We start from the raw sequence: 261,235 nt of genomic DNA, 5'->3' as shown, positions 1-261,235 counted from the left end.
GGACACTGTGCTAAGTGAAAGAAGTCGGACACAAAAGGACAAATATTATATAATTCCATTTATATCAAATATCAAGAATAGGCAAATTCTAGAGACAAAGTATCGAGGTTATGAGTGGCTGAAGGGCAGAGAGAATGGGAAGTATACTGAACAGGTAGAGTTCCTTTTGGGGTGATGAAAAAGTTTTGGAAATAGGTAGTGGTGATGGTCACGCAAAACTGAATATGATCGATGCCACTACGTGGTACACTTAAAATTGGTTAAAATGGCAAATTTTATGTGATATATATACTGTAGGTATGTATTTTACTACGATATAAATAAATAAGCAAATGGAGGGAAAAGTGCATCCAAGAAATTCTGAATTAGGAAGTGGGGAGAAACGCAGAAACCAGCAGAGGAATGCCTAGGTGGGGTCTGGTCCTCCAACCTACTTAAACCACAGGAGCTGCACTTTGATTCATTTTATGGACTGGCCTTCCCTGGAAGACAGGGCTAACTGATGGTGATAGAAGCCAACCTAGTGCTTTCCTTGGGGGAGGGGTACTGCCTGGGGAGGGGCATGGTGAAACCCTTTAGGGTTCAGAAAATGCTCTATATCTTGATGTGGGTGGTCTTTACGTGGGTGTATCCATATGTAAAAAGTCACGGAGAGGTACGCTTACATTATGCACTTTACGGTTTATATGTCATACCTAATTTAAAAAGTACTTTCAAACAAAAAACACCTGCCCTTAGAGCAAAATGAGCGCTACATATTTATCTCCTACATTACCAAAATGTGCTTGGAAACACACAAGCAAACCTTTGTAAGTAAAACATTTTAAATGCTGCAAGGAAATTCACTATTTGAAGAAACTTTTTTGTGAATCCTTTTGTAAACACAAATTTGGGTTTTTTTTATTTACAAAACCTGAATACATCAAGTTGGGTTTCTTAAACTAAGATTTTTTTACTCAGATTTTCCTGAAGGATTCTCACCCATGTATCAGTGCTGGGGGAGGGGTGTGGAGAGAGCAGGAAATGGTACAAACACAGCGGGAGGCCTGGCCTCTGCCCAAGTAGAGAACAGCCATTGCTCGTGTGGACTGGTTAATTTTCTGGCTGTTGACAGACCAGCCTATGCACCCTGCCAGTCACTCTTCCCGTCACTGAGAGCAGATAGATTTGACCCACCACGTCTCTTTCGCCTTTGCCCTATTGCCATGGGAGCCACTCACCAGGTGGCACAAAGCAGAGGGGAGGGGAGACTCATGCTGCCCTGGGCGTGACGTCAGGGCTTTGTGACCAGGAGGGAGCTGGAGAGACAATTCCATTCTCAAACTCATTCACTCAAGTAACCAATCATTGATCTGAAGATGTTCATTTGATAACTTTTATTATTTTTCTGACAATAGAGATACTATACATTACTGTAACAATTTTATAAAATATAGAAAACACATGTAAAAGAAAATTAAGCAATCCATAAGCCACCCACCCAGAGATAGCCACCATTAACCTTCTTTTATACCTCTGTAAGAGAGTAATTAAGTGGCCCACTTCCCAGATTGGTTTTCAAATCCCACTGTGCCCAGCTGAGCCCTCCTCAGAGACTCAAGATGGTAGACAAATAGAATGTTACCACTTTTGGAAATCTTCATTTTAATCCCATTCACGAAGTATAGATGGTCCCAGGATTTTTGTCCCAAAGGGGCATGATTTCACATGCGCGTGCACATACGCGCGCGCGCGCGCACACACACACACACACACACACACACACACACACACACACACATTCTCTCTCTCTCCCTCTCCTCCACTGGCCTCAAGAGGGGACCAGCAGGCAGGCACCAGCCTCTGGTTCACAGCAGAGCCTGGCAGAGCGGGCAGCGGGATAAACACACACTCCTCCCTCCTCAGGTAAACAAGACTTAGTGTGCACTTATTTACAGTAAATGAATCTAAGCTTGGATTGCTCTTTCTGCCAGCATTTTGTAGCTGGGATCCTTCAGGTGCACACTGTGATACACATTAGGGGCGAGGAGAGGGGCATCTGATGGCAGCAAGGCAGGAGGGCGCATCAGATCAGAGCCTGCTCCCAAGAAGCTCACCAGCACGGGAGCACAGACGGGAGGCCCAGCAGACAGGAGGGGGAGGGCCGGGGACAGGGCAGGGGCTGAGGGAGAGGATATGCAGCTTAATGCCCCACAAGGGAATTCATTTTACCTTAATTTTTGCTTCTTATTTTTTCACACCCCTGAGAGCAGTGAGTTCTTTCTGTATGAACTATTTTTAAACTTGATTAGAGGATCCTCTGAATCTGTTAGGGAAGCGGCTGGGTTGGCATGAAAATGTTACTTGTTGTGGCTTCACAAGAGGGTGGCTGGGTTTTCTTGGTTCTAAGCCAGGGCTTGAAGGAAAGTGAGTTTAACGCATACAAGTCACCGAGGTATGTGGTCCCCACATCCAGGACTCCAGGACGAGGAGAAGGGCCCTTCCCAATGCGACCTGCGTGTTTTCTGTCACTGAGGTCCACAGATGCTCCTTCCCGCCAAAAAAGCACTTCGAGCTCCCCAGGCAGCCAGGGCCAGGAGGAGCCCCTGCAGCGCCTCGAGGCCCCACCAGACCTCTGTGGTTCACACAGGCCCTTTCACTGCTGGGAGTCTTAATGTGGTGTTTTTTCTGAAATTTATACTCTTTACTAGAACAAGTGATTTAAAGAGATGCTTTTTTATCACCATGGTAAAGGGAAAACTAATGTCATTGGTAATCATAAAAACACACACGGTGAATACAAATTGCTCTTCAATTTGAGCTAGAAACTGTTTCTCGCCTGGAAGGAAAAGAAAGAGTATTGAAGAGTGAATAATTTTTCACTAAATGATTCAACGTCCCCAGTGCCAGGGCTGTGACTTGGCGACACTGGCCTGGAGGACATGCTATACGCCCAACACCATTTGACTTTTACAATGGCTACCAAACTCCTCACGATAATATTTAATCATTAGGTAAATGGTTTTACCATTTTATAGATTATTTGCATAAAGTCCCACAGCCGGTAGAGTTGGAATTGGAGCCCAGGTCGATCTTAGAAAGCCCTGCTCCCTACTGTGCTCCCCCACAACCTCCAGTCTTCGGCTTCCTTCCCTTCCCTTTGTCCTGCGCCTTTAAGGACAGAGGATCCTTTGTAGGAAGTCCTGTTCTTACATCTTAGGACTCCAGGAGCCTCTGGTGAGTGATCTTCAAAGCCAGAGTTAAGAACATCAGCCTGGCAGAGGGCCCAGGATGAGTGGGGTGCAGGGAAGCCAGTGGGGAGGCTAGGAAGTTTAGCCAAGAAGTATGACTACCAGAGGGGAATGAAAGTAGGAGGATAAACAGCTAATTGGAGGCTTAGAAAATAAAATTTAAAAAAACATTTGAAAGGAGTTGGAATTACTCAGCCTGGAAAGGAGGTTTATTAATGGTTTTCATGTATTTCATATGAAAATTGCCTTCCCACACACAGGTCACAGAGGCTGGTGACCATTATTCCAGTGACAAACCCGACAGCACAATGCTGAAGGGAGGAGAGGAGGGGAGATTTACAGGAGGGATCTTAAAGCTCACTGCAGCTTCTGATGAGGGTGCTGGCTTGAAAATGGAATTAATGTCATATCCTGTTTTATGACCAATTGGCATCAACCAGTCTTTAACCTTCAGTTACAATCAGTTACCGTCTTACTGAACTGGAGGAGGTGGTGGTTCCTACTAGGAACCTTGACTACTCTCTTTTATGCAAAGTCAGTCAGACCTCATTCCCCCTCTGAGATGAAGAGGACCAAACACTTCAGAGACATAGATATTTCTTCAAGTTCTGCTTGTAATGGTTTGTCTTTGGGGATTGGGATGAAAGCAGGTACGGCAGAGGTTAGCCTGTATATGTGGACTTTCCTATAAGGAATATTGTTTTGTGAGGGTCTCTCCTTGAAAAGATGAATAATTAATGACTATGTTTAGGTTCAGATAGTATGTTTTGGTTTAAAATGTTACATGAATTAGAGAGCTCTGTATTGGTCAACAGGACCTGGTTAGAGAAATGCTTTGATTTCTATGGTTAAACATTGTTGCCTTAAGTAAAAAGTTAAGTGGCTGAGCCATAGTAATTACGCCCACAACTCCTCTTACTCGTTGGGAAGGAAAACGTCTGTGAGAGATAATTCTCTGCTTTTCATGAAACAGTCTGAGGGTGCCTGGTGCTGCAGGAGGGCTGGGCTGCTGTGGGGCTTCTGCTGGCTTTTAGACTAAGATATGATTATCCCTAGTTACCGAGTAGAGTCATGCCAAGTCTAGCTAATGCATCCCCAGACAGGGAGAAATAGCCGGTCTCGGGACAGGGATTGCAGAATGGAGAAGGGAGCAGATGGTGCCATTAGCATCTCCTCTCTTGTCACTAGGTTTTATGCATAACACCATCAGTGAAGAGAACTTGACCTCACTTTTACCAGTACTTATTTTTATACAATTTAAAAATTCTTGCTGGTTTGATGGGCTTTGAAATGTTCCATTGTTTGTGTTTCAGTGCCAGGAGATTGAACTTTTCCATATTTACTGGCCCCTATGGCTCTTTTGTGAATGGGCTGATCAGCTCCGTTCTCCCTCCCCAGTCTCTCTGTCCCTGTCTAGAGGGAGTGCGAGGGGGTGGAACAGGAGTGCCAGCTGAGAGGATGGAGCAAGGAAAAGCCAGCCTTTGTTTGGACCTGAACCATCCTCTCCGCCGGGCCTGCTCGTCCTCCCGGGCCTGGTGGTGTGTTTTGAGTGGTCAATGGCCTCTGCTTTATATTCAGTCTTTGGAACGATGTCAGGAGGCAGGGAAAAGTAAAGAGGTGGAGGGGGAATGGGCAAGATCCTTTTCCTTTCTTATGGACAGAGCCAAACTGAGACTTGTGAGGCCTCTGGGAAGGCTAATAATTCGGCGCTCCTTCAAAGCGATGTTCTTTTAACATTGGAATATTAATATTGGAATAGGAGCACTGGGGGCAGGAGAAAAGGCTGGAGAGGAAAGGCCTCTGGCAGCTGTCCAGTCACTCCCCTGTGATCCCAAACTCAGCAACTCTGGTCCTAAGAGGCACACCCCACTTGGCAAACAAAAGCCCTGTATAACTGATTCATCCTTCTTAGAGGCTGTTCAACAACCATTTGTTTCTTACCATTTGATCTCACCCCCAGGGCCACATGCCATCCAACTCCACATGTGACAGGAGTTCTGACAACCACAACTGTCTCTCCCTGGTCACGGCGCTTTCCCGCTTTCAGGCTCTCAGACACCGCTGGCCCTTCCTGAGTCTGGATCTACTCTGATGGGGCCCGGGCCCCTTTCCTCTGAGCAAGCCTCAGTGGAGGGGCTCGTTGCCCTCTGTATCAACAGCTTACTATAACTGAAAACTTTCCTCCAACTTCTAGCCTTTCCTTTTCCAGTATGAATAACCCCAGTGCCTTCCGTCTGACTTCCTGGACTTCTTCCAGCTCTGCCCATCTGCCGGCACTGTGGTGATGCCAGGCCTTAACACAGGCTAGCCCCTTCGTGTACTGCCTTCTTCTCTTTCCTCTTTGCTGGACTAGCTCATCCTTCAGGTCTAAACTCAAAGGGTCCCTTCCCCTGGGAAGCTTTCCCTGGCCCTGCTGAACTGGCATGGTGCTCCTGGCTTGCACAAGAGTGGACATCACACTGTCTTGTTATTCATGTATAAATGTCTGTCTTCTCCACCAGGCGGACGTCCCATATCTGTTTGTTTAATGGAAGATCTTTGGCTCATAGAGCAGTGCTTGGCACTTAGACAACACTAGTTGAATGAATGTTCCATTTGTTGAATTCAAAGGACCTAAGCACCTTCTGATTTCAGGATGACATTGTCGTCCCTGATTTCAGTCTGGCCCTTGTTCCCAACCCCTCCATCTTACCTGCAGACCATGTTTACTCAGCCTGATGGCAGCCCCACCCTGTTGCCTGCTCTGGGGAAGTGTGTGTCCGGAGCACTGGCCATCTTCAAAGGGCTTTGTCTGTATCAGCTGGAAGGACTTCAGCGCCTTCGCCAAATCAGGGTGAACATGACACTCTCCAGACTCCTCAGGCAGGTTCTGTTTACCCTGGGATCTCCTCCAAGATATCAACTGATGGCTTCAAACACTTTTTATGGCCTCAGATTTGGACAGACTCAGATTTTCCCACTTCATCTTCCAATCCTTCCCTGAGATTTTTTCCCCTTTCATTTGTTCAAGCCTTATTACAAAATGTTTTTCCATGTGCGACTTTCCCTGCACAAAACTGGCTTCATAGCTTACACTTAGTGCTGAGAAATCTTGAAAATGCCCAGGACTAGCTGCAAAGGGCAGATGGCATGCTTCCTCATGCTCTTTGGTTATCCATCTATATTTACAGAGGCTTTACCCCTTCCACAGGGTGGGAGTGGGTGGTTTTTTTGGTGTGGATACAGTGGAGATAAACTGGTGGTTTCTTTAGGGAAAGTGGAGTTAGAAACGTTTTTAAACGCAGGGGTTGGAGTTAATAGAGACACAAGCTAAGTCAGCTCGATGCAGACTAGGAGAGCATGAATCCTGGTGGAAAGTGTAAGGCCCAAGTGTACATAAGACCACACACGTGCATTTGTTGAGCACCTACTACGTACGCTGGTATCTGGCATGGCAGGTAACAAAGATAAATAAGACATGGCCTTTACCCTCAAGGAGCTCACGGTCTGTTAGAACAATGACGATATAGAATGGTGAGTGTAAGTACAGGTGGGAGGGTGAGAGCCAGGGACAGGGAGAGCAGAACCATTTGGGTTGCACGCATGTGCCCTGACCTGGCTGTGCTGGTACTGACTGTGGCAATGGGGCCTAGAAAGCCATTTTTTTAAAATGCCTCAAACCCTGAGGGCCAAGATCACAGATGTCTTCCATGGTCATCAAGATTGTTTGGAGATTCTGATATTCATCTCTCAGCTAGACTCAGAAACCAGGAAAACGACCCACACACGATATCCCCTGCCTTGTGTGTTAATTATCTGTTGCTGTGTAACAAATTATTCCAAAATTACGTCTGGAGACAAACAATATTTATTATCTCCTCCAGTTTTTGAGGTCAGGAATCCAGGTGCATCTTAGCTGGATGGCTCAGGCTAAGGGCTCTCATGGGGTGGCCACCTCAACTGAAGTCTCGACTTAGTGGGGGCGGGTGGGTGGGATTCAAGAGAGAGCAGGAGTTCCCCTGCAGTCATTTATAACCTAATTTCTCAGAAATGACATCCATTACTTCCATCATGTTCTATTTGTTAGAAGCCAGTCACTAAATCCAGCCCCTACTCAAGGGGAGAGGATCACTCAAGGGTGTGGATACCAGGGGGCAGGGGTTCCTGGGCCATCTTAGAGGCTGCCCCTGTGCCCCCATCTGGTCCCACTCTGATCTCTATCTCACTGCTTCCTCCCCAGTTCAGGATGTGCTTATGAAAAGGACTGGTGATTGCTTCCCTCTTTCTTGTGTCACCAAGAGTGGGGAATGGCCTTAAATCATAACAGGACATTAGGTTAGATGTTCTGCTTGTACAGGTAGGGGACGCAAAAGGACTTGGTGGAGCTGGCAGAGCCTCCCTCTAAAGAGGCCAAGTACTGGGCGGGAGGCAGTAGGTTTAGGATGAGGTCATTTCTGGAAGTGTTTGGCTAGAGGGAAGGCATTTTGCAAACTATGACTTGAAACTCCAGCCTGTCTCTTGATGCTGCTAAGTGGTGTGCCATGCTTTAAAGATGCTTGTAGTCCCTTTGAAGGCACAGGGCCGAATAGCTGTCTTGAGGAAGAAAACAGTTTCTGCGCCATCTCAGGGCTGAGCCTTGCCCATATGGTCACAGAGGCCAAACTGGTCTTGGACCTCCCCCAACTTCCTGGCTCTGTGACTCAGCATAGTCACCCTCAGCCCCCCGTCATCCTTGTCTCCTGTGAGCTCTCTGCTGGCTCTAGTTAGTCCTTGTCTCCATCGCAGCTGAGAAGCACTTATGGAACAGCTCCTTCCCAGGAGCTGGAAGAGGCCCCTGGTTATCCCAGGATTCAGTTCTAAGCCACCAAGTTATAAGGTGGCATGAGGAAGCAAAAGTTGTTATACCACAATGATGACCAGTGAACTTACTCACCACTCGTAAAAGGTGTCCACATGCAAATATGTCTCTCTAATTAAAACAGCCTCCTTCCTAGCCAGCCACCTCACCCTCCTTGTCAGCCATCCCCCAGCTGATTTTCCAATGTTGTACATATGCAGAAATAAGATGAAAATTGAATGCACTTTCATGAAGTGGGCAGTGAAGTTGGAGAACTAGTTGCTCATGGATGAACCCATTAACAAAGAAGGATCAGCAGAATTAGAGCAGTTAACAGGGAAGGAGAGAAAATTGACAAAGACACACAACAGGCTCTTCAAAGGAAGCTGATTTGAATATCAAAGGTGGAGGAGAGGCCCTCAAGAAACTGATGAAACTCTTGAATATTTTTGCAAAAATATTCCTCTTTATCTTCCTGTCCTTGAATGTAAAATGAAGGAAGACATACTATACTATCATATAAATTTATTAAACAGCTAATGCCAAAAAAAATCCACTCAGTCTTTTTTTTTTTTGGTGTAAGAATTAGCAAATGATCACACTTACAAATCCCTTTTATAAAATAGATAAAATATATTTTTACGATTTTTAGTTTTGTTTGAAGATAAAGTTCCAATCAAATGCCGTTTTTCCTCACTATTTACTATAACATGTTGGCTCAGGTTGGTGGAGGCAGTGGTGTGAGGCTGAAGGCAGGTCTAGGGAAAGAGAAAGAACATTTTAAGCAGAAGCACCAGCTAACAGGATGTGGAACAGAACTTTTCTTGTCGTCTCAGGTGTGGGCCGAAGCTTCAAAGCTGAAGTCACTGTGTGATAAGGACCCCTCCATTCTAGAGAGAGGTGCTAGAGAAATCCCACAGGGCTTGCTAGGAAAGGCTAGAGGTTCATGAGAGAGTTCTTTGAAGGGAATTTGTAAGAGGAGAAAGCTTTGCTGTTTCCTTCCCTGCCCCTGGGGAAGGGGATCCAGCCACCTAAGGCCAGCAAAGAGGGGGGCCGAGAGAACCTCAGGTTTGGAGGGGGCTTGCAAGAAGGGGAGACAAAGTGGCTTCCCATTTCGTACATAGAAGCTCATTTAGTGGTGAAAGCACTTCAGCCTGCGTAGTGCTCTGCCAGGGCTCCTGGGAGAGCTTCCACGTGGCTCCTGGGGTTGAGGGCATGAAGACCGGGAGTTCTGAAAGCAGGAGGCTGGAGCTGGGTGGCAGGGTAAGGGGAGAGAGGGCAGCAGGGATAGAAAGATGCATTTCTGCCATTTGAAAGTCTACGAGTGAGTAGATCCCTGTGGCCCAAGTGATGGCAAGAGGGCCAGCTTCTGGAGCAGAGGGTCCCAGCAGAGAGAGACTGAGAGGTCAGCTGGAGAGAGCATTGCGCATGGTGCAGTGTGGGAAGTCCCTGCAGTGGGAGCAGGAGAGGGCATCTCAGAAGTCCCATCGCCCTACAAAAGGGCTGAACTTAGAAGGCAGAGGATTCCAGACACTCAGGCAACGCCACAAACTGCACATGTTGAACCTAGTGGTCTCTGACCTCTTCCTCTCATTTTTCCTCATCTGCTCAGCACTAGAGGATCCTGAAGAAGGCTGGAGAGGAGAGAGGGGGGAGAGTGCGGAAGGGGAATCAAGAAGAATGAAAGAACAAACAATGCCCCCTTCCCCACTGAAAGTTCTTAAAGCCGGTGTCAGACCTGAACTGGACAGAAGGAAGAAACTTTAAATTGGATGTGAGATTCAAGTTTGAGTTTAGATTGGAGCTTTTACTATCCCCAAATGGGACTGTTCTGATATCTGAAAGTGATCAAGGTCTTGGGGTCTGTCTGACAAAATCACCAAAGAGCAAGAAAGGAGGCCCAGGCAGAGCCCATTTTAAGACAATGGCGGGAGAACGAAAATAAATGGAATCTTACCAAGCTCAGCTTGCTCACACACGGGTGACATGTGTTTGAGGAAGAGAAATATCCCAATTTGCAACAGGAGAGTTTTTCCATTTTACCTGTGCACTGATTCTTGGACTTGCGTACCCAAGACAGCGCTCCTACCCTGGAAGAATGCACAGTCTCCTGGGGAAACTGGAAAGGGAGCAGTACAGTGTCATATTGGGGAAGTACAGGGCACTAAGCAGACACAGAAGAGGGCCTCCAGCCCAATCTCGGGGGCTAGGGAAGGCTTCCAATGAGGTGACATCTGGGCCACATTTTTATGGAGAAGTAAGAGCTGACCAGACAACAGGGGAGGTGGGAGGTAGGATAAAGACAGATGGGGAGGGGGAGAGATGGGAGGGTACTGGGAGTGTTGGTGAACTGACTTTTAGAAGTGTTGATCACTTACGTAGAGACTGGCCTGGAGGTCAGGAGCCCTGTCTGTGTGTCAGAGATTGAGATTGGCACCATCCCCCACACACAGCTTTTGGAGCCCTGTGGGTGGATCAGATCTTTCCGAACAAGTGCATATAGAGAAGAAAGAGGCTATGGATACAAGCTGGTCAGGTTGGGATGCACTTGAGAATAGCTGCACCTGGGACCCCAACACCTACATCCTGTTCCAGATAAGTTCATCAAGAATGTAGCCAGGCAGAGGAAGCCCCCAAGAAATAGATATTTGAGGGCTTTAGCCCCTGACCTCAGTGAGGACCCCTAGGCTGGTATGCTGGGTGTGGCTAATGGAGCCACGCAGGCTCTCTGGCTTGCAGCAGGCAGACCTAAGGCTTAGATCCAACAGACCAAGTGGCTACCTGTCCTCATAGGCCCAGATGCAATTCTCCACTCTGTCTTACCCTTTTACAGAGAGGCAAGGTGAACCCTAGAAAAGGCATGGCAAAGAAACAAGAAGAAGGAACAAAGAGGGTTTGTTCTGGTGCCTGGAGCACCGCTGACGGAAACTGCACCTTTGGGACATGTGCTTTCCCAGCAACAGGTGGCCACAGGCTGACTCACTACACCAGACCTCTGGGAAGATAAGAACCCAAAGGAGGGTCCAAGAGGAAGAAAAAACCAACTCCAAAGCCTTTGGTTCAAGAAAAGTCCTTGACTGTGAGCCAACTGTATGCCAACCAGTTTCTTCCTAAGAGTTGAAGAACCATCAGTGCCCTTAGAGGCCAAGAGGGGTTCCCAATGTTTAAGGAATGGATAGATGAAGAAAAATGGAACAGAAAAGTGGGAGAAACAGCAGGAGAGTGTGTGCCCATAGAAGCTGAGGGAAGAGGGTTTAGAAAGTTAATTAATAGAAGAACAAGAAAGTGGCCATTGGATTTGGTGGGGGGTGGTCACTGGTCACCTTGACAAAACCAAGTCCAGCGCAGTGATGGATTCAGGAGCCCTCTGTAGTGAGCTCAGGTTTGGATGGGACATAAGCAACTGGAGGTGATGAGTAGAGATTGCCCTTTCCAGAAGGCCGACTATGAAGAAAAGGCAATAGTGTAAGAAACAAGAAGTGACCTAGAGGGAGGGAAATAATGGTGTGAGGAAGGATTTTTCTCTTTTTTTTTAAGTTGGGAGATCTTAGAGCATGTTTGAATTAGGATGGGGAAGAGGGAGGGAGAGGTTGATGAAGTGAACAAATGAGGCATAACCAATGGAACAAGAACTCAGGAAGCAGGAAGGGATGGATCCAGAGGAGCACAGGCATTGCACAGGTGTAGGCATTCGCGTTGGGTGAAAACAGAAACAGTCTTTCACTAAGCTAGGGAAAGAGCAAAGGAGATGGGGGTGGATGTGGACAAGTGATAACTGGAGGGACAGAAAGGTTGAAGTTTGTTTGCTTTCCTGGTAGGTAAATAGCAATGTAAATAACACGTCAACAAAAGCATTTTATAGTTGCAAAGTATTTGCATAAATATCTCATTTAGTCCTTACAACAAGCCAACTAGGTCTTCTGGTTGGTTCCAAATCTAGGTACACACCCCAGGTTCTCTGCTATTCTTGGCTACCCTGAGCTGGTGCTTTCTCCTCCTCTAGCTCCACACGACTAGCACTCCCTCAAACTAATCTTTCCCCAAACATTGGTCCAAGCCAACTCTTATAAGTTTCTCTTACAGCTGCTACCATTGAGGGAATCCAAACAACAATTGGTTCTTTTCTACACTATCTCTGTGCCTCAAACTTCCCCACCATCCAGTGGCAACTAGCTCCAGCATGTTCTGGTCTGTTGCAAAAAAGGATGTTGACCAAATTCAGATCTCTGTTAGATGCATGGTGCCTCCTCTTGGCTATAGCCAAGGAATATCCCCTGATTTAATGGGGGTTCAACTTGAGATGATTTGTGTTGAGGACACTTGGCCAGTTATCCAATTACATTTCTTATAGTCACTCAATACCCAAAGGAGTTGAGGCAGTGGCCATGCTCCACTGGTCTCTCCAATTCCCAGCTATAACCGGCCCCACGGTCTTTCTCCCAGACCTTTCCGTTCTCAGGTAGCACCATTACAACACATCTCTCGAGATCCCTTAGTTATTAGTTCATGATGTGAAAGAGGGGAGAAGATCAGGGTTAAAGTTGCAAAAAGCATGAAAAGCAGAAAATTGCATTGGATCAAGGAAGCAAACCTGTGACTATCAAATCAGGTGACATCTTTCTGCTTTTGTGCAAGTCGTTTGAGGGCTACTCTGCAAGAGGAATTTTGAGAAAGGTTTGAGCAATAATGGCATCATTTGCCTAAAAGGATGCTCTCAAGACTGACATTTATTTGGGTTATACATTCTAATGTGTTTGTTTAAAAAGTTCATTATTTTGTGGTCATAGTTTATGCAGTCTTTCAAGCAGTGCTCTGACTTAAAGTGAGGCTCTTCTAGCTGAAATGGAAAGATTTTATTTTTTTTCAAGTGTGGATCCAGGATCCAACTTTGTGCTAAGTATCTTTAAACTTTCCAGTTCAGAAGAAGATTGAGGCTTTTCGACACTGTGAATCAACAGCTTGGTTAAAGGTCATAGGTTTAAAAAATTTGACAGTTTTGTTCTGACACGTCCATTCAAGAGGCAGATCCTTTTGACCTCAGAGTGAAGGTGAAACTGCTAAATGATAGAGCAGCTCTAGAAAGTAAAATCACTGCTTTAAAGGCAGCTGTTTTCCTGAGTGTTGTGCCTTAATGTAAACCAAACAGACTCAACATGCACTGGGCAAGCAATAAAATACAAGCCAGGGCACTATTTCTGTTCAGGGCAACTGTCCTAATTACCCAGGACAATCGGTGCAGGAAATTGTCCTGGTCTCTCCCCATCATCTCCTACCCTTTCTTTCATTTTCCATCCATTTTGGTGGCCATCCCGGCTGGTTCTCTGTACATGTTCCATACACCACATTGAGTGCACAGGACACAGAATTGATCTTCCCTAGATGTGACCCTTGGTGCACCACAGGCATGACGGACGCACTCCCTCTGGCCTTCTTGCTCTTGGCTGTTTGAGGAAACATCTCTCAGCACCTCCACAGGACAAGGCCCAGCCTCTCTGGAGAACAACCAGTAACTATAAGAGTCTGTGACTCCTGTGCTGCCCACAGCACCATATGCAACAGGTGGGCTGTGGTAGGGAATGAATAAAACACGTTTCTCCAAAAATGTTGAGATTATAAATGTCTCTTTTTTAAGAAGATGTCTCCCCAAAGTAGCCCTTCTGAATTTCAAGGTACTGCTGCAGATGTGCCTTCGTACCTGACTTTTGCAGGAGAAACCTGCACAGGCTCACATTACATTTCCTAAGCCCCCAGTGGACACGCATCACCTCAAGTGTATCAGAGGCTCCTGGTCTGACTCTCTGCGCCCGCTGGAAGCCTTCCCCAGCTCCAGGGCAGAGCCAGTGCCTCCCAGTCCCCATCTGGACGGGGTCAACAGCTCTTTCCTCTCTTGAAAACCATACACGACCATAGGTGTGGGGCTTTTTCCCCCTTAATTTTGGAAGAAAAGAAAAACACACAGGGTAAGGACACAGTTATGTTGTCAGAGTGATTATTTGGCTTCTGCTAACTCTCGGTCTCATGGGAGGCAGAGAGGAGAAGGCTTGGTAAAAATTAGCTCAGTTTTTCCTTTCTGTAAACACAACCTGAAAAAATGTAAACCAGCTGAGTCAGCAGAGTCTTTGCCTGCCCCAAATGGAGGCGTTTATGGACTCAAAGACAGTTTACTTAGAGACATTTCAACTTGGGTTTCCTGTGAATGAAGTGGAAGAAAGTGAATGGATAAGACCTGGGTGGAACTGGACCTCCTTCATTCACAGTCCGCTAGAAACCAGTGCCCTTAGGGAAAATAGGGGGCTTTGTTTGGAAGGGAGGTCTGGGGGTTGGAGGAACCAGAAAGCCCTTTGATGTGCCCTGGATTGAAATACGGTTTCCTGGCCCTCAGCCTTGGGGTGAATATTCAGCCTGGGATGGCATTTCAGAGAAGGTTCTCGGACAGCAAGGCTTTCTTCTCCAAAATTATGATGCTCATAATCCAAAGTATATAGCCGTGGTGGCTCCGGCAGCCCTACCTTGACAATATGGAGGTAGCAGAACACTGTTTTTATTTATAACTTCGTTAATCAAGGCTCTTCATTAAGGTGTTACAGTCTATGGCTGTTTCCTCTACAGAATATAGACTGGGTGATGCACAAACTATCCCACTCATGACACACGGTCCAAAATATGTTACAAAAGACTAAAGCTCAGGAAAATGTTTGGACTCAAAGACTGATCACATTTATATCTAACACATGTAATAGCCTTATTTTCTTCGTCTAATTCAATCAGCACGCATGCATTGAGCACCTTCAAGGAAGGCAGTGTCTTTCAGGCTGGCCTACGGAAGCCTTCGATACAGTCCTTGCCCTCAGGAAACTTCATTAAGTGGACACAGAACTGTGTGAAATGTTAATAAACAATTCAAGGCAGGATCTGATAAAATGCCAAATGAGGAAGGACGGAAAGACCCAGAGAAATTGAGAGAAAATGAAGGGCACATGAGAGACCAGGCTTCCTGTTTTTATAGGGATATTGAATCTGTCTCCAGAAGGAAGAACTTGGAAGTTACAGGAAGAAGAATTTCAGCTCATCAACAAAAAGAACTTCTAAGTTGGGAAAGCCAACCTAGCGAGGTTGCCAGAGGCACGCAAACAGAGATTGAATGATCAGTTGTTAGGGATGCTGCAAAAGGATTTTCTACACTGAATAAATTAAATGACCTCTAAGACTGTCTTGGACCTATGAAATAGTCACGAATAGTGACTCAACGTGGCCCTACCAGAGGAACAGGAAATGTGCTGGGCCTCAAAGGATGAATGGCCTCTGGATGGGCAGACCCTCTCCTCCTGTGTGTTCCTATACCACCCACCACACTACCTGTTCCCCAGGAGAGCAAAGCAGTCTCTATGGCAACACAGAGCTAAGGATCCAAGAAGAATATGTTCATGGCACACTTAAGGTTTGTGTAATTCACCGAATGTAAATTTTACCTTTGAAAAAACTAGATAATGATATGCAGTGTGGAAAGTACTGATGTCTCCAACTTACTTTAAAATGCATTTTAAAAAACGGATGGAGTGAAGGGTGAATAAGAGACAGATATGTGATAAAACATAAGCACAATGCTTATTGTAGAATCTAGGTGGTAAGCATATGATTCACTGTACAATTTTCAACTTTTCTATATGTTTGAAATTTTCTATAATAAAATGTTGGGGAGAAAAATCCACGTCACTCTGCCTATGGAAGAGAGCAAATGGCTGTCAGCTTTCAGAGCCTTGGAATACCACAGAATATAATCACGTAGGTCTATTGAGTTCTCTCTGCTCACTAAGCACTTTTTATGTACCATCTCATTTACTCTCACAACCACCTATGGAGTAAGTGCCATCATCCTCACTTTGTAGATGGGACAACTGAGGCACAGAGAGCATGAAACGTTTGCCCAGAGTCACACAGCTGGTAAGTGTCAGATTCAGGATTTGAATCCAGGTCTGACTGACTCCAGAGCCCAAGGCCATGACTAATGCACCACAGTTGGGACCCAGATGTGGCTGCCTGGCACGGTGCCTGATGCTTGGTGGAAAGCATTTGCTGTTTGGGAGAAAGTGGGAGGGATGCCTGCATGCCAGCCCTTCCCTGCGTGTCTAATGGGTGTCTGCCGGTTTGCTTCTTTAACAGTTAGTAGACATTCGGACCACCACCTGGGAGTTTGTCTGGTTTCATCTCTTTTCTTCTCTTTCATTTTAAAAGAGAAGTTTATTTAAACAACAAGATGCTTGACTTGAAGGGAAAACTGTCTAGGATTCATTCCTTTGAGGGTAATTTATCCCTACTTAAAGACAAATTGTCCTTACAGTAATGGCTACACACAAAAATGTGATCAAGTTGTCCTTGGTTTTACAATGATAAATGAAAAACACTAAAATTCTACAATCGAACAAGGTATGTAAGGATTTTTTAATGTTGTGTTGTTGCTGTTGTCATTGTTAAACAGTGAGAGCAAGATAACTTACTGGAATACAAAGATAAGCTGCATGAGGAAGCCACTCGTGGGGAAAGGGAGATTTTCACAGCACCAGCCATTTCTCCCATCCCATCTCGGGATAGGAGAACACACCATTGGCTATTTCATTTTTAAAAGATGCAACATGTTTGCAAACATACCCCGGTTACGTGATGTACAATGAAAGAATGGGGAAGGAGAAAATGCAAGAATAGAGAAAACTATACTGTAGGAGTCAGGATGTGGTGGAACCACATTGCGGTTTTTCAATTGAGAATGTACTTGTGGTCTGTCCGAACAGGGATCTGGAGTAAGGTAGCAGGTTCCTTTTTAGAAGACCCCTCCTGGGCCCGCCCGGTGGCTTAGCGGTTAAGTGTGCGCGCTCCGCTGCTGGCGGCCCGGGCCGGATCCCGGGCGCGCACTGACGCACCGCTTCTCCGGACATGCTGAGGCCATGTTCCACGTACAGCAACTAGAAGGATGTGCAACTATGATGTACAACTATCTACTGGGGCTTTGGGGGAAAATAAATAAATAAATATTATATAGAAGACCCCTCCTGTCTGTTGCTGGAACACGTCAATTTTATCTCCATCCTCCGTTTCCACCCATGCAGATGCGTCTGTTTCATTGATTGGCTGCCCATCAAATCGGAATCTGATCTGCCTCATTGACAAATGCTGTTGTCTACAAACAGGCTTCCATTAGTTTACCAAGTGGTATACAAATGCCTCTTAGTCTTAAACTGCAACACAGAACCAGCCTCCCCACCACCATCTTCCGGTTAACATCACTGTCTTCTCAGGCTCCGCTCCTTCCTTGGGCTTCTTCTCAGCCACGGTGAGTGCTGGAGTCTCCTCAGCGGCTGCTTCACGTAAGAGGTGCCAGATCCGCCCTGAGTGAGTTTCATCTCATTTTGCCTTCTATTGTCCCCATGGAGTTGCTTCCAGTCATTTGCTGAATACATGAAATATGACAACACTCCCCAAATCAGGTCCTTGAGATGGTTTTCAGCTGCCTGGGCTTTCTCCCATAGTTTGTAAAAATAGGAAAAAAATCATTGAAAATCAAATACTCTGATCCCTCCTTTCTCACTTTAAAAATCCTAAATATCTGAAGGGGCTGGCCTGGTGGCACAGTGGTTAAGTTTCAACACTCGACTTTGGGGGCCCCAGGGTTCACAGGTTCGGATCCCCGGCGGGGACGCACCGCTCATCGAGCCATGCTGTGGCAGGCATCTCATACAAAGTAGAGGAAAGTGGGCATGGATGTTAGCCCAGGGCTAATCTTCCTCAGCAAAAAGAGGAGGATTGGCAACAGATGTTAGCTCAGGGCTAATCTTCCTCACCAAAAACACAAAAACAAAAAAGACCCTAAATATCTCTTGACTGAGGTGGGGAGCCTTTCACAGTGTCCCGGGAGCTCGGCTGTCAGACCTGGAGTTCTTTCCCAGGAGGTCCTGGGATCCCAGCACCACCCAGGCGGAGGCAGCCTGCCGGTGCTCGTCATCAAGATCACCAAGGTGTGGAGGCTTGCGTCACACAGCTCTACGACGGCCCTCAGCCAGCCCATGTGAGGCCGTCTGTTTAGCCCTCAGATTCAGCTTGTTTGGGGTTTCTATTGTTTATTTCCCTTTCCGTCCACCTTTTAAAAGGAAGCGGGGAGGCTGCTTCTTAAAACTAGAGGAAAGGAATTAAAGCCCAGCTGGATGGCTCCCCACCCACACCCCAACTCTTCTCTGAGTCCACCACTGCCCTGGAACAGAAAGCAGGAGAAAAAATGATTTTAAATCCAGAGGCAGGGAGTAGGGAAGGAATTTCTCAAGGCTGGGCCTCTGGGTCTTCTTCCAGTTGGCAGTCAGATAACCCGGAGGTCGGACTGTCAGAGGCAGCATTTGCTGGGCCTCTGAGCCCAGGGTTCTAGCCAGAATCACTGTTCTCATTTCACTGGGCATGTGTTTAGTGTTTAGGCTTTACTAGACCTCACGATTCCAGGACGCTGGGGGCGAGAGGGTGTGCACCAGGGACTGAATGCCAGCCTCCCTCATGGTGGACTGGGAATTTCTGTCAGCATCCTCCAACCCCCTTCCATGGGAGGCCCAGAACTAGGCCTGGCCCCTGGGGCCTTCAAAGCCGAAGTAACGTGAGTTCAGATGGTAAAGGCTTTAGAAACGTTGGAAGGAATCTTAGAGGTCATCATGTCCAGCCCTCTCTCTCTCTTTTTTTAAATTGTGGTAAAATATACATAACATCATTTTAACCATTTTTAAGTGTACAATTTAGTCACATCAAGTACATTTGCATTGTTGTGCATCCATCACTACTAACCACTTCCAGAACTTGTTCATCATCCCAAACTGAAACTCTGTACCCATTAAACTACACAACCCTCTCTTTTTAACAATGAAGAAATCAATCAAAGAGGAGAGGGGCTGGCCCAATGTTATGCAGCAAGGACAAGCATCTACAATCTTGGAATCAAGGGCTCTATCCCTCACACCAACTGATTTCTTAAAATAGGATTTTTAAAATATATATATATATGCTCACCAAGAACTCAACTGCTTGTTCTAGTAGCCACGCTTTTGGAAGGATGTTGGCAAACAGCAGACAGGATGGCAAGAGACCTGGGCACTGTGTCCCTCACAGACAGAAGGAATTGGTGATGGCAGATTCAGGACAGGAATGGGTGTTGTCTTCAAAGCTTTTAAAATATAGTGTGGAAAAGAGCTTCAAGTCACCCAGCTTCAAAGGGCAGGACCAGGATGGATGCACATGGCAGCAAGGTTATTTCTATCGGGAACATTGAAGAACTTCTTTTTTGTTTTTTTGTGTGTGTGTGTGTGAGAGAGATCAGCCCTGAGCTAACATCCGTACTAATCCTCCTCTTTTTGCTGAGGAAGACCGGCTCTGAGCTAACATCTATTGCCGATCCTCCTCCTTTTTATTCCCCAAAGCCCCAGTAGATAGTTGTATGTCATTAGTTGCACATCCTTCTAGTTGCTGTATGTGGGACGCCACCTCAGCATGGCTGGAGAAGCAGTGCGTTGGTGCGCGCCTGGGATCCGAACCCAGGCCGCCAGCAGCGGAGCGCGCACTCTTAACCACTAAGCCACTGGGCTGGCCCGAGGAACTTCTTAATAACTCAGCTAAAGCAGCAGTCAGTGAGCTCCTGAGAGCTGGGGGTGTGGAGCAGAGCCTGGGTGACCAGGGGTGGTGTGATGTGGAAGAGATTTATGCAGCTGAGAAGGCGTCCCTTCTAACTCGGAGAAGCCTCATGAGGGAGTGGAGAGATGACGTCTGAGGCCCAGGACCCAGCTACCCACCCCAGCACAGCTCATGCCCTCCTGGGCTGGAGTCCTGAAGCAGAGGGCTTTTGAAGCATTTGATGCACAGGAGCTCATAGTCTAAGGCGATGGTGCACACAGGGCAGTGCATAGAATGGCTGGACTGTGTACTCTCTGAACTGCAGGCCACGACCTGTCATGAAGTCAAGGTAGTCAGCTATGCCTCGCAATTTCTAAGAAATGAAATAAAACTGAATAGGACGTGCAACACACGGGGTAAGGGTAAATATTAGGTGTTTTTCAGGAAATATTTTTGGTTATATTGTGTGTGTGGTGTTTGTGTGCGTGTGTACAGGTCAATGTAAAATTTCTGTTTTACTGTGGGTTTTATTTTTTACTTTTATTTTTTTGGTAAGGAAGATTGACCCTGAGCTAACATCTGTTGCAATCTTCCTCTTTTTGCTAAGGAAGATTTGCCCTGAGCCAACATCAGTTGCCAATCTTCCTTTTTTTGTATGTGAGCCGCCACCACAGCAAAGCCACTGATGAGTGGTGTAGGTCTGCACCTGGGAACTGGTCCTGGGTCGCTGAAGTGGAGCACATCGAACTTAACCACTAGGCCACTGGGGCTGGCTCTAATTTCTTTAACTTAAAAGTTCAGGGCCTGCCTGGTGGCGTAGTGGTTAAACACATGTGCTCTGCTGCTGGCGGCATGGGTTTGGATCCCGGGTGCGCACCGACATGCCACTTGTCAAGTCATGCTGTGGCGGTGTCCCATATAAAGTGGAGGAAGATGGGCACAGATGTTAGACCAGAGCCACTCTTCCTCAGCAAAAAGAGGAGGGTTGGCATGGATGTTAGCTCAGGGCTGATCTTCCTCACACACACACAAAAAAATTTAAAAGCCACTCTTTAATGCAAAGCACAGAACAGAAATGTCTGGAGTCTTAGAAGTGTGTCACAAGTTGTTAGGTTACATACCAGAACAGAGAGATGACAGTCCTCACCAGGCTGGGCAGCTCTGACAGCTTGCTTTCTTGGCCCGGGACACTGTGAAGCTCGTGTCTGTGGCCAGCAGTTGGACCCATGGGGTAAACAAGTGCAGTGACTTGCCTGAGAGCAGCCGAAACCCCTGCACACCTGAGGGGCAGGCAGAACCGTGTACCTGACTTTTTGTTACAGTCTTCCCTTCACACCGAGGGACTGTGGTGAAAATGAATTTTGATTCTCAAAGAGTAACCAGAGACACACCCTGGAGATAGAAAACTGAGGGTATATGTAACCCTTTCTCCCCCACTCCTCACACAGAGCACAGATACCCACACCCGTGTGCAGCTATTTCACTCCCTCATCCCTTAAATCAGGGACTTTGGTCTCCTTGGGACAAGACCATGCCCACATACACTGGTCAGACTCCCCTGGGGCCTGTAATTAAAAGGGAGCTGCTAAGAAGTTCTGGAGAGGGTTTTGAAGGAACAGGCAAGTCATGGAGTGAAGTTTTTGGACCACACTCTGCAAGAGGATGCCTACAGTAACACCAAGAGACAATTATATATACAATATATACATTTATACACAAACACACACACAATGTTTTCAAGAGCAACGGATGCTGCTGCCCGTTCTGTGGTGAATCTTTTCTATAATGCAGGGTATGTATAATGGATCTGTTCTTGTCTGTCTAACATCCTTCCCAATTCTGACATCAGTATCCACCTACCTCCACTTCCAAAGATAACAGTTCCTGTCCTGCTACCCATTCCGTGTGGTTCTAGGGGACTGCCAATAAGTGTCTTGCCCCATCCCCCTAGCTTCAATGATTGGTCCATAGAGAAGGCAACAGAGGCAAGCTGGGCCAATCAGGGTCTTTGCCTAGGACTTGTAAATATTAAAGCAGTCGGCAGGAACTCAGTTTTTCCTATGGGGTTGCTACGCTTGGAGGCTGTAAGCTGGGGCTTACTTTGGCCCCATTTTCCTCTAGCCACATGGAGGAAGACTACCGTCAGAGCGAGAAAACTAGAAATCTGGTGACAGCCATGCCACTTTGGCCAGTTCTACTTTGTCCCTCCCCAGCTATGTGAATGGACATATAGGGGTGTGCGGGGGATGGGGGTGGGGTTTGTTTGTTTGTTGCTTAAGCTAATATGAGTTGGTCTTTGTAATTTACACCTGAGAGAGTTGCTTCAGCATGTGTAGAATGGAGTGGGTACAGGGTTTAGAGGGAAGATCTGTGTCCAAAGCCTACAGCAAGCTCTTATTAACCTGTGCTCAAGATATCTAACTTGTCCAAACCTCGGTCTCCTCATCTGTACAGGGTGCAAGGTATCTGTGAGGCTTAAATGAGTTAATTGTGTGACAGTGCTTTGTATAATGATAAAATGTTGTCTAAAGGTTAAAGATAATTACTAACCCAAGCTCCTTTCTCCTAAAAAGAAAAAGGAGACATCCCCCATGCACCCTCGCAGTCAATCCACTCCACCCCGGGGAACCACTGTTCTGGCCTCTATCATCACAAATTGGCAGGAAACCTAGATTTGAATCCCAAGACTGCTCATTATTAAAGGTATGACTTTAGGAAAACTACCTCACTTCTCTGAGCCGCAGTTTTATCATTAGTAAAATGGGGTTATTAAAAAAAAAAAAAAAAGAAAGAAAAACTTGCCTTGGAGGGTTGTGGCAAAGTATGCTCAGGGAACATAAGCTTTCTAATAAAGATCTCTAAAATGTGGTGGGCTGAGGAACCGGCGGTCTCTTTCTCTGTCATGAAGCCGTTCAGGACAAGGGCTCTGGGTCGGTGGGTGGCTTAGGCACCAAGTCTGATAGCAACTCATGGATTTTAAGACCATTACATTTTTCACCAACCCAACCAATAGGAAAGAGGAAACGACCATGGAGGAGGCAGGCTCCAGCTTGAATGTGGCACACTCTCGCTCAAGTTCCATTGGTGAAGGTGTAGACACATAACCTCACCTGGCTCAAGGGAGGCTGAGAAATGTAGTCCCAGGCTGGACAGCATGTTCCAGCTACAACTCTTGCCAGGGACGAGGGGCAGAAGAGATTCTGGCGGAGAGCCACTGCACAAGGAGTAGATGAGATAATGCGTATAAAGTGCTTAGAATATTCCCTGACACAAGGCAGTGCTCAAATAATAGCTGTTTCAGTCTCATTAATTCTCTCATGCAATAGGAATTAGGAAAGAAAGCTTTTCATCAAATTAGGCCACAAAATGACTCTTTCTAGGAAAAATGTACTGATCTCATGATCATATTCTGCCAGGTTCCCTTGGCAGCTCTGAGCTCATCTCTCAGCCCCTTTTCTCTAAGGGCCTCCATTCCTCTGCCCCAAAGAGCTTCTAAAATACTCCCTAGTGACAATCTCGAAAGACAAGCCATGGAGAAACTCCAACATCGTCTACTGGAATGCCCCATTTACTTATGGGGTGAGCTCAGAACAGAAGACAATTAAAAGATGATAAATGCGTGTTAGACTTGCTACATTTCCCAGCCTAGTTTTCGCCACATTATAAATTCATGCAGACCAGCGTGGAGACCCTGAGAGTCTTTTTCTTGTTAACTCTGGCACCGACTACCTCTTGTTCTGCCGGCAGACTGGTGGGGGAGGGGAGTGTGGTGGGCACCTAGGTGTAAGAGGATAGCTAGGATTGACTGATGGCACACCTTCCAATGCCATAAATAGTGCAAGCCTAATCCCATTAGCCATGGAAATTTCTAATAGGAAACTAACGAAGTCTTTAATTATAAAGTCCTAGCTATTTAGTCTTCCAAGGAGGCAGCGTTCCTAATAAAGACTCTGGCAGAGGCCATAACCAGGGGGTAGGTTATGTTGTGGAGCTGGCTGAGCGTGAGCATGAGAGACCACCCACAAGGCTGGGATGGCAGGGAGGCGGGAGTGCAGCTTGTTCATGATCTCAGCAGATGGGCTGACACGGAAACGAAGTTCCCCACTGCCCTCTTCCCTGCCCTTACTCCACCCTCTGGACCTCCCAGACATGGGGAGGAATCGGGCCCCTCAGCTAAGGGCAGCCCACCTGCGCTAAGCTCCTCCGCAAACGCTACCTGGCTCCTGGCAGCTTGTTTTGAGCATCTCCATGAGTGATTAACTTGCAGGTTCCCCTATCAGCTATGAATAAGACATGATTTCTTCCATCCTGCTTGTTACAATTTCCAGCTGTGACCAAGTGCAAGCATTGCTTGGAAAAGAAAAAGTAGGAAAGAGTCTCTCCACTACTCGGACTACAAAGAAAAATGGGGGAACCAAGAAGCATTGTGCGGGAAAGCGCTCTTAGGAAAGTGCGTGCAGGGTGGAGATATGGGGGGGGCGGGTGGGATCCATTGTCTAAGGGGGGATCCGTTGTCCCACGGGCAGTGTGAAGTGGAGGCAATTCTCTTGATCATTTGGGCTAAAATTCTTTTACTGAAAAGTCCAGAAAGTTGAAGCTGGCTTGCTTTTATTTATTTGTTTCTAACCTGCCGGTCCCGAAGAACTACCCCAGCTTCCTGCTTGACCTCACTTGTCCCGCCAACCTGCAGGGAACCGGTTAATTGCCTTGTTTCTGACAAGGTTCAAATCCCAAGTCCAAGAGGCTGCTTCTAGAGGCAGCCACAGTGTTTTGGTCACCCCAGCGTCACCTTCCCAATAACCGAAGGGAATTGGTGCCACACTGGGGCAGGTGATCAAGAGAATGCCTTGTTGCCTGAAGACTGAGAGCCAGATGGAGCCCACCATGGATTTTCAAGGGAGGTACCAGAAGACAGAGGGAGCCGATATTAGAAGCTTTCCAAGCCCCTTTGGGTGGTATCCATGGAAACTGGAGGAAACAAAGGTAGCAGGCACCCTGACTTCAGGCTGTGGAGACAGCCCAGTGTGAGTCAGAGCTAATAAAAAGTGCTCTGTAATGTCCCCACTCAAACTGCTGAGACGCTTGCAAGCCTAGGAGCATTACACTTTGGCTTGGAGCCGCGGAATCCATTCAGCTGGTGATTAATTGCAGGAAAGATCCTGGGAAATAGATCAGGAACAGAAAGTGGTTTATATCAGAGTGATCATTAAAATTTGATCAAAAGCTAGGCTTGGCTAGTTACCTTTTGATGGCGTTTTCTAAGAGCAAGTTCTAAAATGCAGTTCCCAGCCTTCCCCATTATGAACTCTCTCTGGATTCCCAAGTAATATTTTGAGGCAACACTGCCTAATGGGTCAGAAAGGAGTGGAGCAAAGCTCCTGAGTGGAGCAAAGCACTTTTTAGGTGGTAATGTCGAAAACAAAGCAACAGAAAGGGTTTCCAGGCTTAAGACGGTAAAATCAGAAGTCTTAGCAACGAGTATGATTGCTGTGTTTTGGGAAGAAATTGCATATCAGCAGTCTTAAATTTCCACACCAGTTAGGTCTTTAGTAAGTCTGAAGCTTGGATTTATAATATTTTCCCATAATTGCAGTGCTATAGATCCTTATGTTTCAGGTGTCACCTTAGACGACAGTTGCTTCGAAAGCCTCCCATCCATCCACCCAGCCTGCACCAAGGACGGCCTCTCCTGGGCCCTTGTAGCACCTGAATCTACCTGATTTTGCCTTATTATGTGGTTGTGACTGCCTTTTTGTATCTGTATCCCCTCATAGACTCTAAGTTCATTTTGAGAAAACTCTCTAGCTTAGCTCAGCGCTGGGTACTCAATAAGTGTTCCGTAAATACCTGTTGGACAAGTGAAAACAATGAATGGTGGTGGTTTCCAGCTCTTCTATAGGTATCTATATATTTCAATAGGAGAAAAATAAAACTCTAACTCCTGTTTTTTATAGATGATATCTGTTGTTGTCTTTTTCCATCCTGATACAAGAGTGTAACCCACACATGCCCATTCCTAACAGTGCTATAGATTTCCACTGCTTCTGTTGGAAAATGCATTTTGGCTTCTAACCAGGAACTCGGAACACCAAAACTGTTCATCCTGTTTCAGTGCCCGTAATGAAGACACTTGCTTTCTGCTCCCCACCTGCTCTGGCTGTGAGAGAGGGCTCTTTTCCTTTCTTGTCTTTATACACCACCCCCTGCACTTAGTGCATAAAGAGGGTGTCTCCCGGGGGTCACCCCAGAAGAACGCCACCTACTCACATTCATAAGCACATGCTTGTGTCCTAGGGAACATTCCTTAAGCAATGGATTTGTATCCTGGGAACTGCCTCTTTCTCCTCCCTCTCTTTCTTTTTCTTTTCTTTCTTTTTTTTTAGGTATTGAAAAGGAAAATAAAACAACAGTTTTGAACTTTTTCTCCTGTAATAAAATCATTAAGAATGCTCAACTCTCAGTCTGTTCTTGCTCTGCATTCTCACAGTTAGCCAAAAAGAAACAGCTATTCCCACCCGCTGTGAGAGCATCTACTTGGTTTTATTTTTTTTTTAACACTATTTCCTTTGTGCATCCTCAGCTTTGCTCTTGCCATCTTGCAATTTGCAAACGCGTCTCTTTTCATCTTGCGTTGCCGTCAGCTCAGGGAAGCTTTTCCCCGGGCAGTCTGAATTGTGGAGGTGGTTAGCTACTTAACTGTTAGCTGATGTCATTGGCAGCTGGGGTGAGGAGGTTCCGAGATGGCAAAAGTATAAGAAAGGAAATAGGGTAGATCGGAGGGAAAGACTGGTCTGCCTCGAAGGCAACATCTATCCCATTGATATTTTCTGAAAAATGTTTACATAAGCAAAATAATTATAAATAGTGAATATTAATTTAACCAATATGTGCTATAACTGTTTGAGAGGACAGCGAGTGGAGAGAAGGGATATATTTGGTGGAGAGGCATGGGAAGGTTCCAAAGAGTTTAATCCAGCTCGAAAACCAGTAGCTGATGTCCAACATTTCAAAATCAAGAAATTTCCCCATATTTCAATATATAACATTTTCATTCATTTCATTCCATCCAAAATATGTTCTAATTTCCATTGTGTTTTCTTCTTTGAACCAGGGATTATTTAGAGGCATATTTCTTAATTTCTACATATATAGGGGTTTTCTAGTATATCTTTGTTACTGATTTCTTTTCAATTGCAATGTGGTCAGAGAGCCTATGCTGTATGACTTCAGCCCTCGGAAATTTGTTGAGACTTGCTTTATGACAATAGATGATCAATTTTTCCATATATGCTTTAAAAGAATATATACCCTGCAGTTGTTGAATGCTCCATGTTGTGTATCAGGTTATTTCTTAATCACATTGCTGAAGTCCTCCATGTTCTTACTGATTTCTGTTTGCTTATTCTATCAGTTACAAAGTATGTTTTAAAAACTCCCACTGTAATATTTTTGTCTATTTTCCCATTTAGTTCTATTATTTATTTTTTGTGTGTGTGAGAAAGATCAGCCCTGAGCTAACATCCATGCCAATCCTCCTCTTTTTGCTGAGGAAGACTGGCCCTGGGCTGACATCCGTGCCCATCTTCCTCCACTTTATATGGGACACCGCCGCAGCACGGCTTGACAAGTGGTACGTGGGTGTGCGCCCGGGATCCGAACCGGCGAACCCCAGCCGCTGCAGCCGAGCACGCGCACTTAACCGCTACGTCACCGGGCTGGCCCCTAGTTCTGTTATTTTTTGCTTTATATTATTTTGAAGCCATATTTTTTAGGTGGATACAAATTTAGAATTGTCATATCTTCCTGATAAAATGTACATTTTATCATTATTAAGTATTCCTCTTTACAGATATAGTTTACTGTATCTGATATTAATATGGCTATACCCACTTTCCTTTCATTGGTATTTATATTGTATTTCTTTATCTATATTTTTACTTTCAACATTTCTGTATTCATATAGATATAGATAATTCTTATAAACAGTTTTTTATATCAGTTCGAAAATCTTTGACTTTGTTTCATTGCATTATGGGTAATCACTGCTGTAATCGGGTTTATAGTCTTATTTAATTATGTAACTTATTGTTACTCTGATTTAGTCTGCATTCTTTTTTTCTCTCCCTTCTTTGTTTTTATTTTGAATTTTTAAAATTATTATTATTTTATTTTTTTCTCCTAGCTTGGAAGTTATAGCCTCTTTTGCATACAGATAACAATTTCATTCTTCACAAGTCTAATTTGATTGCTGTTTTTATCCTCTTCCCAAAAAAAGTAAGGCTCTTAGAGTACTTTAATTCCATTTACTCCCCCCACCATTATCTGCCATTGTGGTTGTGTATTCTAATTCTTATTACTGTTCGATGTCAATATTGAGTTATGTTAACCTTTTTATTTTTTCTGATTCCTTCCTGTATCTTCAGGCTTTCGTCTGGGCTCATTTTCCTTCTGCCTGAATAACATCCTTTTGCTTAAATCTGCTAGTAACAAACTCTACCAGCTTTTGTTGATCTGAAGATGTATTTCCCATTCGTTCCTATACATTTGCAGTCATTTTGTCAGCACTTCGAAGACAACATTCCCTTGTCTTTTGTTTTCTAGTGCTTCTGTTCAAGTCACTTGTCTGTCTCACTGTTGCTCCACTGAACGTTGTTTGTGTTATAATCAGGATCTGTTCACGATTTTTCTCTCTTTATCTTAGTTTTAGAAGTTTTACTATAATGTGACTAGAGGTGGTTTTCTCTTTTCTTTTTTAAAAATCTGTTTGGGATTGGTAAGATTTGTTGAATATATGGCTTAATATCTTTTCATCAGCTTTGGAAAATTGTCACCATTATTTCTTAAAATATTACTTTTGCTTCATTCTCTCTCTCCCAAGTATGTGATATCTTCTTATTGTATTCTCTTTTACTTATCTTTGCTTATATACTGTCCACTAATTTATCTCTTCACGATTCATTCTGAATTATCTCCTCTGGCCTATCTGCCATTTCACCAATTCTCTCTTCATCTGTATTAAACCCATCCATTGAGCACTTAATTTCAGTCGTTATCTTTTTCAATTCTAAAATTTCCATTTGTTTCTTTCTTATAATTTTCAGTTCTTGTCAAAATTTTCTAGTCTTTTCCTTTACCTCCTTGAACATGGTAAACAGTTAATATAAGATTTCTACTGATAATTGTTATATCTGAAGATCCTGTGGGTCGGTTTCTGTGGATGGTTGTTTCTGGTTTTGTTTGTTTCTTTGTTTTTCAGGTTGCCTTATCTCATCATATACTTGGTTATTTTTTATCAGGTGCCCAATGTTGTATTTGCAACAGTGTTTGTGGAATTAATTTTAGGTCTAAGATGACATTTTCCTCCAAAGAGGAACACCAACAATTTGGACTACTTCAATCCAAGTTCAGAGATGAGATCATTTGAAGTTGAGCTTCAATCCTTATAAGATGTTCTAACTCTAGTTCACCCTTATTCCTAGAGTGATCCCTTTGGGGTCTCAGCTAATTGTTCACCAGAGGTCCTCTTGGTGGGCACTATCTTGGGCCCCCTAGCCCAATATGTCTGTCCAAAGTGCCCTTTAGTGTTTCAGCCTCTCAGCCACTTCTTTCAGAGTTGGCAAAACTCCTCATGGAAGAAACCTCTCTACATGTTGGGTCACCTCCCTGGGCCTCTATCCTCCAGCCTAGGAATTCTTTACTACCTTAATAGCTCTCAGATGCCTTCAAGCAGGCATTTTTAATATTTTGTTCCACTCTTCTAATTTGCCTCAGTGGGTAGATTGGTTTAAATTGACTAGTCTATCATTACTAGAATCTCAGTTATTTAAAAAGAATGATTATGGAATCTACTTAATTACATCACATCATTATATCACTGTGGTTAAAAATGTATATCTCAGTTCCAGAGTGATTTATTCAGTTTCTATACCAATATTAGAGTATAAAAATTATTTTCCCTCAGTAGAGTCTAGGAAGAAAATTGCCAAAGTTACTAACAATTTGGGAATTTCTAGTTTTTTCTTATGGTGTAAAGTCAACTGATATGAGATCTTTCTCCATTTGCAGTCTGTAATTTTTGACTTATTTTGGATATATTCTCACAGGGTAAAAATATATAAACATATAATTGCATAAATTTTGGATTGGCCTCTATTGTTTAGGGGAAGTCTGAAAATGTTTTTGCCCTTGAAAAACTCAGTCTTCAAAAGTTTTTTCTATTCTATATTTCTAAGATTTATCCTTCACCTTCCCATAGAGTTTTTAACTCCTTTCACTCTGATTGCTGTCTTATACCAGAATCCCAGGGTTCTCACTTTAAAGGAAGCAGCATAATGGTCATAAGACAACAGTAAAAGTGGAATTAAAAAATAAATAAGTAAAACAGGGAGCAGTATCGAAGGTCTAAGATGGCTAGAGTCTAGTGAAATTGTTCTGAGATTAACATGTGCTGGAGCCTCTGGAATCTCTTGGGATTGAATAATTCCTGAAGCATCTTGTCAAAGCAGATTGAAGAGTGTTTTTTGCTTGATATATTTCCCAATTAAATAATTCTGTATACTATGCTTCCTCATAACTGCACCATTAAAATTGGATTAGAGCACATGGCATTTGCTTAAAAAAAAAAAATCAAGCAGTTTATGTAGATTGGAGAATTTAGACCTGAGAGTTTGCCCAATATGATCTTGATACTCCCTTCCTGGGGCATGCAGTTTAGAGGGTCCTTTCAAGTAGATGGTGGTTCCCTTCCATCACAGTGGGTACCTCTAGTTAGGTGAGTGAGTGACTGACTGACTATAGCTTCCTGAATGAACTCTTGTTGGAATTACAGCATAACCATCTGTAGTGGAAATGCTAGCTGGCCATAGACCCAGATCAAGCATTCCCAGTTGAAGTTGCTTATTCATTTTATTCATAAAAAACATATATTGAGTACTTCCTATGTACCAGTACTGGAAATAGAGCAATAAAAAGTCAGACTTGGTCCTTGCCTCATGGGACTTACGTTCTACTGGAGAAAACATAATAAAAGTATATAACAGATAAGCAAGAGAGTTGCAGGTTGTGCTGTGTTACCAAGGAAACAAGCAGGATGATGTGACAGTAACCAGGGAGGCCACTTTAGATAAGGTGGTAAGGGAGAGTCTAAGGAAGTCAGGCTTGATCTGAGGCATGAGAATAAATCAGCCATAAAAAGATCTAGGGGAAAGAAGTCCAGAAAGAGGGGACAGCCAGTGGGAAATGATTTGCTATAGTCAAGGACCAGAAAGGAGGCCACTCTAGAATATAGAGACAACAGGAACAAATGAGAGGTTGGAAAGGTGGGCAGGAATCAGATTTTTAGGGACCTAGAGACCTAGGCAGAGGTTGCATGTGAATCTAATTGTAAATGAACATTTTCTCAATGTGCATGACTGGAATGACCCAATTATCCTCCCTATAAGGGAAATTTGTCAGGATTGATCTCTCATAAGCTGCATGGAGGTCTGTAGCCTGTGGGAAAAGCACCAAATCACTAAACCCAAAGACAGGACACCTGGAGTATGGGCCTCAGCTGTGTTCATCCTAAAGGGATCATTAATGATAGCTGGCCAGGTCATTTCACGGGGCTCTTATCAAGCCTGGATGAAATAATGCGTGAAAGCACTTGTCAACAAGGAGAAGTACACAAATACAAAGTGTTATTCTTTTGATTTCTGGCACAGTCTATATCTCCTATAATGATCTTTCAAAGACATTTCAGAGGGGTAACTCGTCATCCGGGCATCACATCTGGGTAAAGCAGGATGTCTGTGCCCACCTACATGGATGTAGGAACAGTTAGATGGGGCTTCAATGTGTGAACGTGCCACACGGAGTACCTGCCTCACAGCAGGGTCTCCAGCTCAACAAGCTTGGTTCAGTACCTTCTGTTCTGATCTTTTACTATGTCACCTCTGGTCCCCACTTCAAAACTTGCCTGTATGGTGAACCATGTTCTCATGATTCTTCTCTGTAAGGTAGAAAAGGATGCATTTATGATATTCCCACCAAGTTATACCACCACAGGTAAAAGGCACTCTTTTCCAGAAGTCCTAAGCAATAACTTTAATTTGGGGGAACATCAGATATCATAGAGGTAACCAGAAATATATACGTGTATATATGTGTATATATATATGTAAAATTCTGGACTTTTCTGGACTTCCCAAATTACATCCAGTGCATAGCTTCTGATTCTGCCTGTCGGTAGTGTTGGTTTTCCCCAGAAGGTTAGACAAAAACAACAATACATTCATTGTCTGTACGCTTTCCCCCTCATTTGGATATTATCACCTAATTCCAGGCCGGATTGCCTTGATGTCGCTGCTGCTCTAACACTCCCCAGGCCTAATCCAATGTTTTGAGTGGTTTTCTCCTTCCTTCCTCCCTCACCAGGAGCCCAATAGCTAAGGTGACTTTATATCCCGGGATGGTCCTGGTTTTTACCTGTATTTTGGCATGATTATTAATGTATTTACCCCCTTTCAAATGTGTGCTAATCTGTACAATAAATTCTATGGTAGCCCTACCTGTAGCTGAGAGAATTTGAGCGAAGCCGGAAGGCAGGTCTAGGGTGAGGAAAGAAAAAAAGCGGAACCGTCAAGGCAAAGTTAAGACGGTGCCCACTTTGTCTCTCCTGCAGCCACGTTGTCCCACTCACTGGGCCCAGACCAGCCTTTGCTGGTGTCATAGGCAGTAGGGATGAGGCTGGTTCCCAGGAGAGGTGCCTGATGAGCAAACTGAAAGTAAGAGATTCACAGAAATTAAAGGTGAAAAAGATAGGAAAGACAATGAAGGATGGTTTTAAGAGGTCGTCAAATGGCTGCACACACCCCATGAGGACATGTGAAGAGAGTATTTTGTTGCTTGGGTTTTATCTCCATTCCCGAGGGGCTGGTGGAGTGCACACACTGGAATCTGGGCTGATTCCCTTTGCCCCTTACCACTCAGGTGTTCCTGCCAAGGACTACAGACAACTCGCCCCTACCAGGTAGGTTGCCTGGATTAGATCTGGCTGCCTGGACTAGGAGGCAGGAGATCAGGGCCTGGTCCCATTTGTCACTTGACCTTGACAAAGTTACTTCACCTTGATGGACAAGTTTTTCATCTGCAAAGTAAAGAGAGCTGAACCAGATGGTCCCTAAGGCAATAGTTCAAATTATTTTTTGTGTATTGCTTAAAGAATTTGAAGAACTTTCTCCATTATGCAGTTTTACCATATTTAACATGTTTCTTCTGGGGGTGGCCCAGTGGCGCAAGTGGTTAAGTGTGCGCACTCTGCTGTGGCGGCCCGGGGTTCGCTGGTTCAGATCCCAGGCATGCACCGACGCACCACTTGGCAAGCCATGCTGTGGTGGCATCCCACATAAAGTGGAGGAAGATGGGCACGGAGGTTAACCCAGGGCCAGTCTTCCTCAGCAAAAAAAAAGAGGAGGATTGGCAGATGTTAGCACAGGGCTGATCTTGCTTGCCAAAAAAAAAAAAAAAGTTTCTTCAACAAAAGATGTAATTTCCAATCCATAATAAACTTGGACATTTTAAAACCTTGTTACATCATTCTTTAAAGCATAGCCAGGGAGTTGTCCCGTGGCCTAGTGGTTAAGTTTGGCACACTCTGCTTTGGGGCCCTGGTTTGGTTCCCAGGCGAGGACCTACACCACTTGTCAGTGGCCATGTTGTGGCGACAACCCACATACCAAAAAAAATAGAGGAAGATTGGCCACAGATGTTAGCTCAGGGTGAATCTTCCTTAGCAAAAAAAAAAAAAAGTATCCAAATATCACAGACATTTTATTCCCTCCATCATCATTTTAAAAATATATCAAAAAAATATTCTTTAACATATGGAAATTTTACACTGTTCCCTTTTCAATTTGAATTCATTTCATTCTACTTCCCCGAAAGAATTTTACTGTTGATATAATATATCTGTATGCTTGAAAGTCTTTTTTAAAAAATCACTCTAGGCTTACTGGGTAGGTTCTCACTTCTGTGGTCCGGGGTTCAAAGGTTCAGATCCCGGGCGCAGACCTATATACCACTTATCAAGCCATGTTGTGGCAGGCGTCCCGCATATAAAGTAGAGGAAGATGGGCATGGATGTTAGCCCAGGGCCAATCTTCCTCAGGAAAAAGATGAGGATTGGCAACAGATGTTAGCTCAGGGCTAATCTTCCCTACCAAAAAAAAAAAAACAAAATCACTCTATCATACTTCAATGCAATAAAAGTATGTGAACAAATTTAAATTAAAAAAATTTCCTGTGACTGTAATTCTCTAAGGGTAAAAAAAAAGAAAACAATTTTCAATGGAGTTATCACTACAATCGTTTTGACCACCTATAATCATTAAACATAAAAGTGAAATTTTATTGGAAATGTATCTCTTAGTAAGGTGAATAGAGCTGCTTTAGTTTTTAAGTGAGTTCAGTTATTTAGGGCTGAGTATAATTTATCGAATCAATTTTATTCTCTTTTTTTGTTTTTAAAAACGTCAGTGCTGGGAACGTTATTTATATAAATAAGCTGATGGCAATGGAAATAGTTTTCTTATAGCAACATCACTCATTTCTTTGAAGTCCTGGGTTATGTGTAAAAAATGGCACTGTGATCTACAATCAAAAATAATTTTTAATATTCCATCAGCTGACAGCTCAACAGGTCCTTTTTCAATTATTTTTAAAGCAAAATCTTGGAAACTACCTTTTGCAAGAATTAGACTTGCAAAAGGACTTATTTCCCAATCTTTAAAGTTGTTCACTTTCTCATAAGCCAATGCAAATGTTTTGAATTGTTCCTTTATTTGGCCTCCCAGGGGTCTTTCCACTCTGGGGCAACACCCAGAATGAAATGCAGGACAGGCGAGAGGTCTGCCTACCTTTTGTCAAGTGAGACAAGGGAGGCCGGGAGAGAAGAAGTGAGAAAGTAGAACCAGCCCAGCAAGGTACTTTCCCAGACAGAAGAATTTGAAGCAAGAGCACTGGTATTCATTCTATATCTAGAAACTGGTTCCCTCAACCTCTGACCTGGGGATATACACCCGGGAAGAAAATCTGCCTGATCCTCAGGGCTGCCTCAGTTTGGAGATCCAGCTCTAAGACCTAAAAGTCCAGACAGTGTTAAGTTAAAGCAAAACCAGGTGATAGAAATTTCTTTATTTTTAAGTTAATTTTATTTTATTTTTTAATTTCTGATTAGGTAATACATTCACTTGGTATAAAATCAAGAGGCATTGAAGCGTACACGGTAAACCCCTGCCCCCCCAACTCCTCTCTGTCAGCTGTTGGTTCTCCTCTCCAGGCAATGAACCTGAAGTTTCCTTGTGTAATTTGCAAAGACAATCTATGCATATTCATGAAGATACGAACAGAGACAGTCTTTTCTTCCTCCTCCTGCACAGTAGCCACTGCACTATCCACTCTGTCTTGTGCCTCCTTTTTTGTTATTGATTTGCTTAGAAATTATGTTGGAGATTTTTTTCATAGCATCGTATAAAAGATATCCTCATTCTTTGGCTGAACGGTATTCCATTGACTGTTATAATTTGCTTAAACAGGCCCATATTAATGGCTTTTAGATTGTTTCCAATCGTTCCTATTTCAACTATACTGTGATAAATATATTGTGCGTATTTCACTTTGCATGGGTGTGGGTGTATTTATTGGGAAACTTCTAAAAGTGGCAAGTCTGGGCAGGCAAAGGGTTTCATTAGACATCAGTAAACTGCTCATCTCCAAGGAGGGTGCACCAATTTAATCTGAGAGTGCTATACTAATTATCTATAAAATCTGTGACTATTGCTGCATGACAGATCACCCCACAACTTGGTGGCTTCAAACAACAATATCCATTTCTTATCTTCCACAGTTTCTGCGGGTCCGATGAGGAGTGACTCTGCTGGTTGCTCTGGTTTGGGATCTCTCAGGAGGTGGCATTCAGATGGCGGCTGGGGCGGGGCTCATTTTGAAGACTTCCTCAGTCACGTGTCTGGTGCAGGACTAGGAAGAGCGGGATCACCCGGTGATGAGATCGCTGGGACCACTCAGGGATCTCTTTCTACCCTTTTGTGGTCTCTCCACATAGTTGCTCCAGCCTAGTAGCATGAAAGTAGCCAGACTTCCTTGGAAGCAAGAGGCAAGAGAGGTTCCCCGGGCACACGGTTTAAGGAGGCATTTTTTTAAGGCTGACCCCGCACTTGCACGACCCCGAGAAAGAGTGCTTTTTTACGTTGTGTGTCCTGACGCCTCTCCTGCCTCACCTAGTCCCGGCCCTGCTTGTTATGTCACATGGTATCCCTCCACACCCCGTTCTGCAGAGGAGTTACAAGCCACCGTGAGGCAAAGAGGGGAGCGCAGAGGAGGGAGCTCCAACCAGACGGGAATAGTGTCAGTCACGTTGCACAAAGAGCGCACCGGATACACGCTCCAGCTTCGCACCTCTGCAATCTGATGAGTGCAACGTGGCTCTCTGCTTGTTTCTTAAAATAAGCTTCCTTCTGAATATAACCGAATTATACCTTTAAATTTGCATTTCTCTTATTATGAGCCAGGCAAATATCTTTTGGGTGTTGGCTTCCTCTTTGGCTAACTGTCTTTACAGCCTTTGCTCATTTTTCTATTGGCTTTCTATTGGTTTGTGCCCATTTTTCTACTGAGTAAACTAATGTGTGTGGGGCGGGGGAGAGAAAGCAAATTAGTCTTTCGTCTGTGCTGTGAGTTATAAACTTTTTTTTTCCATTTGACTGCTTACCTTTTGACTTTACTTATGGTGGCTTTGCCATGAAAAAAAAATTTTTAATTTTGTGTAGTTAGATTTCTCTTTTCTTTTGGCCTTCTGGATTTTTTTTGTCGTACTTGGAAAGGCCTCTCTCACTCTGAAATTGTAAACGTTTTCCCATGTTTTCTTCCACTGTATGTGTGTTTGTTTTGTTTTGTTTTTCACATTTTTACCTTTAATGCATTTAGTGTTTTTACTTTGAGGTGTGAAGTATGGATTCAGATGTCCTTTTCTTCAATGGCCATCCAGTGACTTGAAATGTTGCCTGTATCACATCACAGTCGTGAAGTCTACACATCATCTTCTTCTGTCCCACTTCTTCACGTGGGTCTTTATGTGACAGTTCCACACTGTTTTAAGTATTGCAACCACACAATATATTTTAAGATCTGGTAGGGCTACTTCTCCTCCTTTATCATTTTCATAATTTTCTGGGTTATTCTTTCTCGTTTATTTTTCCGTGAAAACAATTTCTTTAGTTAATTGCATGGTGGTGTTACTGGTCATGAAATGTGATTAGGACCAGTGAGCCTCGCTGGGGTGTTGAGGATTTTTCTGCACATAAAAGAAGGAAATGGGAGGTAACCTGACATCCTAGAAAGAAAACTGGCACTTGGAGGGACAAATTTCAATCTCAAATCTGCAGAATATTCTGTGGCCTTGATCCAAGCCATGATGACACTTGAATAGAAATGACCCAGAGTGGTGAAGATTAATGAGGAAAAAAAAAACCCATAATTTGTTATAAGATCATTTTTCTCTTTTAATAATTTTAGTATGCCAACTCTCTCAGGGTAATTGAATCTTTCCATAATGATTAGGAATCATGCATAAGTTCTGATTTCTCATCTGTGGTACTGTTGGGGTATGATTTGCCAAAAGCAAATTTTTCCTAAATGTGTGGTGAGGGAGTGGTGGATGGGATTCAGTCCTGAGAGAGTTTATTCACAAATATTGTGTTAGGCTTTTCCATATTTTTCAACAAACCAATGAATCTAATGAAAATCTCCTGGAAGCACATTTTTGTTACTTTTCCATTTCAGTTTCAGGATTGTAAACACTCACATTTCTGTGCCCTGACTAACTTACGACAGTATTTAAAGCACAGGACTTGGCTCTCCTGGCAACTTTCCTACTGAGGGGATCAAAGGCATTTTGCTATTGTTCCTTCCCATTCTCCTGGGATACTGGGAGATCCTGCAGTCTCTTGTGGTACATACTTGTAAAATGCTTTGGATTTGCAGAGGTTTTGCTATTGTTATTTAATAATGGGTCTCAGGGTTTCAAGATTTCTATCAAGAGAAAAAAACCAAAGCTCAAAATTTCAAGTAAAGCATGAATAAACAGCAAACAGAAACTAAAAATGTGAAGACCCTCTAGTATTTTGAATTGTGGCTCCAAAAAGATATGCCAAATCCTAACGTCTGTGCCTGTGACTGTGACCTTATTTGAAAATAAGATCTTTTTTTAAGTTATTTTTTTAATTGAGATATAATTTACATATAACATTGTGTAAGTTTAAGGTGCACAATGTGTTGATTCAATACATTTATATATTGCAATGTGATTACCACCACAGCTTTAGCTAACACCTCTGTCACCTCTCACAATTATCATTTCTTTTTTGTGGTAAGAGCATTTAAGATCTAGTCTCTTAGCAATTTTGAAGTATATAATTCCATATTGTTAACTATTGGAAATAGGGTCTCTGCAGATGTAGTTAAGGTTGTCGAGATAAGATCATCTTGCATTTAGAGTGGGCCCTAAATCTAACGAGTGGTGTCCTTAGAGAGAAAAGAGATGGAGATTTGACACACCGGGACACAGAGGAGAAGACGTGGTGACAATGGAGGCAGAGATTGGAATGGTGTGTTTACAAGCCACGGTACAATAAAGAGCTCCAGGCACTGACCAAAAGCAAGAGACAGGCATGGAATGGCTTCTCCCCCAGAGCCTCCAGAAAGAACCAACCCTGCTGACTCCTTGATTTCAGACTTCTAGTCTACAAAACTGCAAGAGAATAAGTTTCTGTTGTTTTAAGCCACCCAGGTGGTGGTGATTTTTATTGGCAAGAAACTGGCAGCCCCAGGAAAATGATACAGACCCTTTTACCCATCAAGAGAGGCTGAGCAGAAAGCTTTTGTTCTGAGAGTCCAGCGAAATTGTGAAATAGAAGAAATACTTCTTCAGCAGTTTCCTCCCTCCCCTCAGTTCTCCCCTTCTCCCACACCCAGTGCCCACTCTGCAGCGCCACACTCAGATTTCTCCTTTGTGATTCACTGTCCTCCAAGTTCTAAAAGTATCCTCATTCCCTCTTCAAATTTTCCCCTGTGCGGAGATCTCCACCAGTGATCAGCTTACAACAGCTCACGAACTTGTTCACAGCATGGCAGAGACCAATAACGTGGGGTGTTGACCCTGTCAGGAATATTCTTATTTTTGAAACAGTTGGAAAGGGCTTTACCACAAAGGAATTCTCTCTGCTGGTAGACTCTCTGAAATTGTGTGGGTGGCATGGAGAATTTTGCAGGGGCTCTTCTCCCACCCTCAAACCTCCTGCGTTCTCCCACTCACCTCTTCCCCAGGGCCCTGGTTTCTGTGGCTTCATTAGAGCAAAGGAAGGACCCCGCCATCTCCATCTGCACAACTGCCCTTTCCAGGCCCAGCGCCCTGCAATGAGTGGGGGCCAGGCTGGGCAAGGCAGATGGGCCTGGAGGTGAAGGCTTGTGGGGAGCTCTGGAGACACTGCTTTGACGGAAAGGAGAATTCCCTTCCGGAATTGACGGAAGGGTCATATGTAGGCAGAACTGGCTACAAATTTTCAGGGCCCAGTACAAAACGAAAATGTGGGGCCCCTTGTTCAAACTTCTTAAGAATTTCACGATGGTGACAGCAGAGCATGAAACCTTGCCAGGCCCTTCTGAACGTGGGGCCGTGTGCCACCACACAGGTTGCACACCCATGAAGCTGGCCCTTGTGGGGGTCACCAAAAGCTTTGAAGTGGAACTGAGGGCTTGTGTTACAGGGGGTCAATGGGTGTCTATTTGTGGACTTGAGGTTGGTCCAGAAATCGGTGTGGCACAAAAAGAAGCTGCCGCCATCAAAGATGTGGGCTTGTCAAGGGGACCTCGAGGGAGGTGACGGGCAGGTTGCCCAGATGAGTTGGCGTAGGTGACAGAAAAAAGGCAAAACAGGGCTGGCCCCGTGGCTTAGCGGTTGAGTGCGCGCGCTCCACTGCTGGCGGCCCGGGTTCGGATCCCGGGCACGCACCAACGCACTGCTTCTCCGGCCATGCTGAGGCCGCGTCCTACGTACAGCAACTAGAAGGATGTGCAGCTATGACATTACAACTATCTACTGGGGCTTTGGGGGGAAAAATTAAAAAAAAATTAAAAAAAATAAATTATAAAAGGCAAAACAGAAAAATGCCAAGTATTTAAAATTCCTCCACCAGTAGGGCTCCTGATGGCTGGCGGAACTCTTGCTTTGGGACTCCAAAGTCATCCTGCCTCTGCAGGCCCAGGAGCTAAATTACTTTGCATAAGCAAAGGGGTGAGGGAGTTGGAATGGGGAATTTGGGGTGAGGGGGAAGGTTAGGGTACTGATGCTGAGGGAGCTTACAGGGGAGGGGTCCAAGGGCAGAGATTTTGGGGAAAAGAGACACATCCAGGGGACTTTTCTGAGTGCAATTCTGTGTACGGGAGATGTACACCCCCCACCCCACCCCCTCCATACCCCACCCCAACCCTACTCCCATCCCTCACCTCAGGAAATCTTTGATAAAAGAACGATTTCTCAGGAATCTGTGGGGTGATCTTCCTTTGAGGGGGATGAAGAGAAGCATTTACTCAAGTGTAAGAGCAGAGGGTTGGGGGTGGGGTTTGTATGTGGCAGCCTTGTTAAAATGCAGAAGTGAGCTTCCGCGGAGCTCACTGAAATGAAGAGGGTAGCTGAGCTAAGCAGCCTCAGAAAAATCAGGATGACAATTGTTCTTCATTTTCATGTAGTCCTTCAGCCTCGAAAAATCATGAGGAAAAAAAAAAGTTTGGAAGGCATAGTCCAGTTGGGGTGGGTCGAGTTACTAGCGGGAGAGGAGGGCATGCAGGACTGATGGTGGTTTAGTTCTGGAGGCCAGAGGAGTCAAGGAAGAGTATCGAAACCTCAGACCCCTTCTGGATGACAGCAGATAAGGCCCTTAGAGTCCCTGGGCTAAAGTCATGCAATTTATATTCCTCCTGCCCAGATAGCTTTAAACCTAACCAGATTCAAAATTCCTGCCCTGTTACATTCCGGGACATTTTGCTGATGGGTAGAACTTTATTATTTTCCAAGTCAATGAACATTAGTAATTGATGTTTTAGTCTAGAAAGTGCTATCTCTACGTCACTGTAGTTGGTGGGCTGTGAGTACGTTTGGTTGAACTCACCTGTGGTCGAATTGGTCCGAAGCCAAATTGCATGTCGCGGTGACTGCCAGTTCCAGAAAGGAACACTGGGCATATTCTCTCTTTCAAGTAGCACACAGAAGTTTTCATTTGTCCTAAGTAAATGTCCAACAGTGTGCCACCTAACCAGGTTCTACAGATGAAATGCCTCAAGATGCAATGTGTCTCCTAAAAGCCCTGAGAATGTGCCCACATATGTTGTTCAATTTCCGTAAACTACACTGGTGTGAATGAAGGGGGATGCCATGGCTGATGTTTGGCATTCTTGTGTAGGGTGGGGAAAGGTATTTCCAGTAACCTGGCCACCTCTCCGAGCAACACCACCATCCCCAACCAGTCTTTCAAACTGACACCTAAGCTGACCTCAGCTCTGGGGAGATTCCCAGGCACAGCCCACTTGCACATGACAAAGCAAAAAACAGACATTCACTCCCTGCTGGTGGTTTCACCTCCAGTTCTCAGGCAGAGAGTTAACTCAGGTACGTAATATTCTAAAGCTACTGCTTCAAATCTGCTGTATATGTGTTGATCTCTGCTTATGCAACTGCTATTTGTATTCATTTAAGCAGGCCAGAAGATATTAATATTATAAACTCCTAAAATGCCATTTGCTAGAGAAGTTAAAAAAATATTGTTTCCTCGTGCTACAAAAATAGAGCAATACTTGATTTTAGATCGCTATATTGTAAGTTTGGGTTGTATGTGGCATTTGATCCCTGAAGAGGGTGTTTCCTGGTTTAAAGCAATTCTCTGCCTTTGTCATCCCTCAACACTTGTTATCTCCCCATCCCAGCCCACCACTCCTCCCTCACCCCCCACCAAGAGAGAGCCTGCAGGAGGCCAGTGGTCTCATTCCATTGTTTAAAGGACTGAGTGAAATCATCCACTTGGGGATTCCATCCATCAAATCAAATGTTTGGGTTTGTTTTGTTTGGTAGATGAAAAAGCCCAACTTGGCTGTCTCCCAGTCCATTCTACATACCACCGTGTGAAAGCCAAGACCAAGAGTCCTCCCAAGAAACAACAGAAGATGGATAATTCTCTGAGCCAAGAAGCCAGCAGTTCTTCATCCTTCCCACCAAAGCCTGTTCAAATTCCAACATATTTGCATGTCCATAGTCTCCAGAAGTAAAGGGCAAAGGAGCAGCCACAGCAGCCAGGTTCATTCATTCACTCATTCATTCATTCATTTCACCAAACATTTACTGAGTACTTACCATGTGCCAGACACTGCTCTAAGCCCTGTGGCTGCAGCCATGGTCAAGACATTGATGTGGAGGTAGAAGTTTCAGGACACCCATAAATCATACTGTATAGCTCTAAGGTCAACCCTGGAGAGAAGGATAGAGTCTCAGAACCTTATGGCAAGGACACTGTGATCACACTGTCTCTGCCCTCCACCCCCCATCCCACAACCATCCTGACAAATGAATATGGCCGATGGTAGAGCTCACTGCTTCTCAAGTAAGACTATTCTTCCCATCAGGCCCAGCTCTGTCCCTAGAACTACACAGAACCTCTGTGCTCTTTCTCCCCATGGTCACCCTTCCAACATTTGCAGGCAGCTACCATGTTTCTGTTATTCTTCACAGTAAGTGTAGGGACAAGGGTGTGGGAGGATGGCCCACCAGGGCCCAAGCTAACTTGCAGAAGTACCTGGGCTTTTCTGGAAACTGCTGGGGCGTGTCCACCAGAAGTCTGTTTGCATGAGACTGTGAAGATCCTATTAGGGATGAATTCATCCAGGGAGAGGAGTGAGACTGAGGTGACCAACCCAACACGTTGCAAAGCCTTGATCATTGGAAAGGGGGGCAAATCTGAGCCGAGCTCTTGATCCCAAAACAGATTTTAAAAATACATGTGTGTATATATGTGTGGAAAAAGAATGAGACAAAATGTTGACTTTTTTTTTTCTGAGAGGTGGGATTATGAGTGATTTTAATGCTTTCTTTTTACTTTTTTGTATTTTTAATATTTTCAACAATGAACATATAAAACATATTAATAGAATAAAATTTTATTTTAAAAATTATTTAGAAACTAATTTTCCACAGTGGTTGACTTATCTGCTCCTTTTCATTGTAGAACAAAGGCCCTTTAGTTAACATAAAAAACATTTAGAAAATGCTGTTAATAGGAGCAAATATGCATTACAGAGTAATTCCCGTGTTATTTCTTGGTATTAGCCCCCTCTTTCTCCAAGGGTATGAAAGAAAGCACTGGCTCCTAAAGACACTTGAAAATGCCTTAATGACTTTCTTTAAGCAAGCAACCAGCAAATCTTCATTAGCATCTGTATAGTTTGAAAAAATAAAAGTAACCACCAATAGAAATCCATTTACACTAAAAGATTGCAAAGGATCTCTCAGAGAAGTCTGGAGACAAGGGCATTAGGGCAAAATTTCTCAAGCAGTTAAGCACTACTTCTTAACACATAATCACATTCAGTTAAAATTGCTTTTCAGATGTTTAAGAGATTTACAAAACTGGTCAAAGACTTTCATACAAGTCAAAATTACCATCGAGAGAACTTGGGTTGTAGTTATAAGACTAAGGGAAATAGTAACTCTGAATTATGTTTCGTGACCAGTGATTATTTAATGCGTGGGATAAGATTTCCAGTAAGCATCTTAATGTTTTCAAAACAATAAATTCCGTTTTCCTTAGCTCTGTTGGCTGGGTGGTCATCAGATTTTGTTTCTTTCTAACATGGCGGAAATCAAACAAACATGCTGTTTTCTATTTCGCTGCTGGGTTTAAGGTTACAGGGTGAAAATGTTGGCCCTTGCCCATTTTGAAGACTGGATCCCTTGAGACGCATGTTTCTAGATGGGCCCGGGATGGGCCAGATCTCCTTGGAGACCAAGGCATTGAGGAGTTCCACAAAATGGGGTCAGGAGTAAACTTGACTCATTGGCAGTTCAGCGACGGTTTTTGGTCTGGAAAGTGCTCTTTAATGTAACTGAAATAAATATTTCAAAACCAAACTGGAGAGGGGAGGATTGAAAGGATTAAAATTATTGCCCAAGATGTGATTTCCTGATCCAGTTTTTTTTCTTCCCCAAACTCTTACTTAGTCTTATATAATGACGACCCCTCCACAGTTGCTACAGAAATAACTGATTTCAGTGCGACACATTGAGGTGACTCTTGTTCCTAGCAGGAAGTACACGCTGGGGATCCCTCTCACCTCGGAAGGAAGGTAATTTTAGAGAAAACAAAACTTGGAAAGGTTGACTCTTCAGGCTTCAGGATGAAATGTTTGGAATCCTCTGAACTTGACTTTAAGTGAACCTACCTTGCGTTCCAGCCTGTGACCTCATAGCTCACCCAAACATTCACTTAAAGTCAATTCTCTACACTAGGCACAATTTCTGTGTGTTTCGGGAGTGTTCTTGTTGGCAGCACAGGCCAGTGTCCAAAAGGTCAGACTCTGGAACCAGACTCCCTGGGTTCAAATCCCACTTCACTACTGACTAATTGCGTGACCTTGAGCAAATCACTTAACCTCTCTGTGCTTGGGTCTCCACATCTGTAAAGGGGACATAATACTAGTAGCTACCTCCTACCACTGGTGTGAGGATTAACCCAGTCAATATATGTAAACCCTCGAGAATGGCGATCAGCAGACAGTAAATGCCACAGGAAAACTCCTCTCTGTGTTATTTTGGGGCATTAGCCTGTCTCTCTTTCCATAATGTATGAAAAAATAAGAGTAACCACTGTTATTATTCGGCTGTTATTATTGTAGCCTAAAAGAATGACTATTCTTCCTGAAGTTTCTAATTTATTATCAAATAGAAGATCTGGCATTCGAGAGAATGCAACTCCGTATTTCAAAATCGTAAAGGTGTTTGTTTCCATATAGGTATTTTCTTCCTTTTTTGTTTTTCATTTTCAAATGTGACAGATGTGACTTTTTTTTTTTTTTTTTTTGTGAGGAGATCAGCCCTGATCTAACATCCGCCAATCCTCCTCCTTTTTTTTTTTGGCTGAGGAAGATGGCCCTGGGCTAACATCGGTGCCCATCTTCCTCTACTTTATATGGGACGCCGCCACAGCATGGCTTACCAAGCAGTGCGTCGGTGCGCGCCCGGGATCCGAACCAGCGAACCCCGGGCCGCCGCAGCGGAGCGCGCGCACTTAACCGCTTGCGCCACCGGGCCGGCCCCCAGATGTGACTCTTTTAAAAGGGGCATTTTATGAATTCTCTACATGGGAGAAAGGCTGAGAATGTCAGCGTTTTTCAAGATAATAAAGCAGTGAACCTAAACGAGACTGTAATCTAAGCCTTCTGTGGGGTAACAGCACTTCCTCCAATATTATGCCATCCTCCAGTTCACTCTGGCCCCCGTTTCCCTCCTCCCTGCAGCCACTGGTTGGTCTGCGTGTTGCTGGAATCACCGACTGACAACAACAGGTCTGCCTCCGGGTCTGCGTGGCGATCACTCTCCCCTGTCAGAGATGAACTTATTTCTCTTTTCTTTTGTTTGCTTTCCTTTTATTCTGTTCACTTTTCCTTCCAAATTTTGGTTTCCTTCAACTCCTAGAGTTTTAGTGAGATTCTTTTCTCTTTCCCTCCCTTCTAGAATTACTTGGCGTTTGCTACTTGGGGGCGACACTGCCCCTCTTTGCAAGGCCTGCGTTTATTTTTCCCGTCCGGGTCATCTGTGCAAATCATTGAAGTCAGGGGGTTGGCACTAATGACTGGTCGACTCCATTGAGGCCGTCTCCCCTCTGTGACTGTTGACTTTTCTGGTTCAGCTTCTTTCACTGCAGAGCTTGTTAAGAGCCTTTATTGCTTGAAGAAGCGCCTCCTGGAGCCTTAAGAGTTCCTGTTTACGCACAGGGCGGGCCCAGCTGAGCTCCTGATGGTGCAGGCAGCTCCTGAGCTCGGCCAAAGGCTCTGAATGGGACCCAAGAGGGACTGCGACAGGGACTTAAAAGCACGTGTCTGCTTAGCTGCCGTGTCTCTGCTGGAAACTGTGAGAAAGCGCCCCGCTAGAGCGGGAGGTGGATTTGGTGCTGCGGTGGAGAAGTCTGCACCAATGTCAGGGGCCCAGCAGGGCCACGGGAGCCCCAAGGAGTCTTGGTGCTGGAAGGGGAAAAGGCCCCCTCTTCCAGGTCCCCAGGCTGAGGGATAAAAACCAAGGACTCGGTTCCCATGATTGTGGCTACCAGACAGACTGTTGGCTTTAGCTCCTGTCCATTCAAATAGTGTTTACAGGAAATCTGGCCTTCCCCAATCCCTTCAGTGTCCACCAGGGTCTAGAGGGGGTCATAACTGTTTCTGCTGTAGTGTGACTCTAGTCACAGATAGCAGTTCTGCAGGGGCTCAAAGTTTTCTGTCCCCTGCTGAGTGTCTAAGCCCCACCCAATGGTACCCAATGCTCCTCCTCTAAAGCTGTCCCTGTGGAATAATTGTTACTCAGGATGCCAGCAAACTTGTGTCTCCAAGCAGGGATCTCTTCCCCACTTGGGGGTTGGGGTGCCTGAGGCTGAATTAATCATTGGAAGCTGCTTGATGATGAGGGATCCCAGCAGAGAGACCTGGAGAGGGGTCAGGACAACCCCAGCAGGCCCCCTGCCACAGGGCTGGCCTCCAGGGTGTCAAGTTTCTGGGTCAGGAAGAACCAGATGAGGCACTCACCCACATGGCCAGAAGCAGCAACTCCAAGGAAAGAGTGGGCATTTTCCACCCTGCAGGAGGTAAGGAGGCCACGGGGCTCAGGACCAGCCCCCTGAGGGCTCTCACTCAGACTTGGAGAATGCCCACAGAATGCACACCTCAGGCCAGTTTCTTCCTAGAAGGGGCCTGAATAAAGCTGGCCTCATCTTGCTTCCAGGTTCCCTGTTATCCGGGAACCACCCCTCCCTTCCTATCAGTACAGTCGTCCCTCTGGCAGTGGGTGAGATGCAGCTCTGTGCCAGCCCAGTCCTCCTAGATTAGACCTATGACGTTAGTACATGTTGTTCTTCATGTCATTATCGTTCAGCTCCACCGCTCTTCCTTCTATCCAGGTTCGGACTGTGCATTGTGGAAAAGAGAAAAACAACAGACTGCTTAAGGTAATCACGCTTGCTCCCTGTTAGAAGCCGTTTTCATCCTCGTATCTTGGCCTCACAATCACTTATCTCTTACCATAATAACCCTGCATGATAACCACAAAACCTCGGTGACATATAATAGTAACCATTTTTTTTTGCTTGGGTGTCTGAGGTGGTCAGCTAGGCAGTTCCGCTGGGGTGTCTCACCCATCTGGGGGTTGCCTGGCTGTTGGCTGGGGGATGGAGGTGACTCAACTTGGCTCCACATCTCTCTCATCCTTCAGCAGGCTAGCCCAGGCATGTTCTCATGGCACAATGGAGGAATACTAGAGAGGAAGTGGAATCATGCAGGCTATTCAATCTTCTGTATGTGAGATGTTGCTAACTGGTATCCTATTAGCTAAAGTAAGTCCCCTGGCCAAGCCCCAATTCAAGGAGTAGGGAAATAGACTGCCTTTTCAGTGACAGGAACTATAGGGTGACATGACAAAGAATGTTGGATACAGGGCGCATTGCAGATACCACCCTCATCCTGGTCCCAGCTGGTATTGGGCTCACTCCATAGAGAAGATAAACTCCCCTGATAGCAACCCCAACATGGTGATGAATTATAGCCAACAAAGACAAATCTTTGTCCCCAGGAATGATCTAGAGAAAGATCTCTTTGCTGGAGTGTTTATAACAATAAGTGTTTACCACAAGTTTGTCTTTTCTTTGTTTGTTTTTGGTTTTTTTAGGCAATTGTTGGGAGATAATTCTCTGTGGGTCTCTTGCATTTCTTCATGTCTTGTGAGCAGAGCACTAACTGCCATTTGTTCCTGACAGTATTTTCGTGTATGTTCGTTTGTATAGCAATAGCCTTGGAGGATAGAGACAGTGGCTCCCTGTGGAGCAGGGGGCAGAGAGCAGATGTCTTCCTCCAGAGCAAAAGTCAGGCAGGTTTGCTTACTGCCCATTATAAAATATTCAGGTTCCCCAATCTGAGGGTTTGTCAGTTGTGACACACAGCCACTGGATATTCAACATTCACCCGTGTCCCTCAGTATTGTCCCTGTGGGACTTGGGGGGCAAGGGGCACCAATGCAGATATGAAGCTCATGCTGCTTGCTATGCCGTGAACAATAAAATTCTTTGTCTCTGACTCAGGAGTCTCATGTCTTCTGCCAGCATCTATGGAACTATGGCAGGCTACTTTGTTAGTCTGCTATTAGGGCAAAATCTCAGACCCTTCATGATCCTTGACAAGTCAAGTACCATCCCAGCAGGCTGTGCATGTATCTTGCTCCTAGGAATGCCATGATCTATTGGCGATCACCATAGATGCCTCCCTGTTGGTCAAAGCACCCTGACCTTGTTGCCGTTACAGTAATTCTGCCTCCTTTGCTCTGATGGTTAACTGCCACCATCTAGTCTCTGTTATTTCAGAATTCTGTCATTTCCATTGATGGTAGGGAGCCTATTTCCATGATAGCATCTCCTACTATCAACCCTGGTCCCTACCAAGGACAGACACCATAAAACTTCTCCAGGATGTTGGTGCCTCCCTCACCTGTACCCCTTATTGCCTTAATGAAGGGAACATTCCCTCTGCCTTCCTGTGGAATGGAGTACATTGGTGGCTCCCGTGGTCTTGCACAATAAATCTATTCTAATGTTCCCACATATCTGAGCTTTCTGACCTGTTCATCAACATGATGCTTTTCCACCTCATTTCCTGTGGCCATTATTTGGTCCAAATTTCAAGGAGCTGTCCCAGCAGTATATTAGGACCAGTCCTAGGTTTCCTTTCCCTGATGTTCAAATCATGAGAGATGGCTCCTATATCAATGACTTCTCCCCCCACAGCCTTATGTTCTGCTTTTGCCAGCAGTTCCACCCCCACCCTCACCCCAGTCTGATTCCTTTAAGCTCCACACCCTCATGTGATGCTCCATTCCTACTGGTACATATTAACCAAGTTCTGCAATGTCTTTGGTGTGTGAGATTTTTACTCCTGGAGAAGCAGCTATGTTTCTCTACTTGGGCTGTGCTGGTACCTAATCTTTGTTGTTATCTGGAGACAATAAAGGAGGCAGGGTAATCTTGAGGAACACAGACATCAAGTGAGGCTTTAGCACGATCTCCAGGCAAGGGGAGTCTGCTCTCCTCTAGCAGGGGGCGAGGGTTCAGAGGAGCATGAGGGATGGCGCTTTCAGACTCATCCCTCCAAATATCCCCAAACCAAACCTCAGGGTCTTACCTGTTTTTTTTTACCATGACTTTGACATAAAAGATTTGTTGATGCTGTGAATTAGTTTCCTTTGCAGCTCTGCCACTCTTAAAAGTAGATCCTGGGGTCAGTTTTGAGCACATTCTACCCTGCAGCTGCTGGAGGCCTTCTGGCTATCACATCACACCTTCAGTGGGTAGTTAGTTACCCTGAATCATTTGTTTTTCAAGGCTTCCAGAGAGTTACAATTGGACCAGCTCCCCAATCTTTGTAATTGTCATCACCCCCATTCCATTCCAGTGTCATAGCTGCCACATAACCCAGTGTCTCACCCTCTACCTGTACCTGTACCTGGACAGGTGAGAGTCTTAGTGACTGTGATGCTACCGCATGCCTGGGTTATCCCCACCGCACTCCAAAATCCCATCCAGGGGGCCTGCTTTCTAGGACCACTGCCACCAACTCTCTTAGCCTTGGTTCTCTAACAGCAGAGTCTGAGACAAAGGCTTGTGTCAGCTGGTTTACTTGGGAGTGCTCCAGGAGCGAGGAACCAGGGGGATACAACGGGAAGAAGGAGAAGCCAACAGAAGGATACAATGTGTAACAACATCTGCCATCTCCACTCCTACTTAGACTGAGTGTTATACACTGGCTGTTTTGATTATTTTGATAAGCATGTCCTTTCTAGGTAATTTTGAATTTTTATTTTTATTGAGGTTACAGTCTTTTTCTCATGTTTTTAAATTGTTATTCTGTTTTTGATTTTTTCTTTCTGTCCGTTGCTCATTTATTTATTAAGATCCAGGGTTGGTTTTTTTTTTAAGTATTTTCAAACAACCATTTTCATAGTCACTTGTATACATTACTGGTGGGCTAAACATTGGTGCAACATTTCTAGAAAGCCTTTTGCACTATGTATCAAGAACTTTAAACGTGTTTTCACTTACTGAAATCTCTCTAGCATGAACTGAGGAGCTGGAACAGGGTAGGTTTCAGGGAGGCTGGCCTGAGAGTCTGGGAAATGTAGGAGTGGACTTTCCATGGTCACTCCTTCTAATTTGTTGTTGTTATTACTGATAATGATGTTTCAGAGCACTAGAAATTTTAAGCTTTTGTTTGGTCAAACTTCCTGACTTTGGAAAGTCATTCTCCCACCAGAAGTCAGAAAATTTTCACACATATTTTCTTCTCACTTTTCCCAAAATATTTGATATTTTAAAAACATTTAACTCCTACACACCCTTAGAGCCGCTAACATAAAAAAATAATAATATCAAGTGCTGGAGAGGATGTGGAGAAACTGGATCTCTCGCCTATTGCTGGTGGGAATGTAAAATGGTACAGCCACTCTGAAAACAGTTTGGTAGTTTCTTATATAACTAAATATTACCATACAACCCAGCAATTACATTTCTTGGGCTTTATCTCAGAGAAATAAAAATTAATGTTTACACAAAAAGCTATACATGAATGTTCACAGCAGATTTATGCATGATAGCAAAATACCAAAAACAGCTCAAATGTCATTCAGTTGGTGAATGGCTGAACAAACTGAGGTACATCCATACAACAGAATAAAGACGACTCAGCCGTATCAAGGAATAAGCTATTGACGCACGCAACCAGATGGACCTCAGGGGCATTATTCTTGGTGGAAAAGAACAATCGCAGGCAGTTGATCTGTACGTACTGTGTGATCTCAATTTATATAATGTTATATTATATATTTATAAATGTTATATATTAACATTTTCAAAATGACAAAGCTATCAGATGGAGAACAGATTAGCCGTTGTCAGGGGACAGGAATGGTGGCAGGGAGTTGGGGGGTAGAGGGTGTTGAGGAGCGTGGGGGAGCAGAATGGTTGGGGATGAGTGGGAACATAACAGAGGTAGCATGAAGGAGTTCTTTTGTGGTGATGGAACAGTTCTGTGCCTTGTTTTACACAAATCTACTCATGGCATAAAATTGTATAGAAGTACACACACACACACACACACACACACACATGCAGGTTAAAAATGGTGGAAATTGAGTACAGTTTGTAGTCTAGTATAACTTTTTCTTGTCAGTTTCCTGGTTTGGTACTACAGCTATGGAAGATGTCATCACTGGGGCAAGCTGGGTGAAGGTCACACAGGACTCTATTATTTTTGTAACTTCCTGTGAGTCTATAATTATTTCAAAATAAAAAGTTTAAAATAAATAAGTTCAAAATAAAAAGTTTTTAACTCTTTAACTCTTTAATTTAAAGAGTTTAACTCTTTAATTAATTTTAACATTTAACTCTTTAATTAATATGAAATTGATTTTGTATATAGTATGAGGTGAGAATATACCCAGATGGTTAGCCAAGATCCCAGTATTGTATCTTGACTAATACTTCCGTGCCCCCAACTAATTTGTGGAACCTCCTGTAGTATTCGTTACACTCTTAAAAATTCTGGGACCTCTTTGTAAATTATCTGACTCCATTGTTCTGTGTGTTCTTGTCTTGTGCCAGTGTCACCCTGATTTAATTGTTGTGACTTTATCGTGTGTTTCAATAGCTGATAACACTCATGATTCTCTATTGCGCTTAATAATAATGAAGGGGTGGAGGAAGAAGCAGAAAGCCAATGTTTTCTGAGCACAGACTATGACCCAGACACGGGGCTAAGATCTCCACGTGGATTATGTCACTTAATCCTCCCAATACTCATATGAAGTGAGTTCTAGTATTATTCCCATTTTACAAATGAAGAGTGAGAGATTCAGAGAAATCGGGCACTTACTCAGGATCACAAGCTAGTAAGGGGCAGATCCAGGATTCAAACCCAGGCCTGCAGGATTCCAAAGGCTGTTCTTTTAACTACTGTAACATACTGTCTCTTCTTTAAAAAAAGAAAATTTATTTCACTTCTTTATTCTTCTAGTTCAGCTAACAAAATCATCTGGTCATGTTCTAAATAGAAAAAAAATGTATTTGACATTTTGGTTGTATATTCTTAAACGTATAAATTAATTGTGAAAAATGTTATCTATCTTGACATTTACTCTTCCTATGCATGGCCATGACATTTAAGTCTTATATCATTCAAAAGAGTCAGTTTGATTTCAAAATTTATATATTTTTGAGTAGTAATTCATGTTCACGGTACAAAGGTCAAAGGTACAAAAGAGTGTACAGTGAAGAGTAAGTCTCCATCCCATTGTCACCAGTCTCTTACGCGCCCTCCTAAAAATAAACTATGGAATTACAGGCGTATAGTGTATATAGTCTATACATACACACACTACTTTTCATCTTGATTTTTTTCACTTAAAAAATGCATCTTAGAGACTATTCCATATTAGTATATATAGAGCTGCATTATTCTTTTAATGCCTGCATTGCTTTCCATTGACTGAGTGTAATAAATTTAATTTAACCTGCCCCTCATCGATAGACATTAAGGTTTGCAGTTTTTTCCTATTGTAAATAATGCTATAAAGAACATCTTTACACGTATTTTATTTCACACATGTGCAAGAATATCTGTACGTTGAGTTCCTAAGAGTGAAATTTCTGGTTCTAAGGGTTTGTGCAATTATGATTTGGACACGTGTTTTCCAAACTGCCTTCCAGAAAGGCAGTTGGAAAAAATTGTACACTACCACCAACAGTAGGAGAGTGCCTGTTTCTCCAGAGCCTTATCAGAATTTTTTATCCTTGCCAACCTAATAATTGAAAATAGTATTTTATTATAGTTTTAATTTGCCTTTCCTATATTACAAATAAAAGTGAGCATGGTTCGTTGGTCTTTTTTTTAATGATTTGTAGGAGCTTTTATATATTAAAGGATTTTACCCTCTTGCTTGTAATTTAAACTGTAATTTTTTTCCCCAGTTTGTCTTGTCTTTTCTTTTTTGACTTTGCCTCTGTAGAGGAGTTGCCAGGCAGACATTTTTTCTTTTCATGTAGTCGAGTTTGTCAATCTTCTCTTCTGTGGTTTCAAGGCCTTGTGTCACACTTAAGACTTCTATATTGATAGATAACAGAAGAGTGAAAACCTCTTCTATTTGTCCTGGTAATTGTATGGTTCTTTTACGTCTTTCAGTTATCTAGAATTTACTTTGTCTTCGTTTGGATGACCATCCAGTTGTCCCAATATCATTTTCAAAACGAGCCATTTTTCTCTGCTGATTTGAAATGCCAACTGACTCTATACTAAATTTCTGTTTGTATTTAGGTCTATTTATGGACCTTCAGGTCTGTTTCATTGAACTTTATGACTATTCATGTGTCAATACCACACAGTTTTGCTTATTATATTTTGATAACATGTTTTATTATCAGACAAGGCTTGTTCCCTCATCACTTTTCTTTTTCAAAATAATGAGTTTGTTTATTTTTAATTTAACTGCTACTGGGCCCATCACTAGGGGAGACCCAGCTCTCCAGCCCAGTTCTGTGCTCTTCCCAGGCCCTGGGCCCGAGTCAGGTTCTGTCCGCTCTTGTTCTCCGTGTACATGTTGAAGACAGTTTGGCAGAAATGTGAGCCCCTTTATCCATCCCTCTTTGGCAGGGGCTTCCCTAATGGCCTCCACCAACAGTTCTTCCAAGTCCTAGAGGGATCCACCCTCCCCTGGATCAAACACAGGGCTTGAAGTACTTCTCTTGTTCCGTATAAGTTCTCAGAATAAGTTCTGAGGTTTGATGTTTTTCTCCAACTAATGTCAAATAGCAGGCCTGTAATTTTCCCAAATTTAAAGTATTTTCCCCTGGCTTCCTGGCTGGCTCAGACTTGTGAAAATATTCTCAATTTCAACCTCACTTCCTCTAACGTTGTGCAAGACAGTATGTGGCAGAGCCTTAGAATATAAAACGTTCCTGACTTTTTCACTCTGTGACTTGCCAATTTTCATTCGATTCTTTTTCCGTTTTATAAAGACAATTAGGAAGCAGTCAGTCTGTAACCTCTGGCTTTGTTATTTCTTTATGCTTTGTGCTACCCAGTCCTATTTCCCTGTCTATCATTCTTCTCTATTGATTTTGGATGGTTTGGTGTTTGCCTTTGTGCTTTGTAAAGAGAGCCATTGATTTTGAATAGATCTGGAAACGTTGGGAGTTTTGGGTGACATAGTCAATCTTTGTGTTGTTCCTAAAGGCAATAGACATTGCCTTGAAAGTGAGTTTGTTGTCTCAGTCTATGATTATGGAAATAGAGACTGCTGACAGCTGTTGGCAAAGACCCCCAGAGTTATCATCTGCCTATTCACGCCAACAAGAGCCAGCAGCGATCTGTCGAATGTCCTGCTGAACCACTGATGGCAAATGTGTCTTCAGTTTCAACTCTAAAGAATGGGAAATGGTGTAATGGAAAGAGAAGTTTGGAGAATCAGGAGACCCGAATATAACTGGATGTGCTCTGGCTAGGTGGAATTCCTCACCAGGCTCTGGAGAGAAAGGCTGCTGAATGCCTTATAAATAGGACTTTGTAGCATACAGACTATTCTAGATTGTCCCTAAATGAGAAGGGCCACGGATAATGTGGATCATGAAGGCTACCTTATCTTTTTACCTTTCTTCCTCACAAATCATCCCCCAGATTTTTACCCAGTCTCTGGAATATAGCACATGAGAAATTAGTGGCCAAAGGGCAAGCCATGGACAAGAGTGAAGGAAAAAATTTAAGTCATCCTCAGGCTGGAGGACTAGATGTTAAACAGTTGAAAGTTGCCTATAAATCTATAGGAAGGATGATGGTGGGGGATGAGCTCAGCCATCTCCCCAGGCCCAGAGGTGGTGCTGTGAGGATGACCATCAGGAAGCCTTTGCCCAGGAGCTCTCTAAGGCGCTTGCTGCAGACCCCTCTGGATCCTGCCAGGCTGGCCTGCCCAGCCCTGTGTCCCCCCTTACTAAGGTCATCCCTGTCAGTGGCTCTGCCTCTGGAGAAGTAAGGAGCTGTTCCTCCATTTAAAGTGCTTAGGGACTCATGGGCTAAAGTATAGTGATGCTCCAGGGAAAAGGGATTATATCAAAATAAGAAATGCAGCTGCCCTCTGACTCAGCAATTCCTAGGTGAAAATCTGAGAGAGGATTAATGTGAAAAATGGAATTTTTGGTCACTTGGGCTGGTGCAAATTATGTCCCCCGAAATTATCAATAAATTCTATGAAGGGGGGTAATCTTTATGGCAACTGAGGAAAGAGCTCATATATATGATGAGGGGTGAAGACACAGATTGCTGAATAGTGAGCTGACTCACCAACCAGTCAAGCAAGACTCTGCTCAGGGCAAACCTTCGAAGAGAGAAGGAAGAAATGTCTCACGGACACTCACCCATTTCATCCCAGGCTGAGTCATCCTTGGTTCATTCAGATTCCTTCATGCCTTTTGTCTTCCTGGATATGCGGGGGAAGCGGGGGTCCTGTGTCCAACCAGAAGTCAGAAATCTTTTTGAGGTCATCTTATTCTTGACTTTCATCTGATGGGTCCTTCTCATGTTGGTGAGTCACCGTGTCTCTGCCTGGCCTTCTGGCCACATCTGCCCCTTCTCAGCCAGAGCAGTCCTGACTCCTCACCAATCACAGTGGGGGGTGGAGGGGAATTGAGTAGAGCAGGCATTCTCTTTCCTGGGGTTGAGCACACCTGCAGGTGGCTGAGGAGAGACCCTGCTCACACCACACCCCAATTTACCTTATCCAGCTCCCCCTCCCTGTGGGTGAGGTGATTCACTCACATTTACTCTTGGTGGAGTATCTGGAATCCCATAATCTTAGAGCATTCATTTCCACTCACCCATCCCGGGTATACACTAAGTTCAGGGAAAAAAATCAGTCATCTTTAATCTGTTAAAGGATACCTGCCAAAATCCTACTGAAAATGAGCAAGTACATAATGGAATATTACCCAGCAGTGAAAATAAATGAATTACAGCTCTGCGATAAAATGGATAAATTTTAGAAACAGTGTTGAGTGAAAAAAGTAATTCCCACAATCTATATGTATAATAATATAGCAATTTTATAAAGACAAAATCTAGCTAAATGAACTAGATAGATATTTTAGTAGTACATATGTGTAAAACATTGTGTATATGTATTCTTTTCCTATAACAAATTAACAAATTACAAATCCTGTAATTTGCTGTAACAAATTACCACAAACTAGATTACCATTCTCTCACAGTTCTGGAGGTCAGAGTTTGAAGTCAGTTTCACTGGGTGAAAATCAAGGTGTTGGCAAGCCTGTGCTTCCTCCGGAGGCCCTAGGGAAGACTTCGTGCCTTGATTCTTCCAGCTTCTTGTGGCTGCCAACATTCCTTGGCCACATCACCCCAGTGTCTGCCTCCATGGTCCCATTGCTTTCTCCTCTTCTGTAGTCAAATCTCTCTCTGCTTTCCATTTTGTAAGACACTTGTGATTGTATTTAGGGCCCACCTGAATAATCCAAGATAATCTCCCCATCTCAAGATCCTTAACAATCACATCTGTAAAGTCTTTGCCTTATAAGGTAACATTTGCAGGTTCCAGGGATTGGGATGTCTTGGGGGTCCATTATTCATCCTACCACTGTACACATATATTCTTCCTAGAATGATAAATACTAAATTCAGGATAAGCGGTGCTGGAGCAGGCTTGTACAGCCTTGCAAGAGCTGATTCTGCACATCTCTCCCAGCCCCACACTCAGTGACTTCAGGTTGGTAGCCTGAAATCAGTCATGTGGGAGTATTTACAGCACAGGAATCGACAAGCACTGTAAATCAGAGCTTTTCTTCCACAGAACTGGCTGATACTGTCAGGAGTGTGGTTACTCTCATGGTGGGGGAGGCAGACGGGGGAAATTGGGTTGGTAATGCTCTAGTTTTTAAATTGGGTGGTGTGTTAACAGATGTTTGTCTTATTATTATGATATGAACTTAGATTACACACACACGCCCGCGCGTGCACACACGCACACTCCTATATGGAATATTGAAATTTTTTTTATTTAGAAAGATAAAAGGGAAAGCAGCAGTCTTATTATGATGATTTGAACTTGCTGAATTATTGATACACACAAAGACTTGAATGGACTCCAAAGGCATCATGCTTAGTGAAAACAGCCAATCATAAAAGGTCACATAATTTATGAATATGCTTATATTATAGTCTCAAAATGACAAAATTATAGAGATAGAGAACATATTCGTGTTTGCAAGGGATTAGGGATGGTGAGGGGGAGGAGGGTGGTGGGTGTGACTATAAACAGGTAGCAAGAGGGAAGTCTTTGCAGTGATGGGATATTGGGTATCTTGATCTTAGTGGTGGTTTCGTGACTCTGTGCATGTGAAAAAATGGAATAGAACTATATGCACACATTGTATCGATGTAATTGTCATGGTTCTGTTATTATACTATAGTTACCTAAGATGTAACCATTGAGGGAATCTGGGTGAAGCGTACATAGGACCTCTCTATTCTGTCTTTGCAACATCCTGTGAACCTATAATTATATTCACAAAACCAAAGGCAAAAGAAATTTAAAATTTTCAAAAGAAAAAATAAATTAAAAGCTGCAATTGTTTTTATACCTTCCTCCACAAACTCAGCACAAAACCTAACTTCTGTGCTAATATCTCCTTTAGTTTTCCTCAAATCACCCTTCAAAATAGAGTAAGTTCCAAATCAGAGCACTCGCAGTTGTTCAGCATCCTCGCCACGGAGCCCACCTCCTCATGTAATCTGTTTCTTCTGAAAGCCATCATTTAAGATTCCTTTCCCTCCTTCCTCCTTTCTTCCTGTCTGCTGTGTTTATGTAACCTCTATCTGGCTCCCTTCATCATGCCTTATCTTGAGCAAGCATCTGCCTAATCTTCCTATGACAATCTGTTCATCAGTGTGTGGAGCAAGCACAGAGTTTCTTCCTTATCCTGACCTGCTGGAGCTTTCCTCCTCTGCAACCTGCTTTTAAATCTCTGTCCAAGCCTGCCTTGCTGCCCTTTATCACAGACACTGACCACTGGGCAGCAGGTTAAAAACAGTTTCTGGCAAAATCAGCCCACTGAATTTCACATATTTCCTCTCCTTCTTTTATTATCACATTTGGATTTTCTCTAGCCAGCTGGTCAATGATAATTCTTTGTATTTCTCTTCTCTTTCAATAAGCAAATTCCAGCCAGGATCAATAATATCTCCTGGATGATTAGGCACCTGTGTGTGGTGATGGATTGTGATTAGTCTTTGGGTGGTGAACATGATGTAATCTATACAGAAATCGAAATATAATGATGTACACCTGAAATTTATATAATATTATAAACCAAGGTTACTGCAATAAAAAAATTTTAAAAACACAGCATGATTTAAATAAAATAAAATAACATCCCCTGAACAGGCCAGAAAGTTCCAACTTTGAAAAACTAGGGGGTAGAGTTAATGGAGGAAGGACTCACTGATCAGGGACTCTCGGCTTATAACACAGAGTCACAGACTCTTAGTGGAGGGGACCTTGCAGTCCTCACACTACACTGGGGATGGCTCCCTGGACAAGGGCTATTTCAGGCTATATGACCCTCTTCCCTCCATTCTTCCCTCGTATTTCTGCAGATTCCTGCTGGGATGTAATGCCTGTTGATGAGGTTTTTGCTTCCTGCCTATGCATTTTCTTTCTTTTTGTAAATTCATTTATTTTTTATCTACATGCACAAAGTTGAAGTCAAATTGTATTATAAGACTTGTGAGGGAAACAGCATTCTTCCGCCTTCCGCTTCAGTCCCGTTCCCCAGAGGCAACAATTTTGAACTCTTTCAGTGGTTTCTCCTGATATTCGCCATGCTCCTACTGCTATTACAGACATATCCATTTTAGACCTATCAACATTATCTGTCAACTTTCTAACCAATGGCAGAATGGGGATTCAACTTTCTTTCACTACCATCCCTACATCCCCTCCTCCAATATAGTATCACAACTTTTTAAAATTAAACCGATATTTAGTTTTTATATTTCTGTGTTCTCAGCCAAGCTGAGTAGTGTAGGGAGATGATATTTCATTGAGAGAACCTGGGTGAAGGGTACCTAGGACCTCTGTATTCTATCTATTCTATTCTCTTTTACAACTTTTGTCTTATCTGTAGTTCTTTGACTTTCCTTTTTCTTGGTCTTCTATATACTTATCCCTGAGTCTTTCTAGACTCTCCCACAGAACTGTAAAATTCCTCTTAAAACAATTTTCCACATGGTAAAGTCTATCAGATTATCTAATCAGTTTCATTTTTTTTTTTTTAAACCTGGAAACTACCCTCAGGGAGCCTGAAGGCTTTCTGTCCTCATCTGGGCTGGTTACTCTTCAGGCCTGCAGAGGCACCATCCTTCCAGGGCTCTTCTTTACTCCTCTCCTATGTTAGGTCCTGGGCCAGCTGGATTCTTTGAGGAGAAGACACCGAGACAGAGTTAAGAGTACCAGAGACTTATTGAGGAGTAATACCTATGCAAGGAAAGGGAAGAGCAGGACTGGACAGGAGAGAGGGGTCAGACTGTTTTGCAAACCTGACAAGGACTCCACCAGCCGAATGGGGAGTGCCAGTGCAAACTGTGTCCTTTTGAGAGGCCCCACGAGGGTAGAAATCGCTAGATTTTTTAATCACCACCTTGCTTACTTGTTGACTAAGGGTTACCCCAAGAACAATGTGACTTTGGCTCAAAAGCTGAGGCATATCCCAAAGCAGATACCAGCTAGCGGCTGTCAGCCAACCACGCTCCCTTCAGCTGGGCAAGTCATTTTCTAAAGGGGGTCTGAGCAGTGCATTTCCAGGTCTGCACAGACCCTGTTTTCTGAATCCCGTGTCTTTTTCTTTCTTGTTTTACTCCTTCATTTTGGTGGAGCACGTTCTCAGTAGTTCCTTAGAGCACTTAGAATGTAAAGTTTTTGAGACCCAGAATGTCTTAAAATGTCATTGTTCTACCCTCATACTTGATAGTTTGATTGGGTATAGAATTCCATATCCCCTTGACTTAGAATTTTGATGGCACTGCTCTATTGTCTTCTAGATTCTGGGGTTGCTGTTGATAAATCTGATGCCATTCTGTTTCCTATTTCTTGTGTTCTCATTTTATTCTCTCCTTGTTTTCTCTCTGTGGAAACTTTTAAGATCTTTATTCCCAGTGTAATTCCCACTGTAATTTAAAATGATGTGACTTAGTGAATGCATTGTACTCATTAGATTGGGCACACAATGGGCATCTTCAATCTGGAGAATAACATCATTATACTCTGAGAAATTTCTTATATTATCTATTTAATAATTTTCTTCATTCAATATTTTCTATTTTCTCTTCCTTGAACTTCCATCAGTCATATGTAGAACTTTTTGGATCTCTAACTTTCTTGATCTTTCCTCTCCTATTGCCTATCTTTTTCTTTTTTCATCAACTCTCTGGAGGACATTTTATCTTCCAATCTTTCCATTGAATTTTTAGTTTCAGCTATCATGGCTTAAACTTCCAAGGGCATTTTTTCTGTTCTCTAATTGTTCCTTCATGACATCTGGTTCTAATTGCATAGACACAATATCTTCTCCTATTTCTTTGAGGATGTTAGAAGTTTTTTGTGGTTTTTTCTTCTCTATATTTCTGCTCTATTATCTCAATTTTTTTTTTCTTTTCTTGTATGTTTTGTTTTCTGTCTTTCAGGTTGTAGGTTTTCCCCAGATATCTGGTGCTCCTTAGTCATCTGATCAGATGTAAGAGTGAGATGTTGCAGGGGGGCTTGTTAAATGGTAGGCTCTGCTTTAGGGAGGTTGAGTGGTAAGCTGGCCTTTTAGTTGGAAGTCCTAAGAAGTCGGGATCTGTAGACCTTTTCTTTGGAATCTTTAATTTTCTTTCCAAGAAGAAGGCTCTAGTCTTCTGTCTGTGTGGTACAATCCTGGCTTCCATTGTTCTGAAAGCCAGGAGGGAAAGGGGCTGAAGGACTCTCCATTCAGGACACAGATTTTTACTCAGCCTTCCTGTTTTCAAAAGGGCATCTCCCTCCCACCATCCCCTAAGATCTAAGACGTGCTGATATCCCAGAATGGGGAACTTCTTTTATGTTCAAATTTTCCAGAGAATAAACATCAAATTTTCAAACTAGGGGATGGTGATAGGAGATAGTTGGGTGGGAGAGGGGGAAAGACACGGGATTTTAAATTCTCGTTGTACAACTTTCAACCAGTCCTCTGTTTTCATTTCCAGAATTAACCTACATCTTCCATAACACCTCCAATTCCTGAGACTTTCGGGGCTTCAGTAGTGTGAATTGGCTTGTTTCTCACTCAGTAGTGCCTCTCTCTGCCAGTCTTTAGATGTCAGATTTCTCAGCTCTGCCATATCAGTCACTGCTCCTACATCCACTTCTTCCAAAACTTTTATACCTCTAAGTGGCTGTTGTCTGCTTTTTTTTGGACTGTATATATATATTTTAAAGATTTTATTTATTTATTTTTCCCCCCAAAGCCCCAGTAGATAGTTGTATGTCATAGCTGCACATCCTTCTAGTTGCTGTATGTGGGACGCGGCCTCAGCATGGCCAGAGAAGCGGTGCATCAGTGCGCGCCTGGGATCTGAACCCAGGCCGCCAGTAGCGCAGCGCACGCACTCAACCACTAAGCCACGGGGCCGGCCCAACTGTATATATATATTTTAATATGTCTTCACTGGTCCTCTTTCAGACAGAAGAGATATAAATGCATGTTCTTAATGTGCCATGTTTAAGTGGAAATCCCTGACATGAATTTCCAGTGGGCTCCCAGGAAGACCATAGTAATTTCCCTTTACCTTCATTCCAGTTCTTGCAAACATTTGGGCATCCTTATGGCGCATTTAGGGAAAATTGCACTGCCAGTTCCTATTTTTAATAGGTGCCCCAGCATCCCATGCCTCTCTGGTGATGCTGTGGCCTTGATTGCTCTGGATGTAACACTGTTCTTCGTGCAGCGTGCATGTCAGGCAAGACTCCGGCTCAGTTACTTTTCTTGCCGTGTTGGAATGGACTCTGCCTCACTCTGTTTTGTGACTCATATGCCAAGCTTTGGTATTAAGGGTGGAATAGGAGTGAGAATTGTGTTACGTCATAACTTCACGGCAGAAATCCAGATCATAAGCCCTCAGATTTTTAAACTCAAAGGCTAAGGGCTGGCTGCCTGGAGAGAGTACATGTTTGCACTGAAAGCAAAAGAACAGTCTTCATGAAGCACAAATCTGTGTTCTCTGCTCTTCTGAGAGCCATAAAATTGCTCAGGGTGAAAAGAACTTCAAAAGTGCCCAACCCAGCCACTCGTGAGCTGCTTAGAGCTCCGAGAGGGGGGGTCCGAATGTGCCTGAACACCCCCAGTGATGAATTCACTCCTCCTCTAGGCAACCTCTTTGCCCTTCACAGTAACTGTTCTTATTTTCATCATCTGCAGCTTATTCAGCACCAATTATGGGCCCAGCTTCCTGCTAAGAGCCTTGCAAATGTCTCCTCGAATCCTCACCAGAGCCCTGGGAGTGTTATTATCCCCATTTTGCAATTCAGAAAATTCAGAGGGATCAACTGCTTGCCCAAGATCCCACGGCCGTGAGTGGCAGGGCAGCAGGTGAACAGCAGTCTATCTGCGTAACTCCTCGTTCTTTCTACCCGTTCTTCCTTTTGTCAAGCCCCTAACACCCCCTTTCTGTAGCTTCCACCCACAGAGGATATTTCTGTCTCTTGGGAAAAGCCAAACCTCTCTTCCACATGAGCTCTCTTCAGCTATTTCAAGATAGTTATCTGATGTCCTTCCCACTCCAGGCTAAAGCTTTCTTTAAAAAAAAAGATCACTATCTGTGTTACAGGTATTAAGTGTACTTCTGCTTGGGTTTCCGGTTCTTTTCCTGCTTGAGGCACTGTGGGAGGACTGGTTCAGCCTCCTCAGACGTCACACACTGGGTCTCTTCCGTGTGTGGTTGGAGGCTGCTGCCCAGAGGACAGCTGTGAGTCTGCCCCAAGCCCACCTTTGTGAAGGACCAGGGATGGGTCTGAATAAACTGGGGGCAGCTGGTATGTCAGCCTCTGAGGTTGCACCACTCGTAATGGACTTCCTTCAGGAGGAGACCCAGCTGAGGCCTGGGCAGGACTAATTGCTTAATAGACTTGATTGTGTGCCATTAAAGCAGCTTCAAACGATAGGATTCACACTGAGCAAACGCCATATAAATCCCACCAGATGGCCCAGTTCCTTGGTGGTGAGTAGGTTTGTTTTATGGTGCTATTGCCCAAATTTGCCGGGTCAAAATCCCTTGAGCTTATTTAAGCTACAGAGCCCTGGACCCCATCCCAGACCTCCTAAATCAGAATCTGCAGGGGAGGGACCTGAAGTTTTAATAAGCCTCTCAAAGGGATTCCCATCATCACTCAAGTTTGGAAAACTCTGTTTTGAGGAGTTCATTGCCAGAAATTCCATTTCTTGTCTTTAAAAATTGGAGGAGAAACAGAGCCGAATGAAGATTGCGATGGTCAATTTTACGTGTCAACTTGGCTGGGCCGGGGTGCCCAGATGGGTAGTCCAACATTATTCTGGATGTTTCTGTGAGATGTTTGGATGAGATTAACGTTTAAATTAGTGGACTTTGAGTAAAGCAGATTGTCCTCCATAGTGTGGGTGAGCCTCACCTAATCAGTTGTAGGCCTAAATAGAAGAAAAAGGCTGACCTTCCCTGAGCAAGAGTGAATTCTGCAGCAGACGGCCTTCAGACTTGAACTGCAGCATTGGCTCTTCCTCAAGGGGAGTGGACAGAATATTTGAGAAGAGAAGAAATGAAGAGGGTTGCAGTATCCTTCTGAAGGGATGAGGGGAGTTGAAAGGTAATTGCTGCTTTTTGAGTGAACAAAAGTGCTGTGACACCCTTGCTGTCACCTTGATGTGACAACAGCCGTAATCACATAATTTTGGAGAGCAGCAGGGGCAGAGACGGGGACCTATTTTTAATCCTAGATTTGTATTTAAGTCAGACTAACTGAGGTGTAATTTATATGCGATAAAACCACCCTTTTTAAGTAGAATATGGGATGAGTTTTGATGAATGTATAAACTCTCATAATCGCTACAACAATCCAGATGTGGAATATTTCCATTATCTCAAAAGTTCCCTGAAGTTCAGTCTCTTCCCTCTGCCATTCCCAGCCCCCGGCAACCACTGATTTGTTTTCTGTCAGTATAGTTTTGAATTTTCTGGAATTCCATGTGAATGGAATCACATGGAATGTAGCTTTTGTGTCTGGCTTCTTTTACTTAGCATGATGCTTTTGAGATTTCTTTAACACTGTTGCATCTATCAGTAGATTTTCCTTTCTATTGCTGATTAGTATTCCAATGTGTGGGTGTACCACAGTTTATCCATTCACCAGTTAATAGACATTTGAGTTGTTTCCAGTTGGGCACTATTATAAATAATGCTGCTATGAATATTCCCATTTAAGTCTTGGTGCAGACCTGTATGTTCATTTCTCTTGGGTAAATGCCTTGGAGTGGGACTGTTGCATCATATGCTGAGTCTATGTTTACCTTTATAAGAAATTGACCAACTATTGTTCAAAGCAGCTGTACCATTTTGCATTTGCACCAGTGATGTAGTACTAGATTTTTTTGACAAAGATAATTCATCTCAGACAGATCTACAAACACCTTTATTTTGTGTCATCAGCAAGGACAGAGAATTAGCTTTGCACAAAGCGCTGCCTAAGAGTGCTGGACCTGGAGTCAGGCTGAGCTGTGGTCATTACTGGATTCAACAATATTGCTTCTGTAATTCTGGAAAAGTTGCTCCATCTCTCTAAGCCTATTTCTCTCGTTTGTAAAATGGTGATAATAACAGCGCCTCTCTGCTCAAGGATGCTGTGAGGATTAAACAAGATAAAATACATGAGGCACTCAATACAGAACCTGGTATGTAATAAATGATTAATATAAATTACTCTTGTTATTCTAAATAGCTTCTTTGCAATAGTATGCTGCAGTAGAGTTTAACCATATGAAAAGGTATACCATGGACTTCACCTCTTTGGGGTTTCTTTTGGGTAATAATTCAGAATGCAAGAAAGCCAGAGGAAGCTGAGAGGAATGCTTTGTCCTTGAAAGAAGATATCTGTAGTTATTAGGAATGAACAACCAGGAGTCTTTTTACATCCTCTCTATTCTCTCTGACCTCAGTTTCCTAATCTGTAAAACAGGGCTAATAATTCTTGGCCTGCCTCTCTCACTGGTTTGCTGTGAAGATCAAGGAAAAAATGAACACTAGAAACTGTAAAGTGTTACACAAATATTTGCCACTTTCATAAGAGATGATTTAGTTAGAAATTATCAGATAATGGTGTCCTTTTAAAAACTTCCTTTTCCTAATGTTATATAGGAAAAAATAAACTGATAGCTGTGGAAAATTGCAACAAAATGCTATTAAAATAAAAAATGTAAGAAACTGGTACCAAGAAGACCAAGCTACCGCCTAGGCCTCAAACCAGCACTACTGTCCATCCAACGTAAAAAGGCCACACACCCGGCTCCTTTCCCCTGCTACAGTAAGTCAGCATGCTAAATCCCCTGCAGTATTTTAGTAGCTACAGGAGAGTGGCTTGTCTGTGTATGCATCCCAACATCTGCTTTCAGTTGCTTCCTTAGATGACACATGAGTTTGAACAAGCCACTTGAAATCTTTTTGGGGACTCTATTAATTGCATGAAAAAAGCTGTTTACACAATGGAATTTTTGACAGCACAGGAAAGTTTTAATAGAAATATAAGTTATTTAACTCTCCATTGGAACCATGTGGGAGGAACAAAATATAAAGTACAGTGTTGCATTTGGGAACAGAGAAATTAGGTGTATTCAGATTGGAAAAGAATTAATTGTGCCTTCCATAATTTATGAGCGCAGCCGGGCAGTCAGCCTAAGCTTCTAAGTCACGTTCTTTTCCTCAGGACCTGGACTTTCAGGGTTTGGTCCTACTTGTCTTGTGGAGGGAGTCTAAGTCCACCTCAACAACCCAACAGGAAGAGGAGGTCGGGAAGGAAACCTTCACGCAGACGTGTCTGGTTGACATGGATTCTCAAATGTAGATACTTAGCATTTCTCACTTAATAAGTCACTTTTCTACTAAACAAAGTCAGAGAATTTATCATAAATTGTTTTTAAAACTCAGAAATAAATGAATTTGTGTTTTTAATTTGCTAATAGATAAATGTATTCACCCGTTATTTTTTCCGTATGTTTTTCATGTGGACATTCTGATATTTACTGTGTGGACTGAAATTATTGTGTGTGGCAGACTGAAATTATTGTGTGTGGCCAGACATATAGAACATGTGGTTTCCTCAGAATTCAGCCTGAAAGGTCGTGATTCAGAAGCATTCATTGGGCATCCGGTCACCTCGTGATAGTCACTTTCACAAACGTGATCATATTTCATTCTCATGATAATTCTGTGATAAGTGTTATATATACGTATATAGTTAATTTTGCAGATGAGGAAATAACTAATCCAACATGTCACAGCTAGTAAGCAGGGGAAATAGAATTGAAATTCAGGTTCTGCTATATGGCTGCTGCCAAATAACAGATGTATACCCCCAAAGAACTAAGGAAATGAAAACTCTAGAAATGTCACATTTTGATCTGTGACCCCATGGAAAATTGCTGGAATACCTCAATTGTTCTCCAAGGAAATCAACCTCAAAACTGGGGCATGTATCTCAAATATCACTAATTTCCTTGATAACCTGACATAGATCTGTAATCCCTAAATTTATTAATATTTCTTAAATTTATTTATAGTTCCAACCTGGACTAGCTCTTGGGATAATAAGTACCGTAAGTTTACTCCTGGTTGTGATATTCAGTATTGCTTTTATATATACCTAAAACATTTTTCAAACTTCAATGAGCACTCCCCATTTCAAGTATTCTGAATTTCAGGGTGCACATTCTTTCCCTATCCATACTTTCAGAATTTCATAAAATTTGCTCAGATCTTCCTCCTTAATTGAGACACCTCAATTTCTGAGTCTGTGTGAGTCTGTCCTCATTAGCAAGCCTCTTCGTTGCAGAAGTTGACTCTGGACATTTTGCAGATGAAAGAAAAGATAAACCCTGCCCTCCCTGGACTCCTTCACAGGCCTCCCCCTTGTTGGAATGGTCTCCTGCCCCTCTGCCCTGCAGCTCTGCCTTAGGACACCTGCTCCTCTCTCTCTCTCTGCTCAAGAAACTCACGACCAACAGGACTTCAGGTTCTTTCTTGCCCTTCGGTATTTCACACTGTTAATTGGCCAAAATATCCCCCATCTTTCTGATGAGTGCTAACATTTGAGTCTTAGAAAGCTGTTATATTAAAGAAAATTCTGAGCAAAATCAAGCAAAGGATGTGGGAGAGAGAAAATGACCACTTTATTTGGCAATCATAGTTCTGTGGTCACAAGTGTAGTGGGAATCAGAAACACCTGCAGAGTCCTGGCCTGGACCCAGACCTAATGAGTGAGCTCTCTGGGGTGAAGTCCAGGAATCTTCAGTTTAACTGGTTTCCCAGGATTACTCTGATGCAAGTGGTCAGAAACACAGCAATGATGTGATGTGATCAAACCATTCTCTTCCGGAAAGATGCAGCGCTGTTGATCTAAAGCTAATGTTATTCATGACCTCTCACTTGTGACAGAAAATCTTACGTAAAACTATGAGCAATCTAGAGGTTCTTCTTCTGGATAGTCTAAAACAAAACAAACAAAAATACCCATCCAACTAATAAAAAAAATGCTGCCTGAAAGCATAGCAACAGCTGTTCTAGCTTCTTGTCCATGATTTGGAGAAAGTGTTTTAGTTCCTCTCCATAAATCAGTAGAAAAAGATGATATGATTGGAGATCTGCGGGCTCCTCCTTTACAGACCATCTAAAAAACAGAAAACCTTTGGTTTTATCGTGACTGAGAAATGTTTAAATGTCCAGATGCACAATCAGATAATCCCCCAAATGCCTTTTCCCTGGTCTAACTCAATTCAGATAACTGTGTTTGTCTGTGAGAAACCCTCAGAGAAAACACTCAGGCCAAGTGATCTCATGCCTGGATTTTGCAAAACAATATGTGCACAAGACCAGAATTTATATTATCATCGAATATGTGCCATTCCCAAATCTAGCCCCAAGATGTTCTTCAACAACATGGCTTCTTTGCCACATCTGAGTCACTTCCTGGGCCTGGATCCAGGACAGCCTGCAGACCCCTGGCCACCACACATGCCACATAAGGAAGCAGTTCTGTACTATTTCCAGGAATGGCGTCTTTTAAAATTATTTCACACTTATCTCACCCATTTTGCTATCCCAGATGTTTTTTAAAAGGGGGGCTAGCATGGCCAAAAGTGATGTTCTATTTTTCCTCAAAATAATTTAAATTTTCTATTGTGTACAACTGAGAGAACAATCAGATGTGCGCCGTGGCGATAATGCCTGACAATCCCCAGAGACGTTGGACTAGTCCCCTAGGGTGAAATTCTGGGATCTGTTTGCTGCCTTGGGGGATTCGCTGTCTTTGCGCCTCTGTTTGGGGGACTCAGACTCGACCTCTTCTTTTCCAGGGAGATGGAAGAAGCGGAAAGTTGTGGGTTGAACCTCCGACCACTAACAATTGGTAGAAACACTTCTCGGTGCTTGCATTTGTTAGACTCCGGCTTTGTGGTTGAAAAGCTCTGACATCGTTTTCTGGGTTCTCACTTCCGGAACGCCCCTCTACACAGCACATGTGATCTATGCTTATATTTTCCTACTGAGAGGAGGAGTCAGGGAGAGTTACTCTGTGCTCTGCCTCTGGAGAGGAGGCTACAGCTTGCAGACAGACCTACTCAGAAAAGTGTCCTGGAGGCTGGTCTGAGCTCCCTGGAAGGAGGCACATCCAATCCGGGGACTCCAGGATGATACCTCTGAGCCCAAACTTCCCCACACTTTGCCTGCTCCTCTTTTGATTTTGTTGTAAGGTCTGAAATCCCACTGTTAGAAATTCATTTGAGTTGATAGATCTCCTTTTTACGGTGTCAAATAAGAATGACTTGGGGGCCTAGAATGCTCTCCCTGTAGCTCTTATTACCTTACTAACCTGGTCCTATAAAAATCAGGTAACACTTCTTGGAGAAAGCCTTTCCATTCCTGGGGCAGTGGCCCTTCTGTGGACCCCCCTAGTCTAGTGCTGAGTTGTCATTTCCTGTTTGTGGTTAGTGTCTCCACTGGCCTCCCTGAAGGTAGGAACTGTGTATCGTTCATCATTGTGTCTCCACTGGGCCTGACACACAGTCTTTACTCTATGAATAGTAGCTGAATGAGCCCCAAGATCCTCAAGTGTAAAATGGGGATGACGATGGTAATGAGGCCTTTCTCAGCATGTGTGAGAGCATGAGATGAGATAATCTATGTCAAAATCTTGGTAAACTGTGAAGAACTGTGGAAATGGAAGTCATTATAATAACTTGCCAGGAGATGGAGAGAAGTCCCAAAGAGGGACACACAAATCTTACCACTTTGAATATTTTCCTGGGGCCAGTTCTGAGTGATTATACTTAGAAGTCACTACACACAGGACTTTGCTTTATACTAAGATCCTTTACCGTGTGTAAACCTGAAAGGACTTAACCCCAAACGTGTTCCCCAAGTTCGTCTTTTTGTAGAATAACCAGAGGCTGGAAAATCAGACATAATTCTCACAGAATCTGTTTGATAACTAGATTGGTGGATAATGCATTAATTATTAAGGTTAAGAGCCTGAGGTGAAAAGAAGCAAGAATTTGCTCATTACCTGTGTGGGGACCATGATAGAGTGGGAGATTATAAGGAATTTTAGAAGAGATAAAATCGCTTCCTCCTCACTCACATCCCATCCTTAGAGAACCTGCCTCCCTTCCCAGCCCTGTCTGTCCACAGCTGTTTGGACAGGGACGGAGGGCTGTAGTTCAAGCCTTCTCACCTCAAAGAAGTAAAGCCACGACAGGGCTATGCTATTTGGATTGTCAAGAGTTTGAACAGAGGCACTGAGAAAGAGTCTACCCTGGAAACATGAACAGGGAGGCCAGGTAGGGCCAGGCTTGACGCACCCAGTGCACACCGCAGCCAAGAGAGCTCCACGGGGTGCCTCGGCCCCAACTTGCCATTTCACCAGCCATGGTCTTCACTATGCCATGGTCAACTCTCAGAAAAGGTATTTCATTTAAAAGGTAGCTGCAGTGTAATGGGAATGAAGAGGATTAGACAGTAACACACCCGTATAACCCGTATATAAACAAGACAGAAAAAAATAAATGGAAAAAGTAATGGTGTTCATTTATGGTAAATGCTGGAGCGCACAACATTGAACCAATGGAGACTTTTGTGGAAATTCTGGAGGGACTTCCTATATTGGTTCAAGTTCTTTAGAGACTGATGATGCTGGTGTCTTATTATGTTTGGTAAGTTTGTGTGAAAAATAAATTGCCTGAGGTAAAAGTCAATGTCATATGAATGGTGGAAAATCCAGGTGAAAAAGGACATGTGGGCAAGATTAAAATTGAGGTGAGGAGAGAACACAGGAAAAGTTATCCAAGCCTGTCATCTGTGGCATTTAGTTAGGCTGCTGTCTGGAGTTGGTGGATAGAAGGATTTTGATGGGGGTGGGGGTGGCAGTTGGCTACGGCCATGTAACCCATGGACAGCTTTCTAAGTCCTATTCGTAATTGGGTTGGGCCTGTTTGGAGACAGTATTTCTCCTCAAGAGAAGGAGAGATTCCTAGGAGATCTGGATCCCTGTCACAATGTAAACATAAAACACCATGCTGCACTAACACGACTTGGATAAGATGTATCACTAGATTTCAAGCCTTCCCAAAGACCTCTGCTCTGTGGTTACATTGTTAATATTTTTGCAGATAGAGCCTCAGATGTCCTCCTCTTAAACTTATAAGGTCCTAGAATCCTTATTCATACTCACACTTTCTTTTCCTTGCTTGTCCTTAATCTTTTTTTCTTCTTTTTCCATATATTATATTGTTTTTCATTTTTATTTTTCTTTCTACCAACCTCCTTTTTGCTTTTTAGAAAATTTCCTTCTTAGATTTTTTCATTTTAAAAAGTAGCTGGTCCTCTGACACCTGCAACCGGGGAGAAGGAGGTAATCTTCTCCTTTCCCGTGAATCTACCTTGCTTGCTTTTTGGCACAATCGTCACATCATTGTGGTATTTCAGGCCCACCACATCTTACAGTAATAATGTGAAAAGCTGAAAAGAATTGTAACCCTGAGGCCATTTGCAAAGTGTTCCTTCTGTAAGTACAAAGTTTAAGTGAGTTTGAATGTCAGCTTATCTCAGATTCCCATTTGTTGTTCATTTAAATGATAAATATACTCAATTTATTGCTCTAATCTTGTACAGGCTGAACTTAGGATCTGCCTGAACATTTCTGGTCCTTTCCCAAGTCTACACAATTTCCAGTGATTGCCTCCTCATAGCTCTGACTGTGATCCAAGGTTCTTCTTTACTTGCCAAACTGTATATTATGTGGGGAGATTGGTGGTGCTGGTGGTTTTGTTTTTGGCTGCTTCTTTACTTTCATAAATAGAAAATAAGCTATGCAAGACTCTCAGGCGGTAGGTAATCAAATCTATCCATCTTTTCTTTAATCAAATGTTCAGTGAGCACCTACCATGAGCCAGGCACTGTGCTTGATCTGGGGGGGGGGAGTGATGACAATTACAGAAACAATGACAACAATGCACCTGCTCTCACGATGCTCACAGTCTAGCACCTGTATCGTAAAAAGAGCTAGTAATAGGGCTAAGGCACAACACCAGCCTCAAGGAAGAGGACTGCATTGGTCAGATATTTACATAGAAAATATTTTATTACATCCTCCTGAGGTTCATTCTTGACACCATTGTTAAATTTAAGAGTATATCTCCTTATTCTTAGCAATGATGAAGACCTTTTTCTCAGCATTCTCCTAATGAGAACTCTGTACGTAGAGTATTTTAGTGGAGTAGCTATCAACTGCCCTTTCCTATTTTTCTATTGTACCATTTATCTCTTGAAGGTCTTATTTGTCAGGACTTCTTGCAGAGATCATGGATATCGTCAAGTATCTAACTTGTCCCTAGGGGGTTTCCTTGACTCTAGAAGGAATAGAGCACTATGATATATCCTGAATAATAGGAGACAACACTTGAAAAAGAGATTTTTAATTTTCAGGGGGGGAAAGATTATGTTCTGTGAGTATAACATGCATTTTCTTTGGAGAATGCATTTGCTCATTTGGGCCACTAGGTTAAAGGAGGTAAGAAGCCCTAAGGAATATATTTTTCATCAGCAACTACTACAGCCCCAAATCATGCTAGGTTTTTTGCAGCATCCAAAAGAAGGTTAATGCCTGACCTTATATAAATGAAAGGTGTCACTATTATAAGCAGTGCTGTTGATACAGTCCTCTGTTACTAACGGCCTTTTGTGGAGGGTAATGGCTGACTCTCTATGTTTAATCACTTAATAGAACCTGGAATCCTATTAGCCTCCATGATCTGTTTAAACAGTCTCATCCCATTGCTTCTCAAGGAAGTTTACCAACACATACAATAAGCCTAGTGCTTCTACTTTGTGAGAGCCTTCGCGTCTTTGAAGGCAGCTGCTCTGCAAATCAAAAATTCCTCTTTTCCCTAAGGATTCCTTATATACTATCCCGGTGGCCTGCTGCCCGATCCTCTTGGACCAAGTCCTCCATTTCTTCCTTTGCTGTATCTCTCACACTGGTCCCTTCTTTCTGTTTCAACACCTTTCCCTGCACTTCTATGAAGACTAACTACCTCTCCACAGACATGATCAGACGATCGAAATCTTGGGAACTGTAACAACATCAGACTCATTTTTATGATTGTCTTTTGGAGGACATGGGAACAAAACAGAGGGGTCATCACTGTCAGTCACTCCGGCAGGATTCAGCATGATCTCGAGTCTCAGCTTCACCCACAGTTCGCAGAAGAGACTGGGACTAATGCTTTCGGATCTAGGAAAGCAGTGTAGCTCCTCCAAGTCCTGGGAGAGAGCTCATTCTAGGCAGAGCAAATGTCTGCTGTAGAAACATTTTCATCTCTCTTAGAACCTCTCCCCTCCTCAAAAACCATCAATGGCTCCCCGTTGCATAAAGTGTAGAATCTAAACTTCTTTTCAAGCACTAATAGGTACCAGCTAAATTAGTCTGTTTCCTGTCTATCCTCCCCAGAATAAAAGCTCTGTGCTTTCCTGCTGTTCCTCTTTCGTTACAGCTGTTTCCTCCACCTGAAATGCCTTCCTTCTTCTCTCTGCCTGGCCCAAACCAGCAATTCTCAACACTGATCACTTAACTCAGTCACCTGTGCAACTTAAAAAAAGGAAGACGAGGGGCCGGCCCGGTGGTGTAGTGGTTAAGTTTGTGCACTCTGTTTAGGCGGCCCCGGGTTCACAGGTTTAGATCCTGGGCACGGACCTGTGCACCACTTATCAAGGCATGCTGTGGCAGGCATCTCACATATAAAGTAGGAGAAGACGGGCACAGATGTTAGCCCAAGGCCAATCTTACTCAGCAAAAAGAGGGGGGTTGGCAGCAGATGTTAGCTCAGAGCTAATCTTTCTCACTAAAAAAAAAAAAAAAAAAGGAAGAAGAATTCAGCAACTAGACCCTACCCCAGACCTAGGTACCACATCTCTGAAGGTAGAGCACAGCACATATATATTTTTTTAATGCATCGAGAACGACTGGCCTGCCTAGTCCTTTACTGCTCAGTTCAAATCCCACCTCTTCCGGGAAGCTTTCTCTGACCATGCCAGGGAAGAAAGTCCTTCCTGCTGGTCATTGTGAGTGCACTCAGTGGCACCTAACACTTACAGCCTCACACAGCCCTAAGGTAGTTCAGAAGCTCTTTGACAATGAGGCCAGGTCTTATGACCTTCTATTCTCAGGCCACCAGCACAGGGCCTTGCCCACAGTAATCTTCATAAATATTTACCAATTATTGGCCCCAGGCTGAGGGACAGGTGTGACCAACAATAAATATGGAGCGTGTAATGGAAGAAAACCAATGCTGGGGATCCAGGGCAGGATGTGGGGACAACAGCGAGTTCTCTGACACCTTACATCCACAGGCAAAGGTAAGCTGCGTGAGGGCAGGGCAGAACTGCAAAGGAGCTCAGTTGTCCGGGAGAGCAGGGTCCTCAGAAGTGGGAGAGGTCGAGTGAAGGTCTGTAGTGATGCAGAGGGGCTATGAGCTGCATCTCAGGGGTTTTGAGACAGCTTTCCTCCAGAGAGAGGCTGCCCTCTGGCCCAGGCAGATAACTCCAGTCTCCAAGGTCCGAAAAGGTATTAAGGGAGAAATCCCAGACTTGTATAGGGGGCGGGGAGCAAGGTAAATACAGAAAAGGAGCTGCTCCAAGATGGGGGTGCGGGAGGAATAGGGAGATTGGAGGGGGAGGAAGCAGCCCTGCCTCAGAGAGACAGATAACCCTCTTGAGTCATTCATGGGTTATTTGAGTACCAGAGTTACATATTGATTGATTCCTTGTATTCCTTACCTAATTCCCAAGGTATGTAGGCACTTTGAAATGGCCGAGCATACGTGCTGTGCTGCAGGAAAAGGGTGAAGAGAGGGACCCACCGCCAGGGGCCCTGTGTGTTGAGAACCTATTCTCCAACCCGAGTTCCACACTCCGACTCGCCTGGGGCAGGCCAGGCAGGCAGGAGCCTTTGAAAAGTCACCCAAAGAAAACTCTGCAAAGGAGCCTTCTGTTTGGGAACTGCCTGGGGTGACTGTTTCAACACAAACCCTTCCATTTCTGTGATTCCACAAGGGGTAGATGTTTTTTAAACAGAGGAACTAGATCTTTCTGATAACACATTCATTGAAACACTCCCACACTACCACAGCTGGAAAAGTCCTCCAGCCAGAACATTTGATTAGAAACAAATTAAGAAAACTGAGTCTGCTGGCCCAGGGGTCCCTTTCGCCTTGGTGGGTGGGTCTTGGGGTGGTGGGGACTCCTGAGGCCTCTCCACTCAGTGATCCATGGGCCCTAAGAAGAAAGCCACCCAAATGCCTCCTTCCTGCCCTGAAAATCCTCTGTCCGCAAACCTCTCCCCTCAGTTCTCTGCACACCTGCTCTGTGGTGGTGGGGGTGGGGGCTCATAAAAGGAGGCTGAGACATAACAACTCTTTCCTGTGCATCCACCGTGAGCTGGCCTGTGTAGCTGCTCTTCACTGAGCTCATTTAAATGTCGGTCCTTACAGCCACCCCGGGAGATGGGTGTTATAACACCGAACTGCGGCACTGAGAGGTCAGACAAGGTGCAGTGGACATTTGGGGAAAGTGAAAAATAGGGGCTTCCAACCCCAGGCCGTCTGATTCTAATTAATAGTAATGATAACAGCGAACATGTTTTCAGCATTTTTTACATGCCAAGCATTGTTACAAGCACTCCACAGGTGCCCACTGCAAGGTAGCAACTATCATTATCATTTTCTTCCTTTTCTTTATGAGGAAACTGAAGCACAGAGAGATTCAATAACTTGTCTGAGGTCTCAGCATTATGCGGCGTGGCTGGGTCTGAACCCAGGCGAGCGGTCCAGGAGCTTCACCACGGGGAGTCCGGGGTCTTCCCTTCTCTGCCTGGCCCCCTCCACCTTCTCCGGCTGGTGGCAGAAAGTGCTGTTAAACAGCAACGTGGGACACACAGTGTGATAGAAGATTGAGATGTTTTTGTTTTAAATGATTATTGAAATATTAGGGGTCTTAACAGAGACGTATGAAAACATGAGGATTCTCCAGTGGAGTGTACACTCTGGCTTGGTCAGGAGTGAGTGCAGAAACAGGCCTTGCTCTGAGGGAGGGGATTTAAAACTGGAACAGACAGAATCTTTACTAACATGAGGAAATGCTTAGGTCATGGTATTAAGTGAAAAAAGAAAGCTACAAGGCTGTCTACAGTATGATCTCAGTGATATAAAAGATGCATAAAAATATGAAATAAATACACCTACAGTTTTTTTAACAAGGATTTTCTAATTTTTTAAGTCAAGCAACAATAAAGAAAAATCTTTTCACTGACGTACGTTTTTCCTAATTCAGTATAGCTCAACAAGGATTTTCGAGCACCTACTGTGCAGGTGGCTCAATGACACGGGCATCTCAGCCTTGCCCGGAGAAGTCTGTATTCTGGGGCGGGCTGGCTGGGCTGTGAAGTCTTCTCTGCACCACCGCCCCCTGGCCCGGGAAAGCAGCCTTAACCAGCCTGGCTGGGCAAACATCTGAAGTAGGCAGAGGTGTACGTTGTGTACATCCTGCCATCTCCTTTCTACCTCCTGCTCCTGACACCCAGCCAAACTGCTGGCATCTAGAGGGAACTTAATATTCGTAGGCTAAAAGTACATCTCTCCCTGTCACTCAACAGAAAAGTTTCTTAAAGCTGAACAACTCCATTGCTTATCGTTAACTAATAACCTTCAACACGGTGTTTATCCTTTTCATGTTTTCTTTGTAGAAATTAAATCTGTGTTATATATGGACAAAGGAAAAAGCCTGACCACCTTCCAGTCTCACTTTTCACTTTTGTACTTTTGGAAGATAAACCAATGGATTTTAATACAATAGAACATGAAAAGCTGATTGATTTGGTTTCAGATGCCACATTGCAACTAACCTCTAAAAAACTACCGTTTGAGTTTTGGTGTCGTATCAAAGAATAATATTGACAATTATCTAGAAAGGCTATTAAAATCCACTCCTTTTTCCAACTGCCTCTTTCTGTGAGGACGGACTTTCTTCATCTACTTCAACCGAACAACATTGCAACAGTTTGAATGCAGAAGCAAGTATGAGCAACCAATTCTTCTACTAAGTCGTACATAGAAGAGATTTGCAAAAACAGAAAACAATTGCCACTCTTCTCACTAATTACTTTTTGGTTTTGGAAAATGTTTTTTAGTTGAGATAAAATTCACATAACATAAAATTCATCATTTTAACTATTTTAAAATGTATAATTCCGTGACTTCCAGGACATTCACAAGATTGTGCAACCATCACCACTATCTAATTTCAGAACGTCTTCATTGTGCCAAAAAGAAACGCCATACCCATTAGTAGTCACTCACCATTTCCCCCTCCCCCACCCCTGGTGACCACTGATCTGTTTTCTATCTCTATAGATTTACCTGTTCTGGATATCTCATATAAATGGGCTCACATAATATGTGGCCTTTTGTGTCTGGCTTCTTGCACTTAGCATAAAGTTTTCAACATCTATCTATATTATGGCATGTATCAGTACCTCATTACTTTTTATGGCTTAATAATAGTCTATTGTATGGGTAAAGCACATTTGGCTTGGACATTTGGTTTGTTTCCACTTTTTAACTAATGAATAAAGCTGCTATAAACATTCACATGCAAGTTTTTTTTGAACACCTGTTTTCAGTTCTCTTGGGTAAATACACAGAAGTGGAATTGTTGGGTCATGTTTTAACCCTGTGTTTAACTTTTTAAGAAAGTGCCAAACTGTTTTCCCAAGAAACTGCATCATTTTACATTCCTACCAGCAATGTGTGAGGGTTCCAGTTTCTCCATGTCCTCGCCACACTTATTTTCCCTTTGTTTTTTAATTATAGCATACTTGAGGGTGTGAAGTGGTATCTCATTATGGATTTGATTTCCACTTTCCTAATAACTAATGATTTTGGGCATCTTTTTATGTGCTTATTAGCCATTTATATATCTTCTTTGGAGAAATGTCTCTTCAGGTCCTTTGCCCTTTTTTTAATTTGTTTTGTTTTGTTTTTTTGCTGAGGAAGATTTGCCCTGAGCTAACATCTGTCACCAATCTTTCTCTTTTTGCTTGAGGAAGATTTGCGCTGAGCTAACGTCTATTGCCAATCTCCCTCTATTTTGTATGTGCGTCACCGCCACAGTATGGCTGCTGACGGGTGGTGTAGCTCTGCGCCCAGGAACCGAACCCAGGCCGCCAAAGCGGAGCACACCGAAATTAACCACTAGGCCACAGGGCCAGCCCCTTTTTGCCCATTTTTATTTGGGTTGTTTGTCTTTTTGTTATTGAATTATAAGAACTCTTTATGTGTTCTGAATACTAGAACCTTAACAGATATATGATTTGCAAATATTTTCTCCTAGTCTGTGGGTTTTCTTTTTACTTTCTTGATAGTGTCCTTTGATGCACAAAAGTTTTAAATTTTGATGAAGTGTAATTTATCTATTTTTCTTTTGTTTCTTGTATTTTGAGTGTCATATCCAAGCATCCATTGCCAAATCCAAGCTCATGAAGATTTACTCCCACGTTTTCTAGTGTTAGCTCTTACTTTTAGGTCTTTGATTCATTTTGAGTTCCTTGTTTTATATAGTGTGAAGTAAGGGTCCATATTACCCTTGCACTTGAGAAGTTCCTATAAATTTGTCATGAGCTAGTTACTGAAGAGTAAGACTTGGGCCAATAGACACCTGGTCTCTGCCAGAACTTCCCACTCAGCAAATTATTTCATCATGAGTTTGTCTTGATGGGGGATATATTCTAACATACGTTCTCTCAAGATATAAATAAAATGAAACCTCGAAATGAATCTTTTAAAAGCATTTTCTTACCATCCAACTGCCATATCGAATGTTAGGTTAGGTTACTTTATTACAAAAATGGCCTATAATTAAATCATGGTCCTGCCTAGAGCTTGGAACAATAAACTGCAAGACAAGAAACCAACATTTGGTTATCCCACTCCACTGCTACCTGAAATCACCCAAGATAATAACAGAACCACCATGGCTGTACCTTGTAACATGCTATCAACTATTGCTAATAATTTCCATTAAGATTTGTGAGATTTGAGGTTTAAAAAATATAATAAAACTGTGAATTCATTAAAATTCAATTTATACATATAAACAAGCATTATAAAATGGCTTTATTTTACCATATTGAGAAATGAGAGAACTTAATACATTTTCTCAAGGTAATTTCACAAGCTAGTTCCTTGAAGAGCACAGCAAATGCACAAACAATCTCTTACATGAAAATATCGCCAGGCTGCTGGCATTGCTACTCTCAGACATTGGCAAATTTCCTTTCCTTACAATGTCCTGAACCTGGAAGCTTCAGGAAGTGTTCTGGGCTGAGAGAAAGAGAAGCTATGCCTCTGGATCACAGCCAGTTTCAGACAAAGAATAAGACAGATTTAACAATTTGTTTTCTAAGTTTGAAATGTTTCTCCTGAATTCCTTTTGTGTTATCAGTAAACACTGTAGTTGCTTTTTCATTTGAGGTCTCTGAGGTTAAAATGCACTTTAAGTAATTGTGTATTTTTGAACAGGCATATCATATTGTACTTCATCCCATGCTGAAGTGGCTACTTTCTATCAGGTCAATGAAAGTTCAGGTTTCTAAGGGAACTTTGCACTGACAGATAGAATCCCATGTTAGAAGACACAGAGATGGCCTCTGATGTAACTTTATTTTTAAGATGTGTTTATTGATTATTTTTTCAGGTTCATTTTGATTCCATCAGCAATCAATACACACATTAAGAGTTGCACTGAAACTTTATTTGACTTGAGAATCAATAATTCCATTAGGATTTGAGAGCCTTATCTGGTTTACAAAGTTATGAAGATTTCTAGAGTAGTATTCTGTATAACTGCAAAAGAACAACTCAAAAGATGGGAAAATTTCTTTTTACTTGTAGTTAAGTTGTTGAACTAGCTAATGAAGTGATGCCCATCAGGAATACTGATTTAGACCTCTGGTGCATTTCACATGTCCCCATGATAAATGACAATTATATCTGATTGAACCCAACTTGGATAAACTTCTGAAGAGAAAGTCTCCAGCCTCCCTCAGAACCTGGATCATGAAATCCCCTGGAGAGTCTTCCCCACAGCCTGTTAGCTGACATTTTTCATTTGGCTGGAAAGCATTCAGTATGCCAAGATTTATCAGCACTATCTAATGTCATAGTCTGAGTAACTGAGACAGAAGTTGGTGTCTTCTAGTGCCTGAAGGCCTGCCCTTGGCTTGGGTACCAAGGAAGGTATTAGCTAGGCCCAACTTCACAACCTGGTGGCAAATGGATGCATTTGACACTGGTCTTTAAAGTTTCCAGGAAGGAAGCTCCAGTTTCGCATATGTGTGGTCCACGCCCCTTTCTACTCACACGAGGGGTAGGTCACGTTCATCATGCCCCCACCGGAATCCAGCTGCTTGTCCCATGTTTGCTGCCTCCGTGGCTGGCACAACCTGCCACGCATCACCCAGCCTGGAAACCTGGAGGTCATCCTTGACTTCTTGTCCCCTTGCCAACCACCCAATTGGTGGTGCAAGCCCACTGCCACCATCGATCTAGGCCCTCATCCCCACTCTTCTGGAAGATGGATCTCTCTGTTCCTGGTCTTACTCTCATCCAGTTCATCTCCTCACATAGCAACCAGAGCAATCTTTCTAAAACAAGATCCAATCATTCCTAGGATTTAAAATCTTCAATGGTTTCCCAGAGACCTCTGACCAACTTCTTAATGACTCATAGGAGTCATTAACATCCACCCTCCCCCCAAGTCAATTTCTTCTCATCTCTCACTTTTCCTCTCTGTGTGTTCTCCCACCATGCACTCTCTGGTCCTTCACAGCCTTTGTGCATTCAGTCTTCTTTGTCTAAACCAACCCCTCTACCTTTCACCTTGTGAATTCCTGCTCACCCCTGAAAACAATGTCACAACCCCCAGAGAACCTTCTCTAACACCTTCCCCTCCCACCACCTGTTTTCAGAGCTGATGGGCTCCCTTGGCTCTGCTCTTATCTGCAGCACAGAGCTTTTACCTAGATCCTTCTCTCCTACCCCAAAAGCCGAGGTGGCTCTGGAGGACTGGGACAAGCAAATTCTATACCCCTGGGCTCAGTGCTGTGCTCAGCATTGTGTATTAGGTGAATACTATGTATTACAGCTATTTACTTATTCGGGTCCCACCAGCAATCAAAATATGCATTGATCTTCATTCAACTGCATCCCTTCACTAGATTTTAGGCTCTTTGAGGATGGAGTCCATGCTTAGTCATCGTTGTATCCCTCTTACACGTAGTATTTAGCAAATGTTTACCAAAATTATTCCTGGTTGTTGATAGCATAACCAATTCTCCTACCATCTTTTTTCTTAATTTCTTTTTTTAAATTGAGATATATTTCACAAACCATAAAATTCACTCATTTCAAGTGTATAATTCTGTGGTTGTTAGTATATTCACACAGTTGTGTAACCATCACCACAATCTAATTTTAGAACGCTTCCGTTGCCCCAAAAAGAAATCCCTACCCTTAGCAGTCACTCCTCACTTCCCTCTACCCCCAGCCTCCACCCCAGCCCCAGGCAACCACTAATCTATTTGTTGTCTCTATAGATTTGCATATTTTAGATATTTCCTGTAAATAGTATCATACAATATGTGGTCTTTTGTACTGGCTTCTTTCACTTAGCCTAATGTTTTCAAAGTTCATCCATGTTGTAGCATGTATCAGTACTTCATTCATTTTTATGGCTAAATAATATAATGAATGTATATTGCATGTATATATCACTTTTTGTTTGTCCGTTCATCAGTTGATGAATATTTGGGTTTCCACTTTTTTGGCTACTATGAGTAGTACTCCTTGAACATTTGTGGATAGGTTTTTATGTAAAGCATGCTTTTTTTCTCTTTGATATGTATCAGGAGAGGAATTTCTGGGTCATATGGTAATTCTACGATTAACCTTTGGAGGAACTGCCAGACTGTTTTGCAAGCAGCTGCACCATTTTAATTCCCGCCAGCAGTGTATAAGGGTTCCACTTTCTCCACATCCTTACCAACACTTGTTATTATCTGCTTTCTTTATTTTAGTCATACTGGTATGTATAGTGTGGTTTTCATTTGCATTTCCCTGATTACTAATGATGTTGAGCATCTTTTCAGGTGCTTATAGGCCATTTGTATAAATTCATTGGAAAAATTTTTATTCAGATCCTTTGACCATTTTTAACTGGGTTGTCTTTTCAATATTGACTTGTAAGAGTTCTTTATATACTCTGGATACAAGTCCCTTGTCAGATACATGTTTTGCAAATATTTTAACCCACTCTTTTTTTTTTCCCCTTTCTTGATGGTGTCCTCCTGCCACACAGAAGTTTTTAGCTTTTATGAAGTACAATTTATGTATTCTTTTCTTTTGTTACTTATGATTTTGGTGTCATATCTAAAAAATTATTGCCTGATCACCCAAGGTCATGAAGATTTACTCCTATGTGTTCTTCTATGAGTTTTATAGTTTTAACTCTTACATTTAGGTCTATGATCCATTTTGAGCTAATTTTTTTAAATATGGTGTGAGGTAGGAGTTCATATTCATTCTTTCGCATGTGTAATCTAGTTGTCCCAGCACCATTTGTTGAAAAGACTATTCTTTCAACATTGAAATGTCTTGGCACCCTTGTTGAAAATCAATTGACCATAAATGTCAGAGTCTATTTCTGGACTTTCCATTTTACTCCATTGATCTTTATGTCTATCCTTATGCCAGTACTACAGTGTTTTGATTCTCATATCATTTTTAAAAAACAGTACAGGAAAGCTATGTAATTGGCAAGTTGGGAAAAGTGGTCTCCTTGAAGTGGGAGAAAATTCTTTTTGTAGGAATATGGATGTCAAGGGCAGGCAGTAAACAACTATTGAGCATCTGTTATGTGTTAGGCATTATAGTAGACACCTTCACATACACTGTAACCACAATCATGTAATAGTCATAATAACCCCATGCCGTAGGTAATATTATACTAATTTCAAGGCAAAGAAGCTAGAGTTTGGAGAGGTTAATTAACTTGCCTAAAATCATTTAGTAACTGGTGGAGGAAGTGGGATTTGTCCACAGTCCCTAGGAACCCAGAGCCCATAACAAGGAGCTTTTCTTACCACACATCTAGTGAACACAAACCGCATCTGAAGGCAGTGGAGGCACTTGAATTCATTAACATCATTTTTCTCATGATACTCTAGAAAATTAAAGAGGCACTTACAACTATCTTGAGATAGCTGTCTACCAGCAAAATTTCACAGGATATTTAAAAAAATCACTCTTCAACTATAAAAACCGGTTTAATGGTTCATTTTAATTTCACAGCTTATGTTATTCTCATTTATATGACCTCAAAAGTGATTGAACATTATTTTGTATAATTAGCATAGCACAATGCCATTTTGTTGGAAGGAAAGCCAGGACTAATCTCAGCTGTGCACATCGGCCTTGTCTTTAATTCTTGTTTTCATTGAAAATCTTCCCAAGGTTGTTTTGAAATAAACACAGGTCACGGTTGTCCAATGAGTTCTATGTGAAATAATAGAAGATTTAGAATTGAGAAAGATTTGTGAAGTAAATGAAGAAATGGTGTTATTTTTCCATAATTTGGTTAATACAAGGCTCCTTTATTTTTCTTTTCTTAATCCAGGGCACAGAGAGTATCCTCTGGGTCCCAGAGTCTGGGGAGGAGTTAAGCTTAGATAATGCAGTTTCAGCCACGACAGAAACACAGTCTAGACAATCCTGTCATCTCTTGTTAACTTTTTACCCTCTCTGCTCTGCAGGGCAAGAGTCTTTGCTTTCTCTCATTGAAGGTGCTGCACCCAGATGTTTAGATTGTCCAGTGTCTCTTAAGTAAGGATTCCGTGATTCAATTCCTCTTAGAAGTTAGTACCAGGAAAAAGTTTTCCTAACTTGAGGAACAATGGTGATTCTTTTACCAGACCACGAGAACTCTATTATTCACTGTACATCATTCTTGCCTCGGCTCTGGGAAGCCCAGAACTAAATTTAATGCTCAGCTATGGTAAACCAGGACCCTGAAAAGAGGATCTCTTACCTTCTTCTGTTACTTTTAATAACAAGTCACCCAGAATAGGAAGTAGGCAGAATACATGTTATAAACAATAATACTCAATATTGTTATTATCAATAGAAAATAATGTATGTTCTAACTCTAGCACTACGTGAAACTAGGGTGCCCAACAATTGCTAGTTTTACAGACAGATGTGTTTGTGCTTCTTGGTTCCAGGAAGAGGATTGGAAGAAAAAGTAAAAGAAAAAATGTTTCTTACAGGAGAGATTTTTAGATTGGAGATTACGTTTTTCAGTCTGAGGCAGATTAGGGACAAAGATCCTCTATACGATGCAAAAAACAGCAGTAGTTTCCTCAAATTCTCATCTTAGCCTTGCTACGGAATCACGCTGAGTAAGTATTTCCCAAATTTCATCGCAGGTACTAGAGAGGGTAAGAGGAAAAACTTACCTCTTAGCGGTATTGAGAGCAACACATAATTCACAATAGAAAAGATAAACCTCCTGAAAGCACCATCCAGGGACCAGATGCACAGCATTGTTGTCATCAAGGGCTAAAGCTTGCTTTCTCTGGGGGGTTTTATGCCTGTCATGAATACTGTAAGACAGCTAATCCCTCAAGCTTCTTTGTATTTTGTACCTCTTCTGAGAAAGATTTGTAATCCAGGAAAATGTCTGTAGGTGAAGAGCTGGAGAGAATAAAGATTCAGTGAACTGAATTTGCCAGTTACATGTTAATGAGCAGCTAAGACTGTTGCAGAATTTGCATGCAACTCTTAAAGGAATATTGCAGTAAAACATTCTCACTGTATGGAAAGTTCCACCCTACTTCAGGGATAAGCTCAGTTGGATGAGGGCCGGGTGGATTTGTTTATGGTAGTGGTGACATAATAGGAGGAAATGAAGGGAGCCCCTTGGTGGGTTGAGTTTTGCCAGAGTCACATGGAGTCTAGTTTTGGAACTAGAGGAGGAAAGCAGACTACTTCTTTAGGAGAAGTCAGTGGCAAATGAAAACTACTGCTTCATTTATAGGAGAAAGGAAGGCCAGGAGGTAGACTGGTAGACTGTGGCCAGAAGATAAAAGTGGCCGACAGTCCTCAGTTTTCACCAGAAGAAAGCGAATGCCCAAAGTTCATGTGCTTCTTTCTTCCAAGACTTAGCCACCGTGTGGGTGTATATATATATACATATATATATTTTTTTTTTTCCTGAGGAAGACTCACCCTGTGCTAACATCCACTGCCAATCCTCCCTTTTTGCTTGAGGAAGATTAGCCCTGAGCTAACATCTGTGCCAATCTTCCTCTATTGTGTATGTGGGTCACCGCTACAGCATGGCTGACGGTGGTGGGTCAGCGCCCGGGATCCGAACCTGCGAACTCTGGCTGCCAAAGCAGAGCACGCCAAACTTAACCACTATGACACAGGGCCGGTCCCAGCCACGGTGTATTTTGAGGGCCATGTTTCTCCTTGGCTCCAGCGTGAATGGTGTTCTTAACAGATCCATGAGGAAAACGGAAGTCTTTTCTACAGATCATTGAAATTTTCTTTATCAGGAGCCCCTGGCCCTTTATGTCTGACTCAGTCCTACACTCCCCTCCCCTACCCCGTTGTTTGTTACTGGAAAACCCTGTATGCCTAATTTGCGCTTGTGATGTTTGTTCTCAGTGGAGACATTTCGCCGTCCTCACTCAACAGACAGCTTAGCACCTTGGTAACGGGATTTCAGTAAAAATAGGGACATTTCTTTTGTATTTACAGGCTTCACTTTCACCCTTGACTTAAAAACTGCCAGTTGGAAGCAGAAATTGAAATATTCCATTACTAAGTCCGTTGGAGACTTTGGCCAGGCCATTTCTGTGGCCAAAAGGATGGCTTCGTCTCACGTAGCTCAGAGCCCTGATTTTAATCGGCACAGCTCCTCAAGTCTTTATGCTCAAAATTGCCTTTCCTCAACCCATATTTGTCAAGGAAAATGGATTCTTAGAATTTCAGATGGCCTTTTTGTATAATTAGATCCACGGACTAAAAAGGCAGAATGATAATTTTTAAGAGACTGATTTTTCACAGGACCCCAAGTTGGTGAACTGCCATTTCACTAGTTTACTTGTAGAGATGCTCAGCTTAGATCATTTACTTTTTTCTGTGATCTTCAAAAGACATTGATTTCCAAGTTTGTGTCTAGCACTGAAATGCTATGCTCACAGTTTTAGGAAATATCAATCTCTCAAAATGGGGGGTGAAGGGGGTCAGGGGAGAGGTAGGTTTTTATGAAGATGAATAGGAAAATTTAAAGTTAATATCTGTATGCTGACAATCAGGAAAATATATCAAATGTGTCTATTATAATGCATATTTTATTTAAATTCCAAGCAGATTCATACTCAGAATAGGATCAAAGTGTTCCCACATGAACAGTATCTAGCCCTGTTGATGCAAGTCACACTAGGTGGGGTATAATGTTCAGAGAACTGAGTGACCTATGCAGGCAAGTAAGTTCAAGATAACAACATTTTAGCCAGGCACCACTGTAATATTACCCTATGACCTATCCACTGGCTCCTAATTATTTTCTTCCAAGACCTCCTTGTCATTTGACCAATTTTGCAGATACCCTTTAATTTCTTATAATTTCCTCCTTACTTATGCCTCATTGTAAGTGTTTTTTGAAAATTTGGCTGAAGCACACGATAGAAGCAGCATCCGCAACATCCCAAGGTTCTGTTATTATCCTCCTTTCTCCAGCCTTGCCTTTCCAGAGAACTTAGCAGGTACTTTTTCTTCTTGAACTATAACTTTTAGCATCTCTCTCCTTCTGTATTCTCCCTCCCCTTCCCATCCCTAATTTCTTGCTTCCTCTTAAGTGTAATTTATCTACCCTTAAGATCCAAATTATCCTGTCTGGGAATACTTGCTTTGATTTTAGCCCAAATACAACAAACATGGTTCCGAGAAAACTTTAGTCTTAGATTTCCCAGGTGGTTCTCCTGTGAATTCAATGACACAAAGTATAAAATGGGTGTCAACTCCCTAATTTACATGTCCCAGTAGGTATTTACCGTGTCAGATGTGCAAGATACAAAGACGTAAGTCTCCAGTCAAGCCCTCAAAGAGATTACAATGTAGATGAGGCATCAATCCAAGTGGTATACATATGAAACAGGCAATGCCACCACATAATACAGACCACTCTGTGATGCCGTGCGCAAGCACCCACAGTCCATGAGGGAAGACATTTTTGTGCTTCTCTCTGTTCACCAATGCATCCCCACTGCCTGGAACAGTCCCTGGCGTATAATCAGTGCTCAACAGATGTGTGGAATGAAGTAGTCTACTCAGTCACCAGCATGTTTCTGTAATGACAGCATATGTCACACAAATTAACTCATTCGTGATTGATATGTAGGGAAAAGGTATTAGTAAAATGGAGGAGTTGTGTTCGTTCACATGCAATTGTTCCCAGCACCTTAATACTTTGCACCACCGAGTAGCAGCGGCTCACGCAAAGCACAGCAGGAAGCAACTCAGGAGAAGGCACAGCGCTGTGTCCGACGCCGGTTAACTCTAGGTTCTTGCTCTTGGTTTGGTTTGGCCATGAGCTCTAACTTGGAAGGGTTTATTGGGATGAGGGAATTCGCCTCTTATTTGTACACTTTGTGCTTATCTTCTTAACTCAGCAGCCTCAAACAACTCTCCTTACAATCTCTTCATCAGTTACCTCCATCTTTTCATAAAGGTGAAGTCCTCTATATTTACTGTAATACTTATGAGGAACTTAACATGGCTCATAAACTCTGCTAGTATGTTTTGGAGCGGCCGCTGATTCTGTTAGGGCTCTGGTTGCAATGTTGCATAGGTTTTGAGTCGTTTTTCCTAACCCTATTTTCCCCATAAGCCTTGTTATTTCTACTGTGTGATTTCACAAAATGGCAGGAACGCACACATCCTTTTATAGAAGAAATGCTCTACTACAAACTTCATTTTCAGTAAAATGAAAATGGGATTTGGCTGTGGGAGACGATGGAAGAGAGCCTTCCAGCTCTGGCAAGAGCGTCAACAATTCCCACGTAGACGTAGTATGGAACCTAGTGCCAAGGGAAGCACCCACTGGTGAGAGAGTCAGGCTCCCCCCTGGGGAGTGGGCAGGTTTTGAACAGAAGAGTTTTTAAGTAATTCAGAATTTTCTATGGCAAAGAGCCTCTGAGAGCTTCTAGAACAGGAAGTGGCCTGCTGAAGCGGTGTTCTAGAACCATTAACCTGTAGGCGTGGGCAGATGGATACCAGTGCAAAGAGAGCCAGAGCAGGGAACCGCGGAGGAGGCCACCGAAGCCATGAAGTTGGGCACAGCGAGAACCAGAAAGGTGGCAGTGGGCTTGGAAAGGAGAGGGCAACTGGAAAGATCTTGAAAGTGAAGAATCAATGGGAGCGCCTACTGGCAACGGAGGGGAGAGGCCCCAAATTGACTGCTAGGGTCTGAGGTCAGGCCGCTGGTGGATACAGGTGTCCCAGACAAGAGGCTAAGAAGTTGCGGACAGGAGCAAGTTTGACAAGAAAAAAAGACAAGAAGGGTTGGCTTGGCTACGTGCCATGTGCCAACATTTAGATCACAAGGAATATTGTCACCTTAATTCGTGGCAATTTAACTGTGTTAAATGAGTTAGTGAGTCCCCTCTCCGGACAAGGTTGCCTTTTTAGACTGTCGCCTAAAGCGCCTTCGCAATTCATCCCGAAACCGTATGTCGAGTGCAGGGGAGGATGTTTCAGGAACCCAAGCAATCTATTTACGAATATTCTTTGTGACTGTCGCACTGAGTTTCCTCAGCTGGAGACCCACAGGGCAGGTAAACGTGTGCCGGGGCCTCCTCTCCGGGAGAGGAAGGCGAGGATAGGGGTCCCGGGACTCCAGCCTGCCCTGCCCCTCTGGATTCCCGGGACCACCGGGCGGACGTTCTTCCCGCTCGGGCCCGGCCTGGGGAACCGCTCCGGGCGCTCCGGGGCCGGTTCTCCGCCCGAGAGGCCGGGCCTCTCACCCCGACTCCGACTTCGCCGCTCCCCGCCTCCCCGGCCGGCCGTGCGCGCTCCCGGCGCCGCGGAGACAACCGTTCCGGAGGCTCCCGCGCGGCCCGGGGACCCTCGCAGGACCCGGGAGGCGCCGCCGCCGCCGCCGCCGCGGGGCGGGCGCAGTGACCGGCTCCCAGGCCCCGGGCCTCCGCCCCTCCTCCCGGGGATCCCCTGTCGCCAACACCCGCCCGGGCTCCGCAGGACCCTCCCCTCGGAGGCCGGGCCTCGTCCGCCCGCCGCCCCCGCCCCGCCCCGCGCTCTGCGCCGGGGGACCCCGGGCCCGACCCCTCCCCCTGGACGCCCGCCCCAGCGGGACGGAGGCGGGATGGTGACTGGGCAGCGGCGCGAGGCCGGGTCGCGGGCAGGCAGGCGCGGCGGCCGCCCTCCTTCTCCGCCCCCGCCCCGCTGCCCCCTCCCGGCGTGCTAGCCCCGGAGGCCGAGTCCGCGCTCCCGCCTCCTCCCCCACCGGGACCCTCTCCCCTCCCCGCCCTCGCCCCCTCCCCTCGCCGCCGCCTCCCTCTCGCGCCTCCTCCCTCCCCGGCGGCCGGCGGGCCAGAGACAGAGGTGCTGCGAGGAGGCGTCGCGGGAAGCCCCGGCTTGGGGAGGCTGCGGGCGCGCGGTCGGGGCCGCCGCGCCGGGGCCGGTGAGTTGGGGTCGCGGAGCCCCGCGCGCGCTGAGGGGTGGGGGCGCCCGCCGCCCGGGCCAGGTGGGGGGCAGCCGCGCGGCGGGGGGCACTCGGCGCGGGCGCCCGCGGAGCCGTCCCGGCCGGCGGAGCCCGGGCTGCGTGCGCGGGAACCTCGCTCCGGCGCCCCCGGAGCCCGCCGGGAGGGCAGGGCAGCGTCCGCGGGACGGGTGTTGGAGGCTGGGAGTGGAAGGAACGGCCGCCGGCAGCAGAAGTGGAAAAAGTGGTGCCCGAACGGCGATCTGCCGGGAAGCCGGCGCGAGCCCAGCCCTCCCGCCGCCGCGGGCGGGCTCCGGCCGCGGGCACCGCACAGCGGGCGGCGCGGTCCGGGGCGCAGCTCGGCGCCGGGCTTGGCGCGCCTGGTGCCGCCCGGGGTCGCTCCCGCGGGGCCTGGTCTGCGGCGCGCGGGTCACGCCGGCCACAGACGTCAGCCGCTCCGCAGATCTGGGCTGCATTTTTGTGGGCAGCGCAGTGATTTGGGGTGCGGGCTGGAGGGGGTGGGCGCGGAGTGGGGAAGACCACATCTGGGATGGGTGAGGTGAAGGACCGGGGGAGACTGTGTATGTGTTTCTGGCTGTTTTTAGGCACAAAGTTTTGGGGTTTTTTTCCTCCCCTCTTTTCCTTCCCATTCAGCGGCCCAGTGCTTTCTGAACTCAGAAAAGCAAAAAGATTTTCTTCAATCCCATTCAGCTTCTCTTATTTCAGGAGGGTCAGGACTTTTATGAGCGTCCGTGGGCTGTTTCAATGGGAGTTGAGAGAGTCTCCTCCCCGCGCCGGGCCGTGTCCTGGATCCCCGTCTTCTCTGCGGGGAGCGTGAGCGTGCGTGGAGGTGGCCGTCAGGAACCCGCAGGAAAAAGTAGAACTTGCATTTGAAATCGCAAAGCGGCCCCTATAGACAAGTGTGTGTTGGAGCCAGAGGGAGGAGAGGTGTGGGCAGCGGAGCGGTTAGAGCCTCGTCCCGGAGTGAAACCCGAGTAACCGAGTTTGAAGGGACGGGCATCGTCTCCACGTTGCCTTTGCTTCACCCACGCGGCTGAGAGCGCCACCTCCGCCAGGTGTAAGCAGGATCGAGGCCAGTTTCTTTGGTATTGCCTTTTCCTGGGTATCCCTGATTTTTCCCTACTGGTCCTCTTTAAAAACTTCTCCTTTTCAAATTTAAGGGGGACACATGCTGGTGAGGATTAACTTTTAAAGATAGGGAAAAGAAATAAAATCAAGGTTCTCATTTCTTTTTGCTGTCATACTGTGATCGGCTTGTTATTAATCTATGTCAGAAATCCGATTCTTCAATGACATAATATTTGAGAGGTTTGAAGTAATACCAGATAAAACGCTATGTTTTAATATTTTTCCTAAGTGGTCACACGGATCGTGTGGCTTGTGCTTCGCAAAGCGTGCAGGAATCATTTTATGCCAGGAAAGAAGACTGTGTGTGTTCTGGGAGATGATGGGGAGGGGGAATCATTTGTCTTCAGAACAGTACAATTAGGAAGAATAATTACACTACAAATGAACATTTTTGAATATAATTTGAGTCATGATACATGAGCCAGTAAGTTGTTTATAGGAAAGAAAAAGAATCTTTGTGGATGAGAGCAGAGGGATGCCTTCTGGAAAAAGTAATGTGTGCTGTTCACCCATGTGGATGGGCTCAGAATTGATGGCACCTGCCTACAGAGATGTATGGCCTGATGAATTAAAGAGATTTTACTGTATATAGTGTTTGGGCAGGGCAGGAAGGGAAAGTCCATAGTAGAAGATAGAAAAACAGTATATAGAAAAGTACATATTTCGTTTTTTAATGAACATTGTATACAGCTTCTCAACTTCTTTATTGCAAAGAATTGACAAAGCGGGAGACCAAAATATAGGAGACAAATTGGAGCTGTTGAGTTCCCAGAGGTGCCACTTACTGCCTGGACCTTGGACAAGTTATTTAATTTCTCTCAGCCTTGGTTTTTGTGTCTATAAAATGGTGGTAATAAGGGTTCATCACCTTGAAGATTAGCTGTGACTACTTTTGTGTAGGACTTAGGGTGGTGCCTGGCGCTGAGTAAGTGATGGTTGTCAAGTATTTCAAATGCTCAGGAAAAAGCGGCACCATTCAAAGAGCTGGATGCAAGGATAGCTGATTTTAGAGTGAGCAACTGCTGCTTAAGGCAGACTGTGTGTTGAGGCTGTACCATGCCCTTGGCAGCCCACACTCACAAACACTTGATCTTTCTAGAACTTGCAGGTTGCATCCTTTTGGCCCATTCTGGTCAGCCTTTTCTGGGACTCCAGTTCCAGGCAATGTGCAGTGCAGGCTCTGTGTGGATCTGAGGTCTGGAGCACAGGTGGGGCTCGCAATTCCGTGCCTCACTGTCCCCTTGTAATGGAGGTTCTCAGCTGTCTGGTCCCACGCAAGTTAACATCCAAATTTTATTTGAGAAAAAAAGAAAACTTTAGTGATGGACATGGTGAGTCCATGGGAATCCTAAAAGCAACATTATGCTTACTGCTCTTAGAAAGATACAAACAGTAAGTAAATATGTATCTAATCTCTAGAATTTGTTCCAGAAAGCAATTTGAAGTATGTCTTGAGGTTAATGATACATTGCCCAATTTTTGCTAAAGTTGTACCTTAGAGCAACATGAACAAAAGGCATTCTTAGCAAAACACTATTTTTTGAGCTGGGAACAATGCTGTATGTTGCTCTTCTAATTGAGAAGGAATGCCTATTTGTTTGCTCATTCATCCATTCTTTTATCCTGTCGTTCAGCAAATACCTGTGGAGCCACTCCCATGGGCCAGGCTCTGTGCTGGCCTCTGGTAACACAGTCAGGACCAAGAGCCGGCCTCTCCCCTCACAGAGCGCACCTTCTACTTGGAGAAGCAAGCTCTGTGTGAAGGACCTCCCTAAACCTGGAAGCTCCCTTTTTGATTTGGAAGAGCCTGTGCTGGGAAAGCAGTGCTGGGTGCGCTTCCCTTCCAGAAGCCAGCCTGATGGGAGGGAGGTGGTCTGGCTAGGGGTGGTGGCGGGGCAGCCGGTCCTGCGGGTCCTCCATAGGGAAGAGGAAGAGGGGGGCCGGCCTCTTTCTGTGCTTTGTAAAATTATGTGCCCAATTTGAGTAGTAGCTGAGTAGAAACAGCAGCCAATGTGCCATGAAAACCAACAGCAGGTTTTCTCAGAGAGGGGACTTCTCAGGCTTAGAAAGGCAAAGAAGGAATCAAAGGTCGGAGCTGATCATGAGCTTGTAAAGCCCAGATTGTGTCCAGGGAAGAGTCTGGTCTGGCACTTGAAATACTTGACTCTGTTGCTGCAGAAGGTGTGATTGAAAGAGTAAAGGACGGAGTGAATACTTGGTTCCTCATGCACCTTCAAGGTTTTGTGTTTCTTTTTCACTACTTTTAAAATTGCAGTAATAGTAATAATACATATGTTTGGAGTCTGGAAGGTTTGCAAAGGTGTATTCGGGGCACTGACAGTAGCTGCTTGGACTGGAGGCAAGGTTGTGCGGGGAAGCTCCTGAGAGTGTAGGGTCTTGGGTGCTGAGCTGAGGAGTCTGAACTTCATCTAGAAAGCTGTGTGGAAGATGGAGAATTTGCAGCAGGTGAATGACATGATCGTATTGTGCTTTAGAAAGAACTCGGTGGCCACGAGGTGGGCTAGGTGACGGGGAGGCCGGGGCGGGGCTCAGGAGGTGAGCTGGGAGGTTAGTGCAGGAATCCTGATGGGACTTGGTGAGGGAGAGAGGGAGAGGCCTGGAGAGGCTGACAACACTTCTTTGGTCATCTTCCTGGGGTGGGCACTCAGCGAGAGGGAGTCCAGGGTGACTGCTGTGGTCATGGCGCCCTTCACTGAGGTAACAAGTGTGGGGAACCTCACTTTGGGGAGATGGCAAGGAGTAATGAGGTCACTAGATTCCAAAACTGAACTGTGAGCCCTCCAGGAGAGCTGCCCAGCAGAGAGTTGGATACACAGGCAGAAAAGAGAGGTCTGGAGCTGGAGATGGAAGAGGGAGCTATTGTTATAGTAGTGGCAAGTGGTTGCCTGGTCTGTCGAGGTTTATTAGTGCTGAGGGTGAGGCTAATCTGTGTCCTTGTGACTGCATTTTTCTCTTTCATCCTTTGAACAGGCCTAACTGGGGATAATCAAGGCCTTGGCCTTGAATGACCAGACTGTTACTGGTGTTATTTTGCAGACTTGGTGAGATCTGTTTGTGTTATTTTTGAACTGAGATAGTTAAAGAGGAATATACACAGACTGGTTCTAAATATATTTAATAGCTAGGATATATGACTGATAAAATTGATATCCCACCCCGCAACACACACACAGATGTTACGGACTGAATGTGTCCTCCCCAAAATTCATGTGTTGAAGCCTCAATCCCTAATGTGATGGTGTTTGGAGGTGGGGCCTTTGGGAGGTGGTTAGGTTTAGGTGAGGTCATGAGACTGGAGCCCCAATGGTGGGATTAGTGTCCTTATACGAAGAGGAAGAGAGGCCAGAGCTCGCTCGCTCTCTGCCACAGCAGGAAGGTGGCCATCTACAAGCCAGGAAGAGGGTCCTCACCGAGAACCGAATCTGACAACACCTTGATCTTGGACTGCCAGCCTCCAGAACAGTGAGAAATAAATGTCTGTTGTTTAAGTCACCCAGTCTATGGTATTATACAGGTATATATTGTATTTAAGAAAATGCAAGATGACCTTCATTTGCTGAGAATGTAAACTAGTTTTGTGTGCATCCACAAAATACTGACCATAGTTAAAGAGATATGTTATCTGCATGTTTTCTTAGTTTAACCGTAACACGTAACACCGTCAGCTAGGTCAAGAGAAACACCTGACTTTGACTTTGAGACTTAGCAGATAAGAAAGGAGAACCTCAGTGTATTTACTGCCACATTTATTGATTAAGTGGTGCTCCAGACACTATTTTAAAAAATATTTCAGTCCTGATTAAGACTTCTGAGGTGTTTAATTGGGGTGAACTTTCATTTAGGACGGTACAACCAAACTAACTTTTGAAACTCTTCACGTGGTTTCTAAGATAATAGGTACTGAACTCTGTACCCAGTTATGGTATTTGAATGAAGACTATTGAGGGTTTCAGCAGGTTCATGACAATGGTTAACACTTGCTGAGGGGACATTAGCAGTAAAGGCAGTTCTTTCCTGTGCCTTTTCCATGTACAGAGAGTAGTTCAACAAGGTGTAACCAGGTTGTCTGGCTTTTGGCCGCACAAGGGTAATGTGTTGAGGATTTGCAGCGTGGGCTGATGTATGAAGCTGGGGTGTTATAACAGTAAGTGTGTGGCCTTTAAATCACTCCCTGTTTGTGGAACTAAGAACATTCTGTGGTGGGCTGAATCTCTCTGATCCTAAAAGTACGCCGACTTGCAGGGACCCCTGCTTTGCTGATAGGCAGCTGCACACATGTTTGTGGTTCCCAGGTCTTTATCTCCAACTTCTCCACACCCCTTTTCTCCCCAGCGTTAATGTTCCCACCGTAGAGAGGGTGGTCGGGCTCCTGGTCTCTATGTGAGGACAGGGTGAGAAGGCAGCTGTCTGGAGCCGGGAAGAGGGCTCTCACCTGGAACCGAATCTGTAGGTACCTTGAGAATTGTTCTAGAACTAACTTTTGTTTTCATGTCCATGAGAGACAGTCTTATCTGCCTTTTTTTTTCTGAAATTACCATATGGCCCTCAAGGGCTATTGCTGTGGATTTGAATTTCATTCATTTGTGGAGTAAAGAAAAGTGTGCACAGTAGACCCCAATGAATGCTTGTTGAGTTACAGGCGTGCCATCTGATTTGTGCACAACCATTACTCCTCTTACTGCTGTGGATTTAGTGTAAGGCCAATGGGGATTATTAATCGTTGTCGGTCTGTGTAATGCCTCACCTACCCACGGCTGCTTCCCGGGGGTGCCATTGCAAGGAAAACTGGTGGCCACAGACAGACTACAAGGATGTAGACTAAAATTTTAACTGGTTATCTTGGACTAGTAGGGTTACAGGTGACTATTTTCTTTACTTTTCGATTTTTCAGATTTTCTGTAAGTAGCATGTTACTTTTAAATCAGCACAAAACAGTTGTCGGTGGGTTTTTATTGTACAAAACCATATCAGCAGTTTTGGCCACAACACAGTCTATCTCCTTACATCTGTGATACATCCATTATAAAGCAGATCTCTGGCTTTAAAAGGAATTGACATTCCTATTCCTTGTCAATGTAGTTACTGGAAGGAGGAGAAATGCAGCTAGGACTGGGTGCTGTGTGACCCAAAGCCAGAGAGGGGCAGCTGCCCCTGAATGACAGGGAAGAACTCACTCCTTACCATGGGTCTGCTTTGTGTGTTTCTGTAGACATTGTAAGTGTGATCTGAGAAGTGTTTTACTTTTGTATCTAAATGTGTAAACAGCTGTCTGATTGACACGTACTGAATTAAATCTGATTGATAAGAAGTACTGAATTAAAATGTACTATCCTGACGTGTTAGATTTTTTTCTTTTTTAAGATTGTTTCAGTGTTCAGTAGAACCCAGACCAGCAGTGAGATCTTAAATCTCCCTTTAGCAGCAACCTCCCCACATGCCCGGAAAATCAGAGGGGCTCTTTTTCCTCTACTGATTCTATTGTTCAGCATTTTCTTTCTTTCCACACTGAGCTGTGTTGTCAAGGGCGCCTGGAGTTCAAGCTTCCTCTCTCCTGGGGCAGGCTGCAGTGGGGCTGAATTTCACATTGTTTTCCAGTTTGGGGAAGTTGGCCAGTTGTTTAAGGAAGGCCATAACTGTGTAGACAGGACCCTCGTTTAATCCGCAAGCAAGTGGTGCATGGCACACGTTTATTCAGGATAGATTAACCTCTTAAAAGTTTTTAACTTTTTTCTCTTGCCCATAGAGACCAAATTTTCTGAAATTAAAAATAATAGACTGGATAGTCTGGGAACTACAGACTTACTGGTAAGCAGTCTTTTTGTGTTTACAAATGACTACCATTTGTATATTAAATATACACTGAAGAAAAACATGGCTTACAACTTTAAAAAAATCTAAAAGCACATCCATTTTTTTTCCAATGGCTAACTGTCTGTTCTGAAGATGATTCTACATAGAGAAGTATGTCTGAGCAGATACGTACTCTGTCATTTGCTCCTTATAGTAGTCCTCTTGGGGTTCTTCTGTAGTGGAAGCTTGTAATTTACCAACCTAATTACTGATTCTGCATGGACTCATGCTGTACTGTGTCGCAGAGTGTGCCGGCTTAAACAGGTGACTCTACGTCGTTTTTGATCCGAATGCTTTTGGTAAATGGGTGTGCTTAGGTTGTCTTGTCTGTTAACATGTTTTTTCCAGTTCGTGCTTAGGTCTGTAGTTCTTTTCTCAATTAGGAAAGAAAGGACAGCATCAAAAGGAGCTAGGCGGACATGTGGAATGTTTAAAACTTAGCCAGGTAAAGAAGCCACAGTGAATAATAAGAACCCAAGTGGTGGTGGTGATGGAGAGGTGTGACAGGTGGCTGGGGGACTGCGTAGGGTAGTCTGATCAGCTATGCCACAGAGGGACCACTGCTCCCCTTGGTCTGGAAACTAGACTCATGAGGATGTTAGCTTTCTTAACAACTACATTTGTCAACAAAACTTGCATTTTTTTTTTTGTGAGGTGGACCAGCCCTGAGCTAACATCCAATGCCAATCCTCCTCTTTTTTTTTTTGCTGAGGAAGACTGGCCCTGGGCTAACATCCATGCCCATCTTCCTCTACTTTATATGGGACGCCGCCACAGCATGGCTTAACAAGCGGTGCGTCAGTGCGCACCCGGGATCCGAACCAGCGAACCCCGGGCCGCCGCAGCGGAACGTGCGCACCTAACCACTTGCGCCACCGGGCTGGCCCAAAACTTGCATGTTTTTAAAAAAATTTAAACATTTTAAAACAAGAACTACTTGCTTGTACGTGTGTATTTGATTTTTAAAATCTTGGCCATGGGACTGCCCATTTCTTCTTGTCAAATTTCAGCTTTCCCATTCTGGTGTGTTCAGCCTGTGCAGATAAGTTTGCATTCTGACCCAGTCATCTGTCCTGTCCGCCATCCCCCTGGGCTGCGTGCTGTCTCTCCATACGTTCTGCTCTTCAGTCTTTCAAGTTCTTTGAGTCGTTCGCTCCATCCAGCCTCCGCTTCTCATTCTCCTGAGTCCTCTTAGTAACCCAGGGTGCGTCAGCCTTTGTAGGCGGCCAGAGGGCAGAGGTTTGGAGTCTGTGCCAAGATTCAGAGGAAGCTAATCATACCCGTGACCTCGACCTCATTAACATTGTGCTGGAACCAAAAGAGCCGGCGTTCTGTGGTATTGTTTGACTTTGGATTGTCCCTACTGATTTATGGTCACAGGGTCCATGTTCCCGCCTTCTAAAGGAGGCCGATAGAAGAACCAGATGAGGACGTAAGAGACGAGCAGTACTTGCTCCCTAACTCCCTAAAAGCTGGGCTTTGGATTATCAGCTAGTCGTGGGGCCCTGCTGATGGTGATTTGGCCCCAAGACAAACTAAGACTAAGACTTGAGTCAAGTATGTGAGGGAAGAAGGTCTCTGAGAGTTAGAGCGAAAGTGGGTGGGCTGATGACCTGGGTGTTCCACTGGGGGATATGGTGGGGGGTGTGGTGGGAGCATGGCACTCTCCATGCTGTAAAGCAGAGCTTCTCAAACTGGAATGTGCGCAAGAGTTACCCAGAATCTTGTTAAAATACGGATTCTGATTCAGCAGGCCTGGGTGGGGCCTGGGATTCTGCGTGTCTGACAAGCTCCCGTGATGTTGATGCTGCTGGTTCTGTGGACCACACTTTGAGTAGCAAGGCCTCACGTAGAGCTGGGACGTGAATGCACTATAGGACAGTCAGCTGGAGGCTGAAACCTGCAAAGGCTGGTACCAGGCGGGCACCTGTGGGGTCTGACTTAGAATGGGTTACCTGCCACTTAGGGCTGGCCTCTGTTGGGATGAGACCGAGGGCCCTCAGCCCTGTCACTTCCATTCGGGCCTGTGATAGCCGTCAGGAGCAGTGGGGCAGGGACTCCCTTTAGTCCTTGGGGGCGGGAGGTTTCGGAGGGTCTTCCAGGTGAGATGTGGTTAAGCTAAGAGGGGAGGTTTTGTTTCTGCCAAGTTTTAGTTAAATTGATTTCCTCGTAACATGTTGATTATATTCCGTAATTTTAACTAGAGGAAGGCTCTAACTTCCTCCAATTAAATGCATTTTCTCACATATCCTATAACTTTAAGTAACGTGATTACAAAGTTTTAAAAATTTACCTTTTGTTTCATTTGGAGCATTATTTCTGAAACTTACCTGACCCTCTGCTGGGTGCTGGCTACACATATACATTCTCAGACCCCTTCCCTGGGGTTTTGACTTTATAGATCTGGAGTGGGTCCTAGGAATCTGTATTTCTTAAAGTTTCCAGGTGGTCCTTATGATCAGGTAGGTTCTAGAAACACCACTTTAGAGAAACGTCGATTTAGAAACCCATCTCTCTGAGCTGTGGTCTTGGCCGTGGCTGAGCCGCACCCTCATCTGTTCTTCCCTTGACCTTTGGATACTTGGTTGTGAAGGCCTGGCTTCTGTGCCGTTGGGTCCGCTGCAGTTTTTATCTCGACACGGGCTTTCCTTCTTACAGAGAGGCCCTTATCGTGGATGGGACCACGTCAGAGTCCTGTGTCAACAGTGTAAGAAGTCGTTCTGAAGCCGTTATTTTTAGGAGGGTTTTATAGATACGGATGGATTATTACGTGCTTGGGGGCTTTCTTGGAGGTCCTGGGCTATAAGTTCTGGGCCTCTGCAGAGAAGTCTTAGGGATGTCCTGAAGCCAACTGTTCCCACTCCCTCCCCTACTTTGGTTCAGACACTGGGGATAACACGTGTCCCCTTCCTAAGTAAATGCTGACGAGAAGTGGATGGAGAAGGGCCTCTCATCCTTTGCAGACAATTTGGTTGTGATCCAGATGAGTTGATAGAGTGAGGAGTCGGACTTTCCACATCATTGTATCGACATCAACCTCCATTTTCACAAATACAGCCTCCGTCTCAGCCCAGCCCTAGGGGCAAAGTCAGCTTGTGAAACAGATGAAGTGGGAAATGGGCAGTGTGATGGGGTCGGAGGGGTATAGAAAGGGCTCCTTACCCAGAAGGTGGAATTCACTTACTGTTGTGCCTAAGATTTTACTATTAGAGGAATTTGGGTGGAAAGTTTCTCTTTAAACATCTTACTGAATATGTAAGCATCCATAGAACAGGTAATACATTAGTTATTTATACAGGAATAATTTCGAAAAATGCTTCTCAAGATCAGCTAGCTAAGATCAGGGTATGAAGAGAGTGGGCTTTGATGGAACAAAGTGTGGGCACTTGTGCACAGAGGGCAGAGCTGGGTGCAGGGCCACAGAGGGCGACCGGAGGCACCAGGTACGTAGAGCAGCTCACAGGAGCCAAGGACACCTGGGAGAGCACTAGGCAGAACTGATTCTTGTCCACTTAATTTGTGTGTGTGTGTGTGTGTGGTATGTGGTATGTTATAGGAACTTGAATATCATTGATGATGCATCTGGCATACTTCTTCCTAATGTAGCCGTTTCACATGTACTTGACCAGTTGTAGTGACAAGCCAGGTCATCTATATATGAAAATTAAAATTAAACACCATAACTGTACTTGGGATTATTTTGTTCTTTTTTAGTCTATTTAATTTTGAGACAGAAGCTAAACCCAAGGCTGAGGAAATGGTCCAGTTTCTGTCCTTGCTTAACAGGCGAACTTGGCCAGGAGCAGAAACCTTCCCTCCTCCACCGAGGCTTTTGCCAGTCAGTTTTGAGGAGAAGGGCTTGACTCTTCTGAGACCCCATACCACCTGGAAAGTGTGCTTTAGTGCCTGCTTTCTCGCTCACATCTGCAAAGACGAACTACATTTTCCAGGAGTTCTCAGCTCCTGGCTGGCAAAAAGAAACTCTCAACGGGGATATCATACTGCCAGAGCCAAAGCTGGTCCAAGTGATCCAGGGTGCTCTCAGGACAGTGGGGACGTGGGCAGGGAGATTCTCTTCACCTCTGCTGCCTGAGTAAGCCCCAAGTGATACAGAAATACATCCCGGAGACCATAACTCTGGGAACTTTTATGAAGACTGACCCAGTCCCTAGCCCACAGCCATTTACTGCCCCTTCTCCCCCAGAGTCCCTGCTCTGTCTTTAGATTGGGCTTAGCGCCCCAAATTCTAAGATTCACAAGATGTTCCTCCATGCTCTTAGATAGGGTCTTGAAATAAAATGCACAAAAATGAACCCATTTTTTGCACAAGTAAAATACCTTATCTTCCAGGAGTAATGGTTTACAGGTACCCAGGAAGGGTGGGAACACAGCCTGTGAATGTCAGAAAGCATTGAGAGCCATCTACCCAGCCTCCCTTAGTGTGACCATTAGCTGGCTCTGTGGCCCTGGGCAAGTTGTTTCACCTGTTTGGGCTAGAGAAGGTGAGGGGATGGAATCCAGGCCTGGAATTTTTATTCTAGGTGAGTCTGTGTGTTCAGTCATTGACTCAACACACGCTTATTAAGCCCCTTGGGAGCTCACAGTCTGGTGGGCGAGATGACAGAGCAGCCAGTATCTTCAGTGTGGTTAGCAAGGTGTGGGGTGTGGGATGAACAGGCACATGGGACGTGTAAAAGGCTTTTAGAGGTGTGGGCGCCACACGCACAGGGCAGGTGAGGAGGCGGGAGAGCTGAGGTGCGCAGACGTGGGGCACAGTGCAGGGAAGGCAGCAGGGATTTCTGCAGCATTCTTGTCCCTGGTCCACACACGGTTCCTTGACCTGTAACAAGGCTCAGCCACTCCCTCTGTGGCCTTGGCAGGGAGCTGGTCACACCCTGGGAGCTGAGCTTGGTTGGGACTTGCAGTCACCATGATCTGCTTTGATCTGAATACCGTATTTATGTTTCGGACCCCATTTTTCCCCTTTTGTAAAGAAAAGCAAAAGCTATAGAAATATAGGCAAGGATTGTGAAAATTTGCCTGCTCTTTATAGAAATATGCTTTTTTGGGGGTAGGGGGTAATTTTTTCTTTCAGAGAGAAGATAGATATTTAAAGAGAGGGGCAGCTGATCTGAACTCTGCTCAAGGCTGAATTACTTTATGGCTCCTTGGTATCTCTGTAACCACAGAGTTTTTTCCACACTCCAGAAAGAAACTTGACCTCCCAATAAAACCACGTGGAGCGTTCCAGATGGCCTCACTGTTTCTTTCCTTTTTTTTTTTTAATTCAAGTATAATTGACATACAATATCATGTTAGTTTTAGGTGTACATCATAATGATTTGATATTTATATGCATTATGAAATGATCACCATGATAAGTCTAGTTACCATCTGTCACCATACAAAGTTGTTAGAATATTATTGACTATATTCCCTATTCTGTACGTTACATCCCCATGACTTATTTATTTTATAACTGAAAGTTTGTACTTCTTAATCCCTTTCACCTATTTTGCCTACTCCCTAACGCCCCTCCCATCTGGCACCCACCAGTTTGTTCTTTGTATCTATGAGTCTGTTTCTGTTTTGTTTTGTGTGTTTGTTTGTTTTGTTTTTTAGATTCCACAAATAAGTGAAGTCATACGGTAATTGTCCTTTTCTGTCTGACTTATTTCACTTAGCATAATACCTTCTGGGTCCATCCATGTTGCCACAGATGGCCAAGATTTCATTCTTATTTATGGCTGAGTAATATTCCATTATATAAATATACCACATCTTCTTTATCCATTCATCTATCAATGAACACTTAGGTTGCTTCCATATCTTGGCTATTGTAAATAATGCTGCAGTAAACATAGGGGTGCATATATCTTTTTGAATTAGTGTTTTTATTTCCTTTGGGTAAATACCCAAAAGTGGAATTGCTGGATCATATGTTAGTTCTAATTTTAATTTTTTGAGGAACTTCCATACTGTTTTCCATAGCGGCTGCGCCAGTTTACATTCCTACCAACAGTATATGAGGGTTCCCTTTTCTCCTCAGCCTTGCTGATGCTTGTAATTTTTTGTCTTTTTGATAATAGCCCTTCTTACCGGTGTGAGGCGATATCTCATTGTGGTTTTCATTTGCATTTCCCTGATGATTAGTGATGTTGAGCATCTTTTCCTGTGCCTGTTGGCCGTCTGTATGTCTTCTTTGGAAAAAAGTCTATTCAGGTCCTCTGCCCAGTTTTTAATAGGGTTGTTTGTTTTTTTGCTATTAAATTGCATAAGTTCTTTATATTAATCCCTTATCAGATTCATGATTTGCATATATCTTCTCAACATGATATACCACATTAACAAAACAAAGGATAAAAATCATATGATCATCTCAATAGATGCATAAGAAGCATTTGGCAAAATTCAACATCCATTTATTATAAAAACTCTCAACAAAGTGGGTGTAGAGGTAACATACCTCAAAATAATAAAGATCATATATGACAAGCCAACAGCTAACATCGTACTCAATGGTGAAAAGCTGAAAGCTCTTCCTCTAAGATCAGGAACAAGACAAGGATGTTTGCTCTCATCACTGTTATTCAACATGGTATTGGAAGTCCTAGCCAGAGCAGTTAGGTAAGAAAAAGAAATAAAAGGTGTCCAAATTGGAAAGGAAGGAGTAAAATTGTCACTATTTGCAGATGACATGATATTATATATAGAAAACCCTAAAGACTCCACCAAAAAACTGTTGAACTAATAAATAAATTCAGTAAAGTTATAAGATACAAAATGAATATACAAAATCTGTTGCATTTCTATACACTAAAAATGAACTATTAAAAAGAGAAATTAAGAAAATCCCATTTACAATTGCATCAAAAAGAATAAAATACCTAGGAATAAATTTAACCAAGAAGATGAAAGACCTGTACTCTGATAACTATAAAACACTGCTGAGAGAAATTAAGACAACACAAACAAATGGAAAGACATACCATGCTTATGGATTGGAAGAACTGATATTGTTAAAATGGCCATACTACCCAAAGCAATCTACAGATTCAGTGCGGTCTCTATCAAAATACCAATGGCATTTATCACAGAAGTAGAACAAACAATCCTAAAATTTATATGGAACCACAAAAGACCCTGAATAGCCAAAGCAGTCTTGAGAAAGAAGAACAAAGCTGGAGGTATCATGCTCCCTGATTTCAAACTATACTACAAAGCTACAGTAATCAAAACAGTATGGTACTGGCAGAAAAACAGACAGATCAGTGGAACAGAATAGAGAGCCCAGAAATAAACCCATGCATGTGTGGTCGTTTAATCTATGACCAAGGAGGCAAGAATATACAATGGAGAAAAGATGGTCTTTTCAATAAATGGTGTTGGGAAAACTGGACAGCTATGTGCAAAAGAATGACACTGGACCACTACCTTACACTGTGTACAAAAGTAAATTCAAAATGGGTTAATGACTTGAATGTAAGACCTAAAACCATGAAACTCATAGAAGAAAATATAGGAAGTATGTTCTTTGACATCGGTCTTAGTAATATTTTTTTAACCTGTCTCCTCAGGCAAGGGCGACAAAAGACAAAATAAACAAATGGGACTACATCAAACTAAAAAGCTTTTGTACGGTGAAGGAAACCATCAACAAAGCGAAAAGGCAACCTACTGAATGGGAGAAGATATTTGCAAATCAGGGTTTCTTTTCTGGAGTGGTCAGATTCTGTATCTAGGTGGGAGGAGAAACATCTAGTAGGACAGAGCGTTTCATGGGAAAATGCAATCCTCCCGCAGCACCACATCCTCACCCAGGAGGGAGCCTGGTGCTCTCTACTCCATCAGTCTACAGGGCTAGGAACGGTTTCAAGCCTCAGCAAAACCAGCTTTGTGGATTTTCTTTTAAACACAAATGAACATCACAGACCCTGTAGAGTGTGAGGTCTTGAGCACAGAGGCGCGGATGGGCTATCAGGCGGGGCCAGCTCTGTACTCTGTGCTCTGCCTCCCAGTACCAGCACTGCCCCCATTTAGTGCTTACTGCCTCTAGGGAACATCATAGTCACCTGGAGGGCTTGTTAAAACACACATGGCTGGACCCACCCCCAGAGCTTCTGAGTCACTAGGTCTGGGATAAGCCACAAATCTCTATGTCTAGATTTCACGTTCCCAGGTGATGCTGATGCTGCTGGTCTGGGGACCACACTTCGAGGACCACTGTGACACCTAGGCACTCCTCAACCTTCTGGAGGGTGTGTTGGGACAGGTAGACTCTGCTCCTGATGGGTGTCTGCCTGAGGGGGTCACCTTATGCTGGAGGAACCCATAGTTCAGAAGCAGTGGTTCACTGGGGTGCCGGGGGGAACCCTAGCTCTGTGTTCTTAATGCTAGAGCCTTCTCCCTGGTCCTCTCCACAGCAGACCTGTGGTGTGGCACTTGGGGTAGCTAAGGTGGGCTTTCATTGCCTCCTTCCATTCTGTTCTCCCTGGTGCTGCAGAAAGCTTTCCAAACCTTGCCCCTTTCCTACGTAAGACCCTTCAGGGGCTTGCCATTGGCCTTAAGATAAAGTCCAGACGCTCTTAAAATGCCTGCAAGGCCTTTTGTGATTGCCCACCTCTACAGCTTTGTCTCTTGCCAGTCTCCCTCTTGGCTTCGGAAATACTCCTGTGGTCACCAGCGCCTTTTGCTTGTGAACTCACTGTGTCCTTCTTGCTTCCAGGGCATCCCATTGTGCTGTTCCTGCTGTCTGACATGCTCTTGGCTTGCCCTCTTAGTCTGGCCAGCTCCTACTCGTCAGACCTCAGCTTGGCCATGCTTGCTCTGGGGAGCTTCCTTTGACCCCTCTGGGATTAGCTGGTGCGTCTGCAGAGGCTCCACGTCCCCTTGTGTTTTCCTCACTTCCGCTCCTACCAGCTGCATCAAGGTCATAATTACTACCCGTTACTGCTCTGTCTTTGTGGACTGTAAATTCCCTGAGGGCAGGGAACTCATCACATGTTCATTCATGCGACTCTAGGCTTGGTGTGGTGCCTGGCCTATAGAAGGCCTTCTTAGTCCTTCTGTGCGGTAGACACAGCAAGGGAAGAAACCATGGCACAGGTAGGTTAAGTACCTGGCTCACAGTTACCCTGCCACTGAGTTGTCACACCAGCATTCTCACCCAGGTCTCTTTGATCCAACCCCTTGGCCAGGTAACACTGGCCAGGTTTTCTGCTCTGAAACCAAGGAGCGTTACGCATGGTCTATAGGTCTCTACGGGGACCATTAAAAGACTGGCTATTCCCGGTTAACAAATATGGCCCTTTCCTGTTGTTTTTCAGGTAAATTGGGAAGCAGACTCTTGAGTTCACAGTTGGCCTGTGGTTTTTGCATCTCGTTAAAGAGCACCTCTTCATACAGGTAAGGGGTTAGTTCCTGGACCTGCTCGTGCTCAGGTGGGTTGTGGGAAAACTCTAGCCTTGATGGTGCACTCTGATAACCACCCAAAGTTCTCATTCATTAAAAAGAAGATCCTTAAATGTAGAGCACCACCTCCTTTAAGAAAGGTGTAAGACGGTCCCCTGCCTCTGTTGAGAGTCACTGGCTGAAGATATTTACCTGGCTGGCTCTCTTCTGGGCGTTGCTGGCCTTCTCATCACCCAACACTCTTTCTTTTGCACTGGGCACCCTTCTCCCCACCATTTGAGTTGGTGCTTTAGAGTTCCTTTTCCTCATTTAAGACCCAGACCAAATTTCACTTGTTATTTATCAAACTGTCTGCATGAGAGGCTGTTTGGAGCATAGCATTTTTCTCAGCTTTCCAGCAGAAGGAATTGCTGCTTCTCTGCTTACACAACACGCTGCCCTTGCCATGCGCAGCTTTCCTCCCTTGTTTGTGCACGTCTTTTCCCCCTGAGCTCTGAGTTCTTTTTGTCCCCACCTCCCACCTAGCATGGTTCCTGACATGGAACAGACTTTCAATAAATAGTGAATGTTAGTCTGAGAAAAAAATGGCCTAGTAAACTAAACTAAGGCACAGCCACAAAAAAATCATAATGTATTCCTAAACCAATTAAATGACTGTGGAGTGCCCTTTTGGACTAATTACGTGGCTATTTGCTCACATTACCACGCATAATTGAGAATTTATCGTATTATAGTTGAGTCAGTAAGTTTAGATTCTTACCCCTATGGAAAAGGATAAGAAGTCAGGAGTTTTTGTTTCATTGTCTTCCTCTTGAGCAGTAAGGGATGCTGCCCTGGGAGAGACAGTTGTCTGGCAGACCCTGGGGGCCCCAGTCAGCCACAGGGTTGAACATGATCTAAATGTGTAGACAGTAAGGGAACAGGCAATAGACTTTCCCAGTTAACAACCCAGAGGAAATAAAAATATGTCTCAGTGGCTTGAGCATTTGTTTGAAAACACAGTTTAGGTTTAAATAATTTTAACAAAAAGCATTTAAATCAGTGCATTTTAGTTTTCCCCATACTTTTGAGCATGTTGGGTTCTTTGAGAGATGCGCTGATTAGCTTGATGCCATTTTGCTTCATCCTGCGGGTTGGGAGTAGCAAGCCCCAGGGCGGGGGCTCCCCTGAATGTTGGCACCAGGATGGGGCCTGGGTCCTTTCAGCACGGTGGGTGGCCGAGCTCACGGAAGCTGGGGGTGGTACTTGGGTCTAACCAAAGCCCACTTGCATGTTTCATAGGAGAGTGTGGCCTTGAGTTTTTGCTCCTGCCTTCTTACCCTGCTTTTACATTAATGCTACTCATTGCTCAGCCTTTCCAGTTGCTTTGTTTGGGTTTGTGCAGCAGTGAGCAAAGAGAAAAAAGTTGTCTTCTGGTTTCTGCATGTGCTTTCCACAACCTAGTAGAGGTTCCAGCCAACAAGTCCACATAAAAGCCGTCGCTTAACCATAGTTTCTTCGACCTGGTACTGAGCCCCGGTCGTACAGCGTCCTGAAGGAGAATTTAGTGAAAGACAAGGCAGCAAAAGAAATCTGACTCTCCGCTGACCCCATTCATGTTCTTAGAGTTTCCTAAGTCTGTGTAGAGTCAGGACTTCAGCTTTGCCCAGGAGTTGCCAGTCTTCACGGAATCCAGTTTGTCTATCATACTTAAAAAATAAACCACGAAAAGAAATTACAGTTTAAAAGGTCAGACGTTAAAATATGAGTGGGATTTACTTTTTAGTAGGTTTTGGAATTTGAGGTATCACTGACTATTTTGTGAAGCTCCCTCCCTGCAGAAGCTGAATACGAGGTGGTGGTTGTGTGTCTGGTCTTCATGCTGCCAGACACATGGGGAGCGCTCACCAATTCATAATAATACCAACTCTGAGCTTCTAGGAGATATCTGATTCTCAGAGTGCCTCCTGTTTGATAATACAATCCCAATCAGGGTAGAAAAAAATGAGGCAGGTCAAGGCATCAAGTTACTGGGCTGGTCCCTGTCCACACGGGCTCTAACACACAGGTGGGCGTTCAGGCACACTTCACAGAGCTCTCTAGTTGGAGCTTGGCTACCCACGTCATCCTAGTTGGAAAATTCAAGAAGTGATGCAGTGCCTGAATTTCCTTACAGCTTCTGAACTTTGTGTTTTGGACTTCTGATATGGTGCTCTTCTGTCATTCATGAAATGTTTACTGTTTGTAAAGATGGGACTGCTAATGTCTCAGCAGTAGAATTTGTATATCAGGGCATGTGTGTGTGTGTAACATGGCTGTTTTGCAGTGTTGGCCTTGATCCAAAGACATTGTCCAGCATGGGCCCCTTGTGTTCAGGGTAGACATGTAGGAGCAATCAGAGCAAAGGCAACTAGTGGACCACAGCAACTGGTCTCTGGCCTCAGACTCCAGTGTCCTTAGCATACTGGTCTCTAACCGTTAATTGCCTTTATTGCTGAAATGCCTGGGCGCCCAGACTGTGGCTGGTGACGGATCCCAAAAAAAAAAAATGGCACATCCCCCCTCAGGCACCTTGGTTTTTCCAGGTGAAGCGTTTATCTTCTCTTCTTTTTAAAGAGAAGCAAAGTCTCCAAAATAGGCTTTCAAGTTTCATCATAAAGCTGCACCCAGGTATTGACATCTCTGGGAAGCGTTTGCTTTTTTCCATTTCCAGAGCACAATCGGTGCATAATTTAGGAACCATTCTGTGCTTTGATCAGGTCACTTGTCAGCTGTGATTTGTTGGCTGCTTTGTCTTGTCCACTATGGGAGTTTTGTTGTTGATTTGGAAGAAAACTTATAAGTACTTGTTTCCAGGAAAAGTTGGTTTTACGTGGAATATCTTAGACCTTTGCTTTATGGAAAGGACTGGAGGTGTTGTTTTAATCACTCTCAGGTCCTCTCTCAGTTAAGAAATGACTGTCTTCTGTTCCTTAGTGTCAATTTAAGATTATGGACCTGAGTTGGAAGGAAGACTTCGGAGAACTAGTTTACAAAAGTAACTTTTCCAAATAGGCGAAAGAGAGTGAAAAAATTTCCTCCTCCATCTCTTATAATGATAAAGAGTAAATAGCCTGCATTTTAGATGATTCCTTTTCCCTATAAAGCATTTCTTTTTTTTTTTTTGAGATCACATTGGTTCATAACATTGTATAAAGTTCAAGTGTACATTGTTATTTATCAGTTTCTGTATAGACTGCATCGTGTTCACCACCAACAGTCTAGTTTTTATCTGTCACCATACACATGTGCCCCTTTACCTGTTTCTCTCTCCCCACGCCCCCTTCCCCTCTGGTAACCACCAGTCCATTCTCTTTATCTATGTGTGTGTTTATTTGTTTATCTTCCACATATGAGTGACATCATACAGTATTTGTCTTTCTCATTTCGCTTAGCATAATACCCTCAAGGTCCATCCATGTTGTCGCAAATGGGACGATTTCTTTCTTTTTTTTATGCCTTAGTAGTATTCCATTGTATGTATATACCACATCTTCTTTATCTGTTTATCTGTTGATGGGCACTTGGGTTGCTTCCAGGTCTTGGCTATTGTGAATAATACTGCAGTGAACATAGGGGTGCATATATCTTTTTGAATTAGTATTTTCATGTTCTTTGGATAAATACCCAGAAGTGGAATAGCTGGATCATATGGTATTTCCATTTTTAATTTTTTGAGAATTTCTTATGTGGAGCACTGTCTGAGGCTTCCAGAATTCTGTTCTCTCAGGTTCCTTTTTCAAATCTAGAGGAAGACTTGGTTGGTCCCTTTTGAACACCTCTGTTGATGCTTGTCTTCCCTTTCCTTTGTGTACTGATGGGCAAGCCCTTGTGCTCACCCTCCTGGCCTGCGTTTTCTCTGTCTGCCCAGAGTTGCTGTGAAGAAGTCCTTCTCCCTTTATGGCTACAATCTGAAAAGGAAAACAAACAACCGAAGCTCGCCCTGCAGCCCAGCAGGCTGGGGAAAATAGTTCTCATTCTCCTTGTTCCTGGGTTCAAAGTGCACTTAGCATTTTACGGGGTGACCAGCCCTCCCAAGGTGCTGGTTTGAGTGGGCCTGCGTTTAGCCTGGTGGACAATTAACCACGCTGACCTCCTCCTTTTGCCTTTGTTTTTCTGGCTGAGTTGACATGAATGCTCTGAGTGAGAAGATGCTGCTGCTCCTTTGAGCAGAGCACCAGGCAGGGCTGGGGGACATCTGATCTTGTTCAAAGGGGACGTCTCTGAAGCATGAAGATTGAACTGATGGTGACCCCACCCCGGGGACGGAGACGCGCCCTCTGGGGAACAGGCTGGGAGGAAGAAGCCACCAATTACTAATCCCACTGGCCTCTGGGTCTGCAGGGTCTCATATCCGTTTAAAAGAGAGAATTGGGGTTGAAGGTAATAAAATAGGCCTTAAATTAGAGGAGCAGGGGGTCATTTCATCTAATTTTGTGGTTGTTTCTGAGGAATAAAAGGTGGAGGAGATGATTTCATTAGCCCCTTTGAGATCTTTATCACGGTGAGGTGGCATTTGGGGATGTAGCAGAGCCTCACAGGGGCTGGCTGTTTCCCTCCTGGCAGCAGGAGAGGGCGTGGGGAGGCACGGGCATCATTTAGGGCACTATGGTCGGGAACATAGAGTTTCTCCTGCTGTAACTGAGAGTTAGTGACTCAAAGGGATTGATACAGGTCCTGACATACCACTTGGCCCGTTACTCAGGAACGTGGCATTCACACTGAAAATAAAGAAACTCAACAGACAAGAGAGTGTGTGTGGAGTTGGGATGGTGTCTTTTACTTCTGAGGAAGGCTTGCCAGTCATCTGTTGTTGACATGATTTATTTGGAGCATAATGGTCAGCAGATTCCTTTGAGTTGAGCAGTGTTTGAAGTGTTAAACCTGGTGGTGGGGGGTTTGCAGAATGATGAGAGCTATGTCTTCTATTTGATTAGTGCTGTTCTGTTCACAGTGTATGCTAGTTTCTGCTGCTTCATAAAAGCCCTGCTCTCCATGGTTGCAAGAAGGGAGTGAGGTAGAGAGAGGGCACGTGACTTGCCCTAGGTCTCTGGATAAGGAAGTGGGGACCTGGGACTCCATCCCTGGACTTCTCACTTTCAAATTAAGCCTCCTGTGATCATAATTAGAAGAAACAGTGGGAAGAGGAGGAGGAGGTGAATTTATCCTCCAAGAGCAGGGAGTCCTCCAAGAGAAGAGAGAAAACTGTGATGAATAGATAGTTCTTGGTACCAGCCACCAGCTGGCACCATTCCCCTGGGCAGCTCGGCTTCTTTCTGAGGGTGAGGAAATAGATCAAGGGGGCAGGACAAGGCGAGTGGGAGTTGGGGGAGAGGGAGAGGGAGGATGGGAAGGGCTCTTTGTACGTCTGACACAGTCGTAAGCCAAGCATCAAGTAACTGCTGGAGTGCCTGTGCCTTTGATCAGGAAGGTCAGAGGCGTCAACTCTCTACGTCACTGCTTCTTGCAGGTTTATTTCTGGGGCCCAGGCTTTTCCATGGCCATCTTCATTCGCATTCTTACTGTCTCATGTCTGATTGCTTCCTAGACTCCTGCTTCTCCCTCTCTAATGTATAAATTTCTACTTAATGTTTGTGAACTTAGCTCTGAAAAAAAAGAAAATTTCTATTGAGATGTGTTAATAAAAACCTTAGCTCCTGTTGAGTGCATTTAATCATAGCTTTGGTTTGTGTAGTTTTTATAAAAATCCCCCCACTGACTCAGGGGCTGACAGTTCTCCCTACCAGTTGATAATGGGGACTTGTAGACATCTCTCTTTCTGGTGGATGTGGCGCCCTTGGGAACTCCCAGAAGGTAAAACTCCAGCCAAGTGTTTTCCTGAAATGTTATCTGAGGGGAATTTTGTGAAGGGAGGAGATTTTCACTTGTTTCACTAAAGCTTGCCCATATCCTGTACAGGAATCTTCCCTGCAGAACTCAGAGGCAAGAGTCCTGTCGCTCTGGCCGTGTGCTCTTCCTTTCCTTCATTACTGTGGCTAATCAGAAGTTGGCTATACTTCAGGGCCTCTTAAAAGCTTTTCTCTCTAGCTGTGTCCAGGAAGTTGAAGTGCAGTGTCAGAAATAATGTGAGTTGATGAAGAAGAAATAAACAAACCCAGGCAACATGTGAGGAAGCCTTGGCAGCGCTGCTCCTGTTTGTCTGTAGTTTTGATCTGAAGGAACCAGATTTCCTCCAAGTGGAAGGAATGAGGCTATGAGGGTCCCCGTGCCAAGGAGCCGGAGAAGTGCGTGCCAGTGGGCCTTCTAGATCAGGGCTCCATTTGGTCTCACAAACTCTGGGATGAAAATGAGTTGTCTTGTCTGTGCTTGGCGGCATGAAGGTAAGCCACATGTCTGCAGCCTGAGCTATACGTACATGGAGTAAAAACAGCATCTGTTCGGGGAAGCAGAACATTCCAGAATGCTTTGGTCCCCTCTTGGCACCAAAGCAGAGAGTGGAGAATAGGAGAGCTGGGAGGGACTTGAAAAAGCTTCTTGTCTAAGCCTTTTAATTTCAGTTCTAGACACTGGATGACTTGGCCAGAGCCCCGTGAGGGCACTGTCCCTTCTCTATCCTGTTTGTTCACCCTCATTCCTTTGGTCTCTGGCGTATATTTGGTGCTTGATTTGCATTTGTTAGGTGAGTGAATGATATAAATGAAGATATGACTTCTGATTCCTCGTCTAGTGCTCTTTGAGATATTTTTATAAGCTGAGAAGTCTGTAAGAAGTGGTGTCAAGTAGCTTTTACATAGTTGAGGCTTTTCTTGAGATTACATGTAGATTAGAAAATTGAGAGATAGCAAGATTAAACTGATTCCTTAAAGTTGGTGGTGAAGTTGAGTTTCAACGGGCTTTCTTAGGCTTAGGGGGTGGATGGGAGGCAGGATGCCATGTTGTAGTCTGTGTGCGGGGTGCCCTATGGAGTTGGGCAGAGCCTGCGCTGTGGAGAGGCAGTGGCCCCAATCACTCAGCCTCCCTGGAGGAATCAGGATAGTCATGGAACAAATAGGCTTGCAGTTGCCCTCCATTCAATAACAGTACCCAGCAGCCGGGAGTCTACCCTCCTTTTGTGGCCCAATGCCTCCTTTTCAGAGGGACATGCTACTTGGAGCTCATCGACCTTTCAATCTGTTTGTGGAAATGCATGTGTGTACAAGATGCTGTGGATGTGACTGGAAGGTCCAGATGTGTTTGAGCATTGTAGCAATAGGAGGAGGACTCAGTTCTCTACACTGATAGATACCCATTAGCCAGTAAACCACGGTCTCCACCACTCCCAACCTCATTTTGAAAATTGCAGCCCTGCTGTCAATGGTCCCAGCCAAGTAAACCAGGTGATGTGGTTTGATGTTCTTAGAAACCCATGGGGGTAAGTCACCCCACTGCTTTTAGGCTGGTATCAAAGCATTGCTGTTCGTTTATCTCCTTTATTTGACCTCCCAGTTAATCCCCAAGAAAAGATTTACCATTACAAGTGAGTTTTAAAATTTAGAATAGTTATAGGAAATTCATTCAAGATGAAAAGTTGCCAAAGAGAATTTGTAAGGTGAAGAAATTTTGTTTAAATTCACAATCACTGACCGAAGAGATGTCATTGTTTGCTGCTTGGTCATTTTCATCCACCTACTCTGGTCCATCTACCCATCCTGCCATCCTCCCAGCCTGGCAGAGGGGGAGGGGGTGTCTCCTTAAATTGACCTTTAGGCTTCACCAGGTGGCCTAGATGTCCAGGAGCGAGTGTGTTCCTCTGGAACCCTTGGCAACTGACCACTTTCATGTGGAATTTCTGTGCCACCTCAGGAAGAGAGAGAGCACAGTTCCTTCTGGAAATCCATTCTTCCTCAGCAGTCCCTTTCACTGGTTCACCTGACACTTCTGCTGGTGCTGACTTTGTACCACGTCCCTTGCTTCTCTCCAGGAACTGTGCAGCAGACATCCGGACTCCTGGGGGTCGAAAGACAAGCTGTGGTCTAACCCTGATTGATGACTACAGGGAGAGTCGGCTGGGTTATCGGCCTCTGCTCTTTGTTAAAGATCACAGGGCTTATTGATCTAAAGCTGGCGGGCATTCTGCAGGCCAGAGGTGGGTCTGACCAGGTCTCCATAGCAGCAAGAATGAACACCACTGGCTAGATTATTAGAGCTTGAATAGAAAGAGCAAACTTAATCTTGCACAGTGGCGTTAACCAGTACTTTGTTTTTTGGTGAAGATCAGGCCTTGGGAAGTGATTTGGTGGTAGTGTCCTCATAGTCTGGTGTTGGGACTTCTCATGGGGACTGTTCTTTGGCACCCCTGTAGTTGTGAGCCTGTCCTGCCGTACAGTGCTGGCATAGCGCTTCGGAAGTGAATAGTAAATATTTTACTGGAACCAAAATATTCTATGTGCAAAACCATGCAAATTAGAAACAAATTCAAATTTGAGTGCATATACGTTGATAAAAACAGCTTATTTGGAAAATCTAGTTTCTGGAATTCATTTACATGTGGGGAAAACTTGATTATTCTCTTCAGGATTCTTGAAAGTACAAACAAAAGTGAGGTGGGTGTATCTGCCTTCCCAGCTATGAGCCTTGAGCTTTTATGAAGCGTAATTTGGAAAGTAAACCTTTTAGTGAAAAAGTGTTTTGGCATTGTCTGTTGGTGAAGGCACATTTTTTGTTTATTTACTTGTTTTATTGCATGTGATATCATTTTAATTCAGTAATTCTCTTTATCTTTTTTTTCTTAGGCAGTCAGTGGGGGTCTGTAACCAAAGTGGCAGGAAACAAGTTAATGGAGGTTTATATAATAGTTTTCATGTTTACAAAATTAAATGCTGAAATGTGAGGGAACTCTCTATTCATTGGGTTCCAACTTGCTATAAAAAATGTAGTAAGTTAGAAGATTGGTTCATATTTGTGATTTTCTTATTGCAAAGGGAAATAGTATATCTACGTTCATTAATTACTCCCCAAATAAGGTGTACATCACATAAGTAGTTTTATAGTGAGTGAGGAGTATAAGAATCAAAGTTTGTGGTGATTTTGCCAGCACCTTGCTCCTGTTTTTACAGCACAGATCAGAGAAGTCTTTGGTGGGCCCCGTGTGTCTTTTCTCCCATTTATACCTTCTGTATTTTCTCTAGATCATTTCCTTCCCTGCTGTGCTCTTTCCCCAGAACCAGGATTAAATCCCCTATCATCACCCCAGTTTAATCACCTCCTGTTTGTAAGGCCTGAACTGTAAGGTCTTCATGAGAGGACCAAGTTCTTCCTTTAGTTGGGCCAGGTCCCGAAGATGTCTCTGTCTGTGTCTCCTGGTCCTTTCTGGAGCCCAGCTATACCTAACAAGCAGTCCAGCTCACCCTGCATCTAAAGAGCATGCATTTTCTGTAGCTTGAAAATGTAAATGATTAAATACAAATTAAGGATTGAATTTTGGTGATTATGCAGCCTGTTTAAGTATTTTACCAATTAACAAACATTAGAGAGCTATGTGTGAGGCTCTTTGGAGAAGAGAGTGTTTGGGAGACAGCCCTTCTCAGCCCCGTTTTGCTACAGGGGGAATGACTGTGTTGGGCGGGACCTGTGGTGGGGAAGACCCAGCCTGGAGTCAGGGGGGCCTGGGTTCCAGCCCTGCTCACCGCCCCCAGGGTCTGTGGCCTTAGGCAAGTTCCTCCTCTCTCCAGGGCTTAGCTTCCTCTTCTGTAAAGTGGGAATTGTTATGATAGTAAGTGATGTAACCGTTGACAGGCATACCTGGAACACAGTCAGTGGTAGCTTCCACCCTAACAAAATAGGGGCAAGTCGGCGTTAAGTAATCCAGTAACTTCTGAACCTTTCTCCCTAGTTGTTGCCCTGCAGCCAGCCGAAGTGCTCAGAGCGTTTTGTAGCTGCTGTTGTTTTCAGGCCTGTTGTGTGGGTAATGCTGGTGCCACTCCCTCCGTATCAAAGCCGAGTTTCCTGGAGCCCGGGCTTGGCCTGCGCTTACCCTTTCTCCTAGCAGACAGGTTCTGTAAACCGGCATTTCCCCGGGCTTCCTTTGCCCTTAGGATCAAAGGAGTTCTAGAGTGTGTGTTTTGACATGAGGTAAAATTAACAGTCATTTAAAAATTAAATTAGCCTTGTGGTCGGATTTGTTAGAGAGTATGTGTTTTTTGGGAGGAACGCCTCCCAAGTGAGGGCCATTCTCGGTGGCCATCTGCTCTGCTCTGTGGGACGGCTAAGATTCCACCTCCTGGGGTGAAATCTTAGTTGGAAAGGGGGTTGCAAAGCCAAAAAATTGTATAAGAAGTGTTTATGTTTGTCCTGGGAGAAGGGCACCACATCACACGCCATTAACAAGCCTGGCCCGCTGACAGTCCTGCGCTGCAGTGTGCAGCAACCCAGCAGCGTAGTTTATGTCACTGAGGGAATTGTGGTTTTATGTGCCATGTATTGGTGTCATTGAAGCCTTGTTTTAAGAGGAAAATAGCAATTAATGTTAGAAGTAGGAAATAGCTTTACAGATTTGCGGTGGAAGAGACCCAATAAAAATGACTATCAGGAGTTCCCTGAAGGTAAATCTCAAGAGTTTATAAATGGTGTTTTCTGTCTGGTAGGTGGACAGCTTTTGATTTGCAAGTATAAACCAAAATGTGATGGCCACAGACAGAGCAGGACGTGTGAGAGGGTACGAGTGCGGGGCAGAAAGGAAGTCCATGGGACGTGCAGGGGTCTGTGTGGTCTCGGTGTGGACAGGTGGCAGAGGCCCAGGGTGACTTGGTCGGATTAGGGCATGTGTGTGTCATTGCTGCTGCTGCTCTGCTGCTGGGAGAGGGCAGATGGCAGAGCCTGCACTGAAAGAGCGGCTGGTAATCTGGGACTCTGGGTTTGCTTGCACCCATGCATAAATATTTCAGCTTATTATTTTAGGAAAAGGCGAGAGCATATGGGAGCCGCTGAGTACTGAAGCCTTTAAAGTTTGTTTTTCTTGTTTGTCTTTAGTATTACTGATGCGACGGGGTCAGCTACGTTAAAAGTGACTCTGTAAGTTAAAGAGTGGTTTCATGATGAGAATTATGATCTTCAGACTTCTAGAACTTTTTTTTTAAATGAGATATTCCAGTGGAGCCACAGCATATGTGCATTGAACTCATAGAAATTCAACTGTACACATGTGCTTCAAAAATAGGGAGAGAGAAATAACGATGAAAACAATGTGGAGCTGCTGAGCAGTCTACTCGGTTAGAGCGTGTGCCTTACAGGAGGGTTTCTTAATTGTGACCCTATTGACATTCTGCGCTGAGTAATTCATTGTCGTGCAGGCTGTCCTGTGCCTTGTAGGATGTTTAGCAGCATCCCGGGGACTGGATACTCGCAGAACTCCCCTCCCCCAGTTGTGAGGATCCAGAATGTCTCCAGACTCTGCCGAATAGGCTGGGAGCTGGAGGGAGGGAGAGAGGAAGGGCAAAGTGGTCTTGGCTGAGAACCGCTGCCTTAGAGTGAGAGTGACAGGAGGTGCTTTTTGATCCGTTGTTGCCTCAGGTGACATCGGTTCCAGGTCCTCTCAGACATCATCTTCCTTACTACGGTTGGCTGAATAAAAGGAAATAAAAACTCGGAGGCATAGTGAGTGTAAATTGCAAAGGATGGCTCAGAGACAATGGGCTTAAAGCGTTAGGGATTGACTCCCCAAGGGAGAGCAGCCTCAGTGAAACCTCTCCTAGAAGTTTCTAAAGGCCAAAGCCATATAAAGAAAAGCGATGGGTCCGTTTACACAAATCCTCGCCTTGTCACTTCGAGATTTCTTGGTAATGGTGGGACTCATGGCTGATTTCTAAACCCCAAGTCTGTTTATTGACTCTGGATAATACCATTGGCTGTTTTTGACCAATTTTTTGAAAAGCAGCCATCTGGTTCCTTTTTCTCAGGCTCAGCATCCCAAAACAGGCAATTCTGAATGTGTGTGTTCAAGGCTCAGCAAATTACTTTTATCAAAGTGTTTGAATTATTTTTTATACAATATGTCTGGAGAAGTTCCAGATTTTAAAACAGGTCCCTCTTCTTGAATCTGGATGGGCTTGGCACTGCTCTGACCAGTAGAGTATGACAAAAAGTGTCGGGGCTGGCCCGGTGGCACAAACGGTTAAGTGCCCACGCTCTGCTGCACTGGCCCGGGGTTCACTGGTTCGGATCCTGGGCAAGCACCGACGTACCACTTGGCAAGCCATGCGGTGGCGGCGTCCCATATAAAGTGGAGGAGGATGGGCACAGATGTTAGCCCAGGGCCAGTCTTCCTCAGCAAAAAAAAAAAAAAGAGGAGGATTGGCAGATGTTAGCACAGGGCTGCTCTTCCTCACCAAAAAAAAAAGAAAAGTGTCATTGTGTGACTTCCGAGGCTAGGTCATAAAAGGCCATGCGGTTTCTGCCTTGTTGACGGGACACTGCTGTTCAAGCCCTGAGCCACCATTTGAGAAGTCTACCCTGTGGCCATCGTGGCCACAGTCTCGGCTGAACCCAGCCTTCCAGCCACCACGTGTGAATGAAGCCATCCTGGATCCTCCACCTAATAATTGCCACCTAGTGACCTCTGCCATTGCCACATGGAACGGAAGCTCACCCAGCTGCCTGTTGCCCAAGCTCCTGACCTGCAAGAGGTGAGACACTATAAAAAGTTGTTTTAAACGACCCCTAAAAAAATAAATCAACCACTTTGTCTAGTGCTCTACTAAAAAACTTGCTCTAATTTAGAATTCTTCTGAACAGGGGAAAAAAAAACTTGTTCTAGAAGCTTCTTGAGGGATGGTTTATTGGTTTTCCTAAAGAACTTTTTAAGGGTAATCATGGCCGTGCACATGTTTTTCTCATCCTGCTGACTTTAATGCCTCTCTGGCGTAATCTATTAAACTATTAACAGATGCTTTAATTTTAATAAGTATTGCTTAATAACAACTATTAAGCAAATAAAAGTGCATTTGCTCTGGTTTAATCTGGAGATAAGGGTCAGAGCCCTTGCCTGATCTGGTGCCTTATCCCAGATTATTGCTCTCAGGTCCCGGGGGCAACTCTTTGGACCCTCCCTGAAGTACACAGTTTGAAAGAGCTTTCCAGTTCTTCTTACAAGATTAGGTCAGTTTGTCCACACCCAGTGCTGGGGTTGCAGGTACTCTAGAAGGTATGTTTCCTGGAGGTGAACAGCATTAAAGTGCAGGTTGTAAAAATTGTGCCTTTGAGTGTATAGATGCAGGTCTGTGTGCCTGTTAGCAGACAGAATAACTATCCCTTAGGCTGAGCTGGTTAGGGACAAAAAATATGCAATTGTTTAAACTCATCTCTTTCTTACAAGAGAACTAATAGCATCCTTGTAAATGTGAAGTTACTGGCACTTTTAAGAAAGCTTGGAAATAACATAGTGACCATCGTTAGAAGAGACTTGTGACACTTCAGATTTTGAGGTCTGCATAATGAGTTCTCCCAGAAGCCAGGATTTGCTTCAGAATTAACAACCCATGTGCAGGGATCATTTCTCCTTAGTCAGGGCAGGTGGGCTGGGTAAGCTGCCTTTATGCAGATCACTGCCAACATGCAAACAAATCCAGGTTGTTAGGGGTATGGACATACAGGGATGTTGCTGTTAACGCTAATGTCAGTGAGAAGAGTCAGACTAACATCAAGAACTGTTGGCTGTAATATTGCAAAGAGAGCAATAGTTATCTTCCTCAAAGACTGGATGACTGTCAGTGAGACTTCCTTAGTCACCCACATCCTGCATCCCTGTTAACATTCTTTCTTTTCTCTCTGGGACATGTCAGGACGCAGACCAGGGCTGAGGGGAGCTGAGCATCTATTGGTGTGATGTTCTGAAATCTGGATATCACTGCCTTGGAATTCTTGCCAAATTCTCTTTCTAGCTTTGTGATTTTTGTGTTAAATGTCCTCAGAAGCAATCATAGTCAGGGTAGTTACAAAGGAGACCAGGGAAAAGAGGTTTGGATTTGCCAAGCGAATGGGAGAAGGGGAAGAGAAGAGGCATAGAGGGCAGAATGAAGGAGGAGGGCAAGAGGGAGGAGTAGGGGCCGAGTAGGTGGTGGAGGCGACGGTGGGACGATTTTGTAAGTGTTCCTGGTCTTAAGAGCATGAGCACCAGTGGACACTTCACTGGGGCCACTTCACATCCTGGCCCCAGCTTTGTAAATGTAAACCTCACTCTGTGTAGTCATCGAGGGGAGTTACCTGTGGATGGTCTTTCCAGAGCAGCCCCCCATCACGTGCTGGAAAAGGGAGGGCAGGCTGAGGAAGGAGTGTGGGGTTGTATTTCTGTGCATCCATCAGCTTGACCTTCTCAGTTATTCATATTTTTGGAGCCAAATGAGTGGTTCCCTTGTGTCAGAATATAGGTCCTTATTAATTGTAGCACCAGGTTTTGAATCTGACTTCGATTTTTTATTTTGGGGCAATCTGAGTTCTTTTAGATTAGGCCAAACAAAGGGGAGGGCTTCTCACCGTGTCCGCTCCAGAGGACAGATCTGTAGGTTGAAGATTGTCTGGCAAGTCATAAGTTAATTTGAAATCTTGGGCTTAGAGTTTATGAAAGAACAGATTAAGAATGCCTACCATATATGGATTTGTTGTTAGAAAACGGTTTTCTATTAGCTGCTGAGTCCTGAGGACTTCTCAAAAATTTGGATTGTTTTTAGTCTAATTACCAGTTTAACGATGCAGGTTTGATGCAGGAAAAGGGAAGAACTCTGGTATGTGTCTTCCTTTTGTCTCTCCTTTCTTTCTTCATCTGCCTTTGCTTTCTAACAGGTAGTTCTTGTTGAAGTGTCCGTGATGTCCTTTTCTGTTCACTGTGATGGTTCTCAACTGGGGCAAGGCTGCCCCCTCTCCTCTCTTCCTCTGCATACCACCAGCATTTGGATCTGAGAGGGGGATTGGTCTGCCCAGCGGCTTGTAGGGGATAGGGACCAGGGATCCTAAATCCCTGCACATGAACCCCTCCTGAAATGTTAATATTGCCTGCATTGTAGACAGAAATCAGAGGCTCTTATGCAATTTATGGTGGAGAAGGAGTCTTGAACTTTAATTTATAAACTTTGACTAGCTAGGATAAAACAAGCCAGGAGAGTTGAGTGGTTAAAAGCCCAGGGTTTGGAGCCCAATTGCCTGGGTTTGAAACCAGCTCTAATTACCAGCTGGGTGATTGGGAAGTTAACCGCTCTCACATTTACCAGCTAGGTGATCTTTGAGGAGTTACTTAAAGTCTCTTTGCTTCAGTCCCCTCATCTGTAAATTGGGGTTAATAATACCTCATAGGTTTTTGTGACGATCAAATGGGATAGAACAGTACTTGGCACACTTTAAGTATTCAATAGTTATTTCTTTTTGATAAAATATCATTCTAAGGGGTCCCAAGGCCTTCTTCCTATTCCTAAATCTTTTAGTCTTTTTTTTCTGTTTCTAAACATAAACTATATTGATGCTCATATTTTTATATTTACAGAGCCAATATGGGTTTCATCGCGATTTTAGGTTCAAATATAACAAAACGATTTTAGAATATTTCTTAAAGACTTATAATGAAATGAGTAGAGTCTTGCAATAGAAATGGTAAGTTTGTGTGCCAGATATTGTGAGGAGCACTTGTAATGGGCTGATTTAGGAACGCTTTTCTAATTCCGGAGGTGGAGCTAGAAAGTAGGATCTTTCTCCTTACAATGAGTGGGCTTTACCCAGAGGCCCAGGTGCTCAAAGTATGAGTAAGAGGGAGCTTTCTTGCCATCTCCCACCCTCCTGAGACCCAGTGGAGGTGAGAGGAGATTCCCTAGCCAAAGAAGGTGAGTAGAGTTCTGTCATTTGTCTGTTAGACCCTGCTTCCTAAGGGACCAGCAAGAAACGGTCCTGATTCTTTTGCAAGTGCCCAGGCAAAAAAGGCCAGTCTGCCCAGGGGCATTGAGGGTGACCAGGCCAGATTCGGGGCCAGGACCGTCCAGGCATATTTTATGCACGAAGGCTTTTAAAACTTGGAGCTAGATCCCATCATCCACTAATGTTTCTAACATAGCATGGGCGCCCAAACCAACATCAGTCAGCAAGCACTATTTCTAAGGTCTGTCCTTCATGTCTTGTAGGGTACTCTCTGGTGACCAAGGAAAGAAAGTGTTATTAAGTGGCATTTGCTTAGGGTGTCGTAGGCCCCAGGGAGGATACTGACCAGGGCTCTCTTACGAAGATAGCTGTTTACTCCTTCCAGTCATCCTTCCAATAATCCTTTAATGGTGATGTTAACATCCCCATTTTGTACCTGATAGAACTGAGTCACAGGTTTGACCACTTTCCCAAGATCATAAAACTGGTAAGTAGTAGAACTGGATTTTGGACCACAGCTTTGCTTGATTCAAAGTGTGTTTTAAGTCACTACTACCCTGGCCTTTCTCTTAGTATGAAATAGACATGGATAGTCCATTTTGAATGGATTTAAAAATTTAAACCTGAGATTAAGGAACAAGCACAGAAGGATGGGAATCACTGATAATAGGAGAAGGTTGACTTGGTGCAAACAGAAGAGAGTGATAATTAGCATATGTTATGTGCCAGCCACTGCACATTCGTTAGCATACTTAATCTTTACAACCTCCCTGTGGGGTATTAGACCCATTTTATAGATGAGGCAATCGAGGCTCAGTGAGTGTAAGTACTTGCATTAATAACACAACTAGTAGATGGCAAAGCAAGGATGTGAATCCTTTTCTTACCATGCCATGCTGTGAAAGGCTGGGAAAGTCTCTTTGCCTAGTCACTTCTAGTCACCTCTAGAGTACATGGGATAATCCTGGATGTAAGAACCAGGAAAACCAAGTGCATGTTCCAAGTCTTTCATTGTCTTACGAAACCAACTGCCTTTACCCTGCATTCATTTCTCATCCAGGAAACTTACCCATGGCTAAAGAGAGAAATAGCCCACAATGAAAGTAGAAGGCTGACTAAAGAGGCATGATCTCTAAGTAGTAGATTCCATGGATTTGGCCTCATTCTTAGGACCTCTGCTCCTCCAAACCGGTAAAGGGCTTATAGCAATTGGCATTCTTTGCACCAGCAAGTGCATCAGCTTCTGTGCACAACTGCCTGCTCCGTGGAGCCACCCCATCCTTTTGGTGCTTTGTCTGCCAGGAGGACCTCAGGATTGCCAGGTGTGCACGTGGTGGAGCTCACTGGGGAGGAGAGGCCAAGATGAGTCTGTCTGTCCTCGAGCAATTAGTGGACCATCCCACGTGCATCATAAAGGATGGCTCTTTGCTCCATCTTAATTCATTAGGAAATCACTATCTCCTCGGCTCATTTGGTGCGAGCCTTAAGGGCACTTTAAAATGTAAGACCAAGTGCTGCTGTAAAATGGAGTCCAGTGCTTTCATTTCAGCCGCCGGCACCAAGTCTCTGGGCCATTGCGATTTACAGGAGCTGGTTTCGTAGAAGTAATTCTGGGTATTAGGGCAAGGAATGGCAGCCTTTGTGTAGAGCAAATGTGCCGTGGGTAGGTAGTTGACTGCTTATTAGTTTACTCTTTCAGACAAATTATTTTTGTTGCTGTTAAAAATTAATTTTAATAATTGCTTTTGGATCAAGCTGTTGAATAACTGAGCCAAGTTTTCACGCCCCATGAACTTTTATAGCAAACTCACCTCTCTTTATGGAGTTATTATGAGGATGATATTTATAAAGCACTTTGCTTAATGGAAGGCTCGATTAAGCCTTCCATTATATGGAAGCAGAGGAATAGTCGTCATATTTTCAGAGTTTTGGAGGAATGATTATACAATGGCATTTCAGTTCTAAAAGACGCAAATCATACTCTACTACTACTAACCATTTGCTTTAGTGGCTATTTTCCTGTTTTTAATTTCTAAAGGGAAATCTATGCAAAAGACTAGGGTGATTTTTATATTTCCATAACATTATTCAAGTAGTTAAAAAAATCTCTTTAATCTGAGAGGAAATGTTTTCACAGTATCAGTTTGAATAGTAAGCAGGTAGTAGGAAATGCTCCATTGTCAATGAACAGCTAACTTTGCATTAATCTGTAACAAAATATCTAGTGAAAGCACAGTCTTTTACTATAAAAGAATATGTTTTTTTCTGTCTTACTGTTCTCTTTTGTTTTGCCTCTTGGAGGAAAAACACCAAAAAATAAAAATTGTTTTGTTGTTTCAGAGAGAAATACACTCCCTAGAAAGGACCATCTTACAGTGTACTGTGGGTTTTTAAAAAGTGAAGCACCTACCGTGTGTGTGTGTGTGTGTGTGTGTATTCTAAAAGCTTGTCTGTACCACGTGTGGGGAAAATGGAATTAAAAAAAGCCTCCCTTTGTGGCCTCAGTACATTCTGAGTTTTAACAACAGGCATTCAGTAAACCTTCAAGTTTGAGCTCCCATACAATCCATCATACATACAGCAGCTGTCAGGATTGTTAAAAATGTAAATTAGATCGCAGATTAGACTGCATTCTCTCCCTGCTTTAAATCTTCCAGTCCTCTACTGTTGCACGTGGGATAAAATCCAGATTCCTGGTCAAGATGCACTCTGCCCGGGGTGATCTGGTCCTTCCGGCTTCGCCAGCCCCAGCTAATTCTGCTCCAGCCCTGAGACCTGTCTGTCTGGTCCTCAGTCACCAAGCTCCTGCCCCTCTCAGAGCCTTCACCTGCGGCCGTTTTCCCGGCCTGCAGTGCTCTTGCCCCCGGTCCCTGGCCTGCCTGCCTGGGGCTCCGGGCTCAGCTTGGCACCAGCTCAGGCTCTGGTATGTCATCTATTGCAAATGGAGCCCGGAAGCTTCATGGGCCAATGTCAGATAGTGATTCTTACCTGTCAGGGTGCAGAGACTGACAGTGGACAGAGTTCAAGGCCCAGGCTGGGTTCCACCTGGAAAGTCTGTTTTCTCTGCCTCAGCCCACATTGACCTCGCCCTGCTCTGCACTGTCGTTGCAGCCAGGCCACATAGTTTAGAGCTATTGTGCTCCTGCCCATTTGGCTGTCAGCTCTGTGATGGAGGGCAGGCACTCTTGTGATCCCTTGAATGATGAACACTGGCATTGTGTTTCGTTTGCTCTTAAAGACTAGTGCCTTGGAAGAATTTATATCTCCTCCCCTTTGTTTATTTGCTCATAGCAACTAATAAACTTTTTTTTTTTTTTGCAATAATAAAGCAGTGAAACTTTAACTGAGTCTGAGCTGCACCATTCCTCTGCTTCTGGCTTCTTGGGGAGAAATACTCAGACCTCCTATTAATGCCCATGCAACGCTCCTCTCTTTACTTAGGGTCTAATCACATCTTTTTGCCCTATGATAGGTGTCAGAATATTGGTGCCATCCCTGCATATGGCCAAAACCACATTTTCCAAATAGATAAAGAATTATTCAGGAATGCACAGGAGAGAGAGGTGGAGGGCTGGGGAGGGAGAGGGAAAAAAAGAGGGGGAGAGGAGAGGAGGAGGGGGAGGAAGGAACAGCAGTCACTCTAGCATCTTATCTTTGCTGCTTCAGTTGTTAGAGAGCCTGGCCTCTGAGGATAGTCTACACCCAAGGGACTACTGATAGTGTACTTTTCCCTGGAGTGTGTTTATGTTTACATAATAGCCTTTGTGCTTAATGTCTTGTTTGCTGAGATCCTGAAGTTTGGGAATATATGAAGCATGTTAAGGGGCCTTCTCCCCTTTGCCCTCCCTAGACCACCTCCAGTGCAGACCACAGTTCTGGATCCACAGTGGACCTCTATTATGGACCTGTTCACTGGTAGTTGTTCTAGATCCTTTGCTCCTTGAGTGGAATCTTGTCAGTAATTGGTGGGCATGCTTTCTGATCTCGCCAGACTGAGTCTTTCCCAGTGAGCTGCTGGCTGCCTCCTATCTTCTCCATTCTCCCACTCCCTTTTGGTGAAGATTCATTTTAGCACCCGTTCCCTGCTGAGACAGGGCCACGTGCTGAGTACAGAGGGCCCAGCTAGTACTTCCTGAACCAGGACCTGCTGTCCTACCCTGCCTCTCATGGAGTTCCAGAGCTGGAAAACGAGCATGTGCTGCCGAGGAGGCTGGTGGTCCATTGGGCTTGGGTGGGACTGACTGGAGGTCGCTCTGCCCAGCTCTGTCCATGGGAGTCTGGGTAGATGACTCCAGTTATATGGGGAGCTGCCAGCCAAGGCAGGCACTTTACCAACCTGAGGACTCTGCTTCCTTTGAGGGCTTCTGATGTATGGCAGTGAATTTTCATCCTATAACTACAGGATGACTGTTATTCTCTCTATAAAAAGATTCTTTTTTATTTTTTTTTTAATAATTTTATTTATTTATTTTTCCCCCCAAAGCCCCAGTAGATAGTTGTATGTCATAGTTGCACATCCTTCTAGTTGCTGTATGTGGGACGCGGCCTCAGCATGGCCGGACAAGTGGTGCGTCGGTGCGCGCCCGGCATCCGAACCCGGGCCGCCAGCAGCGGAGCGCGAGCACCTAACCACTAAGCCACGGGGCCGGCCCTAAAAAGATTCTTTTTTAAAAAAAGATATATCAATGACTTTCCTCCCCCAAAATAAAAGAAGCTTAATTTTCTGGTTTCTTTTCTGTTGTTTAAAGAAAATGTTTATTGTAGAAAGTTCAAACAAAACATGAAAGTACAAGTAAAGGGCAAACCATGCCAAGCAGCCACCTTCTAAAGATAATTATTGCCCATATTTTTGATGATCATCATGCAAATATACACACAGCCTTAGACATATGAGATCATGTTGTAAAGCATTGTTTTATTTTTTTCTTCACAATAGATTGTGCTAGTCTTTCCATGTCAATAAATTTAGATGCCTCCTTTTTAATATCCAAAGACTATTCCATTGTATGACTGTGCTCTTATAGATGGAATATTTTCCCATTTACGGAAAATAATGCTTTAATGCTCCATTAAACATCCTTGTGCTACACCTGTCTAATTATCTCATAGGGTAAATGGATTAAATCTACTGAGTCAGAGTATAACTATTTTGGATTTTCATGCAGGTTGACAAACTACCTGCAGAAAGATCGAACCATTTTTTATCATTTCGTAATGAAGGAAAGCCTCTTACTTTCTTTAATGTTGTTCTCTAATGTATTATTTTCCCCAAACTTTTTAGTTACTTTTTTTTTCTTGGCATATAATAGACTTTGGATAACTATTTAAGGAGAGGTTTAATGATTTCTTTTTTGTAGCCTCAGTGGTTAAACACCAAAAATGTATATCCAGTGTGTATTTTCCCTTACATTATTCTAACATGCAGTTATGTCTTTTTTTGACTTTCTTTTTTTTTTTTAAAGATTTTATTTATTTATTTATTTTTCCCCCCAAAGCCCCAGTAGATAGTTGTATGTCATAGCTGCACATCCTTCTAGTTGCTGCATGTGGGACGCGGCCTCAGCATGGCCGGAGAAGCAGTGCGTTGGTGCACGCCCGGGATCCGAACCCGGGTCGCCAGCAGAGGAGCGCGCTCACTTAACTGCTAAGCCACGGGGCTGGCCCTTTTTTTTGACTTTCATGTTAAGTAATCATCACATTGGAGGTTATGCAATTAAAACAGTGCCCTGTTTTAGTCTCTATTTTGGATAATCTGTCATGTTCCCTAATTTAATATTACTCCTAAAACTTTGCTAAAGAGAGCTTTTTGGCAGTAAAAGTAGCAAATGCTATTTTGTTATTTGATACAAATTTAAAAAAAGAACTCTTGAGTTCTTATTTGGAGGTGTAATCTTCAGGTGAGTTTACTAGCATTTCCACTATGGAAGCACTGCTTTCATGACCGTCTCTGGTTTCTTCTAGAATGTTTTCTCCATTCGTTTCAGTCTGTGAGAGTTTTCCCAGATCTGTGTGATTAATGACCTGTTGTTCCACCTCTTTGAACTTTATCTCCTTCATCTCGTTTGTCCATCCCCTGGTGTCACCTGAAACTTTTTACCAGTTCATTGGTTAACTGTTTATCTTTCTTTTACACTTTCTTGAGTTCATCTAATGATAAGGATATCATGTATCTTCCTAAAAAGCTTTTTAGTGTGTGTTCTTTTACTGCCCAGGATGATCTAATATTTAACATTCCTTATATGCTCCCCTTGTCTGGACGTTGCACACATCCACGAAAGGTAGACTTTGCCTGTTGAGATTCTTGCAATAACAAGGTGTAGGCACCTTTAGCTTAGGGGAAAAAACACCGCCCACTTGTTTGGGAAAGTTTTTCGATGTCTTGTCCCCTTATCAGGTAAAGCCTTCTAGAAGGTATAGACTTCTCATGTTGAATTTTGTTTGAAAAGGGATGGAGAGAAGGAATGACTAGTGAAGAGGCTAGACTAGAATAAAATAGAAAGGAGGGGTGGGAACCAAGAGGAGGGAGGTAACTAGGATGCATAAAAAAGACATTTTGGAGGAGGTTGTTGGAGTAAATATAGCAAATTTTATTTGTTTATTAGGTCATTTATTTTTAAATGTCCTCTGTTCATGTCAGAATGGCAAAATAGAAACCTATGGGAGAAGATACACCACAGTTTGGGTGTGGATTGGTAAAAGAGGCAGGACTATGATAGACTCAGTGGGGCTGCTGTCATGTCATATCCAGTCCGCAGGCTGCAGTGCTAATCAGAACCCAGGTAACTTCCAGGGGGACAATGAATAAAGTGTCTGCTCAACCATGCAGCCAAAGGCCAGGGTTACTGGCTACTGGGTGACAATTCATATTGTTTTCCAGCAAACAGCTGGCTTCCCCCAGTGTCTGAGTATGCTCATGCAGAGTGTATGGAAATGACTCTTTGAGGACACTAAGGTACCATTTAATGAACTCTTCCTTCAGTGCTATTTAATAACTACAATCTTAGTGCAGTAAGTGGTGGTTAATTATTGACTCTTTGAGCCACTGGGGAACCATTGAGTAGTTACTTCTTCATTGCCATTTAATAAATTTCTGTCTTGTACATTAAATAGCACTGAGCAATAATTCACTGCCTAGTCCCTGGTGGCCTAAAAAAGTTAATGCCGCTTCTAGAGACACTCATCTGAAACCAGATGGTCACTTAGGTGTAGAGAAAGTAAAGGTGCAATAACGTCTTTCAAATCAGTGGTCCCAGACTTTTGAATTTCATATGGACCAGTTTTGTGTGTGTGTGTGTTTTATGTTTAGAGACTGACATAAGGTTGTTAAATTTTTTATTTTGTCTGGTTTTGTTCCCCTGAAGCAGCCTGACTCGAGCACATTGCCCCGGGCATAGCGGGCACTTGGTAAATATCAGTTGAGTTGAATCGAGTTATGTATTTTAGGACAGAATTTTTGCTGGTGACACCTGTTTAATTTTGTTATTGTTTCATCAGAGCTCATATTAGAGATGTTAATTTTGTAAAATGTGTTATGGAATGTGGTTCACTAAAGAAATTTCACTTTATATGGGATTGTGAGACTTGAATAGCAAATATGAAAGCTTTGGAAGGACCTCAGACCAGATTGTTGATGTAAGGTAATTAATATTGTCTGCTGACAATGCTATGCAGAAATAATTCATCTTTGGATTATGTTAAATTTGGGGGAATTCTAAGATGTAGAGCTGATTAATCCAAAGATAACTGAACTACAGGTTGTTGTGTCCTGACTCCTGAGTTAAATTTGTGACAGATCAAAGGAGAAAATGGGTCAGTCAGAATGATTTAGTTAAGATTGATACTTTCAAGTGGAAGCATAAAGACACGACCTTTTCTGTGATTTTGCCTGTCGTAGAAGCCAGGTATGTTGTAAGGTGAGCTGTCTGAATTCAGTCTGGTTGAGGTAGTATCATAGTCATGGTAGCAATGATGACGTAAAAAACCTAAAAATCCCGGTAAGTATTTTGAAGGATGGTGGAGGAATGATTGACAGCCTATGGGCACAGAGAAGTGGCCTATGAAACAGGTTCCTGGGATGGCTGATGCCCCTGCTGTTGCCATCTATTTTCCAGACACATGTCATCCTGTTCAGCTTTTGAAGTTGAGTTGATTTCCTGTAGAATGTCTAGTTTTGTCAGCTAATCAATGGTTAATTGAAACACTTTTCACTAAACTCGTCTTCCTAGTAATGTTTAAAACAATTTAAACCCTAGCCAAGCCACGGCTTCTGTCACCTGGCTTCAGAAGCCCATTAACACATGCAAAGTCTACACTGGGGCTGAATAACCTTTTCTTACTGCAAGTCATAGAAACCTCCCTCACATTTTCTGATAAAACACATTTCTAAAAGATGAGTTTTCAGACACAATATTTTGTACAGATTCAATCAGCAAATTACTAAAGTACAAAACTCTGTAAACACATTGCTCAGACCTAAAGTTACGTACATTCTGTTAGAAAGTTCACCCTGTCTTTAATCCTAGAGGTTTATGCTCTGGTTTAAGTAGAAGGGATTTAGAGAGTTCATAAAAGCGCGAGATAGAATAAACAAGAAGGATTAGAGGAGTGTTTTCTGAGCAGCACTGATGGGGAACCTCGTACCTCATTACTCTCCCAGGGACACTGTTGACTTTAGTGTAAAGCCAGCCTTCAAGAAGCTATGGAGCAGACAGCTGTTTTAATAACACAAATTAAGAACTTAATTCACTGATCAGAGAGTGCATGTGATGTGGGCATGAACACAAGGGTCTCTGATCACGTAGCAATGTAGCATTTGTCTCTGTTGACTGTTCAGTTTGAGTTTCTTCAGCAGCTTTACGCCCACCCCCACCAACGATAGCAGGTGGGGTTCTCCTGTCTCTCCCTGTCTGATTTTGGTTATGAAATTGTTTCCGAGTGGGATTGTTTTATGGTTTTAAGTGGTGCGTATGTACTGTTGCACTGAAAATATTTAGTGTTATTGTAATTTTACATGCCCCGTATCTCTATTAACCATATTCTGCTAATTTTGAATAGCCCATTTAGTATTTCCTTGTTTTATGTGTCAGTGTGCTCCGCTAGCCCTGTCTTAGGGCATCTGAACTCTTTCCAGTTTGAGGCTGGCGTAAGTGGTGCTGCTGCAAACATCGTTAAGCAGATTGCTCCCCCCTCATTGGAGTCCCTTCTTGGGGATATATTTCCCCAAAGAGAAATCCCTGGCAAAGGGTGTGGACTCTTTTGTAGCTCTTGTTCTGTGTTACTACTTCCCATTTGCTTCAAGGGCCCTCTGAGTAGATATAATGAGAAGGAAAAAACGACTGGAAGGAAAAGGAATTGTCTCTGAGATTTGAAACCTTTCTACTGGTGAGATAACAACAGTTCTCAGATATCTAAATTGAGACTTAGCTTGCTGTCCACTAATCAGTTTGGTGTTGTCGTTAAGAGCCTGGGCTGTGGAGATAGCCAGGCGTGGGTTCAAGTCCATCACGTCACTCCTCTGAGCCTCAGTTTCTGTCTTCATAAATGCGTGTAACAGCACCTGCCTCGCCGTGGGTGGCGGTGAGGTGGAAATGAGATAGTGTGCTATGGAGTGGGTAGTTGGCACACGCCTGGCTCATGTTCAGTGCTCAGTGAGTGAGAGCTGCTGTGCTGTGCTCTGACTGGGGGGCCTGTGGCAGCAGACCTGTGAGTTGGGGTTCATGCAGCATTGGCAGGTTGTTCCCCAAAGTCCTTGGGCTCTAGGAGTCTTCTTGGGTGTGTTCACTGCACTCCGGTCAGCGTTCTTCTGCCGGGGGAAAGTTCTCACAGTGCAGCCTTGTATGTGAATGGATACTGATGGTGAAGGGTCGCTGTGATGTAGACTGCCCCACAGGCAGGTGTTTGTCCTTTAAGAATAAACAAATAAGAAATAAATCTAATAAGGGTATCAACCATCTCTGTGTAGCAAACTTAGAGGCCATTCTTTTCTGGTACCATACTTCTTCATTTGGATAATAAAAGGAGAATTCGAGAAAGATGTGTTCCTTTCAATCCTAGATTTCCTTACCTGGAATAAAATGCCTTTAGAGAAGCTGGCAGATAAGAATTTTAAGTTGTTTGGGTTTTGTAAGAAAATGTTATACCTACTTTCCTGTGACATTAACAGAAATCTTTCTACCTTACAACTAGCTAATGTTAAAAAGTCAAAGAAGCTTCAGTGTCATTTGGACCTTATTTTTTAATTTTTCCTATTTCCCATCTTCGTTGCCATCATCATCCCCTTTAACCATGTGTGTATTTTGGATCAGTGATTTGTCGTTCTCTCTGCAGAGTGTGTAACAGATTTGCCTTCCTTTTATGGAAATTTCGATGGAACCCCTTTTATTTTTATTTATTTATTTTCATTAATTTATTTTTTATTGTGGTAACATTGGTTTATAACATGTATAAATTTCAGGCGTACATCATTATACTGCTATTTCTGCATAGATGGAACCCCTTTTAAATGTGGTACCATATTTCACTAGTGTTTTTAGAGGAAGAGTCTGGACTAGTTGTGTGTGTGCATGCGTGCATATTTTACACATTGATATATTTTTTAGAAACACTTTTTACTTTTTTGGGTTTGAGGAGTTTAACTTCCCCGCCCACTGATTCCTTCATTGAGATCCAGCTACAACATTTACAGCTGTTCAGCAGTGTTTAACCAGGGATGTGGTGACTTGACATCTGTGCTTCCACTGCTGGATGAACCTGAGGCTCTGAGGAAAATGACTTTTCTGTGAGGAGACTGACGGGTTGGAGAAGTAGCTTCCCCTACCCTCCTCCTCAGTCCCCTGGCTTCTCTTCTTTCTCCAGCAAGTTAGCAAGCGGCCTGATGAGAATGCTGCCAACACGGGGCATTTCATCCTGTGTCTGCTCTAGCCCTGAGGAATGCTTGTGAGGGGTTGAAAGGTTTTGGTTCGTTTTTTCTTTCTAATGCTGTTGAATGCATTGGTGGTATAAGTTTGCTACATAGAGATAGTTGATCCTCTTATTAGATTTAGTCCTTATTTGTTTGTTTTTAAAGAAGAAACAGCTGCCTGTTGGGGAGTCTGCCTAGCTCACCAGGCCCTTCACTATGAATCTTAATTCATGTACAAGCCTGAGAATAATTTGCTTGTTAGTGGGCACTTATCCTGGGCAGAGGAATACAGCGAATGATCCATGACGCGACACTCCTGGGAGCTTCTGCTCTGGGACTTGCATTCTCAATGGTGGTTTTGTGAAAATGGTAGAATCATCTCAGCTTAATAAATCTCAAGGCAAACCAGATCACCCCATCAAGAAAAGGCATCTGGTCTGTTACCTCACCCTCACAAAGAAGTCAACGGTCTAAATATTTATCACGCTCAATGTCACCTCATTTCTCCTTTCATCACCAGACCAAATGGTAGGAGTTGTTCTACTTCATTATATTTTCAGAGTTTGTCCTCTGAGGCTTCCCTGCCTGTTGTTACTTGATCTTTCAGGCTTGAGTGCCCCCCTCAAGGGGGCCTGCAGGGTCACTCTTACGTGGGGGTTGGGCAAATGGGAAACATGCTGGTCAAGTGTGGAGCAGATTTAAATGTGATTTCCTTTTCCTTTTTAGTCTTTTTGGAGTTTTAGTTAAGTTTTTTTTTTTTACAGCTGATTTGAGTTCAGACACAGGCCAAAATGGAGCATCGTCTTGGTTGTCTGCTATTTTTATGTTCCATTGTGGAAAGTATTTTCTTAATCAGAACATTTACTTTAGCTGCCACCTTTACAATACTTTGTTAGTGCTATCTCTCTGAAGAGGAAGTATATTGTCCGCTTGCATTCATTAGTCCTCTATGTCTCTGAAAGCTTTATGATTTGAGTTTTGAAACTCAGAAAGTAGAGAAATAATCTTTTGACCCAGGTTAACTTTATCTTCTCTTTTCATCACCCCCAAACCCGAACTGAAGAATTTACTGATTACCTCTTACTGTGAAACTTTGGTATGGCCACATATTGGGAAAATAACATGAAATAACAAGGCTTTTGTTAGAAATGGTATCTAGTTTGCTCACTTGACAAGAATATATCTGTAATTTTTTTATTTGAAAGGCTCCTCTTAAAGGGAAAAACATCACCTTAAAATTTTCAAAACTATTTAGGAATTTAGCAGGTACAGTGCTCTCAACTTTAGTCTTTCAAAATAATTTTCACACGTGAAAAATCTCCCTTTGTTTGATCTCCTCTGCTTGCCCAGGTGGCAGCTCTTTGTGAAGAGTATATTGCTTGCTCATTGTTAATCTAAGTGAGAGATTAATTGCTGAAAGTCACAATTAAGATTGGCTTGGTCACTTAAAATCTTTTAGTCAGAGATTTGACTTTGAACAGTCACTTCAAAAATTCTGTCTTTTCAGGCATTTTCTAAAGAAAACTCCAGAAACTGCCAATAATTTGAGGGACAATATGAAAAACCCCAGATTTAAGGGATAGCGATCCCTTAGGCTGGCTGCGGCAGTTATACATGCAGAAGGACGTCTCCCATTGTGCTCACCATCGTGCCATTATTTGTGCCAAGTCACATGTAGGCAGGATTCCAAGGCTAGATAGTAAGCCTTTTTTCTTTTTTTAATTTTATTGAGGTCACAATGGTTTATAATGTTATATAAATTTCAAGTGTACATCATCATATTTCAGTTTCTGTATAGCCTGCATCGTGTTCACCACCAAAAGTCCAGTTTCCATCCCTCACCATACACGTGTGCCCCATTTGCGCTCCCCCCACCCACTTCCCCTCTGGTAACCACCAATCTGTTCTCTATATCTATGTGTATGTTTGTCTGTTTATCTTCCACATATAAGGGAAGTCATACAGTAATTGTCTTTCTCTGTCTGATTTATTTCGTTTAGCATAATACCCTCAAGGTCCATCCTTGTTGTTGCAAATGGCACAATTTCATCTTTTTTTATGGCTGAGTTGTGTTCCGCTGTATATATATACTACATCTTCTTTGTCTATTCATCTGTTGATGGGCACTTAGGTTGCTTCCAAATCTTGGCTGTTGTGAATATTGCTGCAGTGAACATGGGATGCATATATCTTTTTGAATTAGTGTTTTCATGTTCTTTGGATAAATACCTAGAAGTGGAATAGCTAGATAATATGGTGTTTCTATTTTTATTTTTTCAGAAATCTCCATACTGTTTTCTACAGAGGCTGCACCAATTTACGTTCCCATCAGCAGTGTATGAGGTTTCCCTTTTCTCCATATCCTCTTCAACACTTGTTATTTCTTGTTTTTTTAATAATAGCCATTCTGGTGGGTGTGAGCTGATCTCATTGTAGTTTTGATTTGCATTTCCCTAATAATTAGTGATGTTAAACATCTTTTCATGTGCCTGTTGGCCATCTGTATATCTTCTTTGGAAAAATGTCTTTTCATACCCTCTGCCCATTTTTTGATCGGGGTTTATTTGAGTTGTATGAATTCTTTATATATTTTAGATATTAACTCCTTATCGGATATATGATTAGCAAATATTTTCTCCCAGTTGGTGGGTTGTCTTTTCATTTTGTTCCCGGTTTCCTTTGCTGTGCAGAAGGTTTTAATTTGATGTAGTCCCATTTGTTAATTTTTTTCTTTTGTTTCCCCTGCCTGAGGAGACATGATATTCAAAAAGATACTGCTAAGACCTATGTCAAAGAGCATACTGCCTATGTTTTCTTCCAGGAGTTTTATGATTTCCGGTCTTACGTTCAAGTCTTTAATCCCATTTGAGTTAATTTTTGTGTATGGTGTAAAATAGTGGTCCAGTTTCATTCTTTTGCTTGTGGCTGTCCAGTTTTCCCAACACCATTTATTGAAGAGACTTTCCTTTCTCCATTGTATGTTCTTGGCTTCCTTGTCGAAAATTAGCTGTCCACACATGTGTGGATTTATTTCTGGGCTTTCAATCTGTTCCATTGAGCTATGTGTCTGTTTTTCTGCCAGTGCCATGCTGTTTTGATTACTATAGCTTTGTAGTATATTTTGAAATCAGGGAGTGTGATACCTCCAGCTTTGTTCTTTTTCCTCAAGATTGCTTTGGCTATTCGGGATCTTTTGTTGTTCCATGTAAATTTTAGGAATCTTTGTTCTATTTCTGTGAAAAATGTCAGTGGGATTTTGATAGGGATTGCATTGAATCTGTAGACTGCTTTAGGTAATATGGACATTTTAACAATGTTAATTCTTCCAATCCATGAGCATGGAATATCTTTCCATTTCTTTCTGTTTTCTTCAGTTTCTTTCAATAATGTCTTACATTTTTCAGTGTGTAGGTCTTTTACCTCCTTGGTTAAATTCAATCTTAGGTATTTTATTCTTTTTGTTTGATTGTAAATGGGATTGTGTTCTTGATTTCTCTTTCTGCTAGTTTATTGTTAGTGTATAGTAGTGCAACTGATTTTTGTATGTTGATCTTGTACCCTGCAACTTTACTGTATTCATTAATTATTTCTAATAGTTTTTTGGTGGATTCTTTAGGGTTTTCTGTATATAGAATCATGTCATCTGAAAATAGTGACAGTTTTACTTCTTCCTTTCCAATTTGGATGCCTTTTATTTCTTTTTCTTGCCTAATTGCTCTGACTAGGAATTCCAATACTATGTTGAATAAGAGTGGCAAGAGTGGGCATCCTTGTCTTATTCCTGTTCTTAGAGGAATGGCTTTCAGTTTTTCACTGTTGAGTATGATGTTGGCTGTGGGTTTGTCATATATGGCCTTTATTATGTTGAGGTACTTTCCTTCTATTCCTATTTTATTGAGAGCTTTTATCATAAATTGATGTTGAATCTTTTCAAATGCTTTCTCTGCATCTATTGAGATAATCATGTAGTTTTTATTCCTCATTTTGTTAATGTGGTGTATCTGTTGATTTGCGGATGTTGAACCATCCTTGCATCCCTGGAATAAATCCCACTTGATCATGGTGTATGATCCTCTTAATGTATTGTTGTATTCGATTTGCTAATATTTTGTTGAGGATTTTTGCATCTGTGTTCATCACCGATATTGGCCTGTAATTTTCCTTTTTTGTAATGCCCTTGTCTTGTTTTGGTATCAGGGTAATGTTGGCTTCATAAAATGAGTTAGGAAGCATCCTTCTTCTTCAATTTTTTAGATGAGTTTGAGAAGGATAGGTATTATATCTTTGAATGTTTGGTAGAATTCACCAGAGAAGCTGTCTGGTCCTGGACTTTTGTTTTTTGAGAGGATTTGATGACTGTTTTAATCTCTTTGGTTGTGATTAGTCTATTCAGATTCTTCTTGATTCATTTTTTGGAGGTTGTATGATTCTAAGAATTTATTCATTATGTCCAGATTATCCAATTTGTTGACATATAGCTTTTCATATATGTATTTATGTATATATGTATGTATTTCATATAGTATTCCCTTATAATCCTTTATATTTCTGTGGTGTCTATTGTAATGTCTCCTCTTTCATTTCTGATTTTATTTATTTGAACCTTCTCTCTTTTTTTCTTAGTGAGTCTAGCTAAGAGTTTGTCTATTTTGTTTATCTTCTCAAAGAACCAGCTCTTTGTTTCATTGATCCTTTCTATTGCCTTTTTAGTCTCTATTTCATTTATTTCTGCTCTGATTTTTATTATTTCCTTCCTTCTACTGACTTTGGGCTTCATTTATCCTTCTTTTTCTAGTTCTTTTAGGTATAGTGTTAGATTGTTTATTTGAGGTTTTTCTTGTTTCTTGTGGTAGGTCTACATTGCTACATACTTCCCTTTTAGTACTGATTTTGCTGCATCCCATAAGTTTTAGTATGTTGTGTTTTCATTTTCATTTGTCTCTGGGTATTTTTTAATTTCTCCTTTGATTTCTTCCTTGATCAAGTAGTTGTTCAGGAGCATGTTGTTTAGTCTCCACATATTTGTGGCTTTTCCAGCTTTCTTCTTGTAGTTGATTTCTAGTTTTGTACCATTGTGTCAGAAAAGATACTTGATATGATTTCAATCTTCTTAAATTTATTGAGGCTTGCCTTGTTTTCCATCATATGGTTTATCTTTGAGAATGTTCCATGTGCACTTGAGAAGAATGTGCATTCTGCTGCTTTTGGATGGAATGTTATATATATATTCATGTATGTATTAAGTCTATCTGGTCTAGTGTTTCATGTAAGGCCAATGTTTCCCTATTGATTTTCTGTCTAGATGATCTATCCATTGATGTAAGTGGGATGTTAAAGTCCCTACTGTTACCGTGTTGCTGTCAATTTCTCCCTTTGGGTCTGTTAATAGTTGCTTTATATACTTTGGTGCTCTTATGTTAGGTGCATATATATTAATAATTGTTATGTATTCTAGGTGGAGTGTACCTTTTATCATTAGATAATCTCCATCTTTGTCTTTTATTATCTTTTTTGGCTTGAAGTCTATTTTGTCTGATATAAGTATGGCTACACCCACTTTCTTTTGCTTGCCGTTTCCTTGGAGTATCATCTTCCATCCCTTCACTCTGAGCCTATGTTTGTCTTTAGAGCTGAGATGGGTCTCCTGGAGGCAGCATATTGTTGGGTCTTATTTTTTAACCCATCCAACCACTCTGTGTCTTTTGATTGGTGAATTCAATCCATTTACATTTAGAGGGATTATTAATGGATGAGGGCTTACTACTGTCATTTTATCTTTTGTTTTCTGGTTATTCTATATTTGCATTGTTTCTTTTTCCTTGTATTTTTGTCTGCCATTTCAGTTTGCTAGTTTTCTGTGATGTTTTTCTCAGTTTCCTCTTTATTTATGATTTGTGGCTTTGCTCTGATTTTTTGTTTTGTGGTTACCATGAGGTTTTTGGAAAATCTCATGGATGAGGTAGTCCTTTTTCTGCTAATAGCTTATCTCCATTAGCCTATGCAGGTTCCTTTTCCTCTTCTCCTTCTGTGTTTTTGTTGTCACAAATTGTCCTTTTTTGTGTTGTGAGTTTGTTATCAAATCGAAGTGGTTATAATTATTTTTGATGCTTTCTTTCCCTTTAGCCTTTATTTTATAATTAAGTGCTTATATAGAGTTGTAGTTTTCTGATTCTGTCTCTTTCTTTATTACCTTGCTCAAAGCTTTGTAAACTTTTGCCTTTTTGTTTCAGGTAGGAGGGCTCCTTTCAATATTTCTTGTAAGGCAGGTCTAATGGCGATGAACTCCTTCAGCTTTTGTTTGTCTGGGAAAGCTTTTATTTCTCCTTCATATCCAAAGGATAACGTTGCTGGATAGAGTATTCTTGGCTGATAGTTTTTGTCTTTCAATATTTTAAATATGTCATTCCAATCTCTCCTAGCCTGTAGAGTTTCTGATGAGAACTCTATTGATAGCCTGATGGGGTTTCCTTTGTAAGTTATTTTCTTCTCTCTGGCCACCCTTAATATTCTTTCTCTGTCATTGACTTTTGACAGTTTTAATATAATGTGCCTTGGAGAAGGTCCTTTTGCATTGAGATAATTAGGAATTCTGTTAGCTTGATGTACTTGTATATCCAGTTCCTTCCCCAGGTTTAGGAAATTCTCAGCTATTATTTCTTTGAGTAAGCTTTCTGCCCCTCTCTCCCTATTTTCTTCTGGGATATTCGTTATCTTTATGTTGCTTTTCCTAATTGAGTCGGATATATCTCATAGAAGTTCTTCATTTTTTTAAAATCTTAATTCTCCCTCTTCTTCCACCTGAATCCTTTCTAGATTTCTATCCGTAAGGTCACTGATTCTCTCTTCCATATTGTCTGCTCTCTTTTCAGTGCTTTCTACTTTATTTTTCATCTCATTGATTGTGTTCTTCATCTCCAGAATTTTTTTTTTTTTTTAGAGTTGCAATCTCTTTGGTGAAACACTCCTTCTGTTCATTAATTTTATTCCTGAGCTCATTGAACTATCTGAATTTTCTTGTAACTTGTTGAGTTTCTTCATGATAGATAGCTATTTTGAAGTCTCTGTCAGTTAGATCCCAGTCTTCTGTGACTTCACGTTTGGTTTCTGGACAGTTGTCCCTTTCTTTCTCTTCCACCATGTTATGGTAGTTCTTCATGGTGCTCAAGGAGTTGATCTTCTGCTGGCACATTAGTAGTAGAAAACAACTTTCTTATTTGGGTAAGGCTTTGGTTACTTTGATTCTGAGCTGCCTTTGGTTGTATTTGAGAGCCTTCACTTTTCACCCTCCACTTCTTCTGCCAGAGGTGTCATCAGTGCCTTCCTTGTGCTGCTTGTGCCTCCAAGGTTGCTGATGCCTTGCTTCTTACAATCACTGCAGTCGTTGGTGATGCCGCTAGGGTCACCAGGCTGTGAGCACTTCTGCTGCTTCCAGCGTTGCCTGGGTCTCGTGTTCTCCCACTGGCTCTTTGTGGGTTCTCCGTGGCCTCAAGTGCTGCTGCCCCGTGCACCATGTGCACTGCTTCTTCCCAGTTATCTGGGGGTGCTAGCAGCACCACTGCCAGAGGCACTGGGTTCACAGGTGTCACTGCCACTGCCATGGGCCCAGGGTCTTGTATGTAGCCCCCACTGTGGTAGAGCTGGTGTCAGGGGTGCTGCCACTGGGGGCTGAGTCACAGGTTCTGCCGTGGCTCCTGAAGGTGCCACCTGCCACTGCTGGGGGAGGAGGAGGGGCTGAGCTATGAGTGGTGTGGCTTCTCCTACAGCCTCTGGTCTCTGGCTCTGGTGCACTTTTTGAAACCTAAGGTCAGGGCACCACTGCCCCTCCTGGGAATATCCACATTTTGGATGCAGCTCTCACTACTGGAAAGACCGGGGTCAGAGTTGCAGCTGCCTAGGGATGGGAAGGGGGCTGGGTTGCTGGCGCCGCTGTGTTTCCTGAAGCCTTAAGTCATGGGCGCCACCCATTACTGCTGGGGGTTGGGCAGGGGTAAGCTTGAGTACTGTTGCTGCTTCTGCAGCCTCTGGCCACTGGCGCATGCCAGTATACTTTTTGAAACCTCAGGTCAGGGTACCACCGCCACTGCCAGGGGCATTTGTGTTTGGATCACTGCCGCTGGGGGAGTGGGAGGGGGGGTGCTTCCCCAGTTCCACTGCCTCCCAGAGGTTTAGTCCACCCACCTTCAGATGTGTAGATGTATGGATCTCTTAGGCATTCTGGTATGCTGTGCAGGAAGTCCTTTGTTGGCCCTTGGATGTCCTACTGGATGTAACTTAGAGGGGAGAGACAAGGGGGACAGGTCACTCCGCCATGATGCTGACGTCATTTTGACAATAAGCCTCGATGTCCGTTATTCATTTAATCGTTGAACTGGCAGGCAGAGCCTGTGTGTAGACATATGGTCTCTTCTTAAAAAAGTTCCATGTGCTAAAAGGAAGGTTTACCCTTGGCTTTTCGATCTTGGAAAGTTTTTATCTCTAGGAATCATGGAAGTCTTAAATAAAATCCAGTTCACATTTTTGAGAAAATAAGACTGCATCCATAGCACTTGGGAGAACAATGGAATGATGTAGTATAACAAAACAATATACTGTTCCAAAAAAGGGCTGGAGGTGAGTGTGATGGGCTGGGGAGTGAGGTCCCCATGGGTAGAGTGAGCTCAGTATTTCCTGTGACTTATTGCTTGAAAAACTAGGGATAACTGGACTTGGATATCTAATAAGTCTGTTACTGAAATTACTGTATGTTCAAATTTTGTGAAATAAATGAAACTCATGTTTGAAGGCTTTGTACAAATGTAATAATGCTTCACCATGAAAACAGGTGACTTTTTTTTTTTTTTACTTGGGAATGTTATTTGAAATATAACATAGAAGACAATAATTCATGAAGTTATTGGCTAATCAGTGGATAGACATTCATGATTATCCATTGTTTTCATTTGAGAATACTTTGAAATTGAAAAAGCAGTATTCTGGAACTCCTCTAGAATGCTTTCTCTCCCGGAATGCAATATTAGACAGATCTGTTTTGAGCAAGTAAATTAAGTTGTTGTGCTGTGAAAAGAGTCTCATTTTAAGGTTGTCTTGACCCAGAAGTTCCCAGATTATCTCTCTTCATGGTGCTCTGTCTTGATAAATTTTACAAAAGAAATACCTAACAGTTTTGCTTATTAAGTACAAACAACCTAATAAGTATTTATATCCTAACGCTTCATTGCCATTTGACAAAGTAATACATATAAATGGGAACAAATGTTTTTTTCTTATAAAATTTTAAAATTTATTTCATTCTTAAGTAGCCACATTATTTACTAGTGGGATGTGTCCACCCGTTGGGCATTCAATTAGACTGGACACTCCCATCTCGAAATCCTGCTCCACCTTGATTGTCACCTGTACTTGGCTTTTTGTCATAGCAGTTGCAAAAAACCCGTATTCACAAAGCTATGATGTCTTCAAAAGGAATGTAATGCAATCTGTGAATTAACTTGAACTAGCAGTTTGTAGAGTGTTCAACAATTCCCTGTTTTCTTGAAAAACTGAAATACTTTTCTATCCTCCTGTGAGTTCACTGTGGCTCTCCAGGACACCTTGGCACATGGTTTGGGAACTCTGGTCTTAACCTGTATTTGTTCTCTATAACTAAGTCAGAGTTGTCTTAAAGGGCCTGTATATGTAACTGCATTCTCTAAAAGTTTGCTTCCATTGTTAGTTTGTTGTTGTCCAATTTTGGTGAACAACAAAAATATTTCTAGACTCTACCTCCTAGAAATTCTGATTCTTTAAGTTTGTGATGAGTGTGTGGAATCCAGGCATCTGTATTTTTTAACGAGCTTGCCTGGTGACACTAATACATATGAAGTTGGAGAACCACTGAATTCCATCACACATCCCTGAGCTCAGGGACCATGTTGCTCTTCACTTAAACCCCTGCTTATTCCTATAATATGGCATAACGGACATCTGACAGATGTTCATTGAATGCATTGAACTTACTTATTGTTTCTTCACTTCTCTCTTCTTCCCAACTTTTCTTTTGTTCTGTCCCTTAAAAGGGAAAAAAAAGAAGGAAGGATTGCGTCTTAGAGTTTTGAGACTTTCCAAGCCTCTTGTCCACCGTCTTCCCTATTCTATCCTGCCCATATCTCACTCTCCCACACAAATCCTTTCGTCCTGTTAAATCAGTCTGCTCATATCCCCTGAGACACTTGGTACATTTATCTCCACCTTTCCTTGCTCTGTCCCATACTAAGAGATGTAAGTTTCCTAACTGGGAAAAACTCTGAGGTTGGGAGAAAATTGAAAAGATTTATATGTGCTAGACTGATTATTATTTGATACAGTGCTCTCATTTTAGAATTGAGGAGACACAGGCAAGAGATCTGATGTACCTGAGGTCACACAGGAGGTAAAAAGCCAACTTCATCTCCAGGCTTCATGCCCAGGGCTGTTTCCACTCCACCCCAGGCCCACCTGGTTTCTAGGGGTGGTGGTGGTCGGGGGTGGGACTGGATCATCTGTGAGTTTTCCAAGTCCCACAGGTGATTCTGACATAGAACAAGGGCTGGGAACTGGGCTTGGCAATTTGCTTTGCTCACAAAGTTATCATGTTTGGTGTGCTAAATATTACTTTGTGATTTATTTAGTCAGTACTTACAAATTGAATTTCCTTTTCAGTGTTTGAATTTTGGTTTCATATGAGTTTACAGATTGTGGAACATGGACAACTTAGGGTCACTTAATTTTTGTATTTACTGGGAAGAAGGAAAACCTTGAGCACAGAAGAAACTATCAACATTATCATAAAAGGAGAAATTTGTCTTTTCTGGGTGTTTATTTATAAATAAACCGGCGTCAGAATGTGGCTGGCTGGGCTTGGGCGGCATTTGCCTGCTCAGAGCCTCTTTCTGGTTCCAGGTTGCAGGCTGGGTTCTGATTGATTGGGCTCGGGGAGGGGGGCCCAACTTTTGGACAGTTGGGACAAGGCTGTCGTAGACAGTTTGAGACAGGAGCGTGAAACATGCACCCTCAAGCAGAATTGGAGTGATTAGATGAGAATCACAGGATTGCCCGAGGAAGATTTGTAATTTTTACTGTGCTTCTCGTTACCACATTTCTCGCATATTTTATTTTATTTTATTTTATTTTTTTGTTTGTTTGTTTGTTTATTGCAGTAACATTGGTTTATAACATTGTAAAAATTTCAGGTGTACATCATTGTACTTCTATTTCTGCATGGACTACATCATGTTCACCACCAAAATACTAATTACAACCCATCACCACACACATGTACCGAATTATCCCTTTCACCCTCCTCCCTCCCCTCTTCCCCTCTGGTAACCACCAATCCAATCTCTGTCCCTATGTGTTTGTTTATTGTTGTTATTATCTACTACTTAATGAAGGAAATCATACGGTATTTGACCTTCTCCCTCTGACTTATTTCACTTTGCATTGTACCCTCAATGTCCATCCATGTTGTCACAAATGGCTGGATTTCGTCGTTTCTTATGGCTGAGTAGTATTCCATTGTGTATGTATACCACAGCTTCTTTATCCATTCGTCCCTTGATGGGCACTTAGGTTGCTTCCAAGTCTTGGCTATCGTGAATAAGGCTGCAATGAACACAGGGGTGCATGTACCTTTGCAAATTGGTGTTTTCAAGTTCTTTGGCTAAATACCCAACAGTGGAATAGCTGGATCATATGGTAGTTCTATCGTTGATTTTTTGAGGAATCTCCATACTGTTTTCCATAGTGGTTGCTCCAGTTTGCACTCCCACCAGCAGTGTATGAGAGTTCCCTTCTCTCCACAACCTCTCCAACACATGTTGTTTCCTGTCTTGTTAATTATAGCCATTCTGACGGGCGTGAGGTGATATCTCATTGTAGTTTTGATTTGCATTTCCCTGATAGTTAGTGATTTTGAACATCTTTTCATGTGTCTGTTGGCCATCTGTATATCTTCTTTGGAGAAATGTCTGTTCAGGTCTTTTGCCCATTTTTTAATTGGGTTGGTAGTTTTTTTGTTGTTGAGATGCATGAATTCTTTATATATTTTGGAGATTAAGCCCTTATCAGATGTATGGTTTGCAAATATCTTCTCCCAATTGTTAGGTTGTCTTTTCGTTTTGTTGATGGTTTCCTTTGCTGTGCAGAAGCTTTTTAGTTTGATGTAGTCCCATTTGTTTATTTTTTCTATTGTTTCTCTTGCCCGGTCAGATGTGGTGTTTGAAAAGATGTTGCTAAGACCGATGTCGAAGAGCGTACTGCCTATGTTTTCTTCTAGAACTTTCACAGTTTCAGGTCTTACATTCAAGTCTTTAATCCATTTGGAGTTAATTTTTGTGTATGGTGTAAGGTAAGGGTCTACTTTCATTTTTTTGCATGTGGCTATCCAGTTTTCCCAACACCATTTGTTGAAGAGACTTTCTTTTCCCCATTGTATGTTCTTGGCTCCTTTGTCAAAGATTAGCTGTCCATAGATGTGTGGGTTTATTTCTGGGCTTTCGATTCTATTCCATTGATCTGTGTGTCTGTTTTTGTGCCAGTACCATGCTGTTTTGGTTACTATAGCTTTGTAGTATATTTTGAAATCAGGGAGTGTGATACCTCCAGCTTTGTTCTTTTTTCTCAGGATTCCTTTAGCTATTTGGGGTCTTTTGTTGTTCCATATAAATTTTAGGATTCTTTGTTCTATTTCTGTGAAAAATGCTGTTGGAACTTTGATAGGGATTGCATTGAATCTATAGATGGCTTTAGGAAGTATGGACATCTCAACTATGTTAATTCTTCCAATCCAAGAGCACGGAATATCTTTCCATTTCTTTGTGTCTTCAATTTCTTTCAGAAATGTTTTATAGTTTTCGATGTAGAGATCTTTCACCTCTTTGGTTAAGTTTATTCCTAGGTATTTTATTCTTTTTGTTGCAATTGTAAATGGGATGGTATTCTTAATTTCTCTTTCTGCTACTTCGTTGTTAGTGTACAGAAATGCAACTGATTTTTGTATGTTGATTTTGTATCCTGCAACTTTACCATATTCGTTTATTACTTCTAAAAGTTTTCTGGTGGATTCTTTAGGGTTTTCTATATATAAAATCATGTCATCTGCAAATAGTGACAGTTTCACTTCTTCCTTTCCAATTTGGATCCCTTTTATTTCTTTCTCTTGCCTGATTGCTCTGGCTAGGACTTCCAATACTATGTTAAATAGGAGTGGTGACAGTGGGCATCCTTGTCTGGTTCCTGTTCTTAGAGGGATAGCTTTCAGTTTTTCACCATTGAGGATGATATTAGCTGTGGGTTTCTCATATATGGTCTTTATTATGTTGAGGTACTTTCCTTCTATACCCATTTTATTCAGAGTTTTTATCATAAATGGATGCTGGATCTTGTCAAATGCTTTCTCTGCATCTATTGAGATGATCATGTGATTTTTGTTCTTCATTTTATTAATGTGGTGTATTACGTTGATTGATTTGCGAATGTTAAACCATCCCTGCATCCCTGGAATAAATCCCACTTGATCACGGTGTATAATCTTTTTAACGTATTGTTGTATGCGATTTGCTAGTATTTTGTTGAAGATTTTCGCATCAATGTTCATCAGTGATATTGGCCTGTAATTTTCTTTTTTTGTGTTGTCCTTGTCTGGTTTTGGTATCAGGGTAATGTCAGCTTCGTAGAATGAGTTAGGGAGCTTCCCCCCCTCCTCAATTTTTTGGAAGAGTTTGAGAAGGATAGGTATTAAGTCTTCTTTGAATGTTTGGTAGAATTCACCAGGGAAGCCGTCTGGTCCTGGACTTTTATTTTTGGGAGGTTTTTGATTACTGTTTCGATCTCCTTACTGGTGATTGGTCTATTCAAATTCTCTACTTCTTCTTGATCCAGTTTTGGAAGGTTGTATGATTCTAAGAATTTATCCATTTCTTCCAGATTGTCGAATTGGTTGGCATATAGTTTTTCATAGTATTCTCTTATAATCTTTTGTATTTCTGAGGTGTCTGTTGTAACCTCTCCTCTTTCATTTCTGATTTTACTTATTTGTGCCTTCTCTCTTTTTTTCTTGGTGAGTCTAGCTAAAGGTTTGTCTATTTTGTTGATCTTTTCAAAGAACCAGCTCTTGGTTTTATTAATTTTTTCTATTGTTTTTTTGGTCTCTATTTCATTTATTTCTCTCGCATATTTTAGAAGAGGTAAGACCAACTTATGTTAATGGAAAACTGGGCGCTGTGAGACTCTTGAAAAGTACTCTTAGAATTTTTCATTCCCGGGGCTACCTCAATCAGATGTTCAGTTATTCATTTGTGCCTGCAGGCTTCATTCGTTTATGCTGCAGAGTTAAAATCTCTTTGAGAGGGCTTCCTCCAAGCAGCTTCTTATCTCCCATGAGATGATGCTGAGCCGGGTGATCTTAAACAGGCTGTGTATCCAGGAAGTCCAGCCCTTTGGAGTGAGAGGCTTTCTCATTCCATCTTTCTTGAGAAGTAATCTTGTAGCTGTGCATCTCTTCAATTCAATTTCGAATAATATTTGCCTTAATTGTAGAGATTATAATGATATTATGAAGGAGGAAAAGAAATGTATAATTCGGATGTCATATGAAGTTGCTTGTAATTTATTATAATTTGTAATCTCTTTCTTCACTCCAGAAGAACTGGAGAATTGAGAGTGCCACTTGTTTTTCCCAAACTGATGAAAGAATGTTTCAACTTTTTATCTACTATAATCAAGAACAAATTTAACTTAAATCCACAAATCAGAGTGATGTTACTTAATACCATTATTGTTCATTTAAACCCCCTTTTCTCTCATACTACCCTTTGCCAGAGTGCTTATATGGAAAAAATGCCGTAAGTTTGAATTTCTTTTCTGGCTTTTCCTTTCTGGAATTCCCTCTAAAGAGGGATAACTTCGGAGAGAAGGAATGCCAGGGATCTCCTGATGCCATCCCTAACAGCCAGGACTGCTTGTCATGTCTCTCGTTATGCCTCTCCTTACTGAGACTTCATCCACCATGATAGAAAGGACATGCAGATTTCGGATGGCAGAAATCTGTCCACTTGCTGTACTAGGGTTGCCTTTAAGCACTGATGTGGCTTAAACTGCATTTGACCTGGTGTTTCGGATTCAAGCCAGTAGGTGACTCATGATTTCAGATGTTTGGTTTGTGTTGTTATAGTTGAAGCAATCTGTAAGGAAAATAGAAAATCCTGTTGTAAAAATATAGTCTGTCTCCAGGAAGGAGAATCCCCATGTCCTGACTGGAGGTGGAGTGTCTGCAGATGGCTCGTCTCTCTTGTTAGAGAGATCCTGGTTTGAAGCAGTCGTGGAAAATGTCCCTCAGTGCATGTGTAGATGGTGTTGCTGATTGTGTTTGCATTCCTGCATGTGAGCTCTGAACCTGCTGGGTGCGATGTTTGCTATCTGGTCCGTGAGCGATAGCTCTCCACCCTGGGGATAGGCCTGCCAGGTGCCTGTCACCAGGCTCACTTCTGAGGGAGAGGAAAGAACACAGTGCTCGAACCCATTCCGCAAGTTAACCTCATCAGATGGTTTCTCTCTGAAGTTTTAGATGTGACATGCATTTTATATTCTTTCTTTGGTCGTTAGAGGCTGTCTATTTTCTGTGAATGTTTGGCTTTCTAGAATCAAACAAAGCCTATTGTAAAATGTCATTTAAAAAAATTATCTTTAACGTTTGCACTATGTTTTTAAGTAAAACATTCTGCTAAGTTGTAAATTTGTGTCTTTTCTCTTTCTTATGTCTTGGTTCTTAACCATCCCAGGAGAACACTTAGGAAAAATGATTGTATCCCTCCCCAGTGTGGTACGGGAACTGTTCAGTGTTTGTAGGGCTGTGGCTATGAACCGACTGTTGCATGCCAGTTTAGACTTATAGCCATTATTACCTTATTATAGAATTTTGATTAATTTCTTAGATGGTGACTGTGTGTCAGATGCTGGTTTTGAGAGCTTTCAGCTGGGTGAATAATAGCTTCTGTCTATTGAGTATGTGCCAGGAGCTTTGTTTAATCTTCACAGATACAGTAGCCAGCATTTATTACAATGCAGTGTATAGCCAATACTCAGGTCTTTTAACATGCCTAAGGTGACACAGCTCGTAAGTAAGAGCTGTAAGAGCTGACATCTTTACCCATGTTGGCCTGACTTGGAGGATGTTTCTGCCCAAGGCTCCACTCCTTCTCTCCCTAAAAACAAGAGGGCAGAGCTACCACACTACATAGTGCAAACATCCTTCAGCCTCTCTACTTGTCTAGTGATATAGAAATAGCCATTCTTTCAGAGAGGCAGGATAGCGTAATTGTTAAGAGCAAGGTGACTGCCTGGCTCCCACATGTACTAGCTGTGAAACCTTGGGCAAGTTCCTTAACTTTTTTATGCTTGCTTTCTCCATCAGTGGATAAGGCAGTACCTGTGGTTGGGAGGCTTACATAAGTTGCTATCTGTAAAGTGTTAGAAGAATGGCTCATAATAAGCAGTGTGCAAGTGTTTGCTATTTTTGTATATTATCTTGAAGACTGATAGGAATGAGATACCTTCCCCACCCCCTCTCTTTCTTGCCTCATCAAGCAAGGTGCCCTGAGTCAGCCTGTGGGAATGCTTCAGATAGGGAGGACTGGGGGAAGGTCATGACTTGCCGGTCTGTGAGCGAGGCCTTCTCAGACACCTTGCCCGTTTGCTACCCTCTAGGCTGTGGACATAGCTCCCAGGTTCTTCTACACACACTTGGTTTATCCCGTCTGTGGTCCACTTGCCCGTTCTCCCTAAAAATATGTGTGTCCGCAGCCTGTACCACACGTGCTATAAATACATCATTGCCCATTCAAACATCGATTTAGTATCCCAGCCTGTTGTCCACATGTTTCAGCTGGTGTGGCCACAATGGTATATCATAAGTTATGACCTTGGGAGGCAAGGATCAGGTCTGTGAGGAGCTTGTAGAACAGTTTTTTTAAAAAAGCTTTTTATCATGAAAATCATATTATGGGATCATGGGTGTGAAGGGAGAGGTACCTGGAGGAGGCAGCTGGTGGCATTAAAGTCCCAGACCCCATCTTCCTAAACCAGGAAACCACAAGGTGGAAGGACGTCCCCAGGGATCTCAGGGCCTTGGGCTCTTGACTTGAGCTCTTCCCCTTCCTTAATTCAGGGAATCTGGAGGTCTTATTAGCCATCCCACTTCAGGGCAGTGAAACGCTTTTCTTCTAATTCCTGCGAGGAGGAAAGTGAGTCAGCATTCCTGATGCGGAAGCCCTGCCCCCTGGGGAAGGACTCCCTGTGAGGAGCGATGGCCCAGCTCGCTTGACCCCTGTGTGAGTGTCAGAACCTGGTAGTGACCCAGCACTGCTGTGGAATAACTGCTCCCAACCAGAGACCTTCAGTGATGGAGATTATGCACAAGTTGCCAAAACCAGGTGTGGAAGCTGCCTACTGGGTTTTGTTTTAGTTTTAATTGTGGTAAAATACACATAATGTAAAATTTACCATCTTAACCTTTTTAAGTGTACAGTTAGTGGCATTAAATACATTCACATTTTTGTGCAACCATCACCACCATCCATCTCCAGAACTCTCATCTTGCAGAACTGAAATTCTGTACCCATTAAACAGTAAGTCCCCATTTCCTCCTCGCCCCTAGTCCCTGGCAACCACCCTTCTGTTTTCTGTCTGTATGAGTTGACTACTCTAGGAACTTCATATAAGAGAAATCATACAATATTTGTCCTTTGGTGACCGCCTTATTTCACTTAGCATAATGTCTTCAAGGTTCACCCATATTGTAGCATGTGTCAGAATGCCCTTCCTTTTTAAGGCTGAACAATTTCCATTTTAGGTATACTTTCATTTATCCATTCATCTGTTGATGGCGTCTTGGGTTGCTTCCACCTTTTGGCTATTGTGAATAATGCTGCTATGTACGTGGGTAGACTGCTAGTTGGTTTTTGTTCTCATGGACATTAGGGACCCGGGAGAAGATTCTGTTCTGACTAGTTGTGTAAAGGAACCTCTGTTTGTACAGCTTGGAATCTTTTTTGAATTCAGAAAGAACAATCACCTGGATCTCCGGGAGTAATTCAGCTGAGTGTGTGTTTATGTGTACCTGGATTTCTCACTAAGTTGAGGAGTTCTGACACCTACCAGACTGCAGAACTTAATGCAGATGAAATTAGAAGTGAAGAAAGTGAAATATGTTCAGAAAGGGCCAGCCTGATACATAATGTGAAACTTTGGTAGAGAGAAAGGGAAAAAGAACTCCACTTCCCCCCCAGGGAGGAGAATTTATGCACTTTACACTGAGAAATAGAAACCACAGAGGAGACAAGCCCAGGTTAGCTCTTACTTTGTAGAACCACCAGTGTCTTTTCGAGATAGAAATTTCCTCAGCAGAATTTGCTGCGCATGTGTAGAGCCTTCTTCTGCAGTCTGAGGCATTCATCCTCCTACTCATTTGGGGAAGGTGTGCTCTGTTCTTCCTGAGCTATGGGGACGGAGTGCCTTGCCAGCTCTGGGTACTCTGGTCTCCTCCAGAGTTCCCTGGCTAGAATTCTACTGCCACACTTGTAACTTCCCTTTGACCTGTAACTGTGGGTCTGTGTTGCTTGTTAAAAAGAATATTGTACTATTTGCTAATTCAATAATATGTGTTCTTGACGACTGTGAAAAGACCACCAAATGGAAGTGATTTGAAGGGAACCATTTCTTTCAGAAGCTTGCCATATGTAGTGTGCAGCACAGCCCTCCCGTGCTGACTCTCAGTCTTGGTTCAGTTAGGAAGCAGTCTCCTGGACCCATCCGCCATACATTCATGCCAGTTGCGTGTGCTCAGATAGAACCGTAAGAAAATGTGATGAATGTGTTACTCTTTATTTTTTTCTATCTGCGTTCTCCATGTGCCTAGTTTTTGTTTTTGTTGCCTCAACTAACAAGCTTCCTTTTCGTTCCTGTTAAGGCCTCACAACACAAGGTTTCCACTGGCTTCTACTCCCCTCACTTACCTTGCACAATACTTGGTTTTAACAGAGAGAATTATTCTAAAAGAATATCTTGTTTGATAGTTGTCACAAAGAAAGAGCTCCATAAAGGGAGAAGGGTAGAGATGATGATGCTAAGGATTACAGGGCAGAAAGGATTGCAGACATTTTTCTTGTGCTGGCCTCAGGGTTTGCTTTGAAGTTTACATCATCATCCTGTGTTTCCATCCCAACTGTTCTGCCTTGCTTTTCCCAGATGATTTCATTGAAAAGCAATGGCAAATTATGACTTGTCTTTTCTGCTAGAGACTTAACAGATAGTTTATTCCCAAATGTAAACATTTTAGTAAGCCTTTTGTTTAGTGACTCATTAATTTGATGAGGAAAATGTCCTAATAAAGATAAAGAAACTGTAAACTGTTTCAGAAGCTGCAGAGGGAAAAATGCTGGGGCTCTGTAGGTCAACTGCTTCCCCTGTGCTTTGCATTTCATTTGTTGCTTGGTCATGGGAACAGACAAGCTGGTCATTTAGGGGTTGTGTCTTCATCTTAATCCTCTTCTGTAAACTGACACATACATGCCAAGTCATGGGTGTTCTACTTCCATAGAGCATCTTTCAGTATGGACAGGCACCATGTATGAGGTGATATTGTGAAGAACAGTAAATGAGATTTCCTTCTTTCACCACAAACTAGCGCATTAAATGTGTCACTAGGTTAGCATGAGAAATACTTGGTTAATTTTTACTAGTAAACAGAATTGTCACAAAGCCCAGGTATGAAGGATTAAAGATCCCAAAATAGAGTCAAGGCTCAAGAGAATAGGAAAGCTCCTTGGCTATAAGCCTGGGTTACATAAGGCATAACCTTCATTATGCATTTGTATAAAATTCTTCTGGGTGTATTATGACCTACGTTCTACATAATTCTGGTAAGACTAAATGTTCCAGCATGGATGTAACTATTTCTAGATTTTGTATGAGTGTTTAATGAAGTATAAACTTATTCCATGTAGAATACTCCTTGTAACAAAAGTATATTGATCTTTATTAAATCCAAGAGTAAACATCATAGAAATTTTTAAAACAATCGTCCAGCAATTTTTCACTTAAATTTCAAGAGGCAATTGTATGCCTCAGCAATTCTCAACCTTTCCAGGAGGAAAACCCAGTTGAAAACTGGAAAAACAAAAATTGAATAACATTCTCCAAACTTTCTTTGATAGAAACTTGACTTGAGATATTCATTACTTGTAAAAATGTATAAAGTGAGAAGGAAAAAATGAATTCACCATAGTTAGTAAAAACAAAAAGTCAAGAGGCAATGTAAATTGACTTTGAGGCTCTAGTACATTCTAAAGAGCTTGGATTTTGTTTTACTTATGTAATCAGTTAATGCCTTTATCTAAGTTTGTATCTGCTTTCTCACCTGGTACTTATCAAAAGGAAATACAGTGATCCAAAGAGAACCTTTCATTACAACATACCTTTAAAACTATTGCCCAATTTTTTGTTATTACTCACTGGGTCTTCCTGGACTAGCCTCCCACCCCCACCCCTCCCCGGAAAAGTGACCTATACTGAGACCCTAGCTATAGTCCAGCCATGAGTGTGCAAGTGTGTGCATTAGTGTCATGATGCAAGAGCATTTCATAGCAGACACGAGAAGTTTCATAATGATATAAAAATGTTTTAGTTAGCTGTCTTTCTAGATACATAGACTTGTGAAATGCTCTTTGTAAGGTGTGGTCTTGCATACTACACAGATCATAATCTGCAGTGACACCCTACAGGGGCCAGGTTTAATTCTCATAATTGTCAAATAAACCATTCCTCTGTGCAGCAGGGACTACGTGGATGGCCAGCATTCATACATTCATTTGGCTAACAGTATTGTGCCCTGCTCTGGGCTCAAAATCTGGCAGGGCCTTGGGCATATGAGGTGAACCAACCCGCGGTCTATAGGAGGAGACAGGCACGGACCAGCAGGTACACTGCTAGGCGACAGTCCACACCGGCTGGGGTGCGCAGAATTCTCTGCTCACCTGTTTACCGCTCACAGGGGTGCAGGTTAAGGACGGGACGGGAGGCAGGCACAGTCAAGAGTCGGTGCCCCTCGAGCTGAGTCTTGGCTGCTTAAGTGCAAATTTAAAGCTGTTTTTTACAGTAGACTTTAAACCACACTGCCTACATAAGTTAGGTGACTTTCTAATTTTTTAGGGAAACTGTTATTATTCTCCTACTTCATACCTAGATGGAAATGGTGTGATGGAAGGCATAGTCTGGGTCATTCAGGCCTGACTTTGAATCCTGCCTGCCACCTAATAGCCACTTGACCTTTCTGAACTTCACATAAAAAGGGGTAATAAAATATGCAGTGCATGTTTGTTGGCAGGATTAGATGAGATGGGATCTGTAACAATAACCATTAGTCCCTCCTCTTTCCTTAGCACACTAAAGTTGAATGACGTGAAAAAGGTAATTTATTTTGAAAGGTGCCTGATGAATCAAGAAAGAAAGCAAGATTAATTACAAGATAATGAGCATAACTAATATTAGGCACCATTTATTGTTCCTGGCACTGTTCTAGTGGTTTCTTTATGTTTACTCATTTAATCCTCACAAGAACTCTGAGTTACATGCTGTGATTTCATCCCCACTTTACAGATGAGAAAACTGAGGCTAGAGCATCAAATAACTTGTGTTAACCCTGCCAGTCTGGGTCCAGAGCTCGTCACTACCAGAATGGAGCTTTTAAAGCGGATCATAAGGAAGACAGCAGTAATGGTACCTAGACTCTTACAGTGCTTCATCCTGTGCGGATCACTGCTACGTCCCTTGTTACATTTGTTCCTCATGGGAAAGAAATAGGAGATGGCTAGAAATTGTGTTAGAAGACTGAGTTTCCCAGAGGGGAGGTGACTTGTCCAGGGTTACTGAATCAGTATGTGGCCAAATCGGTGCAAGACTTTTTCCACTTGATTCTTGTGAATGTTTATAGAATGAAAGATAGAACAGTTCAGGAATCCTTTCAAGAAATGGTTGCTGTTAAATTTTTAAAATATGGCACAGACATAGGGAGGCTAATTGTGTTGCTCAAGATCATGTGTTGTGCCACTTGCCAACTATAATTAGAAAGGGCAGATCCAGCTCCAGAGCCACACAGCTTCTGAGTGACCAAGTGAAAGAGTTCGGGAAGTACTGTTGCATCTCCTTTCTGGTCTACTTGGAGCCGGGATGCATTCTCATGCCTCCTTCTGGGATTCTGAAGCTACCAGGGAGGAACGTGAACCAGCACAGGGACCCTCACTTGCCGTTAGCCCTCTTTCTGAAGGTGCCAGGGAGGCCACAACAGGAGGGAGATGATAAGGCTTCACCCAGGCCTGTGCGGTGGGGATGAGACAGAGGAGCTAGGCTGCCGTCTTCCAATGCTAATCAGCTCTCTCTGCAAGTTGAAGGCTCAGCACAATTTTAAAGAAAGCAAGAGAGACAAGAAACCAAATAAGGTTGGACCAGGAGGCTCTTGGAATTATGTGGTGTTTTGCCCTGTAGCTGGGGATCCGGTGACAGATGCTGTGATTACGGCCTTTGCAAACAGTTGTCAGAGAAATTCGTAAGGTTTCCAAAGGCTGCAGAAGAGCAGATGTGGAATTAAATTTCAAGCACAGTTACTTATAATGGCTTACATGTGGACACAGAGTGTTTGGGATTCAGGCCTGTGTCCTTGTGTCCAGGAGGTGTGGGCCGCAGAGATTGGCGGTGTCAGCGTTTTCTGGTGGTCCTTTCCTGTTGTATCGTTGATTCTTGGCCCACAGGCCCTTAAAAGCCGTGGAATTCTTCCATAATAGTTAGCTTGCAGTGTCTAACATTGTCATCATTTGTCCTACTTAGTAAGAAGGCTCTAATCGGCTTCTTGCCAACAAACATCTACCATGCCAGCGGATAGATTGTGGAAAATGTGAGTCTCTGGGACCAACTTGAATTGGCTGTGCAACAGACATTTTAATATTGTTAGCAAAGTTCACGGTATTCAGGCTGGGTTTGTTTAATGTCTTTTTTCCACAATTCATATGTCAAAGATTTTAATGACTGTAAGAAATACCTTTATTTGATTGCTAATAATGAAGGACAAGATTGAAAGGATAGGAGTAATTACAATAATCTAACACTTGTTTTTATTGAAGCAACAGCTACGAGGTTTCTCCTTACCTCCAGTAAAAAAATAAGCTTACTGAGTGTGAAAATCCAGTAAGCATTCATTAGGCAACAAAAACAATTAAAAAGAGTATTCCAAGTCTTGGTATATATAAAAAGAATATTCTAGTTCTTGTTATATTGAAATGCCCTTTTCTAGAGCTTTTCAAATAATAATTGCTAGAAAACACAGCCTATACTATATTAGTAAGCAGAGGATCCTAAATTGAGTAGTGGGACAGACTTTAAGGATCGACGTGTTTTTCCTATAAAATCTGGAAGTTTTTGCTGTTGTTTTATTTAATGCGTATCCCCCTTACGGTGGGGAGAGGAGCAGAAGTGTGTGCAGCCTTGCATGGGATAACTGCGGGGCGCTTTAGCGTGCTGAGTGGGGGTCCTCTGCACGGACTCAGTTGCCTGAGTGTGTTGTGGTTTTGTGGTGACTGAAGCAAAGGGCAGGGGATGAGGAGCCAGTGGCCTGCCAGCTGTGAGATGGTTCCGTGTGCTGGGCCTCAGTGATCGCGTTTGTGAAGTGAGGACACTACTGTTCCGCTATTCCACACAGTGCTTCTGGAAAACCAGATGGGATAGCACTCTTCTGCAAATGAGACAGCATGAAAATCAAATGGGATAACAGGAAATGACAACAATCAGTATTTGGGTACTGCTTTATCATTATCAAGTCATCTCACTTAATTCTCACAGCTGCCCCGTGAGGTACCGTGATGATGATCCCATGTTAGAGGTGAGGAAAAAGCTCTTAGAGGTTCAAGTCACTTGCCCAAGAGAAGGGAGAATAAAACAGACGGATATTGACCACCTCTGGGTCGTTATATCCCCGAACCACAAATGGTGAAACTGGTACTTAACCCCAGGAATTTGAACTTGAGAGTTGGTGCTGTTCCTCCTCCTCATGTCCTTTGGAGAGGGAAATGCACTGAATAAAAATGACCTTGTCATTCCTGCCACTTTAACCTCTGTGGCCTTTTAGACTACTGGGAGGTAGTAAGAGAAGAGTCTGTGCTACTTGTTAGCTATGTGACCCCCAACCCCCAGTGTCCCCATCTGTCAGATGGAGTTCCTAGCCTGTCTCATATCATTGTTGTGAGTGTGCCATGGAGATAACTGCTATTAAGTGCTTAGCACAGCGCCTGGCACCTAGCAAGGGCTCAGTCAATACATGATGACGATGAGAATGATGGTGGTGGTTCTTACTGCTAAGATTCTCAGGGCTCTTGAGGTTTTAGTTGCAGAAAGTTCTGTCTCCCTGGACCCATGCATGGCTGGGCTGCTTCCGGGCTGAACACCCACCCTTGACCCTCCCATGCTACACACACCCACAATAGTTCCCCTGGGGCTGGTTTCCAGGGATAATAGCTTTTGAACCTCTCTCATCATCTGTTTCCTATTCATTCCACATACCCCAGTTCAAACTTTCAAGATTCTTCTACCTCATCAAGCAATGGAGACAGCTGGGCCTATAGTTCACACTGACCCCCACGCCTTCCTAAGGCCAGTGGTACTCAGAGTCCCTGTCCAGAGCTAATCTTTTAATTCATCCTTTAAAGATTTATGGAGCATTTTTATCCCAAGCAGAACCAAATGCTTTACGTCCCTCTGAATCAGTTATCTGGGGGTTGGCAAGTATCATCTCGTCTCGCTTTCTAGAAACAGGTAGAGACAGGCCCACAAGAGGACCCAGAAGCTGGGGTCACACTGCTTCCCTTATTTTCGTGGTCGGTGAGAGGTGCTTGCCAGCACATACTATCGCTCTTCCCCTTACCTTCTTGGGAAGTTTTTCATCCTGGTTGTCTTTTCTTACTCATATGCTTATGGGAACCTGAAAGACTGTAGGTGGCTTCTGTTCTAACATTTTCAGTTTTAGTCTAAATTTTATGAAAATCCTACACTGGTCAGCTCCTTTCCTCCCCAGCTGAGATCTTCTTGAGCTTAGAATGCCGTCTCCATTCACAATGTCCTTCCAATTAGCTGCTTGCCGAGAGCTTAGAGTCATCAGTTAGGCCAGATATTTTCACGTAAAGTAAGCCTAAAAATCCTTCATTATAGCATCTAGAAGAAAAATCATTTTTAAAACTATCACTCCTTAAAAAATAAACTAAGCCGTTGATATTGAACTTAGTCAATGAGACTTTAAATGGAATGGGAACAAAATAAGGTCCTTTGTTTTTAATTCTAGGGATCCTGTTTATGCAGAGTGGCCCGGGATAAAGAAGTAGCCATTGTGCTGGATGAAGAATAACAAATGGTTGAAAACTTTTATTTAGTTATTTATTTGCTTATTTACTTATTTCCCGTTACTGCTAATCGTATGAATTCCTCTACCATCACTGTCCTCAAACATCTTGCTTCTGATTCCTGTAGATGAGGAAGTGCCAGTGACTTGCTTGGTCTTTTCCTTCACCTAGACATACCCATTCAAGTCCGTGATTAGATATACCAAGCTGGAATATAAATGAAAAGTATTCTTATTAAATGAGATTCCAAAGAGCAATTTTTCAAGACTCCTGCAAATCAGTCAGTCTAGTCAGTCCACAAGTGTGAATCACACACTCACGGTGGGCATTTTGATAGGTGCATCCGTATAGTACTTGGCCTGGTCCTGAAGTCTGAGGAGATTCCAACCACATCTTCAAGTGGTTGCACTGGTTTGACCCACAGTGCAGGGAAACAGCCAGACTGTAACAAGTAACAAAGTCACTGTACTTGGGGCACTTCATGGGCCATGTGAGGGCCTTTTTGCTGGATGGCAGTTTTTATCTCTTTGCAGAGTCAGATTCAAAAAGGTAGAGGAAATAAACTACACTTTTATACTGGGTGTAAGTTAATTTTCACCATCCTACCAGGTGTGCTTGCTCAGATGCGTCTGCTCGAAATACAGCTGTGTGTGAATAGGCATTCTCCCTGCTCCTGGACTGTAGCTTCAAGGCAGCTGAGAGGCGGACTTGGAGTCTCTGAGCCCCCATAGTGCTCACCTACATTGTTGATGGATCATGTGATAGTTGCCTTGTTACAGGGCAGGCAGCTAGGAGCAAGCATACTACTGGGAACCTAGAGTTTGAGATGGAGTGGAATGGTGTCAGAAGCCTTGTACCTAAATTATTCCTGGAAGACATTTCTCAGAGAAAATTGACAGCAGAGTGAAGCCATTCATCTCACCCCTTGATCTCTTGGTAGAGGGAAGTACCTGTCCCCAGGCAGAGGAAGAAGCCCCTGAGAAACATATGACCGGACTGGGTCTGTATGTGTAACAGCCCAAGCCATTCCCAAACAGGGGTAAATGGGACTATTTGAAATGGAATTGCCAAAACCTCCATGCCAGGAACCTTCCTTCTTGCCAGAAAAGGGAATTATCAACTAAACGCTGATTGTAGGTGCCCAATTCCAAAACTCCCCAAATGCCCCTTGCCAGAGAGAGCCTGGACGCAGCCCCATTTGGACTCTTTAATTGGCAGAAAATGGGTCTGTCTCCTCCTTCTCCCTGCCCTTTAGGTCATGGTATTTTTCTGCTCTCTCATTGCTTTTGATTTATTTATTTTTTTTTTGTGAGGAGATCAGCCCTGAGCTAACATCCGCCAATCCTCCTCCTTTTTTGCTGAGGAAGACGGCCCTGGGCTAACATCAGTGCCTATCTTCCTCCACTTTATATGGGACGCCGCCACAGCATGGCTTACCAAGCAGTGCGTCGGTGAGCACCCGGGATCCGAACCAGCGAACCCCGGGCCGCCGCAGCGGAGCGCGCGCACTTAACCGCTTGCGCCACCTGGCTGGCCCCTCTCATTGCTTTTGAAAACCCTTAATATTCCTTTTAGTCTTCCTGTGATTGACATCTTGTTTTTGTCACAAAGATAATGTGCTGGCATTTCCTATTTTTACATTGATGCTTTAAAAAGGTGAAGTGTGAAGACCATGCCAGAGAAGGGAGCATAATTGATATCTTTGTGATGCTGTCCAAGTTCTTGAGAAACTATTAGAACTTGATTATCTTGGTGTTTGCCAGTGGAGGTCAAGCCAACATCTGTAGTTGTCTTTCTTTTCCAGAGGACATGACAAGAAAAGAGAAAGAGAAGAGTTCAAGGAAGTAAAAACAGAGTTTTCATTAGGGTAACATTTGGGGTCAGGTAAACATCTCTTTCGAGTTTCATTGAAAAATTCCAGGAGGCCAAGGGCCAAATCTCCAGAAGACTTGCTTTAAAGGGTGTAGTTCAGTGGAAAGTTCACCTTTAAAAAAAATTTAGGAAACCTGAGTATGATATTGCTTAGGGGACTCTTAGAAAAGCAGAAAAGGAAAAGGGACACCGAAAAACAAAATTTCTTCTCCTCATTTGGAAAGTGTGGAAGGCCTGGGAAAGATTTCCCCCAGGGATTAGGAAATACTTCTTTGTTGCACATGAGCTGCGTTCCTTCCAGGAGCTGTAAAGTCACTTCTTAAATTTGTGAACTTGAGTTGTGAATGCAGACACCTACAGAGCATGCAGATTCATCTGAGAGGAGAGCAACGTGACTGTCCTTAGGAAGCCAGGCACGTTTCCCAAGTCTGTGGTCTAGCCTGTAGCCTAGTTCTTGGTTGTTCACTTTTGTGTTGTTCCAGTGACCAGTTTCAGGGTTCAGATGACATCTTTAACAAGAGTTAAGCTCTTACTTAACTTTTTTAAAAAAGTTGAAAGAAACAGTCCCCTTTGACTCTGAAGGAAATTAAACCACAAGTCATGCTACCAATGGAGGCTGTGGCGTTTCTGTCCTGGAGATCTTCAAAAGTAGAACATAAAAACTAGGTCACTTAAGTCTGCTTGGAGACTAACCAAGATGGCCTCTTGCGGCGCTCCAAGTTCATAAAACAACTCAAGTTAATATTCATATGTCCTTAGAGCATAAGGAAAATCAGTACTTTGTTCTGTTATCTTTTGACTTCTTAAAAATGTATTGCATTCCCCATGCCTGGAAATGGCTGTCTCTCTCATTTGCATTGTATACTAATGTTGCTTGTGGAAACTTAGGAGTGAGTGGGAGGGAGGAAGTAAAAGGGATTGTCTTTTTTTTAGAAGGTGACATTCGATCTTTTCAGGGGATGGCCCTGAGAGGAGACTTGGCTTAGACAGAGCTGACTTGACTGAACATATTAACAAACTCCCCAAGGAGCTGTACTTACTTAGCGTGAGCGCGCTTCCTGTAAGAACTGCTGCGTTAGGACTAAATGATCAAGTTTGCTGGCTTTAAACGGTCTGTAAAATGCAAAGAGGTTGTTTGGTTCAATGTCATTGGAAGCTATTAACTTTAAAAGGTTAAAATTGTCTAAAGCGAGATTTTTAAATCATCTGGCTCCAGTATGAGTCTAGAATGACAAAAATTAAAAAGTCAAAGAAAAGGTGCTTTGTGGAATGCCAAACCGCAGTGAACATAGTCCTTGGTGACTTGGTAAATTGCCAGTATCCCCAGGGCCATCTGCTTCTTCTGCAAGTTGCATCGAACTCTAGCCCACCACGTGGTGACAGACCAGTTTCCCTCCCTCCCGCTGACCTTAAAGACACAGTTCACGCGCTGTGAGCACCTCTGAGAAGGACTTGTTTTTTTAGGAATGGGAGAAGTTGAAAGCCGTTAAAGGTGCTCAGCAGACAGTAAAGCAAAAGGTAAAATTGGGAGCCTTGCTTTTTTTTTTTTTGCACGGGTAATTTATGAAAACTCTTCTTTTTCAATTCTTTTTTTAGTAAAGATTTATCTTAGGAATTTAAATTAGGAAGTTAATGTCCTCTGTGACTCTGTTTCTTGAAACTCTCTGGTCAATGCAATATGGATTTAAGACTTTCCCAGGGACCTAGAAATGAAAATATATTATCTTCTTTCTGTTTTTCTTCTCTTTGTCTTTTTTTGTTTGTTTCTTTTATTTTTCTGGGCAGGCAAAAATAAAGGAGAGAACTCTAAGCTCTATAACATTTGGTTTTGGTGCTGTTTTCTTTCCTTGTTCCATTTAAAAAGGACACATTCATTAAAGTAAGACCCTGTGTTTTTAGTTCTTTCTCTCTTTTAACTTTCCTTTTATTTGAAGTTAGTTTTGCCATGTGGTGGTTTTCAAGATGTTTGTTTATTTACAGTGAAACCCTTTCTTTCCAGTGAAATCTTGTGTTTAATCCTAATGTATGAAACAGATCAACTACAGCTCTTTTGGGGATTGCCCCTTGGCCTCCTCCTGCCCCGTGGTTCCCGAGGCACATCTGAGCACCCGAGGGCTTGAGGAACCTGGTTTTTAATCCCCTGGCATGAACACAGGATTTGGAGGGAGTGCCTAGTGTGCTGTCCCCGGCTCTGCCACCAAGACTGTTTTGTCACTTCACTTCTCTGCACTCGAGTTCTCTCTTTGATGAAATGGTGGCTTTGCACCAGATCATCTCGGAGGTCCTTCCTGCCCTAACAGTCAACAGGTCTGAGTTACACACAGGCGGCATTGATTGGTGAGACATTTGGTGACTGAGGAATACACACAGTGAGAGCAGCAGGCCTGGCAAGGGGAGAAGCATCCTGTCCAGCATGAATGGTCTTCAGCTCATGCGGATGAAAGCTCGGGAACAAAAACTGATGCAACAGCAGAATTGTCTCTGAGGAAAACGTTTTCCGGAGATTTCAGTGAGGCATCTGTAACCCTCTAATATGGAAGAATCTTGTGGAAAAGGGGATTTAAACCAGTTGTGGGGTGTTTTTTTACCATTGATTGTGGTGGAGTTTGCTGGTAAGTGGTTAGCTATTAATAAAGAAAACAATTTTCCCTCACTAGCGAGCATTGTCTCCTATCACTCTGTGCACGTGTGTTAGTTTGGAAATGCATCTGAGGCGTGGTTCAAGAATCTGCAGCCAGTTAACACATTTGGTTCTCGGATGGAGATGAGGAGGCCAAGGTCAGGGTTCAGTCCTTTGTGAGCTCGTTAGCTGGGCAGGGCCCTGTGGCCAGACTGTACTTTTAACCCCAACCCACTGCCTCCCACGTGTGCCATCGGTCTCGGGGAGGGTTAGAGAGCTGGAAGGATACCGAACTCAGCTTTTCCTCCTGGGACCTAGCAGGGCCTTTGTCCTGGTAGTGGAGGGCTCGGCGTTCATCTTGGTGGCTGGAGGGTACCCCATCTACATCTTTACAGCTGGTTCAATCTGAAATACCCCCTGTGGGCCAGAGTCTCAGCGCCTGCTGTTCGTGGGTCTCTCCAGTCTGAAGACAGAACTTCCTAGGCTAAGTTAGAGGAGAGATTATTGAAATAACGCTCCCTAGTTCTTGACATGAATGAACGTACCCTCCTCCTTTTTGGGAATGGGGAGAAGGGCTGGCATTAGAAGAGAAATCCCTTCTGTTTTAACTTCTTAAAGTCCACTGTTCTTCATTTAAACACCATTTTGTAGTTAAAATTTGAAACTCTTGATTTTCATCTGTAAAAGAACAGTGTACAGGAATCTTATGAAAGCTGTTTGGAAACAAATAATATGATTCCACTGCACACAGCTACCCTAGAAAATGGTTCTGTATGAATAGATTTTTACTATTAATTAAACATGGAACATTTTCTCTTGTTTCTTAGCATAAACACAGCAATGTATTTGGCATCAGTAGGATTTCATCTTTGCAATTAAATTTAGTTATAATGTGTTTTCTGTGAAAAGTAGGAAAGACAAGTAGTCTGAAGTAAAGTATCTCAGACACTTTTTGATGAGAAAAGTATTCATTTTTATTATACAAAATTAAAACAGTACAGAATTAGAAAACTCATGCGCCTCTTAATCTCTGCACCAACCAACCCCCTTGGTAATCACCATCAAGATACACTTGAGCCAATTGTGAAAATGGGTGTAAAAATGAGAGTTTTAAAACTTTTCTTGATTTTTCTCCCCAGAATTAATTTGCTACAGGTCATTGGCTTCCAAAGAGTTTGTTTTAACAGTGCGGGCTTTCTTCAAACAATTTTAAGTGGAATTCTAATACAGAAAAAAAACAGACAAAAGCAGAGACACTGTAGTTGTAGCTGGGGAAGAACTCTCTCACTTCCTCCTCTGCCCCGACCAGCGAACCCCAGGGCCCCTCCACTGAAGACCCTCTGCAGCAGCATTTACAGCAGCTGCGTAACCCCATTGAGTGGGGTTGGGCTGGGCCGCCCCCTCCTTGACTGACTCTTCCCAGTGGGGCACCCATGGTGACATTTGTTTCCCCATCGTTGACTTTGGGTGGTTATTTTTAGTTAAGCTACAGTTAGTCACAGACTTAAAAGCAAACCACTTAAACCAACCAGTGATTTTTTTCTGTCTTGAAATTGGACCTTTACGTTTAACTCATCCTTTGAGTGTAGCTCAGATGCCACATTTGTCACTACTTTTTAATCTGTGGCAGGACGTTTTTGTCCTTGTGGATCTAGGTTTAAATCTGTAACTACAGTGCTTGTGCCGTGGTAGACATTCATGTTCACGGACCTTGCAAGAACGAGTTTTTTCCTTTTATCCCATTCCGGATACTTGTGTTCCTGCCTGTGTTCTTTCCCCCACTAGATAATAAAAAGTAATACAGCATTATTTCACACTGTAGATAATGTTGGAGTATCTTTTAATCTTTGATCAGACTGGAGTAACTCGGAGTCCTAAAAAAGAAAAAGACAGCCTCGTGTAAATGTACAGTTCTTGAATCCATGCTGTGCCCACAGGCTGTGATGATAAGACGGCAGGAGAAGTGGCCTTTCTCAGTCTTAGAAGGTGTCGTTCATTCAGTAAGCATTTATGGAGACCCTGCTGTCGGGGGTAACTTGGCTGAGCCTTGGAGAGATGGCGGGATCAGGTATCCCACCTGCACTCACCCCTTCAGTACACACATCCCCATGAGGTCGATGCTCTTTTTTTTTTTACTGTACAATAGCCAGCCCTTCCCTTACTCGCGTGACATGCTTTTCTGGGGTAATCTCACCCTTACCTCCTATACATAGCTGACAGTTTCCCAAACAATACCACCTGCTCAAAACAACTTTCCTCAGTTCCTGGCCAGCTGCCTGTTGGAATCTCCCCACTTGGTTGCCCAACCAGGAACTTCAGACTTCCGAAGCCTCGATGAGCACGTTTTCCTCCTCGCCTCACCTGATCTCCTTTTGTCCCTGGGTTTCCTGTTGTGGTCAAGACATTATCTTCTGCCCACACCTATATTCATTAACTGGTATTTACTGAGAACTCACTGTGTCTCTGGTGCTATCCCAGATATTAGGGGTCTATACAGCACAGACTAAAACATGGTAAATGCTTTACCTTAATGAAGCTTATTCTACTGGACAAACAACTAACTTAAAAAAAATCTGTCATCTATACCTGTATATCTAGATATGTCTATATCTCTTTATCCATCTGTCTGTTTCTGAGGGATGGCCATCAGGCAGTGGTGAGAGCTATGGAGAAAAATCAAGCAGGATAAGGGTGGCAGACAGTGCTGGACACTAAGAGGGCGCGTGTGGTGCTCTTGTAGCTAGGGCGGTCAGGGAAGGAGATGACGTTTGAACAGACTTGAATGAAGTGAGGGGACAAGCCATATGAATATCTGATTTGAGGGGCCTGCCTCACCCTCTGTTAGTCCTTCCTAGTCAAGAACTGAGTCATTCCCATTCTGTAATGTTGCCCAAACCACAGTTTGTAAATGTTAGCAGATGATGGACTTGGAACAGGGAGTCAGACAAGCAAGTAATTATTACCCAGTGTGCTGGGTGTGACAGAGCCATGCCCAGAGGCCTGCATGAGCTCAGAAAAGGGAGGGATGGGAAGAGGGCAAAGGCAAGAGTAAGTTTCCAGAAGGCTTCGCAGAAGATGGCACTTGAGTTGGGTCTTGAGCAGAGTGTCACGTGTGGAGTTGCGGAGGAGATGGAGGCAAACAGTTACGGGCAGATGCCCTGGGGCCTCAACCCTGAGGTTTGCAGGACATAGCATCAGGTTTTGGGTCAAAGGCCACCAAAGGAGGGGAGCATATCATGTGACAACAAACCCCAGGACAAGTGATCTGGGGACAGGTGTGTTCTCAGAGAACAAATTCCATTCGTCTGACTTTGAATGCTGCCTTTGGGAAAAGAAAAGTGGGAGAAAGCTCTCAGGTTTCCCCTTCTCCCCTTCACAGGTGGCTCCCTGAGAGCGTTCCTTCCCCACATCCCCCTTGTCCTGCAACCTCCTTTTCTGATTATAAAGACTGTTGCAGCAAGGATCCGGTTCTGAGGGCTCTTCCAGAAGCCTCTGCCCTCTTGGCTAGAAGAGCAGTCATTTATATGTTTTGAAAAAGAACTCCACGTGTCATGCACTGAGAAGGGACCTGGTTGTGATGTCCGAAAGCTTGAGGGAGGGAACGCGAGTCTCGACCTTGGCTTCTGACCCAAGGTGAGGATGGTGGTGTCTTGAGGAAGGAGCAGGAAGGCCATGCTGTGGCTCTCCTAAATGCAGGAGTGGGGGCTCTGGGGGTCACCCTTGGTCTGCTTGCTCATTAGGAATGGGATGGATGTGCGGTGGGGACTCGCCAGGAAATCTCTGTCATCTTCCACTCGCAGCTTTGGCATTATTTTGGTTTTAGTGTATTTGCCTTCGTTTTCTCTAATTTGTCAGGGCAAGTTTCCGCCCACCCCCACTTTAAGTTTTATTTGGAAGACTTTATAAATATGGTGATTCAGTGATAAGATTTCTGTTATATACAATAGTTTTTATTCTTTGATACTAAATCATTCTTTTTCTTTGCGACGTGTATATTCCTCTGTTAGGTAAGCAGAGTTGGTCTAGGAGATTTCGGGGGTAAGTACCCAGCTCATTATCTCCCTCCTTAGAGGACAGTGGCTGTGCTTTTGTCTTCCCTGTGGGGTAGTGGTCCTGTAAGTGGGCCTCATTACGGGACTCCACTGCCGAGGCGTTTTAGGATTTATTTTTATTGATAAAATGTACTGTATGTTACTGAACAAGACTTAGTGCTGTCGTAAGCCTTATAAAAATATTTTATTAAAGGTTAATGTACCCTTTGTTTTGTTATGTTTTACAGATTTTTTACAAATTATTTTTTTATAAATTTTTTCTTTACAAATTTCTTGAAATGTTTTTCCCTGAAAGTAGTAAAAGCTTAACCATACTGTTTTCATGCAGTTAGTGTTTGAGCTGATTTTATTCCTCCAAGATTCCTTCAGAACATGTCATCGCTCACACTTACACGACACAGGCCTTCTGGGCTCGTCATGGTGTCATCGCAGATCCCCTTCTTGGCTCTGCTTCACCAGAATCCTGTTACCTGCTCATTAATGTCAAACACTTAGAAAAGCTTAAAGCCCTTGATTATGTAGATGAAACTTGAGATTCAAATGCGCCTGGGGGAGATGGCAGTGCCTACTGCGTGTTGTGGAGTAGGCGGTGTCCACCAGACCCTGCCCGCAGCAGAGGTCGTGAGAGGGACGGGCTCCCAGGCAGAGGGTTGCTGAGCAGCGCCATGAGGGACGGTCCTTTTCTTGGGGTAGCAAAAACTGCCGTGTGTGTTTTGGTCTCCCTGGTGCCTGGCAGGGAATAGGTGCCCAAAAGATATTTTTTGGCTGTGGGTGGATAAAATAATGGACGGATAAATGCTTTTATGCATATGTAATGAAAAAGTAAATATTTTAGATAGGGGAGCCGGGCCTCCAAAAGCAAACTCTCCATTTCACCGCTAGAGCTGGCCTCGCTTAGATGCAAAGTCCCTTTCTCTGGTTTCTTTCCTTCATTTTCAAGAAACTGCAAATCCTTTAAAGGAAAGGCATTTCCAAAATGGTGAGTTGACCTGTCTTGGTGGTGTAATAGCCCTGCCCCTTCAATGAGCTTCATCTGTGTGAAGGTGGCACTATACAGGGGTCTTAGGGAAGTGTCCCAGAGGTCAAACAGGCTCATTCCTGGACTTCAAGGAGTTTATAATTAATGGCCAGCCCGGGAGCAGGGTCTCTACTTGTTCTGCATATGCTTTAGCCCGCATGAGTCCATATATACCCTGTCTGAAAATCTTTTTAATGAGCAGACTTTCTTTATTTCTAGTTTAATCTTGGCATCTGTTTTTCAGGAACATTGGTCTGTTACTACTTAAAGTTTCTGCCCAGATTTGGAATGCAGACTGCTAAGAAAAGGTCAAACAGAGAAAGGGCTTGTCAGCACCTACAGTACAAGTTTCTCGTGTGGACGACCGCCTGTTTGCCTCGGCCTGCTCCCGGCCTGTGCTGCCCTTACCTGTCCGCCCCTGATGGCCTGTGTCTGTCAGTCTTAAATGACCTATTCTTGAACAAGTGGGTGGGGTATTTGATGAGGTTTACGCATTGCCAATGCTCGACAATATTCGCAACAGTTTCTGTCTTGCAAAATGAGCACATACCTATGTTCAAGGTTTTTAAAAAACCGAGAAAATTAAGAGTAGTTTTCATCTGGAGGAGGTTGCTCAGAATTACCTAAAGCGCTCTTTAATCTTACACACTTGCCCCTGTCGCCCTCCTCCGCCACCCATATTCTAAGGATATTCCAGGACAGAGGCAGTTCTTGGAGGCTGGTCCAGAGACTGGCATTTTGAAAACATACCCATTTGAGGACTCCCCCTGCGTGGAGAGCCAACCACCACCACTGGGCTCCTTCCATGCCTGCCGAGTCCTCATTTGCCTCTTGTGCTTTCTCTTCATTCTGGAATTCCTGCTGTCATCTCTGCTTGATATTTTCTCCATCCCGTTAACCCAGTATTTCTCTCTTCCCCATATGCTGCCTTTTCAGACTCTGTAGGAAACGTCCCTTAATGCAATCATCCATTTGTTTACTCAGTAAACATTTATGAAATGTCTACTCTGCACTGTGCTAAGTGCAAGAGATACGGAGAGGAGTAAGCTAGAGATAGTTTTGTTCTCAAGGAGCTTCTGGTCCAGTAGATTTATGGGGAAAGGCTGACAATTATGTGGATGAACGTGCTCCTGGCTATGTGTGTAGAACAATAACAGGGTTTTGAAGCTCAGCCCTGATGTGTTAAAATGCAGTATAGTTAAGTCTGACTTGTTGCTGGCATATTGGCTATTCTGTTGTACTCGGATATTGAAAACTTACCCTTTAACAGCTTCATGTTGATGTGATTTTCCAATCAAGTTGTTTCTCCTTCCTTGAGAGTAAAAGGAAGTGTTGGTGATGAACGACATTTGGCTTATAGTCTGTGAGGTCTCTGGAAACTTGAACTTCAGTCATTCACTGTGTGGCTGAGTGGCAGGGCGGGCACTGTAGAGGTTCAGGTTCCCAGCATTTCACAGGAGTTAACACACTCCAGCCTTTGGCAACCTGCCACTCTCTCTGCTTGGTAGACAGGTTCGTGAAATTTGACACTTTTATGTCTTTCCTTGAAAAGCTTGCAAGGTTCAGCAGTCCTTCAATGGCTGGCCCTTTTCTGTTAAACTCCTGTTGGTGGACCCAAGTGTGAGGTTATCCTGGACCTGTTGTCAGAATAGAGTCAATGCATTTCATTGGCTTTTTAAAAAAAACTACCAGCTTAGTCTTTGAGTAACAATTTATGCTTTGGACACAAAAATGGGACCCTGCTCTTTGTGTTTATTATGCTGCCACCAACTCCCCTTAAAATGTGAGCCAAGTTCCCCAAGCATTTATGGTATCAGCAGGGCAGAGTAAAGTAGGATCTGGACAATTATTCCTTTAGTTGACGCATGGTAGCAGAGCCTTCGTGAGTGTGTCTACAGAAAATATACAGTACTTCCCAGGGAGGTAGAAGGGATGGTTTGTGAGTAGGATTCTTGCCGTCCTTTGCTTTTAGCTGATCTCCTTTGGTATTCACTGCCGTGCTTCAAGTCTTTGGGGCCCATCCTTTGCCCCTGTCCTTGATGAATAAGTATAATGATGGAAAAGCATCATGTCTTCGTTGTTCATGTTGCCTAGCTGGAAATACCCTGGACTTGGGAGTCAGAAGTCCTAGGTTGGAGCCCAGATTCTAGGATGTACTATTTGTGTGATTCAGCTTAAGTTGTTCAAATTCCTAGTCTATAAAATGGGAATAATAAATGATGTCTGCCCCCACTCCCACTGCAGCTACCTTCTGTGCATAGTGTGGATCAAATGAGCAAATGAATTGGAAAGTGTCATGTAACTTATGCAGTGCTTTGCCATGGGGACTCCCATGCTCGCCGAGGGTGGGCGTAGTGAACTATCTCAGGGCTCGTGGAAGGACTCTCTCTCTGTTAGAGGACAGTTATCCAGACGGTCCGCTTCTGTGATCATGAGCAGCTGCCTCTTAACCTGCCCCAGAGGCAACCTGGACCACTGTGGAGTCACTGTTGATTCTGACATTCTTTCTTTAGTTAAGCCGAAATTTATCCTTATAACTTCCAAGATAATTTACACTTCTTGGTTCTAGTTTTACAGAGTAACATGAAGCAATTCAAATCAGTACATTTCAAGTCGTAGAAATTTATAGCCGAGAAAGGAGTCTTACAACTCAGCTTCCTGTTTTTGGCAATTCAATTCAACACAGAAGAGCTGGTGCCCGTCACGTGGGTGCTGTGCTCAGGCACTAAAGGCAGCTATTGTTTCTCCTCCGGATCTCGAGAAGTGGAACAGAAGGGCATTCGATCCAAATGGAGATGAATGGGAAGTAAAAACTTTTTAACTCCTTAATGTGCAAATATATGGTGCTTTTAATTTATTTAGAATACTTGCTAGAATAAATAGTGCCTGCATTTATTGGGCTATAAATAATTTAAATGGCCAGGCAGACTACTAATCTACAAAAGACGGAAGAATGATAAATATTAAAGACAAATATTTTTAATTTTTATAAGCTTCCTTGTGTTTAACAACTAGTAAGTGAAAAACATAATTGCACATAGAGAAATGGAAAAATGGTGAAATCGCAGCCCCTGGGAGGACCCTGAAGGGTCTTCTCAGAGATTAAAGGCAGAACACATCTCTTCATTGAGTTACATATCAATTAACAATTTAAAACAAAGCAAGCAGATAAAAAGGCAGCACCAGCCTTGCATCAGATGCCCTGGGTTCTCTTCTTGACCCAGTTGCTGACTAGTAGTGTGACTTACTTTTTAGAATTCGTTTCCCTCAAATTTCAAATGAGGCTAAAATTTTTTCCCTGCTTGTGTTGTGTAGTTGTTAGGATTCAATGTGGTACATGTGTGTGGATTCAGATCTTTACTTCTTGCAAGCCGTGTGACTTTCAGAAAGTTTAAACTCTGTGCCTGCTTCTTCATCTTTAAAACAGGAGAATCCTAGTACCTACTTCAGGGTTTTTGTGAGAAGTAAATGAGTTAATTCCCATGAAGTTCATAGAACAGTGCCTGACAGTTAATGCCTAATACAATGACTAATTTTTTTGAATTTTTGTGGGCTCTATGACTTGGTATATTTTTAGTCTACAGTATTTTTTTGAAATAGCATTTTTTTTTTTTTTTTTTTTGTGAGGGAGATCAGCCCTGAGCTAACATCCGTGCTAATCCTCCTCTTTTTGCTGAGGAAGACCAGCTCTGAGCTAACATCTATCGCCAATCCGCCTCCTTTTTTTCCCCAAAGCCCCAGTGGATAGTTGTATGTCATAGCTGCACATCCATGTAGTTGCTGTATGTGGGATGCGGCCTCAGCATGGCCGGAGAAGCGGTGTGTCAGTGCATGCCCGGGATCCAAACCCGAGCCGCCAGCAGCAGAGCGTGCGCACTTAACCGCTAAGCCACGGGGCTGGCTCTGAAATAGCATTAAAAAAAAATAATAATAACTATAACGCCCTATCTACTGACCTAAACCCAATAACAAAATTGGTGTGTTTTATCTTTCTGATCACTTTGGTGGTTTCACAAGGGGTGTCTTCGTTGTCAGAAAAGCTTAATCATGATACTGAAAACTTATGCCTTTTTTCTTCAGAACTTAGGCAGAAATTTATTTATTCTAGCAGGTACTTTTTTTTTTTTTTTGCTGAAGAAGATTTACCCAAGCTAATATCTGTGCCAGTCATCTATTTTGTATATGGGTCACTGCCACAGCATGGCCACCAATGAGTGGTGTAGATCCGCGCCCGGGAACCTTGCCCAGGTCACTGAAGGGGAGTGCACTGAACTTAGCCACTAGGCCACAGGGCCGGCCCTGCTAGGAAGTACTTTTTACTGGTAGTGTGAGTTTGGAACGCTTTAAGTGGGACTCAAGATACGGCCCTGCCTTCTCTATTATTGTTAGGGTCTTGAGATCTGTCTTAATTGTCCAGAGCTTTGCTTGTGTTGTATGTAACAAAAGAGATCTTTAAAATGTTATCTTTGATTTTGGACTGTGCTAATTCAAGTATTTTTGTGACTCATTTAGCTTTTACACATAATGATATGTTGATCAAGAACTCTGTTTATAACAGACCCATTCATAATAATCCTAGTGGCTTATTTCACAGAAGCGGTTTCCAGAAAAAAATACTGATCATGACTTCCCATGACTTTCCCTAAGGGGTAAAATAAAGTTGTGGGAAATGCTTGGAATTTAACTAGCAATTAACTTATAAAGAACCATTTTTTAAAAGTCGTAATTCCCCTAAGCTATTATAACAAAGGACTTTATGAGTTCAGAATTCTGTTATTTATTCAATATTTTTGTAAAGTGAAACCCAGTGACTATGGTCCAGTGTCTTCAGGTTTGTTACTGAACTAAAATGATTTTTTTAGATCGAGGGGCCTCTGAGCCCCATACTGGCTTTTCAACCTCAGGTCGAGTTTGGATTAACACTGATGCTGCTGCTGTTAAACTAGTTATCTGGATATAAGTGTGGATGTTCGTGGCCTGATATTACAGACTTTCATTATCAGAGTTTGATGATGTGTATATTTGAAAGTTTGATTATACAAAATGGTCATGTGGCCTTTTCCTGTTTTCCTGTTTATCAATAGAGTTGAGGCTGTTGAATGTTTTCTATTTGACCCATCTTACTTGGAGTTAAAAATATTTCTTCCCTCCTAATTGTGTTTTTAATATTTCTTGAACTCTAAACCCTTTATTTCTAAATTTTTACTCGTGTACTATTTTACATTATAGTCTTAAATAGCATGATTAGGATAATCATTTTGAAATGAAGAAATTATTTTTAAACATGCAAAATCACAAGTTCATTTTGTCTGCTGGTTAATTTCTTTTCCAGAGTTTTCGCATTAAGGAATGTCAGCTTTCTATTTGAGAGGTGATGATAGACTATGTAGAGTAGAAGGTGCCTTCAAGGGGCCACGTGACAGGGTGAAAAGAGCATGATTTCCAAACTGGGGAAGGTTCTCTGCTTCTTTCAGCGTCAGTTTCCTCATCTGTTAATGGACATATGCCTGTTTGGAAAGGTTATAATCTGATGCCACACAGTCCTGGGTGCACAGTAGATGTCCAACAAATGGTAACTTTGATATTTTATGTTAGAAATTTGTTCCGTTTATGTTTAATATTTCAAAGCAATGCTGAACAGACATTTTGGGATTCTCTGTGAACATATTAATAGGCTTTTAATTTTCTAAGGTTACTTGAAGGCTTTGAGAACACTCAAAGGAATACTTGATTTCTGAATAAATGAACTGATCATTAAAGTCTTGCTTCTGTATTCCCCTGTTTACTATGTTAGAGTTTTAATGACCATTTTTCCATTTCTCCAATCTTTGACATCCTTGCAAATTTAGCTTTTAAAAAAGTTAACAGAGTAACTGAAAAGGATATAAAGTGCTACTAGGATAGTTTCATCATTTGCAATTTCATATTTCGTTCCTTAATTTGTTTCTAGATTATTTGAACCTTTTATGGTTGTTCATCAAGTGCCCTCAAGGACACAAGTTGTATTTTCAAGTTGGTCCCTTTGTGAAGGGAAAGGAAAGAATATAATAAGGTGCATGTTCAGGGCTGCAACTTTTCCACTGCCATCTTATTTTTTCTGGTTCTTCAGTGGTTTGGACTCTGTGTTAGTGTGTCAGTGGTCCTGGGAAGGGGTGGCTGTGTTCTAATACAAGTTGAACTATATGGAGCCTGGGGACCAATATTTGAAACATCACATATTTTAATGAGACATAAAATTGCATGATAAGTCTTTGTGTTTAAAAAAAAAATCTAACGTTTTGTTCAATTTGTTCCTCTAGGTGGCATTTTTCTGAAGTTGTTCATTGAGACTTCCCAGCATTCCTGCAGATATAATAGGTAAGTAAATGAAATCGGATACCCATATTGTCAGTGATTCTTTGGAAACACTTACAGGTGGGTAGCAACTTACTTCTTGAAAGAAGTGCAGTGTTTCAAACTTTTGGACCCTGAATGGTAAACACTAGGTTTTTTTTGGCTGGAAACACCACTTGGATGAGCATACGTGAATGTTGTAAAGGACCCTGTAAGGTTTCATAAATGGTATTAAATTTAATGCTATAGTTTCTATGCTTCAATTCTGACATGATTTGTCCTGTCACTATTTATAAACAAGTCTCAGAGCTCTTTACAGTGGGCATGGCTGACTTTAAGTTGTCTTTCGTTTTGAGCTTCTCTTAGGACCATTTCACCGTTTGTTATATTTCTCCCTGAAAGGGGAAGTAGAGATGGCCGATTCAAATTACCCAATTTTATTACTTGATGACAACTCAGGTAGAAGAATTGCCTAAATAAGAATTGAAAACAGTTGACTAAAAGGTGATTTATGATTACCTCTTAAGATTTTAATTTATAAAGGTCACTTTGGGAAAATATTAGTAACAATAATAGGGGTTGAGTAATCTCCTACAGTATGCATTCAAGAAAATCAAGATAGTGGAAGTTCAATAATTGTCCCTATGAATCCAGCTCTGCTTCTCGCAAGGGAGAGGCCTGTTCAGCTTGTGCCTGTAAGGCCTTGTTATGAACTTGAGGACGCAGCTCAGGCTAAGGTAGCCAGTCCGTGTTATGGATTTGGGACCGACTGACGCCCTATCCAAAAGAGTCTGCCATGCGCAGGGGATTTGCAGAGTATTTTCATGGACACCATCTCATTTGTGGAAAAGTGATCTTTTTAGCTTATGGATTCTGGGGAAGGAAAATTGCTCTTATGTCATGAATTGAACTATTGATTTCTCAAATGATATAAAATTGTTCTAACAACTACTACTGCTTGGGTTAGATTAGGAACTTTGATTCTTTTTTTTTTTATTTTATGGGAACTGTAAACACTTGTGAGTTATGAAATTATTTGAGCAAAGTTCTTATGGGAACGCCAGGGCTGACCCAAGACGGTGGGTGTCCTGAGAAGGCTGATCATTCACTGGCACCTTATCTAACTGATAACTTTAAATATCTGCTCCATGTTTATTTAGTAAGGATGAGAGAAACTGATTTTCTATTAATAAAGACTATTAATAAAAAATATATACCTTTTCCTGTATGTTGAAAATAAGGAATTTATTACATGTGATTTCCTGAACCAGGTGTTTGTAAACTTCTTTAAAATTTGGCTAATAATAACACTCTGCCATGTGTTGTTCAGATCGAGAATTTCAGATGCCTGCCAGCCAGGTGACATTGGGGTCGGTAGTGAGGCCTGTCTTTACTCGTGCAGTTCTATGAGGGAAAATATTCTCAACAGAGACAGTCTGTGCTGGTGAGGAGTGAGCTTGTTTCCACTCAGAGCACTGTCTGCTTGAATGGAAACAGGCCTGATTGCCTTTTTGCCCGTTATGTAAGGAGTCGCATGTAACCTCCAAGTTAAGTGGCTCCATATTTCTGATGTGTTCCAGTGATGGTTTAGTCCCCCATTGTGGGTTGTCGCCCTGGATCGCTGCCAGGCTGGCCTGTTTAATCCAGCTCTGGGGAACAGCCAATTCCATTCTGCCAGTGCCTTCAGGAGTTAAGTCGTGTTCACCCTTGAAATTCCCCTCTCTAAAGATTTAACCAGATAAAACTAGCCTTCTCAGTGCCTTTTATTTTTTTAATTGTGAATTAATCCCATACAAGTAAAATAAAACTTTACCAAGTTAGACAGACACAAGAACAGCCATTCTGAATTAACAGTATCTGAATTATGGAGAAATCTGATCCTACTCTCTATTATATACGATCACTCACATTATATCAACTTGGTGGAAGGTTTCTCTTGAGCAGAGAGAGCCATTGTGGTTTGGGGAGAGCCTTGTCATCAGGAGGTCCTAGGCTGAGACTCCACCTCTGCTGGCCACAGACCTGGGCTGGAATTCCGACTGTGGTGCGAGTTAGCTGTGAGACCTAAGGCATGTTTCTTTACCTGATGGAACTCCCATCTCTTTATGTGTGGATACCCCTTCTACCCAAAGTGGTTTGGCAGATTGAACGAGGCAAAGATGGCAATGTGTGTGGTTCATAGCAGACAGCAAGTGCCCCCTGCCTGGCTCCCTGACACCAGGTATTTTGGCAAGAGCATTGGACATGGAGTGGAGGAACTGCCCTGCTGGGTACCTCCTATGCCTCCTGGTAAAGTGACTAGGTAATGGCTGCTCTGTTCTGTCCTGCCTACTCCGTGAGGATTGTGAGGAGCCTTTGAAAAGTGTGAATTTAGGGTGTGTGGTTAGTATTAGGGGGCTTCTAGTGGGCAGACTTTTTTTTTTTAATCTAGTCGGACTTTCTGGGCTTGAATCCCAGCTCTACACCTTATAATTAGGTGTATGATCTTGAACAAATTATTAACAGCCTCTCTGGCTCTCACCTGTCTCACAGGATTGCTGTGAGACTAAATGACGTACTGTGTGTAAAGTGGGGCATATGGAACTAGCACCTAGTGAATCTCAATAAATGTGCTGATAAATTCACCAGGACACAAGAAGCAAGGCAGAAAATCTGACTTGAAAAAATATCCATGGTTTTAAAATCTCTCAAGTTTGAACTTGGGCTTATTGAACTGCTCTTATATCATGGTATGTTAGTTTAGACCAAAGAAGATCATCTTTGTCCTGAGTAAACTGAGAGTGACCATATCCTGCAGTGGGACTTGCTCATCAGAAGAGCAGAGCATTGGGAATTAGTCTTCCTGGGTTTCCTTCATGAGTATAAAGGGATCTTTCCCCATTTGGGGAAATTCTAGTAAGGGGGAATTCTCACTAGAATTGACCAAATGAGCAACGTAAAAGCTCTCGTCTTGCATAGTCCAATATGGTGGCCACTTCTCACATATAGCCATTGAGCACTTGAAATATGGCTAGTACATCAGATGTACTGACTTTTTAATTTCATTTAATTTGAGTTTATTTAAAATTTAGAACTGATAGTTAAATCAGTTACTGGAAAACTTTTAAGTATATTTGGGACAACGTGGCTATCTGCTTTTTCAACAGTAAATTTTATCAAGTTTAAATCAGATCAAGTATTTCTGATGAAAGTTTAGTGCCTGACTTGAGATGTGCAAAATATGCATTTTGAAGTATTAGAACTAGAAAAAAAGGATGTAAAATATTTTTAATACTTTTTACGTTGATGATATGTTGAGATGGTAGTATTTTGGATATTTGAGGTAACTATTATTAAAATTCATTTCTTTTTGCTTTTTTAGTGTTGCTACTAAAATTTTTAAGTAACGTACATAGCTCATGTAAAATTTCCATTGGACAATGTTGCTCTAGAAGATCCTTGACAGAATTGGATAATTTCTAATTTATTAAGTAAAATATTTTCCCCAGTAGATTGTGAAAATTATGAAAGTGGTTTTTTTCTTCTTTTAAGGATTTGGTATACAGTCTACCAATTAACAAGTTCAGAGGAAGTTTTAAAGATATTCAAAATTAGAAAGAAAAAGAAAAAGCACATAGCAGATGTGTTCTCTGAACCTGATGCACCACGGCCTAAGGCTCCGTTTCAGTGTCTTTGCTGTAGTTCTTCCCGTCAGCTTCCTTATGAAATGTACCAAGGGAGGCCCTCACGCCGTCCCCCAGGTTATGAACCCAAGCATGAGTTTTCAGTGAAAGATTCTGCTTCCTGGATGCTTGTTGACTTGGACATTTGATGCAGGTACCACGTTCCCAGGTCCCATTTTGCCATGCCCCAAGAGGTCAGTTTAGGAAATGTCATCCAGGAGAAGTGACTTTTAATTACCCAGAGTGAATTAGCACTCTCGTCTTACTGTGGTACCAGAAATACGGAGATAAATTCCTAAGAGAATGATTGCTGGCTGAGTGTTGAGTTGTCACCAGAGTGTGTATGAAACATGAGAAGATAATCCAATTAAGATTATTAGTATTTTGTCTGACATTGTATTTTGTCTGACATTCATGTCCTGGGTGACACTTCAGTGTATTCTAAGAGGTGGGGGAGAGTATTTGATTTGGCATCAGACTGGCCTGGGTGTGAGTCCTGGCTGTGTGACAGGTAGTGGTAGTAAGGTTTCCTAACCTCTCTGATCCTGTTCCTGTGTAGCTGGTGCCGACAAATACCAGCCAATTTCCTTGTCAAAATTCTCCCATTGTAAGTACTTGATCTGTGACACCTGCACCCCTTTGATGATAAACATGGCAAATACATCAACATCCTTGTATTTTCCAGACTAAGAGAATGAGAGAGTTTACTTTTCAGTGTTGTAAGCTCTAGCCAGGAATTAAGCAGGATTAAGGATTAATATTTCTATATTAAATAGAAACCTTTATCAAATTTCACGAAGAGCCTTTTGCTAAAGAAAAGTGGTTTTTCCTTGCAGAGAGTTTAGCTGTTGCGACATTGAGGTTTTTAAATTCCGGTATTAGAGTCTAGACTTCTTTTCCACCAGCAGCTTGGAAGCACTTAATAGGAGATGGTGTAATAGCTTCTCCCTTTACTGAGGGTAAGTTGGACTAAATGTATGCTTCCTGGATAGGAAAATGATAAAATAAAATATGAATAGACAGTGGTTTTCAAGATTTAGTGAAAGCAAATTGAAGTAATTAAAAGCATTAGAGACTTAAAGCAAATGCAGTTCTTTTTCTGCTTTTGTTACTTGCACGTTAACAGCTTATCTTTTTTCTGATGTAAGTTCTGACTAGAGTCCTGAGGATTCTTCCCAGCCCAGGCATTCTTCTTCCTATGAAGAGTTGCTGCCCTTGGTAGACTGTAAACTTCTGGAGGGCAGGTCTGTCTTCCATTATAGCCTCTATGCCCAGTACAGTAGGTGCTCAGTGACTTCAGCTGAGTGGGTGGAGGATAAATGATGGTTAGACTGTGGAGCTGGTTCTGTAACAGTCTCTGAAGAGAGCTCTACCTGAGTGAATTATAGGCTGCCCAGCACAGCGCCTGACACATGTTATGTGCTCAGTAAACGTTGGGCAAATGGAGGCGTAAATCTCCATAAACTGGAAGTATACCTTCCGATTTATAAGGGACTTCTGGGAGTATGACCCATTTATAATTTGGGAAGCCATGAAGGTTCTTTTAAGCAGAGAAGTGAAGTTGAACATTAAGAAGGCACCATGGGGGGCAGACTGACCAGAGGCCAGGAGACCAGGTAGGAAGGTGTCAGTGGCAGGAAACAATGAGGGCGAGAGGGAGGCTTGGGAGGGGAGGGTGGGCAGGGCTGCAGCAAACTGATGGAGCACGTTCCCGGGGCACAGGTGCCTGTGGGGTTAACTTTCGACAGGACCTGGGGCAGCTCTGTGGCAGAGGAAGGGTGGGATGGCCATAGTTAAGATTAAAGTACTAAGCATAGAAGTTAAGAGAATTCTCATCTGGTGGCCTTAGTTCTTTTGAGAAGTGGGAAAAGTCTTCTGCTTTGGGGAGAGGAGGTGAAACTGAGGGTTTGAAAAGAAGAATGCATGCTTCCCTGCATGGAAAGGAACTCTTCTCAGTGCTGATGTGGCCAGAGCATCCATCCTCTGAATTCTGGTGCTCTGTCTGATGGATTATTGCACAGGGAATTCTGGTACTCCACAAGGATGTTCTGGATCTCCCATCGATAGGTGTGTAGTTTTGTTGTGATCCAATGCTGAAGTCTATGAAAAAAGCTAATCACAAATCCTCCAGCAGGTAGATTCGGTTCTGAGTGGTACTCCTCTGGTCATTCTATCTACACGAGGAAATGCCGTGATCCTTACATAGAAAGCTTTTTTACTTTAATGATTCACTTTTCAAATTGCTCCTTGAAAGGAAGGGCATGAACTGACCTCAGCTGAATGATTATACACTGGGATGCTGTAGAAGTGTCTCTCTCATTGTCACTGTAAAATATATTGATTCTTTTATATGAAGCTTATTAATACAGGTAAGTTGTAGCTGTATGTGTTTTTATTTGGCATTCTTTTTATCATTTCCCATGTCAAACCACAGCAGTCCCTGCTTACCGCTCAGGAAGGCAGTAGTGTAGCTCTCAAGTTCAGAGATCCTGCCCCCAGAAACGCCCTCTGTGCCCTTGGAAACTTCGTCATGACTTCCTAACAGAAATTGACTACTTCTGAAATAAATATTGATTTAAACTACGTTCCCTTTTGGATTAATTCAATAACCAAAGTAAAGCTTTTGTAATGTTTTCCTTCTCTTGTGCTCTCACGCTGGGGGAACCATTAGTCATACAGTGGTCCTGTCCTGTCCTTCCAGACACCCCTGGCACCAGCCTCCCCCAAGCCATGGGCCAGCCACTCACCACAGATTATAGGGCTGGGGTGCCAGGCAACATGTAAAGATGGGATTGGCCCCAATCTCTTTACCTTATGTTACCAGCCCAGAACAGCCTGGGAAAAACTCTTAAAGCTAATTGGCACGCTCAGATGAACTTGGAAATGTACCTAATTTTGATCCAAATTGTTCTATATACACAGCCAAGTTATATTAGGAAATGGACACTTCCTGTCATTAACTCACATCTTAGGTCATCTCTTTCATGTAATGAAGGCAAATATGACTGAAAATCCACTTTAGAAATCTAGCGTGACTAATCTGAAAGAGCTGGTTCCTCTCTCGTTGTCTTACCACCACGTTTCTCTCTTCTTGCTTCCTTAAGTTGCATGCCTGATTCAGTTGAAGGTCAATCCATTTTTCTCCTAATATTCATGGAGTGGCTATGGTTTGGAAAGACGCAGTCAGCCTAGGGTGGTGATCAGCTGCCTTCATGGACTCCTCATCATTATTCAAGGTCAGGGTAGCCAGTTTATTGGCCATTTACACCCCGTATCAGGTACATTTAAGTCTATCCTTCTAGAAACTGTCAGGCATTTTGGTACAAGGATAGTTGCAGAGAAAGTCACTTGGGCAAACCCCCAGGAGTTATATTTTTCTTTAGCTGCTGTAATATTCTGTTTTATGCTTGCATATTTATATCATTTGCACATCTCAAAGCAAAGATGGTTTTTCACCTCAGTTTTCTCTATGCCCTTGAATACTGGTATACTCCTGAAGCCAAGCAATGGCCCTTATGTACTGACTATTATGGCTGGACTAGAATTGCAAGAAGATGTTTATGTGTGTTTTTCTCTCGATTATCAAAATCCATGTTCATACAGAAAAGTATAATCATGCAGGGAAGAAAAGAGTCTCTCTTGTACATTCTTTTCTTCACGAAGTTGAGTGCTTACTCTCTATACAACTTTATACTCAGTTACTTTTTAAATATTATATTATAAACATTTCTCCATATCATAAAAAGTTTCTTGTTAAAGCATTTTAATGGTTGAATATTCTATTTTATGATATATATTTAAATCATTTTAACCTTTCTTCAATTTTCGACATTTGAGTTTTCTGATTTTTTTAACTGTTAAATATAAACTTTGAATGCCCTTTCACAGGTATCTGTTCAGTTTTAAAAATATATCCAGGAAACTTGGGCTCCCCTTGGCAGTATAAGAGGGTGCTTGTTCTGTCACACTCTGAAGACCATCGAGTCCTTAAGTCTTTGTCTGTTCGGGAAGGAAGAATGGCATCTCATTTTGATTTTTACTGTTTTTACTACTACTAATGAAATTGAACGTTTTTTGTAAATAGAGTAACCATTTGTATTTTCTGTTTTGTGATCGTTTATGTCCTTTTCAGGTGAAATTGTCATTTATGACAATTGTGACAGTTTTGATCTTGTCCCATTTTCCTAGAAAGGTTTATCGGGATGCATAACTTTGCACATACAAAATTGTCCTATATTCGAGGGGAAATCAGGTGTGGAAGTGTCAAAGAGAACACACTTGGAAGTTCTAATGTGACTTCTTGGTTGTGACTGTTGGCACCGGGAAGGGCAGCTCTACCCAGTCAGCACCCCCATCCTACCTCACCCAGACCTTGTGCACACCTCCGTCATCACCCTGCATCCTGCCCTGGGTAGTTCCCTCTGATTGTCCAGGGAAGACATGGTAGGACTGCTGTTGACAGAATAATAATAATAAACACAACATGTTGGCTCATAATAAAGTGTTCAGTGATGCCGTGAAGTGATTCTTACCTGCTTCTCTTCTTCTAATGTTTCTTCTCAGACTGCTTGGCTGACTTTTCGTGCCTGCCCCTTAATCATCGTTTCCAGGTGGTCTTTGACCCCCCTTTCTCTTCTTCATCTCCTTACATTCTCCAAATTATCTAGCTCACTTCATGCCCTCAGCTGCTACCCACGGGCCAGACCTCCCCAGACCAAACCTCTCCTCCAGGCTGCAGACCCACATAGCCACTTGCCGGTTGGGGGTCATCCCCTGGTGTCCCACTGGCACGTCTAATGCAATGTGCCCCCAAATGAACCTGCTCCTCCTCCGTGACTGGCCCTGTGGCCTGGCTTCTCCCTCCCACTAAAAAGACCTCCATTCCATCCACCAAGCCAAGCACCCAGTGAGCATCTGGAAACCCTCCTTTCCCTTGTTGCCCGCATCCCACAGGTAATGTGAAGTCCTATCAGTTCTGCCTCCTTTATTTACATCCCTGTTCCTCCTGCCTTAGTCCAGGCTTAACTCCCTGAATGAATGACTGTATGTGTGTTTTCCCAATTAGATAGAGTCTTAAATAAATAGATTAGGTTTCTCTAAAATAAATCAAAATTGATATTTTGCAGGACATGGTATTTTAATGGAATATTTATGAATTCTTTGTATGAAGTGAATCCTTATCCATTAATTTACCTTTTTAGAAACTTGAATTCTTTACTTACTTGCTTGGTATAAAGCAAAGAACACCTTGAATAACGTCTGATACATATTAGTCAAATGAGAGTCCCTGGACGTTACTTTCTAGTTAAACCGCTTTGATTTGAGGGCTTGTCATTTTTTCTTTGGGCCATAATTATTTTCATATTGCAAAATGTATTGTTTTTTGTAATATTGGAATTATCCTTTATTAGCTAGTTTTTCAACTTCCCCTCCCAGGGAACTCAGGCAAGAAGTACAAATATTTTCATAAGAGTCTTTGAGGGAGTAAAATTAATATTTTTGAGAATGAAAATATAGTGAATTGTCTTCTAAGGATTGAAAGTCTTTATTAAGATAGCAAAATATCCTTCCCCAAGGGTAGTTTTTTTCAGGGCTTATTGGAAATATGGTGCTGGGAAGAATAAGAGGAAATTTAATACCATGGAAGTTGGAAACAGCCACTGCAATTCAACCTGTTTTTAGAACACATATAACACTCTAATTCCCAGAGATTTAAGACAGCTCAGTTCGCTTCCTGAGGCCGTCAGACTCATTATGATTATGACACGGAACGGTTCTTCACAAACATGCCATGACAGTGTTTTATTTACTGTGAATATTTACTACCCTTGAATATGGGGTGCCCCCGTGGGTCTATCTTCCCTTATCGGTATCAAGTTGCTTCAGTGTTGCTACTCTTCTTAGGTCGGGTTCCCCAGAGACAGATCCTACGAGCAGGACTCAAGCACAAGTCGGTATTTGGAAGGTAGTCCTGGAAAGCATTAAGGGACTAGGGATGTGAGGTTGGGAGAATAAAGCCAATAAAGGGATGTTCTTGAGCAGGTTGCTCCGTCCCTGGTGAATTCTAGGAAACTTCCTTCGGAATCATCCCATCTGAGGGGCCAGCAAGCAGGGATATGTCTCCTCCAACTCACATCCTTCATTGACTGATGGCTGCTCTTGAGGCCAGCACTTAAGTCTGCTCCTTGCTGGGGCCAAAGGAGACCCTTCAGGTGGGGTCCTGAGTGCTTGCTGTAAGCATGTGTGGGAATGGGGAGCTGCAGGGATACAGGTGGGGCACTACCAACAGTGCCTGCTGAGTGCACCGCTTTGGTATGTTTAACACTGACAGACAAGTTCACTTCAGGGAGACGCCGCAGATGGTCGGAAAGAAAGCACATGCGGAGATTGTTGGTATCAGTGCCTGATAGATGTCGGAGTGAATTTAAAAGATATCGAGAATTTGATACCACTCATCCTGAAACTGAGAAGGGAAGATGTAGGGAGAATCTCTGAGAGGTGTCTAGATGTTGGTCCTAAAATGACATATTGTGCCTCAGTCACAAACGGAGCAACCAGATTGTCAGGGCTCCTTACAGGGCTGAGATTTCCTCGTTGCTAATCAGCCTACAGAATTATAACTAGGCCCGCAAGGAAATTACGATATTTTTTCCGTGCTCTCACATCTGGAAGAAAACAAAAATCTGACGGAAATCTGTGGCCAGCCGAGTCTGAACAGAGAAACCTTCGTTACTTTGGGAAATTCCTGGGGAAGGAAAGAAGGTAGAATCCAGTGCCGTTGGTGGACCTTGGAAAGAATTCTCTGCTTTTATTCCTTTCTGTTATACAACAGTCTTGATGACACATCTTAACATGGAAAATATATCCTAATATCCTGTTGACTCTTCTGTTAGTGTCATTTAAGGGATGAGGGGTAAGATCTTGAAGCTGTCAGATACCTAATCATTCAGACCTGTTATATGATGCCGGAGCAACAGTAGGGCAGTGTCCCTGTCCCTAAAGACCCCCAGCCCAGCCACGAGAGGGCAAGCAGAGAGTCTCTGCCACTGTGATAAACTGATTATACTGGGGACAGAGGAAGGAACAGTTAATTCTGCCATCTGGGGAAGGCATCTGAGAGCTGTGACATTTGAGTTGGGCCTTAAAGATGGCTAGGTTTCCCTAAGGGACGAAGGAGGAGAATGACAGTCCTTATGAAGACAAGTGTGGGCAAAGGCGAGGGGGCCTGAATGTGCAGAGCAGGTTTGGGAAGCCTGAGCGGTTTGGTGTGGCTCAAAGACAAGGCATAGTGAGGTTGTAAAGGCGGGCAGGAGAAGTCGGCTCTGGGAAGTCCTGAGGGCCTTGCCCCGCCTTTACCCTCTCTCCCACATTAATGTCAAAAGGTAGATACCATTTATGGCCGAGCCATTTCTATTGTCTCTTGTCCAAGTTCCTATCAAATATTCTGCCATTGTGGAAACAACTTGGGTGCAGGATGATGAATGGAGCTTGTAGAACCTGCTTGGGGTTTTCAGAGTCCCACCAACGCAGCCTTTTGGTAGTGAAACCAACATTTTGTTGTAATGGCTGGTTAGTGATTGTCTATGGCCTGTGGGTGCCTTGTTGAAGGGGAAATTCACATGCTTCGTGCAGGTGGGCAATATTATACATAAAATATGTCATTTATCCTCTATTTGCCATGTATTTTCTATCACTCCAACAAGCCCCAAGTGTTCTACATTTCTGGAAATATCTAGCTATATTTAATAGTATACAGAATTGGTTGTGCTTAATTTTCCTAATTCCTTTCCTTCTCTGCACTAGATGTCTCACAGTATTAGAGTGTTGGTGCTTTTGGCCATGCTTGAGGGGCATGCCCACTCTTAGAATTCTTCAGTATGTGGATTGAGAAAGGGGACAAAATAATAAGTTGGCTTCAGGTGTTCCCTCATTTTACCTTAAGCAGTTAAATTCCTTTAGTATCAACTTTGTCATTTGTTTCTGATGGAGTAGCTACATTGGTAGAGGGAAAAAAACTCAAAGTGGTAGTATCCAGGTCCTAGAGTCATTTCTCAGGGTGAATTAGGAGCAGGAGCTGAAAGTGACTCCCAGACACATCTCTAGGAACCCCGAGGAATGTTGGTCTAATTACTGTCTCTCTGAATCTTGGATTGACTAGTCTTCTTGCTGTTTAAGTTAAAAATTGCACATAGTTCATCCACTTCCAAAAAGGCTCTCCAAATGGCTTTGCTGTAGAACTCCTCCAAGCAGTCACCTTGTTTATTTCTTAGACTGACCAGTGCACTCACGATTCCTTCTCCCTTAGGAATTTCTGCTTCCTCTTTTATTATTCATGGAGTATTTTTTTCCCATGGAATTCCCCACTCCTCTGTAGATTCACGTTTATTGCATCCTTTGAAACTGCATTCAGACTTCCAGGAGATGTTTCCCTGATGATTTCACAACATAAAATAGTCCTAAAGTGTTTGACGCCAAAGAAAGAAATGTCAGGACAGCTTGAGTCTGATTTAGTAAATTGGCCCCTAACTGCTGTGTATCTTTGGTGACTCATTGTCCTTTATCAGTAAACATAAGTATAATTAACTCTAAGAAACTGACCCAGCACCAGACGCATAGATCTTTCTCTACTCCTTGTCAGTCACTCTCCCCAATACAAGAGAAAATACAAAGTAAATAGGATATTTGTTCAGTCTTGTATTTAACATCCACTATTGCAGTGTGCCTTCCCTGAGCACTGGAACTCTTCTCCATGTGCAGGGACTGGGTTGGGGGTCTGGTCCTTGAATTTGAGGAGACTGCTCTTGTTGTTCCTTGTCTTGTGAGTACTATCCTCCTAAGAGCCCTAAACGTGGATTTCACTTGGCCTTGCTTGCATGAATCTTCACTCACTATTGGGACCATCATGGTCTCATGCCCAGAGCATTAGATCACTTTTTCCATATCATAGTTACTGAAAGCTGCCAATGGAGAACCTGGTTTTGAGGATAGATGAGCATTTTCTTTCTGATTGAGCAGAAAATTATATGGGAGGGTATACATTGGTGGCCAATAGACAGGTAAGAAGTAGAGAGTTTCTTTAGGGGTTAGTCAGCCTCTTGCAGAAGAATGTTGGTTATGTGATTTTTACTGAATTTCAAGCTTGTGAAGCTTAGTCAGAGTGAACCTTAACATTATTCTGTAGAGATCAAGGCCTCTCTCAATGCTCAAAAATATTAATCTGAAGACAAAGACCCCAAACTTTTATGCATACAACTTTTAGGAGAGTTTTCTAGGGTTAACCAAGATGATTTCAAGTAGAAGTTTCTCCATGTCTAATTCCCTGAGAGAGAACTGTGGTACCCTTTAGTTTTATAACCCCGACTCGGGACTCACAGTGGTATGTGCTACTTCCATATATTAGAAGGCATTTTGGACACGTGACATTTCTAGGACATTTCATAAGCCATCAAGACTAAGTATGCTAAACTAGAACTGTTCCAAAAATCCAGGATTCATGACCACACCTTCCATTCATGGTGTTAAAGGAAAGTAGTCTTCCTCGGCTTCTATACACTTATTTGTTCATCATGAAACAAAGTCAAACGGGATTTATTTTTATCGCTGGACTTCTCAGAGACTTTAACATGCTAGTGTGTACATTGGCTCTTCAAGGGTGGGGTATAGGATTCGGGATTTGTTCTGGGACCCCTTTGATCTGAGAGTACCTAAGACCATCTGCCAGAACTCATGTCACTCTGACACAGTGGGGGAGATGCTGGCATGTGGTAGATTAAGGATGGTCACAAATCCTTCTTAGCTCTTCCCATCCAGAACTGGAGCCTTATTTCCCTAACCCTTGCATCTGGGCTGGCCTTCTGACTTGCTTGGGAGTGAGCGAGACAGCAGGAGTATCAGGTGAGTTCCAGAGCCTGGACCTCAAGAGGTCTGGCAGCTTCTCTTTTGCCCTGTTGGGACTCTGCCATGACATCTCCATGTAAAGAAACCGGTCTTGCCTACAAGGGGAGGAGAGACCCGTGGAGGGGAGCTGTGGTCCCCCATCGGCAGGTAGTGTTAACTGCCAGCCCTGTGAAGGAAGCCTTCCCGGGCCTTCCAGCACAGCTGACCCAGCTGAGAGCAGTGCGTGCATGAGCCCAGCCACCCCACAGAATCATGAGAAGTAATAAATCATTGTTTAAAGCCACTGAATTTTGGGGCCGCCCCGGTGTTGCAGGCGGTTAAGTGCGCGTGCTCCGCTGCGGCAGCCTGGGGTTCGCCGGTTCGGATCCCAGGCGCGCACCGCTTGGCAAGCCATGCTGTGGCGGCATTCTGTATAAAGTGGAGGAAGATGGTCATGGATGTTAGCCCAGGGCCAGTCTTCCTCAGCAAAAAGAAGACGATTGGCAGATGTTAGCTCAGGGCCAGTCTTCTTCACAAAAAATAAAAATAAAGCCACTAAATTTTGAGGAGCTTTCTCACACAACCATAGTTAATGGATATACTGACATAAGCAGTAGCACCCAACAAAAACTTTGAAACAAGACAGAAAAAATATGGTGGTTTATCTAATCAGGTACTTTCTGTGAGGATTTTCTGGCTTAAAACTAAATTTCTGGATGGGGATTTTCCAGAAACCTGAGTCAAGTGAATAGTTAACAGGAACATAATGTGTTTGGCACATGATTAACAGTGCCAGAAAATGGCAGCTGATCACAGCAGGAGTGACCCAGCGCGGGTCCTGCTGACGCTGCCTCGGAAAGGCTGAGGAACTGAGAGGGAGAGCTTGTAGCCGTCCCACCTGCTCTCAGGGCCATTTTCCCGAGGGCTGTCTGCCAGCTACCCCTGAAGGTGACCAGTGTCACTTAGGGCTCATTCTTTCAGCTTAATGATTGGCTTTAAGCAGACACAGCCTCGATGCAGCCCATCTGCTCCAGTCGGCTGCCCAGCTGTGGGGATGTGAGGCCTTGCCAGTGTTCCCGTCATAGAGCAAGTTTAATTATTGCTGGCTCCCAGGAGCAAATCCGATTAGCAGATGTCGAAGGGGGCCCGTTTTCAGCAGGCCCTTGGTGAGATGTGGAAATGGTCAGAGGCCTGGGGCGGCGCCCCTTGCTGAGGCCTGACTGCTGAGAGCCTGAGCCTGGCAGCACTGCCGCCTTGGACGTTACCTCCCCGGCTTCGCAGTGCCCCAAGGCCAGGTGGCGCTGTTTACATGGCAGTTGGGACTGCGGGCTCTTGGACTGCAGCTGGGAGGCCTCAGGCAGACCACGTCAACAGCTACACCCAGGCCTTAAAACGGAGGATCGTGACAGTCGTGCCAAGGCCCCACTGGCCACAGTGAGTTGGGAAGAAGCAGAAGGTTCTGGGAATCATGGGAGCTGGAGCTGGAAAAGACTCACTTGGTCGTGAAGCCTCTTCCTCCCCCGTGGCCAGATCACTCCCCTGGGATGCCCTGGAGTGCTTTGTAAAATCTGTTTCCAAATGACTCAGGCTGGGAGCCTTCCAGCCATTCCCTGGGGAGACAGAGCGGCTTTTTCTGGGGAGGAAATATTTTCCTCACGATTGGTTGGGATCTTTTGTTGGTTGGCTCCAGCCCCATCGCTCCTGGCTGGTCTCCCTCAGACCACCCTGAACAAGTCCCCGTCTACCTCTTGCCTTCCCACAGTTCAGTCTGTGTCATGCCTCCGCTGAGCGGCAGTTAAACGAAGGAGGAGGGGCCTACTTCCTAGTCTGGGCTTCCTGAAGTGGTGACTTTCTCCAGCTGCTTCGGTCTTCTGATCTCCTACTCTGAATTTCTCTCGAGTTTTTTGTCCCCATATTCCATATGTGTGGAAACTGTGCTGGTTGGTACTTCACAGGCACTGTAAGGAGTGTATGTTCCACCATGGGAGTGGCATTTCCATTGAAAATTCTTTTGTCTTTGCTAGATTAAATTGACCTTAGTTTATATGTCATGGCCTAATGGGTACACAAAAACTGTAAATGGAACATGGCTCCTCCGGAAGCCAACAATAATAATATCATACATCATACATACTGTCTGGCACAGCCGTGTAAACAGTGTGGTCCTAGGACATTTCTTTTGAGGAGTTGATGTAACTCAGCGTCCAGTCAGTAAAACAAAGCAACTAAGGGTCTGTGTGTGTGCACAGACCACAGCCGTGGTAGGAAGGTTTAGTAAAGCAAGCGGTCGTGGTTTTGTGGGTCTCTGACTTTGTTGTTACTGATGCAGCTAAGAAGTGAAAAGCAGGAGCTCACCAGTGAGGCTCTTCAAGTTGGGGCCATGCGGCATTTATAGGCTGTGAGATCCGAATGGGAAGAGCGGTTTAGATCAGGGTTTTTCTGAGCGTGTTCCACAGAGCACTACAGTTCCCAGGGGCATTTTAGGGGCTGCCTGGAGGTGATGGTGGTGGCGAGAGCAAGGTGGCCCTTGTCAACCTCTTACTACTTTTTAATCGGCACAGCTCTGCTTTGATCTGTTTCATATGTAGAACTGGGGGTGCTTGTCAGATTCTGTTTGATAAATAGTGTTCCATGCTCAAAAAGAAAGTTTGCAAACCGCAGGTTCAGAGGACTGACTTCTAGTAAAAACAAACAGAGAGAGAAGTCTCTTTAGCCAAACAGCTAACGATTACATTTCTGGGATCCACATAGATCAATCCACAGACATTTGGAAGCAGCAAAAAGCAAAGAACTAAACAAATAGATGTTTCTGTGTAACTACTATGTCATCAGGAAACTCTTAGTCAATATAAACGGAACACGCAGACTGTGACCTCTAAGTGGCGAGAACAGGAGGCCAATTCTGGTCATATGTGCAGGTGACTCTGCCAGATTGTGCTGTTGTTGAGTAAGCACCAGTGAGTCCTGGAGTTGAAGTTAGTAAGAATCACGTGATAAAAGCTAGCATTTATTAAGAGTTTTCTGTTTGCTGGGCACTGTGCCTCAAATGCACTGTCCATGCTAGGAAACGTAGGTTCTATTATTATGCCCATTTCACACACGGGGAAACTGAGGCTCAGAGATTGAGTAATTTGCCCAAGGTCACACAGCTGATAACGTGATGGAACTGGGGATAGGTCCCTTTGGTAGAGTTTATGTCCTTAAATGTTCTATATATTGCCTCTCTCTGTTAATCCCTTTTATATTTTTACCTTTGTGTGTGTGTATTTCCTCCCCTAATGGTTTTGAGAAGTAGAGTACCTAAGGATACCTAGTTTGGGAAAATGTCTTTCTTGTCATAGTTACAACTTTAGGATCAATCCACTCAAAGATTGCTCCATATAAAGTTGAAATTTAGTGTTACATGTAAATGATCCTCACTGATAGTAGAAAGAAGGTAGAGAAAAGGAGCCAATAGTCTAACCTTAACAGTGGGTGCTAAGACTAAGCAGGCATGTGCAGCTCTGGAGGTGTGTGGGTGCCTGGATTTAGTGGCTCACAGACAGTCACACCCGAGTTTTATTGGTGCAGTAGAAATTAGAACTCCTGAAGCCATAGCAGGTAGCATGGCTGAGGCAGATGGGAATAACCTTTGCACAGGTTGTAAGTTTTTAAATGTTGGGAGTTTTTCTCAGTTTGTACCTTAGCTTCTCCAGTTCCTCGTCTGTATCATGGCCTTAGCAAAGGCTCTTAAGGAGGGGTCTCTTCTTGAAGGTCTGCTCTCGACTTAGTTCATGCCCTTCCGAATGTGTGTGACCCTGTTAATCTTATTCCTGCCAATAACCACATCACCAAGCGAGTGTGTTACGTTCTGCTGAAACTTCTGTCCAGTCAGTTGGCGCTGTTGGAGCAAAGTAGGTTCCCTGAAGAGTGAATTTAACGGGCCTTTAGTTTTGTTTTTATAGGTGCATTTGCGAAAGCTGGAACTGTTGCAGAAATTATTTCACAGCACGTCCAGGTGGCTCGAATGCTCTGCCTCCACGCATCCTACCAATTGTAAACAAGACTAAAGCTTGTAGTGCATTTCTCTCATGGAGCAGGTGAGGCCTCGGAGAGAAACATGAACTCACGTGGGTGCTCAGGAACAATTGAGCAATAACTCTTTCAAGCCCCGAGGGCCCTGTTTCCCTGGCAGAAATTTATGAACAGTGCCCTGGTGGCTTACACAAGTTCATTTTCTGTTCCAGATGCCTCCCCCACTTCCTGAAGGTAGCGTTTTCATTGCGGGATTTGACCATTCTAGATCTTGACAGAGACATGCCCGAGAAATCCCACTCTTGATTCTGGAGCAGATGACGACGATGGCTTTGCTGAGATAGGGCCTTCCTTGTGGTCTCCTGATGGGGAGGGTGTTGGTGAAAGGGGACATGGAGAAAGGTTGCTCAATAACAGATGTCTGTCTGATCTGACCTGACAGATACCTAGGATCTTGCAGGTCCTGTGAGAGCAGAAGCGCTGCACAGGTTGGGCCTGAATGGCTGGGACAGTGTGCGATCCGCCTCACAGTGACAGGCAGCTTGTCAGTGGTTTCCAAACATCTGTCTCAAAGAAGGCGGGTGACATTCCTACAGGGGAGTGTTTCCATTCATTGTCCATGAGAAACGAGAGTGAGTGGGAGTAAGTGAAATGCAGATCAAGAGGAAATGAGCCTGCTCTGCACTGGGGATTACAATGCAGATGAATTCCATATTTTAGTTAGGGAATGTTTTCTTTTAGAAAAGAAAAGACAAGAAGTAAAGCTTAGATTCTGACCCAGTTACTGAAAAGCAGACTGAAACGCATTTAAGTGCCTGCTGAAACAGTCGCTTCAGTTGGTTGTGTTTCTGTTTTTGTGTTCCGTTGTGTGTGTGTGTGTGTGTGTGTGTGTGTGTGTGTGTGTGTATGCAAGAAGATGGCCCAGGACTTACTGGCGCACTTTTCTCCCATTGGCCCGACTTGCCCGCCACCGTGGCCCGAGCTCGCCAGAACGAGCTGCTTTAAAACTGCTGCGGTCAGCAGAGCTGTGTATCTCACTGCATCTACACAGATCGATGACTTGAGAATTCAAACAAATCACACAGATTCATCCTATTGACAGAAATCATAGCACAGGTTTGCCTGGCTGAATTATAAGAAAGCCTCTCGATTTTAATTTAGAGATTATATCTGCCCACCCTGTCCCCCACTGTGTAAATCCAGGAATGCAGAGCCTGATTTGCTCTTGTACATTGTGTTCAAAATGTACTACCTCTGACCATTCCAAACCAGAGATCCGAGCTCTCTTTGACCCTCTGAGGTGGCATTCAACAGGTGGGTATCAGACACCTGCTAAGTGCACCAGGTGCTGGGCGAGGATGTGACGTTGAGTAGGGGAGACACGGTCCCTGCCCTGACGGAGTTTACTGTCCATGGCAGCCTGGGCGGTGGAGCTCTCGCAGCTTGGGGGCTTGAATAAGGGAATCAGCTACGCCTGGGAAAGAGCCACCCAAGGAGCTGCTCAGAGCTGAGAACTGGGAGACAGTCCGTTGGCGAGTCAAGGTCTCCTCATTGCTACCCTGGCACTGGTGGGCGGTCAGTGATCTTCCCTAGACACCCTCGGGCCTCCCCCGACCTTGGTCCCAGGTCAGTGGGCTCATGACAGCCAGAGAAGAGAGTGCTTGCAGCCTGGCCCAGCCACTGGAGGTGGCTCTGCCTCCAGCATTCCAGCCTGGAATTGCAAAAGGCAGTCAAAGGCTAAGACAGACTCCTCTCGCCGCCTCCCCAAGTCACCTTCTCCTTCCTCAGTTCACATACAGCAGTGGCTTTAGGTCATGCCCTGATCCTCCTAATAGTTTGTCCTGGTTGTCACTGTGCAGGTCTCCCTGTCCCCTTCAGCCCTCCGGCTGTATGTAGCTGAAGGCGATGACTGGCTGAGGAAAGGCTCTTTCTTCAGCCCTCGCATGGCTTCCCTGGGCTGGCTACCTGTGCTCCTGGGACCTGCACAGGAAGGCCAAGGTGGGGCTGAAGAGAGAGCTGCAGCAGCTCCTCACCTGACCCCCTGCACCCAGGAGGCCAGGCCCGGGGTCTGAGGAGTGTCTCTCAGAAACATGGCTGAGGGCACGACCATCCTGCTGTGCTCTACCCTCTCAGAGGGGCGGTGGGGAGAGGTGGGAAACCAAGAGCCTCAGCAGGAAGGATGGAGGCTCGTATGCCAGTGCCTGCCCCAGGGGGTCTGCGGATGCGTGCTACCCCCCCCCCCCCCCCCCCCCCGGGCAGGGGCAGAGCTGGGAGGTTCCCGTAGGCACTTAGAGAGCAGGAGCTGAGTGTGCAGCCCATGGGGATGTGTCGGGGAGTCAGACGAGGATTCGGAGCTCGAGGAGGGTCTGGACTGGCTCGTAAGGGAGAATGACCTGCTCTCAAATCCACTGGGCTGTAGAAAGGGCCTCGCCAGGGAAGGGGCACAGATCAAGACGGGACCCTGCTCAGCGGGGGCAGGAGTCTAAAGGGAAAGGCTTCCGGGAAAGAGATGGCATTTGAGCTAGACCTTCAGGGACAGGTGGAAGGAGGACATATGGAGATGGAGGGGTGAGGAGACAGCAGCGTGGAGGTGGCACGTGCAGGAATCGCTGGGCTGGAGCTCCGAGAGTAGTGGGAAAGGTTTGGTGTGTTCGGTTCCTCCAGGATACAGAGCCGCCGTGGCAGGGAGAGCCGAGCAGGGCGGTTCCTGGAGGTCCCAGCAATCCACAATCCACACCCGCCCTTCGATTGAGCAGAGGGACAAAGGCAGGGGGTTGGTAGCTCTGTGAAGGGGGTGTGTTTGATGGTCCTCCTGCAGGGCCACGGCAGCCTTTCCCTTTCAGAAACCTGAGTTTCTCCAGGGACCCTGCTGGAGAGAGCGTGCCCTGGGGTAATGTGAGCCCCTGGGAGATTGAGTTAACTTTCCTTTCCTGGTGGCAAATCAGAGCCATCACCCAAAGCTGGAGAATTTATTTCTGAAAGATGTGGAGGTAGTTGGACAAAGGCGTAACTACAATGTTTTTTTAAAAAAACAAATCCAAAGGTCACAGAGCTATTAAATTTCTGTAACTTAAGGATTCTAGAATTACAACTGGCTTCCCTCTTAAAGTGGACCCTTGTCATAATTCAAACTCGAAGCATTCTCGTGTTACTTCTACTACAGAAATACATTTAAAAAATGGGGATGCTTTTTTTTTCGTGTAACTTCACCCCGGTGGTTCTGGTCTCTGCCGTCTGTAGACTAGGTGAGCACAAGCTAAGGACTGCCCTCACCCAAGAAGGTGTCCAGGTACTTGGTGTCTGCTTTAATTATCTCCATTTTCCCATGATGCAAATCTGAACTGAAAGTTCTCTCTTGTGTGGGTTTTGCAGCACAGTATTATTTTATGAGTTCATTTTTTATGCTTTCCCCCCTTTTGGTTGTTATTGGATCCCCAGTCACCGGAAGGCCAGGATCTGTTTCAGTAACTGATTTATCAGGTGCCAGGCTGGTCACACACTCACTGCACGCGTTTATTTATGAAGGGGACCCTCACCCCCTTTCCCAAGGACTTTGTGACTGGCTCAGCCATGAGCCCAACACGGAGTGTGACAGGCCATGGCCGCCCTTGTGTCACCACACAGCAGTGAATGTGAAATGGCTTCTAGAGCAGCAGTCACGTTTGAAATGCGAGCTCTGTGACCTCCCTCAGCGGCTTCGTTGTCTCACTCGGGGAAATTCAGGAGTGGGCGAGAAACTGCAGAGGAAGCACTCGGAAGGCCTTTGGGCCTCCGGTCGGTGTGTTCATGTTTTGTATCAATAAATACTTGGCTCTCCCCCTCCCTCTAGTTCCCTGAATGTTTCATCTCCCCCACCTTCACTACCCTCCGACGACTTCTTTCAAAGCAGCTGATTTAGAGTCTGTGCTGAGAGCGAGCACCATCCAGGTCTAGGGTGCAGTGGGGTGATGGATGGTTGGGGAGGTGGGGCTGCAACCCGCTGGTGATACATCAGGCAGTTAATTAAGGGACTAGCTTCCTCTCAGTGGGAGGTAAGGGATTTTCTGTTTCTTTGTTCTTAATGCTAATATTCATGCCATTTTCCCTCGAGAAGACCTCAGGCTCTGCTCAGAATGCTTCTGTGATTCCCTCTGGCAATGCTAGAGGTCAGCCTTGTTCCTTCACCAAAGGCACAGGGAAGTCACAGACCTGGGGGCTTTCCTTGTTGCGAAAGACCAAGAATGTGGGACGACAGCTCCCTGTGTCCCCATGCCTGGCAGGGCTGTGTGGTTTGTGCAGACAAGCAGATTGTTCCAAAGGAGCCCCAGAGAGCCACTTCAATAAGACCATTGTCTGCCCCACGGATGAGGAGCTGTTGTCCAGGGCTGCTGTTGAAACGGTGCGTCTTATAGCTGCCTCAGTGTGCCACATCGGAGTCAAAGCTGGTTATGGAGCGGCAGCAGCGACAGGATGCTGACTAAATGCCACAGACCACAGGTGCCAGGAGTGATCCCAGACACCTCTACTTCCTCCCCATGTCAGGGAGCCTCAAACCACCAGTGTGGTTCTCTTCCCAGCCAGTTCCGCTGGTGACCACTAGGACCTCTGCATTCCGCAGGCTGTGAATGGGAGGCCATCATCGTTCTTAAAAAGGACAGCTGAGGCCAAGGGCTGTGGCCTCTTGAAATCAGTGACTGATATTTAGAACTGAAAGGAGGAAATTGCATGGAAATCATTGTTTTTGGAAAGACACATCATGTTTCTTCCGTCAGTTTTGCAGTGTTTGCAGATAAAATGCTGCAGCCCAGGGATCATCACCAGTCCCCTTTTAAGGAAACAAACAAACAAGACAGTGACCCAGTTCAGTCCCTTTTCATTTATTATCCAGTGTATGGTTCAAACATTACCAAAGCAAACGGGAAGAGTTCCATTTCCTAGTTTAGTTAACGTGAAACGCCTCTCTTCGTGCACAAGGGAACAGATCCCAATGGGCACTGCATGTAGTATGTTTGTTACATTGCTTAGCACTTTGCTGGTGCAAAATAAATGCAAAAAAAAAAGGTCTGATTTTCCTGAAAGAAGGAAATTGGTGTGTATGTGTGTATGTGTACATGTATGTACTTGTAAAAACAGCTCTGTTTGCCACACACTGTGCTAATCACCTTTGGAGGCCACTTAGAGTTTTTATGGAGAGTCACACGGCCTGTATGAAATATTGAGAGAGCATTAAATGCTGAACTCTGTGGTCCTGACCAAGTGCAGTGTGAGATCAGAGAAGGGAGAGATTTCTGTGGGTTGGAATGGAATTAAAAAATATATCTTATTAACTTCAAAGGGAGCCATATTTCTTTAAAATAAAAAAAGCAAAAAGTTTGGCTGGTTTGTGTGCAAGTTGTGAGTTGGGGTGAGGAAGATGCCAAGCGTGGCTGTGTGGTTTTAGGTCTCCGTCCCACCAGCCCACATCCTCAGATGCTGAGGTGGGCAGCCTGCCCGGAGACCGACCCCCATGGACTGCAGTGCCTCGTTCCCTACCCTGAGGGCCAGTACAGAGCTCCCCGTTCCTCTGGGGTGGGGGATAGTCAAAGGTGATGGGAAAGTCAATCAGTTAACAAGTGTTTGTTGAGCACCAGCTGTGTATAGCAGTAGCAATAACCCCCTGTACTGAGTGCATAGATACGCGAGGCTCTGTGCTAAGCACTTCACAGTCTTTCATTTATTTCCCACAATCACTCAGTGGAGTACTGAGTTAAGTGCTGCCTGTAATTTCACAGATGAGGAACTGGGCTCAAAGGGGTTAGCAGCGTGCCTGGGGTCATCACACCGCTGTCGAGTGGCAGAACGAGGGATTTGGACTAGGTTGTAGACTTACAGCTCATGCTCTGAGGGACTGAGTTGCCTGGTCTGTGCTTGGTGCTAGGCACTAAACAACATAAAGGATATGTGATATGTGGTTGCAGAGCTCAGGCAACCTGTGGACCTCAAACAGGACAGGAGCAGTATGAAGAGGCGGCTCACGCTGCAGGTGCTCCTCTCCCCAGCACAGGCATCATAAGGGGAAAGGGAAGCTGTGCCACTGTAGGTGTGGTTGCTCACCTTCAGAATTAGTGAGAAGAGTTAGAATGTGAAGGTGGGTGTCATGGGCAGTTGTTCTTGTTAATTTTGGAAACATTATTATGGTAGAGTCACACTTTCAGGTAGGCAGCAGGAAGGAGTAAAACAGGCTGCTGTACTATAAGGCAATATGGAGTAGTGGAGACTGGAGTAAATTGGAGAATCCATGCCCTGTCTAAAAAGAGCAGCCACTACTTAAGTCTAATCATCTGTTGTCATGTGGAAGTGTAAGCCCAGTATTGTCAAGTGTATTGATTTTTTAACCCAAAGAAAAGCTAGAAATCCAGATTTTTACATTGTCTTCAATATTAGAATGTTACTAGTTTTTAAAAAATATAATGGGTCAGCTGTTGTATATAAACCTCTAGTTTTTGAAACCTCTGGAAAAGTTGGAATAGAAATGGGGATGTAGAGGTTGGAAACCCCAAGACAAGGAGTAGCAAGTCATCTCAATTTAGGACCCACATCAGGTACAGCTTGCACCAGCGTTTCTCAAACTTCAGTGTGCATGCAGATCACCTGGGGTCGTGTTCAAAGGTACCTCCTGATTCAGGAGTTCTGGGGTGGGGTCTGAGATTCTGCAGGACTAGGGGCTATGTTGAGAAGTGTTCTAAGGCAGAACCTTGGCTCAGCGGGGAGAAGCAAGTGATGAATTAGTGCCATCTACTGTGAGCAAAGAAAAGAAAACAGCCTGACGTACTTGCCATCCCTGTAGTACATCAAGCTAAGGTAAATTTTGTGTTATATGGTCATTTCCAGGATCCCTCTAAAAAGTCAGAATTTGAGAAGATAGCTAGGTCAGAAACTTTTGAATTTTACATTGTTCCTTCTAATGAAACCTTGGATTCATCTATCATCTGGGAAATTGGGATTAGACTATTAAGCTTTCAACTTGGGTGGGATAAAAGGATAGTTAACTGATCAGCTCTCCCTTCCTTTTGCTGTATTTTGAGGGTAAAAATATGTCTTGCACATGTTGGTGTTCTGTTACTTCCACGTGGCCTTGGCGTCCCAGCGTGGGGTCCGTAGTGGGAGGAAAGGGTGGGTGCTGAGGAAATTGCTTTGAGCAGAAATCATCTTGTTTCCATTCATTAAGAGCTGTTCCTGGAGCCCTCTCCAGGTCCCCTGCCTGTGTTCAGTGCCCTTGGAATTGTATGCCAGGAAACAATATGATCTTTCTAATTGGGCAAGTGGGAGGAGAGGGACTGGGTGAGCCAGGATGGGCTGGCAGTTGACACCTAAAAATAGATCTTTTTCCTCATGAATAAACATGTTTCAGGGGGCAAAATCCCTTGCACATTTCTAACCATCCCAGACAGGTCAACGGAGGAGGCCAGCTGGGCAGGGTGCAGCCAGGTGGGTGGAATGCCAACCAGAGTGGGGTTGCCGTGGCAACTGGGCCCCTTGGAGAAAGCTTCATTGACCTCCAGGGAACGGGGGCTGATCTCAGATCTGAGGCCAAAGTACATGTGTGAGTGGGGTTCGGGTGGGGGGACGTGGGGGTGGGAGGAGGGAGGTCTTGGAGCAGCGCTGCATAAACTTCACCCTGCCTGGGAAGGTTAAATGCGGGTTCTGATTCAGCAGGTCTAGCTGTGGCCTGAGATTCTGCAGTTCTGACAGGCCCTCGGGGCATGCTGATGCTGCTAGTCCAGGGCGCACACTTTGAGTGGCAAAGGGTTAGCCTCCCCCGTGATCCTCAGGACTCCAAGGAGAGTGAAGGTACACAGAGGGGGGAGTTACCCCATCCCATTTTTGTCATCTTGTATTTGGCCTAAGCTAAAAAAGGCAAGTGCTTTGACAGCTGTTTCTCGTCATACTGACGAGGTTTTCCTTCCATGGTGGTGGTAGAGACACTTAATATGACAACAGGATTACGAGTGTTGGGTATTACAATTTTGCTGGTAAAAATGCGTATGGTTAGGCAGACTCTGAACATTGTAGATTAACGACTGATTCAGTGAAACGCAGCCCTGTGCTGGATGATGTGTAACTGTGAGTCTTCTGAAATAGTGGAGCAGACTTTACCAAAATCGTGACGGTACAAGAACAGCCCAGACAATAAAGCTCTGAAAGTCATTTTGATCATTTAAAAATTCTTGTGAGGATATCTGTAGTTTGCCTTGTGGGGGAATAAAACCGTTCCTTGAGAGGCCAGCATTCTTATCCAGTCTCTTGGAGAATGAGCATGGCAGGCCCTGGTTGAGAGAGAGGAGGGCAACACTTGTGCTGGCTCTAGAAGCTGTTGTGGTTTCTTCCAGAGGGAGGAGAAAACGGCCCTCCTCTATCTCCTTCAAAGGCTCCTCTCTGGGGGGTGGGAGGGTCTTTTTGCTGGGGCATCTGGCTGGCTGCTTGTGTCTGGACAGCAGGAGCACCAGCTGTTTGCAGGGCCGTGGCCACGTCCACCTGAGTGATGGCATCCTTCCCTGCTCCCCGTGTGAGTTCGTCCCACATGCTGCTGCGTGCTCCCCCACTCCCCCACGTGGTCACATTTGGTCTCGGGGCTGTTTTCAGTCTAGGGCGGTGGTCTCTTCTTGGCATGGGCTCCTCAGAAACTGCAGTGAGGTCCGGCCGCGAGAGCCTTGACTGGGTGATCTTCATAGAAGGAGGCCCAGTGAGTTGCCTTTTCACAGGCCTTTTGATGTACTCCTGCTTCCCCGAAGGAGAATGCCTAAGTCCCTTCCACGGGTGTGAACAGTTAGTCTGGTTATTCAAACTCTGAGACCGGTAGGCCCCAGCCTGTGATTTTGATTGTATTCCAGAGGTAGTCATCGGTTTGTGTCAGAATCAGAGCCCATTGCTGGGTGGAAATGGTGCGGTCAGGTCTGGAGGAGCCCACAGCCCGCCGGCCTCTGGGGATGAGGTACTGTAGTCATGGAGTCCAGCGGCCAGCGGTCACGGTGTGTCTGTGGTCGGTGGGTGGGAATCCACAGACACCCCCAGCCAGGCTCGGCAGGGGAGCAAGGACTAGGCCTCCCCACTGCGTGCACAGGAGGCTCAGGGCATGGAAAGCCAGCACAGGGGTGGAGCTGGGGGCCAGGACAAGGGGCTGACTGGAAGGGGCTCCTGGGGATGGGTTTTCTCTCCCGGTCCCTCCACCCTCCCCTGGCTGTGCCAGCTCTGGGTAGCTCTGGTGGGAAAGCGGGCGCTAGGTCTTTGCTCTTCTCGATTCCTCTCTGCTCACACTGGCCACTGAGGATAGTCGCCCTGACCCCTTTGGGGAGCACTGGGGAGATGAGACAAGCAGTTGCAGGGCCTGAGATGTGAAGGGGTGTCTCTGCATCAGCAGGGGCCAGAGGGGCTTCTCTGAGGATTGTCCTTGTCTCTGTCCCTACAGTGGTTTGCTCTGGGTGAGAGTTGAAGGGAAGGCCAGGGCCCTGGGTACTTGATGCTGAATGTCGTGCTCTCTTCAGAACCATCTCTACAATCCTTGGCAAAACCACCTTCTCTGGCAACACCGCTCCTTTGCGTCTTACCCTGTGGTGTGTCCCAGGCTTCAGATGAAGCCTCGTTTCCTTCTGTGGGACGCGAAGCACTACAGTGTAATGGGGAGCAGTCCCGGGACACTAGAAAATGGGTTTTCTTCCCTCTCACTCCTAAGAAGTTGATGTTTTTTCTTCCTACATTCCAGCAAACTTGTTCAACTTGAATCAAAATGCCATTAAAGCTTTTAAGTTTTTGCCATGGACTTACAGTACAGGGCAGAAAATAATATTCTAAGATTTGAAAAGCTTACATTGTGGCGGCTGTGTGATTTTGGCAGAGTTTCTCTACGTGAAATCCCTGGGCCATGTGCCAGCCTCCACCTCCTCCATCACGGGTTGGCAGGAGTGGGGAGTTTCGCCAGAGTGGAGGGGGAGCGGCGAAGTCCTGCTCGGGCAGAGGAGGCCCTGGGCTTCAGTGACGCCCTGGGGGCCAAAGCTTAGGCGGTTGCTCCCTCAAGGCTCTGCAGCTGCTTCAGGGGAAGTAGGGAAGATTGGCCCCACATCTGCAGTTTTCCCTCTGTGTTCCTATTTTGCTTTGAATCCGAAGGATGGTCAGGAAAAGAAAACCAAGCATTCACAGCGTGAGTGAGTCAGCACCAGGGACCGGTGAGGCCTGAGGACAAGGAATCATTGAGTCATGGACGGACGTTGGAGCTGTGAGGGTCCCTCGACAGCTCCCTTTCTAACTGCTTTGTTTCTGGAACAGCCAGAGGAGGCCTTGGAAGAGCAAAGCGACCTGCCCAGGGACACATAGCTGGTTAGCGGCAGTGCTGGGAGAGGAGCAGGTTCCTGGACTCCCAGTCCAGTGCTCCCTTCTCTGCACCAGCCAGACTCCCAAGATCCCACTGACTTTCTGCTCCTCTTTGTGGCCCCCAGGCACACTGCTTGGTCCGAGCCCAGGAAGCTGCCCTTGCCTGTTCTTTCAGCCTTTGGCCCCTGAGCCTGTGTGAGGAGCAGGGCTGTGCTCACAGCTGGAGCAGTGGGTGTCTGCACCCCCACAGGCAGGGGAAGGTTCTAGGACCTCCACTCTTTTGTTGTTCTGATAGCTGCTCTGGCATTTTTTCCCTTCTTTCTGAGAGCAATGGCTTAAAATGTGAGGCAGGTTTGGAGGGGAATGGTGAACCTCAGGTTTAAAAAATTTAATAAAACAGCTTTAGTTCTTGGAATGGAAAGAAACAATTTTAGGTGTTGATAAATGCTTGGCAGAGTTCTTTTCCTCTTTTCAGAGCTGATCCTGCAGATTAGGGTTTTGGCATATGGCTTATTACTTAACAACCCGTACAAGCAGGGAGAAATGTAAATGACGCTTTCTTTTCTTTTCTTCTGCTGAAAAGGGGGCTCTGACCTTGGAATATGAGCCTTCAGTTCACGCACCGACATCTGTCTATGCAGAGAGGGCTTTTTCCCCCTATTTCCTTTGTTCAAGAAGATTGAGAAGTTATGTTTTTACTTACCTTCCAATGGTATCCCAGCCCTCCTCTCACAATGCTAACAGCACCCTTACAAACCAATACTTGTTACTGTTCATTCTGATTGATTCTCATATATATTTGTCACACATCTTCTGAGGAATGCCCCAGGCAACACTTTGTTCATGTGGTTTGAATTACCGTTGTACCTAATGGAACAAAGCTTAATTTGTTTAAAAATATTTAATAGTTAAGGCTTGATGTTCAGTGCTCCCCAGTATATCTTCACATAGAGGTGTTACTCTTTTGAGGGCAAGCAATACCAGGAGTGTGAAAGATGTCTTCTAAAATCTTGGTGTTTTTTTTCTTTTTTGTGAGGAAGATCAGCCCTGAGCTAACATCTGTTGCCACTCGTCCTCTTTTTTGCTTGAGGAAGATTGGCCCTGGGTTAACACCCATGCCCAGCTTCCTCTACTTTATGTGGGACGCCACCACAGCATGGCTTGACAAGGGGTGCGTTGGTCCGTGCCTGGGATCTGAACCCGCAAACCCTGGGCCGCCGAAGTAAAGTGCGCGCACTTAACCACTGAGCCACCGGGGCGGTCCCCTAAAGTCTTGGTTTTTGAAAAGACAACTGCACTGAGCTAGACGGAAGTTAATTTTCCCCGCAGTTGAGCAGTGAATCCCTAACATCCCGAGGAAGTGGAGAATTTCAGTCTGCTGGACCCCGTTGGTAAGGACTTAAGTGGACTTGGGGAAGGGAAGAACAGGAGATGAGTCTCTGAAGTCAGTTGACGTGCTGGCCGGTCTACACCAGAACAGGGCCCATTTGGCATCATTGGCTTGACTCTGTGTGTCCTCTTGTCAGTGTCCATCAGCCTTGCAGCTGAACCCCTGCTCACCATCAGGGGGAAACGTTTCTAATCCGTGTCCTTCCCTGATTTTTGCCTCTGTAATTACTTGGAAGGCCAGTGAAATGGACAAATAATAGTAAACTGACACTAGAATCATTTGGGTGGAAACATTGGTGTTTTGGTTAATAAGATGGAAAGAGATATCTGAGATGGTGGTTGTATCTCTCCAGAACAACCCCATTTAAATGAAAGTGATGGTTTTATCATTGTTTACTGTTTTTTTTCCCCATGTTCCTAGGGTATCAGTTAAGAACCGCATTTGTCAGTTAACGGAGACCCACTTACAGTGCTTTAAACAAACTAAGGGTTTTGTTGTTTTCAGGTAATAAAGAGTCCTGAGGTAGGCTGACCAGGATGTTAGCTTCAGGATGTTGTCAGGGACCCAGGCTCCTATCTTTTTGCTCCACCATGACTACGACAGGACTTTTCATCCTTTACGTCACCACTGGAGCCTTCATGGTCACATTCCCCAACAGGACGAAGGCCAGTGTCAAAGTCAAGTCCTTTGTTTTTTTTTCTTTTTGATGAGGAAGATTCACCCTGAGCTAACATCAGTGCCAGTCTTCCTCCATTTTGTATGTGGGTCACTGCCACAGCATGGCTTGATGAGTGGGCTAAGTCTTTGCCCGGGATTCGAACGCATGAACCCAGGCCGCCAAAGTGGGGCACGCAGAACTTTTAACCACTTGGCCACGGGGCTGGCCCCTGGTTTTTTTTTTCAGTTTATTTTTTTAAGCATTATTGAAGTATAGTTGACAAATAAAATTGTAATATATTTAAGGTTACAATGTGATAATTTGATATATGCATACATTGTGAAAGGATTTCCACTGAGTTAACACATCCATCACCTCACATAGTTACCTTTTTCTGTTGTTATTGATAGTGAGAGAGCCAGGTCCTTTTCAAATAGCTTTCCCAGAAACCCCTTCCCATCTCATCCACTTAAATCTCATTGGCCACCCCCTTCTGCAAAGGAGGCTGGGAAATGTAGTTTTTTTTAGCTGGGCACATTGCCACCCCCGTAAGATAGGGTGTCTTCCAGGGCCAGGAATAAGGTGAAGCAAGTGAGGCACTCATCTTTGGTGCAGAATTTAAGGGGGCACCAAAACAATCAGTAATCAAGATAAATGATGTTTTATGCAATGTTACTGCCATATTGGAGCCTGAGGCAAAAGGAAGAATTGGTAATGCTAATCCAGTCTTTTTAAAAATTTTGATATTTTGTTCACTGTGAATTTTTAAATTAATTTTGATTTTTTTTACATGATTGCATGTTAAAATATTATCTATCATGACTAATCAATTTTTGGCATCCCCCTTAAATTTTGTGCTCAAAGGGAGTGTCTTACTCTCCTCGCCCCAGTCCTGCCATAGGTTCTCTTAGTGAAGAAGAGAATGGATATTGGGTAGAAACCCAGCCGTCTCCGCCAAGGAAAAATTACCCATTGCTTACCCAAGTCTTTACCCGTTGCTGGTTGTACAATGAGTAAACTGTGGTTGAGGGGACATCACTGGCAGGACAGGGCTATGGGGCACTATTCCTACCACCCAAGAACTGCTCAGAAACGACCCCAGTCCTTTGGGAGTGAACTCACAGTAGCATCTTCGTATCTATATGTAGAGTTCTCAGGTGGGTGTAGGTGCTGTTGGTGACCAAGGATGAGTCTGTATGATCAGAGTCTTATGGTCAGTTTGGGGTCTGTGTGGTAAAAGTGATTAATAATGTCTGACCCAATAGGTACAGAGTCAGCAACCATGGAGGGTGGAACTTCTAGGAAGAACCACTGACTCAGAACATCTTATCAGTTCTGTAGAACTCAGGGCAAATGATCTCACTAAATGCTGGGCCCTCACTGGGAGAGGAATTACTGAAGACATCGTGTCAGGGTAAAATTTTCCAGCTCCCTACTGCATGTGTAGATATGGAATGAATGTTTATGGTTCACCTTGGTTTTGTGTGGCCTTAGTGGTCATGGCCTTCTACAAGAAGGAGTACTGGAGAAACAATAGACTAAGACCACATGTCTATGTATAAGCAAAAATAGCTAATTTGCTGTTTTTAAATCCTAATGATGTAATTTGATTATTAGAGAGTTTAGAATTTTTTCATAACTTTTAACAATCACCTGGCATTTCAGAGAAGCTTATTTTAAATTTCTTGACAAAATTATTTGTAATTTTAGAAAAGTTCCGCTGATGGTGTTTAGCTATGAATTGGAGTGCCCTTGAGTAATTAAACTAAAAATAAAATACCTAGAGGATCTTATGGCTTGACTTGGTTTCATCAGAAAGAATAACATGATAATCTCCCTTTTTGGTAGACAAAATGGCATTCAAACAATCTACTGTACTGGGGTTGGGACTAGTTTAGTTTATTTTTTTTCCCCTTTCTTCTTCTAGTTTCCAAAAATTTAATCTCCAGATAGATTTTATAAGTTATTTTTGCAAATTGTGAAATGAGTCAATACCTAAAACAAGAAGACAAGTGCTTTTAGAAGAGTTGCTACAAGGCAATTCACAAGGCTGACTTTTATAAGGATGTTAAAAAAACATTTTGTGGCTATGATTCATACCCTGATGCTTTTATAAGTTCTTGCATTGCACAACTTCATGATTCAGTCTGTCAGATGATTTCCATTCTTGAGACTCTGTAGTATTGCGAAAATTCAGTGATTTGTTTCACAAATCCTTTCATCTGTCTCCTTGTGTAATGCTTTCTGTTGTTAAAGCTCTGAGCATTTGATCATCCAGCTCTGTGCCAGCCTTGCTGCATGGTCCAGCTCCATCCTGCGCTAAGCCCTGTTGCCTGCAGACTGCAAAACACTTTCCAGAGGCAATCTGTGGCTTCATGCTTCAGGGAATAGTGCAATACTTTATTAGTTCTTTTCAACCTTTCACACGAATGCTGTGACAGGAAAGTGAGGTCACCAGGAAAAATACTCTTCAGTTCTTATGAAGACACCTGCTGTAGGATTCCAGGTGTTGGTATGGGTACATTTTTAATTTTAAGGTGTGAAGGTGCTTGCCTTTGACAGGGCTCTGCCAGTTACCATTTGGTTGTTTGTATCCAGTTGACGAATGAATTTTAAAAAGCAATTTTTCAAAATTGGTTAGCATTAGACTGGTTAAAATAGAAATGTCTTGGTGGCCAGTAATTATTAGTATCTTTTGAATGTAGATGCTGTATCTTGGATGTTGAGGGGACTGCTCTGTATTTATTCATTCGCTTAAATGGTCCATACCTCAGTTTCCCCATCTGTGAAACAAGATAATATCTATCTGCAAGCCGTGAGGGAGTTCAGCAGCAGTGTCTGGTACACAGTTAGCACAGTGCCTGCCGCTTGGTAAGGCCTGTAAATGGCACCATCACTGTTAGTTATTGCTGCACAAACACGTTCTGCAACAAATGCACAGACAATGGCAATGAGCTGAAAAGAGCACAGTAAAGGATGGTCTGAGAGCATAAAGATGGGAGTGTGTGGACAGGGTCCACTTAGAATAATGGTGACTATCTTGTAGGTGTATTTTAACTCAGAAGCCCACAGCAGACACAGTTCCATGGCCAAATGCCCACATGAAATGCATGGGTTTAAACATTTCAGGATTTTCTGTTTCTGGGAGCACAGTTAGCCTAAAGAGAGATCTAATTTTAGACAGATGGTGGTGGTTCAGACGATTGTAATCAATGAAAAGTCCTGGCAGCTGTCAGGTTCGAAAAATAAAGTGTGATATCTCGGTGATCAGAGCTGGGAAACAAGAGACATGAAAAGTAGAGATTGACGACTCTTGGATGTTACTCTTGGTCATCCCGGCTCCCATCCATTGCTTACTCTCTGTAGGACTCAGAACTGAGAACGTTGGTGACTTCACATTCCTATCCAGGCAGCTCAATAAACATCGTTTATCTGAATAAATAAATTGGGGGGTGGAGGGGAGAGAGCTGACTTTTCCACTTGGATGACATTGTTCAGTTTCTCTTTTGATGGAACTAAAAACTGTTGTAATAACGACATTTGAAAATTTCAAAGACTTTTTTCCTTCCTTTCCATGTGAATGAAGTAAAATCGAAAATCCTTCATTCCTTGGCTCCACCTGAAATACAGTGAAACTGATTATCTAGACCCGTTTTTAGGCAGAGGACTGTATATAAAATTTGCAAACACAAAAGGGTGGGCAGAAGTAATGGGTCAGGAACTGATCCAAATTACTGATCCTTTTGAATTAAAAGATGTCCCAAGCGGTGGGGGGTGGACTCCCAGGAGGCAGTCCCAAAGTCATGTTGCCATTTGTTAGCCTTCTTCCCTTCTAAGCTCTCTGTGACTTCTCATTTGAACTTTTGGGAAAAAAAGAAATCTCATCGGCATTAAGAGCTTCCCCGAAGCTTGATCTTCAGAGTCTTGCTTCCTGGTTTCCAGACAGAACTGAGTCCGTTTGTTTTTCTGTCTCCAAGGTGTTTGGCCCCATGGCCAAGACGGGAGAGGAACACTTGGTTACTCGGAACACGGACGGGAACAAACCGTGGAAATGGTGACTTGACAGAGTGTTGGCTGGGGAAGTCCGGTTCTCCTTCATGCAGGACTAATGGTTTCCCAAATTAATTCTGACAAAGTGAGTTTAGCATTCAGCTTTCTGGAGTTTCTCAAAATGGTTTAGGATATTTTAAGTCAATTATGTATTTCTTGCCTTTTTTTCAAATTTCTAGCCTCTGCTACCTGTTGGCTACTTCATTTATGTCAAATACTTTACTTTCTAAGCTGTGCTGTGGAAGTTTTTATCTTCTAAAAATTACCCTGGAATGTAAATGCCACAAGATGTCTTTGATCTGATGTTGGGGTCAAATGGAGGGTGCTGTGTGGCCTTCCTTCAGGAAAGAATGGAGGGTTGTCTTGTTTTCCTCATTTGGTTCTTAGAGTGCATTCAACTAACAACAGCATAATAGCATATCAGGGTAACATCACTCGCCTCCACTGGGTTTTTGTGTGGACAGGACTTGGGCTCAGAAGATTATAGATGTGTGGGCGCATTGTTGAATGGTCATATGCGTGGCCTTAAACGCTGGGCACAAGCCTACTCCTACTTCACTATTCTGGGTTATTTTACTTCAGTGAGAAAGGAAAAATATGGTACATTTGAATGACATAATAGACAACTGCATGTTATTGAGATATAAGTAAAATATGGGTCAGAAGAAAGGCAGTGAAGAGAGTATTTCACTATATATTCCCAGGCGTCGTCTCACAAAGACTTGGTTGTGTTTCTGAATGGCTAATTGGGAGATATATCCAATCTAGTGTTGCATTCTCTGTGAGTCAGATGACTGTTTCAAACAGCTCATTTCAGACTTCAGCCACCCGTTAAAGTCACTGACTCTTTCCAAACCCAAGGAGGTTTAGATGCTGATTGACTCTGTTTGCGTTCTGATTATTCCATCCAGACTCAGCCTGTAGGAAGCACAAACAACGTGGGGCTGGGCGGGAGAGGCCCCTCTTCTGTCCCTGGTGTGTGGAGTCGTGGTAGAGGTGAGCCCGGGCCGGAGACTGGTGGGGAGGCTGAGGGGGAGGCTTCTGGCAGTGTGGATGGTTTCCCACTGAGCAGTGTCAGACCCCACCAGTCCCACTGAGGGGCCAGGAAACAGCTGTTCGGGAGATCCTGGTCTGTGGCTCCTAATCACTCTCCCTGAAGGCAGTGGGCTCTGGGGAGGCCCTGGTGGCTCTGCCACCCCCTTCAGCAGGCTCAGCTGTGTTGACAGGAATGAGCTATAAAACAGCTCTTGGCCAGAGAGAGTCTGAGTGCTCAGGGCTTCCTGCTTCCCTGGTGTTTGCCCCATGACTTCTCCTCCTGGCTCCTCAGCTAGGACTGTCCGCCTCCTCTTCCAGGGACCATCTTTCTTTAGTGCCCACCAACTCTTACCGTGGTACCCTCTCCCCAAACTCAATATGTTTATGTTAAGTTGTGGCCCAAGTAGCTTCTAAGAGGTGTGAATTCTTACCTTTTCCTCTTTGAGCTAGGATATTTCTCTTTGGTCTGTAGCTGTTTTTCCGTTTCATTTCTTTTCCCTTTATTCCTAGCCCCCTTTCATCCCCAAAGGGATTAAAGCAACTTGATTTCCATCAAGGTTAGTATTAATGAGTGGTCGTGTATCTAACATACCAGCCATAAGTGCCCTGGTACAGACTGTGTAGAGATGAGCTGTGTGGGTGGTTTGTTCTTACCAGGTGGCCGCCTGAGTCACCGACTCAATTCTCCTTCCTCGGTCTTGAGTCTACAGCTCTCTTCTTTAACCATTATCATTGCTCTCCTTTACTAGATGCTTACCATGTGCCAGTCTCTGTGCCAAGCATCTTACATGTATTTTCTCTCTTTTTTTTTTATAATTTTATTTATTTATTTTTTCCCCCAAAGCCCCAGTAGATAGCTGTATGTCATAGCTGCACATCCTTCTAGTTGCTGTATGTGGGACACGGCCTCAGCGTGGCCGAACCCGGGCCGCCAGAAGCAGAGCGCGAACACTTAACTGCTAAGCCACGGGGCCGGCCCTGTATTTTCTCTTTTAATCTTCATATCAACCCTATAAAGTAGGTAGTATTAGCCACATTTTACAACTGGGGAAACTGAGGCATAAGGCGGTTAGTTACTTGCCTAACTTTATTCTGCTGGAATGTGCCATAACCAGGACTTGAACATCATGTCAGTCTAGATCTTATGCCTTAACCATAAGTGGTTCTTTCTAGAGTGGAATTATCCTCCAGAGGCATTTGGCAGTACCTGAAGACATTTTTTATTGTCAAAACTGGGAGAGTGTTACTGGCCTATGGTGGGAAGAGGCTAGGGATGCTGATCAACATGCTAGAGTTTACAGGACTAGCCCCCATAACAGAGAACAACCTGGCCCCACGTGGTGACAGTGCCTAGGCTGAGAGATACAGCAGAGCATTTATGGTTAACAGGTAGGGGTACCCTCCAGGGGATATTCTGAAACTCTAGTTATTTCAAGAAATAGTCCTTGTTTGCATAGTTTTAAAAAATATTTAAAAATTAGCCAATAGGGAGAAATATATATAACTGTTTACAAGGAGAAAACGTTTCATGAAATTCCTAACTTTTGAAATGCAAAGCGTTTCTGAGGATTCTTATACTCTGTTGTGCTGGGGTTACTGGGACAGAGCACGGCATTCGGATAATTACGGCAAACATTTTCTCTTTGGTTCCCGCTCAGAGGTTTCATACATGTAAATTCTCTGCTAGATGTCATCAGGAAATTTTTAAATTGTGAAATCTGGTGTCTTGGCCTTGTTTGTGTCCTGTGAGTGGGTGCTGATCACATGGCCCCACAGACCATGTGCCCAAAACCCCACTGACCAGCCCGGGGAGAGGGCCACAGCCGACGGAGCGCGGTCCAGGCGCAGGGTGAGCAGCTCGAGCATCTGTGCCAGCGCGGCGGCACATGGTTCTGTGTGGAGCAGTCCCTTCGGCCTTAATCACAACCTTCTGTTTCTGTGCTCCCGTCATGTGCTCAGACCCCCTGCTCATCAGGCAAAGCCGAGCATTCCTCATTGGAGAAGTTTAAGGTCTTCCTGTTTGTCGGAACTCCTGGCAGCAAGAACGTAGACATCTGTGCGTTGTCCAGCCCGTTTCCTTCCCTGCAGCCCCCTCCTCACGCCCCCAGCAGCATCCCCAGCCCTGTATTGTTCATTCTTCCTCATCTTGACCTTGTGCTAACTGCCTGTTTATCGTAATGACTCCTCAGATAAAGTACTCCTTGGGGCTTTTTTTCTTTTAATTAAATGCTTGGGGCCAGAAAATTGAGGATCTGGCTAAAATGCAATGCACAACATTGTGAAGTGTGTCCCAGACCACAGTGAGGCTGACTGCAGTTCCTGCTCGGCCTTCTCCTTCCCTCTTTTTAGGATAAAATATTTGTTTCATAGGACGTGAATGGCAGTGTGGGCCTCTGGTCTCTGCTGACCGCCGCCGCCCCCTCCCATCTCTCTCCACCTTGCCTTCCAGGACACGTGGCCTCTTCCTTCTTCCCCCTTGGCCTGCACCTCGGTCTCTGGTGGTTTTCTTGTCTCCCTGGTACATCTCTGGTACTCCTGTCTCCGTACTCCACACCGTCCCCTCGGGAGATCCCAGGCGTCTCCAGCTCTTCTTACTCTGGGGCCCCAAATCCCCCAAGTGCCTGATGCATATCCCCAGAGATCTCCAGTTCTCGACCCAGACTAGAGTCATGATCTCAACCAACACATCCCTTCTCCAATATTCTCACTCCAGGGAATGGAAACATTCAAGTAGTTGCACAGAAATCCGGGAGTCGTTCATGACTCCTCTTCCCAACAATCTCCTCAGCAGGTTAGTCCCTGCATCTTACCGTCCCTCCTAAACATCTCTTAGCCCTGCCCTCCCCACTGCCGTAGTTCCGGCTCTTACCCTTTTTCACCTGGATCCCTGCAGGAGCTTCCTGACTGGCCCTCCCGGCCCTCCAGGTGTGCCCCCTTTCCTGCCCATCCCACGTCACTGGCAGCAATCCGCTCGATCTGGGCTCAGCTGCCCCCTTAAAAAGACCTGGTGATCTCTAGCTCCCTGCAGAGCCTGTGTGCACCTCTGCTTGCACACATACCAGGTACACACGCACAAGTGCACATGCAGACACACTTACTCAGGACAACTTTATTCCTGCCTGTTACTTGCCTAACCCTCGCAGGTATCCTAAAGGTGATTTTTCTAAAATGCAAGTCTTTTGTCACTTTTATGCTAAAAATATTGTAGGGGCCGCTCATCATAATGTATAAGACAAAGTTCAAGATCCCAAACATAACATATCCAGCCCCTCACAGGACGAGTTCTCTCTCTTCCCCAGCCACATTCCTGCCCGAATCCCCTTGCGTCGAGGGACAGTGCTGATCTGAGCGCCTGTTCCTGGTGGCCTTCTCCACCTCCCAGCAGAACAGAGCACACTCTCTTTACTGTTCCCGTGGCACTGGCAGCTCAGTGCTGTGCCCACCTGCTGACTTATCTGTTGCCCTGCTAGCCCGTGACCCCTTTGAGGATGGGGTGTCCCAGCACAGGCTCAGAACCAGGCACGTGAACAGACTTCAGAAGTCACTGTTGGTGATACGTGAATGTGATCTGTCCTCAGAAATCAGAACAATTCACCACTTGGTTCCTAGATTTGGCCATATCGTTTCTGAGGCCACTACCAGCCAGGCTGCTGCAACTTTTCTTTCTGGTGAGGAAATTGGGGTACCCATGGTACCTGATTCAATTAAATGTCTCATATAAGATGAAAAGCTCGTGGTTTTCTCAGTCACCTCCATTGAAGCTCCCTTTCTTCTCCTGAGAAGGTCCCACGTGGTCAGGAGTTGAGAGAGAATTCAGCTGGAACAGACAGATTGCAAAAAGGGTTGCAGATTCCTTTTTGGGATCACACTTTATACTCACAGACTCTTCCCCTAGTGTGGTCGTTTATTTTTTCCTGAACCGGATATAATACATACTTACTCTGTCAAGTGCAAGCTGCTGCTTTGAATGATATCCAGTTCCCTCGCACGGGTGTCTTAGGACCAGAGGATAACACACTCTGCAGCAGAAGCAGAAGAGGACAAAGCCAGTACCACTTGCTAGTGGCCTAACACCAGCAGGCTCGATGGCGACGGGGCAGGTCTGTCTCTTAGAACTGCCTACCCCCGCGGGGTCCTAGCAGTTCCCTTCTTGATAGAATTTGGATCACAAAGCCAGACTCACTTAAAGGTCATCCGAGTTCCTTGAAATCGTTATAAAAAGTTCACAAATAATCCTGCAAGTTAACAAGTGGATATGAATGGTAAGAGGTGCTGTTGGAACATAAGGTTAATTTTCATCGTTCTGTTTAAAATGCATCGTACTGAATAGGTAGCAGATACACCTGGGTTGAATATCAGTCACCCTTCCAGCCATCATTTCTACTTACATACACCAAAAAACACGAGGGTTATCAGCCACTTCTGTTTTGCTCAGAACATAAGTGGTGTCAGCATGACCTAGCCCTTTAGCCTTCTTTTTTTTTTTTTTAATAAATTTTTTGTTTATTGCAGTAACATTGGTTTATAACATTGTAAAAATTTCAGGTGTACATCATTGTACTTCAATTTCTGCATGGACTACATCATGTTCACCACCAAAATACTAATTACAACCCATCACCACACATGTACCGAATTATCCCTTTCACCCTCCTCCCTCCCCCCTTCCCTTCTGGTAACCACCAATCCAATCTCTGTCCCTATGTGTTTGTTTATTGTTGTTATTATCTACTACTTAATGAAGGAAATCATACGGTATTTGACCTTCTCCCTCTGACTTATTTCACTTTGCATTATACCCTCAATGTCCGTCCATGTTGTCACAAATGCCTGGATTTCATCGTTTCTTATGGCTGAGTAGTATTCCATTGTGTATATATACCACATCTTCTTTATCCATTCGTCCCTTGATGGGCACTTAGGTTGCTTCCAAGTCTTGGCTATTGTGAATAACGCTGTAATGAACACAGGGTGCATGTACCTTTACAAATTGGTGTTTTCAAGTTCTTTGGATAAATACCCAACAGTGGAATAGCTGGATCATATGGTAGTTCTATCCTTGATTTTTTGAGGAATCTCCATACTGTTTTCCATAGTGGCTGCACCAGTTTGCACTCCCACCAGCAGTGTATGAGAGTTCCCTTCTCTCCACATCCTCTCCAACACATATTGTTTCCTGTCTTGTTAATTATAGCCATTCTGACGGACATGAGGTGATATCTCATTGTAGTTTTGATTTGCATTTCCCTGATAGTTAGTGATTTTGAACATCTTTTCATGTGTCTGTTGGCCATCTGTATATCTTCTTTGGAGAAATGTCTGTTCAGGTCTTTTGCCCATTTTTTAATTGGGTTGGTAGTTTTTTTGTTGTTGAGATGCATGAGTTCTTTATATATTTTGGAGATTAAGCCCTTATCAGATGTATGGTTTGCAAATATCTTCTCCCAATTGTTAGGTTGTCTTTTCGTTTTGTTGATGGTTTCCTTTGCTGTGCAGAAGCTTTTTAGTTTGATGTAGTCCCATTTGTTTATTTTTTCTATTGTTTCTCTTGCCCGGTCAGATGTGGTGTTTGAAAAGATGTTGCTAAGACCCATGTGGAAGAGCATGCTGCCTATGTTTTCTTCTAGAAGTTTCATAGTTTCAGGTCTTACATTCAAGTCTTTAATCCATTTGGAGTTAATTTTTGTGCATGGTGTAAGGTAAGGGTCTACTTTCATTTTTTTGCATGTGGCTATCCAGTTTTCCCAACACCATTTGTTGAAGAGACTTTCTTTTCCCCATTGTATGTTCTTGGCTCCTTTGTCAAAGATTAGCTGTCCATAGATGTGTGGGTTTATTTCTGGGCTTTCGATTCTATTCCATTGATCTGTGTGTCTGTTTTTGTGCCAGTACCATGCTGTTTTGGTTACTATAGCTTTGTAGTATATTTTGAAATCAAGGAGTGTGATACCTCCAGCTTTGTTCTTTTTTCTCAGGATTCCTTTAGCTATTCGGGGTTTTTTTTTCTTTTTTTTAGCCTTCTTTTGAGAAGTGTTTTACGTGACCATCCAGGCTTATCCAGCAGAAGCAGAAAAACTCCAACCCTTTTTCCCCCAACAGCAACTCTCCTATTTGAATTCACTAACCATCAATGTCCTTCCCAGTCATTACATTCCTGATAAAACCTTGTCATGGTTTCTCAAGATTCTCCCCACTCCAGGACGGCCCGAGCCCACCGCAGTGTACTGAGTTCTCAGGGCCCTTGGTCTTTATTGTATCTCAGTGTGTTTCCTGATTCCAACCTGAATGGCAGCTCCTTGAGGGCAGTAAGAGTGCCTGTGTCCCTCCCCGCCTGTCCTCTCCACCCCCTCACCCAGTGTATTGTTCTGTACGCCCTGGACAGTCAGGTCTAGAACAGGTGTTAGTTTCTAAGGGCGCCTGCCTTGCTTTACCGCTTTGTAGCTTCAGTGCTTAGTCCAGTAGAAGTTGGCTGTTGCTAACGATCGACAAAGGCCTAGAATATGAGTTCTCCGGTTTGGGAAGCCAGCAGTGTGAGACTCCTTTAAGTGCTTTAGTTTTAGCAGATGTTTAATGAGCATTATTTTCAAAGAAGGGTGGGGTTTAACTAGATGAGAACAGAGGAAAAATCAATAAATATTCTGCGTCCTCAGAAAAATAAGAGCTATTTTTGCAGAATTGGTGCAGGTTCACCCACTACCTCAGAAATCCAATGCTCCTGACCTGTCTGGCATCTGGCCCTTGGTTTCTCGGCAAGGTGGGAGGTGTTTCTGTGTGTGTGCACAGCTCCTTTATCAGCTTACTACCCACCTACACTTAGCCGGCCTAGAAGGTCTGGGTGTTTACTCCTGCCCCATCACGGGGGCAGGAGTACATTTTAGCCCTTGATTTTATGAATGGCCACCTCTGCTAAAGGGCAGCTTGGAGCAAAGTTCAGAAGTCAGGAGGAGTGAAACTGGACATGTTTGTGAGCGTGGTTCTTGACGTAGCTTTGTTCTCATAGCCTGCCTGCCAATTTAGGATGTGTGTGGTTGACCACCAAATAATCTGTCTTACCAGAACCTCTCACCCCTGGCCTTTGCTTTCTGTGATTATCGTTGTAATCGGATCAGTTTTACTGAACCTCGGTAAAATGTTGCCTTTGACAGCATTGGGACCAAAATTTAAAAGAAAAAAATGTTTCCATCCATGTTCTTGCTGATAATACCAAGTAAAATTGAAAATCACTTTAAATTAATGTCAGCTCGGCAGCTTCATCGCCAGGCTATTGAGTTGGAGTGTTGACTTCTTAAACATCATTTGGTTGATCATAACAAAACAAGACATTTTGTTAGATCATTAATAAGAATACTTATCAGAAATAAGTGCCCCTGGATGGATGCAAATCAGCCTTCTGGGGCCATTTATAACTGATGAGAGAACTGCACTGCTTGACTTTAATAATTCACCAAAGAACAGAGAATAAACAGCAGCAAACGTTAATTTTATAGGACAGTTTCATATGGTTTATGTTTTGAAATGGAAGGGATATGACTTTTGACTCCTGCCTAAACTAAAGCACTTAAAAAGGAATCTCCCGTGATGGCTTCTTCAACTGGAGAATTCATACTAAGATGCATTTGTTAATCACTCGGCACCCTTCTTGAAATGTATAAGAAACCAACATCTAAATACTTTGAAATGATGATCACTTTGTGTTCTGTCATGTCCTCTGGCATATGGCCATGAAATTCTTCATGGTTAAGCACTTTACTTATCTAGAATGGGAATCAAAAGTATCTAAGAAATGAAGGACCGTTTCTATGACCGTGGATTTTCAGAACTGAGTAAGGGTTCTTTAATTGTAGGGTCCATCTCTGAAGCTAGGGACAGAGGGGGCCTCATTTCTAGCTGTTAGCCCAGAGACTGGAATGGGGATTGCTCTACTGTGTTTCCAAGAAGGAGAGATGCTCTGGAACTGGTAATGAAAGGTTAGAGTTGGGACCCCCCCCACCCCAGAAGAAAAAAAAGGTGATGAGAAGAGGGAGCCAATCTAGCCCACATCCTTTGACCATGGCCCTTGGACAGCTCCCTGTGCAGTGCCCGTGGGCATGCCCCAGCTCTTGCTCCACTCAGTGCTGTGATCAGATGTGACCTTCTCCTCTGCCACCTTTAAAGCCACCTTTAAACCACAGGATCCCCACCCTCCAGAGGAGTCAGACCTGGAGAGCCGCCTGCTCCAGGGGGAGCCCCTGGTCTGGGAGAAGGCGGTGAGAGGTGGTCACGTGCTTGAAATGACTTTTGGAGCTGAAAGTGACTGTGGTGATGTGCAGATCCAGCCCTCTTACTTTGTACCCGAGACATTGAAACCAGAACAGTTAAGAGAGCTGTGTGGTCACACACCAGTTAGGCAAGAGCCTAGACCAGATGCCCTGTTTTCCTAGCGTCCTGTCTAGTGTTTTTTTCCCACCTATTACTTTGCTATTGGACACACTTCAGTCTATAGAGAGTTACTGACACTAGAAGGTGATTTTGGTGGCTCTGTGGAGACAAACGGCCTTCCAAGAGCAGAAAAGTAAATGTTGACCAATGTGATCATAAGAGTACTGATTCTCACCACCTGATGAGTACTTACAATTATACCTTGCTTTATGTGCACAGCTTCTGTAATCCTTGTAACACCCTGTGAGGTAGATACTCTGATCACCCCCACTTCAGAGAAGTGAAGTTCACTGTCCAGAGACACAGAGCTAGTTAATGGTACAGCCAGGGTGGTAGTATTTAAGGAGATCTGGCTCTATTTCATATCCTTTCTGCTATATGACTCCTTTTACATGAAGAAAATTGGTATTAGAAGATGAGGCAAATTAGCCACATGCCAGGTGGGCCTTAGAACAGGAAGATCTAAATGGCAAAGGAGTGCCTGAGGCGTGACCTCAGAAGTAGCCACGTTGATGCAGGTCGGGATAGGGAAGCTGGATCCTCTTCCAGGAAGGGTAGTCCATGTGCATGGAACACTTACCATGTGCCAAGCACTGTTCTAAGCTTGTTACTTATTTTAACTTAGTTGACCCTCACAACAAGCCTCTGTGGTAGGTTCTTTTGGTACCCATTTTACAGACACAGGTACTGAGCCACCAAGGTATATCTGTGCCCAGGGTTACCACCTAGGAAGTGGGAGAACCAGGATTCAAATCCAGATGGTCTGGCTCCAGACTGAATCACCCCCGATGCTGCTTTTCTGGCTGAGCTCATTGGTCTGGAAGGGTGGAGCAGTGGCTGTTGTAGTAACTCTGAGAGGCTGACTGTTGAGCTTACCCTCATCCTGTGTTTGGGCCTGAGAGACACTCCCCAAAGCATTGTCCGGCCCACATTTTATGCTGGAATCCAGAATTATCAGCCACCTTCCTTGTGGCAGAGCTTGACACTTGGGATGCAAGGAAAAGAGCCTTCTCTGCCATACGTGGACGTCTTCTCCCGAGGCCTTTGGTGGTCAGGGCTGCAGGAAATGGTTTGCTGTGATGAAGTCCGTTAGTTCTAACCACCTCAGAGAGGTAGATATCAGCATCCTGGGATGCTCCTTTTTATTGCCTAACTGAAGCACAGTCTAGTTTTTCCCTCCATTGGTTCCCCACGGGCTCCCTTGCCTGGACCTTTCTCTTCCTGAGCCACTCGGGTCAGTGCGTCATCCACTCCGCCCGTCGTGTGCTGGGGCCTCTGGAGTCCACAGCTCTGGTCGTCTGTGTAAATGGGGACAGGCTTCCTCTTTGCCCACCATGTTTAGCAATCCTTGTAGGTGAGAAGCTGGGGGGCGGGGGCGGGGTCCCTTCATACCGCAGTGAACCTAAAGCCCTTTCTGCCCCTGGCCTTTCCAGCCCTTTTTGCTTTTGTTTTTAAGCAGGCTGGTCTTCTGACATATACTCTCTTCTCTGAGACATCCAGCTAAACTTTCTCTCTGTTTACTATGCCTCACTATTGTTGGAAGGTGTAACAATAAGTCCCTGTTCCCAGAAAGAGGGTAGTGGATCATATGAACAAGTACAAGGGTTCAGACTTCCAGAACCATCTTGAACTTGGAGTCTGCACTGACCTCATCTAGGCTGCAGTGAGGAAAGCCCACTGGGCTTCCTCCTCTCACGTGGTACATTCCTGAGTCGTTAGGTCAGTTCAGTAGTGCAGGCCAAGGCTGTTGCCTGCGTGTAAGGATTGTTATGTATGTGCAAGTACCTGAAGTTGCTGGCAGCTGTCTGTTGAACTTGCTTTTCCTCCGAGTGTGCATCTCTTTAGGAGCTACACTTAAGCCCGTCTGTTTTCAAAACAGTTTGAATCCTAAATATCTGGGGCATTCCTCTGGTTAATAAATGAAGACAGTTTAAACCTGCCTACATTTTGAATTTGGCATTCTCATTGGGGAAAGTTGAAAAATGCTGGGTAGCTTGCTCTCTGGCTGTGAAGTCACTGAGACGGACAGTGTTTAATGCACTGGGTGTGGATGCAACGTACAGATCTGTCCTGCTGCCTTTGTAGATGTTTAAAAAAATCTAACATTACAAATATGTATGTGTGTGTGTGTATTCCTGATCACACAGTATTTCGTGGGTCTTAAATATGTGAGAGAAATAAGGCACGAGAGAGGGGAGATTTTCGATACATAAAGTTATAAAAGGCCGTGTTTGTGCACATCCACCTTTACGTTTTGTTCTTTATTGCATGTATGTTCAGTATGTAAAGCCTTAGGCTGTTTTCAGCTCCTTCTCCGAGCTCACTGGCTTTCAGGGAGTGTGTACCGTGGACACACAGGACAGGGCGTGTCAGACCTTAGGGGCTGCAGGCTGTGTCTTTGGTTGTGAAAAGCCAGCATCAATGTGAGTGCAGTAATAAAAAACAGTGAGTTTGAACACTTCAGTGATGTTCTTAGAAATATGAACATAGTCTACAATAGACTTTGGCCCTTTACTTTTTAAATCATTCAAAAACTTTTTAAAATTCTACTACTGCCTAGCAATATTGGTTAGAAACAGAAGTGACCTCAGTGAGGATATAGATAGTTTAAAAAGAAAAAAGTGAGCAATGACTAGCATTGTCTTGGTCCCTGGGTAGATCCCAAACTAGACCCTTGGTGTTTAAGGATACAGTTACCTTACATCATTAGGCCCAGTTCGCTAATAATATGCTTTAGTGGGTAAATAGAAATGCATCGCTCCAGGTGGCTGGTAGCCTTGTGGTGCGCTTAGGTGTTTGTTTTAATGGATCCTGGGTAAAGGTTGCTGCTGTTTGAGCTGCTCCTGCCCTATGCTCTCCAGGAAGTTCCTGGGTTGGAGTTTCGCTGGCAGGTTGGAACCCCTTCTCTGTGAGTCATGCACTAGCCTGTCCCCTTGGCTGCTCTAGGACGAGGGTTCAGCTGCACCTCTGCTCACAACCATCACCTCCTTAACAGCTGCTGAGAACCTTGGCCCTAGGGCCCAGCGTGAACAGGAACCACGCCTGCCTTCTGTCAGGAGCGCTAATAGGTCAGGTTTTCAGGGCCAGGGGAGGTGCAAGGAAATAAAAACTTTTTTGCCATTTTTTAACTACCTGTGACATTTACAGATTAACATTTTTGTCTAGTACTAATTATTGAGTTTGTAAAATGCTGTTTTTAAAAATAGTACTTCATTCAAAAGGAGGCAATACCTAACTTAAAACAACTTCATTTTAAAGTGTGGGTATTCTCACGAGCTGGTGAAAGTCTTCCTCGTGGAAGTCACCAGTTTTCACCCTAATGCCACATTCTTCCCCTTCTGTCTGAAATGACCATATTTCCAGAAGGAATATTCTGATTCTCATAGTAGAGATTATGTGAAAAAATTTTAAGTGTGGCTATGGCTGTTTGTCTGCCTGTGATTTGCTCCTTCTACCTTATTCCTCACTGGCTCAGCTTTTCACTCCCTCCGCTTTGACTGTTGCATGCGGGGCTGCCATTGCTGCTCGTTCAGTAGCCAGAGGCCCATCCCCACTGCCCTCCCCCATGGTCTCTTGCCCCTTGTTAGTTGAAACCCTCACTCCAGCCCTGTGGTCTCCATTCCTTGGAAAGACCTGGCCTGACTCATGTTGGAGACAGGCCTGAGCAGCCCTGCACCTCCTGGAGGTGTCTCCTGAGCAGAGCTCAGAGGTCTCTCCTGGTGCTAAGGAAGCAGACTTCTCAGCTGTAGTCCTAACTGGCGGCTGCAGGAGGTAGCTGGAGCCACCCTGGGGGTGGAAGAAATAGAAGCAGAGAAAGGAAAGCCAAGGCAGCTCCAAGTGAGTCAGAACTCTTTGGTAAGAGACCTCAGAGAAACGCCTGATGTGGGAAGTGATCCTTCAGGCTGTCACTCTGAGTCACTTCTGATGTCCTCATTTACTCAAAAGGGAGTTTTTCTTCTTTCTTACTTCCACCTTAACCCTAAAATAAATATATTAAAAGAGTAGAGTTTTTATTGTGGCAGCTTACCTCGTTGAATTGTACAGTGGATGCGTCCGAAATCGTTGTCAAGCTCCAATGTGTCTCACTGGAAGACTTGTACTATTGCCATGTATGTGGTAGGGGATGGTGGAATTGAATTTAACCTGACACTGAAGAGAGACCAGCAGGGCAGGCACTCTGATCCGCCGGGAGCGCTCGCCCTCAGAAGAGGTTGGGTGGTGCCGTGACCCTAAAATCTCAGCCCTGGCAACAGCAGAGGTATGGTTTGTCGCCCACACTGCGTGTCCCTCGAGGGTCGGCTGGGCCTCTGCTTGTGTTGTCAGGGACCAGGCTGATGAGAGGTCTCTGTCTGGGATTTTTCTGATTTCATGGGAGAGGAAGAAGAGCTGAACAATGAAGCACCAGCTCATAAGCCCTTCTGCTCAGAAGTGGCATATGTCTCTCCTGCTCATGTTGGATTGGCTGAAGCAAAATAGAATTCTCCTGCAAGGAGGGACAGAGAATATTTGTCTTCCACAAGAGCTTTCCCAGAAGCTTCCAGTCAGGAAGAGACTCTTGTTCTAGTTGATTCTTGGGTTTTCTGGGTTTGTGTGAGAGACTCAGAAATAACAGATGGTATAATCCTCTCCATTTATCATGTTTGAGCTTTCTTAGACTGTTGGAAGGGACCTGGCTGGTGGCATTGTATCTCATGAACAAGCAGTGATTCTTTCTGCCTCTGTACAGAAGGCACTAGAGAGCCTGCAGTTGCTGTAAGAATGGATGTCAGTGCTCCCCAGCAATGGGAGAGGCTGCCCAGCTGTCCACTTGGACAAGCCAGAAGCCCATGCTCTAAGGGTTATTTATTCTCAGAGTTGAGTCACTTAAACAGAGGGCATTTGGAGTCTCATCTCTATGACACCAGGGAGTTCATGAAAAAGGAAGTTTTGTATCTTGATTTTTATGTGTAGGTTCTTATAAGTTCTTTATTTTCCTCTGTTACTTTTCCCCATTAAAACTCGCTGCTTTCTTATTGATCCTGAAAAGACTAATGAGGCTCACTTTAAGATTTGTATTTTGGCTGATATCACAGAATTCCTTATGAACGTGAAAAACAACTTTTGTTTAAAACTATATACAATAGTGACATTAAAAGGCAACTCTTGAAGTTTAAGTTCTTATTCCATTTAAACAAACCAAAAAATCTTTTGACCCCGCAGTATGTGCATGGCATAGGCATATTGCTCCTGGCTTATAGGGTCTGAGCTCAATCAGACTTGAGCATCTACCATGGAAGGTGGTTCTTCACTCCCTCCTGTCTGACAGAAACAGACACGTAAAGAAAGACTTGCCTCTTAAAGATTTTTAGATGATGACATTTGTAGAAGGAAAAAGAGTTACAAAATGCGTTAAGTGGGCTTGAGAAATCTTAAAGAATGGATCATTTAGAAAACAGGACCAGACAAGTGGATGTGCTCTCTGGCTACTGATGTCTCAGGATGGAGGTGTAAAAATGAGCCCTCTAGAAATGGGCGCTCAGAAAGCAGACTGATTAGATACAGGAGGAGTGGGCATCCGGAAAGAAATACATGACTGGCCAGGACCAGTGAATTAAAGAACAAACTTGACAGTGAGCAGGAGCTCACTGGGTGCTCCAGGCCCAGAAGAAAGAGGTTTGTTCAGGTGGTTTGGAGAGTGGGGCCCTTGCTGCCCTGGAGGGGCCACCAGGCAGCTGAAATCGCCAGCAGGTTCAACGGGAGAGAGAAGCATCTGGTACAGGGGAGCCGAGCCGGGGTCAGGTAATAATGAATGCCTGAAATTACTTAGGGCTGCTTGGTAAGTTCCTTGAGATTCCCTGACATTTGGACTGACCAAGGCCACCTGAGCATGTACTGACTGGCCAGCCCAACTCTGGAGAAGGGGAATTTGAGAGAAATAAATGCCGTGTGGGGGCCGGCCCTGTGGCTTAGCAGTTAAGTGTGCGCACTCCGATGCTGGCGGCCCGGGTTCGATCCCGGGCGCGCACCGAAGCACCGCTTCTCCAGCCATGCTGAGGCTGTGTCCCACATACAGCAACTAGAAGGATGTGCAGCTATGACATACAACTATCTACTGGGGCTTTGGGGGAAAAAAATATAAATTAAAAATAAAAAATTAAAAAAAATAAAAATAAATGCCGTGTGGCCAAATGTGCAGTTTCCTGAGGCGAAGTCCACAACCCTCAGATGGAGGTAAAGAAAGTTACTAGCAAATGAACCCTCAGTCTTAATAACTAGGGAGCCCCATTTTGCCATTGCAGAAAAGAGATTACTGGAAACAAAGGCTGACTTTAGTATGTGATCCAGAGAAACTGCCAGGACCCCAGGAGAGGTCCAGGTTGGATTCCACATCCTATCAGCCTGCGATCTTGGACCTTAAAAAAAGTTCAGAAAAATAAGTAAAATAATGATCTTAATTTAGTAAATATTACTCATTAGAATATACCTTTTTAAAATATAAGGCTTTTAGGAATCTGTTTTAAGTTTTACCTACAAATGTAAAAACTGCCCTCTGCGGGAAGCCTCCGCAGCAAGGTTGTCACCCTCAGCACTGCTGACATTGCTCTGTCGTGGGCTGGCCTGTGCACTGTCGTGTGGTTAGCAGCATCCTTGGCCTCTACCTGCTAGATAGATAGCAGTAGCATACCCCACGCCCCCAAGTTGTGACAGCCAAAAATGTCTCCAGACATTGCCAGATGTCCCCTGCAAGGGGGGGAGGGGCAAAATTGCCCTGGTTGAGAGCCACAGCGGGAGGGTTTTCCCAGTAGAGTCAGAGAGGGGGTGGAGGAGAGGGCTTGTCACCAAGATGGAGGAAAGGATGTGGCGATAAGCAGGAGGTGTTGAGTGTGTTGAGCCTATAACTCATGGAACAATATAATTTTTAGTGCATTTGGACCCTCTTCTTAAATATAATCAAGATGTCTGCATATCCATAGCCAGTGTATCTTAGGGGGTGGCCAGGGCAAATGAGAGTTTCCACCACCTCCTTTGGTAGCTGATTTAAAAAAAAAAAAAAAGAAAAAGTCCTGCAAGGTGCAGAGCTTGTTGTCCCGGCACTGTCGCTTCGGTTCTAAAGCTGCTTTTGTGTTCTGGAGAGAAGGCCCTGAACGCGTGGGGCGTCCCTTCATGCCGCGTGAAGATTATTGGACGGCATGTGAGCTGGGGGAACAGTGGGTTTCCCTGCAGAATCACTCATCCTTGCGACTTGTGTGGCTTCGTGAACTGTGCTGAGGACAGGTGGTCTGGCTCTGTCCTGACAAGCTGGGCCACACTCCTCCTCGCCCCTTGTCTCCCCACCCACCCCAGCACCAAGGAACTGCCCCGTGCAGGCCGACCTTACCAGTAGGAGGCCTCCCCTTACACTTCACTGTGTAAAGAATCTCCTGGGGGCTTGTTAAAAATGCAGTTTCTGGCAATACTTCCAGAAAGTTTGATTCAGTGTGTGGGGACCAGGAACTTAACGCTTTTTTAAACAGGTGGCCTACATCCCCCTCAGGAGACGGGGGTGGTCCAGGGACCAGACTTTAAGAGGCAGCACTCTAGAGGGTCTTTCCAACTTTTGGAAGGCAAAAGCACACAAATTCTACCTACCTAATCCTCTCATCCTTCCAGAAGACACTAGGATGGAGGACATATTGCTGAACCTTTGTATGACTGTACCTATCTGAGGGAGGTGGTGATAATGAACCTGACATTGGCCAAGAAACTGCCAGTGACGTGGAAGCAAAATACAACCTGCTTGGGAGGGTACTGATTATTTGGGCCATGTGGGTCAGTGTAGTACATTTATTATTAATAATAGGAGTTAATATTTTTGAGTACTTACTGAACCACAGATATTGTTAAGCTAATCATGTGATTGTGATTAATAATAGCTAATGTATGTTGAGCACAGTGGATTAGGAGCTATGCTGATTATTTTATTTTATTTTATTTAATTTTTTGTTTGTGAGGAAGATCAGCCCTGAGCTAACATCCATGCCAATCCTCCTTTTTTTTTTTTGCTGAGGAAGACCGCCTCTGAGCTAACATCTATTGCTAATCCTCCTCCTTTTCTCCCCAAAGCCCCAGTAGATAGTTGTACGTCATAGTTGCACATCCTTCTAGTTGCTGTATGTGGGACTGCGGCCTCAGCATGGCCGGAGAAGCGGTGCGTCGGTGCGCGCCCGGATCCCAACCCGGGCCGCCAGTAGCAGAGCCCGCGCACTTAACCGCTAAGCCACGGGGCCGGCCCCCTATGCTGATTATTTTACATACGCTGTCTCCTTTAATCCTCATGGCAGCCTTGTGAGAAAGATGCTGTTATCCTTATTTTACAGATAAGGAAACAGGCTTGCAGAGGTTAAATATAAATGGCCTGTCCAAGGATACACAACTGTTTAGTGGCAGAGCTGCGATTTGATCCCATTTGGTCCCAGGTGTGTTTACAAAGGTCGTAAAACACCGCCATCCCAGCTCGCACCACTCAGCACCCTTTCCCAGCAGGGGAATGCACGGTGCCTGAGGCCCCCTCCAGCCTGGCTGAGGGGCGGGGGTGGCGGGCAGAGGGCAAGGCCTGAGCGAGGCATCGGGGAGGCCACATTTGTCCTTTTTGAAAGGAGGGGCTCTGAAGTTAGAGGAAGGACAGCCCTTCCTTCTCATTATGCCACAGCTTTCTTCATCACGGTCGCCAAGCTGTCTTGGTTCAAGGAAACCCTCCCTGGGAGAGCTGCATCTCTTCCAAGTCGTGTCTCCCTCCCTGGGTCTGCAGATCTTCTGTGTTTTCATAAGTTATATATAAAATGTGGTTCCATTTCAAAGAAATACAGCAGACATTTCTTAGAAATAAAATTCCTTTGGTAAAGGATTTCTTTAGCTTCCAGATGCATCTCTCAGAACAGGACTTCTCAACTGTGGCATCAGAACCCACCCAAGGAGCTCTTCAAAAATACAGAGTCCTGCCTAGCCCAGCCTGCTACCCACTTCCTCACCAAAGTTCAGATTCTTTAGGACCAGAGAGGAGCCTGGGCATGTTCTGTCTGCCTGTCCCTCTGTCTCTCTCGGTATACACGCACACACGAATGCATATATGTATAAACATGTATATGTATATATATGTATGTGTAAAATTATTCTGATTCTGAGATGTAGCCCAGTCATATTCCTCCCAAATGTGATGAATTACACAGCATCACCTACAAAGGATTCTCACCGATAATGTTTAAGCCGAATCTAAACTAGCCTTTAGATTTAACCACCAGTTTCTATAAAACAGAGGATAGAGAAGAAGTTCAAATGTCACCATGAGGAAGTAGACAAATCCAGATCTGTCTTCTGGGTGTTCTGTGAGACAACTGGCCTGGTATCTTCAGCATGTCCATGTCAAGGGAAAATGCGAGCAAGGCGGGATCGGTTAGGGGTGGAGAGACTATTTTTGACTAAAAGAAACTAAGGACACATAATCAAATGCAATGCATGAGCCTTGATTGAGTCATGTTTTTAAGAAAACAGCTATAAAAAATGGGGCAGAGTGGGGAAATTTGAGTGTAGACTAGGCTTCGGATATAAGGGAATTATTGTCAGTTTTCTTGGGTGTGTTAATTTTATTGTGGTTTTGTAGGAAAGTGTCCTTATTTTTAGGAGTCTTTGCTGAGGTATTTAGGGGCAAAGCGTCAAGACATCTGCGACTCATTTTCAAACAGTCCAGAAAAAAAATGTGCGTGTATGGGTGTTCGTGTGAGTGTGTATACCATAGAGGGACGGAGCAGATAGAGCAAAACATTAACAAACGTTCAATCTGGGTGTTCATCGACTATTCTTCTCAACTTGTGTCTGTGCTTGCGAATTTTCACGATAAAGTGGAAAAACAGAACCAAGGTGAGTAAGCGAGGAAGTATTCTTCAAGCCTTGTCTGCGTGGCCTCCTCTGTGGGCTCTGCTCCGCTGTCCTGGTGGAGATGCAGCTGTGATTGGAGTACCCTGGTTTGCCTCCACCTCTCTAGACGGTGTGAACCTTGCTCCGTTTCTGTTCCGGTAATCTCCTAGCCACCCGGCACTGGGTGGTTCTGCTTCATGTGCACTTTCTTCCCTCTCACTGATGGCAGGAAGCTGCCAAAGATAGGATCCCATGAGGGAAGTTACAAACCCAGGTCAGCCCCGCTCAGCGCCTTCACCCTTCTGTTAACTATTAGGGCTTTGTGGAGGACACACATGTGACAACTCCCACAGACCCACCATGTATCAGTGCCTGCTTGCTCCGCCTTCTGACTAGAGTATTGCTGTCGGCTTCTGCAGGATTCTCATTTGTTTAGTTTTTTTCTTATGACTTGCTAAGAGGCTTTACTCTCCAGACCTTGGTGACTATCATAGCATCGTTTTCTGCAAGTCAGAGGGCTGTCCAGATTATCCACAACCATCAGGGTTGTGATAGTCAAGTCAGGTGTCCTGGAGGGGAAATGTGTTTAGTGGCCCATGGAGAGGAGACTCACGTGGAATGCCAGGGCGGGCCTGGCTTATGAAGTGCGCTGCGGAGAAGCAGGACTTACAGTGGATAGCAGCGGAGGCCACACTGAGGAGCTCTGTGCCTGGATCCCTGCAGTTAACGAGATCTGTAATGAGGAGACGGACGTTGTCTCAGCAGGTGCCTGCCTTTCCCTGCACATGTGATGTGGCCAGACTGGGACACCATACAGAGCAGAGACCACTGTAGAAGCCCCTGCTGCATTTCTCGACTTTCCCTTGTCCCACCAACCTGAGGACTTGTCTTGGATCCCAGGAAAGCCAGCTGTGGTCAGCCTTGCGTATCATGGCTATTCCTCTTACAGCAGCGATTAGCAGACTTGCTGGGGAGACCAAAGTATCTTATCTCCCTGTTCCAAGAGAGAAGGATGCAGGCCTCACTGCAGCCATGTGGCGTGGACGTGAGAATTTGGTGCAGTGGATGGGGGCTTGTTTTAGCGCAGATGGACAGGGCACTATAATTTCTGAACTTAAGCACATGGGTCCCTAAATAATCCTGCCTTCAGTGTGGCATGGACCATTTTGTAAGCCTGAAGGTGCCCTCTTCCCTTCTGAAGTTTCATATCCTTTCTCTTCAGAAGGTGCAACCTAATTGCATTTCTCATCCTGAGCAGAGCTTGCTGACCAGGAAAGGACACTTGGCATATTTGTTAAGATCCAAGTCACCCGAGAGGTTGTAGCAGAGCCCTGAGTTCTGCAAGAGGACAAACGTGTAGAGGTTTGTTGAAACGTTGAAAACTTGCCATTAAACAGGAGAGGGGCAACGAGCAGGATGGGCTGGGCCTGTCAGTAGACTGGTTCTCTCATCGATCTGGAAGACTGTGCAGAAGCCTCATTTTCTCCTGACAGGCTGGGCTCTCACCTGTTGGGTCAGAGTGTGTGTGAGCCTGGTGGGTGGGCGCAGCTTCTCGGGGCCTCCTGGGAGTCTTCATGGCTTGTTGCCTTGTTCTCATTCAGGACGATCGCTTTCATTATAGACAGTCTCCTCCAAAACTCTTATATTGGTAAGTTTTTCCTCAAAAGGCATTTCTATTAGGTAATATTTGGGGAGGGGTTAGAGAATGAGTGAGTAGGAGTAGGTTATACTCCCGGCCCGATGCTAATTTATTTTCCACAGTTGAGTTTGGCAGCTGGGTTCGCTAGCAGCTGGGTTAGCAGCTGGGTTAGCCAGCAGGGAAACAGGAAGTAGGACTGGGACCCTGCCCTGGAAGCCCACCAGGGAAGCTTAGTCTTGAGTGACCTCATCCATCTCTAAAGAGCCTGTGCTTATTAATCTTTTTCCGAGTGTAATGGCCAAGTTTCTGTTACCTCCTGAGCACCTCCGTTGGTTCCGTTGACCAGCGTCACCCGTGTTAGGGGAAAGCTTCTGAGGGAGAGGAGTGGATACTGACTGAGCACTGACTGTGCCAGGCACTGAGCGAGGTACTTTCACAGGTTCTTGCTTGTGCCTCACGACAGTATTGTGAGGCAGCAGCTCCTTGCTGTCCGGTGTGGCAGCTGAGGAAGCTGAAGGTTGAGGAAGCCAAGGCTTTGAGAAGTTAGACGTCCACGTGGCCAGTCGGTGGTGGAGCTGGATCTGGAACCCAGACCTGATGGACTGCTCGGCTCATGCACAGGAACACACTGCCTCGCCCCCACCCCCACCCCCACAGCTGCATTATACACACACACACACACTCTCTCTCTCTCTCTCTCTCTCTCTCTCTCTCTCTCTCTCTCTCTCTCTCAGTTAGGAAGTGCCTGTGTTCCTAGTGTATTTCCCAGAACAGCATCTTGTATAGCTGCAACGAACGATGTGAGGATTTTTAAATGAGGTGTTTTCTGGGGTAACTCGGCAACTCTCACCAGGCTGTCAGCCACCTGGTGGAGGGGCTGTGACGCTGGGCTTCCTTCCTGCCCCACTTCCCTCCCTCTTTGGTAACTCCCTGCCCCACCCCGCTGCCAACATGCCCGAGGGCTCTTGGTGGTCCTTCTGGAGTTGAGGTGACCTTGGTTAATAAGATCCCATCACTCAGAACAGGGCCGTGCACCCAGATGTCCGATGTGAGCTGCTCGACTCCCCCTGACCTCGGAGAGGGGGCAGAAAAGGGGGCTGCCCATAGCACTGCGGCCCCTGTCTCAGGGTTCAGGCCCCTCTGAAGGGGGTTCGAGCCGTTAGAGCAAAGCCCTCTGGTAATGAAGCCATTTGTCCTTGGGAACAGAATGAGTCCTTGTGCAATCAGAAACAATGGGCATGTTGAGTCCCAGACCTGGGGTGACTGAAGCTCAGGCAGAGGCACATGTGATGATGACCTGGGTCAGTTCAAGGCGTGCATTCTTCATAGGCAAGGTTTTGTTGTCAACAAGTCCACTCAGTGTAATGATACTTAGTCAACAGCCATTAATGCCTGTTTTGAATAATTTCTCCAGTGAGTAAGTCATGAACTCTTCTTGGAGTTTTTTTTTCTTCTTCTTTGAATTTTAATTAGTGTAGTTTATTTTGTCTAAAAAAATCACCCTGTGAGAAATGGATGAAAAATAAGTATGGATAGCAGTGTTTTGTTATTTTTTAATGGCATTGTTTCCTTTTATATTTTCATTTACCTGTGAAGCAAATACTCTGACGTCTCTGCTAGTAATTTGATTCCCCAGCAATAAAATTGGGTGTTGCTACTTTCTACTGTTAAGCAAAAGCTTCTGGTGCAAGTTCCTCAAAACTTAGCTCATTTAGAACCAAAGCAGAGAGTCCTGTGAACTTTTAAACACGTAGCCAGTCCGCTGACACGGTTCCCCGAGTCACGTCCTGCTCTGCCGGGACCCTGTGCTGTTGGACTCTTTCTGCTAAAATAAGGTGGAGCAGGCGGCGCGTGCCCAGAGTGCCCCGGCCGAGGCAGCAGCCCCGCGGTGGGTGCAGGACCTGGCAGTGGCCTCCTTCCTGGGTCACGCTTCCTGGAGATAAGGGTGACACCCCCCCGACGGTTCCGAGAGTCTGGTCAGGGAGAACTTGAAACAAAGCCCAGCGACGGCGCTGAGAAGGCGGCCTGGGGGCTGGGAGCAGGGGTTGCTGCAGCGAGGCTGAGGTTCTGTGGGGCCGGAGGGGGCCCGGCCGGGAGGGTGGGGGGCACAGGCGGCGGGAGGTGGCCGCGCGGGGAGGGCGGCGGCGGGGCGGGGCCTGCGCTCACCGCCCTCCTCCCCCCCCTCCCCCTCTCCCGTAGGTGAGGCCGGCCGGCGCGGGACGACATGGCAGCATGACAGCCCGGGACGGCGCCGCCGGAGGCCGCGAGAACGGAGCCCGCGGCTGCGGGGGGGAACGCCCGGGGCGGCCACGTCCTTCCGAGGCCGCCTGAGCGCGTCCCCAGCGGCCTGCTGGGCTCGCTGTGATTATTAACCCCGTGGACGCCTGGCTCTTTCTCCGCCTTGAGCATCAATATGTGTCATGTCATTGTCACCTGTCGCTCGATGCTCTGGACCCTCCTGAGTATTGTGGTGGCGTTCGCCGAGCTCATCGCCTTCATGAGCGCCGACTGGCTGATTGGAAAAGCCAAGACTGCGGGCAGTGCCGAGCCGGCCGAGCAGGGCTCCCCGGGGCCCCACCACCCCACCCTGGGCATCTACGCGCGCTGCATCCGCAACCCCGGGGTGCAGCACGTCCCGCGGGAGACGCTGTGCGGGCCCTACGCCGAGAGCTTCGGCGAGATCGCCAGCGGCTTCTGGCAGGCCACCGCTATCTTCTTAGCCACGGGCATCTTCATCCTCTGCACGGTGGCCTTGGTGTCCGTCTTCACCATGTGTGTGCAGAGCATCATGAAGAAAAGTATTTTCAACGTCTGCGGGCTGTTGCAAGGAATTGCAGGTAAGTGTCGGGGAGAGGGATGGGGTTCCCGCGTGTGCGCTCGCTCACTCATTGGCCCATTTACTGCCCCTTTTGGAAAAACCCTGTGCCGTCGGGTTTCCTTTGCACGGCACTGCTCCCGGCGACACGAGCGAGCTGCCCTGGGGCTCCCTGCGCCCTGTTTCCCTCAGCCCTAAAGGAAGAAGTGTCTGCCTCTGTCTCACACGTTCCTCTTCACGGCTTATTTCCTCCGGTTCCAAGTTGTTGGGTTTTGTTTGAGTAACTACTCCTCCTTTTTGCTTTTCCCATTAAATTAAAAGCGTGCTGTCCACGTCAGTGCCCCCACTGAGGAGTCTCGGTGTGAGGGGGCCCACCTGCAGCAAGCACCCCGCGAAGGAGTGTGAGGGGGCTCATTCCGAGGCGGAGAGCCTGGTCCTGCCGCCCGCTCGCCGCCCCCTCGCCGCGCAGGGTGATCGCAGCTTTGGGAGGGGAAGAGGCGGGTGCAGGAGGAGTTAGTAACAGCTGCTCTGTGTTTAATAGCGTTCTGGTTTAAATTGTCTGTCTCCTGGAGCCTGACAGAATGTTCTGTGCACTCAGATCAGAAAAGACAAACTAACTCTTCCACTTTCTGGGAATTTCTCGCTAATAAGCTTGTTAGAAATTGGTGGAAAGAAAAGTGTGAGCTCTTTACTCACACTTTCGTGAATGTGAGCCAGAGGAGAGGCTGGGAGCTGCCAGGAAACTTCCCCTTCATAGACTCTCCCACGTGGGCTTGGGTGGGTCCTGAACCAAGAGAGTGTCAGTTTGTCTAGGCTTAAGGGACTTGTTCTGGGCAGCAGAAACACACACATGGCAGTTTGAACACATCCTCAAGGAAATAGAGGAATAGACTCTGGCTTTGATTTTCAGAGAAAAAAAAATCACTTTTTAAGCAGTCATAACCAAGGTCTTTATTAATCTGAACTCTAACAGGAGAAACAGGAACCCACTGAAAACCCTAACTCCAGGGCACAGGTGACATCCCTCAGCAAACCCTAAAGCTGTGCGTGTGGGACTCCTCAACAGGGAAGATAAGCGCTGAGCCTGCTGTCCAGGCCTCTAAATGATGAACTCGAGTCTGCCTTATAGCAAACTCTTGAGCTCAGCAGGGCTGACTCCTAAATAAACAGGTCAAACAACAGGTTTTTTCTAAACAGCTGATAAGATAGTGTTTTCTGTTCCTCAAATCTTAGCACCCCTCCCCCCGCCCCCGGCCGTGTGTTTGGGGGGGCGGGTTAAGGGCCCAGAGAAATGAGAGCGCCCGCCCCGTAGTCCTGATCTGTGTGCACGGGGGATGCACTCACAAGAGATCTCAGGACCCTCATCTCTTTACCGACCAGGATCAGACAGACGCTGAGTGACCAGGTGCTCACCGGCACTCACGGGATGTGGGAGGCTGGGGTCGAATTTTCAGGTTTGCTACTAACCAGCAGTTTCATCTGAGATAAATGCAGCACCTTGCAGCACCTTGGCATCCTCTTCTGAAAAATAGGGAGACTGGAAAATATGACCTTATGTTAGATTTTTTGTTCTTAGATTTTTGATTCTGTGAAGCTCATTGTCCCCTTTTGATTCACTTCCGAAATCTGAAGTTTATCCCCTTCAGCTGGGGATTTCACCTCCCAGAAATGTTACACGAGATGATGGGTCTCAGTACGGATGGTCTTTATCTCGCCAGAGAGATGCCCTACTTTATTCTCTTCACATACAGAATGCCTCAGGGTATGTGCTGATATGCTGTGTGTGTCTTAAAACCCTTGCTGAGAAGTGTTACCAAAAGCTTTTGAAAAGTCAAAGTAAACGTGTAGATAAAGGGAAGCCAGCCACACAATTTATTAATCCAGTTGAAGAGCCCTGGTTGACTGGAGAGGCAGGTTCCTGGTTCCTGCTTTACTTCCCCTTACTGTGCTGTATTTGCTCATCCTCAATGGCTTCGTGCCTTTATTATGAGCTTTATCAATACGCTGGTTTGCAGGTGAGACTCCTGGTTTGTCATCCCTAGGAATGCTTTTCCTCCAGAGAAACTTAGTGCCTTCCAGCAAATCAGTGGCCATTACACTACAGTAAGGGGCGGGACGTCTTGGGCCATAACACCACACCTGTCTTTTACAGTCATTCAGAAGCCACTTGTAGATATCCTCAGTCTTAAAGACTGCTTACGTGCAGTTTTTAATAAGGTGTTAGTCCAGTGAATTCAGGCTCTAAGAACGTGGATTAGTCCAACAAATCTTTAGTGCTCTTGTGCGCTATTTCACATAAATGGCAAGAGTGTTCGTTTTGGCACAAAGGTTAGTACATATCTTAAGTATTATTCATACGTGCCAGTGAGTTGTTCCGACTTCTCTCTCTCTCTCTGCATCAGGCCTCTGGGAAGAAGGGAGAGGAGAGGGAAGTACTGGCAGAAACCAGGTGCTAGTCTGTTAGTCACCTGTCTCTTTCAAAACTTTTGGATACATATAGCATCTCCAAGAGTCTGAAGTTACTCAAAATTTTACATTGGCAGGAAGCAGAGATTCCTTCATAGTCAGACGCCTCTCTAGGGGCCACTGACCTAAGGCTAAGGCTTGAAATACCGGAAGGAAGTGGTTTCTTTGCTCCTTCCAGCCTAGTGGCACCTCTCTGAGAAGAAGTCAGGGGAAAGGTGGACCAAGCACTAGTCAGCCGACTCCTCCTTTTTTGGAGGGGGGGGCACATCTCTAAAGGATGTTCGGTGGGCTCTTTCTCCCCTAATGGTAGTCTCCACCAGGCAGCTCAAGCCAGCATAAATGGCAGCCATGGTCCTTGAATCTATGGCTGAGAAAGTTGCCCCACCTGTGTCTGAAGCAGCTGCGTTGCTTTCTCTCCTCCCGGCCAATCTCCCCGCATCTGGGCAGCCCCAGCCTCAGCCAAGGGCTTGCTGCAGCTGTGAGCATCAGTCTTTCTCTCCCCGTGCTCCTTCCTCTCAGCCCCGGGTCTATTCGGTATTGAAACAAATGGTGAGTGAGGAGGCTATTGCCAGAGCGACACAAAGATTCTTTGGAAATACCCTCAGACTGTGTTTATTCTTACAACTTTCATTTTGGCAAAAATGACATTTTAGTAAAATGTAGCTGGATGAAAAAATTACAAGATATTGTAAGCATATTCCTCTACCAGACCTAATTTTAAAGAATAACTGGGCCACAGGCTTGTATAGCCTTCGTTGTCTATAAAAAGTATAACATAAATTATCAAAATCTTGATATTTTGATTTTAGAATTAGGTGTGAAAGAATCTGCTACCTCAGTGGAAATCTCAAAATCTGGGTTACTTAAAAAATAATAATAAAGTCCCACTGTTGACTATTAAGGTAACCCAGAGAGCAGGATTTGCCATCGAGGCCTAGCCTAATGGTGGGCACCCAGCTGACACTTCTAAATACTTGTGCACAGACGCCCTTGGTGTTCTCCACTCACTCTCAGCTGCAGTTAGAGTCGAGCCTCACCTGGCCTGGGTCAGTCCTGACCGCACTTTAGAGTGAAATGTCCACTGATGGACCTCACGTCTCTAAGCCTGTTTTCTCACTTGTAGAATGGGTGTAACAGGAGCACGTACCTCAGGGTTGTTTTGTGAGTTAAATTTGATAACAGATGAGAAAGGCTTAGGCGCAATGCCTGGCCCATGGTAAATAATAAGGGACATCTATATGATTATTAAAGTATTTCTACTTTCTTGACAGGTTTTAGTATATTTTTTTTGTTTCTTAGAATTGCTGCTTTCTAAGGAATAGAGGTGCCTTTTATAGTCTTTAGAGTTGATCTTGTTCTGGTGGAATCCGACATGACCACACCATATGGGGCCATCCCCCAGCCCCCCACTAGCCTGCTGTGTTGAGGCTGAAGAGTGTAGGGCAGTCCTGGGCTTTGCTGTGCCTATGGTGTCCTTGAGGCATTTTTTCTTTTTTTTAAAGCAGAAGGTAGCAGTAGAATTGACAGGAAAACAAAGAACTTCTTCTCTTGCTCCTCTTCCCCTGACACTTTCTCTATTCCTCTCATTTGTGGAGGCAGCTTCTGGCAGTGGAGTCCTGACTGCAGGTGGGTTCTCAGCCTCCCCTCGCAGAATAAATCCCAGGCTGCTCGATCTTCACTAGGTGAGGGCTTGTCCAGGACTTGGCAGAGCCAGACACACACATCAGCTCACAGCCCTCTGGGATTCATTACAAAGGCTGGGTAATTGGCCAGCAGGGCCGTTTTCGCCAGCTGTCTTCCTTAGGTTGTGACCTGGATGTAATCCGTGGTGAAACCGTAGAATGCAAAGATCCAGGTTTTCCATGACAGCATCAAGCAGTTTGTTTTTAGAAATGCATGTAGGGCTCTCTTAGAAGTCCATGGAATCCCCAGTGACTCAGGTTTGGGACAGAAGCCATTAAATGAGCTCAGGATTTGGCTGACTTGTGCTGGCTTGGACTGTTCCACTGGGGTTGCCACGAGGGTTGGACTAGCACATGAGCCGCCGTGCCGGGCTGTCTGCTGTCTCCCAGCCTTCCCTTATGTGCATGTTTGCTTCTTTGTGTCTGGTTGGCTCTCACACTCTCTACTCCCTGTAGCCCTCTGTCTGTCTCCACCCGTCCACCAGGATCTCCTCAGCAACTGCCCACCAGTCTGACCAGATGGATTGCTGTGGGGCTGAACTCTGCCTCTGCTAGGCTGGGCTAGAGGGTGTGCTTGTGGGAGTTGCTCTCTGCTGCAGTGGCTCAGGGCATGGTGTGTGCAGGCTCAGCCTTCTTGGAAGTGAGCAATGATTGAGGATGAAGGAAGACAATGTGAAGAAAGAAGGGAAAAGAATAAAAGGAGAAGAGTCTGAGAAGACAAGTGGAGAGTTTGGCCTTCCTTCTTGTAGAATTGCTGTGTCGTCAGGCGGACTGTGTGCGGAAGTACAAATGGACGTGTGAAATATCCCACTGTCACTGTCTGGGACTTGGTGTTCCATTGCCATTTTTCACGGTGTGAAAAATGACCTTAGCATCGAGAAGATAACCATAGCTCAACCTGCTCGCAGCATCCAGGTTGACTTATCCCATGCTCTACCCGTTCCTTCCCAGGCCAGAGGGACCTTGTCAGCCATTGGAGAGGAGAGAAAAAGGAACAGGGGCTTGGAAACTTTAGGGAGAGGGAAGAGATTCCTGACTCCTACGGAGACCTTGACCCATTATTTTACACCTGGCTTTCTTTGAGAAGGTAGTGTGACTTTGGTTGCCCAATTTCAAAATACCCTCAAAGAAAAGGCATGAGGAAGGTAGAGGGAGCCACTCTGCTTTTCCTTCTCAGAACGAGCACTGGAAGCTTCTGGCTGTCAAAAGGAGGCTCTTCATTTCTGGCTCTCCAGACACATAATGCCTCCACCAGAAGTCAGGGCTAGCAGCTCTGTATCTGAATCAATTTAAGAATACCGCTGATTATGACATATTTACTAATTTGTCAACCTTTAGTAATCTCTTGGTAAAAACTAAAGAATGCAGAAATGTAAGGGAGGCCAGAATTAAATTTCAATTCGAGGAGCTTTTATTGGATTCCCACTAAGTGTAAAGACCTGTAGACTCAGGTCTATATTTCTTGAGCTTCTGCTCCCATATAGCCGTATTAGAGAGTCATTGTTTAATAACCTGTACCCTAGAGAAGCAAAAAAATGTGTATATATATATATATATATATATATATTTATCATCATATATAAAGGGAACAAAGAACTCAACCATATAGTTAGATAAAATACTCCTTAAAAGCAAGCAGACGAAGCAAACATTAATTTGAGTAAATCTGGGAACTGGGATCTATTTGTAAAGAATCAGCTGGAAGGTCTGGAAGAAAATTGCAAACTCGCTTAAAATTCAGATATAGCAATTGATATGCAAATAAAATGTGGAGAGGGGTTGGCCATGGTAACCACTTAATTGTAGACATATATTATCACAGAGCCATGATGATCTATGTTCAAATTCCATTAAATAATCACTTAAATATGGCTCTGAATATTTACACAAGCAGTTCAGGTACTGTTTTGAGAGCTTAATGCAACAGTGGTATTCTTCTAAGCTGTGACACCACTGCAGTAATCTGGGTCTCCTGTGAGAAACTGTGCTGTAGCACAGTCAGCCATATTTACAAGTTCAGTTATGAATATGTAGTCTTTCCAGTAGCTTTATTAAATGGCCAGCAGTCTTCTTTTCTTAAAGTGAGCCCCAGTACAGATGAAATCTGAAATATACACATTGAGTAAACAAAGACAATATTAAAAATCTCAAACCAAAAAGCATAGTAGCTATGTGTTCAGAGTTTATAGATGCCAACGGCAAGGCGCTAGTGTTGAAAAGATGGCACCCAGTTCATTGTAGGAATTATTTAACATTATCTGGACCCCAAGTCCTTAGCAGGCAAGAAATTTACTTATTGTTCTGAATGTTTCATAGCTATTGAGTCAGTAACTAAATTTTTAAAAGTGTCTTTTACTCTGCTATACGCTGCATTTTATTTATTTTGACAGCTTATTTTGAATCATCAGTGTATTTTGGTTATAATCAAACACGAGCTCTTTCTTAATCCTGCATGTCAGATAAATAATTTATCAAGAAAATATTTCATGAATTTCTTCCAGTTGCTTATAAACAGTTTAGGAAAAAGCTGCTGACGTGGAATGCAAAGGAAAACTTTATCACTAACTCATGGGAAGGAATAATCTGGCTAAGATGCATTTTACAGTTAAGAGTAAAGGCGTTGAAAACTGCCAGTAAGGTAATTTGCGTATAAATAGGAATCATTGCTGAGAAAGACTTAGGGAGGCTTCAGTGCGGGAGAAATTGTGTCTTTCTTATAGATTCCATTCTGAGGGCATATTCTAAGGGCATCAGACACTTCTTAATTGATGGTTGTTAATTTTGAGTAATTATAACAGAAGCTTCCTCTGGGGGCCTTGGTTGTAAGGTCTTTTATGACAACTATGCTCTGATTGTCTTGCAAAGAATTCTCTTTATGTTGCTCTGTCATCCACTCTCCACCCCCACCCTGGAAGAGTACTTTTCTTGCCAATTATAATTCCATGGGAGTGTTTTTAGTAGAAGACCAATACCCTGCTAGGCTCTCCCAGAGAGAAGATAATGAGCATTAATACAAGCTTTTTAAAAAAATTATTGACACCTGAATCTTCACTTTTCCTCTCCTTCCCCTCACAAAATCTTGTTGGTTAAAAACTGCTGATGTTATTGATCATGTACTAATAGGACATGTAGATATAATCTGCTCCACAAAGACTCTGGTCATCAGCTGAAAACTCTTTTCGTTACCAGTGAACCCTCCGAACTCCAGTTCCTGATCTGGCTGGCGAAGCAGAGTTATTCACTATCAAAGTTGGGCCCAATCTAGCTTGTCCATAAACTCTTGAAAAAATGAGGTGCAATGAAAACATGTTCAGATTCTGGCTTCCAAAGAGACAGAGAACTCCAAGAGCCTCCTTACTCTTTACCCCATTACCTGCAGTAAACAGACAGGCTTCTTAGAAAGGTGTCCCCATCCTAACACAGCACCCTCCGCACCCCCTTCTTCCCTCAGGGGGGCCTCTCGCCTAGTACTTACTGCCTTTGAGCGAGTGCTGGTCCACTCGGGGCTAAGGTTTCCACAGTCCACAGCAGCAGAGAGAAAGATAAGGGCAATCTAGTAAGATTTCATAGAGCTAAATGTATTCAATTTAAAAAACGATCCTTTATTGTCAGATTACATTCTTCACCCTTTTTGTGTTAAAATATCCTTTCTTTTATGAAATGATGATGAGAAGAGATAATGGTTATTTTCAGTGTCCTTATATTAGTAAAATGAAAATATTGACCTCCCAATAATTTTTCTGGTTGTTGTACTCGTGTGTGAAGTCCAGAAGGTGGGAACCACTGTTCTAGAATATAAACCAGGCTATAGATCGTGTCTTTTTTGCAGTTCCATCTCTAGTGTTCACAATGGGCCTGCTACATACATAGTAGGTGCCCTGTAACTGTCTGTTCACTGACAAAAGCATGATCTGTGCTGTGCTATGCTGGTGAATGTGTGCCAGCACAGTCGGAAATATCTAGGTATTGGGAAAAGAATAAAGGAATCAGCAAATGCTGCTAGGTAATTCTGACATGGATTCTGCCCTCCCAGACAGAGGATAAATAATTAATGGAACCATCATCCAAAGAACCAATAGGACTCATTTCAGAACTGGCAATCACTAAAACCAAATTCTGTGTGGCTTTATGGAAGAAATTTTCAATGAAAAATTTAAAAAACCTTAGTGTGCAAAGTGATTTAAAGATATAGATTAACCAAAGATGGCAATTCTTGGGCAGAAATCCTTGATTCATGTTATAACTAATACTTTATATTACTTTTATTTATAAATACTGTTCAAATACCCCCAACTCTGAATGGCTGCCATTTTGGTACTGAGGATACCAGTACCTCAGTGGCCCGTCCTGGCATCTGAGGAGTTAAGCAGGCTAGAATACCATTGCGAATTAGCTTTGGAGCTTGGGAGGCACGGAACCAGAACTCTCCTTGGGTGGAAGGAAGAGCCCTGGGTGCCATCATCCTGGTGTCTGCAGTGTCATAAGCAAGATTTCATGACAGCCAGATGCCTAAGATTGAGAGCAGCATCCCCTGCATGTGGACATCAGACAAGCAGATCTCTCATTAATACAGGATTAGCTCAAACCTACCGTGTACAGGTAATGGCACAAGGATTCAGGGGTAGGAGGAGGTCAGGAAAGACAAAAATCAGCTCTGTTCTGAGATTTAAGGAAAGCTACTTGGAGGAAGTGAGATGGTTAAACAATGGCCTGACCTGCTGGAGGAGGGATGTAATTTGGGGCTAAGAATGGTCTCGGTGCTGGATTTTGTCTAATCAGCTACAGATGTCTGTCCTGGACGTAGGATATGTTTTCTTGTGGATGGCGTTACTGTTCTAGGTGGATGTGCAATTTCAGATGGTTCCCAAGTATGCAGGATCTCAGAGCACAGACTAAAACGTAAGCGGATTATACGGCTTACATTTTTCTCCTCTAGTCCGATGGGTTTTGTGCTCACAAAGGTGTTCCACATCCTACAGAAGAGGACATCATAGTGAACCTTATGTTGTTCTGACCTGTTCACTAGCTTTTCTTTCTAGAAGTTTCTTTGGCCAAGGGTAGCCAAAGTGGCATCTATATTGCAGTAGGAGGCTGGTGACACTCAGATTGTAATGGAAGAGAAGGTGTGGATGGAACTTCATCTTGTTGTTGTCTTGCTGTAGGGTTCGCAGATCAACCTGCCTGACAAATAGGTGACCCTTTATTTTGGTGCAGGCTTCCTCTCCCCATCGTCCCCGTGCAGCACTCCTGTGGTTTCCTCACTTGATACCCGTGCTTCATCATCTGCTCTCTATTATCTCATAGGTATAAGTAAGCTAGCTTTTGAGTACATATCAATCTCCCCTCTTCTGCTGGACAAATGCTTTTGTTTTGGAAGCTGGTCTCTGGTTTGCAGTAAAGCAGCAGTCCACTACAATGGCTCAGGAGTGGACTCTGGAGCCCTGTTGCCTGGATTTGAGTCCCAGCTCTGCCACTGATTAGCTATGTAGCCTTACTTAATCCCTCTGCGCCGCAGTTTCCTTACTTAATCCCCGTCTGCCTCAGTTTCCTTATCTATTACAATGATATTAATAGTACCAACCTCATAAGATTGTTACAAAGATGAGATGAGTTATATTTAAAGTGCTTAGCCAGTGCCTGGCACATTGTAGTGCTCAATAAACATTAACTGCTGCCGTTGTTATTATAACAGTTACCATTATGACCATTAAAAGGTTCTAATCACCTTACAAACTTCCAGCTTTAAAGTATTAGTTGTGAATGTATAAAATTGGAAGAGCGTGTTTATAGCTTCAACTTCATATCACCTTTACTTGGAATCTACCATTTTTATCATAGAAGACTCTTCCAAAAGGTTCTTCCATAGATGTGAAGACTAGAAAGGAAATGGGAAGCAGAAATGATATGGGAAGGTGGTCAACGACACAATATGTATAGAGGACTATGTCGTAGGCACTGAGTGTGGATTTGGGATGGAGATGGAGACGTGGAAGCAAAGAAATTGGGAACACACGCCTTACCACTGTCAACAGGTTTACAATTGAATGGGAGTTCTGAGCCAAAAATACATGCTTTGAGGCCTCTAGGAGGTCTTGGAACCAATGCTATTTTATTATGGGACAAATGCATATTATGTCACAGTAAGACTTCTATTTTTTACAGTCATTGTTCTGAATAGTTTTCCAGATAGTTGGTTAACCATTTACTTGGTTATGAAATTCTTTCTAAGTTGCATCTCCTCTTTCTTAAAACAGAGTGTAGGGAACCTAGAGTAGCCTTGTCTTGGTGACTGAGAATGATCACCACAGAGTGTCTCCAGAGTCCCTGCTCATGAGAAGTATACAGGTTCCTACCATGATCTTTGGGAAGAGAATAGCTTGATGGCAAATTCAATGGATGGAACTGGATGTGAGCTGAAACGATGTGCCTTCCTCGCAGCACAGCCTTAATATCTGACAGTTTGCCTTGGGGAAAGAAAAAATGTCCCCACCTAAAAAACAGTTGATGACCTACAAATAGTTGTTAGGGACTGCCAAAATGACTTCCAGCTGTCAGCATGGAACATGACTTGGGGAAAAATAAAAATTTAGACAGAAAAGAGAAAATGTTAACTAGCATGCATAGGGTTGTTGTTTAGCACTCTGTACGTCAATTGTTGTACCACATGATGGTCCCAGACTTAGAGTTAAATAACTAAGCATGTTATTCCTCTACTGGGAGCAGAGAAACATCCCCCGTCACAGATCCCCACTCTACCCCCACACCAGAGGTGGTTCTGTGACATTGCTCTCAGGGCTGCTCGTAGGAGTGGGTATTTTCCTGGGCTGTAGAGCGGTTGTACATTCTCTGTGTTCAGTGCTGGCACCTTCTGTTGGTCTTTCCATTCTCCAGGCTCATGCTGCTTCTAGAGACCACCCTTACCTCTTCTGCAAATTGCCGTGGTCCACCTCCTTCTTCATTTTCCCTTGTACCTGCTGCCTTCTGTCAGCTGTCATTTTCCTGAACTTCTCCAGGTTTCTTCCTGCACTGCTGCTCCCCTCCCAGCTGGTGTCCTGGGCAGTTCCCACAAGTCAGCCACGGCCTATCTTTTCAGGTGTCCTCGCTGCAACCAGGCATAGTTGGAATCAATTTCAGAGTTTTGAGGCTAAACTAAGGCTGATCTCAAGATAACTGAAAGTTTATTACATTTAATTGACTTACTACTTTTCTATGTGATCTCCCAACAAACATCCGTATTCTGTAGCCAGAAAGGAGGTTTTCAGTTCTTGCAGTCAAGTAAAAGGGCAGTCCCACGGTTTGGACTGTGTGTTTCATTAGTAAGTATGGCAGTGTTGTATTGGCCAAAATTCCCAACCTCTGGGATTCATGTTATCAAATGAAGCTTTTCCTGCAGCCATTTAAAAAACTTGAGAAGAACTTTCCGCATTGGCTTCATTTAGAAAAGGTAACATAATCCACATCACAGCACTCTATCTTTCCATTCCTCCAACAAATACGTACTGAACACCTACTCCACGTCATACATAGTTCTACGCAGTTGGGATACACAAAGAGTAGATTGCACAAAGTTCTCTGTCCTCATGGAGTTTACACTCAAGCTGGTGGAGACAGACAGTAAACCAAATAAGTAATAATATAGTGTGTTAAAAGGTGATGGGTGCTAGGGAAGGAAAAAAAATGGTGTAGCCAAGATAAGGGAGGTTGGGTGTGCTGGGGTGCTAAGGAGGGAAACTGCAGTATTCCATAGGGTCGTCAGGGTAGGATTCAGGGAGAAGAGATTTAACCAAAGACTTGAAGGAGATAAAGGAGTGAGCCATATGGGCAATCAGGAGAAGAGCTTTCCAGGCAAAGGAACAGCTAGAATAAAGGTCCAGAGGCTTTGCTGATAGTCACGTGGACTCTAGGAGAAAGAGAGGAGTCAAGGATGATTCTAAGGTTTCTGACCTGAGCTGGTATAAGAACTGAACTCCTCTTTGTTGAGACAAGGTCCACAGGGTGAAGACCAGGTTTTGAAGCGGGGCGTGGGAATCAAGAGTTAGGTTTGGACATAAGTGTCAAGCACTTTGTTAGACATCCCGATGGAGGTCACGTAGGCAGTTGGAGTTCAGAGTCTAGGAGATGTCCGCCTCGAGGCAGTCTTTAAAGCCTTGGGACCAAGTGTGATGGATAAGGAGAGTGTAGAGAAGAGGACAGAGGATTGAGCCCTGGGCACATGGTGTTTAGAGATGGGAAAGGTAGGAAGAACAGCAAAGGACACCGAGAAGGAAAAGCCAGCGAGGCTTCCCACCTGGAGGGAGGACACTGGCAGATGATCTAAATTCATGCGAGGACTGTCCTGTCTTAGTCTCGTTTAACCCACTTCTGTCACTACTTTTTGAACTTGCTGATGGAAGCTCTCACACCCACTAGGCCGGGACTGCTCTCTGCACTGTGTCCCAGAATGGGGATGGGATACAGGAGGCCAGTGGCTCTCTGCTCTGACTTGCCTTCCTCCTGTTAGAGAGATGGCTGCCTGGGGCGAGAGGTAGGGCTGTGGTGGCAGGGCAGCCTCCTGGCCTTATGCTGTAGTGAACTGAGCTGGGCCAACAGGACTGGAGCTCAGGCTACGCTAGGTCCACACCCTAGACCTGAGGCACAGGGTAGACCTGACAGGGATAAACAGCCTGATGAGCATTTTTTTTTTTCATTTTTCAGAGATCTGTTGAAAGGGGAGTGGATGTTTGATAGTTAGATGGTCTCCTCCTGTGTTCCTAAATGAGTCAATGGATGTTTCAAAGCCAGAAATAAGTTGAATTCTTGATCTTTGTTACCTGAGGTTAACTGTGACACACCCATCAGGTTTCTGGTAAATGCTAAGATGAAATTGTGATGTAGGGGCCGGCCTGTGGCGGAGCAGGGAGCAGTTAAGCGCATGCGCTCCACAGCTGGCAGCTGGGGTTCGGATCCCGGGCGCGCACCGACGCACCGCTTGTCAAGCCGTGCTGTGGCGGCATCCCATATAAAGTAGAGGAAGATGGGCACAGATATTAGCCCAGGGCCAGTTTTCCTCAGCAAAAAGAGGAGGATTGGCATGAATGTTAGCTCAGGGTTGATCTTCCTCACACACAACAAAAAAAATTGTGATGTATACCAACAGGAATAAAGCTTTTCTGCCCTTAAGAGGCTCCGAGTCCTGCTGGGATACTGCTGTATCCTCAGGGCTGAGAATAATGCCTGGCACTTAGTAAATAGTTGTTGAATAAGCATACAAGACAACATACTGTGATACAGAGCCGAAGAGGGTTGTGCTCAGGGTAGTGGCAGCACACAGAGAATAACACTTTGGCAGGAAGTGGTGACAGATGTTTCACATAGAGGCGACATTTGGACTGGGAGGAGGAGGACATTTCCAGGTGGATGAGTGCCCAGGGGGTCAGCATGAGTAAGAGCCCCTTGTTCAGGGAATGGGGATGTGTCTCATGTGACCAGCTTCCTTGAGTATCACTGGCCTGGACGTGTGTAAAGCCTGTGACGCCCTACCCCAGCCCCCTCCTCTGCGCCTGCGTGGCCACTCATTACCGCGCCTGGCGCCAGGTCAAGCACACAGTGTGCATTCAGTGGACACGCCTCAGGAATACCTAGCTGGAGCCCAACTTGATCAAAACATACTAAGCTGCTGTCAACTGTGTGCTGGGAACTCCCTCCCCAGAGATATTAGGATATTTCATAGCTTTAAAATGAGCTTCTCTATTACGACCTAGTGGAGGCTGAGTGTTGTGCCCCTCACTGGGGTCCTCTCCACAGGCTGCTGGTAACGGGAGCAGATGGCCTTCTTTTCCTCCTGTCCTTAGACATTCTCCTTTGCTAACTGAGGTCGAGGTCAGTCTCTGCTGTTTGGTCTGGAAGCCCATCTGAAGAGGAAGTGGGAGTGTGGTGGCCAAAGACTCACTGTTGTTCTGAAGAACAGGAGCCAGCCCTTAGTTCTCACGCTTTTCAGGCCAGGACAAATGGCCTTCTTCCATACATGGTGGGTGACCCACAAAAGACAAGAAGCCTGGAGTCCTGCCCTTGGCCAGCAGGTGGAGAGAGGGGCGATTGTGTGACTGGTCTGGAGGGAAGGGCGCGGCGCTAAAACAGCCAGGGATCCTTTCCCGGCTCCCTTCACACACTGGAGAGCTGAGGTTCAGACTCGGCTCCCCCGTTCCTAGCATCCTATGCTCTTAAAACTCAAGGTGGTCATCTTCAGACCAAGTAAAATATTATTTATTGTATTTAGCAACTCCTAGTCTTTCCAAAATTGGGGGCTTGGCAGAATTATGGAAATGTTTTTCTTCCCACCTAAGGGATTTGATTAAAATGTGTATTTGATATCATATTATTTGATTTCAGGGCAGTAGCAAGAAAATTACCTAAGACATATAATTTTGTGGCTGGTCTAATCACAGCCAGTGCTGAATGCTGATCAGAAAGCAGGAAGACTAGGACTTTCCTTTTCCTGGCATGTTTCATTCATTTTTTTTTTCAGCCCCTTCTACGTTTTAGACACTGGAAACAAAGCGATGAGACACAGCTCCTACCCTCTCAAAGCTCATGGAGTTTAATTATTTGAGTTTAAACCCAAACCATATGTTCAGGTTGCCCAAAGAGACTCTGAAAATTCCTGTGTGCAGTAAGGAAGGTAGGACTGTTGGGAATCTACCGTTGAGTCTGAAAGTTCCTTCCAGGTAGGGGGAAATATTACTAAAACAGCAGAGGGGCGTGGTGGGCACTGTGTTGTGGTAGCTGGTACCCAGTGATCGTGAGAGAGCCAGCACCATATGGTGGGCCTCCATGAAGGTGTCAGGGCTCTGTCTCCAGCCTGTGGTGGCATCGGGAAGGTAGTTCAAGTGACTAAGCCTCAGTTTCTTCTGTCTTCCCCAGATAAGGTTGAGTCATCTCCCAGGTGAGCCCATGGTGAGCAGGTGCTGGCATCTTCTAATCCGCTTGGTACAATGAACTGGGAGTCTGTTAGCAAGAGAGAAGATAAGACACAAGGATGATGATATCTTTTCTGGTTGTGGAGAATGGTACCTTCTTGGGTACCATCCTATCCAGTTAAGCCACGGCAGAGGGTACTGGCCCTCTGATTACTTCTGGTTTCTTTTGGTGGTGGCTGTTTTCTTTGGTTGCTGGCCAGCATCATGCTCCCTGCTTTTCCTCCTCTGCTGGTGGACCTGCCACAGCTCAGCCAGACACCAAGGAGAGATGCCAGTCAGAAGCAAAGCAGGTGCCCACTGGCCTAGTCCCTTACTTTGTCGCCCTCCACAGAACAGACACACATACCCCAAAACAATGATGCATTTAGACAAGGCAATGGAAAGGCTCCAGAGGCCACTACAGGCTGGCCCAACTTCAGGAACTGCTTTTTTAATAGCTATAGAAGGAGATCAGACCATTCTTGGCTTGGCTCTTATGTGAAACTCAATCCAGAGCACACCTCACCTTCCATTTGGCCTCTGGACATAACCCACAGCCAAGCTGATGGGCCCTGGGAGCACTCCGGATTGAGGACCAGAAAAACCACGCCGTGTTTGCAGCAGATTCAGTGTATCTTACTGTATTCTCTTGCCTGTTGTCTGATGTGCCTATTTAAGAAGTCATGGACTTTAATTCTGTCTCATTAGCTGGTGTCATCAAGCCCATTTGGAATTCAGGGCACAGGTTTGCTTCTAAACCCTGGGATTCGCAGGCCTAGAACAGGGCAGTGTGACAGGATGAGCCAGCCAACCAAGAGTCTCCATTTCCTTTCCTGCAGACACATTTCATTCTTACTGATCAGTATTTGTCAAAGTGATTTTACTGTTTTTCCCTAGGGACACTATGGTTTAGAAATATTTTAAGTTGCACTGATGTTAATCAAGTATTAAGGGCCTCTATGTGCCTTTATGTGCCAGCACTATTCTGAGCCCTGGCTTTAGAGCAGTAAACCACATACACAAAACCCTGCCCCTGAGAAGTTTCAAGTCTAGGATGGAGATGGAGAACAGTCACAATAACTTAGAAAACTACTAGGTTGAACCATATGAAATGGCCATTTTTATAGGTAAAAAATGGCCAAATATTGGCAGTTTCATATGACTCAAAGTAATCTATTTGATGTTAGTAATAAGTGCTAAGGAGAAATAAAGCCTGGAAGGAGGGTAGCAAGGAGGGGAGAGAGAGGTGGTAGAAATTTTAACTAGATTGGAACGGAAGACCCCAGCGAGAAGGGACATTTGCAGAGGCCCTGGAAGCCGTCTGGAAGGAGGGGACCGTGGGGGACAGGGAGGGCAGGTGCGAAGGCCAGACAGGGCCGGTGTGTCCCAGGAGAGCCAGGGTGGCAGGGCAGAGAGAGCAGAGTGAGAAAGGCAGAGGTGAGTTCAGACAGGTGATGAGGGGCCTGGCCACACAGGGCCTCGAAGGGAGAGAAAGCTGGATTCTACTCAGAGAGATGGGAGACTTTTATGGGCTTTTTCGCCATAATTTTGCTAGAATCTGTTGGGATGATGTTTGTGACTAAGGAATGCTTGTTCGGGCCGAGGAGCCGCTGCTCAGGCTGCTTAGCTCTCCTGGGCCCCGAGGGCAGTGAGGGAGGACTAAGTGTGGCAGACCCCTGAGAAGCCACCTGAATCACTATACTTTCTGAAATTCCTTTGGTAGAAAAGCCTTTTTCTGAATACCCAGAAAGATGATAAAAGTCATTTTTTTCTTGCTTCCCTGCAGGCCTGTTTTCCTTCTCTGAGTCATACATAGGCCTTGCATTTTCATGGCATTAACCATGTGGATGGCAACTCTGATGAGTGCGGGGGAGAGGTCCACCAGCCAGGGCAGGGGAGAGCGGCGACTTCCTCCCCCTGACCCCCCTCCCCCTGACCCCCCTCCCCCTGACCCCTGGCCCTCTGAGACTTGGGATAAGGCACCCTGTGTTTGTCTAGGCTGGCTGCCCGGGTTGGGAGCGCGTGGTTTCGGCACACATCACGTCCGCTGGGTCTTGCAGACACACCACAGCCCACTTTTTATTACCCTGTGGGCTTATTAATATTCAAGCTAAGGATTTTGGCAAACTGATAAGCATGGTACCTTAGATGATAAAAAAAAGTCTCCTGATGTCCTCATTCACAGAGTGATGGGCCGGGAGCAGCTGCAAGATTTTAGCATGGCCTGAAGCTCTTGAGGAGCTGAGCTCTCAGGAAAGAGACACCTAGGAGAGTGAAGGAGCGTACTGGAGTGAATGTTCCAGACTGTGCTGTGAAAAGGGGTCTGACGATATGAAAATAAGGATTATATTATTTAATTGCTTTAGAACTGCCTACTTCCCAGAAGGATCTGAGACAGCCAAATTAGGGTATTTCGTGTGTCTTCAACCAACCAGAGCCCAGCACAGGGTAGCAGAGCTGCTGTGATGTGACAGCAAACTCCATGCTTTGTCTTCTGTCCCTCTCATATTAAAATGCATTAATTGTACTTATTGGGTTTGTTTAAGCCAGGTAATACAAATGACGTGTGCAATTAATATTTAATTGTAGCCACAATTCATATATGAACCCTCTGGTCTTTTAAAGGGAAGAGAGCTAATGCTCCCTTGCGCAGGGCCTGCCCTAGAGCGGGACAGCAGAGGCTGCCGGCCAGAGTGCCTCTGAGTCCCTGGAGAAGTCCCTGCAGGGCGGCTTCACAGTTCCCAGGTGGGAACTTAGGACCAAAGTTCCATGTACCTTGGGTGAGGTTTCCTAGGGAATGAGCTGGGGATTCATCGAGATTTATCATAGGCCTTAGAAAGACGAAAGAATTAGCACAGTTTTGGATCTCCCCAGCTGAGTAAGATCTGTGCCAGTGGCGACAAGTTTATTCTTTCAAGGGTGCTAAATTGTAGCCTGGGTTCTCCCCCTGTCTGCAAATTATTACACCTTTCAAAATGTACCCTCAGCAATAAGCTGCCCTGCTTATTCATAACTGATCAACTTTAATCTGCATGTGCTTCCACGGCGGTCCGGGGAGGGCGGGGTCTGCCAAAGGCCTTACCCTATTGCCAGGCTCTGTGTTCAGTTTTGTGGTTATTGTTATGGACATAGAGAGTACTCTTTATAGACTTTAATACTTACTACCACCTTACAAGGATTAGCCCATTTTACAGGTGAAGAATCATGTTAGACAGGTTGAGAGACTTTTCTAAGGCCACCCAGCTCACAGATGCCAGAGCTTGGATTCAAACCTCTACCTTACTCCAGAGTCAGAGCGCTTAACTGCTAACGGACCCACCTCTGAATTTAGTGAGTCTTTGCTGTGATCCATTATCTTGCTGGTTTCTGTCCTAGCCTCACACCAGACTATAGGGGCTTTTCTGCTGTGTGATTTCTTGCCTTATTAGTGGGTTCACATTCCAACATGTACAAAAGAGGCTAAAAATATTTCTAAGAAAGAGATGACATTTCTTAATCAGGTCTGATTAGTTGCATAAAACAGTCCCTAACACTTGCCATGTGGGACGGATGCCACAGCCTATAACGCAGGCGAATCAGGTAACACTTAGAACCCATCTGTATGTTACTCGCTTTGCCAGAGCCGGGTTTCACCTGTCTTCTCTCCTGCCCTCAGGCCTGTTCCTGATCCTTGGTTTGATCCTCTACCCTGCGGGCTGGGGCTGCCAGAAGGCGATAAGCTACTGTGGACACTATGCATCGGCCTACAAGCCTGGAGACTGCTCCCTGGGCTGGGCCTTCTACACCGCCATCGGTGGCACAGTCCTCACCTTCATCTGCGCCGTCTTCTCCGCGCAAGCAGAGATTGCAACTTCCAGTGACAAAGTGCAGGAAGAAATCGAAGAGGGGAAAAACCTTATCTGCCTCCTTTAGTCTGGAAGAGACGTTAATGCCATTTTCTTCCTTGTGTAACCTTGTGAAACAGTCCACCTCTGGTTTTGTCATCTGAGTCAAGTGAAGAACTAGTCTTTACGTACCAGAGCCACATTCCACAGCCCCGAGCCTTACCAGGACCCACGAGAGGCAACTTCCAGCTGAGCATAAGGACTGCACGTGAGGGCCGCAGTGCAAATGATAAGGGATGGAACATGAAAACAGTACAGAAACCCTGACATGCGGCTGACAAGCTCTGTCAGACTCCATCTCCCCCAGGGCCCAATGAAGGATAATGATCTAAAGCATTAAAGCAGCAGTTTCTCTGGTAACAGAAGAGACTGTTAGCCAGATTTGCAGGCTGTTTTGAGAAGCGTTTCTGCCACAAGCTTGCATACCTGTGAGCATCTCTGCCTGAGGATGAGGTTTGGGGGTTGGTGTTTTTGTTTCCGTCTAGTTCTTTCACGTTGTCTCAGTTGGAGACTACAGCGCAGACTACACACCTACTGGGGATAGGATGTGTGCTAAAGGGCAGAGCAGGACACTGTCTCTTGCTTAGCTGACAAAGGGGTCGGCAGGGACAGTTGGAATCCTGTTGTGGAACTTATTCTAGGCTGAATTCCAGGGTGAGGTGGATCAATCGAACTGTCACTCCAAGATTTTAGAAATTTGAGTAAAGAAAGAATAAGGATCTGTACAATCATGAGAATAAAAGTACAAAATTCTGCTAGTGAAGACAAATTCATTCCACTTTCCAGCAGCCGGGCCAGCGCCAGTACTGGCCCAGTCTCCTCTTCCCCCGGAGAGCACGTGTTCTTCTCCTAGGGTTAGGATGGTGCTTTGACTGCCAAAGGAAACCTCACTGTTGCCTCGTTCCAGGGACAGAGGTCTCCAAGCCAGCTGTGGCTCATTCACATGTTCCCTGGGAGAACTTGCCAGAATCTCAGCACTTGCGAGGAGACCTTTTCCCACTGTTTGGTAACCATGCTGTAGTCAGCTGTATTTCCAACCCCAGCAGCAGCAGAATGGCATTCGTTGCAGAAAAAAAGGAGCTAGTCATGGGAGTGAAGTTTTTCTAGTTACTGGTGTTGATCCTGAAAGCAGACTGAAATAACATTCAGTTGCTGCCACTGGCGAGTTGCATCAGAGGCTTCATTCCCAGGAAAGCAGAGTAGAAAGTTAATGCAAAAAGAAGAGCTAGACCAAGCTCATAGCACCTGCCTGCACCTGTCTACAAAAAGAATTGACTACCACTATTGAAAAGGATTCAGGGGCTTTTAATCTAGTTTCTATAAGTTACCAATATAATTGATTCAGGAATGGTATTAGCCAACACCTCAAATTTACTCTGGAATGATTTAAGTGGCCAGAAAAAACCTAGTCTCTTATTACCTTGAGCTTCAGAATTGCAGAATGATATAGAAACACTCCTTAGCAACTTAAGCAAGTAGAGTGGACCTGCCAGACTTCTGGAAGGATTGAAAGTATAGGTCTCTTTGGGTTTATGAATCTGCTCACTTGAGGACTGGCTTTGTTTTGAAAATTTAACAAATAATTACTACGCACCTTCTCTGGGCAAGGTATTGTGTTCTCAGTGCCACCAGGCATAGAACCCTGATCCAGATTTTACAACCTTGCCCTGAGGAATCATTTTAAAGCTGTGTGAGTCTAACACCATGCCTTGGTGCAGAACAAATAATTGCTTTATATATAGATGGACTTGCATTCCTTCCTGGCCTTTGGCCTATACCAGAATCATCTTATCTCACGGATGAAGAGCTAAGGGCAGGAGGAATAGGAGTGCCAAACTAGGCCTTACTGAGTTCACCGTTCTTAGAGCCAAGTTCAGAATAAGCAAAATGTAAATCCTGTGACTTTTTTTGAAAAGAGAAGGGGTAAATACGCTCCTCATAGCAGCCTACAGTAAAGGCTCGGGAAAGAGTAACCCCATCTGTGACACCACACAGAAACAAGTTCCGGCACCACTGGACAGGGCTCCCGTCCCTGACTGTGCGTTTCTGTGCCCTAACCAAGTCCCCATGCCACCACAGTAACTACTTTTCATTAAAAAAAAGCAATTCCCTTCATCAGGCAAATAATCTTGATAAAGACAAATTTTTTTAAAAAACTTATCGAAAGATTCACCCTACTTTTTTTTCAGTACGAAATAGAGAACCCATTATCTAACACTAATTTTACGCTCTCACACTCCTTACAGACGAGTCATAAGCCAGAGGCTCCTCTGAGCGTATCCACCTTCTTTGCTGCCCGATGCTTGCTGGCTAAGGTGGTGGCATATCCTAGCTCACCCTGACAACAAAAGTCACCAAGGAGAACATGACCTCTCAGCCAGAAGAAAGTCACTTGACAGTGTTTACTTCATTAGTCTGAATGCTGCAGAAGACAAGAAAAAACACATGCACACACACAAAACCCCAAACCACTAGAAATGATGGAAACACTGATATAGTAAGCAGAGCAGAGACCGAGTAAAAGGTAACGGCTTTTAAGCCTTCAGTCCATTAGCCAGGCTTTGGTTGGGATGAATGGAACATCCAGAATCCTGCTAGTCTAGACCAAAACTGCACAGCTGTTTAAAAACCACTGAATATGAGGAATGTGTGAGAAATATGTTAAAACAATTAGACTGATTGTTGACCCACACCTATTTCTCTAATAAATTTCTATCAATCACCTAATCGCCTCAGTCTAAAAATCTAATATACCTGGGCCATTATACTACCAGAAAAGTCTTATTTATTTTTGCTTGTGTCTGTGCTTAAAGTTTTATGATGGGCTGTGATTCTCAACGAACTCCAAGAAGGCAGAAATCTTCGCCTTGGAGTCTGTGGATTCTTTAAACCTGTGTACTAATTCAGCAATGTTACATGAAGTGTGTGAGGGTTTTGTATAGTTTTCAAACATCTGTGGTGTAATGATCTTTGTTAAACATGTATTCTGTAAAGTGCCATAGTCTTTTTTTATGTGTAGCATATTTAAAATATATATATGTATATTATACATACACAAGTCTGTGTGAAAGATGTGCAATAACAAAGGTGTATGTATGTTTTGTTTTTAGGAAACTGGACAGGAGTCAGAACAGGGATTGTTTCTGTTTTGGCAAAGGAGAGTTCAACATTTTTGCCTTCATGGCCTCGTCATTAACCCATGACAATTTTAATGCTACACAAACCTATGTGAAGAAAAGACTGGTATGAAATCATTTTGTCCTGGGTCTAAATTAAAATAATCACTAGATTTATGTGAAAGTCATGCCAGCAAGCAGGCCCAGTTAATGCTAGTCTTTCATGTGAAATGTGAAGCTGCCAGGCTGTCTTTTCTGTTAGTGTGATAATTAGTAGCTGGTACATAATCACTAAGGAGCTATTTCTTAACATGCTTTGATAGACCATGTTAATGCTAGACCACTATTTAAGGGCTAATCTCACACCTTCTTAGCCATAAGAGTCTGGCTTAGAACAGACTTCTCTGTGCAATAACGTGGCCACTGGAACCCCTGGCCTGCATTTGTGTTTGGGCAGCAATGCCTCCCAAGGGCCAAAAGAGTTCAAGGCGCAACTGGGATTTCTTCTGAGACTGTGGTGCAGCTCCTTCCAAGGCTGGGGGTCATTAGGTGCTTTGGAGGAACTCAGCACCACTTGCTATTCAACAGCCACTTGAGCCAAATATAAAATTTTATTTACCGCTGATGGACTCAGTTTGAGCCTTCAAATTTGTGGTTATCCTATTATATTGTAAACTAATACATTGTTTGTCTAGCATTGATTAGGTTTCTGTGCATATATATGTATTTTCACATGTCCTCCCCTCCCCAGATCTGAATTAAACCAGACTTTGCAAACTCATTCTGATTCTTTCAATTCTAAGTATATTGGTTTCATTATGATGTGTATAATTTGATTAAGAAAATACCTACCAAATTTTATTTCAAACACTAACTTATATGTTATAATACCTGATATAAAATACCTTATATCGAGTATTTTAACTATTCCATTCACTAGTAACATTCATATCCCTACCATAGATTAGCTTTAACTTCAAGGTAAGTACATATTTCTTCCTTGGAGAAGCATCAATGTAATTATAAATAGGAAAAAAAAAACCTCTCAAATACTGTGTAAATATCTTATTTTGAGGAGGACCAGCCCTGAGCTAACATCCAATGCCAATCCTCTTTTTTTGTGGAGGAAGACTGGCCCTGGGCTAACATCCGTGCCCATCTTCCTCTACTTTTTATGGGACGCCGCCACAGCATGGCTTGACAAGCAGTGCATTGGTGCGTGCCTGGGATCCAAACCGGCGAACCCCGGGCCGCCGCAGCAGAGTGCGCGCACTTAACCGTTTGCGCCACCAGGCCGGCCCCCAAATATTTTATTTTAAAGTAAAACTAAGAAATATGAAAATGCTTCAAACTATTAAAAAGGTTTAAAAAATGTAAAGAAATATGTATAATAATGACAAGGAAAAAAGTCAATTGAAGGGCACATTCTCCTCTTCTAACAAAAATACCAAAATTAAAAGCCAGTCATGCGGCCGGCCCCATGGCTTAGTTAAGTGCGCGTGTTCCGCTGCTGGTGGCCTGGGTTCGGATCCGGGGCGCGCACCAATGCACCTGCTTCTCCAGCCATGCTAAGGCCGCGTCCCACATACAGCAACTAGAAGGATGTGCAACTATGACATACAACTATCTACTGGGGCTTTGGGGAGAAAAAAGGAGGAAGATTGGCAATAGATGTTAGCTCAGAGCCGGTCTTCCTCAGCAAAAAAGAGGAGGATTAGCATGGATGTTAGCTCAGGGCTGATCTTCCTCACAAAAAAAAAAAAAGCCAATCATGGAGCAGTTCCACATCCACATTTCCTGAAGGTAATCCTGGCCATAAAAAGCCTCACCCAGAGGCAGACTTCTAATTTATAAACGCAAAGATGACACTAGCAACCCTTTCCATAAACTCTGATTCAATGCTCCATATCCCGTGGAACACTTATCTGATAGAATTAACAATGACTATTTGTTTTTCCTGATCTAAGGCCTGTGACAGCTGAAACCACATTTATGCTTTGGCTTCCAAACATACCTGACGCCAGGTTTCTAATAGAAGTCAAAATTAAAAGCTGACGGAATTATCCAAATCACTAAAGAAAACAATTTTCCAAATTATGATCTAAATAATCCAAAAAAAACTGGGAATTTTCAGTTACTTTTTCAGCTGATGTTACATCTTTCTCAGAAGTTAATCCACAAGAGAAAGGAGCCTGGCTTTAAATTTCAGCAGAGGCTGGGGAACCCTCACGTCTGCTTCCCGTTTCACCCTTAGTTTTTACTTAGCAATTCTGCTTCCGGGTCCACTTTCCATGATGGCTCTTCCTGGAACACACTGCATTCAGCTTACTCCTAGCTCTCCTTAAAGTCTTTGCTTAACATAAAACCACTTAGGAAGAGTCTTGACTATCCTCACATTTCCTTTTAGTGGGTTATTTCAGTAGTTTCCAATAATTCAGTACCTTTTTCAACTTGCAAACTCTAAAGGATAAGGGCATCAAAGCAAAATTTTAGCCTCCTCTTGAAAGCAGCAAGAACCAATAATTGTCTTTATTTCAGAGCCCTTATCAGCTGCTTAGTCATTTGGCTGTGGCCATCCCACTGCTGTTCCTTCTACTGTCTTCTTTCTTGCAGCTTCCTCCTCACCCTGAAGAGTTCTGCAAGATAAGTCTTAAAGACGTGAACTGCTCATTTTGCTTAGGTGCACAGGATGTAGATAAAAGCATAAATAAATAAGAGGAAGTAGTAAAACCACATGGGAAAGAAAAATCAATCAAATAACATGTAGATGTTAGCAGCTCTTTGGCTTTTTACAGCCAAATATCTGAAAAATCGAACACCTACAGGCAAGCAGTCCACCAAGAGCCTACGTGTGGGGGAAACCACTAGAATCTCTTCTCAAGAGGAGAAAGCCTGCATTAAGGCAGGTGATAGTGAAGACAATGAGGTAATTAGAGAGATGTCAGGAAGAAAGACTGGACAGCTTGGTGACTGATGAGAAGCGGTGGGGGAGGAGAGTAAAGAGTCCAGGATGACTCCCAGGTATTGAGTTTGGGCACTGGGTGGAACATGAGCACCAAGATCAGGAACCCGAGAGGAGCAGAGACGGTGAAGGTGGGCAGGTTCACCTTAGGCTGCTGATGGAGAAGTCCTGTGCACAGCTGGGAATATACCGCACAGGGGAGAGCAGGTTGGAGATGGAGGTTTGGGAGCCGTCAATACACATGGACAGACAATAAGAGTTTTTCATTATTGTGCACTTTCTATGTGGAGGTACAGTAATTCCTTTATTCATCAAAACCCTATGCATAGAAACTATTATTATCCTCATTTTATGGCTAAGTTAACTGTCACCCACGAGACTTAACTGAAGTTAAGTAATTTGCCCCAGGTTAAAAAGTGGGTCAAAGCCAAGGCTCAAATACAGGTTGACACCTAAGTCTACATTCTCAAACAGGTGTAGTTTCCTTCCACCTAGAACGTACCCCCATACAAACCCCGAGGGGCTCCCCAGGGAACACCAACATCTCTGCGTAGTAAATGGTTTGTTAGAGTAATTTCCACATATAACTGCAAAAAGGCCTCACCGTAAAATGACAGCTGATGAAAACATTGATCTTTCCTCTCTTTCAGAGAAAAACCTGATAATTTTTCATACTTTTGAAAATGACACTAAATGTCTCAATTTGCTCAATCCTGAAAACAGACACTAGAAATTCATCAGGTATATGACAGTGGTAAAACAAATTGATAGTTTCATAATTTTTATTATTTTCTTATTGTAAATAATCTCTCATCCAGGGTAAGCAGCTATTACTCAATAAGAAACATATTTTCCTCATAGTTAACCTAATAATTAAATAAGGATTTGTCTTCAACTAAAGTTCCTCCAAACACACACACAAATGCCAAAGACCATTTAGTAAGTTATTACTGCTGAAGAGCAGGCAGCAAGTACTCACCCACACGATGTGGAGCTGGCCTTGGACTGGTGATTTCCAAAATACATACTGTAATTTTTTTCTTGGCTATTGATTTTTTTCCCCCCAGGGTCCACTGTCCCTAAAGGATGGACATGCATTACTGGAAATGTGGAAGGATGGAAAAGAAACAGAATTGGAGCGAGGCGGCACTGTGTGGCAGAAGAAGCCCCATACTTGGCGGGAGTCAGGGGACACGGGTCTGGCTGCCCCTCCCCAGCCCTTCATCGCCACTCACTGAGTGACCAGGATAATTGCCTAGTTCTCTACAAAAATGGGGCCAATAGTAGAAACAACATCATAGGTTTGGTGTAAGGATTAAGTGAGGTATGTAAAGCATTTAGAATAGTCTCTGGTACCTAGCAATTCCTTAATAAGTAGAAGTTATTATCAAAAGAAAATTAAGAGAATCTTCTGTCTGCCTAGACTAATATCATTTAGAGTTGGTCTTAAAAATTAAGAATTGTTCTAAAAAATTGTGAAGAATAACATAACCTATTGTTAAATCCAATCTAATTTACCTAGCGAGGCTCAATGGATTGGCTACCTGAGGCCACCATTTCATCTTCCATCCTGTACTAATAATCATCTTTAACTTAGCGCTTTCAGGAAGTGGAAGATTTCTCTGTGGAGGCAGGATACACGGTCACTCACATTTAGCAAAACCAAAAAAATAAACAGGTAGTGTTGGGCAAGCCTACGGGATCTACGGCAAAGCAGAATGCTCAAAACACAAACCTCCTGATTATTTGTCAAAACCTATTTGTGGCAAAAACTTGTTAGAAAAAGGAACCTCCAATGTTGGCAGAGTGGATCAAGAGGCTCTTTTGTACACTGCTGATGGAGGCATAAACTGATACAATTTCCTGGAGAGCAACTGGCAGTGCACATCAAAGGTCTTAAGAAAATAAGCTCACGCCTTGACCCAGCACTCTGTCCTGAGGAAAGAGCAAGAACCCGGGTCCCCAAATTTAGCATCAGTGTGTCCCTTGATAAATTATTTATAATAAAAAAAAGCCCTGGAAATCAGAACCTTAAAGGAATAACAGCAGGACTTAGAAAAATAATTCATGATACATACATATAAAGGTAGCTATACCAATATAGCAATACCTATATACAATACAGGTAGCAATATATTCAGAAAAGCAAAAAGAAGTTCAACATATATTTATATCATAATTGAAAAAAGATTACAAACCATTGTATTAGTTAAAATTCTCCAGTTGAAAGTAAGAGGAAACCAACTCAAGATAGCTCAGAGAGAAAACTGAGTAAGAATCTCACTGGGGGCCGGCCTGGTGGTGCAAGCAGTTAAGTGCGCGCGCTCCGCTGCAGCAGCCCGGGGGTTCGCCGGTTCGGATCCCGGGCGCTCACTGACGCACTGCTTGGCAAGACATGCTGTGGTGACGTCCCATATAAAGTAGAGGAAGATGGGCATGGATGTTAGCCCACAGCCACTCTTCCTCAGCAAAAAGAGGAGGATTGGCAGATGTTAGCTCAGGGCCAATCTTCCTCACACAGACACAAAAAAAGAATCTCAGTGGGATAACTGGATGGAGTACGGGGGAGCAGGCGGGCCTCACCCAGGAAATGGAAAGCTATTAAGATCTTTTATATGTTCTTCATCCTACTTGTCTTTGCATGTCTGCTTCATTCTTCACTCTCATTGCAGATCAGCTTTCTCGGCGACTCCTTCCTCATGGCAGAATATGGCTACCCACATGTTCCAATTCTGGAACAGTATAGTTCCGGACAAGTCTACGTACAGAGTGAAAATTGAACGAGCCAAGCATGAATCCACTGTAGCTAGATGACATCCAGTGCCAATGTGGTCTTCAGGGACCCAAAGAAATGGGAATTATGGGAGCCAGATAAACGTCCCTAAAGGATCTATTACAAGGATGTAAAGGGAAATCTTATTTTTTAATTTTAGGAAAAAAGTTGTCTTTCTAGAAAGTTAATAGAAAGATATAAATAAAATTTTAATAGTGGTTATTTATAGGTGTAAAATTATGAGCAACTTTATCTTCTTTTGGTTATATGTTCTATAATTTATACTCAAATGTGTATTAATTTTATAAATTAAAAAAATTAATTTTAAAGCTAAACTATCAGGCCATTATGATACAATGCTAAGTCAGGGAAAAATAGGATAAAAAAATCCACATTGTTTATATCCCTTATATGTATGCATAGAAAAAGAATGGAAAAAATACAATAAAACATTAGCAGTGGTATCCCTAGATGATAGACTTATGAATTATTTTTATTTTCTCATTTATCGTTTTCCATATTTTTCAATTGTTCTACAACAGGCATATCTTATTTTTGTACTAGAAAATAAATTAGTTTGAGGGATGTGTATGCCCAGTGGGCTCAGTTTTTGTGGATGAGACTATACATTGTAGGAACCACTGTGATCACCAGATAAAAGACAGTGATTTTTGGCATTTTTTTTCCTAGTCCCCAAACACCTGAAGAATAGTACAAATTGCCAGTGGTAACAACTACTCACAACCATGATTTATCTTGAGACTCACTGGTCCACAAAATATTAAGAGTTCTGGAGGAATATAGGATTACACCTAAGTGCTGAAAACAACTAAAGAGTTAAAAAATAAAGTTTGCATGCTCTGAGTCTACAAATTAGAACTCTTTAAATGTAGAGAAGATGATATTCAGAGTAATCTTATATAAGTCTATGAAACATTACTAGGTAGAAGAGGATTAACTATTTTCTGTCCCTATTGGAGAGAGGGTAAAATGGGTTTTTGTGGCCAGAGGGTTTTAGCTACACCAATAGCCATGCCAAGACCAGCAAGATATGAGCTAAAAAATTAATCAAGATTTGAAGAAACATAAAATTTAACACTCACTGCATTGCTACATGGTGGCTCCCATCCTTTTCCGTTTGAAAACATGAACAGTGCTAATGAAAACTCTACAGGTTGAAGGCTTTGTCTTACCAAAATCACAAGTTAAATTGTAAATATGAAACCCACAGGAAGAGTTAAGACCACTAGAGAAGAGTCTTTCCATATTTTCCTAGAATCTTTAAAGATATCTCTTTATCTAGGATAGACTAGTGGCAACGCCTGGCTTAGAAAATTTGCATACAGCCATGCGCCACATGACGTTTCAGTCAACGACACACC

At 44.0% G+C, this 261,235-nt stretch overlaps 2 protein-coding genes and 1 pseudogene across 7 annotated transcripts; 2 read left to right on the top strand and 1 right to left on the bottom strand.

The window, feature by feature from the left end:
* Positions 1-17,079: 17,079 nt before the first annotated feature.
* On the bottom strand, positions 17,080-40,928 carry LOC131414612 (small ubiquitin-related modifier 2-like; annotated as a pseudogene).
* Positions 40,929-88,119: 47,191 nt separating this feature from the next.
* On the top strand, positions 88,120-89,529 carry LOC131413792 (proline-rich protein HaeIII subfamily 1-like). Its single transcript, XM_058555050.1, has 2 exons — positions 88,120-88,151; positions 88,878-89,529. Exons 1-2 carry the CDS (start codon positions 88,120-88,122, stop codon positions 89,527-89,529), a joined length of 684 nt encoding a protein of 227 aa, XP_058411033.1.
* LHFPL2 (LHFPL tetraspan subfamily member 2) lies at positions 89,496-254,899 on the top strand. 6 transcript variants are annotated; one of them, XM_058567829.1, is made up of 6 exons: positions 89,496-89,745; positions 106,110-106,188; positions 158,334-158,402; positions 174,253-174,310; positions 231,421-232,058; positions 250,774-254,899. In XM_058567829.1, the coding sequence occupies exons 5-6, from the start codon at positions 231,635-231,637 to the stop codon at positions 251,028-251,030; spliced, it is 681 nt and encodes a 226-aa protein (XP_058423812.1). In that variant the 5' UTR covers positions 89,496-89,745; positions 106,110-106,188; positions 158,334-158,402; positions 174,253-174,310; positions 231,421-231,634; the 3' UTR covers positions 251,031-254,899. The 6 variants fall into 6 exon arrangements, with proteins under 6 accessions (XP_058423812.1, XP_058423720.1, XP_058423645.1 ...); XM_058567737.1 differs by lacking the exon at positions 158,334-158,402 and adding an exon at positions 135,224-135,279; XM_058567662.1 differs by lacking the exon at positions 158,334-158,402 and adding an exon at positions 135,224-135,286.
* The last annotated feature ends 6,336 nt before the right edge of the window (positions 254,900-261,235 follow it).

This window comes from Diceros bicornis, chromosome 1, assembly GCF_020826845.1.
Source record: "Diceros bicornis minor isolate mBicDic1 chromosome 1, mDicBic1.mat.cur, whole genome shotgun sequence".
Taxonomy (NCBI): Eukaryota; Metazoa; Chordata; class Mammalia; order Perissodactyla; family Rhinocerotidae; genus Diceros; species Diceros bicornis.
The sequence above is the reverse complement of the archived record's forward strand: the minus strand, read 5'-3'. Positions and strand labels throughout refer to the sequence as shown.

Bases quoted from the DNA above. Each gene is read 5' to 3' on its own strand.
- LOC131413792 (XM_058555050.1), top strand. From the start codon at position 88,120: ATGGAACCTAGTGCCAAGGGAAGCACCCACTG. The intron at 88,152-88,877 runs GTGAGAGAGTCA...GGAGACCCACAG, and splicing joins GCCAAGGGAAGCACCCACTG to GGCAGGTAAACGTGTGCCGG.
- LHFPL2 (XM_058567903.1), top strand. From the start codon at position 231,635: ATGTGTCATGTCATTGTCACCTGTCGCTCGATGCTCTGGACCCTCCTG. The intron at 232,059-250,773 runs GTAAGTGTCGGG...TCCTGCCCTCAG, and splicing joins GCTGTTGCAAGGAATTGCAG to GCCTGTTCCTGATCCTTGGT.